This window comes from Cervus canadensis, chromosome 4 (assembly GCF_019320065.1).
Source record: "Cervus canadensis isolate Bull #8, Minnesota chromosome 4, ASM1932006v1, whole genome shotgun sequence".
NCBI classification, from domain to species: Eukaryota; Metazoa; Chordata; class Mammalia; order Artiodactyla; family Cervidae; genus Cervus; species Cervus canadensis.
Genome location: NC_057389.1, coordinates 94,089,596 through 94,325,813, shown reverse-complemented (window position 1 = coordinate 94,325,813; position 236,218 = coordinate 94,089,596). Strand labels below are relative to the sequence as shown.

The window sequence follows — 236,218 nt, the reverse complement described above, 5'->3', positions numbered from 1 at the left end:
TGAGGTAAGCCTTTGAAGGAGCGCCAGCCAGGCCATGGGGAAGTGCATTTCAAGGAGGCCTGAGGGTTTCAGATTCTGGGAACTCCCAGCTGCTCAGAAAGCCTGGAACAGAGCATGGAAGTTGGGGTCAGAACATGGAAGGCTCTGAATGCTAGGCAAAGGCCCTTGGACCAGTAAAGGAGGGGTGTGAGAGCCACAGAAGGTTTAAGTGGAGGGGGGGATGCAGGGGGATGATCCATTCAACTGACACTCTTGCAGGCCACCAGCAAGCAAGCCAGGGGGAGGGTGAGACTGGAGGACCTCGGGACAGGAAATGAAAAATGGGTAGAAGGGGATGAATGAGAGGGAATCAGAGGAATAACCCACAAGGCTGTACTGAGGAGTGTGGGAGTGATCATCTGAAACTTCCAAGAAGCAAACGTCGTTGTCAACTTCAGTTTAAATAAAACCTTGGGGATCCTAGGCAGGTCTGATGTGGAACTCTGAACTTCACATTTCTTTTTTTTTCACTCACATATTTATTCTTGATTTTCCACCCAATTCCATCTTCTTTGTGATTCTCCTGGTTCTCTATCACAGGCTTAGGAAGGTTGCCTTAGTTCCAAACAGCTGGACTCCACATTTATAACTGCCTGGTGAACTTGATGCTGGTGGCCTTCCTTGTGGGATGCAGGCATCCCAAGTTATGGTGCATGGGCTCTGGAGCTCACGGACTCAGTAGTTGTGATGCAAGGGTCTTAGTTGTGGCATGTGCAATCTTAGTTCCCCCGACCAGGGATCAAACCCAAGCTCCCTGCATTGGGAGTGTGAAGTCTTATCCCCTGGATCACCAGGGAATTCCCACCAGATTTTTGTTGGAAGAAATATTTGTGAGTTGGGACTTCCCTGGTGGTCCAGTGGTTGGGACTTCACCTTCCAATGCAGAGGGTGTGGGTTCGATCCCTGGTCCAGGAGCTAGGATCCCACATGCCTCATGGCCAAAAACCAAAACATAAAATGAAAATAATATTATAACAAATTGAATAAAGACTTTAAAAATGATCTACATTTAAAAAAAGATATAAAGTATTAAAAAAAAAAAGAAATATTTGTGAGTTACAGCTTTACAGCACCCCCTAGTTTCTGCTTGTCACCAGCTGGGAGGAAAAAGGCTAACAGTTTCTCCTTCTTATCAAGCCAAATTCCATCAGTAGTCAGAGGTCCAATGATTTCAAGATGAACTGTACTTCTAATAATTCTGAGAGGGAAAGAGGCAAGTCTGAGATACTCAACAATTATGACATAGAAAAGGGCAGAATTACAAATGGAATCACATTGGGACTTCCCTGGTGGTCCAGTGGTTAAGATCCTGCACATCCATTGCAGAGGGTGTGGGTTTGATCCTTGGTCAGGGAACTAAGATCCCACAAGCCTTGCAGGTGAATTAAAAAAAAAAAAAACACAAAAAACAAACAAAAGCAAATGGAGTCATGTTTTATACTTTGCAACTACAGTGATAGCCACTGGCAGAGGAGTAAATAGATGTCTTTAGGCAGAAAAACAGGGCGGTCACAGCTCTTCCCAAGGTCTGCCCTCATCACCTCTACTCTGGGGCCTTCTTGCAGCCAGGCCCTCTCAATCTTGGGGTCTCTGCACTTGCTATCCCCATTGCCTAGAACAACCGTGGCATGCATATGTACTTAAGTCGCGCAATCGGGTCCGACTCTGCGACCCCATGGATTGTAGCCTGCCAGGCTCCTCTGTTCATGGGATTCTCCAGGCAAGAAGACTGGAGTGGGTGGCCACTCCCTTCTCCAGGGGATCTTCCCGACCCAGGGATCGAACCCAGGTCTCCTGCATTGCGGGTGGATTCTTTACCACCTGCGCCACCAGAGCGGCCCAGAATTGCTTTTACCCTTCTGTTATCGTTTCACCCCTCTCACGCTTCAGATTTCAGCCAGTCAGGTCTTCAGGCTCCAGGCCAGGAGCTCCAGGCTGGAGCTGGCCTCCCCATGTGCACTCCGGGAGCTCTCAGGTCCTCAGTGGAGGCTTGTGACCGTGACTGGTCAGCCCTGGCTTCCCCACGTCCAGCACAGGACTCACAGAGTGCAGGCGTGTTCTCTCAAGAGCTGAATTGTGCCCACCCACCCCCCAAAGTCATGTTGGAGCCCTAAGACTTGGTACCTCGGAATGTAACTATATTTATAGATAAACCTTAAAAGAGGCAGTTAAAGGACTTCCCTGGTGGTCCAGTGGTTAAGAATCCGCCTGCCAATGCAGGGGACACAGGTTCAATCCCTGCTTTGGGAAGATCCCACACACCATGAGGCAACTAAGCCCCTGCAATACAACTACTGAGCCAGTGCTCCAGAACCCTCGAGCCACAACTGCTGAAGCCGGCGCATCCCAGAGCCCACGCTCTGCAGACTGAAAATAGAGTAGCTTCTCTGTGCAGCAGCAGACGCAGCACAGCCAAAAATAAAATAAATCAACAAATAAATCTTCTCTTATTAAAAAAGAGATAGTTAAGGTAAAATGAAGTCCTATGAGTGGGCCCTGATCTCATAGGACTGGAGTCCTTGTAAGCAGAGATTAGGACACACACAGATGGAGGTGATGAGAGGGAAGATGGCCGTCTACAAGTCCAGGAGAGAGATCTCAGAAGAAATCAACCCTGCCGACACTTTCATCCTGGACTCTGCCTCCAGAACTGTGAGAAAATTAATTTCTGTTGGTTAAGTGTCCCAGTGTAAGATACTTTCCTATGGCAGCCTTGGCTGACTAATAATACACACTCCATAAATAATACTCCCACAATGCCCTGGTTTGTTGTGTTTATTTTTGCCATCAGAGCATTTACTAAAGTGAAGAGCCGGGACTTGGCTGGTAGTCCACTGGCTAAGACTCCACACTCCCAATGCAGGAGGGACAGGTGTGATCCCCGGTCAGAGAACTAGACCCCACATGTCACCATCAAGAGCTCTCATGCTGGGACTAAAGATCCCACATGCTGGGACTTCCCTGGAGGTCTAGTGGTTCAGAATCCACCTTCCAGTGTATATGCTCGAGATGAAACTGAATTCTATCTAGGCAAGAGATGTGCTTATGTGTACAAAGCAAAGAACAACACAGTAACTCCTGGTGGGAAACCTAACAGAACCAGAGTAATCTGGGGAAAGACAACTCGAGCTCACGGAAACAGCGGCATAGTTCGTGCCAAATTCCGAAGTAACCTTCCTGCTAAGGCCATTGGACACAGAATCCGTGTGATGCTGTACCCTTCGAGGATTTAAACTTCTTGAAAATAAATAAAAGTGTGGATTTGTCCTGTTTAAAAAAAAAAAAAGAATCCACCTTCCAATGCAGGGGATGTGAGTTCCATGCCTGGTCACAGTTTGTGGGGTCTCAGGTCCCTGGCCAGGGGGAACTAAGATTCCACAGGCCATGGGGTAACTAAGCCCATGCACCACAACTAGAGAAGTCCATGTACTGTCAGATCCCACACGCCACAACACAGAACTGGCAGCACCCAATATTCTCTCTCCTTTTCTGCTAAAACCTCATTCTTCAGGAGTTCCCTGGTAGTCTAGTGGCTGGGACTCGGTGCCTTCACTGCTGTGGCCTGGGTTCAATCCCCGGTCAGGGAACGGAGATCCCACAAGCCATGCAGCCAAAAAAAAACCAAAAAGGTGACATTAAAAAAGAAAAAAAAAAAGGGTGAAATAAAATCCTACTGTTCAAGTCAAGGTGTGTGTCTGGGGATCAAGAGTTGGGAGAATGGGCAGATACAGAGTCTCTCCCTACCCCCAGGCATCAGTATTTAATCCTTTACCCCAGATATCCCATTCCCCTGGCAACAGACTGCTTCAGGCATAGACGTGTCCTACTTTCAGTCAGGAAGAGAAAAGGTGGCTGCTTGTAGATGAGGCCTTTGAAGGTTGGGATGTGATGTCTAGAGCTGTGGCAGCCATCCTGGGATCATGAGAGGCAAAACCCGCCTAAATTAGCAAAATAGAAGATGGACTAAAAGAACAACATCTTTGCAAATTCCCTGGTGGTCCACTGGTCAAAAATCTGCCTTCAAATGCCAGGCACACGGGTTTGATTCTTGGTTGGGGAACTAGGATCCCACATACTGCACTCTAGGCCTCACACTGCAGCTGCTGATCCCTTGTGCCACAGTGGGAGAAGCCTATGGGCCTCAACGAAAGATCCCACATGTCACAACTAGGACTGGATGCAACAAAATAAATAGTTTTTAAAAAACAGAAAAACAAAGATAGTATTTAATGTTGAGCTCCTGACTTCCAAACTTCTCATGGAGTGAGATAAACTTGTCCTGGTGCTGGCAAGGCTGTGAGGGAAACTAATGCTCACTTACATTGTTTGTGGGAGTGCCACTGAGCACAAGCCTTCACAGAGGGAATTTGGATATATCTCTTCAAACTAGAAATCACACAGACACACAAAAAAATTTAGAAATCACACAGTCCCTTTAACCCAGGAAACCCACCCCTGGAAATTTGTTCTTACAGACACAGCAGTGTGAGAAGATGACGGCAAACCTGTCATTCCCTGACGTACAAGTTTAACAGAAAGCTGGGGCACAACTCACGGTCTATTAAGAGGTGCTAAATAAACAACAGGACAGTCACACCACAGAGGAATCTGCAGCTGTTATCAGAACAAGGCTTTTGGACACGTATTTGAATTATCCTAAGATGTAAGTGGTAAAAAGAGCAATGCCTGAACTTCCCTGGTCATCCACTGGTTAAGAATTCAGCTGCCAATGTGGGGGACACGGGTCGATCCCTGGTGTGTGAAGATTCCACATGCCACAGGGCAACTGGGCCTGAGAATTGCAACTACTGAAGTCTATGCGTCCTAGAGTCCGTGCTCCACAACAAAAGAAGTCACTGTGATGAGAAGCCCAAGCTCCACAACTAGAGAGTACCCTCTGATTGCCCCAACTAGAGAAAAGCATAGTAAGGAAGACCCAGCCACAGCCAAAACATAAATAATAGACAATTTATTTTAAAAACAGCTATATAAAAAAAATAAAAATAAAAACAGCTATGTATACTATCTAAGGTATACTTTGTTTTCATTTGTTTAAAAAACAGAACCTCAGTTACAATGTATCTGTGTATACACCTGTAACATGCCAGGGTATCTCCAGAAGGGCCTAGGAGGCACCTGCTATGGTCCGAATGTTTGGACAGCCCCCCAAAACTCAGGTTGAAATCCTAACCCCCAAACAAGATGGTGTTAGGTGTAAGGAGGACACCTTAAACCTTGGGAGGGGACAAGGTCACATGGGTGGAGCTCTCTCATGGATGGGATTAGTGCCCTCATAAAAGGGACCCCGCAGAGATTCCTCACCCCTTCACGTGAGAACCCAGGGAGATGGCAGTCTGTGATCTGGATGAGGGCCCTCCCCAAAGCCAACTGGGTTGGTACCCTAATCTTGGACTTCTGGCCTCCAGAACTGTTAAATTTAAGTATCTATTGTTTATAAAGCACCAGCCTGTGGTATTTTGTTACAACAGGCCACAAAGGACTGAGACACCCCATTAAGTCCACCAGGATGCTGGAGGATAGTATGGAAGGGAAGCTTCTCAGTGTGGTATGTGGTGGGACCCTCAGTCACTTCAGTTGTGTCCAGCTCCTTGTGACCTTCTAACTGTAGCCCATCAGGCTCCTCTGTCTACGGATTCTCCAGGCAAGAACACTGGAATGAGTTGCCATACCCTCTTCCAGGGGACCTTCCTGACCCAGGGATCGAACCTGTGTCTCTTATGTCGTCTGCACTGGCAGGTGGGTTCTTTACCACTAGTGCCGCCTGGGAAGCCCTTAGCTTCTCAGTGTACTGGTTCCTAATTCTGCATCAAACAAACCTACTAGGCATTTAAAAAATCAAATTAAATCAACCAATACCCATCCTGTTTAGGTTCCAGAAGTCAGCGACTGGGTCCAGATGCAGACAGAACATACTTCTATCCCAAAGTAGAATCCCCACACTTAGCTTTCCTTGAAGAATTTTAATCACGAACTGAGGAGGGACGGGTGTGGCGGGGGCAGGTAAAGGGGGTCCAAGCTGGCTCCTAGAGGACAGTGGCTGACTCCAGGCCCCGCTCCTGGAAGTACCGATGGGGGAGGCGGGGGCAGGTTTGGGGGCTTTCACTGAAGTAGGACTTGATCTTCCCAGGTCCCTCCTGATTCCCAGTCTCCGAGTCCTCCCTGTGGGAGAGAGGTGGCGGCTCCAACTTCTGGGGGATCGGTCCTCCCAGGCAGGGCGGAGCCCTGGCCTCTCACCCTCGCTTCCAGACACCTACCACGTCACGTCTTCCGCCTCACTCTCCAGGATGCTCTGGGCTGTGCGCCAGCTGAAGCGGACAAACTGGGGGAAGCCGAACACAGGGTCCACGTGCTTCCTCAACCAGGCTTTCGTCTTGGGGTCTGGAGGCAGGGTCAGGGGGACAGTGGGAGAGGCCTGAGCCCTGCCGTGCTTCTCAGTTTGGCATCTGAGGGCCCACCACCTCATCGCAGGCCTCCTCCTGAGCACCCGAGGGATGCATCACTGTCTGAGACATCTTCCTGTCTCGGGACCCTTGCACAGGCTGTTCCCACTGACCCTCTGCCTGAGAACAGGTGCGCAAGGTGAAGTTCAGGGAGACTGCCTCTGGGTCATCTCGCTTACCTCCCCAAGAACAACAGGCACTGAACCAGCATTTGTGGACCATTGGGTTAATGCCCATTTTCCCCATGTAACCACCAACTCAGTGGGCACCGGGAGGTCCCTGCTTGCCTTGCTCATGGCTAAATCCCCAGGGCTTGGCTCTGCAAGGCACATATGAGGTGCCCAGTAAGCAATGAACACCGCCCAATCTGTGTTTGGCCTAGACTTGGTTTTCCTCCCTTTGGCCTCACCTAAGTACAACCCCAGACTTGCTAGGTTGCCCCACCCAAGTGCCAAGGGGTTCCTTGTACCCAGCCACTGAATCATCGCCTCTGCCCTTGTGTGTCTTCAGCAGAGTTTACAGGGGATAGGGCACAGTCATTTCCACCTTACAAACAGGGAGACTGAGCCTCCTAATGAAGACAAACAATGAATTCAAGCTGGGGTCACTGGACAGGAACTGGTACCCCTCACTCTGCCCCTTAGGTCCACCACGAGCCTCCGTGCTTCGCTGGAGCTCCAGAGAGACAGCAGAGAGGGAGGGAGGGTGGGAGAAGGGAAGAGGGGCCTGCCAGCTGGAATACAGCACTACCAGTCGTAAGCAAGTGGAACCCCTATCTGAGCCTCAGCCTCTTCTGCTGCAGAGGAGGCTGAGAGGAACAACTTAGAAAGCCTCAGAAGCATGCCAAGCCCGCCTTCCTGGTTTACCGTGGCTGCCATCTGCTCACCATTAGGGTAGCCCGAACCATAATCAGAGTCTAGGTCCTGCAGTTTCTCCACAAACTTCCAGTTCTTCACAGCCTGGTCTCGGGCCACCTGTGGGCAAAACAGGCACTTGGGATCTCCGACAGACACCGGGAAGCAGCCACGCCTGCCTCCTTGCCCAGGGGGATGCTGGGAGCTGGCCATGGCCAGTGGGGGGGCCTAACCTTGGCACAGATACTGGCAGCACTGACCACGGGGTAGAGGGCATCTGCCTTGGCCTTGACTGTCACCTCAATGCCAGGAAAACGCTGCTGCAGTCGTTCCTGGTATGTCTCTGGGGGCCCCACGGTGTCCACAAACACCTGCCATGGTGAGAGAAATGTACTCAGTCAACAAACATCCAGAAGAAACAACTGTGCAGATGACCCAGCTTCACAGTCCTTGCATTTGCTGTTCCCGCTGCCTGGAATATTCTTCTCTCAGCTCACGACCAGGCCCAGGCTGCATCTTTCTCTCAGGGGTCTCAGCTCAAACATCACCTCCCAAAGAGGCTTTCCCTGATCACACTATATCCATTCTACATTTACTGAGCACCTACTGCATGCCACGGGCTGTTCAAGGTGTTGGAGACACAGCAGTGAGCATGCCGGAGTAGGTGAGGGCCAGAGACAGGAAAGAGGATCAATAAAAAAGGATCGGGGAGACTGAAAAGAGGTTATAATTTTCAACTGTTTGGGGGTATTTTAGGAAAAGTACCCTGAGGTGGTGACATCTGAATAAAGGCCTGAAGGAGATGAGGGAATGAGCTGTGGGGAAGTCTGAGAAAGAGTGTTCTAGGCAGAGGGAACAGCCAGTGCAAAGGTCCTGAGGCCGGACCATGCCAAGTACTCTGGACAGCAGTAGACACCACATGGCTGGAACAGAAATGGGGTCAGAAAAGTATCAGGACAAGTGATCTCCACAGCTGTTATTATTCTCGAAACCACCTTTATTATTTGCTTACCAGCTGCCCATCTATCTCCCCTGACTTGGTCATGAACCCTGAGGGCAGGGTCCTTGTCTGTCTGTCTCAGCACTGCATAGGCAGCTCCACATTCTTTACAAACAAGGCAAAGGTCCTTGTTTGTCTCCACAGCATTGCACAGGGAGTCCTGGACCTGAGCCACCTCCTCGGCAAGGCCTCTCTTGTTACATTCCCTATCTCAAGTGTACTTGCCCTTCTGATTCTCTCAAAACAGTCTGTTCTTTGCCTCAGAGCACTGGCTGCAGTGCCAACTTCTATTTCTCTCTGGCGACTTCATCTCATTTCTTCACTTGCCTGTGAGTTTTCCTAATTCCCACGGTGCTCAGAAAATTAAATGTCAAGATTTACATTCCAAAAATATAAATGACTGTCTGCTATGTGGGGAGCACGTGGCAGGGGAGGGGGCTGGAGGAGGATGGAGCAGGCAATCATGTGGGATTCGTTCTAGATACTGAACTTTTAGGATAGAGAGAGATTAGATGGGGGTGAGGCTGGGGGCTCCACAATGGTCCTCAGTGGAGCAAACATTTGGGGCAGAAAAAACAGTTGGGGGAACTTCCCTGGTAGTCCAGTGGTTAAGACTCCATGCTTCCAGTGCAGGGGTGGGTGTGGGTTCAATTCCTGGTTAGGGAACTAAGATCCCACATGCCATGCAGTGTGGCCAAAAATAAAATAAAATAAAATAAAAACAGTAGGACGTCAGCAGCAGTAACACACATTCCTGAGATATTCTAGGTATGTCTGATGCAGAGTCATCCACTGCACTTCTACACTCCTATTTTTTTTTCCCCCTACACTCCTATTTTATCCTGAGATGATCAAATGGGGGCAATCCGACAGTTAGCTCACCTGGGCCACGTTCACACCCTGGTCCAACGCAAATTGCACTAGTCCAGTGGCTGTATCATGAGAGAGGGCGTTCAGGTTGTATTTGACCCTGTGGTGGTGGACAGAACCCAGTCAACTTCGTTCCAGCCACCCATCCCTTCCAACCCACTCTGGTTGCCCCTCCTCCCGCCCCCCCCCCCAATCCTCCGGGACCCCTCACCGCCCAAGCATGCTGGTAGAGATGAGGTTTGGAGACAGCACGTCCAGTGCCCAGCCCACAAAGTCCCCGTCCTCCTCCATTTTCGCAAAGAGCCTGTCCCGCTCGCTCTCCGACAGGGTCTTTGAGTCTGGGAGGAGGGTTGGGAGAGAAGGGGAGGGGCTGGTTCCCCCAGTTCCTGCTTTCCTCCTCCAGCCTACACCCACCCGTGCCCATGCACAGGAACCCCCTCCCTAGACGCACCCCAGTGCTCACCTGCCACTTTCAGGGCCTCCAGATCCTCCAGGCGGGACAGGGGACAATAGCAGATAGCATAGACCATGGGGCCTGGGGAAGAGGGAGTCCAGTGAGGCCGTGAAAGCCGCCACCTCTATTCCATCATCACCGCTTTTTTTTCGGTGCCATCACCAGTGCCATCGCCATCACCACTATCACTCCCCTCCCCAGAGTCTGGTGCAACCCCAGTCCCGGTTCCACTGCAACTTGCATCCCCCTTATCACGCCCCTCCCCCACCCGGCCCCGGGGGCGCACCCAGCACCGGGCCCCGGCCCGCTTCATCGACGCCCAGGACGCAGGGCTCCTTGAGGCACACAGGAGGCACAGGCGAACTCAGGCGGCAGCGGCCCGTATTGTCTCTTTCCAGCTCGCTGAGATCCATGCCGCCTCGGCCGCCGCCACCAGCCGTAGTAACGAAGTCTGCAGAGAAAGGTCTCCCCGCGCGTTTTCCGCGGGCCCCGCAGCAGGGCCAGCTTTCGACCTATCGGCACGCAGGACACGCCCCCAACGCGCCAGCCGCCGTTGACGTTTGCGCAGCCTCCGCCGACGCCGCTGTCGTGCGGCTTCCTGGGAATTGTAGTTTCCGAGGTTGACCAGCGAGCTCCGCGTTTGGGGAACCGGTTGGGCGGTGTCGCTTTCCAAGCTCCGCCCCGGTGTCTCTGGAGCTCCTCCCGCCGCGGCTAGTGGGCAGACAAGGGAAAACTGAGGGGGAGCCTTGAAGGACTCGACCTCATCAAAGCTAGTGCTGTGCTTACTCGCTCAGTCGTATCCGACTCTTTGCTACCCCTTGGACTGTAGGCTCTTCTGTCCATGGGATTCTCCAGGCAAGAATACTGGAGTGGGTTGCCACGCCCTCCTCCAGGGGATCTTCCCAATCCAGGGATCGAACCCAGGTCTCCCGCATTGCGGGAGGATTCTTTACCGTCTGAGCCACCTGGGAAGCCCCGTCAAAGCCTAGAAGGTCAAATACCACTAGACTCCGAGAATTCGGTGTCCGCATCAATGAGTTCCCGGCCCCCATCTGGTTTCAGGCCCTCCTGTGTTCGAGGTCCCTGGAACGCCACACAGTCTAAGACCCCTATACTAGGGATTCTGGCTCCCACTGGACTCAAACCTTCGGACTTGGAACCCCCAAGTCCCTCGTAGCTCACCGGAAGCGCCTCCCCCCTAACCCCGCCCGCTTTGTATCCTCTCTTTCGGGCTAAGCCTCCTCTACCCCTGAACAGAGACCCCAGACTTCTCCAGAATCCGGCTTAGAGTCTTCGTCCATCACGCAGGCTCCCTCCCCTGCCAAACTCAGGGTTCAAGCCCCCGTCCCCTCCTCTGCTCTTTTCCCTCTTTTTCTCACGTCTTAGCGAGGAGCACGCCTCCTGGATTTGTTCCAACGAACGCATCTCTTTCTATTTTCTGCTTTCATCAGGGCTCACGCCCTCAGCTTGTGGGTTTCTGTTCCTCCATCTCCGTTTTCCCCTCCCCACCCCCACCGTCTATCTTCCTTTCTCCTCGGATATCAGCGGGGCTCACATCTCCTGACTCAGCTCTCCTTTCCCACGCTCTGCCCAAGCCCCAGATTTAGTGTTCCTTTTCCCGATGCCCGCCTCGTACCCGCGCCCCCAAGTACAGCCCTTCCTCTGTCCCCTCCCACCCTGGGGACTCAGGGCCCCGGACAAGCCGGCCCGCCGCGGGCAGGGGGGCACCTCCTCCACGCCCGCTGCTCACCCGGGCTCAGAGCCTCCAGTCGCAGTCGTTCGGCTCGCAGGATGAACAATCCCGTTGCCGGCAGGGTCGCACCTGCACCAGATTCTCGCGGTCCATGAACACCGGGCCCGGCGACGCGCCCACAACCTCGCGGCTGCGCTCCTGCTTGCCCAGGTCGCAGAAACAGCGCCACTTTCCCCAAGGGCCAAGGACAGAGTCTTCCAATTCTAGGGATGGAGGGCCAGGTAGAGGGGGAACCTATATCCCCCCATTCTAAGGAAGGCGGAAGAGAAAGATACTAACAAATAGCAGTTCCAAACTTCCGGAGATGGTGAAGAACAGGGAAGCCTGGCGTGCTGCAGCCCGTGGGGTCGCAAGGAGTCAGACACGGCTGAGCGACTGAACAACAGCATATTTGCTCAGCTGTGTTTGTCTGCCACCCATCCCGACACAGATGATGAATCTTCCCACTAGTCCCAGGTGGGGAAACTGAGCCCTAAGAAGAGCAACCCACCTTTCCAAGCTCACACATCTGGTGAGTGGCCCAGAGGGGCTGCCAAGTGACACTTCCCATCTGTGCCTGCCTGTCCAGTTGGGGGTGTGGTACAAAACACATGGTGGCCACTGTCTGAAGGTGACTTCTCCCTACAAGGGTGTGATCACAAGCCGGTCCAACAAGTCCATTGTCACCTGACCAGCGGTGTTACCAGGTGGTAAATTAAAGGACATAATTAACATAATGAAGGTACTTAAAGCCCCTGGCTATGCACGAATACAAAAACAATTATCTTGACCACTTTTAAAGCAGCTACATTTATCAGACGCCCTTTACAACTGTTCTTTTACAGACTCTTCCCTACGGCCCTAGCTGACAGGTCTTAGCTCAAGTCTGGGGCTCAGAAAGTCCTGACATCTCATGCCCTCATCAAGCCTCTGCCAGACAACACTGCCCTCTTTCCATTCCTCTTTCCATCTTGGCACTTGCTGCTCCGACTCCCTGGCGAGCTCCTCCCCTTAAATCTTCGCATTTGGGGCTTTTTGCTTGTCATTCCGGCTGCACCGGTTACCTATCTTCAGCCAGGAGGCCTTCTCTGACTTTAGAAGTTTACATGCGCCCTGCCTTCTCTATCTCCGCCTTTCTCAGCACTTATCCATGAATTTATGGAGACGTCTGCGTTGGTGTTTGTTGCCTGTCCACTCCCCTCTCCCCGTGTAAACTGCTTAAAGACACTATCTTAATTTACAGATGAGAAAACTAAGCCAAAGTAACCAGCCCAAGAGGTACCCCCAGGGCTCAGCAAGGCAGAAATTTGAAGTCCCTGGAGGAGGGTCTATCTGCAGCCAGTTGGTGACGTGGTGGCAAATGAGCTCCTTTCTGCACTGTCATATCCGCGGCCTGCAGTTACCTTTCTCCTGATGCTGCAGCCGCAGCTGCTCCCAGGTGTCCCCTTCGCCCTGCTGGCCGAAGTACTGGTAGTCGGGGGAGACCTGGGCAGGGGTCACCAGCTGCAGGAGCATCAGAGACGGCAGTAGCAGTGCCGCCTGGCTCCGGGCCATGCCGGACTCCAACCGACCCCGGCGCGCTCCAAAGAGGAGCCCCCGCGCATCACCCCCCGCGGTCGGGTGCAGTGGTCTGGGCCGGAGGCTGCGCATCTCCCCCCGCCATTCGGGGGCGCGTGGTCGCGGCCGGCTCCGCTTCCCCTCCCCTGCGCTTCTTGCAGTGGACCCGACCGCTCAGTAAGTCCGCCCACCTCCCCGCGCCCTAGGCGTCATGGTTCGGGCCGACTATAAAAGGCGCCGCGGGCCCAGGCTCGCTTGGCTCTGCGAAATCAAGTCCTTGCATCCGAGAGTCGGTGCGTCCCGCCCTTACCCACGCAGGTATGGACACCGGGAGTGCATCGGGCTGCGGGGTGGACCTCCTTGGAGCAGCTCAGGCCCAATCCAGACCTCAGCGCCTGCCGCCTTTGTTTTCCGCCCGCCTTGGCGGCTGCCTTTGTCCTTGCGGGAGTGGGGGTGGGGGGCGGGAAACAGAGGCCAGAACCTTAGAGTACCGGCCGCATCCCCATGCTCCCCGTCCCCAACTCGCCACATCTCCTGGGCGGGTGGGCTTGCGGGATCGCGCTATGGCCGACACGCTAACTGGGGACCGGGCGGCAGCAGCCCGGCCGCCCTCGCTGTCCAGGTGGGCGGGTCTCCTAAAGTCTCCCGGCCGCGCCGACCTGGTCCCGGAGAGGGTGCGGGGCAGGGCAGCAACTGTCTCCGTCGCTCTGACTCGGTAACTCGGCCGGATATGCAGCGTGACCTTGGGAAGTGAAGACAAAGGGTCGTCCAGGGCTCACTGACCCGGCGTGGGTGGGGCGGGCGGGGGGTCTCAGCTTTCAGTCATGGCCTGCGGCAAGGCGCACCTCGGAAAGCCCGCCCCAGAATTCCAGGCCACCGCGGTGGTGGATGGCGCCTTCAAGGAGGTGAAGCTTTCCGACTACAAAGGTGAGGGCCTGGATGGGGGCCGCGGTGGGGGGCGGGGCACAGGCCTTAGAGGGCCCGAGCCCCAACTCCTCGTCTCTTCCCACCCCAGGGAAGTACGTGGTCCTCTTTTTCTACCCTCTGGACTTTACCTTTGTGTGCCCCACGGAGATCGTAGCTTTCAGCGACCGTGCTGCGGAGTTCCACAAGCTGAACTGCGAGGTGCTGGGCGTCTCCGTGGACTCTCAGTTCACCCACCTGGCTTGGTAGGAATGGAGATCACCAGCAAGGAGGGAGGGTGCAGCTAGACCTACACGTCTCCAGGGCCCTAGCTGTGGGTTCTGCTCAATGGGCAACCTCTGCGTATCCCGTTCCCAGCAAGAAAATAATGGGGAGGGTGACTCCCAAGTCCTTCATGATAATGACAGTAATTAACCTTTGGAAAGTAGTTTCTGTGGCATAGGGAGTTGATAAATGTTTTTTCTCAGTTAGGGCAATGCAGCTTCCCTCCCAAGAACTATTTGAGCCAGGTGGAAACTCCAGTTTAAGAGTTCGAAAGAGGAGGATGGGGACATCGGGGCAGGTTCTCTGCCTCCGGTTGCTGCTGCACATGTGAAGTCACTTTGCTAGAGTATTAGCTTAGTCTTCACAGCTGTGGGAAGCAGCCTCTGCACCCACTTCAGGGTGGGGTGGGTCAGGCTCCCTGGGACTTGCTCTCAGGCCCCTTATCTCTCACCTCCAGCACCCCCTTTTCCAGCCCTTACTTATCACACCCAGGCCCTTATCACAGGGTAAGGACCCTGCTGCACCAGCCATCTTGAGGTCCCAACCTTCTCTCCCCCACCCTCAGGATCAACACTCCCCGGAAGGAGGGAGGCCTGGGCCCGCTGAACATCCCCCTGCTGGCTGATGTAACCAGAAAGTTGTCCAGTGATTATGGCGTGCTGAAGGAAGATGAGGGGGTCGCCTACAGGTACTGAGGGAACTTCGGGAAGCCCCCATCCTCAGGGTGAGGGGACCACTCTCACCCTATGGCTAGCAGGGTGTCTGTGCTCCCTCCCCGGGTCCTGACAGTGGGTGCCCCGGCTCCTCACTGTGAACTCCAATATCTCAGGGGCCTCTTTGTCATCGACGGCAAGGGTGTCCTTCGCCAGGTCACCGTCAATGATTTGCCCGTGGGACGCTCCGTGGATGAGGCTCTGAGGCTGGTCCAGGCTTTCCAGTACACAGATGAGCACGGGGAAGGTGAGCAGACACACCCAGTCACATGTGTCCACACATGGGTACATACGCGGCCCTTGAGTCATGCACACATATGTTCAAGGCCTGCTCTATCACTTGTGTGGGCTGGATGTGAGGGCCCCCGAGAAGATTCAGCTCAAGGTCTGCAAGAAAATTCTAGTCCGGTGGGGGAGATACTACCCCAGTATAAGGGCAGATAACTGGGGAGGTAATAGAACTCTATAGAAGATATTTGAGAAGACCTGTACCAAGGCAAGCTTGAGTGTTAATTGGATCAGAGTTATCTTCTCCTGTGAAGGCCACTGCCCCTTGAAGTCCACTGGGGCAGAGGCTAAGAGAGAAAGATGTGATTCAAGAAGTTGGAAAGAAACTAAAATATCAGCCAGGGAATTCGCTGGCTGTCCAGTGGCTTCCAAACTTTTACTGCTAAGGGCCTCAGTTCAGTCCCTGATCAGGGAACTAAGATTCCATAAGCCACACGGCATGGCCAAAAAATAAAACAGGGGCTTCCCTGGCAGTTCAGTGGTTGAAACTTCCACTGCGAGGGGCACAGGTTCAATCCCTGGTCGGAAAACTAAGATCCCACATGCTTTGAGGGACAGCCCCCCAAAAAATGTCAGACAGTCCTGCGGCTGAGCGCGGAGGGCTTCTTTCATCATGTGGCATGGTCTTAGGCCTGGACCACTTGGCTCTAGGCTTTTTCTTCTGCAGCTCATGCTCTGGCGCCTCTCTCTGTCCCCTCACTACTGCCCTCCCTTGAACATGGCACTCTAGCATCACACGTGCATCCCTGTTTTTCCACAGTCTGCCCCGCCGGCTGGACACCAGGCAGTGACACGATCAAGCCCAACGTGGACGACAGCAAGGAATATTTCTCCAAACACAACTAGGCTGGCAGATGGTGTCACGCCTGGGCTCTTGGCCCGCCTCTAGGCCCCTACCTGTGTCCTGTACTGACCCAGGAAATGCCAGACCTGCTCCTTCAGACTCCACAGTCCATGACCACAGAGGGTTAGGCCAAGTCCTTCTCAAACTTCGAGCTGGTGAATGGTGACCCCCTCCTTGGAGCCCACATAACTGAGAACAGGCCTATAGGTGACTAATAAAGCATTAGGGACAGATCTGAGTCTTGTGTTTGTGTGGTTTGTCCTGGTGTGGTACCACCCCCGGCAGCTTTCTCCAGGCTGTGGTCTGGGAAACTGACATTGTAGTTACCGGTCTCCACCACAAGGTGGCAGCCTTGCTTCATGCTCGCTGCTTCCTTTCTCCGTGGCCTGAAGGTGAGGAGGTTGGCGCTGTTGCCCCTTGCAGGGAGCAAGTCCCAGGCTGCCTTACGACCTGAAACCTGGCCAGACGGGGCAGCTCCCACACCTTAACAGCGGCCAGCCTGGGTTAAAAAGCCGCTTAGGAGCTGTGGTCTTCCCTGGGTCTTTTCAATAGCAAAACGGGAATAAAGACGACCAATGGGAATGAAGACAATGCATGTTAAAAGAGAGAAGTACGTGAAGATCAGGGCTCTATTAATGGTTATTAGGACCAGGTCCCTGGGACTGGAAGAAGGTGGGGACCCAATCCTGAAAGTAAAACCAAGAGTGGGAGCTTGAGGTACATGCATAGTTCTGCTGCAATTTCTGTACCACCAGAGGTTGGAAAGTCTATGTCCTGTCCCTGAAATGGAAGGGTGAGGGTTACACAAGAAGGCAGGTGTTAGGAGCAACACAGTGTCCTAAGGTGCGAAGTTTGACACTGTACTTTTTCAGGCAAGTGGTGTTGCCATTCTTAGTCCTCGTTTCCTTCCACAGGACTGACATGCTCATTTAATCCATAGACCCATTATTAAGCTTCCCTAGTGGGTTAGTCAGTAAAGAATTTGCCTGTAATGCAGAAGTTGCAGGTTCGATCCCTGAGTCAAGAAGATCTCCTGGAGGAGGAAATGGCAACCCAGTCCAGTATTCTTGGCCTGGAAAATCCCATGGACAGAGGAGCCTGGCAGACTACAGTCCATGGGGTCACTAAAGAGTCAGACGTGGCTTAGTGACTAAACCCCCACCACCATTAGTAGTACTCCAGCCTAATGCCCTCCAAAGTCACTCATCTCAGTCCTGGAGTTTTTATTCTATTGTTTTTAAAATTTGTAAATTATTTTGACTGCACTAGGCCTTCACTGCTGAGTGTTGGCTTTCTCTAGTCACAGAGAGTGGGGCTACTCTAGTTGCAGCACATGGGCTTCTCTTCTGAAGCAGGGGCCCTAGAGCACTGGCTTCAGGAGTAGCCACACACCACACTGGCTTAGTTGCTCCACAGCATGTGGAATCTTCCCAAACCAGGAATCAAACTCGAGTCCCCTGCACCAGCAGGCGGATTCTTAGCCACTGGACCACGAGGGAAGTCCTCGGCCTTGGAATTTTATCTATACTCCTCCACAAGGCCCTACGTGGTCTTCCCTGACCTCATCTCCACCTCCGTGGGTTCACTCCAGTGAAGCACAGTGGCTTCTTGGTGTTCTTTAACAGGCTGATCTTGTTCTGGCCACAGAAACTTTGCATGTACTATTCTCTCTGGCAGAACTCTCTTACTCAGGATTTTCTCAGGGGTCAGCTGAAAAATCGCCTCACTAAAGTTTCGTGTTCCCAATTTATTCTCCAAAGCAGCTCAGCTCCCCTGTTCCATCACGACCATTGTGACCAGTTTTTTTTTTTTTTTTTTCTCTTCCTGGCACTAACCACCATCTCCAAATCATGTTTGCTTGTTTATTGTCTGTCTGCCCTGGTCCAGCTAGTGACTCCACGACCGGGTCGTTCAGTATTTTATAAACAAATTAATGAAGCGTCTGTTCTACCGCACCTAGGCCCTGTGGCCTGGTTTCTCAGTTTGTGTTTTTCTCTGCTGTACTGGGGGCTTCCAGCTCCGAAGCCAGCCAGATCCCCATCGGGGCTCGCCAGCCGCCCTCCCACCCGTCCTAGCTGCGGGGGAGGCAGCCCCGTGCGAGGGCGGCGGCGGCGCCCGGCGGCCCGAGCAGCCGCCCCGGCAGGACCAGACCTGGCAGTCGCCCCGCTCCCGGCCTGGCACCCGGGAGGGGAAACTGGCAGGCGGGCACCGCCCTTCCTGGCGGGGGTGGGGAGGGGATCGCGGTGGCAACGACGAGCAGGCAACTGCATCCCCTCGCCCGGGTCAGGTCAAACGCAGCGGGCGTGGGCTGGGCAGGACCCAGGGGCCAGCCCGATGGGGGAAACTCTGGGGTGGCTCCTGGGGCTCTGGAGCGCGGCCCGCCCACCGCGGACGCTCTGGACCCAGGCCTGGGGCTTTCCGGGCCTCAGTAGCAGCCAGCCTGGGAAAATCCCGGCCCCCTTCCCGGCGCCGCAGCCCTGCCCGGCAGAGCGGGGGAGGGGATTCCCGGAATCTGCCCGGAGACCGCTGTCGCGTCACTGGGCAGAATCGGCCCATGTTTGGACAGCGCTTCCGCAGCGTCAGCGGGGAAAGCCCCGGAGCGCGCGGCTGGGCGGTGCCGCGCCTGCGCGCTGAGCGTTTCGCCCCAGGCATCCTGTCCCCTGGCGCTGGGGGTGGGGTGGGGGGGTGGCTGGACTGTGTACCCACCCTGGACCTTCCAATCCGGGAGATCAGGAGACGCGAGAAGGGTTGGATACCCGGGCTGAGGACGCAAGATGCCTGAACAGAACTGGCGAGGTTGACACGGTTACAGGAGCAAGCCACAAACAACCGTGGGGTGGGGGCTGCCCAGTACTCCCCTCCCTCCGCCCGCCCGGCTTGAAAAAAAAGACAACAGAAATTAATAAAGAACTTTTTTTTTTTTACTTAAATAGATTCAATAAAAAGGACAATAAACGAACTCACACATAAACAAAGCTTAAAATAAATCCTTTAGAAACCGACTGCGTGTTTCTTCACAGTACGGTTCAGAGAGGGGAGGGCAGGGGGCGGGGGTCCCCTCCCCAGTATCCCCGAGGACTAGAGTACCGGGCGGTGGAACCAGCTCCGCCGCAATCGCCCCCTCCTCCCCTCCCTGTTAAATACACAAATATATTATATTCAATATGAATTGAGTTCTGCAGAAAAAAAAATAAAAAAAAAAAAATAGTGGAAGGGGGGCTTGTAAACGTTGAGGTGGAAGGACTGGGCGCAGAGCGGGCGAGCAGGAGTCCAGTGTGGTTTGTAGCGTCCTCAGGCCCCAGGGCCAGTGCCCACCGCCTGCCCCCTCGCCCCATGGGAGGCGTGCGCCCAGCCGTCCAGGTTGGGGAAATGTCCGTACGGGGGATAAGGGGGCGCTCAGAAGGCGTGTCCCTTGACCCCAAGCAGCAGTTGGCAGCCGTTGCTGACGTGGGTCATGACCTTCTGTTTGAGCTGGGCCACCTGCTCCCGGAGGAGGCCGGCAGTGCTGGACAGCCCCGCGTTCTCCGCCTTGAGTGTCTTCACCTTGTCCTCCAGGCGCGCGATGCGCTCCAGCTTCCGCTTCCGGCACTTGGTGGCCGCCAGCCGGTTTCGCAGCCGCTTGCGCTCTACTTTGATGCGCTCCTGGTCTTCCATGTTGATGGGGGACACCGGCGGCGTGGCATCGCGGCTGCGCGCCTCAGGCACGGTCTGCGGTTCCTCCTTGAAGGCGGAGGCGCCACGGCCCAGGCCCAGCTGCGCCGGGTGGCCGCCGGCGAAGGGCGGCGCGTGTGGGAGGTAGCTGATGGTGGCCGTCGGGTAGGAGCTCCCTGTCCCGACGGCGGCCCCGGCTCCTCCGGAGGGCGCAGAGGCCGGAGAATAGCTGCTGAGGTTGGTGTAGACTGGCGGCGGCTCCGGGCCGGCGTAGACGCTCCCGGGTCCGGCTGGGGGGCCCCCGCTGGCGCCCAGGGACACGTTGGGGGGCGTCACGTGGTTCATCTTGTGCAGGTCGTCCAGCGCTTTTACAAAGCCGTCGGCGAAACCTTCCTGCTCCTCAGTGACACCGCCCCCTGCGCCCCCCGCACCTCCACCGCTGCCACCCCCGCGGGGGTAAAAGTACTGCCCCGGGGGCGTGGGCGTCGTCGTGATCACGCCGTTGCTGTTGGGGACGATCAGGCGCTCCAGCTCCGATGAGGCTAGCTTGAGCGACGCGCCTGTGTCCGAACCCTGGCTGGAAAAGTAGCTGCCTCCGCCGTTGCCCTCTGGGCCGGGACCCCGCGCACCGGGTGCTTTGAGATTTCGGTAGGGGTCGGCCAGGTTGAGCGCCAGGCTGGGTTTCAGGAGTTTGTAGTCGTGTAGAGAGAGGCCGCCCGGGGTCCGGCCGTATCCCGCCGCTGCGTATGAGTCGTCGTGGTAGAAGGGCTGTTCCATTTTAGTGCACATCCGGGCGGCCCGGGCGGTCTGAGGGGGTCCCTGCGGGGCCGCCCCGGGCCTCGCTGCAGCGAGCCGCGCGCAGTCCGCGGCTGTGCCTGTATCAGGTGTCTGGACGAACGTTCCTGAGGGCTGGCACTGGTCGGGAAAGGCCAGTCGGAGGCTGTGCGAGGAAGCTCTGTGCGGCTTCTCGAGCCCTTCTGCCCCTCTCTGGCGCGCTCCTTTTCTTGGTGTCGCTTCCCCCTTGCTCCCTGCTCCCTGCTGGCTCCAGTGCTGGCCTGGCCGTGCTCAAGGTCCCGGCCGCTCCGCCAGAGCCACAAGCCTTTATACCACGGTTGTCAGCCGCGGAAGTGCGCTCTGATTGGCTGTCGCCCGAGCCAGGCCCCCGCGCCCCCCTTCTGGAGCGTGGGGAAGGGGAGGAGGCGGCTCGCGTCATTGTCAGGAAGCGCGTGTCCTTGTAAACAGCGGCCACGGGCTGGGTGGCTCGGAGCGCCTGCAGGGGGAGGGGCCAGAGGACCCTAGGGTGCGTGAGGAAGGGGGTGCTGGGGCGATCCGAGGCACACCGGGAGAGGTTTCGGGGAGGGTGATGATTTCACCGATATAAGGGATACGAGGAATTGGTACTGAGCAAGTGTGTGTGTGTTGGGGGGAGGGGGTGGTCCCGGGATGCACACGGAAAGGCCTGAGTGATCTGGAGTCTTTCAGAGGTGCTGGAGGGCTGAGAATACACTGAGAGACCCCGCAAAGGAGAGACAGGAAGGTTAAGCAAGGTAGATGGGGAAGCGGGGGAGGAGACATCTGACTCAGAAACTGAGTGGGGGTCCTAGGTACAGAAGGGTTGAGGGACCGAATTTTCCCAGGAGGAGCTGAACCCAGGTGAAATAAGGAGGAGCGATCAAAAGTGCACCCGGGAGAGGTTGGAGGGTCCACTATGCAAAAAATGAGTCGGGGTCCTGGAGCCCACCGGAGAGAGACAGAGTCCCCCACAAGCGGGAAGGGGAAGGAATTGAGAGAAACTAGAAATGCATAAAGTGAGTGAGGGTCCTGAGGTACACTGAGGCAAGGAAAATACGTGGGGTAGAAGATTGGGATACTGTCAGAGGTTGGGGGTCACTGGGGTCATCTGCGAAGCCCCAATGAAGGAGAGAATTGGAAGGGTCGAGGCACACTTTCAGAATTGAGATAATATTGAGAGGGTCCCCGGTTGAGACCTGAGAGAAGGAGGGGTCGGGACCTTCCATGATCGGCTCCCCCTCTCGTGGGTGCCTGTATACTCCCCACCCCAAAGCCCTCCCCTAGTGACCCTGAGGTTGACCGACACCGTGTCGGCTCCTGGTGCCTAGACCCAGCCCGACGGCTGGGGCGCGGTCGCCCAACCCCACTCCTTCCTTAGAAACAGGCTGGGGAAAGAGCGCCGCGGCAGGAAGTGTGGCAACAGCCCCCGGGGACGGAGCCCGGCCCTGCCTCCGTCACTCGAATCCTACGGGACCAGGCGCCCCGCCCTGTGTCCGGCGGGGTTCAGCGCCTCGGAAGAGGAACCTGAGCAGGCGACCCCCGAGGAAGCCAGGGGCGCTGAAATAGCCCAGCTGCAGAGGTCTCCAGTCACCGATTCCCATCCCAGGAATGGTTCAGTCCTCGCAGCCCGCAGGGAATGGCGGAGGCTGGCAGTCCCGGACGATTCCACCGGCCCGAGGGAGGGGGACCCACCCGGGAGCGGGGTCTGGTCGCCAAGGCAACAGGCGGGAGTCCGCCGGCCGGACTGGGGGCGGGGCGGCCCCCGGAGTCTCGCCCCGACGCCCATATAAGGGCACAGGAAGGGGTGGGTCTAGCGCTGTCCCGGGGCCCCGGCCAGGAGCCGGCCGCCCCGGTATCTGCCAGGTCCTAGGGCACGCCCGGGCCCCCGGACGGCTAGTCCCGACCAGCCCCGGCCGCCGCCCCCGGGGCCCCCACGGCCGCCTGGCCCGGCCCCACCCAGCCGCTCTGAGGCCGCGTCCTGCCAGGCCCTGCCTGGCCCGACCCAGCCTGGCAGGTCCCCGCCTGCCCGAGGGCCTGGGTCGGACTTCGCCCCCAGCCGGACGGGAGAAGAGGGGGCGGGCCAATGCCTCGAGGCGACCCCGGCGCCTGGGAGGGCTGACACGGCTGCCTCTTACCTCGAGCCGGGTGCCCTTACTTTCTGCCAGGAGGTCTGGCACATACATCTGTAGGGGCTGCGGTGCCCCCTCCTTCACTCATGTGGGTGAGGGGTCCTACTCCTGTTTTAGTATGGGGGCTCCTCACCATGCAGAATACCTAAAGGGGGATCCATTCCCTCACCCTAGGTGTCGCCCTCATCTGAGGGAACCCTTTCAGAGCCCCTTCCCCAGGAATAAGTGAAGGTTTAGATGGTGACGCTTCAATTTAGACTTAAAGTGGAACTTCCAAGCAGATAGGATACCAGCCTCTAGAACCAAAGATGAGCTCAGGCTCTCAGAGAGTGAAGCCTCTATCTTTGGGGAGATAGATGGAAGTTTCTTTAGGGCAGAGAGAGGCTGGGGGAGAGGGGCTAGCCAACCTTTACAGGTCAAGCACAGAGTTCACCAAGTGTGGAGGAGAGAAGCAAAACGAAAGAAGGCAAAAGAGAAACAGCTCTGCGGGGGCTGGGGAAGTCCAGCAGAGCAGTGGCGCGTTGGGGAGGAAGGTCCCACGAGAAGCTGGGGGTGTCCCCATCTCTGGAGGGTCCTTGTGACCCCTGGGTCCCCCCTCCCCTCCTCCCTTGCTTGAACTGCTCCCCTCCCCCGCCCGAGGCTCAAGGGAGATTCCAGTGGCCGCTGAGTCTGGCAGGCACGCTGCCAGGTCTGTGTCTCCCGCCCATGCTAATAACTGCAGCTGACATCTGGCTGGGCCCTGCGGGGGTGCAGCGGGCAGCGTTGGGGGGCTGGGCAGGTCTGACCAGAGGGCAGCATCTCAGGAAGCGAACCTGCAGGTCCCACGGGCCAGGAGGCCACAGTGAGTCAGCCCTGACCAGTGCTGAGGCTGGCCATGCCAGGGGAGTCCTGGAGAGAGGTGAGACTGTCCCAATGAGGGTAGAGATGGAGGCCAAGGACCCAGCAAGGAAAAATGGGTGTATGGGGGTGGGGGTTTGGGCAGAGAGAGCTGCAGGGTTGGAGTCATGCAGACAGACAGCACGACTCAGAGACACTTAAGCAGACAGAGAAATAATTATTATTTTAATAGCTAACACTTATATGGCTCTTCCCAGGAGAAGGAAATGGCAACCCACTGCAGTATTCTTGCCTGGAGAATTCCATGGACAGAGGAGCCTGGCGGGCTACAGTCCCTGGGGTCCCAAAGAGTCAGACACCACTGAGTGACTAACACACACACAGATATGGCTCTTACCATAGACCAGGCACTCTTCTAAATGGTTTACATAGAATAACTCATTGCCTGCTTCCAACAACCCAGCGAAATGTATGCTATTTGCTATTAGCCCCCTTTAAGAGACTAGAAAACTTAGGCACAGCAAGGTAAGGAACTTGGCTCGTGTCCCATAGCTCAAAGCCCTGGGGTTGACCTAAAACCTGAGCTGTCTGGTTCCAGAGTGTTAGCCACTTTTGTGTAGATAATCACAATCAGAGAGGCATGTATGCAGTACCAACTGTATGCTAAGCTCTGCAGGCCCTTTCATAAAGGGTCCCCTTTATGGGGGTTGGGAACAGGACAGAGGGGTGCTGGTGTGTTTGGGGGCAAGACCAGCATGCTCTCTGCACGAGTGTTTGAGCAGGGGGTGGGGATTGGGCCAGGAGGGAGGGCGGGGGCCCAGCTGAGCTGGTACAGCCGGTTCCAGGCCCCTGCCAGTCTCACCCTTGTGGCCTGGGCACCACCCCCTCATGCCGCCCCACTGGCGCCAAGGCCAGCCCCGTGAGGAGGGTGTGAGGATAGCCCCCTCCTCTGTCTGCACTGGGTGCCCAGACTAGCAGCCGGGTACTGCCCAGGCCATGGGCTTCAAACCAGCATCTGCCTAAGGAGACTGTGCCCAGGCTTTCCTCATGCCCAGGGGCCCGGGACCTGGGGGACTGGATAAGGAGGAAGTTTACCCACCCCCACCCATGGGTCTCTCTGGGGCTTTTGGCCTTGGCAGGAGGGACTTCTCCTTCTTATAAATAGCCTGGTGACCCCCCTCCACCCTGGCCCCACTGGCCGGCAGGGCCCTCACCAGGAAACTGGGCTGGGGGCTGCCTGTGAGTCAGCCAGTGGGCAGGCCAGGGCGAGAACCCGCAAGTCATAGCACCCAGGCTCCCTTGTCCCTGCCCCTGGGTGTGGACAGGCAGCTGGCAGGAAGAGGCTGAGAATCATGGAGGCCCTCCCCCAGGAACCCCTAGCTTGCCAGCTGCATCCCTCCCTCACCTCTGTGGTTTGGGGGGTCCCTATCCCTCTCCTGGGGAGGAAGTAGCTCGGTTTTCTTGGAAGCAGGAAGGAGAGTCTGTCCTCAGGCTGACTAAGCTGGGCATGAGGGGAGTTTCCCACAAGACTTTCTGGCCCACCCCCACCCCCCCACTGCTGGCGAGGTCTTGGGGGGCTTGAGCATGGCTGCAATCCCGGGTGCCCCATTTATAGCGGATGTGCTGAGAAAACAGGCCCACACCCCACCAGGGACCTAGGCTGCTGAGCTGGGCCTCCTAGGGGAAGTGACAAAGAGCCGTCTGGGAGGGGGGTGGGGGGAGGTGTTTGGAGAGAGTAAGCGCCAGGATCTCTGGGTGGGGGTAGAGAAGGGCTGGCAAGCCCAGAACCCCACAGTACCTCATCATGGTTCAGGGGCGCGCGTGTGTGTGGTTGGCTGTGGGTTTGTGTGTGGCTGGCCTGTCAGGGCGTGTGAGAGTGTGTGAAGTCTGTCTTCTCAAGGCATGTGTTTGTGTGCTGGCCCAACCCTGCAGGGGTGTGTAGGGCCTGTCTGCTTTGGTGGGGGGATGGGGTGGGGAAGGGGGGTGAGTGTCTGTGTGTATGTGTATGGGCTATATGATAGGTTGTATTGTGGCTGGCCTGAATACAGGAATCTAGGTTGTTCTGGAGTTCTTACTGCTAATCTATTTGTGTCTGGTCTGTACGTGTATGTGTGTGTGTGTGTGAGGTCCATGGCTTGCCTGTGTGAGGTCTGTGTGTGAGGTCCATGGCCGGTGTGTGTCTGTGACCATCTGTGTGTGTGTGTCCATGTGGGTTCTGTGGCTGGTGTGTATGTGTGCATGTGTTAGCCAACAGGTTCTGTCAGGGTGTCCTTGTGCCAACGTTGTTAATGAATATCTGACTGGGGCCTGTCCATGCTTCTCTGGGTTGGGTGTGACTATCTGGCCAGACCATGTCTGAGAATATGTCAGTCTGTCCGCTTTCATATGCCCAGTCTGTCAGAGGGTCTGATGTATGTGTTACCAGTGAGGTAGTGTGTATCTATAAGGCTGATTTCTGGTGTCCTCAGAGCTTGTCTGAGTATATGTGCAACTGTGTGTGTGTTGTGGAGGGATGGTGGCTGGGGCTGTCTGTCATGGTCTGTACGTGTCCTTCCTGTCCTTCTCTTCATACGTTTATGATTGTCTCCTTCACCTCTGAGTTATCTTTTTGAGTTGGTGATCTTGCTAGTGTGTGCGCGCATGTATGCCTTTGTGGCCTTCTCCGGTGTGTCAGGATCTAACATTGTGTCTGAACATCTCTTGTGCACCTCTTGGGGCACTTACGCTGAAAGTGACTGTCCCTTATTTCTGAGTCTATCCACATGCCTGTGTGGCCCACTTGCGTCCATGTGTCCGTCCTGCCTGTGTGTTTCTGGCCTGTCACATTTGTCTCAGGGTGCCTGTGGACGTGCGGCTGTCTGCCAGGCTGTGCACTGCTCACCTGAATGTCAATATCCTTGTGTTTGTGCTTGTCGGTGTGTCCATCTTGCCTGTACGCTGAGCGCACTTATCTGTTCACCTATCTGTGTTACCTTTATGCTTCTGGCTTGTCAGTGTTTTCAAGTGTTTGACAGCATTTCAGTCTTCCTCTTTGGCCTACCCTGTCACCGTGTCTGCATTTGACAGCCATCTTTACCCAGGTTTGTGTCTGACCCTGTCGGTGTGTCCCCGTTTGGCAGTCCGTCTGTGGCCAGGGTGACAGGAGTTTTGTGTGTGTAGACTGGCTTTCTCTCGGGGTGACTGTGTATGTGTATGCTCCTTGCCGCCCCTCCAAGTCTGGCTGCTCTGGGCCGTGTTTACTCTGCCCCCAGCCGACTGCTGTCCTGCCCGGGGAGGGGCTGACTCTCCCGTCTGTCCAGCCAGGAGTCCACAGGATGTTCCCGAGACGCTGTCTCCGCCGACATCCCCTCCCTTGGGCCACCCTCGGGTCAGGACCCAGGCGTCCGGGGCGGTGGGGGTGGGGCCACAGCGTATGTAGGGGGGGCATGAGGGCCCGGAATGAGGGTGGGGGGTGGGGAGGCGACGGGCCCAACAGGTTCCGCCTCATTCCTGCCCCGCCTCTCACTTCCTGGGTGCCTGCCCCGGGCAGGGGGTGGACGGGATGAACCCTATGGCCTCAGAGCGCCTGGGTGGGGCATGGACTGCCCCACAAGGACTCACTTCTGCTGGGCACCCGGCACCCAGGCCTGGGAGACAGGAGGAGCCTGGGTCCTTTTACCGACCAAGCCCCCTCTCTGCTCCTGTGCCCAGCTCTGGAAACAAAGTGTCCCATCTATTATTCACCTAATCTCACAATGCCACAATAAACTGCTCGAAATGATTCCTCATTTTCAGATGGGGAAACTGAGACCCAGGGAGCAACGAGGTGAGAGGCAGGATTTGAACCCAACCCTGTACATGTCCCCCAAGACCCCCAGTCAGCTCACCAACAGCCTTCCCTCCCCTCTCTAAAAATGGTACGTGTGGGGAGTATGAACCCAGGCCCCCACGAGGCCCGGCTCGAGGGGGCGCCTGGCTAGCTCTGAGTCAAAGGGGCCCCTGGATGAAATGAATAAGAAAACGGCTTTAACCGTTTCATCGCCAACGGGCTCTGCCAAAACTTCCTGTGGGCTTGAGGGGGAGGGGCTGGGGACTTGGTTCCCGGAGGGTTTTGGTGGGGTAGGTACTGCCAATTCTGGGGTGGGGGGAAACGCCTCTAGTGACCTTGGTGAGAGATGGCTAAGGGAGAACACTAGACACCGACCCTCGCTGGAGGGAGAGCCCCACCCTTCAGGCTCCAGGGCCCCAGTACTGGGTTCTCAGCCCCCACTGCCTGGAAGGGGGTCTCAGAGTCCACAGCCCCCTCCCCAGGGGCTTGAGTCACACACGGGGAAAAGCCGCGAGGGGTGAGTCACGGGGTGGAGAAGGGGGAGCGAAGTCTGCTGTGGCCAGAGGACCCTCAAGCTGGCCTGAGTCACGCACGCCCCGGCCTCGCTGACCCCAGCCCCTTCCCCGGAGATCAGGAGCGGGAAGCCCATTATCGGTGGACTGTGGAGTTAAGAGGAAGAGCGGGAGGGGGGAGGAAGCACGCGCCAGGCTGCGCGGGAAGCTCCGGTTCCCATGGTAACTGGGGGGTGGTCTCTCAGCTCGATGGCGGGGTTCCTCCCTCGTCAGGGACGGTCCCTCAGCACTGGGGAAGCCCCCGCGCTCTGTCGAGGGGCCACAAGTTTCAGGTCGGGCAGGAAGGAGTTAACGGCGCCGCGTCCCGCCCCACCCCCCACTGCCAGGGTTTCACCCGCGCCCAACTGTCCCAGGCAGGGTGGGGCTGCGCCCAGCGCTTCCCCGCGCGCCCAACCCCCGCGGCTGCCCACGCACTCACGCACGCACGCACGCACACACGCACGCACGCACGCACGCAACTAGCCCATTTCCACCCCTCCCCGCGCGCGCAGGCACGACCGCGTCGGGCTCCACGCAGGCAGCGACCCCCGTCGTGCCTCACGTCACGCACGACGCACGCGCCCCCGCAGCGCAGGGAGCGGGGCCCAGAGCAGCGGAGCTCGGGGTTTTTGACACCCCCGGAGCACATCACCGCCTCTGCCTCCGCTAAGTACGCTGTCTTGTGTGACTTTGACACCCCCCCACAAGGTCACAAACTCTCCGATCTACAGTGTCACACGGACACAAGATACACCTGCCACACGTTGGCACAAACCTTCACTAATCCAGCCAGCCCCGCAGCGAATGCGGGCAGGGTCACACTGTCACACGCCGTTTGTGGTAGGGACATAGACAGGGCCGTCTTCACACACAGACAGGTGACATATACAGACACTCCTATAAAGCCACACCATCAACACAAAATAAGACGCAAACAGATAAAGTCTCGGACCTCAGGAATCCAGTTGTCATCCAGCCACTCCCCTCACATGGAGACTGTAGAGTCACAGACACATTGTGGGGACAGACTAGATGGTCATACTGTCCGTGTACATCACAATTAGGGCACGTAAAGTAAGACAAACCCACAAGGCCGCATACAGGGACTGTTTCGGGGACATGGGCAAACCAAGGCCACCTATGACAGCCTCATGCTATCGCAGAAAAACACATGACATAAAGTAGGACACGGTCACAGAAACAAAGGCATACTGAAGTACTGATTATCAGTCATTCACTACTTACACAAAGAATGACATAGGGATATAGACACAAAGTAAGGGTTTCCCTGGTAGCTCAGTCGATAAAGAATCTGCCTGCAGTGCAGGAGACCCCGGTTCAATCCCTGGGTCAGGAAGGAAATGGCAACCCACTCCAGTATTCTTGCCTGGAAAATCCTATGGACAGAGGAGCCTGGCGGGATACAGTCCACGGGGGTCCCAAGGGTCCCACACGACTTAGCGACTAAACCAGCACCAAGGTCTCATGAAGAAAAACACGTGCCCTAGTCCCTGGCAGCACACCCCTCCTCCAAAAAAACCACCAAATCATACACACATAGCCTGTTGTGTAAATTCCCAGGGCCTCAAGACTCACCAAGACACAGGTCTATGCAGACACAGGCCTGTGCACACACAATCACAGACCCACCATCTCCCATCTACATAGATGTGAACACATTTCGCATGGACTCAGAGATACATACACAGACACCGGGAGGGGAGGGGGTCAGGATGGGAGTCCTGGCAGAATGTCAGTGTCTGGAGTGTAGAAAACCGAGTCCCTCCTGATATGGGGGTGGGGCATGGTGTCCACCCTGAGGTTGTGATCACTCTCCGAGGGGAGCGGCATCATCTCCAAATGTGTGAACTGAAGGGTCCCCATCCCAGCTCTCATGACTGGGTCTCTGCCCAGATGTGAAGGCCAGAGGGGGCGGGCGGGGGTCCAGCTGTGGCCACAGGGAGGGGTTGACTCACCCGCTTCCCAGCAGTACAGCCCAGGCTGGGCCCAGCTGTTCCTGGAAACAGAGGGGAAAGGAGGGGGGTGGGGTCCCCAAACCAGCTGGGGGCTGCTGGCCCCGACCAGCATCTCTGTCCTTAATGGAGGCCTTCAGAGCATTCCCCAAACTTTGGGGCTCTCTCCATCAAAATGGGGGTTTTACTCTTTTCCTCAAATAAAAGATCTCTGCTTCAGAATGAGGGTTTGTAACCGGTCTCCTTGGAGGGCACACGGATGCTTTCAACAGCGGGGTTCCCTGTGTTCCATTAATAGGGATTGCTGCTCTTTTCCACCACCGTAGGGAACTCCCTCTCCCCTCCAACATGAGATTCCTTGCCGCCCCAAATGGAGGGTTGTGACTCCTTCAAAGTGAGGGTACCCAGACTTTCCTTTAAATCTGGGGATTTTGGGGTCCCTGAATATCTATAACGCCTACAATATCACGGCAACGTTAAAACAATTCAAGTCCATGCTCCAGATATTTAGATTCCTCCAAAACATCAAGATCCCTGCGGGTCTTGCAAATATCGGAGACCCCACTCCCAAATATTTGGCGGTCCCAGCACGTCCCCCAACATTGGGTGGCTACATCCTCTCACAAATATTCCCAGCCTCCCATTCTTGTCACAGCCGTAGTTCCGGCTCACCTTCCATGTCTGCCAGGTGGCAGCCCGCCCATCCCCCGTTTCCCCTTATTGGCAGCACCCTCTCTCTCCCTGACGGGTGCGGGATAGGAGATAAATGGCAGTTGTTCTCACGCCCGCCGGAAGAAGCCCAGTCCGGAAGCCCGCACTGCCGGCCCTTGTCCCCTTCCTCCCTACTCCTTCCCTCGGCTCTGCTCCCAGGGGATGGAGACTGAAAACGACTCGGGAAGGGGATGTGGGCGTGTAGACGAGCCTCCGAGGTCCCTGCGTGTGTGCGGTCGCGCGTCTGAGTGGGCTGTAAGCTGGAGTCTGTGCTAGAGTGATTGTGTTCCCGCGATACTGCGGGAAGGGGTGGAATGCAGGGAGGGGGTGTTAAGAGGGGAGCTGTTATCATCCTGCCCAACCTGCTGGGGGTCGGGGGGCGGGCAGGGGTCGCCAGAACCAGACTCTAGGTTGCAGGGAGCCGCTCCCCTCCTTTCAGACTTAGACCCACCCCCAAAGCAGAGCCCGCCCCTCCCTCTGGGTACAGCTAATAACCTCTAATTACTACTCATTACCTCGCCCGCCCCGCGGGGGAGGGACTGCAGGGCAACTCAGGCGTCAGAGGACGCCGGCCGGGGCTTTACCCGCCTCCCAGCCCCCCAAGCCGGATCCACCCAGAACCTCTTTCCTCGCCTGCGCACCGGGAATTATGAGAGCACTTGCTACCTAGAGTCGTGGAGATTCCAACCAACTATATATTTAAATCGCTTAGCGCAGAACTGCATTCTGTAGGCGCTCCATAAATAGTGACTGCGAGTTTATTGTTACGTAGTACTGTTAGCACTTTCCTTTAAAGCCTTCTTCACTGCCCAGGGGTCTCAGAGTAGGCCCGTCGTTTCGCCTCTAGGCTGCGTTCCTGCGGTCCGGGCGCCCCCTGGTGGGCCGAGGCGACCAGGCCGGCCCGGTAATGGATTCTGAGGCGCAGGCTCAGAGAGGGGAAAAGGCTGGGAAAGCTTAGTGAAGGACGGATCCAGGGTAAGCAAATATGTCTGTTCACTACCCAGGACTAACTATCCTGCCCTCGACTTAGGACCCGAATGCCCTTGTCTACCCTTGAGCAAGACTATCAAATCCCCTCCACTGGGAAGATCCTTTAGTGTTCCCTAAGTCCATAGAATATGTTATGGCCTGCCTTTCTCCCGCGCAAAGGCTCCGATCATAATGTGTTTAGACAGCAGAATTTCTTTCAGCTGAAGGGAAGGGACGTGAATGCGCCTGTATAACAGGGTGGGGCAACTCCACCTTGGTTGAGGAAAGACGGCGAGGTCTCCACTACCTCAAAAAGAGCTCGGGGAGGAAAAGAGGCGAGGCCACCCTGGGGATGCGCAAGGTTGGCCCAGACTGACCCCTAGCGGCAGTACAGACGCCCAAACGGCTTCCCGGATCCAAGATGGCGGGTATGAGGGCCGGAGCTGGAGTCCGGAGGAGATCACGTGTCGAGGGCGGGGCCTGCGCCAAGGGGCGGGGCGGCGCTCCAGGCCGAGCGGGAGGTCGGGGCTGCTGGCGCTCGCTGTTGGCTGATCTGGCCGCCGCTGCGGTGGCGGGGCTGCGCGGCCGGGGTCGAATCCGATCGGGAGCCATGAGCATGGACAAGGCCGAACTATGCGGGTCTCTGCTCACCTGGGTAGGTCGGGGGCGGGGCCACGGACAGGTGTACGCCTGCTCTTCTCACCCGGGAGCCCCGAACTTGGCTCTGTCCACCCCTCCGTCCTGGGGCTGGGAGGAGGCAGGGGTCGTCGGCCTGCTAGGCAGTTGGACTCTGGCCTGAGCACCTGCCCCGTCACGTGGCAGTTTTGCTGGAAAGAACAGGTGAGGCCACGCCCCTTTGTGGCTGGGTCTTGTGGAGGGGGAGGGCACAGGTGAGCTGGTCTGGTCACGTGGTACCTATGGGGACCAGGTGACTTGTGTTTCTGCCCTCGCTTGGTCGCGCGGAGTTTGTTGAGCAGAGGTAGAGTGAGGCCACGCCCCCTCTGGTCGGTCCAGGTGAGCAGAGGCCACACCCCCACGGGGCTGGCTTGCTGGAGCAACTGGCCAGCAACTTCCGCCCAACCCTGTGAGGGTCCTGCTGACCAGAAGAGTCTGAGAAAGGGGCGTGGTTCCTTGGTCCCCGCCCCTGATTCTCCTTGTTGCACTTTCCTCTCCTCCCTCAGCTTCAGACATTCAATGTCCCGCCCCCCTGTACCAGCCCCCAGGACCTGAGCAGTGGCCTGGCAGTAGCCTTTGTGCTGAACCAGATGTGAGTGGGGCTGAGGGGGAGGGTCCCAAAGGAGTCCTCCAGCAGCTCATCCCACCTTCTCACCCCCAGAGACCCTTCCTGGTTCAACGAAGGATGGCTCCAGGGCATTTCAGAGGACCCAGGTCCCAACCGGAGGCTGAAGGTGACAGGTGGACTCAGGAATGGGGGACAGACTGGTGAAGAGTTGATCAGGGACCGGTCAGTTAGACATATCCTGGGTGATGAACAGACAGACCTGAACAGGAAGAGGGACAGATGTATGGGGACTAGCTAACTATGTATTTGTTCCTTCATTCTTGTATTAAGCAGGCCTGGGTGTGCAGCAAGGAGTAACACAGACAAAAAACTGCATACACAAGCATTAACATTGACTTCTAATGGCAGTTAGCTCTATGAAGCCAATAAAAGCTGGGTCGTGTGAGAGAGCCAACTGGGAGTGGGTGGGTGGTTACTCTAGATGGGCTGATCTCCAATGTGAGATTTGGAGGAATGGGATTCCAGACTCCAGGAACAGCAAATGGAAAGGCCTTCAGTTGGGAATAAGCTTGGTGTGATCGAGGAATGGATGGCAGGGAGGTTAGAACAGAAAGCAGGGGTGTAAGAATGGTAGATGAGGTCATCAAGGACCTGGCAGGCTGGAGCAGGGAGGTAGATTCTATTTTAAGCAGTGTAAAGTCAAGAAAGGATTTAGTAGAGGAAAGACACAAACCTGGCTGGGGCTTTGAAAAGCTCCCCCTGGCTGTTTGTGGAGGAACGGAGGGGAAGCAGCAAGACGAAGCTGTTGTAACCATCCGTGTGAGAGAAGATGATGGTTAGGGTCAAAGGGTAGTGGGGCAGGTGGTGAGAAGTGACTGGATCTCTGGTACATGTAAATAATATGGGAAGGTGGAGAAGAGCAGGCAATCAGACAGGTCAATCCTAGGAGGGAGGACATTCAGACAGAGAATGGGGCCAAATAGGATGAGATGACCAGGGATTAGGAGGTGAGGCAGAGAAGAAGAGGATGAGCTAGACAGGTTCAGGGTGGGGTCTGCCTGGCCCCTTCTGGGGCCTTTGGGACCCTGGACACAACTCCTTGCCCCTCCCCAGGTCAGCAATCTGAAGGCGATCTTACAGAGCCTGGTGGAGTACTCCCAGGATGTGAGTAACTATAAAAGGATTTAGTGGGTTAGGTTGGGAAGAGCAGAGGAAAATCCTTGAGCCCCTGATATCCCTTCCCCCCCCCCCCCATCCTCAGGTCCTGGGGCATCCCATTTTGGAGCAGCACCTTCCAGATGTGAGCCTCATTGGCGAGTTCTCAGACCCAGAAGAGCTTGGCAAGCTGCTTCAGCTGGTTCTGGGCTGTGCCATCAGTTGCGAGAAAAAGCAGGGTATGGGAGGATAGGGGTGGTCCCTAATGGGAAGACCAAGAAAGCCCTCCTTGCCCCTCCGACCCCTGCCTCAGTCTCCCCCACCTTGACCCCCAGAGCACATCCAGAGAATCATGACACTAGAGGAATCCGTTCAGCATGTGGTGATGGAAGCCATCCAGGAGGTAGGTGGGGGTGCCCACTGTGGCAAGGAGCTTCAGGGGAGGGGACATTTCCAGGGCAGAGGCAGCTGGGCACAGGCTCTGCCCTGGTAAGGCCTGGGCTCTGTGTGGAACTCAGCTGGCCAGATTTCTCTGTCTCATGTGTCTGCCAGCTCCTCCCAGCTCGAAGTCACAACCTAGCATGCTAAAAGGGCCAGGTCTCAGGAATTCCCAGGAGGTCCAGTGGTTAGGAATGAGTGCTTCCACTGCCATGGCCTGGGTTCAGTCCCTTCTCTGGATCTAGGATCCCAAATACTTCGCAGTGCAGCTAGGGGTTGGGGGGAGGAAGGACCAGGACTCCCTTTTTGTTGGATACATGGGGCAGCCTCTGGACTGGGCTTGTTTTGAAGGACGAGGATTCTTAGGCTGGATTGTAGAAACTTTGGAGGCTGCCCTCAGAGGCCCCAGCTCATCTCCATGTTCTCCCACTGCCCTCTCCCCTCGCTCCAGCTCATGACCAAAGACACCTCTGACTCCCTGTCACCAGAAACATATGGGAACTTTGATAGCCAGGTAAGGGGTGGGGACCTTGTTAAAGTCCACCCCTATTACTGATTTTTCCAGGGCTGCCTAAGGAGGAGGGGCTTGACCTTAAGCCTGTAAACCACTCCCATCCCCCAGGATCCTAGTCTCTTGCCAGGTCCCCAGGGCTCCTGAGTTGCCTTTCCTCCAGTCCCCTCAGGTCCCAGCTCTCTCTTAGATCCTGAGGGTTTCTCAGCTCCCTCCTCTCTGTCCCTGGAGATCCCAGCCTCCCTTTCCGCATCTTCCCCTGGATCCCTGAGTTTTTTGCTTCCCCCCCGTCTCTCCACTCCTTTCATTAGTCCCGCAGGTACTACTTCCTGAGTGAGGAGGCTGATGAGGGGGACGAGCTGCGGCAACGCTGTTTGGATCTGGAGCGGCAGGTGGGACCGAGATGGGGGTTCTCAGGTTCTCCCAGGGTAGGGTCGCCCGCACAGCCTCCCCTCCCAGCTCCAGCTTATCTGTATGCCCTGCCCGCAGCTGGTTCTCCTGTCAGAGGAGAAGCAGAGCCTGGCTCAGGAAAATGCGGTTCTAAGGGAGCGGGTGGGCCGGCCGGAGGATGAGGGTGCCAGCGGCCTCACTGCCAAGAAGCTGCTGCTGCTGCAGACCCAGTTGGAGCAGCTGCAGGAAGAGAACTTCAGGTATGGCCAGGCGGGGACAGGGCCAGCAGACCAGGGGCCTGGGGCAGGTACAGTCCCTTCACGTGACGCTTCCGCGGTCCCCCAGGCTGGAGAGTGGCAGGGAGGACGAGCGCATGCGCTGTGTGGAGCTGGAGCGGGAGGTCACGGAGCTGCAGCAGCGGAACCAAGCGCTGACCAGCCTGGCCCAGGAGGCGCAGGCTCTGAAGGATGAGATGGATGAGCTTCGGTGAGTGGCAGGTCCCCACTGCCAGATTGCCCCTCTGACGTCATTGTACCTCTGTAACCCCCAAATTCCTAGTGAGCCCTCACAATGCCTCATAGACTCTAAAGTACTGTCCTGAACCCTGCGACACTATCCTGGAACCCATCATGTCCTCTGGAGAACACCAAAGTCCCTGGATCCATGGTGGGCCCCCCAGGGCCCCACGATGCAATAACTTTGCCCCTGGTGACACCTCTGACCCCCCCATGACATGACTGACTGCCCCTTCTTAGGATGCCACAGCATCCCTGAAACCGCAGAGTGCATTGTGGGCCCCCATAGTACCCACCCCTGAACCTCAGTGTGCGTTCTGTAGCCTCAAAGAGCTCTCTTGTGATCCCCATGACACCCCTGTAATGTTAAAAGTTCCTAGTGAGCCCTTACCATACCTTCAAGAACCCCACATTGCTGTGCCTCAAAGATCCCCCATGACCCTTCTATGGCCCCTGCATCCACAATGCCCTTATTGGCCCCACAGCCAACTCATGACCCCAGAGTGTCCAAGGGGTCTCCTCAGACCCTCTGGGCCCCATCATTCCTTCTTAACTCCAGTCATTTTGTGTCTCCCCGGAAAACCCCTGATTTTGATCTTGGGCTAACCATTGATGTTTGAGGCTTCCCAGGTGGCTCAGTGGTAAAGAATCTGCCTGCCAATGTGGGAGACACATGAGATGCGGGTTCCATCCCTAGGTCGGGAAGATCCCCTGGAGAAGGAAATGGCATCCCACTCCAATATTCTTGCCTGGAAAAATCGCATGGACAGAGGATCCATGGGGTCCCAAAGAGTCAGACACGACTGAGCCACCAAGCACGAACACAACCATTTATGTTTAGGTCTTCTTTTATGCTCCCTAATGATCCCCCAACATCACCAGGCCCCGCTGACCCCTGACCTTCGTGACCCAAATGCCCAAGGCTGACATGCCCAAGGCTGACCTGACACCTTCCCCTGCCCTGAGGGCCTCGCATCCAAGCTGAACCCTTGACCGCAGACCCCCACCTCCTCTTCCCACTTGCCCCGGCCCCCAGGCAGTCCTCCGAGCGCGCCGGGCAGCTGGAAGCCACGCTGAACAGCTGCAGGCGCCGCCTGGGCGAGCTGCGGGAGCTTCGAAGGCAGGTGCGGCAGCTGGAGGAGTGCAACGCCAGCCACGCGGAGCGCACGCGACAGCTGGAGGAAGAACTGCGCCGGGCCGGATCCCTGCGTGCCCAGCTTGAGGCGCAGCGGCGACAGGTGCGGGTGGGAGCCTGGACCCGGACTGGAGTGGGGGTTCCTCTTGCCTGGCTACTGACTTTGGCCTTCCCTCAGCGAGGTGCTGAGCCCTTCCACCCAGAGCCCGCCCCCTCGTTTACGTAGAGGCCACACCCTCTAGACAGGCCCACCCTGCTCTAGCTTTACAAGCCCCGCCTCTTCCAAGTTTCTTTCTGCTGGTCCCTCTGGCCCCACCCTTTCACCTTGTGCTCAGTCCCTGTCCCTCCCTCCCACACTATAGTCCTCTCCCCTCGCCTCTGTTCAGGTTCAGGAACTGCAGGGCCAACGGCAAGAGGAGGCCATGAAGGCTGAGAAATGGCTATTCGAGTGCCGCAATCTGGAGGAAAAGTATGAGTCGGTGGCAAAGGAGAAGGAGGTGAGGCTGAGGTGCTACTGCCCAAGCCCTACCCTGCCCATCAAGGCAAAGCCCATTTCCCAGGAGGCCGATCCTGCCTCAAGTGGCCTGTTGCACCCTGTCCCTCCAGCGGCTGTTGGCAGAGCGGGACTCCCTGAGGGAGGCCAATGAGGAGCTGCGCTGCGCCCAGATGCAGCCTCGGGGGCTGGCCCAGGCCGGTGAGTTGGAGGTTCATCCCAGGGCCTGGGAGAGCGCTGGCCTGGAGCCTCACCGGGCCACATGTGCTGTTAGGGCAAGCATAAAAGGCAGTGCCCAGGGCTTGTCTAGTTTGGGGTCGCAGAGCAAGGCCATGCAGGAGGGAGTCTCAGGTGGAAATAGGTGACATGGGCCAGTGGAAAGCAGCAAGAGCTGTCCTTTGGGGCCCTGAGGGGGTGAGCAAAGGCAAACTCAGGCCAAATATCATGGCTCCCTTTCAAGCTGGGTGTGGGGTTTGTGTTAAGTCAGGCATTGGCCAAACTTGAGTCCCCAAAGATGCTTCTTCAAAGAGGATCCTAGGGATGGGGACAGGAACTGTGGCGCCACCTGAAGACTTTTCTCGCATTCTCCAGACCCCTCACTGGATCCCACCTCACCGGCTGTGGGAAACTTAGCAGCCGAGATCCTACCTGCAGAGCTCAGGTATCCAGGGGTCAGTCACTCAGAGCTCTGGTCCCACTGGAGCCTGCCAGTTCCCACCCTCAACCCCATCCCCAGAGCAGGTACTTACCACTAGCCAGACCTACTCAGCTTGGTTCCCAAGACCTAGCTGGGCTTTTTTCCCCCCACCCTATGGACTGTAGTCCACCAGGCTTCTCCATCCATGGAATTCTCCAGGCAAGAATACTGGAATTGGTTGCCATTCCCTTCTCCAGGGGAATCTTCCTGACCCAGGGATCCAACCCAGGTCTCCTGCATTGCAGGCAGATTCTTTACCATCTGAGCCACCAGGGAAGTCCTCTTATGCTCACCCACTTCTAATTCTGCTTTCACCTGGCCGGGACTCTAGCCCTGTTGGTGGCTCACCTGAGCTCTTTGGGATCCACCCTCAGTGCACCAGTTAGGTCCAACTCATCTGTCTCCACTGCCCAGGCAAAAATCCTTTGCCCAGCGCCCCCCACATCAGGTTCTGCCCCCAGGACACAGCCCTGTTCTCAGTGTATTCCCCGCTGGGATCAGTGTCCTGTGTCCTGCCCACATCAACTCCCAGTCCCGCGTTTCTCTTTGCAGTGTTTTCCTTTCCCTGAGCCCCATCTCAGTGTAGCCCTGCCCTGCCCGGATCCACCCCGAGACCCTGCTCTTGGCTCCGCCCACTTTGCCCCACCCCCACCAGCGCCCCGCCCACCCACTCCACCGCTCAGTCCCGGGTACTCTAACCCTACCCCAGGGTCTGACTGGGCCCTTCCCCTGGCCTCTGTCCCTCTCCCGGCCCCGTCCGCCCAGTTTCCCTGCCGGAGCCCTGTAGGCCCGAGTGGTGACCCATCCCCAGCCCTGCTCACTCCTTCCCGGTCCGCAGGGAAACACTCCTGCGACTTCAATTGGAGAACAAGCGGCTGTGCCAGCAGGAGGCGGACGACAGGGAACGGCAGGAGGAGCTGCAGCGCCACCTGGAGGAGGCCAACCGTGCGCGCCATGGCCTGGAGACGCAGCACCGGTGAGGACCCACCCTGCGAAGGGGGGCCTCCCGCGTCAGCTTGGAGGGGGCGTGAGGGAGGGCGCAGGCACTGAGCGGGGCCCCCACCTCCGCAGGCTGAACCAGCAGCAGCTGTCGGAGCTGAGGGCCCAAGTGGAGGACCTTCAGAAGGCCCTGCAGGAGCAGGACGTGAGTGCCCACCTCCTCCCTGCCTGGCCCTGCCCTGTGTCCCCACTAACCCTGCTTTCTCTCCCCACTGCTGCCTGATGCCCCGTGCAGTCCATAGTAAGTACCTTGGGCTCAGAGTGCCGCTCCTGACCCTCACCCTCCGAGAAGGTTGGGACCTCTGGACACCTCATCCCCACACTCACCCAGCGCCTCTTCTCTCCTCCCAGTCAATCCTGCTGAAGAGGAAGCTGGAGGAACATCTGTGAGTCGGGTGGGGGGAAAGATTGGGGCAAAGGTGTAGGGGATGGATCTGGTGTCCATGGGGAGTTGTTTATGAGGCCAGGGGGTCAGCTCACCCGGGGTCTTATAGACCAAAGGAAGGTGTATGGACTATTTTGGGGGAACAATTGGGAGTCAGGGAATTTCAGCAAGGTTGTGTGACACAGTGGTAGTCACCTTTTATTACTTTTTTGCATTTCTAAAAAAAGATAAACTTTTTTTTTTTTTCCCCATTTTTGGCAACACAGCTCAGCTTGTGGGATCTTAGTTCCCCACCTAGGGATAAAACCTGGGCCCACAGCTGTGAAAGCTCCAAGTCCTAACCACTGGACCACTAGGGAATTCCCCCAAAATATAGTTCTTTATTAAAAAGAACTTTCTTAAGTAAATAAAGAAACTATTTTAATTAGCTATCACAATTATAGTTTAAAAACCAAAAGTTATACCAAGTTATACAGAAATAGCGGGTAAACATCTCAGTCTTCCCTCATTAACTCAGTTTCTGCCCCGTTCCACCCCCATTCCTATTAGTTCATTATGGAAATTTTTCTATAATTTTTAAAGCAAATTCAAATGAATATGAATATAGATTTTTACTCTCATTCCTTATTTACACAAAAGGTAGTATAATATGTACACTTTGCTTTCCCTACTTAACTAGTTAACTGGGGAAATTTCTTCTTATGAATAAATAAAGGGAGACCTTATTATTAATTTCTTGATATAGCAGTCTTTATCAACGGGGGTTCCATGGGGAAACTGGACCTTACAGAAGATGATTTTCATGACTATTCTCTCAGTTTTGCCAAGACTAGAATGTACCTAATGCCAACCTAGAGCACAGATAGCTATTTCCTTATAGAGGATGAATACCTGGAGGCATTAGGGCTTAATTCTGTAGAATTCTGGTCCAGAAGGGCTGGCATATAGCATTTTTTTTTTGTAATACCATAATTAACTCATTCTTTTAGGCATTTGCAATTTCAATCTGTGCAACAAAGTACAATCTTATATACGTATCATTTTGTTTATGTGCAAATATATCACACACACACACAAAATGGAATGGGTGGCTCCCAGGGCATATGCTTTTGTAATTTTAGTAGATATAGCCAAAGGTTCACTATTAGATGTTATACCAGGTTCCAAGTCCATGATACATGATATTAGGCTCACTTAGGGGGATCTTTGGGGTTTTGCTCCAGGTGGCAGAATGCCAACTATTAGCTTATATTTCCTTTCATTAGAAGAGATTTGCATTCTAGAGAGATCCCTGGCTGCTGGGTGGAGAATGGAACTGAAGAGTTGAGAGTAGAAGGCTGGCAAGGGATGATGGTGCCTGAACTAGCATGTGGGCTGTGGAATGGAGAGAAGTGGACAGATGGAGGGAGGGCTGGTCCAGGGGCCACCTGATGAGGGTCATGTAGAGTTGCGGCTCTGATGGCTAAAGAGATGATGGTGCCGGGGCACATAGCCCCCAGGCTTGGAGTCAGGCGGAGAGGTCCGCAGGAACACTTCTGGGAAGCAGAGAAATGGGCCCGGAACTGAGGCTGCCTCTGGCTCCCCACCTACAGGCAGAAGCTGCATGAAGCAGATCTGGAGCTGCAGCGGAAGCGCGAGTACATTGAGGAGCTGGAGCCCCCCACGGACAGCAGCAGTAAGGGGGGTGCTCAGCGGCCTGGATGGGTGGGGGGAGCCCCTAAGCTCAGCACAGAGCTTAGGGGCCACCTTGTCCCCCCAGCAGCCCGGCGTATCGAGGAACTTCAGCACAGCCTGCAAAAGAAGGACGTGGACTTACGGGCCATGGAGGAGCGATACCGCCGCTATGTGGACAGGGCGCGCCTGGTGAGGATGCTGGGTGCCCTGCTGAGGATGCTGGGTGAGGAAGCAGGCCTCTGCTTCCCACTCGGCATTCTCTGCCTCCTGTCCCCACACCTGTCCTACCGTATCACATCGCAGACTTCTACATCATGGCGGTGGGGCCAAGGTCACCGTGACTGTGTCTTTCCCCACCCCTAGGTCATACAGAGCCTGGAGCCCAAGCAGCAGCCACCTGGGGGGGCTCCCCCGGATCTCCATGCCCTGAGGACACAGCTCCGGGAGCGGGACGTCCGAATTCGGCACCTGGAGGTGGGTATCCTGACCCCCTCTCACTACCCCCAGTATATCCAGTCCCTTCACTGTTCCCTCCTTAGCAGATGGACTTTGACAAGAGTCGAAGTCAGCGGGAGCAGGAAGAAAAGCTGCTCATCAGTGCCTGGTATAATATGGTGAGTGCACCATTACCTGTCTGAAGTACTGGGAGCGTGGGGGGTGCTGGTGTCCTGGAGGCTCATCTGACCCCAGCTCTGCCTCTCCCTCCCTCCAGGGCATGGCTCTGCAGCAGCGAGCTGGGGAAGAGCGGGCCCCTGCCCATGCCCAGTCGTTCCTGGCACAGCAGCGGCTGGCCACCAACGCTCGCCGTGGATCCCTGGGACGCCTAGCAACCCTGAACCTGCGCCCTGCCGACAAGCACTGATGAATCGCAGGATCCTGCCACCTGCCCAGCTTAATCCACCCTGGATTCCCCCAACTCACAGGGGGCCCAGAATTATGCCTCAGTTGGCTACTTGCGAGCCTTGAAGTCACAGTCTCTGCCCCGTTCTCTCCCAGCTGGGACAAGAGTGTAGGAGGCAGGTGGGAGGCAGGAATGGGCCTACTCTTTTTAGCAATGTGGTTCTTATTCTTGATTTTTTTCCCTGGGGTTAGTGAGCTGCCAGGGGATAGAGTGATTTTATATTTGAAAAGAAAAATAATAAAGACTTTTAATCTGACCTGGCTGGACTCTGGGCACTGAGGGCAGGGGAGATGGTGGGCAAGGGGCTAAGATCATTGTTTTTAAGAAAAGCCTGGCTTATGTTCTTTGTTGTTGTTGTTGTTGTTTTTTGACTGAGCTGGGTCTTCATTTTGGCGCAGGCTTTCTTTAGTTGCAGCGAGTGGGAGCTATTTTTGTTGTGGAGCATGGGCTCTAGAGTGTGTGGGCTCAGTAGTTGTGGCCCAGGGGCTTAGTTGCTCTGCAGTATGTGAGATCTTAGTTCCTCAACCAGGGATCAAACCCAAGTCTCCTGAATTGCAAGGCAGATTCTTAACCACTGGACTGCCAGGGAAGTCCCTCTTAGTTTTTATTCTAAGTGAAGTGGGAAACACAGATGGTTCTGAGCAAAGGAGGCACGTGACCTGATTCAAGCGTTCATAGGCTCCTTTTGGTCCTGTGGGAGGAACAGACTGTGGAGGTGTTAGGGTCAGAGCTGAGAGACTGAGTCACTAACCACGTGGGCGGTTGGATGATAGTGACGGCTCTGGCCAGAGTGGGAATCCTAGAGGAATGGGAAATGGTTGGATTCTGGATACAACTGGAAGATTAAGCTGATGGCATTTGCTACTGGGTTGATAAGGAGAAGCATGAAAGAGAGAGAGAATCTGGGGACTCCCCTGGCAGTCCAGTGGTTAACACTGCTTCCACTACTGGGCGCCTGGGTTTGATCCCTGGTTGGGGAACTAAGACACCCCTTGCAGCTCTGCTTGGCCAGAACATTCATTCATTCATTTATTTATTTTTTAAAAGGGACTTCTCTAGTGGTCCAGTGGTTAAGAATCCACCTTGCAATTCATGAAACACAGGTTGGATCCCTGGTCAGGGTACTAAGATGCCACATGCTGTAGAGGAACTGAGCCTACACCAAACCAAAAGATCCTGCATGACCCAGCAGAGATCTCATGTGCCACAACTAAGACCCAACGAGGCCACATAAATAAAAAAAATTTTTAACAAATAAATGATTTTTTTTTAAAAAGAAGATGACTCCCAGGTTTTGTCGTCAGGAAGAGCAAAGCTGATGGAAGATAAGCAAGTGGGGGGTTGACAGGGAACTGTCACATTGTGTTCCTGTGTGTTCCCCTGTGAACAGGGGAGCATGTTGTGTTCAAGGTGCCATGATATCCATATACAGAGATGTCGAGTAGTCAGGTGGCTCTCTGCATCTACAGTGTGGGAAGGGACCCTGGCTGGACTTCTAAATTCAGGAGTCATCTACATATGATTGATGTAAGACCTAGAGCATTGAAGAGGCAGAGGGGTCACTTGCAGAAGCAAGGCTGGCAGGAGAATTCCCTGGCGGCCCGTGGTTAGGACTTCTCACTCCATTGCAACGGGTCCAGATTTAATCCTTGATTGGGGAACTAGGATCCCTGCAACTAAGCTGCAGGGCGTAGCCAAAAATAAATAAACAAAACGTTGGGGGGAGAAAGCATGGTCCTGGGACCTGTGAGTCCAATATTGATGAATGAGTAAAACCATGGGCACTGAATGGGGCCATTTCAGAGAGTAGAATTTGGAAGTGAACAGGACATCATCAAATAATCCTTAAAGCATACCTAGCATAACGCCTGGCAGGAGTTGAGTTTTTAGAAAAAAAAAAACAAACTGCAATTTTATTGAGCACCTATTATGTACCAAACTTTTCTTTTAAAGCCACTTTCATTTCATCCACACAGCTCAGGAGATGGGCACTCACTTATATGTCCATTCTAAAGAAAGAAGAAAGGCAGGGCGCAGGGATAAAAGCTTCTCACGCAGTGGCGGGAAGTAGAGCTGGTGGTAAGGCCCAGCAGTTCAAAAAAGCTGGAAGGATACCCCTCCCTTAATGCAGTCCTCGGCCCACAGGAGGCGCTCCAACTCTCTGTGCCAGACGTAAAGTTGGGGCGCAGACAGGTAAGAAGGGGGATGGCCGAGTCCACACGCAGCTTATGCAGACCCAAACTGCTGCAGGCAGACTTGTTTCCCTGTCCTTGGGAATTCAGGGTTCAAAGGTCTCAGGCTAGACTCTCCTCCTCCTCGCCAATGGGGCTGGGCAGCCAGGGCGGAGCCGGCGCCCGGGTCCCAGGCATCGGCACCACGGTAAAGGGCTCAGCGGGCGGCCTGGAGGCGGGGACCGAGGCAGGCGACTCGGGGCCGGTGAGGGGCTCAGACTCCGGCTCCGGCTGGCCTAAGTCGAGCAGCGGGTCTTCGCAGCCACATTCCGGGACCGCGCCGTCTGGAGCGCCCGCGCATGCGCAGTTAGCAGCCATGGATTCCTCCGACACGTAGCTGTTCTTGCGCCGCAGCAAGGACACGCGCCGGCCCAGCAGGCCACTTGTGGCTATGCCCGCGCCCACTGGCAGGAGGCGCTGCAAGAAGTCGCCGTGTGCTTCGTTCGGCGGCGCGTCCAAGCCGTCCTGACGCTGGAACTGCATGTCCTCCTTGGCCAGCCTGCAGGAGAAACAGACGATCAGCGCTGCCGCCTCTCTCGTCTTCAACAGAGCTGAGACCAAGGCACGCTACTTTCCTTGCCTCCACCCACTTCACTGTTCCACTTCTCCCAGAAGTCTTGGCTTGCCCCCCAGAGCCTGGCCTTATCCTCTAGCTCTGGCTATGAGCAAACTTAGGCCTTAAAAGGCTTAGTTGGGGCTCTGCCTCGTGTCGCTTCTGGTCCGCCCAATCCTCATAGACTGTAGCTAGCTAGCCCTTAGTGTCCCGGCCCCAGACCTTGACCCGGATCCCTGACACCTCATCCTAGTCCTATTGACTGCAGCTTTTAGCTCCGAATCTCCAGGGGCCTTTAGCCCCGTCCGGGTCACCCACTGCCCCTTCAATTAGACACAACCCACAGTCATGTGTCCAGAGGATGAAATGGTTGAATGGCATCACCAACTCAATGAGTTTGAGCGTGAGTCGGACATGAGTTTGAGCAAACTCCAGGAGATGGTGAAGGACAAGGAAGCCTGTTGTGCTGCAGTTCATGGGGTCCCTAAGAGTTGAACATGATTGAACGACTGAACGAGACCCCGCCCAAAAGGCCCTGTCCACCCCCACTGGCTCACGTGATGTCGAAGGTAGAGCCCTGGAAGGAGGGCTGCTGCATCAGGAAGGCGGTGGCCGCGGTGTAGGGAGCGCGAGCCTCAGCCGCGTCCCAGTACAGGTCTTTCTCCAGCATGGCCAGGTCGTCGTACATTTCATCCACAGCCAGCATTGACACCTGCGCGTGAGGATATGCAGGGAAGGTGGGGCATGGAAAAGCGCTGGCCCCTCAGGCTGGGTAGGAAGGCGGCTATCAGAGAAGGATGGTTCAGGGGCGATGTGTGGAAGAGTCTTGGCAGGGCTGGGGCCAAGGTCGCTTTGGGAGCCTAGGGATGGTCTCAACTGAGAGAATCTCACCTGGAAGCATCGGTCGATCAGAAAGTTGGTCTCAAAGTCATCGTCATCCTCTCCGAAGGGGTTGATGAGCTGCTCAGCTACCTGAGTGGGGAGAGGGGAGGTAGGCAGAGCCCTGAGAACCCCTGCCCATTTCACCCGTGTTGTCCTGGCCTTGGGACCCCCACCCACCTTGAGCCAACCGGCATAGAAGAAGAACTGCAGCAGGGTGAAGATTGGCACGTACAGGTCCAGGTCGTGGTCTTTGTAGCCCTGTGCTGGGTCCAGGAACTGGCGGCCAATGAGGCAAGCCAGGAAGTAGCTGTACACAGCAATGGTCACCACCTGGGGGACAGAACGGGGTGCCAGTCAGGTCTTGAAAGTCATGGAGAGACCAGAGCTAGGATCACTAGTCACTGTGACAGAGTCTCAGCTAGTCCTTAGTTTTTACTTGAGACCAACGCTCCAGAGCCTCTGACATGGGATATAAAAAGGCCCAACCAGTTTACCTGGGTGTAGACAAGGGGCACGCTAATCCAGTCATAGTGAAAGAGCATCCCACACTTGCTCCGAAACACATTCAGCTCCTGGTGGGGCAAATATAGGTCATGAGGGGGCTGAAATATGAGCTCACACATGGGGATTAAGTAGGGGGGTAACGGATGAAGGTGAGTGGTCACCTAGTGGGAGGCAGGCCTGTGCTTCCAGGGACTAGAGAGAGTATTTAGTGGTGAGTGTGTACCTAGGGGCATTATTCACCTAGAAACCACCCCATAGAGATAACGTGTACACCTCGGGGCTCTAGATAAGGGTATTTGGAATCCGCCCTGTGAAAGGCACGTGGCAAGTCAGGAAATGACACAACCTCAGGGTGGGTGGGGTACAATTTCCTTGGTTTTTTTTTTTTTTTTTTTTTAATGAATGACTACCCGGATAACCCACCTCCAGCAGCAGCTTTAAGGCGCCGTTGTCGCGGATGCGGCCCTCGCGCCGAGCCTGAGCTGCCAGGTTGCAGAACCAGACGCAAGGCACCCAGTACTTGTTGTAGGATGAGTTTAGGTTCTCGAACTTCTTGCGCTCCTCGCGGGTCATAAACCCTGCGGGGGCGAGGTCGGGAGTTATTTGCCCCGCCCCCTTCCTTGCCCCGCCTCCCGCGTCCCGTTTTGGCCGGAGCCTCACCTGCTTCCACCACGTGATCTATGGTGGGGAAGCGCTTAAAGACCGCGGTGCTGACCGAGCGCAGGATAAGCACCCCGGAGAGCCCTGCGTAGCGCATGAGCGTGCGTCGGTAGAGGCGGCCGCGCTCATCGCGTCCGTGCACTGTGCCGACCACGACGCACATGAGCGCGTCGGTCAGGGGCATGGATAGGTACTGGTTCCACCAGCGGTGCACCACCAGCGTCACGTAGAAGCCTGCGCGAGAGCCGGGGATGGGGGAGAGGGGCTCAGTTGGGAAACTAGGGTCAGGGGTTTGGGAGCCCAGATCAAGGGAAGAGGAGCCGACGTGGGTGTTGCATCAGGAGCACGGGGTAACTGCACGCCCACACCATGTGGGGCCACGTGGGCTAGGAACCTGGGGATCCAGCCCTGAGGTCAGAGGTTGGTGCACGCTGAGTCACCCCGGCTGCTTGGATGTCATCTGGGATGGGAGATTAAGATCTCCGCGTATAGAGGTGAAGGAGGGCTTCCAGGTGGCTCCAGTGGTAAAGAATCCGCCTGCCAATTGGATCCCTGGCTGGGAAAGATCTCCTGAAGTAGGAAATGGCTATCCATTTCAGTATTCTCGCCTGGAAAATCCCATGGACAGAGGAGCCTGGTGGGGCACCGTCCCAGGGATCACAAGAGTCAGACACGACTGAGTACACACTTCGAGGTGAAGACATGGAGGCTACAGGTAAGTTGTCACCAAGGCCATAGGGAGCCCCTGAACCAGGGGTGTGTGAAGGGGTTGGGCACATGGTCTAAGTTAGGAAACCTAGGGCAAGCTTGTCACCCCATCCTTATGGGCCCAGAATGGTGGGAGGAAGGCTGATATTATGGGAAATCACTGAGGACAGGAGCTGGGACTTGTCAGAGAGATGCCCCTCAGGATGGACTTGAAATGAGGAAGTCCTATGGGATCTTTGGAGGGGGTCCCTGGGATGGCTCGGATGATAAAGAATCTGCCTGCAATGCAAGAGATCTGGGTTTGATCCCTGGGTCTGGAAGATCCCCCGGAGAAGAGAATGGCAACCCACTCCAGTATTCTTGCCTGGAGAATTCCATGGTCAGAGGAGCCTGGAGGGCTACAGTCCATGGGGTCTCAGTGTCGGACATGACTGAGTGACTAACACACACTGGGGATCAGAACATGTGAGGGGAGGCACTGGTAAGCCAATGCAGACACAGATGGGAGTCCCTGAGGTGACCAGGGATAAGCCTGTGGATGACACGGAGCTCTCTCATGGGGGAACCTCAGGGGATACACTGACCAGGTGACCTCCAAGGTCCTGGGAATCGATGCCATATCTGGCGTAAAGGATGCAGAAATGGGGATGTGCGGGGATGGCTTTGAGGAAAGCAGGAATGGCTATGGGTTTCTTGGGATGAAGAGAAGGGGCAACTCCGGAGCGCAAACCCACCCAGCACGAAGGAGACCGGGATGAGACTGGCGTACTGGTCGCAGTAGAGGACGAGCTTCTCGAAGTAGCGTTTCTGCTCTTCGGTCAGCACGAAGCTGCGAGGGAGGGGGGCACGGGGTCACCGGCGAGCCCCCATCCCCAGCAGGCGGTCTCTCTTCCCGCACCCACTCCGGGGCCGCCCTGCAGCCCCTCCCCGGACCTCCCTCGGCACGGCACTCCCCATCCCCTCCCCACCGCACCCCCCCCCGGGCCGCCTCACCGGTAGGCGGCACTCAGCGCCATGTAGAGTCCGAGGAAACACAGCAGCTCGCGCCACAGGAGCTTATAGATGCTCCCGCGCCACAGCAGCAGCAGCTTCGAGAAGCCGCCGAAGCGCGCGTTCGCCACGCGCGCCGTGTACGTGACGGTCATCGCGGCGCCCGGGCCGGTCGAGCCAAAGGAGAGGGGGCGCTGGATCGGACCTAGGCTTGGGGGCCGAGGAGTGGGGGGCCGGGACGGGGCCGGGCTGGAGGCTACGGCGGGGGTGGAGAGGTGCGGGCCCGGCTCAACTCGGCGCCCTATTCCGCGCCCGACCACCTTACTAGCTCCTGGGTTCCGGCTCTTGCTCGGGTTCCCGTCTCCCCCCACCTGCTCTGCCCTACCTTAGTCCCCAGCCCTCCTTTCCAAGGCCCCCTCTTCCAGGTCACTCCCTTCCTTGGACTCCCGGTCCCAGCGTCTTGTGCAGACCTTCCCTGGCCCTCTCCGTCTATCCCCCACCCTCAAGACCCTTACGTTTTAGCCCTCTCAGATCCCATACTCCTTACCTGGACGCCATCTACACTTTCCTCTGCTCCCTGAGTCCCGAACCCTTTAGTTTCTAAGTTCCCAGGGCTCCAACTGAGTTTCGTCCCCAATTCTCTTTCCTCGAGTTCCACTTCGACCTTTCCTCTCCTCCTCCCCTAATCCAATCTGGGCCCATTCTCCGCCCTGTGCTTTCTTTTGAAGTCCTGCAAAGCCTGGTCCCCAGCTTCCTGGCCCTCAGGTCCCTTCCCACAGTTCCCCTGGCCTCAGACTGGCTCCCTCTGCTGCAGGACAGCCCCAGTCTATCCCCCTCCTACTTAATCGCCCTGGCTCTGCCCCCTCCCCCTGGCCCTGGATCCACCTGGACATTTCCTGTGTCCATTCCCTGCTCGCCTTCCACACCCTACCCTGAGGATTCAGATGGATTCTCCCTCGCAGACCGACTTGTCCTCAGGGTTCCCGGCTCCCCCAGGCCTGGGTCCTTCTCACCTGATGGCTGGTTCAGGGACACTTGGGACAAGGACAGGATGGGCTGGGCGGGTGGCTTCAGGGTTGGGTGGGGCTTAAGCCAGATTCAGTGAGGGAGGGGGCTGGGGAGTGGACGTGGGTGGCCCTTCCCTGGCCCTCCCCCCAGTCAGTTGCACAGTTGCATTCAGAGAACTTTGAAGTCTCCACAGTTTGTTACCTGGGGCGGGGGGTGGAGAATTCACCCTGACCTCCCTAGATCCTCCCTGTCCCTTCTCCCAGTCAGTCACTGGCAGGTCCCAGAGACTTTAGCCCTAGAGCTGGGGGAAGGAGCAGAAACCCTGTCTTTACCCAACCCAGTTGTACACACACTGCTCCATGAGGCTAGGTCACTCGAAACTCACCTGTAATCAACCATAAAGATGCACGTGGAAACATACCATAGCTCCAGACGTAAATTTAACTTTCCTCAACACAGCCTCCCACAATCACCATGACCCAGAAAGAAGTCACACACTCTCACAAAGGTTTCCAGAGTCACAAGAGAGACACTTAGCTGTACCCCACCCCCACTAACATGCAGATATAAAGCCAACGGACCTTAACCCAAACCCACCAGGTTCTCAGCTCTCAGGCACCCACACAGTGCTCCAAACAGCCACTCAGGAACACAAGGGCAGGGACCCAAGCACTTAATTCCTTCATAATTGTACTAGGTAATAAAGACACACACAAGGTCACACAACCAGCCAAGTGCAGACCACAGCCCGAGCCCAGAACACCATCACACAGGGGACCATCACACAGAGGGAGGTAGCCTACATTTATTTCTGATCTCTCCCATACAAAAACACACCTGTGACCACATATGAGTTTGAGCATGCTCTGGGAGTTGGTGGTGGACAGGGAAGTCTGGCGTGTTGCAGTCCATGGGGTCGTAAAGAATCAGATACGACTGAGGGACTGAACTGAACTGATCACACATCAGATGCAGGAGTACCTGCCCTCAACACAGCAGCCCACAGTCCTGGGGTCAGATCCAGGTCTGGTGGTCCCTTAGATTTGCCCATGTTGCAAAGACACATTTGTGTAACACTGACCCCTCCCAACAGTCCCACAGACCCAGAGGGTCACATCCAGGAGTCAGGCTATCATCCCTCATGAAATTCACCTGCATTTATTTGTACATCAATCCATACGACACACCCTCCTCAACACCCCTTCACTTTGGGTGGTGGCGGGCAGGAGCACACACACACCCTGGGTTGCAGTCACTTTCGTCATTGTCATGAACACACAAGCTTAGGGACACAAAACTTTGTCCCCACACTTGGCACGGATACAGGACACATGTCCTCCCTTCAGAGACACACCTACGCAGGGGGCAGTCTAACCTGGCACAGGCAGCCCTCCATTCTCAACTTTGAATGCAGAGTCTAGTGTGGGAGGGGCAGAGGCTCAGGGCTCCAGCCCCAAGAGGGGCGTCCTGGAGTGCCCCTCAGCCTTTCCAGTCCACCCTAGCTCCAGAAGTGCATATGGCTCCACTCGACCCCACCCTGAGGTCCGGCCAGCCAGGACGCTGTGTTCCTAACCCAGCAGGTGTCTGCCCCACCCGGGGTAATTAGGAACCAGCCCGGACTGTCTGTCCTCGGACCCATGCCTCCGCTGTCCAGCTGCTGGACAGCTCATAAAAGAGGGTGAGGGGTGATGCTGCTAGCTAAGGCAACTGGGGAGGGGACAGGCTTCAGGTTGATGGGCTCCATACTCAACCTGGCTTCCCTTGTAGCTCAACTGGTAAAGAATCCACCTGTAATGCAGGAGACCTGGGTTCCATCTCTGGGTTGGGAGGATCCCCTGAAGAAGGGAAAGGCTACCCACTCCAGGATTCTGGCCTAGAGAATTCCATGGGCTGTGTAGCCCGTGGGATCGCAGAGTCGGACACGACTGAGCGACTTTCACTTCACTTCATACCCGACCTGAGGCCCCTATTTCCTTGGATGTATTCTCACACAGCCAGCCCTCCCCCCACTCCCCCACCCCCATGCTCATCTCCCATCCTCCAGCTCCCAGTATCCCCACAAACTTTTGACTAATGGACCCCTGCTGGGGCAGAGGCAGGTTGCCCAGGCTAGTTCACACGCTTACTAAGTCTAACAGCGAATGTTAACAAACACTCCTTGGCAGGTACATGCCTGGGGCTGTTGTAAAGGCATTACCTATTTCATCTCATTGTGTCTTTACAAGCAGGAAATGTGAACTTGGTGCCTTTGTTATTCCCGCTATTATTCCCGCTAAACTGAGGCCCAGATGACACATAGCCCTTTCATGACACACCTGGGATTTGAATCCCGAGCAGTTTGGTTAGGTTACAAACACTTCCCTGACATGGACCTGCCTATACTGGCTTGTGTGCAACCCGACGGAGTTGGAGGGGACACGTCTAGGCTCGTGGCTGGGTCCCCTTACATATGCACACCCTGGCACACCTAGGTCCTGGATGTGCGCTGTCTAAACACTACTTCCTGACTCATGTGTGTCCTCAACGCCCCCCTCCTTCTCCCCCCACCCACAATTAGCTCCAGCTTGGAACTTGCAAATGCCCAAGATCATGCCAGTCCTGGGTCTCTCAAGTAGGGTGTGACAGGGACTGTCCAGGGAGTGGCAGAGGGAAGTGTGAAGGGGAGAAGGCGGGCTGCCCGGTGTCTTTCAGGCTGGTGTGCTGACCCTTCCAAGGTCAGGTGAATTTGTGCCAGGGCCCTATGAATGGCCACACTTCTGTCTCCATTTTAGGAAGAGGGGACTGGTGCTCAAACTGCAGGAAACATGCTACAGGCCACTAAGACTGCTCCGGGGGCAGGATGGGACTTCAGGGCCCCTCGAGCCTCTGAGTTTTTTGTCATCTTGTCCCCTAAACTGCCCCCCTGTTGCAGTCCTGTGCTGGGACAGGCTGATGCCATGCCATTCCATAGAACAGGAAATTGGTTGGGGGGGGGTAGGTGGGTGGAGACTGTTAATCCCCAGTCTGGCAAGCCCAGCCTCTGCCCAGGGCGCCCACTAATTCCCAAACCAAACAGCAGGCAGTGCTGGGCCCGCTGCCGGCCTAATCCGCTCCCCGCCAGCCTGGGGCTGGCCAAGGGGCCTCTTGGTTCCCACGCTCTGAGCCCTGAAGGATGTGGGCAGATGCTCCCTCTTCTACTCCAGGCTTTACAGTCCCGAAGGACACCCTGACCCACAAAGACCAAGAAAACAGCACCCCTTTACCAAAGAACCCTCTTTCCAAAATTGGCACAATAAACATGCATCTCTATTAGATCTCTGTTGTGACAATGCCTCTCTGGATGTGACATCTTTGTGCAGTGTACAACCTGTGCAACCGTACATGAAGGTACTAAGCCCCAACTCCCACATCATATCAATATCCACAGAAGTTTAAGATCATTTTATTGAGGGAGGAGAGGTGGGGAGAGGTGGGGGGCAGCTATAGCTCCCCCAGCCCCACCAGGGGGAAAAGACCCCCTCCCCGCCTCCCATCCCCCAAGTGGTTCCCCTGTATTGGGGGGAGAACTTTGTGCAAACTCTGCCCCGGAGGGTGGCGGGTGGGTGTGAAATGGCAGCTGCGGCTGGTGGAGGTGCTACTGCGCGCTGGGGGGCTTGTAGGGCTCCAGGAGGAGAGCGGAGAAGGTGTTGACCTTGTCCGCTCCCCGAACCTCATGGGGCAGCAGCGGCAGCTTCACAATGTGGAAGTCTTCGTATAGGTCCTCCATCTGTGGCGGGGGCAGAAGGCAGCAGTCAGGGGGCCCCCGGGCAGGGACAGGATGTGGTCAGTGTAAACAGTCAGGCTGGGGGGGGTCTCAGGGCCAGGGAGAGAATATGAGCAAGGACTTCACAGGGTCATGGGTGGGAGTGGTGCCAGTGAGGTCAGAGACCACGTGCCTGGACCTCCCACTCCCCAGGACCAGAGATACCCAGGCCAGCTAGTCTACAAAGGCCAGAATCAGGTCTGAAGCAGGAGGTGAAGGGCAGGGGACTAGGCAGATGAATAAGAGAGTGGGATGGAGCAAAAGATCAGAGGACACAGTAAAAGGTCAGCTGGGCTGGCTGGGCTGGGCCAGACGGCAGCTTCTGGGCTCAAAGTGTGAGGACTGGGCGGGAGGGTGGGCGTGCACACCTGGTCCAGGTACTTGGCTTGGATCTTGTGGCGGGCCTCACACATCTTGCAGGGCTTCTCAGGATCAGGGAAGACGAGCTGGTTGACGATGATGTTGTGCGTGTCAATCTTGCACTTGGCCAGCTCCTGGATCAGCCGTTCGGTTTCATACAGGGACAGGAACTCCGCGATGCACACACAGATGAAGGTTGTTTGCTCCTGCGGGAGGCAAGAGAAGACAGGGAGGGGCAGGTCTCAGCCCTGTCCCTGTGGTTCCCGAAGCCTCTCACCGCCCACTGGACCTGAACTCACAGGGTCCTTGAACTGCTCGCTGACGGAGCGGATGACAGGCAGCGTCTCCTCCAGCTTGGAGGCCAGCTGGTCTGCGTTCATGTCGCCGAGGCCCAGCATGTTGCACATCTATGGGGATGGGAGAGGGCTCACGGTTTACCTGGGGCCCATTACACTCCGTGGGTCTTGCGGAGGGCAGGGCGGGTGGGGGGGAGATGGGAGGAAACGAATCCCAACACCTCCTAGTGGTTTAAGATGCAGGCCCTTGAGCAGATCACAGGGGTCCAACTCCAGCTCTGCCATTTTTGTGGGACCATGGCTAGGTTAGTGCCTCAGTTTCCCCATGTGTAGAGCTGCTGTCCTACACAACACACTGTCACACACTCAGAAGGGTGCCTGGCACACAGGAAATGCTCCACAAATTTTACTACCTGAGGGGGCTTCCCTGATGGCTCAGTGGTTAAGAATCCACCTGCCAAAGTGGGAGACACGGGTTCGATCCCTGATCCCGGAAGATCCCACAGGCTGAGGAGCAACTAAGCCCATGTGCCGCAACTACTGAAGCCCCTGCACCTGGAGACTGTGCTCTGAAACAAGAGAAGCCACTGCAGTGAGAAGCCCAGGCACTGCAACTAGCGAGTCATCTCCGCTTGCTGTAACTAGAGAAAAGCCCTTGCAGAAACGGAGACTCAGAGCAACCACCAATAGGACAAAAAAGTTACTACCTGAGATTCAAGTCCCCACCAGGGGACCACCATAACCAGGGAGGTGGGAGTGGTGTGCAGAAGCATGCGGTCATTAGGGTTGTCATGTCATGCTAATAATAACCCGTGCCGGGGGGACTCGCATGCTCTCCATTTGACAGACACGGCCCAGAGAGGGGAAGTGACTTGAGGTTACAGAGCAGTATCACACCAGAGTGCGGTGCATTTGAACCTGGGCCACCTGGCTCTGGATACAGTAAGTCCCCTACATAGGAACCTTTGAGTTGTGAACTTTCAAAGATACAAACATACATCTGGTTTCAGCCAGAAATCGGAACCTGTGCATTAATGTCAGGCGTGACTGGAACTGCAGCTTGCTCTCTGTCTCCTATTGCTGACGATCCTTCCGCTCCACTACCTCCCACCTCCTCTCTCTCCTCCAGTCAGTAACTCCTCTTGTCTGTTCTGTATGCCAACTGTTGTACTGCACTACTGTACTTTTTAAGGTACTGGCCTGTAAGCTTAAAAATGTTTAATTTTTTGTGTTTTTTATGTATTATTTGTGTAAGAAGTATTATAAACCCATTATAGTATGGTATGGGCTTCCCTGGGGGCTCAGCTGTAAAGAACCCGCCTGCCAATACAGGAGACTCAGGTTTGATCCCTGGGTTGGGAAGATCCCCTGGTGAAGGAAATGACAACCAACTCCCGAATTCTTGCCTGGGAAATCCCACGGACAGAGGAGCCTGGTGGGCTACAGTTCATGGGGTCACAAAAAAGTCAGAAGCAACTGAGCAACTAAACAACAACAGTACAGTATAGAACTACATAGACAATTGTGTTATTTGGGTACCTAGGTTAACTCTGTTGAACTTATGGACAAACTGGACTTACAGACTTGATCTCGGAACGGAACTCATTCATATGTCGTGGACTTACTGTATGTGGTTTCAAGCTCTGTCTGGGGCACTCAAGAGGTGGAGGCAGGGACACCGAGTGCTGTGGAGGAGGGTGGACAGTTCCTCCACAGTGAAGCCCCAATCCACCCATTGGGAAGCGCTGACTGAGAAGGCAGGTGGTAAAGGCCTTTGTTACGGTGCGACTGGGAGCCCTGCTCTGACTCGGGGGATTCCTGGCTGCCCGGGGGCCCTGCCTGCCTGTGAGATGAAGGGGCTGATCTGGTTCTTGATCTGCATGAGGCGGCCAAGCCCCCGCTCGACGATGGTGGGGAAGTTGAGCAGCCTCAGCGTGTGGCCTGTGGGCGCCGTGTCGAACACCACCACGGAGAAGTTCATGCCCTTCACCAGCCTGCAGGGAGAAGAGGGTCAGGCCCGCTCCGACGCTTCTTCCGCCCCCAGCCCCAGGCAGCACCCAGTACCCCTGGCCCTGCCTGACCTCATCACCTCTGCGTAGCTCATGGCCTCGTCGATGCCTGGGAATGCGCTCATAGCTTCTTGCATCATCTTTTTGCCCATGCTCAGCATGTTATCCTCTTCAAAGAACTCATCCGGCAGCTCCGCCACGCCCAGGCTGGGGTCAATCTCCTTCGGGCCGAGGGGGTCAAGATTCAGGCGGCTGTGTCTGGGGCCTTGGCACCGAGGCACAGAGCCTGAGGGAGCCTGTGGGGCGCCTGAGCACAGCCCATCATCGGGTCACAGCTGAAGAGACCCCTGAGGTGCCACGGCCCCTCCCTTAGGTGCTTCGGGTACCCAGCAACCACAGATTGTCAAACAAGCAGATGGAAGATCGTCAACTGTGCTCAGTGCCCAGATGGAAGCCAGAGCCTACTGCAAGGTCTTTTCTTTTTATCAGGCCACATCATGCAATGTGTGGTATCTGAGTTCCCTGAATAGGGATCGAACCCGTGCCCCCTGCAGTGGAAGCATGGAGTCTTAACCACTGGACCGCTGGGGAAGTCCCTGCAGGGACTTTTCAGTAGTTTTTTCCCCCACCCAGCCCATGACCTCTTCCAGATCAGTCCTGTAACATAAGTCTTCCTTGAATGCCCAAGCTAACAGTGCAGCCCTAGCCCCCGCTGCCCTCTTTTCCTTTCTCCTTAACATCTGGCCTCTTGAAGATCCCCTGGAGAAGGAAATGGTAACCCACTCCAGTATTGCCTGGGAAATCCCATGGAGAGAGGAGCCTGGCGTGCTACAGTCCATGGGGTCACAAAGGAGTCGGACACAACTTAGCGACTAAGCACATATGCACATGGTGTTTACTTATCGTGTTTATCACCTGTCTCCCCACCACAGTGCTGGCCCCGTGAGGGCAGAGGTTTTGACTGTCTTGTTCACTGTGGTGTCCTTAACACCTGGGAAGTGTATGGCACAGAGTAGGTCCTCAATTTGGATGTAGCATTCATGAAAGGATGACCAAGCCTGGGGTCCCTAGCCTGTCCTGCACTCAATGCCTCTCTATCTTCTGCCTGTGTTACCTCTTCTTCTTCTTCTCCTTTTTTTTAAATAATAATTTTAATTATTTTTGGCAATGCTGAGTTTTTCTTTGCTGCAAGGGCTTTTCTCTAATTGCGGTGTGCAGGCTGCTCATTGCGGTGGCTTCTCTTTTTGTGGAGCACAAGCTCTGGAGCTCTCAGGCTTCAGTAGTTGCAGCGCCCAGGCTCTAGAGCACAGGTTCAATAGTTGTGGCACATGGGCTTAGTTGCTCTTCAGCACGTGGGATCTTCCTGCATCAGGGATCGAACCTATGTCTTCAGCATTGCACGTGGATTCTTTACCACTGAGCCACCAGGGAAGCCCCTACCTCTTCCTTTTGATTTCATGGTTTCTGTGGTGAATCCCTCCACTCCCTGGCCTCAGAGGTCACTTCCCTGTGGGAAGCCTGTCCACACGTCACCCCCCACAGTCACACCCTTGATGGGTTATTCCTAGCTACTGGCCCACTCTCTGACCCCAGCTCTCTCAACTCCTGTTATTCTAGATCTCTCTGGGCCACCTCATCCCTACCCTTCTGCCCCCCTCTTCACTGTCAGTGTCCCTCTTGGCCGGCACTCTTATCCAGCCCAGTCTCCAGAGGATGCCTCTGCATAAACACACTCCCTTTTCCCTCTGCAGTTGGCAAAAGCCCCATTCTCATTATTTGCAGCTCGCTGGCATGGCTGTACTGAGGTCAACATCCGAGGAACACGCCTGACAAACAGCTTCACCTTGCTCCCCACTGCTGATGGCAAATCTCCAATGGGCATTTGACGAGCCAGACAATCCACCGGTGGGAGTATTAATGCCACATCTTCTCCCTCCTCAAACACCTTCTTTCCCAAGTGGCCCTCAGTCTCTGCTGGGGCTTGTGCCTCAGTGAGAAATTGAAGCCACTGGCCGCCAACACCCTCATTTCACCCTAGAAAATGCCCCAGTCCTTCCTTCCAAGCCCCTGGTCCTGGCAGAGCCCAAGTCCTGGGTCTGTGCACTGGAGCAAGCAGACACCCACCTGAGGCCCCTCCTTGGCTGGCATCCTTATTCCCTCCTGTAGCATCATTTGTCCCTCCCAGTTGAAGCATTGTTTTTTTTAGCCACACCAAGCAGCTTCTGGGACCTTAGTTCCCGAACCAGGGGTTGAACCTGGTCCTCAGTAAAGAGAGAGCCCAGAGTTCTAACCACTGGACTGCCAGAGAATTCTCTGAAGCATTTGCAACAGCAAACACACGTGCTCTTAGCATCTCCTTTCTCAGAAAAGCCTTCCTTAACTCTCATTCCCATTCCCCTCCAGGGATGGCCACGCTCATTTCTCTGCTCCCGTCGTGGTGACCACTGTCTCCACTTTGGTTCACCCACTCCAGGCAGGCTTTTGCATCCATTCCCAGGGCGATCTGCTTAAAACAGATGTGCCTGCCAGAGCCAACAATCTTTCTGCCCAAGTCTCTTTGTCCTCCTCAAGTTCAGGAGCCCGTACTATCTTGCTTCCCTCCCACCTCACCTGGGGCTCCTCCTTGTCCTCTTTAACTGATGCTTCCTCTTTCTCTGTGGGACCCTAAATGCTGATAGGCCCCCAGAGTTGTTTCTGGGCCTCTCTATTCTCTCATTCTTTCTTCCATTCACACAGCTTTAAATAAATATCACCCTTGGGACAATGACTCTCAAATCAATGCCAATCTCTTCCTCTAGACTCATATAACTAAGCCACTGTCCTGATGTCTCCATTTGGATGACCAGTGGGCACCTTGGTCTCACTAAGCCAAATAAAATTCCCCATTTTTGCCTTCTACACCTGCTCCTCTCCTAGTCTTCTCCATCTCAGTTGCCCAGGGAGTCAACTCAGAGATGAACTGAATTCATTTCTTTTCCTCATGCATTATAACCGAGCACTCAAATTGTTTTAATTCCAAAATACATCCCCGGGATTTCCCTGGTGGTCCAGTGGTTAAGAATCCACCTTCCAATGCAGGGGATGCAGACGCAATCCCGTCAGGGAACTAAGATCCCAGTGCCACGGGGCAACTAAGCCCACATACTGCAACAGAAGCCCCTGTGTACAACAGTGAAGACCCACTGGAGCCAAACAAACAAATGAAAATGAATCCCAAATTTTACCACTTCTCACCTCCCTCCCCACCAAGTTTTGGCTGCCACCATTTCTAGCCTGGTCACTGTCCCAGTTCTCTTTGCTTTCCTTCTTGACTTTATAATCCAATCTCTTCATGAAAGCTACAGGGAACTTTTCGAAAAACAATTTGGCTGTGACATTACTCTGCTTAAAACAAACAGCTTCCCATTAAACTTGGAATCAGGGACTTCCCTAGGGGTCCAGTGCCTAAGACTCCACCCACCCAATGCAGGGGACCTGGATTCAATCCATGGTTGGGAAACTAGATCCCACATGCTACAACTAAAGATTCTGTGTGCTGCAACTAAGACCTGGCACTAAGATCCAGAGCAACCAAATGCATAATAAATATAATATAAAAAATATATAAACTTAGAAACAAAGCTTAGATGCTCCCAGTGGCCTGCTAGGTCCTATACCACCTGACTCTTATTGATGTCTCCCTCCCCTCCCCTTGCTCACTAATCTCGTTGCTCTGGTTGCCTTTCTGATCCACAAACGTTTCTCACCCAGTCCCCTGTGGGTATGCTGAAGAAGAGGGGAAAGTGGAGAGACAAGAGCCTAGAGAATGGGCAGGACATGGTAGCTAATGGTGGGTGTTCACAGGAAAGGCCTGAGGTGCCTTTGAGAGAGTTGGGGTGGGGGGGCGTGGCGTGGGCCTGAGCTCTGTTGCACTCACCATGGCAAAGAGGTTGTCATAGCCTTTGACCTTGGTAGGCACCTTGGAAAACTTCTGGTCAAATGCATCGGAGATGTTGTGGGCTGGGTCAGTGGAGATGATCAGAACACTCTCCCGCCCCTTGGACAGCTGGACTGCTAGGCTACAGCTGGGCAAAGGAAAGGTCAAAAGGTGGACGGTGAAGAGTCAGGCTCTGCTCCCTAGGTCTGCAAGGGGAGATGAAGGGTCGTAGGAGCAGGGGACCTGGGTCAGCAAGGGCCTTGAGAGAAGAGTATGGAGCACTGTGGGATCAGGCCTCAATCTCTGCAGTGGGACCCTCTCAGACCTCACCCGCTGAACCTTCCAGCTGGCTAGAGTGGTAAGATTCGGCTGAATGTGTCAGTCTGGTGTGATGCCTGCTTCTTCGCTGGCACAAAGTGGCATCATTATCTGGCTGTCCAGCCAGCATAGCCTGACCCTGTGTCCCTTCCCTCAATGCTAAGCTAAGGGGTCCTTTGCACTTCTTGCTAAACTCGGTGGTTCGGTCCATTTGTCCGGGGTAATCTGCCCGGGGGATCCCTCCCCCTTCTCCCAGCTGACTGGAAGCCTGATCATGTGCCCTCCCTCCCGCCTTCCACCCCCACGTGGGCAGAGAATGACAAGGTTCACCAGATTAGGATAGTTCGCTCAGGTGCCCCTCCCCTACTCTGGGCACTCTGGTACAGTCTACCTGATGGGGACATCTAAGTGCTCTCCCGGACCCCGTGCGCTGGATTCAACGTGGTTCAGCCTTTGAGCCCAAACAGGGATGACCCAACTCAGAGGGTGCCCGGCCGGCTTTCAGGAGCTATCTTCCATTTGCTCCAGATAACTTCTGGAGAGTATAATCTAGAAGACCCCGCCCCAGCCCTCTTGCCCGGCTGCTGCTGGAAGACCCGGTCTTTCGCCTCCCCTTCACCCTGTGGTACATCCCACCCGTTTTCCCGGCCCCCACCGCAGCCTCTTTACCTGCAGGTTGTCTTGCCAACGCCACCTTTGCCCCCAACGAAGATCCACTTAAGACTGCGCTGCTCGATGATGTTGCTAAGTGTGGGCTCCAGCGGCTCCACATCAGGGGCATCCTCGAACTCCTCTGCCTCAACCCCCCACCCGGCCACCCCTGCCGCCATCTTGGAACCGGCTCACGTGATGAGGCGGAGCGCACCATGCAAAGCACCTGCAGGGGAAATTTCCTATCATATCCCCATCAAGGCTAGAAGCTTGAATTGATTTTCTCATAGCTTAACTTCTAGGAGGTGATAGAAGCTATATGTCCAATGTCTTCCCTTCCAAACTTCATCATGTCAGCCTCTTGTCTACATTTTCTTCAAAGACTCCCCCTGTCTAGTTAATACATTGGTACATCTCAGGATACTCCCCTTTACTGATTGGCCTCTAAGTCTAGCAGCTCTCCTTTCATTGGCTACATCTTTTCTTACTTTCACCAATCACTCTCACGTCCCGGTAGCGCCAACCTCTCCTTAGCAACCGACCAAACACCCATTCCACGTCCTTTTCAAGAAGTTAGTTCCGAGGTCCACCCTGACCTGACTCCATAGGCTCAACTTCTTGTCGATCATTTCCTGCCCCTATTCTCCGAACTGGGTCCCAACACCCCTCAGGTCCGTCTCTTCTGTTATTCAATTGGCTGGGAGCCATCGGGCTCCTGACGCAAACCAATCACAGACGAACCGATTAGTTGGCTGGAGACAGTCTCGGCGCTGCGAGTGGGTTAGAGAGAGAATTACTCCAGTTGTGGGCGAGGTCCGCAGATCCTTGTCCAGTGAGCCCTGAGCTCCTATGCGGGCTTGCATCCTTGTTGTAGAAGGCACCTGATTCCCCAAAACCTGCTTCCACTTTACCCCAGGTTCGAGGGGAAACTTCAGTTCAGCCAATTGTTTGAAACTCTTCCCTGGGCAGGAATACATGCTTGGTGCCAGGCCCTTTTGCGGACACTATACCTTAGATGCAGACTCCAACCTAGAAATATCCGCGGCTTCATTTCAGTACTCTAGCACATAAAAAAAATACCCTGATTTGCAGATATGAACCTCTCAGCTCCTTGGAGTGAGCTGTGTCTCTATTTCCAAATGAAAGCTCCATCCTGAGAGAGGTACCTAATCCAGAGACACCCCTATTTCTGTTCTCGGGGACCAGGCTAGATATGCCCTCTAGCTAGTTTTAGTTAGGGACCCAGGTTCCGAGGTATCAGCTGAGCACACAGCCAGGCAACGTCTCTCCCCTCACTGAGATTATCCCTGGTGTCAGAAGGAGATTCTAGCCCCGAAAAGCTAGTACACCACCGAATCCAAAGCGGGAACCTCACTCCCGAGAGCCAGCTACACACCCAGAACCAAACAATAGTCTCATTTCGGAAGAGACCATCTCTGCGTAACGCCAGCAGGAGCCTAGCAGGGTTATAGTGTTCCGCGGTACCCGGCGGGGCGGGCCGGAGCGGGCCGGGACAGCTGCTTGAGGGCGCACCGCGTCAGGCCTTATTCCTCATTCGCCCCGCCCCTCATGCCCCGCCCCCACTGCGGACGCCTAAGCACCAGACGGGTCTTCCCGGCATGCATTGCCCGGGACCAGGCTTGTCGGGCGCCAAGCGCGGGGCCGGGAGCGGCCTTCCCGGAGTCCTTTGCGCGGCACCTGGTGACAAAATGGCTGCCCGAGGGAGACGGGCGGAGCCTCCGGGTCGGGAGGCGCCGGGCCCCGCGGGTGGCGGCGGCGGCGGCGGAAGCCGATGGGCTGAGTCGGGGCCCGGGACTTCGCCCGAGAGCGGGGATGATGAAGTGTCGGGCGCGGGTTCGAGCCCGGTGTCGGGCGGCGTGAACTTGTTCGCCAACGACGGCAGCTTCCTGGAGCTGTTCAAGCGGAAGATGGAGGAGGAGCAGCGGCAGCGGCAGGAGGAGCCGCCCCCGGGCCCGCAGCGACCCGATCAGCCAGCCACCGCTGCCGCCGCGGGTCCCGGGGATCCGAAGAGGAAGGGCGGTCCGGGCCCCACGCTCAGCTTCGTAAGGAGCCGCGGGGGTGGGGGCGGGCGCCAGGGTCTTCCTTGGCCTGGGGAATTGGGACCGAGAAAGGGGATCGGGATCCAGGTCCACCCTCCGACCCCGATCAGGGGGCCGTCCGGGTCACCCGCTGAGGATTCAGAACCTGGATTCCCGACAAGAGAGGTCTGGGGGCGGAGATCGGGACCTCAGGAGTCTGCCCGCAGGAACTGGGATCTGGGGGAAATTCCGTTGGAAACAGCGTTCCCAGGATCGGAAAACCAGGGTACTAGAATTCCTGTTTGAGTGGTACCCACCCGAACTTTGGATTTGGGGACCATCTCCCACTATGGCAATGGGGGTCATATTCAAATCTGGAGTCTGAGCTGTGTGAATGAAAGACTCAGACTGCTTACTGTGTGACCCTAGGAGATTTGCTTGAGTTCCATGATTCTCATTCGTCCGGTGTCCATTTATTGAGCACCTTACCTTGTGCTGGGCACTGTGCTAGGTGATGGATATGCTGTGCTGAACATGACAGGCATCACTGCCCTCCTGAAGCATCTGAGATGGCCTAACCTCATTTTCCCTGCTTGCAAAAATGGGCATCTTCTTATGTGATTACCACTGGGAAAGCCTTATAGGAAAGGCTAAACCAGTGGTTCTCAACTGGGGACGATTCCCCCCTACCCCATCTCCACATTTGACAAAGTCTGGGGACATCTGTGGTCGTCAGAATGGGAGGAGGCAGTGCTACTGATATTCATGAGCAGAGGGCAGGGCTGCTGCTCAACATCCTAAAATGCACAGAACAACTCTCCTCCTCCTCCCCAACAAACATGATCCAGTTCAAAATGTCATTAGTGCCTAAGATTGAGAAACTCTAGGCTAAAAAAAGGGCACCTATATTGATTGTCAACCCTGAGCTGGCTTTGTCTCTGGTGTTGAGAGCAAGTTCCTGTGGTGTGGAGAAAAAAAGTGCTGACTTAAGAGTAATGGACTTGGGTGGGGGCGCGCCAAGTTTCTTCATCTGTCAAAAATGAGTGTGAGAATAGTCTCAGCAGCTCAGGTCACTTAACACCTGGTTGAGGGCTAGGGACAGGATGTTGGGTAAAGCCTGTCACAGCCCTTGGTGCACAAGAAGCCTTCAGTTTGTGGGAGAAAAGAAAGGATCGGGAGGAAAGTACAGGCTAAGTCTTACATTTGAAGAATGGGAAGTGACAGGGCCTGGGCTGGTGTGAGAACTGGGTGGCAGCTGAGTGCCCCCCTGTGAACGAGAGTAGCAGTAGTTGTCATTGCCTTTTCCATTTGGTCATCGAGGGGCCATTTGCAGGAGCGCCCTCAAAGAGGCCAGGCCAGGTTAGGTGTCAGGGAACAGCGTCAGGCGGTGGCTAAGAATGCTGCTCCCTGGTCTCAACACACCTGACCCTGAATTCAGCTCCACTGTCTGCTGTCAGCATGATCTAGGGGACAGGCGTCTCCTTTTCAAAGGTGTTTCCTCATCTGTCCAATGGGGACGGTTGTCACCTTCATCTTAAGGTGACTGTGAAAGTGGAAGGAGATGATATGTCCAAAGCCACTTGGCACAGGGCTTAGTATACAGTAAGTGCTCAATAAAGGGAGCTGTTGCTGCCTGTGTGGTCCGTACTAGGGGATAGTGAGGACAGAGCTCATCCCCCTCACGTGGGGATTCTTCTCTCTCCCTGGGAGGACAGCTCGGGGGCCCAGGACTGCCTGGGCATCGTGGGCCCAGGGCAGGCGCTGAGTCGCGTGTGCTCCTCTCTGATTGCTGCGCAGGTCGGCCGGCTGGCGGAGCTGGGCGCGGCGTCGGGACGGGCCACCGGGCCGGGCTAGGAAGGTGTAGTGGGCCTCAGCGCCGCCAAGGGCGGGCCCCGGCTCCTGTAACCGTTGCAGTCTTCTGTCCCTTCACCCAGGTGGGCAAGCGCAGAGGCGGGAACAAACTAGCCCTCAAGACGGGAATAGTAGCCAAGAAGCAGAAGACGGAGGATGAGGTGAGCAGACTGGTTGTGGCAGGGACCGCCTCCGTTGCCTTTCCTTCCAGCCTCAGCTCCTGGCCGAGGTGCCCCGTCCCTCCCTCCTCAGTATCTGGCCCTTGGATGGATGTACTGGGTGGGGGAGGAGGGGGGCTTTCAACCCAGCTCCTAGATAACTTGACTCTGCTTATCTTTATCTCAGACCCAATATGCTGTGGGGGGGTCAGCTGTCTCAGGACAGTCCTGACCCTGGTTCCTGGCATCCTCTTCCCAACTCTCTGTGTATCCCTACCCCCCCCCCCAACAGGTATTAACAAGTAAAGGTGATGCATGGGCCAAGTACATGGCAGAGGTGAAAAAGTACAAAGCCCACCAGTGCGGTGATGATGATAAAACGCGGCCCCTGGTGAAATGACCCCCCTCCCTGCCTGCCCACGGCCTGGGACTCTCTGCGATGTACATAACTATTTAATGCAGTGGCAGCGCGGCAGCCTTTCCCCCCAAGGACTTATACACAGAAGGAAACAGAGATGCTTCCCGCAGCTGCGGATGATTCTCCAGGACTCTTTTTTACCTTGAGCACTTGCCTCCTGAGACTTCATAGAACAGTGTTTTACTGTCCCCTCTCCTCCCTCCCCCAGCTCTTTCTGTCTTCCTTTTCTCACCCCATCTCCCACCCTCTAGCCATCACTTCTGGGAAGTAAAGAACATGACTTAGTGCTGGACTGGTGTGCTTGCTTGCCTTCTTTGTTCTCTCCAACTTCCCTCTTGGCTGGTTGCACACCCACCAAAGGCTGGGTCTGCCCCAGTGATGTGGGGGTGTCGGGGATAACGGGGGTGCAATCCCTCCTGGGGTTGAACGCTCCTCAGGATTCGCCCCTGAGGCACAGACCCCACCCCCTGCTGCTGCTCTTGTTCAGTGTCTCTGCACAGGCCTGTCTGGGCTGGGCCAGAGCTGTCAGTTCAATCAGAAGACAAGGAGCACCGACCGGGTGCCGGGGTTTTTCTGGGCCCTGTGGCCACTGCAGTGAACAAAACAGACCACGCATGCTTCCTGCCTTTGTGGAAGGAAACAGACACAGATGAAAAGGGGAACCCATTTGAGGAGATGACTGCAAAGAAGTACAGGAGAGAGACTGCAGGGAGGGGTGTGTTTTAGTTGACATCTGATCAGAATCCTGAGGGAGGTGGGGAAGCCTGTCTGTGGGGTAGTGAACAGCCAGTATACAGACAGGGAGGGTGCCTGGCCTTTACGGGGAACTTTGAGGAGGCCACTGTGAGTGGAACTGGCTGAGTGAGAAGCCTAGGTGTGTTATATGCAGAGTCTCGTGTGCTAGGGTGAGAATTTGGGACTTTATTCATAAGAAGAAACCTTTGGGGGGCTGTGGTAAGGATTGGCATGGTATGTTTTATATCTTAACAGGATCCCTGTGGCTGAAAGGGTCTGGGCAGAACCTGGGAGATGGAGGAGACCAGGCTGTGATCAGGCAAGAGGAGCTAATGGGGTGTTGACAGTGGAGGAAGTAAAGAGGACCAGGATCTGGGTTCCACTGGGGTTGGTCTGTCCTGCCAGTGACTTGTAGCCCTTCCAGGGAAGCTGTGGTTTTTTTGTGTGATTAGGAGAAAGAATGCTAAAGGGCTTGTTTGTCCCACCTTGCAGAACAAAACAACTGCTATACTAGGGGACAAGATGTCCTGAAGGAAGCCTGATGCCCTTAGTCCCCCACTAGTGTTCCTTGTAATTCTGTGGCTTCCTGGCCCCATTGCTCATCCTGTTTGGAGCTGAAGGCCACCTGGCTGCCTGCTCTCCATGGAGCCAACCAAAGTGTTAAGATGACTGTGCCTCCTAACTCCTCAAACCTATTATGGAGCCACATCGAAGCATCCCAGCTGTGGGGCCATCTCCCAGGCATGAATGCTGAGTCTCCTGGCACTCGTGTCCATCCTATGGCCAGGCTCCAGTCCCTCTTCTATTAGGGGAGCATCATGATTCCAAAGACCATGGTGGTCACCACATTCCTGGGACCTGTAGAGGCAGAAGGATGAGGGCTGAGTTAGCACCTGTCCACGGGGCCTCCCAGGTGGCCCAGTGGTGAAGAACCTGCCTGCCAATGTGGCAGACACAGGAGACGTGGGTTCCATCCCTAGGTCGGGAAGATTCCCTGGAGGAGAACATGGCAACCTGATCCAGTATTCTTGCCTGGGAAATCTCATGGATAGAAGAGCCTGGTGGGCTACAGTCCATGGGGTCCCAAAGAATCAGACACAACTGAGCACGCGTGCGCGCACACACACACACACAGAGAGCTTCACACTGCGAGATTCAGCCTGTGAGGGGTGGGGGATTGCAAATACCAACACAGTCCAAATTCCCTGTCCTAGCAAATTCCCTGTCCTAGTGGAGCTAACATTGTGGTTGTGGGCCGGGGGGAAACAAGAAACAAAATACACAACACCATTATACATTCTATGGGGGGTGGGGGGGGTGGAGTATGAAAGGGGATTTGTGATGAGAGGGGAAAGATGGCAACTGTAAACTGGTCAAGAATGGTCACACCATCTGTTGCAAGTCCCGAAAGAGGTGGGACAGGCAGTGAGGATGGTCCTTGGAAGAGTGTTGCAGGCTTAAGGAACAGCAGGTGCAAAGACTGAGCTGAATCTGAGCTTGAAGAGTGAACAAATAGACTTTGGAACAGGTGACATGCCTCCTTACTTCCTGCTAACACACAGTAAGGCTTGTCTGGTTTATTTCCCCCATGAGGTGAAAGGTCTCCCTCACTTTCATGATGCTGAGCTGGCCCAGGTGTGATGTTAGCCTTGGAGATGTAGTATGGGGGAGGGGACACAGGAAGCCAATGGCGCCATCTCTACCTCCTCCTCCCTTCAAGCCACCGACAGCGGCTGGATCTTTAAAAAGAAACAAGTGGGAGAAGTAGGTCGCCCCTGTAGCAGCTCAGCCTCTATTTTGGAGTGTCAGCACTTCCTTTCACTGAGCTCACCTGCCCTGACCTGGGAAAAGTGAAGAGGGAGGAGAATCAAAATTCAGGTTTTGGTGAGTCACACAGTCCCGGTTTCAAACTTTTCTGGTGTCTGTTAGCTGTGTGATCTTCGGTGAGTTATTTAGCCTTTCTGTGGTTCAGGTTATTCATCTATAAAATAGGGATAAAATACTGAAACATCTAGAGTGAAGTTCTAAAGTAAAAACAATGCTCATATAGTCAACATTAACCCTGACATTCAAAGGGGGCTGTTACTGTTTCTCAAGGTGAAGCAGTTGCTTTGTGTCTGGGGACTGTGTTTGAGAAACACCTTGAAATGTGGGTGCAGAGTGATGAGATGCTCAGGCAGGGAGGCTGTTGTAAACTGAGATGTGTTTGTCGCTTATCTCAGATTCCTGTTTGGGCTTCAGTTTTTTGAGTTTCTTTTTTTTTTTTTTTAAATATATTTATTTATTTTATTTATTTATTTGGCTGTTCCCGGCCTTAGCTGCAGCATGTGGGATCAAGTTCCCTGACCAGGGATTGAACCCTGGCCCCCTGCATTGGGAGCACAGAGTCTTAGCCACTGGACCACCAGGGAAGTCCCTTGAGTTTCTTTTTTGCACTGAGCTCTTTTAGTTGAAGTAAGTCTGCTGTGTACAGGGCTGTTGTGAGAATACCATTTATACACTGACAGGCAGTAGGTGCATAAGAAATCAGGGGGCTTTTTGTTTTTCTTTTCTTTCTTTCCGATTTTCGATTTCAGATGCTGAAATTCACCATCTGGGGAAGAGAAAAAGACCCGTGATCATACGAGGGCCAATACTGTGGATCATACTGGCAGCAGCGGTCACATTCTTCTTCCCGGACTCCTCCCCACAAAGCTTGCGCAGAGCCGCTGGAAACGACAAATCAAAAGTAGGGGGAGGAGAATTTTCTTGGAGGTCCAGTGGTTAACACTCCGCACTTCCACTGCAGGGGGCACAGGATGGATCCCTGGTCAGAGAACTAAGACTCCCCAGATGCCACACTCCGCGGCCCCCCTCCCCCCAAAAAAAGGAGGAAAGAAAGTAAAAAAGGGGGGTGAGCATTAACAAATTCTCTCCTGCATCTCCAACTCGCTCCCTACCCGACCCTTATCTGAGGCAACCCCTAACCCTGAGCAGAAAACTGATTTGCAACCTCTCCCTCAACCTCGTTCTTCCTGCTCAACACAACTCCGGAAAGTCTCTAGACCCCTCAGGTTTGAGTCGCAGCCAGAGTTCGTAAGCTCGGCGACGTCTGCGCAAGGCAGGATGGGATTCGTAGTTCTAGGCCCTCAGGTCGCACGAGGGCAGACCATTGCGCATGTGTAGGCGGCTTTCGGCGCGTGTCTCTCAAACCCGGTTCCTGTTCAGCGGAGCCGGCTGAGGTGGGAGTCGTCTACTTCTTTAGGATCCTGGCTCTTGGAGTGGAGTGTGGCTTCAACTGACTCGTCCCAAATCCTGGCGCCTCAGTTTTCGTCAAGAGAGGCCTTAGGTATCTATTTTTCATGAATGAACGGAGCCAGGACTGACTTTGTCAAGGGCAACTGGACTGAGAAATCTGTCTCCTTCCAGGCTGGGGCTAGAGTTAACCTGTGCCTCCCTGCAGGCCAAAACGGCCTTCCGGGCAGGACTGGGATGTCCTTTGGGATTAGAGCCCTAGTTGATTAAGTAAATATTGGTTTAGGGAGGGTCCAAATGCAGTAAAAGGACCACCTTAAACCTCGGGGAGTAAACACCACGTTTTTGAGAAACAATTTACTGCAGGTTTTGTAATGCTTAACTTGGATTATCTCTAACCCAGCAAACTATTCTTGTATCTGTTTGACAAATGGAGAAACTAAAGCTGGAATGGCAGAAGGTCGCCCACCTTTTTTGTCAGCAGGGTGGAGACGTGAATGGGGGTGGGGTGGGAGAGGAGAGAACCGGGACTCTCCTGCTCCTGGAAAAGAGGTGCCCTACTTTGTCCTCAGACGGTGCAAGAATCACGGAATGTCCTTTTTTTTTTTTTTTCTCCCCCCCTCATCTTCCTGTCCTTAAATTTCCTGAATTTTTTCACCTCATTCTGATTAAGGTAGAGAAAGGAGTTAGGTCTTTTGCTCTAGTGTTTTATTATTTCACTTCGTTTAAAATTTTAAGTCCTCGTAGGGTGCCTTATGTCTTTGTCAAACGGCACTGTAAATAGATAACGCAAATATGGCAGAGGAACCCAGCTTCTTTAGGAACCCAGCCAGTCTCAGGCACTCCCTTTGTCTGGCTTTCCCTCCTTTGTCTATGGGGTATAAAGTCCACCTCAGGCTCTGTCCCCTCAACTCTGCTCTCACAGTACTCCTGCTAAGTACTCTCAGAATGGGGGAGGAAGGCACAGTTCAGTTCTTGGCGGGGGGGGGGTGGGGGTGGTGACAAAGTGCAGATGGTTCTGGCTGAGGGGGGTTATACCTGAAAGTCCCACGCGCCACCAAACTCCTGGTTCCAGCAAAGAGCTCCTGTCAAGCCAGCGAGGGAGGCTGAGAAAACGAGACGGTGGGCGGACCAGCTGGCCAGAGAGGCCTAGAGGGCCGCCAGCTCTTTGGTCACGTGACCCGACCTCGGCGGGGCCTAGGTCTCACTGGTGCCAGGCCACGTGCGACCGCCGCTTCTCGCGATTGGGTCATTTAGGCCTGTTTGAACGGCGTACGGAAGCCGCCGCGGTTCATATACAGCCGCGTTTTCTTTTTCTTTCTTTCTCTCTTTTTTTTTTTTTTTTTTTTTACTCCCTCTCTTTGGCTCCCTCCTTCCGCGCGAGTCTCAGGAGAAGCCGCAGCTTAAGGCCTCGCTGCTGCCGCCCGAGGCCGGGTAAGTGAGCCTCACCCGGACCCCGACCGGCTTGGCCCTGGCTTGCGTCGACCCCCGCCGGGCTACGGGCCTGCGCTGCGCGCGGCCCGGGCGTCGGGGCCGCGCCTGACCGAGAAAGGCCGAGAACCTAGTTGGGCCCAATTGGAGAGGCAGCGAGAATGGGCCGGGGCGGGGGATGGGGGAACCGAGCCTGGCTTAGGGGGTGGGGCCTCGGAGCCGGGCCAGGTCCCGGTGCCGCGAAAATTGGGCCAGTGGGGCGGCTGGGGTCGGGTTGGAGGGGCTCTGAATGGGGGAAGTGTATGGGGACTGCTTAGGGCCTGATTGGGGGACGTCGCGAGGATCGGGTGTGTGTGGGGGTCTGTTTCGGCGGGGCCCTGTTGGGTCTGACTGGGGAGGCCCGGTTGAAAAGTTGGGGGCGGCCGTTTTGGGCCCTGATAGGGAGGGGCGTGAGACTTCGACCTAAAGGGCTGTGCTGGCTCTGACTTTGAGGCGTAGCTGGGTGCAGTTGGGGGAAATGCCCCGGGGGGTATTTGGCCAGGCCTAACTGGGGGGAGCTGCAGGGCTCGGACGAAGACGTTTTCCGGCTTGAGGTGGTGGGGGGCTTGGTCCAACTTGATTGGGGGAAGCAGTAGTGATCCATCAGTGGGAGTTAGTGCTGACTGGGGCGTGGGGTTGTTGGAACGGTGTGGGGGGAGGCTTGGCCAGACCTGATTGGGGAAGCGACAGGGACTCGTCCAGGGGGCTTCTGTTGCCGAATAGGCGGGCCTTGGCTGACTCTCATTTGGAGAGGCATCGGGGACCTGTCTGTCGACTGTTCTGGGTCTGATCAGGGGAGTCGCTGGACTGCGTGCCGGCACGGGAAAGACCACAGGGGCTGGGGCGCTGTCGTGTTCTGGGGCAGGGCCCCTGAATGGGGAGGTGGCTGGGTCCTCGCCTAGCAGCCTCGAGGGAAGTGGAAGCCTTAGGGCCCGCAGCCGAGCGCGGTGGCATGGGCCGAGTTGGGACGATGGCCCGGCGTTGGGTGGGATGAGGATTCTCCGGATCCCGCCGCCGCCTCGCATGGCCCGCTTCCACATACCCCCGCCCGCGCTCCCGAGCCCGCGACTGCGTGGCCGTGGATGGCGCAGCTGGCGGGGACCCCGCACTTGGGCGGGCGTGGATCGGCGGCCTCCGCCTGTCCGCCGAGGACGCTCCAGTCCTGCTACCGCGGCCGCCGCCATCACCTCAGTGGGGGTTCAGCCTGGGACTGCCACAGAGCCTCCGGGATCCGGTGCTGATCCTGGCCCCTACTCCCGCAGTTCGCCTTGCGCCATGGACTGGCAGCCAGACGAGCAAGGCCTCCAGCAGGTCCTTCAGTTGCTCAAAGACTCGCAGTCACCTAACACAGCCACGCAGCGCATCGTGCAGGATGTATCCTTCCTTCCTTCCGGGTCTGGGGGGACCCGGCAGACAAGTGCATCTCGCGGACAGGAAGGGGTCGAATCCCTAGTTCCCAGGCTCTTTCTGCTGCGGCAGGAGCGGACTTCGGCAAAGAATTAAGGATTAGAATTCTTGGGTCCCTTTCCCAGCAGAGAAGGCGACACTTTTTGCTGGTGCTTGGCTTTAGGTTCGAGAGTAAAATTTCCTTTTTTCAGTTGATCGTTTAAAATACTCTTAAACTTTTAATCTATTTATATATACCGTATGCAAGTTTCACTTGAAAGTGTGAGGTCCCTTTAAGAAAAAAGCATGCAGTGTTGAATTGCTAGTGAGCAGAGCTGAGTAGCCTCTGCTAATCTTCAGATACAGCGGAGTTTGTTCACCCTCTCCTGCTCTGGCCAGATCTTCAGGAGTGGTGGGAAACTGAGACATGTTCCCCTACCTGCTGTATGAATCTCATGTGTCTGAAGTGCTTCCTTACTTTGGGCATGGGGGTTGACATGTGGGGTCCCAGGAGTTGGCTGCCCAATCCCAGTAGTCAAAGGTTATATGGCAGTAATGGGGGGGAGTCCCACCCAGGGAAGGCCCCTGTCTGCCAAGACCCTTAACAACCTAGCAGAAACTCAAACAACTGAACCAATTTCCTGACTTCAACAACTACCTGATATTCGTCCTGACGAGACTCAAGTCGGAAGGTATGCCCTTGGCGCCCCTCCACCCAAGGCGGACCCCACTTTCTCCCCTGTGGTCTCCTGAGCCCTGGCCCTCTTCCCACAGATGAGCCGACTCGCTCTCTCAGTGGCCTCATCCTCAAGAACAATGTGAAGGCACATTACCAGAGCTTTCCACCACCTGTGGCCGACTTCATCAAACAGGAATGTCTCAACAACATTGGCGACGCCTCCTCGCTCATCCGGGCCACCATAGGTGAGAGAGCGCAGCGAGAGTTGGCCTGTGATGATGCTCTGAGCTGGCCCTCTTGGCCACGAACCTTCTCAATGTGTTAACGATGTTGATTCACTGAATGTTCCAGCACTGTGGGTGGTGGTACTGTTACTGCTCCCATTTTACAGATGAGAAAACTGAGGCACATAGGTGTGAAGAGTCTGGTCTGGCCAGTAACAGAGCTCAGAAGTGACCAAATCAGGTCCATGCTCTGAACCATTCCCTCTTGAAAGAGCTGTTCTTACTTCTTAGGCAGTCACTCAGTGTCCAGAATTTTCTGTTATCTCTGAGGATATAGCAAACTAAAATATGAGGGCTCCCTGCTAATTCTCACCAGTGATAACTTAGGAGAAATGTGGGTTAGGTTTGTGTTGGAACCTTCCTGTCTCTAAAAGGCTGCCTGAGGAAGACTTAAGAACTTTCAAGCAATTTTACCTTAAGCCTACTTCACTACTGATAAACACCAGCCCTACTATTTGTTCCCAACTTACTTCCCCCCCCCCTCAGTTTTACTGAGATATAATTTCTATTTCATTAGTAATTCATTAATTTTAATTAATTAATTAATTAATAAGTTCCCCTACCAGTGATTGAACCTATGCCCTTAGCAATGAAAACGTGATTCTAACCACCACTGGATAGCCAGTGAATTCCATTGGATATAATTGACGTATAACTGACTTAAAATTTTAAAATTTAAGTCTGTCAACTTTAAATATTACTTTAAAGTGGAAATGGTATATAACTATTTAAAGCAAGACAGTGGTTAGAATTCTTACTGTGTGGATCTGGAGTTCAATCCGTGGTCAGGAGCCTTAAGATCCTGCAAACTGTGCAGCATGGCAAGAAAAAAGGTGGGAAGGGGAGACAGATTTGCTTGCTCTGTATAGCAGGGTAGACTTCCCTGGTGGCTCAGGTAGTTTTGGGAGACACAGGTTTGATTCCTGGGTTGGAAAGATCCCCTGGAGAAGGGAATGGCAACCCACTCCAGTATTCTTGCCTGGAGAATTACATGAACAGAGGAGCCTCATGGACTGCCCAGACTCAGAGACGACTGAGCCTTGGACATCTTCACTTTCAAAGGGAAGGTAGCCTTAATCATAAATGCAATGAGAACAAAAAGATAGTATTAAAAATTTGAGCTAGCTCTAGCTCCTGGGCCTGCTGGAAGTGTTAATCTTGGGTCCTGTTGTCTTTGTTCAAAGTGACGCTTAGTCTTCTCTGAGGCCACCAGGAGGAACTGGACTAATCAAACTTGTTCTCGGCGCCAGTTTCTGCTCTAAGTACTTGAGTTAAATCATTGAAGCCTCCCAATCACCCTAAGCTTGTGGGATCTTAGTTCCCCAACCAGGAGTTGAACCCCGGGCAGTGAGGTTGTGAGATTCTAACTACTGGACTGCCAGGGCAGTCCCAGGAGGATGGTGTTCCTTATTGCCATTGAGGCATGGAGCCCTTAGGTGACGGGGCCAAGGTCACATAAACAGGGATGGGGCTGGGTACTCCGTTGCCAGTCTGCCCACTGCAGGGAGTGCCTTTCCCAGCAGACATGGGAACCGGGGTCATCTGGAGTGTTGGCGATGGCACCTTCCCACCTTGGGCTCTAAATATGCTATCTCTGCACTGATATCACCCATATTCAACTCAGCTGCCAGACTGCTCCAGAGTCCTGGCACTTCACATGCCTACTGCAGGTCGCACTTGGGTCTCTAATAAGCAGGATGCGGTCCTCCCCGAGGCCACCGCGGCCCTGTATGACGTGCCTCCTCCCCCTTCCAGCCCTCATCTCTTGCCACTCTCCCCATCATCCTCTGCTCAGCGCCTCTGGCTCCTTACCATCCATCTTGGAGCACACCAATTCTGTGCATGACCCTGGACTTCTTATACCTGCTGATCCGCCTGCTTAAGATGTTCTTTCCCCAGGGACCTAGATGACTTCTCCCCCACCTCCTCAGGTCTTTGCTCAGATAGCAAGGTGTCACCCAGCAAGGCCTTCTTGAGCCACCGAATTAAAAACTGTTACCTTCACCCTCAGTCCTTGCTAAGTCTTTTCTCAGTTCTATTTCCTCCCTCAGCTCTTGGCATCTGGCCTCCCAGGACTTTTACTGATTTATCTTTATCTCAGGCAGCCTCCCTCACTAGAAAGATCCGCTCCTAAAGGCAGGGATTTTGTGTTTAGTTCTGTGCTGTATCTCAGCGCCTGAGACAGGCCTGGCACACAGAAAGAAAGAGGATCTCAAAAATGTGTAGGGGACTTCCCTGGTGGTCCAGTGGTTAAGACTCTGTGCTTCCAATGCAGAGGGCATGGGTTTGATTCCTGGTCTGGGAACTAGGATCCTACGTGCTGTGTAACCAAAAAAAAGAAGAAACAATAAAGTGTGTGTAGGGTTTAGAGCGCGTGTGCTGGTGGGATGAACGCACAGCAGGGAGGGCCGGGGCGCCAGGCAGGCCGGCACCTAGCCTGAGGCAGCCTCCTTTCCCGGCCGCCCCAGGCATTCTCATCACCACCATCGCTTCCAAGGGTGAGCTGCAGATGTGGCCCGAGCTGCTGCCCCAGCTATGCAACCTTCTCAACTCGGAGGATTACAATACCTGTGAGGTAGGCGACCAGCGTGGCCTGCCTGCCTGACTGGGAGCTGGGGTCCGACTGGGACTCCCACCCATGTGTCTGCTGCTCTCCACTCAGGGAGCCTTCGGAGCCCTACAGAAGATCTGTGAGGACTCGTCCGAACTGCTGGACAGCGATGCCCTCAACAGGCCCCTCAACATCATGATCCCCAAGTTCCTCCAGTTCTTCAAGCACTGTAGCCCCAAGATCCGGTGTGTGGGAGTCTGCAGGGGGTGGGGAGGGGGCAGGATGGGTAGGATTGGGGGTGACCCGTGTGCTGACCCACTCCCTGCCAGGTCCCATGCCATCGCCTGTGTGAATCAGTTCATCATGGACCGGGCCCAGGCGCTGATGGACAACATTGACACCTTCATTGAGGTAGGCCATGGGCTGGGGAGTGCAGGGGGAGGGCTGAGGGCCTAGCCGCAGCTGATCCCGGCTTCCCTGCAGCATTTATTCGCCCTGGCTGTGGACGATGACCCTGAGGTGCGGAAGAATGTGTGCCGTGCACTAGTGATGCTGCTGGAAGTGCGGATTGACAGGCTCATTCCCCACATGCATAGCATCATCCAGGTAAACCTGGCCGGGGCCAGCCTGTGGGGGTGCTGTGGGGTGGGAGGCTTGTGGGGAGCCACCCCTCACTGGGCCGGGCCTTAGTCTTTCTCCTATCCCACCCCAGTACATGCTGCAGAGGACCCAAGACCACGATGAGAACGTGGCCCTCGAGGCCTGTGAGTTCTGGCTGACGCTGGCCGAGCAGCCCATCTGCAAGGAAGTCCTGGCCTCCCACTTGGTCCAGTGAGTGCTGCTCCTACCCTCTGACCACCCCAGACTCCACCCCTCTGCCTTCCCTTCTGTGCTAGCCTGTCCCAATCAACTGTCTTGGTTTGCTTTTATTCCTGTGTATGTTTATTTTGCAAATGGTAGGTATGTAGCTTTAATGGATTAAAAATTAGGTTAAGTTATAGGTAGAAAAGATGAAGTCAACAGAGAGGGACTTCCCTGGTGGTCCAGTGGTTAAAATTCCTTGCTCCCAATGCAGGAGGCCCACGTTTAGATCCCTAGTCAGGGAACTAGATCCCACATGCCTCAACTAAAAACCCCTCATGTCACAATGAAGATCCTGTGTGCCCCAACTAAGACCTGGCACAGCCAAAGGAAAAAAAAAAGGCAATAGAGGCTTCAGGCATAGCTGGATCCAGGTGCTCAAAGGATGTGAATGGCAGCCTGTCTAGGCTCAGATCTAGTTCCTCTGTGTCTACTTTGTTCTCAGGCACAGCCTGCCCTCATAGTAGTACTTTCTGCAGCTTTCTAGCTTGGGAACCTCAGAGTAAAGACATTCTCTCTTTACATTACTCTTTACAGTGTCTCTGTAAAAGTTCTAAGGCTGATCCTCTTTGATCAACTTGAATCACTTGTTGTCCCTGACTCAGTGAAGTCTCTAGTCAAAATCTCTGATCCTGAGGTGCATGGGTTCCAGCGAAGTTCGGGAGGCTGCCCTGCCTGTTAGCTCCCCAACCTGGCCCCATGCTAGGAAGTGCCTGGTGATAGGGCAGGGCCATGTGTCACTGCTTTATGGCATGTTAGGGATCAGGCTTTCCTGGTGGCTCAGTGGTAAAGAACCTGCCTACCAGTGCAGGAGACACAGGTGTGATCCCTGGGTCGGGAAGATTCCTTGGAGAAGGAAATGGCAACCCAGTCTAGTGTTTTTCCCTGGAGAATCCCATGAACAGAGGAGCCTGGTAGGGTTGCAAGAGTTGGACAGGACTTAGCGACTAAATAACAAGGGGTCAGGCACTATTCCAAGCTTATGTATGGTCTACCCCTCGGCTCCTTGATGCTCCTGCCTGCAACTCCTCTCCACTTCCCTCTTCCCCAGGCTGTAAGCTGTCTCCAGGGCCCTTGCATCCTGATTAACAGCCTCTCTCCCAACAGGCTGATCCCCATCCTGGTAAAAGGGATGAAGTACTCGGAAATCGACATCATCCTGCTGAAGGTTAGCTAGGGCTGACCACCAGTCATGGGCAGTTGGAAGGAAGGCTGGGGTGCTGGGGGGCTCCGGGGGTCTCAGCCATCCGCCTGGCTCCACAGGGGGATGTTGAGGAGGACGAGGCTGTCCCTGACAGTGAACAGGACATCAAGCCACGCTTCCACAAGTCGCGCACGGTGACGCTGCCCCATGAGGCCGAGCGGCCCGACGGCTCAGAGGACGCTGAGGACGATGATGACGACGACGCTTTGTCCGATTGGAATCTGAGTGAGTGGCCTGGCCTGCAGTAGGAAGTGGGGAATAGGGGACAGCAGGCCCTGGGCTCCCTCTCAGGTAATCAGAAGCCTACGCAGAACAAATCACAAAGATTCAAATCACGGCCTCAGATCCCAGGGGTTACAGAGAGGAGAGCTGGTGGCCTGCCCCCATGCCTCCCTGAGCCCGCCCCCCATTTCCCCTCCCGCCCCAGGGAAGTGCTCAGCAGCTGCACTGGATGTCCTGGCCAACGTCTTCCGGGAGGAACTGCTGCCCCACTTGCTCCCCCTGCTCAAGGACCTCCTCTTCCACCCCGAGTGGGTGGTCAAGGAGTCAGGCATCCTGGTGCTGGGTGCCATTGCTGAGGGTAAGTCACCCTCCAGCCTGACTGCATGTGGCCTCTGAGCCTCATGCTGGTGTGAGATGGGGCTGGCCTAGGGAGGGCTGGTGGGGGCAAGGCCATCCCCAGGTTCTCTCCAGCTGCCTGCTCACCCCACTCCAAGCAGCTCTGGGATTTGAATCTTCCCCTCAGCCCAAGATCAGGCTTCCCAGGTGGCTCAGTGGTAAAGAATCCACCTGTCAATGCCGGATACACAGGCACCATCCGTGGGTTGGGAAGATCCCTTGGAGGAAGAAATGGCAACCCACTCCAGTATTCTTGCCTGGGAAATCGTATGGACAGAGGAGCCTGGTGGGCTATAGTCCATGGGGTCGCAAAGAGTCGGATAAGACTTAGTGATTAAACAACAACCACCTCAGCCCAAAGGCCTGAAAGGGACCTCCAAATGCAAGCCCTCTCCTTAAGTGTCAAAGAAAGGCAGTTCCACGAGGTCTTAGGCATAATTCCAGCAACAGTAATAACAGGCAGCCCTGTCCTATGGGCTTACCGCCACCCGAGGAGGTGGGTTTCTTAGATGAGGAAACTCAGGTACAAAGAGAATTATATCACTTCTCTTGTCCCTGGGATGAAGCTGAGCCTCAAACCTGCTCTGACTGTGAGGCTGGCCTGCTGGGATCAGAAGTGTGCAGAGGTGGTGTTTCCTTCACTTTTCCGGCTCCCTTTGTCCCGATGGTGTGCACAGGGTGAATTAACAGAGGGCTTTCCAGATCTGTGAAAGGAGACACACTCAGACTACCTCAGCACCCAGATCCGCTGTGACATGTGAAGTGTTCTTCATTTTAGTGGGAAAGATCTCAAGAAATTGACCCTGCGTTGATAAAAATAGATCTCAGGGCTGGGATGATCAAGGGGTGTGCTGTTACCTGTGATCTGCCGTGAAAAGAGAGACAGACACATACAGGGTTTTTTTTTTTTTTAAGAAAGGGAAGATGAAAAGTAAGAAGGAAAAAAAGTCACAGACATCTAAGAAAGGTTTCAAAAGAAAGATACTTTCTGTCCACCTGGGTTGCTGCTGCCCATAAAGTCTGAGTTAACTCTGCAGCCCAGCCATCTATGAACTAGTGACCAGATAGCTTCCCAGGTGTCCAAGTGGTAGAGAATCCATCTGCCATTGCAGGAGATGGAAGAGACTTGGGTTTGATCCCTGGGTTGGGAAGATCCCCTGAAGGAAGAAATGGTTACCCACTCTAGTATTCTTGCCTGGAGAATCCCATGTGGACAGAGGAGGCTGGTAGGCTACAATCCATGGGGTCGTAAGGAGTTGAACACGACTGAGCACACACATGAAGTAACCAGTTGACAGCACAAGCCCTGGGATGGGGTGGAGCTGATGGAAAGGAAAGTACTTATTTATGTATTTTGGCTGTGCTGGGTCTTTGTTGCTGCGAAGGCTTTCTGTAGTTGTTGCGAGCAGAGTACTCCCTGAGGCAGGGGCCTCATTGAGGTGGCTTCTTTTGTTGCGGAGCACAGGCTGTAGGGTGCATGGGCTTCAGTAGTTGTGGCATGTGGGCTTTAGTTGTTTCAGGAGACATGTGAGATCTTCTCAAACCAGGGATCAAACCCTCGTCTTCTTCATTGGCAGGCAGATTCCTATCCACTGGATCACCAGGGAAGTCTGATGCCATTTCCCATCTCCACCCTGCCTTTCACTGACTCTGTGCCTCTGAGACAGTTATTTAACCTCCATGCTTCAGTTTCCCCCTCTGCCCAGAAGGGTGGATGTGGCCTGGCCCAGTTGGCTCAGCCTTGCCTCTGTGCCCGGTCCTTACAGGCTGCATGCAGGGCATGGTGCCCTACTTGCCCGAGCTGATCCCGCACCTCATCCAGTGCCTGTCGGACAAGAAGGCCCTGGTCCGCTCCATCGCCTGCTGGACCCTGAGCCGCTATGCCCACTGGGTGGTCAGCCAGCCCCCCGACATGCACCTGAAGCCTCTGATGACGGAGCTGCTCAAGCGAATCCTGGATGGCAACAAGAGGGTACAGGAGGCGGCCTGCAGGTGACCCTCGACCCCTGGCCCCACAGACCTCACCTCACCTGCCCCACTGGCTGCCCTCTGGGAAGTGATGATACTTAGGACTCCTGACAGTGCGCTGATTTCTCACCGTATTCGTACTGGCTGATCCCGAGTGCCCCCTTCCTGAACCCCACCCAGAGCCCAGTCCCACTGGTGGCAGCCCACTGAACACTTCTGCCCCTTCCAGTGCCTTCGCCACCCTGGAGGAAGAGGCCTGCACGGAGCTCGTGCCTTACCTCAGCTACATCCTAGACACCCTCGTCTTCGCCTTCGGCAAGTACCAGCACAAGAACCTGCTCATCCTCTACGACGCCATCGGCACCCTGGCTGACTCTGTGGGCCACCACCTCAACCAGCCGGTGAGACCCCACAGCAGCTCCCTTCTCCTGATCCCCCCTGCCCCCTCCCCGGCATCCAGTGACCTGGTGGCGACCCTTGTCGCACGCCAGGGACGTGGCCATGACCTCGACAGGCAGGCGGACAGACCCGGCCCCTGCCCTCGGCCTGCTCCCAGTCTAGTAGGGGAGACAGACAGTTATGAGACAGCGTGGTAAGTGCTGGGCGGGGGGAGCTCAGGGGCCCGTGGGAAGCAGGAAGCACCAATTCAGGGGTGGGGCTCAGGATGGGTGAGAAGGGAATGAACTAGAAGGACCTGGAGGTCTGGCTGCTTGGCGAGGACCCCAGGAGCCAAAGAAAAGAGCCTAATTCTCATGGTTCAGATGATGAGCACCTCTTGAGTAAGAGGGAGTCATGTTGGTTCCCAGGCCACCACCCGTACCCAGGGATCCCCAACTTCCTGCTCCCTCTCCAGGAATACATCCAGAAGCTGATGCCTCCGCTGATTCAGAAGTGGAACGAACTCAAAGATGAAGACAAGGATCTCTTCCCCCTGCTGGAGGTGGGTCAGCTTCAGGCCCTCTCCCGTGGCCCTGTCCCACTCCCCTAAGCTCACCTCCTGCCCTTCCCTCTGCCAGTGCCTGTCATCAGTGGCCACTGCCCTGCAGAGCGGCTTCCTGCCCTACTGCGAGCCGGTCTACCAGCGCTGTGTCACCCTGGTGCAGAAGACGCTGGCCCAGGCCATGGTGAGCAGCCCACCGCCATCACCCCACCACCCGTCCCTCTGCTGCTGCCCCAGCCTGAGCTCACGCCCCTCACCCTGCCCTCCCCCTTCTGTGCCCAGATGTATACCCAGCACCCTGAGCAGTATGAGGCCCCTGACAAGGACTTCATGATTGTGGCACTAGACCTGCTCAGTGGCCTGGCTGAGGGCCTGGGTGGACACGTGGAGCAGCTGGTCGCCCGTAGCAACATCATGACACTGCTGTTTCAGTGCATGCAGGTGGGTGGACCCCTCATAGGCCTCTCAGTGGACAGTGGTGACCCCCAGCAGCCTTTGTGGGCTGCCTGGGGTGAACTTGGGGCCTTGGTTATGCCCCGAGGATATTAGAGAGAAAGAACTTGTTAAAAGAACCGGTGGTTATTTTAAAAAGTGATTCAAATGAGATATGAGTAAAATCTCATTGAAAAAGTCAACAGAGTAGGAAATTAAAAAGTAGAAAGTAGGAAATGTGAAAACACAAGCCCCTCCAACATCACTTCACCACCCCCAGCGTATCAGCATGGGAAGCAGTTCTAAGTGGTACCCTGTGCAGGGCACTCATTCATGTGCCCGAGTCCTGGATCAGATGGGCCTGCAGCCTCGGTGCTAGGAAGAGGCAGGGTCAGCTCGTGCTCTAGGAACTGCGCCCCTAGCTGGCTGGGGGAGGGGAGCCCTGCCACACTGACCCTCCTCTGACCCCCAGGACTCGATGCCTGAGGTCCGGCAGAGCTCCTTCGCCCTCCTGGGAGACCTCACCAAAGCCTGCTTCATCCACGTCAAGCCCTGTATCGGTACGACACCCATTGCGTCCACACCCCACACCCCACACCCCCTGGCCTCAAATGATGGAGAAGATGACCTGGGAGCACTGTGACCGAACTGGGATGTATTCGTACTGTCTGATGGGGCCTGCCCCTCAGGTTTCCGGAGGCTTCACCCTGGCTGGCACCCCCTGCTCAGCACCCCTCTTTCTCCCCACCAGCTGAGTTCATGCCCATCCTGGGCACCAACCTGAACCCCGAGTTCATCTCTGTCTGCAACAATGCCACCTGGGCCATCGGTGAGATCTGCATGCAGATGGGTAAGTGCCCGTAGGTGGGCAGGCCCTTTCCCTTCCCATTGGCTTGTTCCCAGCCTGGTGGCAGGACCCTGATCGACAGGTTCCCTCTAGAGCAGGGGTCTCCAGCTTCTGGGATCTAATGCCTGATGATCTGAGGTGCAGCTGCTGTAATAATAATAGAAATAAAGTGCACAGTAAATGTAATGTGCTTGAATCATCCCCAAACCATCCCACCCCGGTCCGTGGAAAAATTGTCTTCCACGAAACCAGTCCCTGGTAACCAAAAAGGTTGGGGACCACTGCTCTTGAGGGCCCTGGTGCTCCTTGAGGCAGGTGCCGATTGGCCAGGGATGAGGGGACACCTCTGAGCATCTTCATCTGAGATGGGGACAGATGGCTGAAAGAGCACATGTAACTGGCTTCTCCAAAGAGGCACGGGGACAGGAGGCCCCTTCTTACTGGACTCATCATCACCTCCTTCCTCTCCAAGCAACTGACTGAAAGCCCCACTGGGATTCTTTGGGAGACTTTCTCTGAAGGTCCCCCTGGCCCTGCCTACCCCATAGGGAGATGGGGTGGTGTGGTCTCACTCTGGTGTCCAGCATTGACTCCAGGGAGGCTTCTGGTGTTGGGCGGGTGCAGGTCTGTCTCTGGTTGGCCATGGATCCTGGACCGCAGACATCTAGAGATGGCTTTTTGTTCACTCACTGGTTGGCCAGTGTCTGGATGCAGTTAGGGTCAGTGGGTGGTGGGTGGTGTGGGCCACGCAGGGCTCTGACTCTCCTGTCCCCTAGGGGCAGAGATGCAGCCCTATGTGCAGATGGTCCTCAACAATCTGGTGGAGATCATCAACCGGCCCAACACGCCCAAGACACTGCTGGAAAACACAGGTGGGCGCCAGGCCTGAGCCACTGGCCGCCTCCCGGGGGTGGGGCTTCCCAGCCAGGAGGATAGCTGACAGAGAGGTCTTGGGAAAGAACCAGGGAGGGTAATGGGAATAAGGCAGTGGGTAGAGGCCTGGGAAGGGTGTTGGCCTAAGGGGAGACCTGGGAAAGGGCCAAGTTGGATGGGGCGGAGACCCTGACTGGCCCAAGCTTGGGGACCCAGGCAGCTGGCAGGAGCTGTTCCCTTGGGGCCCGTGGGGTGGGGCTGGCGCCTCGTGCTGGAGGCCCCGCCACGTACCCGGGCCGCTCGGGGTTGCAGGTCGCCTGACGAGTCCCTCTGCCATTCCAGCCATCACCATCGGCCGCCTGGGCTACGTGTGCCCGCAGGAGGTGGCCCCCATGCTGCAGCAGTTCATCCGGCCTTGGTGTGTGCCCACCTGGGTGGGGCCCCACCCATCCCTCGCCAGCACCCACCCAGCCCTCGCCAGCACCCACCCAGCCCTCGCCAGCACCCACCCAGCCCTGCCCTGCCCACCCATGGATTACACAATGCCCCACCGAGCCCTGACCTCCTGCTTCCCCCAGCCCAGCCCCAGCACCCACTGACCTGCCGCCGCTCCCCAGTGTCCCCCATAGATGTCCACAGTGCCCCAGCCCCAGGGGCTGATTCCCGACCACTTACCTCCCCCCTCCCCCCACCCCACCAAACCAGGTGCACGTCCCTCAGGAACATCAGGGACAACGAGGAGAAGGACTCGGCCTTCCGTGGGATCTGCATGATGATAGGCGTCAACCCTGGGGGCGTCGTGCAGGTTGGGGCAGCTGGGCTCGGAGGGAAGGCGCTGGGGCTGGGCTTGGACGGACCCTCACATGGGATCCGTCATGTTTCAGGACTTTATTTTCTTCTGCGACGCTGTAGCCTCCTGGGTGAGCCCGAAGGATGACCTTCGGGACATGTTTTATAAGGTGAGGATCCCCCAGCTGGCCCCTAATCTAGTCTTGGGAGGTGGCAGGGTGGAGAGAGACTGAGATCATCCTCCTCTCATGCTGCTCCAGGGTGCCCCTCACCCCACTTCTCTCACTGCAGATCCTCCATGGCTTCAAAGACCAAGTGGGGGAGGAAAACTGGCAGCAGTTCTCGGAGCAGTTCCCGCCACTGCTGAAGGAGAGGCTAGCCGCCTTCTACGGGGTCTAGACGAGCATCGCGACTGCCAGGTGTGGGGCCCATGTTCACAGAGGGCTGGCACTGTCACAGGAGCCCTGATGGTACAGGCCCTAACGCCCTCCTCTCCCCACAGGTTTCTGTCTGCGTCGTCGTCAGAGGGGTTGCTGGGGAGCGTGCTGCGTCCAGAAGTCGCTGTGCCCTGGTCGAGGGGGGTTAGGGAGGAGTTAGCGGGACCCAAATCCAGACGCCTTCCCTGTCCATCTACCTGCCATGGCTGGCCGGAGGTTGGTCAGAGGGTGGGCAGGTGGGTGGGGCCTCCACGCTCATCCTAGAAATGGGAGGGGGGTGGGACTTCCTGGTAGCAAGGACCCCTTGCTCTAATTGGGGTCACCTCAGGCAGCCTACTTGGGCCAGCCATGTGGGAGGGAGGCATCAACACGGCCGACCAAATCCGGCTTAGGATGAGGCAAGGGAAAAGCAGGCGGGGAGGGGGGTCCTTGTAGAGACACGTACACTCACACGTACACACATGGCTACACGCATGTGCGGGTGCTGTTGCCAGCCAGGCTGGGCCAGCCGCCCCACCATTTCCCCGACTGCATGGAGACAGTAGAATTAGTGAACCCCTGAGTTAACTCGTAAGGCCTTCCGTGTAACCTGCATCTAGAGTTTAAGAAGCTTCTGCTGTTTTGCCGGAATTGGCAGTGATTAGGGAGGGCTGGGTGGGTTGGGGACCTCCACTGGGACCCTGGGGCGGGGGTGGGGGGAAGAGGATGGCCACCTTGGGGCCACTCAGTCAGCACGCGCACGCTTTGGACCTGCTCCGCACACTTCTTGCCAGCTCTGTGGCAGCCTCAGCCAGTGTGTCCCCCTTCCTTCTCCCATCCCAGCCAGAAAAGTTGGGACCACCAAAGTGGCCAGGGCTGGCCAGAGGTCGCCTTTTTCTCCCTCCCCTGTGCCCCAGTGACTTACGAAGATGCTGGGCTGGACCTTTTCCACTGAAGAGAGCTGGGAGCAGCCAGAGCTGCTGACACCTTCCCCCCGCTATAAGCAAGTCCGTTTCAAAGGCAGTTCATTTATCTGCTTCCAAGAGCACTCTTTCAGGCCTGAGTTTTAACACAAGGGCCAGGGCTAGGGCATTTAATTGATGGTGACAGAAGACAAAGGTTTAGGCTTTGCCAGCCAGAAAGAAACTGAAGACTTGGAGGAAGGGAAGGGTGGTATACTCCCTTACCCACCTCTGGCCCTGGGACTTCTGATCACAGTTCCCAGCAGGCTCTAAGACCCCACCAGACTAGGGCAGTGAAACTTGTGGGATTGTTTGGGGAGTCCTTCACAGTGGGAGAGGCTCCCCTAAAGTGGAGGGGTGGTAACTTCCCATTTGGCCTAGAAACTGAAACCAAGCCTTGCAACCCCCTTACTGGGGTTTTCTTTTCTCTTTGCCCTGCTTTCTATTTCTTTGGGGGCCTCTCTGCAATTTGCAATTTGCTGGGGTGGGGGTTGACTGGATTCCTGCATTCTGGGGCCTGCTCCATCCATCCCTCTGGGGCCCCTCTGGAGGGGCACTGGTGCACATTCCATAAACCCAGCTGGTTCCCCGCTGTGAAACTCCAGCAGGTCTCTGGAAGCCATTTGTAAAAAAAGAAAAGAAAAAAAAAAAGTAACCATTTAATTTTCTGGTAATTCCAGTGCTTTGGAGCATCCTCTGCTGGGTCTTGGGGTGTGTGGATTGTCTGCCTGATGGGATTGGTAACCCCTTCTCCATCCAAGATGGGGGGCCTGTTTCTAGTTCTTCTTCTTCTTTTTTTTTTTTTAAGAAAACTATTTAATTTTTTAATTTATTTTGGTTGATTTTTGCACAACGAAGTTTCAGCTTCTCAACCTTTTTCCCCTGCCCAGGGCTGCAGACCTTGACTGGCCTCGATCTGCAGTCCCTCTCGTTCCCACATCCCCCCTTCCCCTCATCCTTTTCTTCCTGCGGGCTCCAGGGTCTGTCCATTTGTTACTGTGCTGTGCTGGGGACTGGCGCCAAGGTGGCGTGAGATTCCACTTGTGTAGAACTTTGTTGAGTAAAGATCAGTTTCTTGTGAAACCCTTGGTCTCCATCTGGCCTCTTTTGTCCTTGGGTTTTGGCAGTAGAGAAGAGATGTAGAGGGGGGCCTGGAAAGTTTTAGAAATGGGATGTACAATAATCAGGTCAGGAAATAACTGGGGGAATGGGGAAGTAAGATTAAACATTAAATGTGGTAACATAACACATGCAACACAGTCTCTGGGACATAATGACAGTCTGGGAGCTCACTAGAACCTGAGCTCACTACAGCACAGATTCAAAATCACCATTGGCTAAAGACTAAACTGAGTGGCAAGGAGCAAGACCTTGCAGCACTCTTCAGCTGGTTTCACAACTCTGGATTTTTAGAATGCTCAGCCCAGCGTCAAGGCTGTGGGCCCAGGAAAACATGCACAACAGTTAAAGGCAAATAAAAAATCTCTTATCTGGGGATGCAGAGGCCTCAGGATAAAGTCTTGCAACCTCTGTTCAACCCAGCGATCACCTGCATCAACCTGGAAGAAATTTTTAAATGCTGATACAACCAATTTTCATTCAACAAGTGTGTGCATTTTAGAAGAAATAAAGCTAACCAGTGAAACAGCGGTATGTCCCATAGAAAAAAATATAGTAGTGGGGAGGGGAGAAAGTACGTTTTGGAAAATGATCAGTCTTACAGTACTCTGGGTACTTAGGGTAGTCTGCTAAGGTGATTGAGCAAAGAGTCACGTGGATATCAGAAGAGGGAACGGGCTAGTGCTGCTTAGAGTTTGTGAGTTAACCCTGCCTGGCTCAAAAGAGGCTATCGGTAAATGAGATGCTGTTTTCATCAGTAGGATTTTAGGTAGTTAACTTTCACCGAGGGCTCTGCAGTGTAAGTGTTTCTGGGTCGCTAAAAAAAAGACAGGACTCTAGCATGCCTAGACTTCGAACCAGGAAAAAGGGATTTATTTCTGAGGTCCCGTGTCTGTGAGAAGGGCTTTAGGGCCGTGTTTTTCAAACCAGAGTCCAATGGCCCTCTGCATCAGCAACATCAGACATGCTAGTTTAATAAACGCAGGAACCAGGAATCTGCATTTTCCAACCCAAGGCCGACGCAGCTTAAGAGCTAGACCTTTCCCAGGAGCCGGCATCTACCACGCGGCCAGTTTCCACGCAGTTTGCTTGGTTCCGGCTGGCGCCTAACGTCATCAGGCAGCGCCGGAAGTGCCGTCGTGCTGCCTAGGAGACAGGACGCGGGCTCTGCGGCTGACAGGGCAGGGCCAGCCGCGCCCACCCGGTCGCCATGGAGCTGCCTCCAGGGCCGCGCGACGATCCCCACGCCTGGGACGATGACTCGGACCCGGAGCTGGAGCCTGACCCCGATGCGCAGGCCGAGGCTTACGTGGCCCGCGTGCTCAGTCCTCCGAAACTCGGGCTGGCACCCCCGCGCGCCCCTCCTTTGCCCGCGCCCACGGTGTCCCTTGGCGCTCTGGAACCGTGGGCCGCGTCCAAGGGCCCGACTGTGGCGGTTCCGGGCCTGCTGAGCCTACCCCCGGAGCTGCTGCTCGAGATCTGCGCCTACCTCGACGCGCGCCTCGTGCTCCATGTCCTGCCACGCGTTTGCCACGCGCTGCGCGACCTCGTGCGTGACCATGTCACCTGGAGGCTACGCGCGCAGCGCCGCGTACGCGCGCCCTACCCAGTGGTGGAAGGTGCGCGCGCCCGGGGGTCCCCCGCCCAAGTCAGGCCTGGGGCGAGGGGGGAGGGGTCCAGGTCCACTGGAGAAAACTCCCAGGCTGCCCTGGCTCAGGGTGGCTGAGGTAGTTACTGGCAGTACCAAAGCCCCTGACCTCTGGGTGGACCGTGAGGCCGATACTTGGGATCCTGAGGCTATAGAAATCCACCTGGATAACTGTGGTCCCTGAACTAAAGATCTAATGATTCTCAGGCCGCAGGTTGCCACAGCGACTTGAAGTCTCAGGCTGTCAGAATCTGCTTGGTGCTCAAAGTAAGACCAAGAATCCCCAGGTTCTGGGTCTAGATGCTAAGGCAGCAACTGGTGATGTCAAAGTCCCATACCCCTAGAGTCTTGGCCTAGGTGAGGGTGAGACAGGGACATAGGTCCAGAGTCTACAACCCTTGAACCTAAGCTATGGTTTAGAGGTTGGGATCCCTGATACCAGCAGTCACAGACCCTCAAGTTCAGGGTCTAACCTGTGATCTCAGACAAGGGCTGGTGGTCATTCCTTCTGCCACCAAAGTCTTTGGTCCCTAGAGGATAATGAAGCATGGTGATCCTGAATTGACGGGACTTTACTGAACAGCTTGATTAAAATATAGATGTTTGGGTCAAGGGCTTGGGTTCTGCGCCTTGACAAGGGTCCCAGGTTTGGGATACTGATTTCGGGAAACACTTCCATGGGTCTGGTTCAGGTGGCCAAAACAGGAAGTGTTAGTTATGTAGTCCTAGCTCTTGTGCCCAGCCTGAGAGGGTTGGGGAGGGTGAGGCCGAGGTTGGACTTCAGCCAGGGGTGAGGCAGGACCTTAACATCCTGAGGTTGGAGAATGAGCCCTGGGAAGGTGATCCTCGGGCTCCAATTACCCAATTTCTGGAAACGGTAAGCAGCAGCCTTAGACCTGCATGGCAGGTGGGTGGGCTGGTGGTCCCAAAGCTAGAGCCTGGGCCTCCTTGGGTGGGGTAAGGGATCCAAGTGGGATTCTCTCCAAGTCTTCTGCTCCCTGGAAGCCAGTGGTGAGCTTGGACAGCTGGAGTGGGTGGCAAGGTTCCTGCCCACTGGGGACCCTGGTATTGCATCCACAGAGGAGGACTTTGACTGGCCGAAGGCCTGCATTGAGTTGGAGCAGCACCTGTCACGCTGGGCAGAGGATGGGCGCAGGGCTGAATACTTCTGCCTGGCCGATGGGCACTTTGCTTCCATTGACTCGGTGCTGCTGCTTCAGGTGAGACGGGGGTTGGTGGAGGGCCCGGCAGTTGGGGGCCAGGGTGACCCCAACCACACCACCTCGCTCCTCTCCCAGGGTGGGACACTCTGCCTGTCGGGCTCCCGAGATCGCAATGTCAACCTGTGGGACCTTCAGCAGCTGGGGGTGGAGCCCAGCCGGGTTCTGGTCAAGACCCTGGGGACCCAGAAGAACAGCACTCACAAGGTGAGGGGATAGGAGGTCAGGCAAAGGTAGGAGCTAGGAGGCCTGGGTAGGACACTGTGGCTGAGGGCATGGGTTTTGGCACCAGACCTCATAGATTTGTTATTATTATATTTTTTTATTTTTTGGTTATGCTGGGTCTTCATTGCTGCACACTGGCCTTCTCTATTTGTGGTGAGCAGGGGCTACTCTTTGTTGCAGTCCTCGGGCTTCTCACTGCTGTGGCTTCTCTTGTTGCGGGGCACCGGCTCTAGGTGAGAGCAGGTTTATTTAGTAGTTGCAGCACATGGGCTCAGTAGTTGCACTGTGAGGATTTAGGACGCCTGGGCTTCAGTAGTCATGGTGCACGGGCTTATTTGCTCCTTGACATGTGGAATCTTCCCAGACCAGGGATTGAACCTGTGTCCCTTGCATACATAGGTGGATTCCTATCCACTGTGCCCCCAGGAAAGTCCCAGACCTCATAGATTTCAGTCTTGCTCTGCTATTGTTCGTGTGACTTTGGGTAAAATATATGACTTCTCTGGGCCTCATTTACTGCTTCTGTCCAGGTGTCAATTAGGATGAGGTTGAGTGAGGTGACTATGCATTAAGAGCTTCACTCAGGCTCATATAGAGTAGGTGCTCAGATATGAGGTTTACAGATACATGGAATCTAGTTCCCTGACCAGGGATCAAACCCAGGCCGCCTGCATTGGAAGCCTTAGACACTGGACCACCAGAGAATTTCTGTGGAGGTCCTATTCTTAATCACATTGTCACGTGGCCTCAAACCCTGCTGGTGCTAAGGCTCTGAAGTACTTGATTTAGGAACATTATCAGGTTGGGGTGTACATGTTTTGGGCTTCCCTGGTAGCTTAGCAGTAAAGAATCTGCCTGCAATGCAGGAGCCATGGGTTCAATCCCTGGGTCTGGAAGATCCCCTGGAGAAGGGAATGGCAATCTGTTCAGTTATTCTTGCCTGGAGTATTCCATGGACAGAGGAGCCTGGTAGGCTGCAGTCCATGGGATTGCAAAGAGTTGGACATGATTTAGCAACTAAACCACAACAACAACGTGCAGGTCTTGGGTTCTGAAGTCAGACCCACAGACCTGAGCTCTAATCTCTCCTCAGTGCTGACTCACTCTGGGTTCTGTGAAATGGGGAAGATCACAGGACATGGGTCTGGTCCCACAGGGTTGGGTGTGGTCACTGGCAGCGCTGGACCACCGAGTGTGCTCCGGTTCCTGGGACAGCACAGTGAAGCTCTGGGACATGGCAGCTGACGGACAGCAGTTTGGCGAGATAAAGTGTGAGAGGACCTGCGCAGGGGGGCCTGGGTGGGCAGGGCTCTGTCTGGCCCCTGCCCCAGCTCTGCGGCCTATGTGTCCCCAGGGCCAAGGCAGCTGTTCTGTGCCTGTCCTACCGGCCAGATATCCTGGTGACCGGCACCTACGATAAGAAGGTGACCGTCTACGATCCCAGAGGTGGGCCCTGGGGCCTAGGTGGGGAGAGCAGGGCTGCCTGGGGTCTCCAGGGTCATTTTGGGAAAAGAAACACTTGGTCCTCACAGTCTGACTGGGGTAACAATCACACAACCAGAGGCTGGCCACTCCAAGTGGCCTGTGTTGTGCTGGGGGCTACAAAGGTGACTGGTGTGTGGGATACTAGGGGCAGAGGAAGCCCTGTCTCCACATGGGATGGGGTAATGGACTGGAGGGCCCCCAGAGGAGGCCATGGAGGATGGAGATCTGGGATCCGGGGGGGCCTCCAAGGGGCTCTGATGTCCCCTTCCTCCCTGGCCCCTCACCCGCAAAGTTGGCCCAGCCCTGCTGAAGAGCCGGCGGCTGCACTCCAGCGCCGTGCTGGCACTGCTGGCAGACGACCGGCACATCATCTCAGGCAGCGAGGACCACACGCTCGTGGTGTTCGACCGCCGGGCCAACAGTGTCCTGCAGCGGCTGCAGGTGGGTCTTCCCCCAGGGGCCCAGAGGGCCGGGGCTGCATGGAGTGGCCTGGACCAGCCTGAGCCACTCCATCCCCTGTCCCTCCTGCAGCTGGACTCCTACCTGCTCTGCATGTCCTACCAGGAACCTCAGCTCTGGGCCGGCGATAACCAGGGCCTACTGCACGTCTTTGCCAACCGCAGTGGCTGCTTCCAGCTTGTCCGGGTCTGCCAAGGCCCTTGCCCCTGCCCGACTCTCCCTGGGCTGCCTCCCCGCCTCTTAACCCCTGGGGGGCAGTGGGGCACTGGCCTAGGGAGAGCCACACCTGAGTGTCACCTGTCCCTCCCTCCCCCAGTCCTTTGACGTGGGCCACAGGTCTCAGATCACGGGGATCAAGCACTCCCTAGGGGCCTTGTACACCACGTCCACCGACAAGACCATCCGGGTGAGGGCCCAGGACGGTGCCTCTTCTCTACCCGCCCTCACCTGCCGGGGACACGTCCCATGACCTTTGCCCACTGCCCCTCACCAGGTACACGTGCCCACAGACCCGCCAAGGACCATCTGCACTCGAAGCCACCACAATGTGCTGAATGGGGTAAGGCCCTGTCCCACGCGCCCCACCCACGCCCCAAGAGCACCCCTGACTGCTGTCCCTGTCCTCACAGATCTGTGCTGAGGGCAACCTGGTGGTGGCCGCCTCTGGGGGCCTGTCGCTGGAGGTCTGGAGGCTGCAGGCCTGAGCAGGTGGATATGATGTGGGTCTGCCTGCCGGCAGGCGGGGCCATGGCCTGTGTTCTCGGGGGCGGGGACCTCCCCCCATGCTGGTGCTGCCTCTGCCCTGCCCCACAGGCCTACGGCACAAGGGGTCCTGGCCACGGCCGTGTGGGGTCCCTGGGCTGGGCCCCACACCAGGGGAGGTGAGCTTTGTGTTCCAGCCCACCCAAGGGGGCTGCTCCCCACCCTCGGGCCCTGTTTTTGTTATGATTTGGAAGCTGGCTCTGCCTTGAGAGCAAAGGAGAAATAAACCTACTGTACTGGTGCTCCGGCCTGGAGTGTGAGCCTGGTGTCACCTGAGGGCTCTGTCCCTCCTTGCTTGGGACCAGGGTACCAGGGGTGGGTGTGTGTCTGTGAGATGGGGCCTGAAAGCCTGGGCGACAGCCACTGCTGTGTGTGTGCTGGGGGGGAGTTCTGGGTGCGCCTGTGCCTGCCCAGGTGCATTTCAGGGATCACGTGTGCCCGAATGTCCCCAGGGAGGCCAGTCAGGCTGTTGTTTAGTTGCTCAGTCGTGTCCGACTGTTTGCGACCCCATGGACTGTAGCCCTCCAGGCTCCTCTGTCCATGGGATTTCCCAGGCAAGAATACTGGGGTGGGTTGCCATTTCCTTCTTCAGGGGATCTTCCCGACCCAGGGATTGAGACCGCGTCTCCTGCATTGGCAGGCGGGTTCTTTACCACTGATCTGTGCATGGTTACGGTGTCCCTATCTGTGTCTTCTGTGAGGAAGAGGGAGACACTTGAGAAGCGGCACTTGTCTGCATGATGGTACCTGCGTGTGTGAGCTGTGGGGGTGACATGCGCTGATATGTAGATCGGGACTCTAACCCTGGGTGTTTGTGCAGTGGGACCGGGCACCTGCTAATGCTACCCCATAGACCGTGGGGAAGGGGGCAGTCAGGGAAGGGATAGGTGAGGGAGGGGCATGCTCCTCTATTCAGGGTCCAGGGTGTGCCTCTGTGGTCGTGACCCTGGCGTGGGCGAGGAGGGAGGCTGGGCCAGGCACACCCCACACCTGGCCCCTACAAACCCGAAGTCCACCACGGAAGCTCAGCTAAGCCATGCCCTGAGGAGCACTCACTTGATGTTCATTGAGGCCCCCGGGTGGTCTGGGCTGCAGGGTTCATAGGATGGCGCAGGGCTTCTCCTTGAAGGGGTTGGTGGCGGCCGGGATGCCCACGAGAAAGGGGTCGCTCTTGGCCTGCTCTGTGCAGAACTGCAGCAGGTCAGCAGCTGCCTTGGATACCTGCAGACCAGCCCGGTTAGCCCGCCCTGGGCCGGGCCGTCCACCTGCCCCGATCGCTCAGACACACCCGCCTCAGCCTGGTCCTCACCTTCACGCGGTCAATGCCCGCCTCCATCCGCAGCTGCTCCACGGCCCGGCGGGCTTGCCCAATGTCACTGCCAACGGTCACCTTGCTGGACATCTGAGGGAGGGTGAGCAGAGCCACAGGCAGCAGACTGCACCCCCAACCCCAAGCTCCTACCTCCTTCTATGTCCCTGGTGCCTGAGGGATGGGGGTGGCTGCTCCCCAACCCCTGTCGGGACCATATACCTCAGCTGAAGACTCCGGCTGACTCCTGGCTGCTTGGTCCTCCTCCTGCGGCCCCACTCTGGAGCCCTCCCCGAGCCCAGCCTCTCCAACACCCCCCACCCCCACAATGCCTGCAGAGACTTTGAAGCCAGGACGCTCATGGAGTGAAATGTCACCAGCGGCAAGAACAGCTGCCGAGGCCAAGGGGGTCCCTGCCCAGGAGGCCCAGCGGCTGCTCTGTCGTGTGTCAGCTTCGCTGGGGGAGTGGAGCGGCCCCGGGCTCTCACAGATCTGCTTGATCCCCTGCTAACTGGCTCCTTCTCTGATGCGAGGAGGCACAGCGTGAACCCTGGTTCAGGTGCAGCCCTGCCTCTCCTGTGTGTCTACACTCATGACCCAGGGTCCTTATTCACAGATGGCTCAATTCAGTCACTTATACTTATGGCTTCCCCTGCGTCCCAGCCCCTTCCCCGACCTCTGACCCACACGAGGCTCCACCTCCCTCCTGGGTCCCTCACTCCCACCTCTCAGTTGTCTGTCACCTAACTTGGCCAAAGCTGGACCCTGGATCATCTCCCCCAACCCCAAACCTCCATCCCCCAAGTTCACCACCACCCACCCAACTGCCCTGGTTCCAATCTTTACCTCCTTCATTCCTTTCTTCCAGTATTCCCACATTTAATCCTTCATCGAGAGCCATCAGACCAACTTTCTTTGTTTTTAATGAATAATTTTTTATTGGAATAGTTGACTTACAATGCTGGGTCAGTTTCTGCTGCACAGCGAAGTGAGTCAGTTATACATACACAGATATCCACTTTTTTTTTTTTTTTAAAGATTCTCTTCCTGTATAGGTCATTACAGGGTATTGAACAGAGCTCATCTATAAACAGTGCTGTTTACAGATGAACTTTCAAATTAGGTTGTCAGACTGGGCACTTCTCCCCCTGCTGTTGGTAGCACTGGGGTCCTGCCCCCCCATCTCAGTTTGCCTGGGCCGGTGCAGTTGTCTGGACTCCCCTGCCCTGCACGCCCTGACCCCATTCTCCTCCAGTAAGTCAGTGGGATCTGATAAGTAAATCACATTACAACATGGATGAAACTTGGGGACATACTGCTAAGTGAGATAAGCCAGTCACAAAATGACAGCTAATACATGATTCCACTTATGTGAGGTAGTCAAATCCCAGAAAGCAGCATGCCAGTTGCTGAGGAGAAAGAGGGATGGGGAGTTGTGTTTAATAGGTACGAAGTTTCAGTTTGGAAAGATGAAAGAGTTCTTGAGATGAATGGAGGTGATGGTTGTGTAACAATGTAAAGGTACTTAATGCTTCTGAACTGTGGACTTAAACATGGTTATAGTGGGGGACTTTCCTGTGGTCCAGTGGCTAAGACTCCACATTCCCAATGCAGGGGGCTTGGGTTCAATCCCAGGGAACTGGATCCCTCATGCCATGACTAAAGATACAACATACTGCAAGTTAAGACCAAGTGCAGTCAAAAAAGTATCTTTTAAAGAAGAGACAGACTACAGAGCTTTCTCTCTTAAAAAGAAAAAATAAAGTTACAATGTCAATTTCATGTTATGTATTCTACCAGTTTTAGAAATTGGAAAAAATAAATCAGAGTCTTTCATTTTAAAAACTCCCTTATGGTTTCCCAGCCCCTGAGAATAAAACCCACCCTCCTCACGACAGCCCACAGGGCCCTGCCTGGTCTGGAACCTTCTGTCCTCTCTGAATCCTTTTCAACCGCTCCTCCTTTCTTCACGGATCACCCTGACGTCTTTGTGTGTGTTGCATCCGTTTTTGCTAAGATCCCAATGCGTGCCTGGCACTGCAGAGAGTGAAGACAACAGCAGTGAAACATGACAAGATCCTGCTTTCACAGAGCTGCTGCTCTAGTCAGGGAGGGATGAACAACAGCAAACAGACTATATCGTGTACTGTGAAAAATAACAAAAGCAAGGTAAGAGCAATCAGGGCAGGCCTCTTGGAGGAGGTGACATTCGGATTGAGGCCCAGAGGAGGACAAGCTGGGGAAGCAGGTGTTCCAGGCAGAGAGAACAGCAAGTACACTGCCCCTTGGTCAGGAAAGAGCCTGGTGGGCTCTAGATCAGTCAGGTCAGTGGAGCTGCAGAAAAGTGAGTGGGGACAAGTGGTAGGGGATGAGGGTAGGCAAGTCAGTGCTTTCTTAGGCCACAGGGAAGAGTCCAACTATTACTCTTACTGGGAAGCCACAGTAAGAGGGCTTTTCTAAAAAAAAAATTATTATTTTTGGCTGTGCTGGAATATTTCTACATCATTGCTACCCGGCCTCTGGGTACTCTTCATTGTGGTGTGCAGGCTTCTCATTGTGGTGGCTTCTCTTCTTGCAGAGCATGGGCTCTAGGCCACGTGGGTTTCAGTAGTTGCGGCTCCCAGGCTCTAGAGCACAGGCTTAATAGTTGTGGCACATGGGCTTAGTTGCTCGGAGGCAGGTGGCAGCTTTCCGACCCAGGTGTCAAACCCGTGTCTCCTGCATCGGCAGATGAATTCTTCACCACTGAGCCACCAGGGAAGCACACAGTGTATAGAGTAGACTCCATAAATTGTAGAGTGAGTGATTACAGGGGTCTCACTGGACTAAACCCTATGCATGGTTAGGAGGACCCATGAGATTATAGACCCCATCCTCCAGCATCTCAAAGGCTCGCTAGAAGGAAAGAGATGTCAGCCCTGGATCCCTTACCCAGAGGAAGGTCAAGGAAGACTTCTCAGAGGGATGTGGCAGCTCAGCTGCCAGAGACAGAAGACCAGGGGTTATGCCGCATATGGAGGCTCCGGAGACTTGCAAGACACCAACAGCGATTTTTCTATTTGACGAGAGACTCTTCGAGGCAGAAACTGTCTGATACCTCCTGGTGATTCGAATTCTAACAGCAACGTTCAAGAAACCATTCTCTTTGAGAGGGTAGACACCAACTGGCAAGCTCCACGCAACGCGGCGGGTTTCCAGCAGGCGGCAGTAAAAGTAAAAATCATTCTTCGGCGGCTGGGAACACATGGAATACGAATAATGACTCCTCGCGGCTTCCGTATTACGGACTGTACAAGACAAGATGGCCGCGCCCTGGATTCCGGGCGCGGCAGGTCATGTGATTATACAACTTCCGGCCCTCCCAGGTTTTCCCCAGGCCTTAAGAGTCTCCTACAGAAGTGCGTGCCGGGGCCTAGCGCAGTTCGAGACCGCCAGGGGGCTGGCTTGGGGCGGCTCTGATTTGAGAGTGCAGCTGCAGGACCATGGAGGGTTCCCGGGAGAGGGAGGTGCCTGCGGCGGCGCTGGCCGCCGTGCTGAAGCACAGTTCGGCACTGCCGTCCGAGAGCGCGCAGGTCCGGGGCTACGACTTCAACCGCGGCGTGGACTATCGCGCGCTGCTAGAGGCGTTCAGCACCACTGGTTTCCAGGCCACCAACTTCGGGCGCGCGGTACAGCAAGTCAACGCCATGGTGAGACTTCCTGGGTTGGGGGGGGGCGTGGCCTCCAGTAGCACTCTGCGGCAGCTGGGGGCGGGACTTCTCTGGGAGGTGTGTACTTCGTCCAATAGTGGGAGAGAGTATGGGGCCCGGGAGTTTTTTGTGCTGGGGAGTGGTTCGGACTGTTTCTGGGGCGGGGAGCGGGCGTTATAGGCAACGGGTGAAAGTATTACGGAAGGGACGGAGCCTGGGCTAGAGAGTGCATTTGAGGGAGGAATTGGAGGAGGACCGTTAGACCTGGCCGGACCTGAGCTTGGGTTTGCTTTTTCCGGTGGGGAGAGGAGTCGGGCCTGAAAAAGTGATGCTCTCGGATTCCTGAAAAGGGGCAAAGCCTAAGCATGTGACCTGAGACTTGGGCTATGAACAGGGCGGAACCTACACCGAGGTGTTCCTTCCCCTGTTCCAGGTAGAAGTGGTTCCCTGTCCCTGAGTGGGCAGAGCCTGGGCGGGGAGTCTGACGCCGAAACCCACCGGGGGTCCTTGGGGTGGAATTTGGGGCCAGAGGTTAACTCGACCCTGCCCTTACCTAGATAGAGAAGAAACTCGAGCCGCTATCTGAGGATGAAGACCAACATGCAGACCTGACCCAGAGCCGACGCCCACTCACCGGCTGCACCATTTTCCTGGGCTACACGTCCAACCTCATCAGTTCAGGCATCCGTGAGACTATCCGTTACCTCGTGCAGCACAACATGGTGGGACCTGGTGGGGGTGTGGCCTTGGGCTCTCTGGGTCAATAAGATTGGTCATTTAAGTGAGATAGGGAGATGTGGGTCAGTTTTGTTTTGCAGCAGAGCTCCCCACAGGGGTCACTGGATGAGGGTTGGGGGTTGGTTCTGCTTGGGATAACCTCACTGCCTTGTGGCTGCAGGTGGACGTCTTGGTGACCACAGCTGGCGGTGTGGAGGAGGATTTCATCAAGTGCTTGGCGCCCACATACCTGGGCGAGTTCAGCCTCAGGGGGAAGGAGCTTCGTGAGAATGGGATCAACAGGTGGGGGGGGGGGCGGTGCTGAGTGGTGCTGGGTAAGGGAGGCAGACTGAGGGTCCTGGGCCCTGATGTCCATACACCTTCTGTCCTCAGGATTGGAAACCTGCTGGTGCCCAATGACAACTACTGCAAGTTTGAGGACTGGTTGATGCCCATTCTGGACCAGATGGTGCTGGAGCAGAACACAGAGGTGAAGCTGGAGCAACCTGGGGCTGGGGGCAGGGCAGGGGGATGGGTTTGCTGATGGCATGGTGGGTATCAGGGGAGGTGCCACTGCCTGAAGCCAATGTCTCCCTCCTCCTAGGGTGTGAAGTGGACACCTTCCAAGATGATCGCCCGGCTTGGCAAGGAGATAAACAACCCAGAGTCCGTGTATTACTGGGCCCAGAAGGTGAGGGACTGGCAGGGGCAAAGATGCCAGGCTTTGGCATGTGTTGCTTTTCACAGCCACCTGGATAGTTGGTACTAGTCTCCTCATCCCTGCTTCTACATAAGGAGCCTCAGAAACAGAGCAGTTAGGCAGTTTGTCTTAAGTCCCACAGCTATTGACTGTGGATCTGGTATTCTGGCTCTACTCCTAGACTGCTGGGAAGTAGTTGGGCAATACTTAGCAGCTCCCATGGGGCCTGTTGGAGGGCCCCATGCTCCTCAGAGGCTCTGGGGTCCAGCAATCAGAAAAACAAGAACTACCATTCTTCATGTGCCAGGGCCAAGTGAACTTAAGCACCCTGCCTAGAATCAGGCAGAGGAGGAAATGCCTGCAGGCTGCCCCTACAGGGCTTAGATCCAGCCGCCCTCCTGTCTTGCTCTTTCCTAGAACCACATTCCTGTGTTGAGCCCGGCACTAACAGATGGCTCGCTGGGTGACATGATCTTCTTCCACTCCTATAAGAACCCAGGTCTGGTCCTGGACATTGTTGAGGGTAAGATGTTAAGGCCCCAGAGGAGCAAGGGAGGAGGGCTGCTTGGGCCTGTGGTGGCCTGACTCAGCCCTCTCCCCCAGACCTCAGGCTCATCAACACACAGGCCATCTTTGCCAAGCGCACGGGGATGATCATCCTGGGTGGAGGCTTGGTCAAGCACCACATCGCCAATGCCAACCTCATGGTGAGCAGGGATGCAGGCTGTGTGGTCCCTGGTGGGGGGTGGTACTCGTGCCTGCTGTGCAGACAGGCCTGTGTACTAGGACCATGCCATGTGCTGAGAAACAGTTGTGGACTAGAGAGGCCAAGATGCCTGCCCTCCTGGATCTGATGCTCTAGTGGGGGAGATGAAGAGCAAACCAGTGACAAGGTGACATGTATATCAGGTGGCAGTATTGGCTACAAAGAAAGACCAGGGATGACGACGAGAGGGCAGGAGAAAGGCATGCTATTCAGAGAAGGGGAAGCTTCCTAGGAAGTGTGACCTGTGAGCAGAGGTTTTTCAGGGGTTGCTCCCCATGAACCATGTGGTTATCTTAGGGGATGGGTGTGAGATGAGTTCCTGGCAGAGGGACTGGCCAATGCAAAGGTTCTGAGGTGCCTGATGTAAGCACATCTTGGAGGCCAGTGAAGGGGAGAGTGAGAGGAGGTGAGGCCAGAGGTGACAGGCGCAAAGTGCAAGGCCTTGAGGGCCACTCAGGCGCTCACAGACTCCCTCTAGCTGCTGCGGGGGGAACAGACAGTGGGACTGGGGTGGGGACCATAGAGAGGGAAGAGGTGCAGAGGTCTTCTCTGGCAGATGTGGGTGGGATCTTGCTACCTAGGACGTGAGTCTGGAGCAATGCTGCCCACTGCCCAGCATCCCATGACATCCCCACTTGGCCCAGGTATTGACACGGAGCTCTTCCCTTGGAGTCAAGGCCACCAAGGGCTTCCTGTATCTGGGACACATCCCTCTGCCTTTAGCTACAGTGCCCTGCCCTGAAGTCTGAATCTGGCTTACCAGCCCATTCTGTCCCTCCCCACAGAGGAATGGTGCTGACTATGCCGTCTACATCAACACTGCCCAGGAGTTTGATGGCTCTGACTCAGGCGCCCAGCCAGATGAAGCTGTCTCATGGGGCAAGATCCGGATGGATGCACAGCCTGTCAAGGTGAGGGTTGGCCAGCCAGCTGGAGCACAGGCTCTCCTAGGCTGCAGCTGTGGATCCCCTGGCTCACCTGGGTCCCCTCCATAGGTCTATGCTGACGCCTCCTTGGTCTTCCCGCTGCTTGTGGCTGAAACCTTTGCCCAGAAGGTAGATGCCTTCACGCCGGAGAAGAATGAGGACTGAACACTGGATGGTGCAGCCCCAGGGAAGCCTCGCCCCCTCCCCTATTTATTAGTTTGCAGACCCAGCCCCACTCCTTGGTCAGCAGCATGTCTAGAATAAATGATCTCAGTGGTCCTCCTTAGGCTGTGTCTCTGTCCTTGGCAGTGGGTCCCCTGGCTTCAGCTTGGGGCACCTTCAGCCTCGTAGGTCTCCTCCCGCCAGCACTGGATGCTGCCCCCCATGGCGGTCAGCAGGCAGGGCTCCGTGGGGTGGTAGGCCAGCGACTGCACCACACCAGGACCTACAGGCAGGGCCAGCGCCAGGGCACCCTGTGGAGTGCGGGGGTTGGCAGTGGTCATCAGGGTGTCCCCCTCCTCTTGGCCGCCTCTCCCCTGGTTTCCATTATAATGCCTCTAATTGCTTCCCAGACATTGCAAACTTAATCCGTCCCACATTGAGCCCGCCAGTCAGTTGTCCTTCCAGGTGCTCAGGTCAAACACCTTGGATCTCCCTCTTACATCTCAAATCCTTTTGTAAGTAAATCCTCTTGGCTCTGCCTTTAGACTGTGCCCAGAGATTGCCATCTGGGCTCCACCAGCCCACCTGACAGCCTCAATGCTCACTCCTTTTATTACCCTGCAGTCATGGCCTCAACGTATCAGGTTCCTCTCTCCATCTGCAAAATGTCCTTTCATGTGCCCTCCCCTTCATGTGCCAGTCCTGGACCCTCGAGAAGTAGGCAAAACGTTGGTGCCTCCTTAGTTCCCAAAGGGAGAGCTGGCTCCTCAACTCTTCAGGGCCCTCCAGTTCCTTCATCCTTTTAGGGACTTACTTCTGTGGCCAAGCCCCAGCCCTGACCCCATGAAGCCCGGCTGGTCAGTTCCCATTCTGACACCCCCACCAGGCTGAGACACATGACAGAGCTTACAGGGCGGGAAACCATGGGGATGCTCAGATGTGGCTCAGATTTCCTGAACGACTACAGCCCCATCTCACCTGGGGTGAGATGCCACCATCAGCCGCCTCCCCGAGGGTCATTCCCAGTGGCCCCGCCTGACCTGGATCCCGCTGCCACCACTGCCATCCACAGCCCTTCCATTTCCTGACCGATGCATGGGCGCCACACCGTGCCCTTTGCCAGGACTGCCCTTCTTTCTTCATTCTCTCATTCCTTCTAGCCCCCCCGCCCCCCCCCTTTTCAGGCCTGACAGTGACTCAGGGAAGGACAGGGCAGGCACCCCGGCGTGGAGTGGGGGTGGGGAGGCTCACTTCCACCAGGTCCCAGAAGAACACCTTCCCGTCCTCAGAGCAGCTGACCACATGTGTGTCGCGCTCGCTCAGGCAGCAGTCCAGCTTATACTCCTTGTTCTTATGGCCCGTGTACCTGGGGGTGAGTGGAGTCAGAGTGGGGGTTGGGGCGGGCTTTACTGGGGGTGGGGGAGGGGCCCCACGACTCTGAGGACTCACTCGCCCAGCAGCTCCCCTGTGTCCTTGTCCAGAAGCCGCAAGGTGGAGTCTAGGCTGGACACCAGGGTGCACTGGCCATCCCGGCTGAAGCAGATGCAGGTGATGGGGCCTTGGGGGAGGGGAGGGCAGGCATGTCAGGCTGGGGTCCCCTGGGCTGTCCCCACCTTCCCTGCCCGCCCCCCCGCACCAGCCACACTCACTGCCCACGTAGTCTGAGAAGAGCTGCCCCATCCTCAGGTCATAGCGCCTCACCCGGCCGTCTACGGAACTGCAAGACAGGGTGGCTGCAGCTGAAGCACCGCAGGGGCCGGTAGGTCCAGGGCTTCAGCTTTGGTGTCCCTGTAGCCTCTTCACCTGGCCAGGGCCCCGAGGGCAAGGCTGGCACCTATCCTTCCCAGTACCCTTCACTGTCACCTCATGTTTAGGATCAGCCGCGGAAAACATACACTGAAGTGAATTCAAGAGTGAAATTCTGGGACTTCCCAGGTGATCCAGTGGCTAAGACTCTGAGCTCTCAATGCAGGGCACCTGGGTTCAATCTCTGGTCAGGGAACTAGATCAAACATGCTGCAACTAAGACCCAATGCAGCCAAATAAGTAAATTAAAAATAAATATATTAAAAAAAAAGTGAAATTCTAAGACAATGGCTTTAAGACTCAGACCTAAGGGCCAATCAAGTCCCATTCCATCTGTTTCTGCTTTCTACTGAGCTCCTTCTCTGGGTCAGACCCTGTGCGGAGACTTGGCACACAGCTGCTACCAAGCCAGGAGCACTTGCTGCCAACGTGGAACCTCGGTGACTGAGGGACATCAGCTCCCTGAGGAGGTGACACTGGAATTGAGATTTGAGGCTGAGAAAGGAGCCAACCATGTTCAGTTCAAGGGGGCGATATGTGGGAACTGGGTGGGCTGACAGGCCAAGGAGTCCAAACACCCCCAGTGGTGGGATCAGCACTCCCTCAGGTTGTGGCAACACTTGGGCAGCCCTGCATGGGAATTTTTTTTTTTTTAATTGTCTTCTGCAGCTAGATTGTCAAATCTATGTAGGCAGGGGTTTTCCTTGTTTTTCTATCTTGTTCACTGCTATACGCTCACTGACTAGAAATGGAACCTGTAGGAGGTGCTCAGACACACTCTAAGTAGTATAGGAACAGTCCAGGTGGAGAAAGAGCAATTGCATGTCGGTCCCAGAATGGAAGCATGTGTGGCACATTTAACAGAAATTAGCTGCAATACTTTGGCCACCTGATGCAAAGAGCCGACTCATTGGAAAAGACCCTGATGCTGGGAAAGATTGAGGGCAAGAGAAGGGTACGACAGAGAATGAGAGGGTTAGATGGCATCACTGACTCAATGGACACGAGTTTGAGCAAATTCCGGAAGACAGAGAAGGACAGGGAAGCCTGGAGTGCTACCGTGCATGGGGTCGAAAAGAGTTGGACAAGACAGCGTCTCAACAACAACCACATAAAAGCGGAGAGCACAACAGAGACCAGACCATGCAGGGCCTTAAGAGCACAATGAGGAGAGTAGATTTTTTAATCCAAGCACAGAGACAGCTGTGAACCTCAGTGGCACCTGGCGAGCGACAAGGTCCTGGTCCCACTCACCCTGCGAGGACCTCATGGTCTGACACCTTCACGCTGGATATACCATCTCTGGCTTCATCCAGTGTCTGTATTGGCTCAGGTTTCCGAGAGCGACAGTCCCAGCAGCGGATGGTGGAATCGATAGAGCCTGTAAGGCCAGCATGAAGGTGGATTAGGTTTAGGGGGCAGAGGCAGTCTCCTGGGCCCACCCGACAAAGCCCTGGACTCACCAGACAGGATAACTGTGGCCTCTTCATTAAACTGTACTGTGTTCACCTTCTGCTAAACAGGAACTGCGCTTAGAGGTTGAGGACAAAAGCAGGGTTCCCAGTGCAAGTTAAAGCAAGGGAAAAAAGTTAAGGGTAGGGGAGATCAAAGAGTTGGGGGGGGACTGCAAGGATGGGGCTTGATGAAGTGCGGGCCATGGGGAAGGATCCTTGCGCTGTAACTGCGGGGGGAGGCGGATCCCTGTTACCACCCACTTGCAAATTCAGATCTGCTTCAATGAGTCCCCTTCTTGCTTGCACTCACCCCTGCGTGGCCCCGGAATTTCCGCACGACTTGCCCCGACGCCACATCCCACAGCACCACTGCCTTGTCCCCACCTCCAGAGCAAAGATTGCTGTTATCAAAGGAGCTAGAAGGCAGAGCACAGAAAATTTAGCATCTACTTCTGTTCCTGGCCTCAGCGCCCCGATCCCGCCTTGGCCCCCGGCTCACCCAGCCGCATCCAGCACCTCGTAGCCGTGGCCGCTGTACGTCCGCAGTAACGTCCCCCGCAGCGGGTTCCACAGCTTCAGGGTCTTGTCGCTGCCGCAAGTCAAACAGTAATTGCCATCCACTGGGGAACACCAGGCGGGGGTTACTGGGCCGCCGACCTTAGGAGGCGGGAGGAGGGCTCGGAAAGAAGATCAGGGTGCTCACCATTAAATCGCACAGCTCGAACCGCCCCCTGCCCGCAGTCCAACGTCTTCAACCGTTTCTGCGGCAGCTCCGGGCCCCGCGGTTTTGGCTCAGGGAAAGCCATCGCCTTTCCCTTCCTCGCCACCTTACACGCGCCGGCACGGAAGCATTCCTTGCCCTGGGAGGGTGTAACCTTATTATTGTCCTCCATAGTCTACTTCCTACTTCTCACTTCCGGGTTCTACATTTAGGCTTTTTGGAGATAGTGTTGGAAACACTGAAACTTGTCTCCAGCTTCCCAGTTTCTTTCCCCACTTCTGGTCTCCTAGGAGCATTTTTGGCTCCTCCGAATTCTCTATCCCCTGGCTGGGGGGAGTTCCGGTAACCGTCGGTAGGAACGGAGGCGCGAGGGCTGAGAGTGTTACTCTAAAAACTACCCTGTGTTTCCAAGCTGGAAGCTGCCGGAAGCTGCGATTCCCGCAGCGGAAGAGGCGCGACTTCTGACTCGCTATGTCCGCGAACAATATGTCGGACCCACGGAGGCCCAACAAAGTGCTGAGGTGAGGCTCTTAGTTGTCATGGTGTTAAAACAAGAAAAAAAATTCAGCTGTAAATTTTAACGATATAATTGGCTTTACCAAATGAATCATAAATTGCTATATACATCCCATATAGCAAGTAGAGGGGAGCGCTAAAGAGCTATAGAAAGGAAAAGGTTATTTAAAGGCAGGACAAGGAAGTCATAAACAGAAAAAAGGACGATTTCAGATTAGACTAGTTTCCTTTTGGGGAGAAAAGGGTCTTGATAGGTGGGGGTTACCCCATTTTCCTTTTGAAGGATGGAGACGGGAGAGAATCCATGTGACAGACTGCCTCATTGGTGCTGACCAGAAAATTCCTGACTGACCGATTAAGAGCATTTCTGGAGAAAGTTGAAGCTTCTGTTAGGTTAGATGTTAAGCCCCGATTTGGTGGCTTGGCCAAGTACAAATTTTTGGACCTGTGGTATTCTTTTTAACAATCTTCTCTCTCTTCCCTCCTCCCCTCTCCCAATCAGACTGTCTGAGAGATGTGATCAAAACTTAAGGCATGAGCGCCACTCTCAGCTGCTACTCTGAGGTTCTCTCAGTTTTTGTTGTTCTTTTGCATGCTATCCATAGTTAACCCCTGTGATAGTCACAGGTCCTTGCTGGCTTCAGGTTCACAGTCTCTGAGTTGGTTATTCTCTTGTTACTTTTCTGATGTTCTAGTCATGGGGAGATCTTTTGCTTGATGATTAGTGACTGTGATTAAGCATTTAAAGCTTTTGAGAGAATACAGTGCATTCAGTTCAGTTGCTCAGTCATATCCAACCCTTTGTGACCTTATGGATTGCAGCACACCAGGCTTCCCTGTCCATCACCAACTCCCAGAGCTTGCTCACACTCATGTCCATCCAGTCGGTGATGTCATCCAACTATCTCATCCCTGTCATCCCCTTCTCCTCCTGCCTTCAGTCTTTCCCAACATCAGGGTCTTTTCCAATGAGTCAGTTCTTCGCATCAGGTGGCCAAAGTATTGGAGTTTCAGCTTTAGCATCAGTCCTTCCAATCAATATTCAGGACTGATTTCCTTTAGGATGGACTGGTTGGATCTCCTTGCAGTCCAAGGGGCCCTCAAGAGTCTTCTCCAACACCAGCGTTCAAAAGCATCAGTTCTTTGGTCCTCAGCTTTCTTTATAGTCCAACTCACATCCATACATGACTACTGGAGAAATCATAGCTTTGACTAGAAGTAAACCATTACTTTGCCGGACCTTTGTTGGCAAAGTAATGTCTTTGCTTTTTCATATGCTGCCTAATGCAGTGTATTAAGGAGGTTATTATGATTATAATATGCAGGATAATTAGCAATGTTTGGAGTGCACTTTGGAGCCATGCTCTCCAGGATTGAAACCAGGCAAAATCAAATACATGAAAGAGAGTTCCCACTGGGACTTTCCTGGTGGTACGCTGGTTAGGACTTGGTGCTTCCAGTGCAGTGAGCAAGGCTTTAATCCCTGGTTTAGAAAAAAAAGAAAAGAAAATTCGCCTTGAGGGAGTCACCTTCTTACGCAAGCTGGCTTGCTCAGTGATCTTTTGTAACTGAGTTTCAGCTTCCCCAGAAGGGGTAATCCAGTGTAGCAGGTGGTATTGACCACAGCATGGACACGCCTTGCTCAGCTAAAAGATAAACAAGGACTGTGTGTTAGTCGCTCAGTTGTGTCTGACTCTGTGACCCCATGGTCTATCCATGGAATTCTCAAGGCAAGAATACTGGAATGGGTTGCCATTCTCATCTACAGGGGATCTTCCCGACCCAGGAATTGAACTGGGTCTCCTGTGTTGCAGGCAGATTCGTTACTGTCTGAGCTACAAGGTAAGCCCCTCATCAAGGGCTGTTCTGTTACAAAAGAACAACTTTGGCCAGAGAATCTAAGGATCTTTCTTGGGCTGATGGCCTTGCCAAAGGACACGAATCCTGAGTCACGAAATCCTCATCATTCTTTTTAAGTTCATGATGTAAATCCAGGGGACTTGACCAATGAGGTGTCTTAGTTCCCTTGTAGAAAGTTAGGAGCCCAGTTCGATAACCTAAGAGGCATTGCCCTCTGTGCACTGGCTATCTAGGCATTCAGAGGCTGAAGGAGAATGATAACCATTATGAACAAAGACAGACCCTATGGGGGCATAGACCATTTCCATTAGCGGGGTACTGTTAATGGATTCATTCACAGGGATTACTGCATTTACCCATTCAAGCCAGATGTCAGTCAGGTTTTCATTACATTTGGGAATAGCTGAAATTCCCAGCCTGAAATAATGTGTTGCTCCAAACACCTTGCAAAGATAGGTGCAGTTGGTGAGATCTCTTAGTGAGTAGGGGCAGATCTGATCTAGATTATCATGAGAATGTGGGGGTGCAAGTGCAGTGAGATTTACTAGTTAATTGTGTCTAATTGAGTATGTATGGTTATGACGGGAGAAAGGCAAAAACAAGGTATAGGTTGTTCTGGCTGTGAAAGTTGAATTGCATAAGAAACTTTTAGCGGGTTTGATTGTCGTTTCCTGTGACATTGAGAATAGAAGAAAAACTGGTCACAAGCAGGACCAGGAGGTCTCTAGCATCATGGATAGATTGGAATTTTTTTGTTTTGTTTTTGGCTGTGCAGTGTGGCATGCGAGATTCTAGTTCCCCGGCCAGGGATTGAACCCACTGCTCCCTGCAGTGGTAGCGCAGAGTCTTAACCACTGGACTGCCAGGGAAGTCTCAGATTGGAATTTTTTAAATTTATTTATTTATTTATTTAAGACTGTGCCGGATCTTTGTTGCTGTGTGGGCTTTTCTCTAATTGCTGCAAGTGGGGGGCTTCTCTTGGTTGCAGTGCAAGGGCTTTTCATTGCAGTGACTTCTGTTGTGGAGCACAGGCTCTAGGCATGCGGACTTCAGTAGTTGGGGTTCCTAGGCTCTAGAGCCCAGGCTCATTAATTGTGGTCCACAGGCTTAGCTGCTCTGCAGCATGTGGAGATCTTCCTGGATCAAGGATTGGACCTGTGTGCCCCGCATTGGCAGGCGGATTCTTTACCACTGAGCCACCAGGGAAGCCCCCAGATTGGAATATTTAATGAAAAATCCAGCGGTCTGAAAGCATACTTTCCTCAGCAATGGCCTGGGTGATAAGGGTGAGAACATCATCTTTCCAGGTGAAAACCAGAGTAAAAAAAGAAAAAGGAAGAAGGGTTTCAGTCTAGTTAACGTATGGTCTTGATCCGGTGTCTGGCACAGAAGCAGTCCACCTTGACGGCAACTACTTCTCTTCCTCATCAGTTTGATTCAGAGGTCTCCAGCGTCTGTTTAGGACTAGATGTCTGATGGAGCTTTCCTTAGCTATGAAATGTGTACCAAAGGCTCTGCGCCTTCTCATTTTGTGGTCTTTGTCAGTGGTCAGGAGCACTTGGTAAGGTCCCTTCCCATGGGGCTTGAGGGCTGTCTTCCTCTGATGATGTCTTCATAATACTCAGTCAGCAGGCTCCAGTGTGTGACCAACAGGATCCTTTGAGTTGGGATCTGGGAAGGCTTCTTTCTTAAACCTGTTAATGATAGCATAAGACATGAAAGACTTACAGTAGCTGGTCCTATTAATGTTAGATAGCAAGGGATCAGCAGAAAGTTGTATACCAATGGACATTGGTCTACTGGTGACTGTTCCATGTGGAGTGAGTGTATGTTTTCAGAGAGGGTACTGGGAACAGTTGTCATGGCCAGAGGCAATACCTTAGGCCAAGGGAGTTCAGTAGTTTAAGCAGTTTAGAGGTTTTCGAGGATCCCATTAGTTCTTTCTACCTTGCCTGATGATAAGTAAAAAGGAGAGTGATAATTCCAAGGAGTCTGCAAGGTTTTCATTAAGGCTTTTAGGATTTGCCCACTGAAGTGGTTGCCTCAGTCCCTGAAGATTGTGGGAGGTAGACCCTGAGTTGGAACCACATCTTCTAACAGTTTCCTTGCCGTTGTGAGGGCATTAGCCTTGTGACAAGGGAAGACTTCAACCCATTAGGAAAGCATGTGTAGAGTAACAAGAACATATTGATAACCCTTACTGGGTGGCAGTTGGATAAAGTCCAGCTGTAGGTGCTCAGAAGGTCCAGAGAGGGGAGGTCTGAGGCCTCTGGGAACACGATAGTTTTTCCAGGATTATAGACTTGACAGGTCAAACATTGGTGTAAACTGCTTTTGTAATTTTGTCTCCCCACCCATGTCTATTCGTCATTTGAGTCATCTTAAAATGCACTATGATGGGTGAAGGAATGCAAAAACTGAAAAACGAGATTTGTCAAGGAGCTGGGAAGAACCACGTGGCCATCTTGGGTTTCCCATAGCCCTGAATGTTTATCTAATTTACAACTATTGTTTGCCCATCTTAATTTCTCTGTTCAGGAACAGACTGATGTTACAAGGACATCAAGATGGCCAGGGTCTGGCAATGAGGGGTCATGTTTTGCTGAGGCAGAATGGTCTTCATCCATCTGTGCCATAATACTTATTTATTTTTTACTGCTCTGTAAGCCAGAACTTAGTTCCCCAACCAGGGATTGAACCCAGGTCACCACAAGGAAAGTGCCGAGTCTTAACCACTGGGCTGCCAGGGAATTCTCAGTGCCATGATATTTATAGACTCTTGCTGCTGTCTTTGCATGAAGCTCAACTAGGGCATTTCCTGAACTCTGGTTCAGTCTTTTAAGTGTGAGTCTCAACTTTAATGACAGGTAATTTCTTACCTTCAGGAAGTAAGACAGTAGTTTACTTGTTGCCTTAAAAAAAATTTTTTTTTTTAATTTATATTTTTGGCTGCCCGGGATCCTGTGCGCAGGCTTCCTCTAGTTGCGATGAGCAGAGGTTGCTCTCTGGTTGCTGCGCTCAGGTTCTCATTGTGGCGGCTTCTCTTGTTGCGGAACACAGGCTCTAGAGTGTGGGCTTAGTTGCCCCACAGCATGTGGGATCTTCCAGGACCAGGGATCCAACCCATGTTCCCTGCATTGGCAGGACCATGTGGGAAGTCCCTGTTGCCCATTTTTGATGGGGGCCCGAGAGGACTTCAGAAAACCCCTTTGTTTCCATAACATCTCCAAATCATGGATGATCCCAAAGGCATACTGATTCTTGGTATAAATATTAACAGTTTATTATCTGATAATTGCCAGGCTCTGGTAAGGGTATGGAACTCTGCTTGTTGGGCCGCTTTCAAGTATGGGAAGTTTCCTTTTCAAGTAATTCATAATGGTTAGTAATAGCATTATCAGTTTGGGAACAAGGTGTCCCTTTTTCATTTTCATTTTAGAGTATGGGCCATCAGCAAACAAGATTATATCAGGATGTTCTTACCTGACAGTTAAGGGGCTCATCTTTGTCAGTAGGGGTAGTGATGTAGCAAGTTAAAGGTGTTGCAACATTTAAGATGTTGCATAAGTGGAGGAAGCAAAAGGATCTCATAGAAGGTTAATCTGCTGGTAGAGAAATGTTGAGTCAATTCAGAGTTAAGAAGACTGGTTTTTTTGTTTGCCTTTTTAATACATTTAGGAGACCAGGAGATGCCCCCTCTGCATATATTTATTTATTTATTTACTTACTTATTTATTTGGCTACTCCAGGTCTTAGTTGCAGCATACAGGATCTTTTAGTTTTGGCATGTGGGATCTAATTCCCTGACTAAGGATTGAACCCAGGCTGCTTGCAGTGGACCCACAGAGTCGTAGCCACTGGATCACCAGAGAAGTTCCAAGAGTTAAGAAGACTTTGGACAGCATGAGGAGTCTGTGAATAAATGCTGTTACCTCAGACTAGATCAGCTGAAGCTTCTACTAACTTTGTAGTTGCAGCTGTAACCCAAGACAGTTGGTATAGGCACTGGCAACTGAATCCAGTTACATGCTGTGATAAGAAACAGGCTAGGTTTATTGCTATGCTCTTGTGTGAGCATTCCCAGGGCTTGGTTATTTCTTTCATGCACAAATAAAGGGAAAGGTCTTGAATAATTAGGTAGGGCTAGGGCTGGTGGTTCTTACAGCACCTGTTTTAGTCTTCAGAAAAGCCTACTTATGTTTATCTTCCCTGGAAAGGAGCTGAGGGACTAGAAGTGTAGTGAGGTCATTGGGTGGGGAAATGAATACAGAGAAATTAGGCGCCCGTAGTCGACAGGGGCCAATCAAGCCTAGAAATCCACATAGCTCTCGCTTAGTTGTAGGCCTAGGAAATTCTTGGATTAGCCTGATCCTTGTTGGAGATGGCTGGCTTCCTTCAGCACTAGGTAATGAACATTACCTACAGATAATTGTAATTTTCCCTTGGAGAGTTTATGTTCCTTTTGTCAACTGAAATAATCAATAAGCAACCTATAATAAGAATTTTATCTAAGCCAAACGGAAGCCCATGGCCCAGGAAACACAGATTCATAAGCACTTGAATTGTATTTTGCTGGACTACAGTATGGCAGAGGCTTATTCAGGCAAAAACTGCAGTTACATAACTTGTTTGTCAAGAATTATAATTGGAACTTCCCTGGTGGTCCAGTGGTTAAGACTGTGCTTCCACTGCAGGGGGCAAGGGTTCTATCCCTGGTCAGGGAAGTTCTGCACGCCTGCAGGTATGGTCAAAAAAAAAAAAAAAAAGGAATATAATAGAGCTGGCAAGATATAAGAGTGCTTGTTAAGCAAGGATTCGTTGGGGTTTGAAGTGACTGTATAGTTACAAGGGGAGATGTTGAGACCATAAGGTTGCAGTTAGCAGCTGCTAGCAGATACTGTCTTGAGAATAGCTGGTGGTGTGGTTAAATTTGATACAGTTCAGAAAATTCAAGTCCTCATTGATGCATTAACGTGGCCACCCGGCTCCATTTGGATGCCTGAAGCACAGTTCTGTCTTGTCCGAACAAAGAACAAACATCAGACACAACGGGGACATTGCTTCAAGGTTTCAAGAGACAGATTAGCACATACACAGCAAGACAGCATGACCTTAGAGAACGGAAGGGAACCTCATATTCAAAGGAATTGGTATATTGGTATTGTGGGAATAAGGTGAAAGAACATTTATCCCCTCTTCAAAAGTGGACATTCTGCACAGTCTGATAACTGCATTTCTTTCTTTTTTTTTTTTTTTGGTCTGTTTAATGATTAAAGCAGATGTCTGTTTGAGAGGCCACAAGATGGTCTGTTCTAATGAGCATAAAGTTTAAGCCGAGTCATGTCTTAGCTGGAAATACTCTCCATACCACAGTATGTGACAAGTTCTTCTATCACTTTCAAGCAGATAAATGAAATCTTTTATGGATGCCTCTTTGGTTACTGAGCACAGCAAGCAGTCATCCACCTGTTGTGAAAGAGCTCATTTCCTGGGGACTGGTGGGTCCTTATCTTGAAGGAGCACTTGAGAGAAGTCAGAAGGGGCCTCAGTGAACCCTTGAGGCATGAGTGTCCAGGCTTACTGCTGATTGTTCCAAGTTAAGGCAGACGGACATCAGCTGTTGGAATCTATAGGGATACTGCAAAAGGCTGAAAAAGATCCACAACAGTGTTTTGAGCTTGCTGGAGTTTATGACAAAATGGTGTTCCAGGTTTGGGACAGCTGGGAAGAGGGGAATAACTTGCTAATAACCCTTAAGTACTGGTTGTTGTTTAGTTGCTTAGTCTGGTCCAACTCCTTGTGACCCCATGGACTGTAGCTTGCTAGACCTTTCTGTCCATGGGGCTTCCCAGACAAGAATACTGGCTGCTAAGTCGCCTCAGCCGTGTCCGACTCTGTGTGACCCATAGACGGCAGCCCACCAGGTTCCCCCGTCCTTGGGATTCTCCAGGCAAGAACACTGGAGTGGGTTGCCATTTCCTTCTCCAATGCGTGAAAGTGAAGTCGCTCAGTCGTGTCTGACTTGTAGTGACCCCATGGACTGCAGCCCACCAGGCTCCCCTGTCCATGGGATTTTCCAGGCAAGAGTACTGGAGTGGGTTGCCATTGCCTTCTCCAGGGGATCCTCCTGACCGAGGGATTGAACCTGTGTCTCCTGCATTGCAGGTGGATTCTTTACTGCTGAGCCTGCAGAAGCTCCTGAGGGAAGGGATAAATCAGGAGACCAGGACTGACACATACACACTGCTGTGTATACAACACATAACCAAGAAGGACCTACTTTGTAGCCCAGGAAATTCTACTCAGTGCTCTGTAAAGACCTATATGGGAAACGAATCGAGAAGAGAGTGGCTATGTGAGCATGTGTAACTGATTCACTTTGCTGTACACCTGAAATAACACAGCATTGTAAATCAACAATACTCCCAATAAAAATTAAAAAACAAAAGAAACCTTCCCCTGGGGCTGGAGTGGGGGGAAGCTCTTAAGTTATGGACAAATCACCATCCTCACCCATTAGGTTTCCAGATTGGCAGGATCTGCATGTTGTGGTGGCTACTATCAGGCAGGCCTAATTACCCCTGGGACATTAGGTCTTCTGTTGTGGGTGTGCGGCTTCGTGTGGCTTTAGGCTTCAGAGGATATTTGATGTAACTGAGGGAGAGGTTTAGTTATGTGTGTCTGAATCTTTATAAACTCTGTATTTTTTTTTATTCTTCCAATGTCAATGTTAGAAATAATACACAGGGGATTTCCCTGGTGGTCCAGGATTTTGATTCCTGGTCCAGGAAGATCCTGAATGCCGCAGGGCGACTAAGCCCGTGCACTGCGACTACCAAGCTGGAGCTCTAGAGCCTGCGCTCTGCAACAAGAGAAGCCACCGAACCTAGAGAGTAGTCCCGGCTTTCCGCAACTAGAGAAAGCCCGTGCGCAGCAATGAAGATCTGGTGCAGCCCAAAATAAAGAAAGAAATAACCCAGAGATTTTGAGACACCTCAATTAAATTCAGGGACTTTTGTTGGAATTCTTTCTCCTTTCTGTCAAGGACGGATTGTAAGAACATAAAAAATCTGGTTCAGGTTGGTCAGGAAATTTTAAGGTAGAGTCCCCATTGGAAACAAAATGTCTTAGCCCTTTTAAGTTAGAAAGGAGAGCTCTACCTAAATAGATTGACTGGGGCTATGTCATTGCAAAAAAGAATGTTTTTCAGTCAGGAGTCCCAGAGTCATTTGTACAGGTTGAGGTAGAAATTCTCTCTGAACTTTTGTTAGATTTTTCCCATTAGGAAACCTTTTTCACTCTGAGGGAGTTGTCATCTTAAGGGAATGGGGGTGAAAACATAGCTCCAGACTGCACGGAGATCAAACCAGTCAATCCTAAAGGAAATCAACCCTGAATATTCATTGGAAGGACTGTTGCTGAAGCTCCATTCCTTTGGCCACCTGATGAGAATAGCCAATTCATTGGAAAAGACCCTGATGCTGGGAAAGATTGAAGGCAAAAGGAGAAGGGGGTGGCAGAGGATGGGATGGTTAGAGAGCAACACCGACTCAACGGACATGAATTTGAGTAAACTGGACGATAGCGAAGGACAGGCGAGCTGGCATGCTGCAGCCCATGAGGTCACAGAGAGTCAGACACGACTGAGTGACTGAACAACAACAACATCTCAGGAAGACATGTGAGAGTCTCAGCACATAGCCTGGCTGTGAGGGACCAAAGGAAGGCGTACAATCTTGAGAATTCCTGCTGAAGAGGGAACAAGAGGTGTGAGGCAGGTGCATTCAGAGATAAGCTCTGACAGAGTCACAGAACTGAACAGCAACAATAAGTATCAACGAGAATTTGGCAAGGTTTCCCATTAGATTTAATTTTATTTTCCCTTTGGCTGTTTAAGGGAATTATAGATAACAGCTTACCAGAGAATCCCTCAGAATACTGAGGAGATAGATGAAGTTGAAGATGAACTCAAGTTGAAGAATTTGCATAAGACCTTTGAGGACAATCTTTTTTTTTTTTTTTTTTTTGAGGACAATCTTTTTTCCAGTGTCCCAGTTGATTACATTTGAGACAGTGGTCCTTGGGCCAGCGTTTTGATGGTGGACCCTTGCTGCTGCTGCTGCTAAGTCACTTCAGTCATGTCTGACTCTGTGTGATCCCATAGACAGCAACCCACCAGGCTCCCCCGTCCCTGGGATTCTCCAGGCAAGAACACTGGAGTGGGTTGCCATTTCCTTCTCCAGTTTGTGAAAGTGAAAAGTGAAAGTGAAGTTGCTCAGTCGTGTCCCACTCTTAGCGACCCCATGGACTGCAGCCTACCAGGCTCCTCCATCCATAGCATTTTCCAGGCAAGAGTACTGCAGTGGGGTGCCATTGCTTTCTCTGGGTGGACCCCTAGGAGGGCATTATTTTAGCTCTCTGGCCTTGGAGCTGTTGTGACTGTAAGACCAACAACTTGGGGAGTTTTTGCTTGTGTCTTGCTCTAAGGTCGTTTCAAAGTGCTCAGCTGTGGTCACTGGCTCCATCAGCCTGGTGGTCTCCTATCGCCTTTTCTGTATGTTTATCAATCCACTAATCTCAGGAGGTAATCTACTTGCAAACAGGGCCACTAGAGCAGGTTAGGTGACTATCATATGGAACCGAAACACCATAGGAGGAGGGCTTCCAAGCATGCCTTAAAGTTGGCCAGATTCATCTTTCTTTGTTTCACATGTTTGAATAATAGACCAGTCAGTAGGGGTAGGGAAGATTCTAGGAACGGTTTATAAAAGGTCTGTTGCTTTTTTAAAAAAATTTTATTTATTTATGGTTGTGTTGGGTCTTTGTTGCTTTGTGCAGGCTTTCACTAGTTGCAGTGAGCAGGGGCTACTCTTTTCGGACTTCTCGTTTCGATGGCTTCCCTTGTTGCGGAGCACAGGCTCTAGTCATATGGGCTTCAGTAGTTGCAGCACGCAGGCTCGGTAGTTGCAGCTCATAGGCTCTAGAGTTCAGGCTCAGAGGTTGTGGTACACAGGCTTAGTTGCTCCACAGCACGTGGAATCTTCCCAGACCAAAGACGGAACCTGTGTTCTTTGCATTGACGGGTGGGTTCTTACCCACTGTGCCATCAGGGAAGTACAGTTGCTGTTTTGCAAGCTTTGTCTGGTTGAGGACTTTTTTTTCTTTTTTTTAATTTTTTGGCTATGCCCCATGGAAGGAAGGATCTTAGTTCCCCAACCAGGGATAGAACCCGAAACCCCTGCAGTGGAAGCTTGAAGACTTAAACCACTGGACCGCCAGGGAAGTCCTGAAACCCTCACTTTCAAGGGCAGTCTTGTCTCAGGGAAACCTTCCCCATGACAGCCATTGTAATTCTAGGTAGTTTTTAGTCATACTTTGCCATTTTTGTAGATATTTACAGCTTCTGAATTATAGTTCTTGGTCATAAAAATAAGCAAGTGTGCCAACGGGTAGACTTGTTAAAGGGCATGGTGGGGTCAGAGATGCTCCCATCTCTCTTGGCTGGCCTTTATCTACACAAAGACAGACAGACATGAACACTGTAACACTCCAGCCATAACCAGTTACTGTGGCCTGTCCAAGAAAAAGGCCCTGTGCACACCATCACTGACTGCCTACATGGAACCTGGCGCTGGAGAAAGGCTTGAACCAGGAGCAGACCCTACATGGCGACTGTGGACTGATTCCAAACAAATTGGGAACTGCAGACCAACCAAACCACCAGCACGTCCCAACAAGGAATCTGGGAACAGAACCAAGGGCCTGGGGTTTCTAATCAAATGAGGAACTGTAGTCAGAACCGCCAGCAACTCCCAACATGGAACTAGTGATTTCAGACAAATGGGGAACTGACTGGAAAGCCAGTTAGGTCGGGAGCATGACACAAAGAGAGCAGAGCTGAGAACTGAGAGGAACTTACCACGGCCTCCAGATAATAGTGAGAAAGACAGTGAACTCGGAAGGGGATTCACGGGCACGCTGCCTCGGGTTTCTTCTTGTCCCTGAATGTCAGAGGTTCACTTTGGACCCTGTTGCTGCCACCAAATCACTTGAAAAACAAAATTCACCTGAGTAAATTTTAAAGGTCTAATTGGCTTTATTGAAGGATTCATGAATCTGGCAACATCTTGTCTAACAAGTAGAGGGGAGCATTAAAGAGCTATAGAAACGGAAAGGTTTTTAAAGGTAGGACAAAAGAGTCATAAGCAGAAAAAAGGATGATTACAATGTCAGAGACTACATTTCTGGAGGAGGCTGACGCTCCATTCAGGCCAGGAAGTGAGCCCCAGTTTAGTGGCATAGCCTAGCATAAATGACTCCATTTTGAACCTGTGGTTTTATTTTTAACAATGGGGATGGGTCTCAGATTGTGGGTTGGAGGCCCAGGGAAGCATCTGCCTGTCCTAGGGGCAGAAGTCGAGTGCCCCTGACCCTGCCGCAGGTACAAGCCCCCACCGAGTGAGTGTAACCCAGCCCTGGATGATCCGACACCAGACTACATGAACCTGCTTGGCATGATCTTCAGCATGTGCGGCCTCATGCTCAAGGTGGGCAGGGCTGTTTCTTTCCCCATATTTCTGCCTGACAGTGGGGAGCCTTGGATTCAGAATAAAGCAGGGCCGGCACTGAAGGGGGCAGGGCTGGGGTGATGCTAAGTGGAGAAAGCCAGAGCTGTCGTGAAGCCAGAGGTCCGGGTCAGGGTAGGCACATTGGAGGTTGGTCTGAGGCTTTAAGGCAACTTGGTGGGGTCCTTAGGGTGATGGGGGATGTCAAGGGCCAGGCTTCTTAGGCCTGAGGGGACATGGTGGGGTCAGAGATGCAGTTTAGGGAGTAGGACCAGAACGTGGGTACCTGCAGTTAACTTTGGGAGCCTGAGACTGAGGGACTCCTGGGGATCAAGGTTGGAGCTGCACCAGGTGAAACGGATTAGAATGAGTAGGGGAATGGCTCATTGGGGTGCCTTTCACTGGACCTAACCCACCCGTCCACCCACCTCTCCCAGCTGAAGTGGTGTGCTTGGGTCGCTGTCTACTGCTCCTTCATCAGCTTTGCCAACTCCCGGAGCTCTGAGGACACGAAGCAGATGATGAGTAGCTTCATGTGAGGCTGGGTCTGGGGAGGGAGGGACTCCTGGGGGAGGGGAGGGAGCGCCCCCACCGCCTCCACCCCCACCTCTCCACCCTGGACTGACATCTCTCTCCCATCTCAGGCTGTCCATCTCTGCCGTGGTGATGTCATATCTGCAGAACCCTCAGCCCATGACGCCCCCCTGGTGATGTCAGCCTAGAGGGGTCGTGTTCTGGGCCTCTCTAGCCACCTTGCCCTAGGCCTCACCTGTGGCTGCTCAGCCTCCTGCCATCAGCTGCAGTGCTGGGCTTCCCTGGGCGAGGCAGTCTCTGGGCCTGCAGCTGGACGGAGGGAACCTGGCCCTAACCGTGGGATCCCACGGCTGCTGGAGCAGAGAGGAATCCCCTGGGCCTACCCCCCTCCATCCCCACCTTCTTTTCCTACCCTTCCTACTCCCAGGGGAGACGCTGTCTGTGTTTCTAGGTGTACCCACTCATTTTCTTGTTGAAACCCATTAATAAAGTTTTGCATTTGGGCTGTTCTCTGTGACCCCTCTCTCCTATGCATGGTGGCTGCTTGTCCTAATAGAGGGAAGGGCTCCACCTTCCCACTCAGTCAGGACTGGGATGGGGCCCGAGTCTGGAGCCTTTTGGTTAGTTCATTTGCTTATTTCGCAAGACTCATGCCTTAAGCGAGCTTCCAGAGACTGAACCGTGATCTCTGCCCTCTGACAATTCAGCAGATAGCTCTGCTGATCTAAGGAATCTGGGCTTTGGTTTTCTCAGATGAGTGAGGGTAATGTCAGCACACCGGATGGACTGGTAGGGACTGGGGAAGGTAGGAAGTTCTCCCCTACCTGTCAGGTTCTCACTGCTCACCAGAGGACACTGGTATCTCTTGAACAAGAATGGATGTCTCCCCTCCCCAGCAGTGTAAGGGTAATTCCTTTATTTAACGTCTCAATCCATAGGACAAAACAGATCCCCCATTAACCTCTGCTCCTAGCCAAGCTAGGTCCTTTGCAAACCATAGCGCTGAAGCCCTGATGGAATATCCTAGAATCCTAGGCAATACTCTACCTCCAAGGCAAACTCAGCATCCGCGGGAAAATCAGACTTATGCGCCGGTGGGCGGGGGGGGGGGGGGACACTATAGGGCGCTCCGGTCACATAGAGGCCACAAGACGCTGAAGGCTCCACTGGCCAAAGCAGCACCCTGAGGGTGTGACGCGCCAGTGCCTTCTTTCGCTCCTAGCGCCCCCAGCGGTACCCAGAGCTACCGCATCGGTCTCGTGATGGACCTGGTCACGCCCCGGCACGCCCCCGCCTGTGCCCATTGGCCAAGTCGGGCTCTGGAGGCGGGGCATTTACCCGGCCTCAGCCTGGCCGGGGAACCCCGGGAGGCTGAGGCGGTGGCGGCGGCGGCGAGTGCAGAGCTATGGTTGGTGACGCGCGGCCTTCAAGGGTTCGCGCTGGCGGCTGCCGGGGCGGGGTAGGATCCCGGACGAGCTCCCGCGCGCTGCGGCCACCGCTCCCGCCTCTCTCTTTCCTCTTTGTGTTGTTCCTAGCGGCGCCCTGCGCTTGGGCGGCGGGATACAAGGTGAGCGCGGCCCGCTAGCGGAAATGTACAAGAGCCGTAGTGAAGCCTCCAGTAGGGTCCGGAGGTGTGGGTGGATCTGTTTTGTGGGTGCCCAGTGAATGGTTGCTAATATGACTGTGATCTGGTTCATGCTTTGCGTTACCGAGAAGACTGGCTGTGTTAGTCTGAGAATGGGGCTGTCTGTGTCTGTCTCTTGCTTCTGCGGGTTGGCTGACCTGGATTTTGCAAGCATTTACATGAGCAGGCTGTAAGTGTGGTGGGGACTGGTTGAGAGTTGGGAGTCAGCTGCCTGAAGTTCTAACCTGGCTTCTTCACTTGCTGGCAGTGTGACCTTGGCCAAGTCACTTCACCTCTCTGATCCTCCGTGTTCTCATCTGAAAACTGGAGATAATGTTGCCCTCAGGTCCCAGGGTGGCTGCCTGGTATTAGCAAACACTTAATAGACATTAGCTACTACTAGTATTTCCCCAGGGCATGAACGAGAGGTGCTCTGAGAAGTTCTATTAATTGGGAAGTACTTCTATGACACAACTATGTGTATCCTTCTTGGGGGAGCCCATCCCCACCTAAGTCACTTGCTTCTAGATCAAGACTTACCATATATCCTCCCAACTCCCCACTGCAGCCTGCCTCTTAACCTTGGGGTTACTGACAGAGTGAGTGTGTGTTTGGGGTCCCTGTGCAGACATGCCCGAAGGTGAAGCCAGACATGCTGAATGTACACCTGGTGCCTCACACACATGATGATGTGGGCTGGCTCAAGACGGTGGACCAGTACTTCTATGGCAGTGAGTAGAGGAGGGTGGGGAGTGACCCCTGGGACTCCCGTGGTCCCTCAGAGCCCCTCAAGTTCCTTTTCAGGCCTGGACAGTCAGGGTGGGGGCAACACCCAGCTTGGGCTTCTGTGTCTACGAATGTTTCCCTTGGCTTGCTGGTTCCTGATTGCCTGACCCCTGTGCCCACAGTCTACAATGACATCCAGCCGGCGGGCGTACAGTACATCCTGGACTCTGTCATCTCTTCCTTGCTGGCGGATCCTACCCGCCGCTTCATCTATGTGGAAATCGCCTTCTTCTCCCGTTGGTGGCACCAGCAGACAAATGAAACACAGAAAGTCGTGCGGGACCTGGTGCGCCAGGGTGAGCCTCCCCTCAGGAAGTGAAAAGAGGAAGCCCAGCCCAGCTTCTGTCTCGAGCACCCTGGCTTCTGAGATTTTATCATGCCATGTGCAGCCTCTGTGTGGCTGCACCTGCCTGGAATTTCCCTTTTTTGGAGAACTCCTAAACATCCTGTAAGGCCTCACCTCCAGTGAATCCTCTAGAAAGCCTGCTGTGCAAAGGGGCCTTCTGTTCCATAGCTCTCTCACACTGGCCTGAGAGTGACCCCTGACCCCTCTTCTCCTCTCAGGCCCCGTCGTTTAGGCAGGTCTTCTCGTCCCTGGCATCAGCAACCCTGGCCCCACTCCTGGCCCTGACAACTGACTCGAACTTTGCCCCTCCCGGCACAGGACGCCTAGAGTTTGCCAACGGTGGCTGGGTGATGAACGATGAGGCGGCCACCCACTATGGAGCGATCATCGACCAGATGACACTTGGGCTGCGCTTCCTGGAGGAGACGTTCGGCAGCGACGGGCGCCCCCGTGTGGCCTGGCACATCGACCCATTCGGCCACTCTCGGGAGCAAGCCTCACTGTTCGCGCAGGTTTTCAGATCTCTTGGGCCCGCCCCTTCATTCTTTCTGACTCCTCCTCCGTCATCCAAGCCCCGCCCCTTTCTGCAAGCTCACCCGAGCCTGGCCCTACCCCTGGCCCTCTCGCCGCTTAAGACCCTGCCTCTTGGGTGACCTGTGAATCCCATTCTTTTTTTGCTCTGGCCTTGGCTCTGCTCTGTCCTAGCCTAGGTTGACCCTCATCACCTACCCCCATAAACCCCGGCCTCCCTTGTCCAGCTGATTCTTCCCGCTCCCCTGATTCCACCCAGTTTGCTCTGATCCTGGCTCTTGGCGAAGCTGGGTGGCTGGGGAGGGCCTGAGGTTTTTCAGCAGGCTTCATTACCTGTGCCATGACCATGCCCCTTCCCTTGCTAGTCTGCGGAAAGGGGAAGGCCTCCTAGAGCTGGGGAACGTGGAGGTGGGTTGTAGCGTTGGACTTGCTCCCTCCCAGCGCTCCCGCGGGGCTTCTGACTTTCCCCAACCTTTGAAATGAACCGGAGGGCCTCCCTGGTCTTTGATTTGGTTTTTCTCCCTGTGCTTGAGAGGTTGGTGGTTGGTGATAAGACTGGTCCCTTATTCATCCTGCCCTCTCTTGTTCTCCCATCCCGCTCTTCACCCTGCCCCATCTCCAGATGGGTTTTGACGGCTTCTTCTTTGGACGCCTGGATTATCAAGACAAGAGGGTGCGGAAAGAGGCACTGCAGATGGAGCAGGTGTGGCGGGCCAGCGCCAGCCTGAAGCCTCCCACCGCCGACCTCTTCACCAGTAAGGCGGCAGAGTAGAAAGAGGGCTGCCCCCGTGCTCAGAAGGGCCCAGGGCTTGGTTTATAGTCTGCTATCATTGTCTTGAAGTTCTTAGTAGTTTATGAACCTGGGCCCACCATTTGCAGTTTGCACTGGGCCCGGCAAATTCTGAAATCCATCCCCGGTGAGGCCTGGCAGGTCTAGGGGCCATGACCACCCCCTGAGCCTCATGTGGTTCGCAGGTGTGCTCCCCAACATGTACAACCCGCCAGAAGGTCTGTGCTGGGACATGCTGTGTGCCGACAAGCCCTTTGTGGAGGACATGCGCAGCCCGGAGTACAACGCGAAGGAGCTGGTCGATTACTTTCTGAAGTTGGCCGCTGACCAGGTAACCGGGTGTTCAGAACCTATGCCTCTAGTGCACACGTACCGGGCCCTTCCGTCGGCCCAGACAATCCCTCACCTTCATTGGGGGAAGGTAAAATTCCATTCACCATCACCATACCCTGCCCCTGGATTTGTGTGCATTTCTGATTAGAAAGGTGGACCCCTTCACCAGAGCACATCCCCACCATGTTTGCTAGACAGCATAGCACAGAACCTCAGTACCCACATCTGGGTGGTAGGCCCAAGAGAATTCCTCAACCACTGTGGCTCTCTTTCTGTGTGTTCCTCCGCTCCCATGTGACACACTTCCACCCCTACCCCCATGCCTCTGTGCACTCACATTCTTTTTCTTTTTTAAAAAATAATTTTATTCATTTATTTTTGGCTGTACTGGGTCTTCGTTGCTGTGTGGGCGTTTTTCTAGTTTCAGTAAGTGGGGGCTACTGTCTGTGATACTTGGGTTTCTCATTACGGTGGCTTCTCTTGTTGTGGAGCATGGGCTCTAAGGCTCTTGGGCTTCAGTAGTTGCAGCTCCCAGGCTCTAGAGAACAGGCTCAATAGTTGCGAAGCACGGGCTTAGTTGCTCTGAGGCATGTGGGGTCTTCCCAGATCAGGGATCGAACCCATGTCTCCTGCATTGGCAGGCAGAGTCTTTACCACTGAGCCACCAGGGAAGCCCTGTGCACTCACATTCTTGACCACATATATACCAAGACGCAGCTGTCCACAGGGGTGGCCCAGGACACCCTGGCCTGAGGATACCCCCATCTTGCCTGCAGGGTAAGCTCTACCGCAGCAAACACACGGTGATGACCATGGGCTCAGACTTCCAGTATGAGAACGCCAACTCGTGGTTTAAAAATCTTGACAAGCTTATCCAGTTGGTCAATGCCCAGGTGAGTGTGCCTGCCCCGTGTATTTGTATCCCAGGGCCTTGGGTCACATACATTATCTATAGGTGCTATGTTAGTTTTCTATAATAAGCTACCACAAACCTAGTGGCTTAAAACAACAGCAATCATATTATCTTACAATTCTGTAGGTCACACGTCTGACTTGGGTCTCACTGGGCTAAAATCAAGATGTCAGCAGAACTGTGTTCTTCTGGAAGCTCTAGGGGAAAGTGTCCTTGCCTCATCCAGCTTCTAGAGGCCATCCACATTCCTTGGTTCATGGCATCCTCCTCTGTCTTCAAAGCCAGCAACATAGCAGCTGTCTGACCCTGCCTCTGTTATCATTATCTCTTTTTTTCTCACTCTCACTTCTTTATCCTCCCTCTCCCACTTTAAGATAACTTTGTGATTACATTGGGCCCACTGGATAATTCAGGATAATGTTTTAAAGTCAGCTGATTAACAGCCTTAATTCTGCAGTTTTAATTCCCTTTTACCATGTAACCTAACAGTCACAGGTTCTGGGGAGCAAGACATGGACATCTTTGAGTGACCATTATTCTGCCTACCAAGGAGGTGTTGTCGTGGCCCCTGTAAATGGCCTGTGGCAGTGTGGGCAGGCAGTCCCTCTCCCATTAGCACAGAACCTCATCTCCCCTCTCCCATCACTTCCATCCCCAGTATTGTCTACTGGCACCATCTTTAATGTCCTCACTTTTCACCACCCGCTGCACTGCTGTTTCATCAAAACCAGTTCTCAGCTATGTCACCAAAGGCCTTCCAGATGACATTTCCCAGTCCTCCCCAAGCCCCTGGTCCCTGAGGAGCTTTCAACATCTTGACCACTTCCTCCTGCAAATGCCTATGGTCCTGGGCTCCCAGGAGTTCATACTGTCATACTTGGTTTTTCTCCTGCTTACTCGCTCACACACTTCCTTTCACTGGAGATGAAGTTCCTTTGTTCAAAGCCTGGCTTTGCCACTTACTGACTCTGTGACCTTGAGGAATGTTTTTCAGCACTCAGTGCCTCAATTTTCTTATCTAGGAAATGGGCACAGTGGTGGGTCCCACCTGATAGGGCTATTTTCTTTTTTAAAATTTTTATTGGAGTAGAGTTGATTTACAGTGTTGTGTTAATTTCAGGTGTACAGCAAAGTTAATCAGTTTTACATATACATATATCCACATTTTAAAATTTTTTTGTTTTTGAGGCAAGGAATACAACTTTATTCAGAAAGCCGTCTGACTGAGGAGATGGCAGACTAATGTCTCAAAGCAACCTTCTTGTTGCAGTCTGGATGCCAGGTTAGAGTCAGAGAGAGAAGCAGTAAGGAACTAAAGTCAAAGGCAGAATAGAGAGGGAGTAACAGTATATCCACTCTGTTTTAGATTCTTTTCCCATATGGGTCACTACAGAGTATTGAGTAGAGTTCCCTGTGCTATACAGTAGGTCCTTATTAGCTATCTATTTTACTTATAGTAGTTATGATAAGGCTATTGATGAAAGTTTAATGAGCTTGCGTAGACCAGTAGAACAGTGCCAGGTAAGTAATAAGTGTTAGGATTGTTTATTTTTATTACTTGGGGCCGAAAAACTTTTGTTTCTTCTTTAAGACACTAGTTGCAAAGTCTTTTTCTCCAGGAAGCCTTTACTAGGCCCTAGCTGGAGAGCTTGCTTTTTCCTCTGGGCTCACAGGAGTGCCCACAAATATCTGTGATGTTACATCTAGACTGAATGTAGTCAACTGACCAGTCTTTCTCCGCTGCACTTGGCTATGAATTCCATGAGAGCAGGGCTGGCCGCTGGTTATAGATTGTGTCCACAATCTTGAGCATATTAAGGAATTGTTTGTTGACTGAACATTGTGTGTAAATGTGTACATGAGTGTTTGTTCAGCGATGTATTAATAGAAATGTGTTTGCATATAAAGTCATGAAGTCCTATGCATTTCCATCATTCACTCAAATGTTTATTTTTTAAGTTGAAGTATAGTTGATTTACAGGGCTTCCCAGGTGGCAGGCTAGTGGTAAAGAAGCCACCTGCCAATGCAGGAGATGTAAGAGACACGAGTTCTGTGCCTGGGTTGGGAAGATCCCTTGGAGGAGGGCATGGCAACCCACTCTAGTATTCTTGCTTGGAAAATCCCATGGACAGAGGAGCCTGGTGGGCTACAGTCCATGGGATCAGAAAGAGCTGGACATGACTTAAGTGACTTAGCAAGCACATAGCTGATTTACAGTATTAATATTGTGTTAGCTTCAACTATACAGCAAAATGATTCAGTTATATCTATATATTGTTTCAGATTATTTTCTATTATAGGTTATTATAAGACACTAAATACAGTAAATCCTTGTTGCTATCTGTTGTATGTATAGTTTGTGTCTGTTAATCCCATACTCCTAATTTATCCCTTCCCCCCTTCGTTTCCTGTTAGGTAAACATAAATTTGTTTTCTATACCTGTGAGGCTGTTTTCTATTTAGATTCCCTTGTATTATTTTTTAGAGTCCACATATAAGTGATATCATATGGTATCTGTCTTTCTCTGACTTACCTCACTAAGTATAATGTTCTCTAGGTCATTCAAGTGTTTACTGAGCACCTACTGGGTACAAGGCACTGGGGACACAACTTGAGCAGAACAAACATCCTTTAACTCCAGAGGTCACCTTGTTCCTCTACCTCCCTCACTTCAAAGTGAGCCTTCATTCATTGTAACAGTTGTGTCATTTGACAATAACCTTACAGTGCTGAGAAATTATTATTCCTGCCCTAGAATGTCATATTTCATTTCTCCCTGCAAGTTTTAAGTAATAAAATTGGAATTATTGAAAGTTTAGTAAAATCTCAGGTTTATTCTTGCATCCCTGAATTTCTCTCCAGGCCAGGCTGGTAATATTTAGCTTCGGCCAACGTTCATTTTCACTTAGCCGTTGGTTTGTACTCAAACTGTGTATTTAAAAAAAGAAACTTTGAACCAACCGGGTGCATGAATGTGTGTCTGTGTTTGTGTGCACGTGCACACCTGTGGGCCCGCCCGGGAAGGGCTCCCGAGGGTTCACACAGGCACACCTCCCCTCAGCAACAGGCCAACGGGAGCCGCGTCAATGTTCTCTACTCCACTCCGGCCTGTTACCTCTGGGAGCTGAACAAGGCCAACCTCAGCTGGTATTTGGGGGGACTGGGGAGCCTCGGGGGGTTGGCATGCCCTGTGGGTGGTGGCCCTGCCCTCAATGTCTCTGCCACTGCAGGTCAGTGAAAAAGGATGACTTCTTCCCCTACGCTGATGGCCCCCACATGTTCTGGACCGGTTACTTTTCCAGCCGGCCTGCCCTCAAACGCTACGAGCGCCTCAGCTACAATTTCCTGCAGGTAGGTGGACGCCAGGCTCCAGTGGCTGGCCCAGGGGTCCTGACAGGCCTGGTGCCCCAACATACCACCTGCTCCACAGGTGTGCAACCAGCTGGAGGCGCTGGCGGGTCCGGCAGCCAACGTGGGACCCTATGGCTCCGGGGACAGTGCACCCCTCAGTAGGTGTCCGGCGGGCGAGGAGACAGCGGGGTGGGACTGAAGCTGGACTCCAGACTTCTGCTGACACTTACTTAAAGCCTTTAAGAACCCAGCCTGCCCGCGCAAGACTTTTCGCGTGTCCTTGGGGTCTGGGCCGAGAGTCCTGCGGAGACCTCACTCAGGCTCACCGTCTGCCTACAGATGAGGCGATGGCGGTGCTCCAGCACCACGATGCAGTCAGTGGTACCTCCCGGCAGCACGTGGCTGACGACTACGCCCGCCAGCTTTCGGAAGGCTGGAGGCCTTGCGAGGTACGGGGGTGGAGCCTGGGGAAGGCGGAGACAGGAAGGGACTGGGCCTGGAAACGGGGGTCGGACCTAGGAAGGGGCGCGGTCGAAAAGCAACAAAGTGGCCGCCAGAACGGCTCGTGGGGCGGGGCTTGTGGAAGGAGGGACGGAGAGAGGCAGGGGCGGGGCTGAGGGCGGGATCGCGAGGAGACAGGCAGGGGCGTACGGAGTGGACCTTTTGCTTTACGCGCCTTCCCAGATTCTCATGAGCAATGCGCTGGCGCATCTCAGCGGCTCCAAGGAGGACTTCGCCTTTTGTCGCAAGCTCAACATCAGCATTTGTCCGCTCACCCAGACAGCAGAGAGAGTGAGCCGCCCTGGAGCGGGAGAGGCGGGGCCGGGGGCAGGTCCCGTGGGTGGTGGGTGGAACGAGAACCGGAGAAACCTCTGGGCCAGGTGGAAAGGAGGCGCGGCTGATGGGCTCAGCTGGTTACTGAACACTCTGGGGCAAGATATTTGAGGGCTCAGTGAAGCTGGGGCAGGACGGGGACCAATGCACCACGTGGAGGTTTGACTCACCCAGGGACCTTGCTGCACACGTGGGTGGGGGTTTGCAGAAGGCCTGTTGTGACCATATCTGCTCTGACCGTCCCACCCCAGTTCCAGGTGATCGTTTATAACCCCCTGGGGCGGAAAGTGGACAGGATGGTGCGGCTGCCTGTCAGCAAACACGTTTACCTCGTGAGGGACCCCGGTGGCAAAACTGTGCCCAGCGATGTGAGCTCATTTCCACAAATATTCCTCCCTGGATAGCACACTTGATGAATACCTACCCCCTTGGAAACCTCCCGCCATGGGCATTTCTCCTTTATCCCCATGGACATTTCCCTTAAGATTATCTCCCTCCACGGATGTCTTCTCCCATGGACCCCTCCCTGTCTTGGATATCTCCTCCTCCATGAATATCATCTGCCCATTACTGTCTCTTCCTCTAAATACTTTTCCCCTCTGCTCCTTTAAATCATACCCCCTTGGGAACATTCCCACCCCTCGCCTATGAATATCTCCCCCTTGTTGATATCTCCCTGTGAAAAAATTTCCTGTTTATGAATATTCTCCTCATCCTGAAGACCTCTTCCTCCTAAACCACTTCCTCCCCCCAGAATCTGTTTTTCTCTCCCTCCCCTGTCTCAAGAGTCTCTTCCCACACTTACTCCCTCACTTCTCCCACCTCCTACAGTAGGTCCACCCTCCTAGTAGATTTCCCACCTTCTGAATCTTGGAATCTTTTTCTCCTTTTTTGGCCATGCAGCTGGCAAGATCTTAGTTCCCCCACCAGGGATCAAACTCGTGTCCCCTGCAGTGGATGTGTAGTCTAACCACTGGACTGCCAGGGAATTCCCTCTTTGCAGTCTTTAACTCAGCATTTCTGATACTCCCAGCCCCCTGCCCAACACCTAAATTTCCTTTCCCCATTTGGCAGGTGGCGACTCCTTGCCCTCCTCAAGTTTGACCCCTTTCTGTTTGTGTGGTGTGGCTTTGTGCGTGTCCTCCCAGCTTCTTGACTTGGTTTCCTTCCTCCCTTACCTGAGGTGGTGACGATTCCCAGCTCAGACAGTCAGGAGCTGCTTTTCTCAGCCTTAGTGCCTGCCCTGGGCTTCAGCATCTACTCGGTATCCCGGATGCGTAACCAAAGCCCCCAGAAGTCCTGGTCCCGTGTCTTGGTCATCCAGAATGAGGTGAGACCCTATTCAGACCCCCTCATTTCTGGGTGACAGTTTTGAGATGTGGCAGTAAGCCACATGGACTGTGGGTCAGTGGGTCTGAGGTTTATGGTCTAGTGTCATCAGTCCTCCACTGTATGTTCTCAGTGACCTCTCTTGGGGCTCTTATGAGGACCCTTGGGTGACACTTGATAGAAATGTCAGAGCTGATGGAGGTAGGGGTTTGCAAATTCAGTGAGGCATGTCAGAGATATGGAGGAGGTAGCCGTGTGGCCTTTTGGGGTAAGAGAGATCCAGGCAGGCAGGGAGTACCCTCACGTGGAAGAGTGTTGGGTGTTCAGAGAACACTCATTGTGACTGAAGCCAGGTGTTGGGGGTGGGGGGAGGTGACAAGTCAGATCGTGTGGGCCTTAAGGGCCAGCAGAGGGGAGGACTCTTTTACTGTGAAGGTATCACAGGAGAAACGGTTGCATTAAGGCTGTTGTGGGTCCTAGCATTAGCCTTTGTGGGTTCCTCCTTCCATAGAAAAATGCTAAAAACTATATTTCATGATAGTATGGATATTAATATGGATCGTAACCATGCAGACTTCGACCTGATGTATTCATTATTACTTCATTCAAGTTTTCTTCTGATCCTAAAAGAAATTGAGATTTATGCATTTCCATGGGCCCTAAAAATCTTGGGTCCTGGCCTTGTGGTTCCTCTTTCAGTTGTACAAGCAGCCTGGGTCCCAAGCAGTTGGGCTGTGATCTCACTTCTGCTCTTACAGGTGCCTTTTGGCAGCTGTGGGGGAAAAAGACTGGGGAATGAGCATGGAAGGCAGGAGATGGGGAAGGAAAGGCCATGGAGGTGGGGAGAAGTGGTCAGATTGAGGATAAGGTAGAAAATGGAGCTGTCAGAATTTGCTAAGAATGATGCAGAATAAGAGAGAGAGAGGAGGGAAGGGTGGGTGGATCTTATTTTCCCCACCAGGGATTGAACACTGTCCCTCTACCGTGCAAGCTGGGAGTCTAAATCACCCGTCTGCCAGGGAATTCCCACTTTGCAGTCTTTAATTCAGCATTTGAGACACTCAATCCTTCCTGCCCAACATCAGTGTTTGCTCCTGAGCCCTGGGAAGAGCCATTGGCTGAAGTGATGGTCATTAATGTCTGTCCACCCTTTTCTGCCCAGTACCTCCGGGCTAGGTTTGACCCTAACACAGGGCTCTTGATGGAGTTGGAGAACCTGGAGCAGAATCTCGTGCTGCCTGTTCGCCAAGCCTTCTACTGGTGAGGGAGGACCACCCCGTCAGGGAGGGGGTGTGAGCAGAGCTGAGGTCCCTTCTCTGACTCTCGCCTGCCCTGGCCCCAGGTACAATGCCAGTACAGGTAACAACCTAAGCTCCCAGGCCTCCGGTGCCTACATCTTCAGACCCAACCAGAAGAACCCACTGTTCGTGAGCCACTGGGCTAAGACCCATGTTGTGAAGGTCAGGGGGTCAAGAGTGGGTACTTGGGGACAGGGTGTGTGGGGTGGGGTGCATGTGGGGACTGATGTGCCTTGTGAGGGGTGGTGGGGAGGATTTACATCTGCAGTAGATAAGAAGGCTAAGACCAGAGGGGAATACTTGAGGATTTTCACACAGGGTTGATAGTCATGGCTGGTTGTATGACAGTTACGCCATGGAGGCCCATAGAAAAGGCATTTCACATCTGTCGTGGGGATCAAGATTGTATTTAGCTTTTGAAATTGGTGGTAGGCTGTTCCCATTTGGCCCATGAATGCGGAGAGTCAGGTGTAACTGCCTGAAAATTTCATCAGGGATCTGTGATAGGAAGGGCTTTTATCTAGGGTGAATTGAGCATTCACACTTGGATAGGGTTTGGGTGATTCTCACTTAGAATGGATATCTGAGGGTGCATCTAGTTGGAATCAGGGGCTCATGCTTGCAGGTTTCCTGAGGCCTCTCACTGATGTTTCCTCTTAGGGAGGGAGCGGGGCAGGTAATGGCAAGTCTCACATGAGTGAATACCTGCATACCTGGGTCACTGTGTTAGGATACAGTTTTGCCTGTTGTAACAGAGTTACTCAAATAACCATGCCTAAAACAAGATGGAAGTTTCTTTTCATCTATTAGAAAGTCTAGGCAGGTGGGGTGATCCAATAGTCATCTAGGTCCCTTCTATCTTATTTTTTATTATTTTGGCTGAGCTGTACATGGCATGTGGGATATTATTGGGATATTAGTTCCCCAACCAGAGGTTGAAGCTGTGCTGCCCCCTGCAGTAGACATGCAGAGTCTTAACCTCTGAACTGCCAGCAAAGTCCTCCTTTCTAACTTATTGCTCTGCCTTCTGTACATTCACCTTCCACTTCATGGCCCAAGATGGCTGCTCAAGCTCCAGCCATCACATTTACATTTGAACCAGTGGAAGAGAGGAAGGGGCAAGGAACTTTGTTCATAACACTTTGATCACTTTCCAGTAGGCAAACATGGTCACATAGCTACAGCAAGCCTCAGGGAAGACTGAAAAATACAGTCTATTCCAGGAAGCCATGTGCAAAGCTAGAATCCTATTCTAAGGAGGGGAGATAGGGTAATGGTGGGGCTTCCCAGGTGGCACTAGTGGTAAAGAACCCGCCTGCCAATGCAGGAAATATAAGACATGTGGGTTCAATCCCTGGGTTGGGAAGATCTCCTGGAGGAGGGCATGGCTACCCACTCCAGTATTCTTGCCTAGAGAATCCCATGGACAGAGGCGCCTAGTGGGCTATAGTCCAAAGGGTTGCAAAGAGTTTATACACAACTGAAACGACTTAGCACACGTGCATGGGCAGCAAGAATGTATGCCAAACTCAAAAAAACTGACATGGCAATGACTGAGGTGTAAAGTGTGGGCATCATACCTAGGCAGGTAAGGAAGGTGGGTCGGGCTCCAAAGCTATTAGTGGGGTTGACCCTGACGTAGGCCTTTGTGATTTTCACAGCTGGGGTGGGCATTTGCAGGGCTCGCTTTTGCTCAGGTGCACGCTTACACCTGCCCCTACTCCCATGTGCCCACAGGCATCCTTGGTGCAGGAAGTACACCAGAACTTCTCAGCCTGGTGTTCCCAGGTGGTTCGCCTGTATCCCAGACAGCGGCACCTGGAGCTGGAGTGGACAGTGGGGCCAATACCTGTGGGGTGAGCAGGGCTGGGGGCTGGGGAAAGGGCAAAGTGAGGTTAAAGTGAAGCTCACCACCTTGCCATCTCATTGGGTATAGAGACGGCTGGGGGAAGGAGGTCATCAGTCGCTTTGACACTCCACTGGCGACAGGCGGACTCTTCTACACTGACAGCAATGGCCGGGAGATCCTGGAGAGGAGGTGGAGAGACTGGGGCACTGAGGGGTGGTCTGTGGTGTGCTGGGGCCCAGGGCAGTGAGGGGGCATCTGCTGATCCTAATGACTGTGGGAGGGAGAGGATGGAGGAGGAGTAGGTGAGTGGGGGGAGGGGAGCCAGACTCCAGGCCTGATCAAATCCCACCCCACCCCAGGCGGGATTATAGACCTACCTGGAAGCTGAACCAGACGGAACCCGTGGCTGGAAATTACTATCCAGTCAACAGCCGCATTTACATCACGGTACCCATCCCCCATCCTGCTCCCCACCTCTTCCTGACACCCCTTTACAGAGTGGAGTTCACCTGTTCTTGACATCTCCCAACTGTCCTCAGCAGTCTCCACTGTCCCTGTGGGGCCTGCCTGGGAGCTGGGGCTGGCCAGCAGTGCAGCCCCTCACTCCCCCTTTACCCCCCAGGATGGGAACATGCAGCTGACTGTGCTGACTGACCGATCCCAGGGGGGCAGTAGCCTGAGAGATGGTTCCTTGGAACTCATGGTTAGTGGCCTGAGCCCCCATCTAAGTCAGGGTCCTTCCACCAGTTCCCTTCCTGCCCTCTACAGGACCTCAAAGCCAGTTTCTTTTGCTAGGTGCACCCCCTCTGTTTATGGTCCCCGCTAAGCTGAGCCCTCCATTCCTCTGTGATACATTCACTCCGCGCTTTTATCCAATCCCTACCCAAGCCTCCCCTCCAGGCCCTGATTTACCCTTTGCACGCCCCCATTAGGTCCTTACCACCCTCTGCCCTAGCCCGTTGTTAGGTCGGATCCCCACGTTTACTGGGGATCTCCTACGTCCCCTTCGTCCTCATCCCTTCCCCCAATATTCTTTTTTTTTCCCCTTGAAATCCCCACATACTTTCACCCAACTTCCGGCCCCGAAATTGGCCAGAGGAACTCTCACGTTCTCCTGGCCGCTCTCCCCGCAGGTGCACCGAAGGCTGCTGAGAGACGATGCCCGCGGAGTTGGGGAGCCGCTGACCAAGGAGGGGTCGGGGCTCTGGGTGCGAGGACGTCACCTCGTGCTGTTGGATAAGACGGGGATTGCGGCCGCCAGGCACCGGTTACAGGCGGAGATGGAGGTCCTGGCCCCGCAGGTGGTGCTGGCGCGAGGTGGCGGCGCGCGGTATCGCCTCGAGGTAGCCCCACGCACGCAGGTGAGGAGCCGCGGGGCCGGCAGAAAGTGGACCCTAAGGAAGCCTGCGGAGGGAGGGGCGGGGTTGAGGGCGGGTTTTCCTAGGTTTAACTGAGACCCACCTCGCCTGTTCCTACGTATCCTGGGGAGGACGTAAGAGAACGTTCGCTTAGCTGAGCGCGGTCACCCCAGCAGTCTCGGCCCAACCCTCTCGCCCACTCACCTTCTCCACAACGTCTCTCTCCCGGCTTCATCCCAGTCCTAACTCTGTTTGTCTGGGAAGGGAACCGTTCTGCTGCTAACCTGGCACCGTTCGGTCCCCTCATTGGCTCAGTCTTCCCTGGCTGAGCCCCGCCTCCTGAGCGCGGCCAAGGCCCGCCCCTCCGCGCTGAATCTCCGCCTTCTGAAGCTTCTCAGCCCCGCCCCTCCCGGCTCAGCCCCGCCCCGCGCTTTCCCTCAGTTCTCAGGGCTCCGCCGCGAGCTGCCACCTTCCGTACATCTGCTCACATTGGCCCGCTGGGGCCCGGAGACGCTGCTGCTGCGCTTGGAGCACCAGTTCGCCGTAGGGGAGGACTCGGGCCGCAACATGAGCTCCCCGGTGACCCTGGACTTGACGGTGAGGACAGAGGTGGAAGGAGACTGGAGAGAGGAGGGAGGGGAAACCCCGCTTTGTCCCAACTCATCCGGGCCCCTTCACTGCCCGCAGAACTTGTTCTCCGCCTTCACCATCACCCACCTGCGGGAGACCACGCTGGCGGCCAACCAGCTCCTGGCCTACGCCTCCAGGCTCCAGTGGACAACGGACACGGGTAGGAGCCTGTCCGGAGCGGCGGGCAGTGTGGGAGGTGCGGGAATGTTGACCAGGTCCAGGTATAGAGCTTGGAGGGTCTGAGTCTGTCGGTGTTCAGATTTAGGTTAGGGGTTTAAGGGAGTGATGTGGCTTGACGGTCCTTGGGAGTGGGACTTGTGAGTGTGAGGACAATGGCCAGACCTTGGGGAGAGATTTGAACATCTGGGGGTGGTATCTAGGCTCTGGGAAACAGTTGAAGGGTCTGGGAGTGAGGGCCTGGGGAAAGATTTACGGAGGTATGCCTGTGTTCAGGGGAGGGCGCACAGAGGATGTTCAGGTGGAGGAAGTCTGCATTCCTCACTTCTCCCCTCCACCTCCCCAGGCCCCACACCCCATCCTTCTCCTTCCCGTCTGGTCTCCGCCACCATCACGCTACATCCCATGGAAATTCGTACCTTCTTGGCTTCGGTCCGATGGGAGGAGGACGGCTAGACCCACTGGATACAAGATTCCCCGCTCCGAGCCTGAGTTCTCTCTCCTCCGGGGGCGGGGCCAACTCTCCCCCTCCTCTTGTTGCCGTTGCTACCACCAATGAAAGCCTTTAAAATGTCACTACCAAGACTCAAGCCAAGGTGTAACTGAGTGTGGGTTTCCTTTTTTTTTTTTTTAGCGAAATGGAAGTTATGACCCAGAAAGGTCAACAAGGGCTTCCCAGGTGGCACAGTGGTAAGAATCTGTCTGCCAATGCAGGAGACATGGGTTCGATCCTGGGTCGGGAAGATCCCTGGAGTAGGAAATGGCAACCTGCTCTAGTAGTCTTGTCTGGAAGATTCCATGGACAGAGGATCCTGGCTGGGTACAGTCCATGGGGTCGCAAAGAGTTGGACATGACCAAGTGACTGAACACAAAAACACAAGGTCAGCAAATCCCAGATGACCCTTGACCCGAGTCCTTTCAGGAAGGCCACTTGCTGGCCTGAGTCCTCAGACCACAGTCTACACAGTTCACACCCCACCCCACCCACCGCTGCATCCTCCACTCCTGCTTCACTCTTCCGTCCCTAGGGCTGTGACACAGCTGTGTTTCTGTTTTTATTTTTTATTTTTGCTGCCCCCTGTGCCTTGTGGGATCTTAGTTCCCAGATCAGGGATTGAACCCCAGGGCCATGGCAGTGAAAGCGCTGAATCCTAACCACTGGACTGCCAAGGAAATCCCTGGCACAGCTGTTTCGAGAGGCCCCTGAGGACAGGCTTGTATTGGCTTGTCCTGGGCCCAGAAAGCCAGACATACCCTGCAGGCCTCCCAGATTCTACCTTGGGGCCCTGAAGGTGGGTGATCTCGGAGGTCCTAGGGGAGGGTATGTGAAGGAAGAATCAGAGGTGGGTTCCAAAGCTAGGCCCTGGACAGGTGGGCTGGAGACGTGGGCCTCCCAGGAGACAGGCAGAGAGCCTGGCATGCCCTGGTTCTGGTGTTCTGGAATATTCTGGAGTCTGTTTCAGAGGAAGGAGACCTGAGGCTTAGAATTGAAAGGGTGTCGGTACAGTTTTGTGTGGGTCCCTGAAGGCCTCTGGAGGCCGAGAGGGCATTGCCACGCCCACCTGCAGCCCACATAGAGACCAGTATTTGGATGCTCAGGCCCCTGATTTTCAGACGTGCCTCCAGAAGGTATGTCTACAGCCTCCTTGGGCAGGTAACAGGCATGGACCCGGGCCAGCTTGGAGCCCCTGGGCAGATTACAGGTGGGATCTGGGTGCCAGACGCACCTCTTAAAAAGTTTTCTAAGTCTCCCTGTAGAGAGAGAAACCAGAGAGGCCCCAGGAGGGCATCCAAGTCTAATTGCCATCCTGCATGTGGTCCAATCCCTGGATGTACCTTCTCCAGACTTCTTTTTTTTCTTTTTTTAAATTTGGCTGCACTAGGTCTTAGTCGCAACTGGCAGGATCTTCATTATTATTATTAAGTATTTTAAAAATTATTTGTTTTTAAGCTCTGCTAGGTCTTCATTGCTTCGTGTGGGCTTTCTCTAGTTGAGGCAAGTCAGGACTACTCTTGGTTTCAGTGCAGGGGCTTCTTTCTCTGGTGGCCTCTCAGGTTGTGGAGCACGGGCTCTAGGACGCGTGGGCTTCAGTGGTTGCAGCACATGGGCTCAGTAGTTGTGGCACACGTGTTTAATGCCCCGTGGCATGTGCTATCTTCCTGAATTAGAGATCAAACCTGTGTTCTCTGTTACTGGCAGGTAGATTCTTATCCACTGTGCCACCGGGGAAATCCATGTAGGAGCCTTAGTTGTGGCATGTGAACTCCCAGTTGTAGTATGTGGGATCCAATTCCCTGACCAAGGATCAAAACTGGGCCCCCTGTGTTGGGAGCATGGAGTCCTAGCCATTGGATCACCAGGGAAGTTCATGTTTCCCAGACTTTTGAATTCCCCTGGATTGAATCCAGAGCCATGGCAGTGAAAGCGCCAAGTCCTAATCACTGGACCACCAGGGAATAGCATCCCTAGAATTTTTAAAGTTTCCTTCCAGGAGGGGAAGAGCTGGCCAGCATAGTCTGGGGCCTGTCTGCTGCCTTGTATCAGGCCCTATCATAAGAAGTGCCCACCAAAACTGCTGGTAAGTATTCCTCTGGAGGCAGGGATCCATCTGGGCCAGGCTGTTTGCCCCAGGGATAGCATTTCGTGTCTGGTTATCCATATGCCTTCTAAAAATGTATCCAAATCCAGGGTGACCTGGATCCAGGAAGACCCATGGAGGTCGCCCTGGGTCTTTCCTCAGTTCTGCCTGGAGCCCAATTACTGATGCATTCGTGTAAATCTCTCCAAGGTGTCCGTGGTGGTGGGGACAGGCACAGGCTAGCCAGAGAGGCTCAGGATGGGTGTCTGGGCCAGGCTGTGGTTCTGCATGGGTCCTGGTATTGGACCCATGGCACCTAGTGGTGCCTCCTGAAAACATACCCATGTCCCCATTCAAAGAGGCAATAACCTGGGCTTCCTTGGTGGGTCAGTGATAAAGAATCTGGCTGCCAATGCAGGAGACATGATCCCTGGTTTAGGAAGATCCCACATGCCGAGAGGCAGCCACAACTACTGAGCCCGTGTGCTGCAACTCCTGAAGCCTGAGTGCCTCTGCTCCACAGCAAGAGAAGCCACTGCAGTGAGAAGCCTGTGCACCGCAACTAGAGAGTAGCCCCCGCCTGCCACAACTAGAGAAAAGCCTGCAAGGCAATGAAGACCCAGCATAGCCAAAGAAAAGAATAAAAAAAAAAAAAATAAGTAGAGGCAATGGGCAGGGCTGAACATTCCAGCCCATAGTCATGGGCTCAGATGCCATCACTCTGTCATTGAGACCACTTCCTGAAAAGTTTATGTGACCTTTCATGGGGCGAGGTCTGGCCTGGGCCAGACAGGGAGGCCCAAGGGCACAGCAACCCAGTTGCTGTCCAGTGTGGGTCCCTGTGGGCAGAAACCCATCCCTGCAACATTTAAGTCCTGATCTAGTGTGAACAGGCTCCAGGATAGTCAGAGAGTTCTGGGTGGCATGCCAGTGGTTGTGTGTGGGACCCGATCTTAAGAGGTGCCCAGCTAAAACATGTCTAGTCCTCTCTGGTGGTGTAGAGCGGACTGGATGACCACTGTGTTCTGTGGAGTGGGACCATTGTGCCCTGGTCACTGCATCTTTCCATCCTGAGCAAGGGCACAGGCCCCGAGAGGCTGGGTGAGGGCACACCGGCCCGTGGAGGTTCTGTGTGGGTGCCAACCTTCAAGATTCCCTTTTGAAAAGATCTCTAAGTCTTCCTCACTAGACTGGGGCCAGCCCAGGCTGTTTAGGAATGCCCATGGCCTGTCTGGGGCCTGGACCATCAGGGAGGGTGCCCAGGCCCACCTAAGGACCCACTTAAGGCCTGGTCACTGGAGTGTGTGCATGCTCAGTCATGTCTGACTCTGGCGACCCCGTGGACTGTAGCCCATCAGGCTCCTCTGTCTATGGGACTTCCCAGGCAAGATTACTGGAGTGGGTTGCCATTTCCTTTTCCAGGAGATCTTCCCGACCCAGGGATTGGACCCGGATCTCCCACATTGTAGGCAGACGCTTTACCGTCTGAGCCCCCAGGGGAGTCCTGAATGAGGGCCATTAGCTTTGGCTTCGAGGGCCCCCACTTCACTTGCAGATATCTGTGTGGCCCAGTTGCTGAAGGCACTCTCCACAGCCCTCCTCCATTTTCCTAAATCTCCCTGTGGAGGAGACAGCTGATCCTAGCCATCCAGGGAGGCCCCAGGAGACATGTTCATCACATGTTTCCAGAAAGTGTTTCCCACTCCTCCTCTGGAGAGAGGCAGGGACCAGGAGGGCTAGGGACCACCTTGGTGGGTGTCCAGGGTTTGGGGGAAGTCCTGTGTGGGGTTGGGTCACCAGGGATGCCCCCCTAAATATTTTTAAGCCCTCTTAAGGGGGGAGACAGAACTGAGGTGGTCTGGGAGACCCTGGAGAAAGCTGAGTCACAGCCCTACGTGGGCCCGGGTCGTGGGTTGTTATTTAGTTGCTAAGTCATGTCTGACTCTTTGTGACGCCATGGACTGCAGCACGCCAGGCTCCCCTGTCCTTCACTATCTCCCCAATAGTTTGCTCAGATTCATGTCCATTGAGTCAGTGATGCTATCTACCATTTCATCCTCTGCTGCCTCCTTCTCTGTTTGCCTTCAGTCTTTCCCAGCATCAGGGTCTTTTCCAGTGAATTGGTTCTTTGCGTCAGGTGGCCAAAGTACTGGAGCTTTGGCGTTCAGATTTTTCACATCCGTATATGACTACTGGAAAAATCATAGCTTTGACTATATGGACCTTTCTTGGCAATGTGATGTCTCTGCTTTCTAACACGCTGTCTTGGTTTGTCATAGCTTTCCTTCCAAGGGGCAAGCGTCTTTGAATTTCATGGCTGCAGTCACCGTCCGCAGTGGTTTTGGAGCCAAGGGAAATAAAATCTGTCACTGCTTTCACTTTTTTCCTTTCTATTTGACCGTGAAGCGACAGACCACATGCCATGATCTTAGTTTTTCTAATATGGGAACGCTTCCTTCGAAATGACTAAATCCCCCTTTGGTGGTGGAGATCAGTCTCGGCCGTCCAGGGAGTTCCATGAATGGTGTCCCAGTCCCACCAGGTCACCCTTGAGCTGCTGAGCTGAGGTCACAGGTTCCAGTGAGACCCAGGAGAGTGGTATTTGAGGGTGCAGGTCTGTCCGGGTTGCGCTGGTTGTCGGGCGCCGCCTGGTGGCCACTTTTATATCGTCCCGGGAGCTTGGCTACAGCTTAGCCCGAAGGGCGAGCGAGTTCCATGAGGCCGCCCGCGCAGTTATACGAACCCTCTCTGCCTCCAAACAAGGGCTCCTCTGAATCTGTCACTGCAGCATAAAGGAGAGGGGCACCTGGGAACTGCATGGGCAGGGTGACTGGCGCACGGTTGTCCCCATCACCAGCGAGGACCGACTTGAGGCGTTTCAGGTGACCAGGATTTGGGCGCCCTGGGCTTGGCCGCATTCCCACCTGGTGCTGGATTTGGGAGCGCCTGCTGAGAATTTTCTAGGTCCTCCTCTTGGTGCCAGGATTGTGCAGGGCACTGTTGCTGGATGTGCGTCCAGACAATTTTCCCTCTTGAAGAGGGAACTGGAAGGCGGAGATAGGGCACCCAGTGTCCAACTGGAGTCGACCTCATGGACTGCAGCTGGCCAGGGTCCTTTGTCCCTGGAATTTTCCAGGCAAGAATACTGGAGTGCGTTGCCTATTCTTGGACACTCTCCCCCAAACCTTTGCAAGCCTCCTTCCGGTGGCAGAAACCCTTCCAGATCAACCAGTACGGTGCAGGGGTGGGTATCATGGACAGGGTCCCCAGGAGATGCTTGATCATCTGAAGTAGCAGGTGAAATCATTTCCAATTCGACCTGGGGTGAGGGTGTAGCCCTGGCCCCCAGCAGGTCAAGGAGGTTCCTATAAGATGCCCTGAGGACTTCATTTCCATGTAGGATTTCCAAAAAATTAAAAAAAAAAATTTATTTGGCTACACCAGGGTCTTAGTTGTGGGAGGCAGATTTTTTTTTAGCTGTGGCATGCAAAATGTTTTTAAAATTAATTTTTATTGCAGTAGCATGCAGAATGTTCCATTGAGCCATGCAAACCCTTAGTTGTGGTATATGGGATCTAGTTCTCTGACCAGGGATTAAACCCAGCCTCCAGCATTGGGAGTGTGGAGTCTTAGCCACTGAACCACCAGGGAAGTGATAGCGTATGGTGAACAATGTCAGATTCGTGATCTCCAAAGAAGAAGATTTAGCTTTGGGACCAGGGAGCAGGCTTGATCAGTCAAGAGCTTTTGTGTTTGTTAGTTCAGTCGCTCGTTATCAGAGAAATGCAAATCAAAACCACAATGAGGTACCATTACACGCCAGTCAGAATGGCTGCTATCCAAAAGTCTACAAGCAATAAATGCTGGAGAGGGTGTGGAGAAAAGGGAACCTTCTTACATTGTTGGTGGGAATGCAAACTAGTACAGCCACTATGGAGAAGAGTGTGGAGATTCCTTAAAAAACTGGAAATAGAACTGCCATATGACCCAGCAATCCCACTCCTGGGCAAACACACTGAGGAAACCAGAATTGAAAGAGACATGTGTTCAGTCACTCATGTGATGAGTGATGAGTAATGTCTCTGCTTTTTAATATGCTATCTAGGTTGATCATAACTTTCCTTCCAAGGAGTAAGCGTCTTTTAATTTCATGCCTGCAGTCACCATCTGCAGTGATTTTGGAGCCCAAAAACATAAAGTCTGACACTGTTTCCACTGTCTCCCCATCTATTTCCCATGAAGTGATGGGACCAGATACCATGACCTTAATTTTCTGAATGTTGAGCTTTAAGCCAACTTTTTCACTCTCCTCTTTCACTTTCATCAAGAGGCTTTGTAGTTCCTCTTCACTTTCTGCCATAAGGGTGGTGTCATCTGCATATCTGAGGTTATTGATATTTCTCCCGGCAATCTTGATTCCAGCTTGTGTTTCTTCCAGCCCAGCATTTCTCATGATGTACTCTGCATATAAGTTAAATAAGCAGAGTGACAATAAACAGCCTTGACATACTCCTTTTCCCATTTGGAACCAGTCTGTTGTTCCATGTCCAGTTCTAACTATTGCTTCCTGACCTGCATATAGGTTTCTCAAGAGGCAGGTCAGGTGGTCTGGTATTCCCATATCTTTCAGAATTTTCCACAGTTGATTGTGATCCACACAGTCAAAGGCTTTGGCATAGTCCAATAGAGCAGAAATAGATGTTTTTCTGCAAATCTCTTGCTTTTTCAATGATCCAGCAGATGTTGGCAGTTTGATCTGTGGTTCCTCTCCCTTTTCTAAATCCAGCTGGAACATCTGGAAGTTCACGGTTCACGTATTGCTGAAGCCTGGCTTGGAGAATTTTAAGCATTACTTTACTAGCGTGTGAGATGAGTACAGTTGTGCAGTAGTTTGAGCATTCCTTGGCATTGCCTTTCTTTGGGATTGGAATGAAAACTGACCTTTTCCAGTCCTGTGGCCACTGCCGAGTTTTCCAAATTTGCTGGCATATTGAGTGCAGCACTTTCACAGCATCATCTTTCAGGGTTTGAAATAGCTCAACTGGAATTCCATCACCTCTACTAGCTTTGTTCGTAGTGATGCTTTCTAAGGCCCACTTGACTTCGCATTCCAGGATGTCTGGCTCTAGGTGAGTGATCACACCATCGTGATTATCTGGATTGTGAAGATCTTTTGTGTAGCAGAGTTTTATTAAAGTATAAAAAGGGGCAGAGAAAGCTTCTGACACAGACAGCAGAAGGGGGATGGAGAGTGCCCCCAGGAGCTAGCTAGTCTTATCAAGACCTTACTACTTTTACCAGACCCACTCTGACAACAAACATCTTAAATTAACAAGATTAGAGCTAACAATAGAAAGGTCTTACCAGACCCATTCCCACAAGAAGATAATCTTATTATCTTAAGATAACACCATTAGTCAGAAGTGTCTTGTTAAGGGGAAACAGGTCCTCAGGAAGATACATTGTTATATTGACTAAGACAAAACAATGTAGGAAAAAAGTTTGTTCTTTTCTCCTCCTTGAGATCCCTGGACCCCTTTCTCCTCCATGGGGACCCCAGACTTCTTATCAACCTACCTAAGAATTGACTCTTTCAGAAGTTCCACCAAAGTTTCTAAGTCTCCCTCAGAAGGCTGAATCTTTAGGGGGCTGCAACAGAGGAATGGGGTGGGGTGGTGTGGGGGGAGTGTTCCCGGCAGGCAACTGTCCTCAGTGAGACCCAAACATCTTGAACATATTTCCGGAGGGCAGGAAGGCCCTGGGTCAGCTTCCTACAACAGAACTACAGTCACATGTGTATCCCGTTTGTTGAATCCGCCACCTGAAACATTTTCAAAGTCTCTCTGTAGTAACTAATTACCAAGCCATAGAGGCCCTCCAGCTGCTGTAGCAGAGTGCCTGGGCCCGGTCCACAGCCCAGGTCAGGCCTGGTAGTTAGGGGACATTCCCCTCCCCAGGCTGTGACCAGGTCAGGCCTGGTAGTTAGGGGACATTCCCCTCCCCAGGCTGTGACCAGCTCTGGCTGGCCCTGGAGGCCAGAGAGACCATCCTTGTCCTGGCTATGGGCTCATGTCGGTCCAGTTGTTATATTTGTCCCTTGAAAATGTTTCCAAGTTCCCCTCAGGAAGGGTTCACCATGGGACTTCTCTGGCAGTCCAGTGGTTAAGACTCTGCACTTGCACTCCAGGGAGCGGGAGTTCTTTCGCTGGTGGGAGAACTAAGATCCCACATGTCCTATGGTGTGGCCAAAAAAAGGAAAAGCAAAAAAAAACCAACCTGGTATTATTGTAACAACACTTTGTAAGTCCACTTTTTATTTCCTACATGATTTATGAGACTAATACATTAAAAATTAGTGTAGGTTTGACAGGAAACAACAGAATTCTGTAAAGCAATTATCCTTCAATTAAAAAATAAAAACATAAAAACAGAAGTTAGGGTAGAAGCTAATGTTATTGTAGCTTTGGTTTGTAACGCTTTGTGGTATTTTCTATATAATTTAAAAAACTAATAAATTTTTAAAAAATTATTAGTGTATATTTTTGGACACAAAGTATTTAAAGATATAATTTGGGGACACGGACAAGTGAAAGAATTAGGGATAGAAATATAAGGAAGAGTTTTTGCATGTTATTAAACTGGTGTAAATTCAAATTAGCATTATAACATAAAGATTTTAAATGTAATCTCCATGGTAGCTACAAAAAAAATAGCTATAGAATATACACAAAAGGCAGTGAGGGAGTGCCAGGCCAGCTGGAAGATTTCAGCGAGCAACACGACGCATTCCTTTAGGCTAAGAAATAAAGACACAGAACAGATGGGGTTGAGAGGATCGCTGCAGTCAGCGATGATTCTTTATTTCTCAGGGTTACATTTATACTAAACCAAGAAGAGAATCTTCAGAAGAGAAAATATTTTTCCATAAACATCACTTTGAGATAACAATCACCAGAACTCTCTGATAATGCCAAGGGATAAGAAAGGCATCCCGTTTATCTTAAGGGTGGTCGTGAAAGGCTTATCCATCTGCGTCATGGGTGCATTCAAGGCTTGCTAATGTTCTGTTAAGATTTAACTTGGATAATAAATTCCAGAGAGGGGTGGCGGGACAGAGAGCTATGTCTGCGAACAGACCCTTGAGGATCAAGGCAGCTCCCAGAGTCAGCTCTTTCAAGCCGCTCCCCACTAGAGAGGGACTTAAACATTTCACTACAAACAACAACAAAAAACTAACCAGACAGTAATGCAGTAAATGTGGGACAATACACCTATAAGGTATATAGAAGACAAATAGCAAAATGACAACAGTAAGTCCCATCTTATTAGTCAGGCTTGAAAGAGTAAGGGCATTCTGACATATGCTGCACAGTGGATCAACCTTGAGGATATTATGCTAAGTGAGATAAGCCAGTAACAAAAGGACAAATACTGTATGATTTCACTTACATGAGGTACTTAGAATAGTCAGAATCATACAGATAAAAGGTAGAATGGGTATTGCCAAAGGAGGAGGAAGAGGGAAGTGGGGAGTTACTGGTTATAATGGATACAGAATTTCAGTTTTGTGAGATGAACAGTTCTGTACATAGATAGGTGGTGATGGTTTTACAACAATGTAAATAGACTTAAAAGCACTGAAATAGTACTTAACGACAATAAAAAAAAATATTTTCAAGAATCAGTTATTGATACATGCTACAGCACAACTGCCCCTTAAGATACGATGCTAAGTAACTTGTTGATCATAAAGACCACATTATATAATTCCATTCACATAAAAGTCCAGAATGGGGAAATCTTTAGAAACAGAAAGTGTATTAGCAATTGCCTAGGGCTGGGACTTAGAGGAGGAAGGTGGGAAGTTAGGAAAGTGATAGCTAAAGAGAAGAGGATTTTCTTAAAGGTGATGAAAACTGTTCTAAAATTGACTGTGGTGATGATTGCATGTATCTGTGAATGTACTAAACCATTGAATTGTAAACTTTAAAGGAGTCTATTGTGTAATATATATATATATATTAAAAAAAAATTAAAAATATTTATTTGGCTGCTCCAGGTCTTAGTTACGGCATATAGGATCTAGTCCCCTGACTAGGGATAGAACCCAGGCCCCCTGGATTGGAAGCTCAGAGTCTTAGCCACTGGACCACCAGGGAAGTCCCTCAATAACGCTGTTGAAACAAACAAATAAATTATTGCATTAGTTTTGATCCAATCTGTTAAACATATTGAGAGTTTTCAGGTACAACCCACATTTACATAACCTTTATTTTATATCAGTAAAAATAAGAAATTCAATTGTCTTAGGGATATGATAGCTACTTGCATTTCAAAATTCTCTAGGGAAGCACTAAAACACGGAGGTAAAGTTCCTTCCAGTGTAAAATGTGAAAGCTTTATTGAGCAAATCTCAGTTTGTGGTTGGTCTTAGAAGAGTGCCTATGCTCAGGCTAGGGCTGTGTTCAGACTTTCCACCAGAGCCAATTTCATTCAAGGCCGCGGGTATCTTTATCTAAAGTAACAAATATGTGGGAGTGGGGAAGGAATGGGTGAAAGCCTCAGCACTGTCAGCGGTCAAAGACGCAAATGAAGCCAGACTATATTACATTTGGTCATTTAAAAATATTTTATTTGGCTGTGCCTGGTCTTAGTTGTTGCACAGGTTCTTCGATCTTCCTTGCGGCACGCGGTATCTTTAGCTGCCGCATGCAAAGTCTTCACAAGGCTCACAGTTCCACGTGTGGTCTCAAAGCATTATCCCAAGACCCTGACTCTTGCAGGACATCACGCTCTCCTGTTCTAGCCTGACTTGGATTGGGTGTTCCTCCTTCTGGAAACTGACACTGAAATTTCCTGGTGCACACCCGTTTCTTGCTTTCAGAAGAAGCTGCAGTGACCGACCAGGCGGTGAGGTCGGCTATTTACAGACAGCACTGGTGGGAACATATGGGCCCACAGATGCTTAGGCGCAAAGGGGCGGAGCCTTAGGAAATGTCCAATTAGGGGCGCCTCTGGGGAAGGTGGGTGGGAGGACGCTCCGTTCACGTAAACGGCGTGGACGTCCGTTACGCCATGCTCCGTGTGGCTTGGCGTCGTCTTCGACCGCGAGGGCCCCCGGTCCCTCTGTGGCTACGTTTGTCGCGCTGTGACCTACGCCACTCGTGGGACCGGACGTGGGGGCCCCAGTGACGACTCTGGGGGGACGCCGGAAGCCACAAAATGGTGACTATGCGAGACAGGAGCTGGACGTAACCAGCCCTGGCCGGACCCGGGCCTTCCCGCTGTCAGCTCCAGAGTTTGCGGAGCCGAGTCGTCTGGGGCGCCGCTCGGACCCCAGTCCTGTCTGGTTCACCGCGTGGTGCCTGGGCTGGCAGCTGGTACCCCGAGCGTCTGGCCCAGTCACGGCACCCGGCAGCATTGTCTCTGGGACTGGAGCCTCTCTGTGCCCGCAGCCTGCCGTTGTCTGCCCCACAGCGTGTGGTGACCTCGGGGAAGGTCAACAAAGGACAGTCTGGACTCCGTCACCGTGGGTTCGTGCGTGGGAGGTGCTGTGGTCTCTGGGGCGGGGAGCGGGGGGTGTCCGCAGTCCCGTTCTCTCCTGAGTTTTCCAAATGTTTGGGAAGCAGGGCTCAAATTCATGCCCCTACACCCCCGCGCCCGGTCCCCGGGCGCCCGGGTTTAGCTCTTCCCAGGGCTGGCAATAAATGCCTGAATGTCCAGAACCCATCCCACTTATTCAAACGCAAGCGTTGGTCCTCCGGTCATGATGTCATTATCATCCAATAGTTGTTCTCTTGGTGCATTCAAGTGGACGCAGTATTTTGTTTTATTTTAATGTTTATTTGGTTGCATTCGGCCTTAATTGCAGCACGTGGACTGTTCTATCTTTGTTGTGCAAGCGGAATCTTTAGTTGTAGCTTGCGAATTAAGTTTCGCCTTGTGGGATCTAGTTCCCTGACCGGGGCTGGAACCCCGGCCCCCTGCTTTGGGAGCATGGAGTCTTAGCCACTGGACCACCAGGGAAGTCCCAGATGCAGAGTTTTAATTATCATTTTCCCCACAGAGCCAAGGACGTATGCTTATTTTACAGATTTACTTCTTGTCTGTGGATATTTTTACATGAGAGAAAGCTGAGAATAACCACCTAGAACTAGAACTAGAACATGGAATCCTTGTGCCTCTCGGGTTGTCTTTCTTACGGGAAGTCCTTCGGTTGGACGTTCGTCTTGGTAAATTTCATGGCTGATCTGTCCTGTCAGCACTGCCCCTCCCTGGCATTGTCACCTGAAAAGTTGTCCAACAGGACTTTTAGGCTAGTTTCACCATGCATGTGCATTGTGCGTGTCCATTATTTGTAGAGAACTAAAGATGCAATCATGCGATCAATAGTTTCAAGTTGTTTAGATGTCATTATCTTAGTAGGAGTAGGAAATACATAGCACAGAAGGCAAGAAACAGCCACTTTATAACTTATACAAATGGTAATCAAAATCATGAGTAGGAGTAACAATGTCACCAGTAAAGATTTAAACCAGGATCCTCCTGAACCAAACCATTGTCCTAGTAGTTTCCCTAAAATTGGGAAGAGGATCATTCAGAGCAGAAATTTGATTCTTCATGTGTGTTATAACACAGGTTATATTAGAAAACTCATCAGGTATCAAAACATAGTTTGATAGTTCAAGTTCCCCATTGGAAAGCAGTTAAAATATCCAGAGACAAACGATTCTGTAGGACTGCTTTTTTCATCATGGGAACTTCCAAGTTGAGCACACTAATAGCTTGGTTACTGTTATTCAAGGCTTGCTGGGTACATTTTGTTAAAGCCTTTATGTGAGTAGAGGCTTCCCTTGTGGCTCAGCTGGTAAAGAATCCGCTTGCAATGTGGGAGACCTGGGTTCAATCCCTGGGTTCGGAAGATCCCCTGGAGAAAGGAAAGGCTACCTGCTCTAGTATTCTAGCCTGGAGAATTCTATGGACTGTATAGTCCTTGGGATCTCAAAGAGTCTGACATGACTGAGCGACTTTGACTTTCAACTTTTACTTATGTGAATAATAACACCTCCTCCTCCAAGTGAAGGAACAAATATCTCGGCCAAATGATCACACCAATGGAAAGCTGCTTGAGCCCAATGCGCTCCCATTAAAGGCAGATTGGCAGGGGTTATTTCCAAGGTGTTTCCGTAGTTGACCCTGGGCTCAAGGGAAATCAACTATGCATTTTCCTAGCCAACCTGGGGGAAACCAAGATCTTAAATTTGTTGCAGTGATCCATTGGGTCTTATTAGGAGCTGCCCAGTGTATTCCTGGCTCTCCCAACCAGGCAGTTCTAGTCACCGTTTTTTGGTTTTTTTTTTTTTTAATTTAATTTTTTGGCTGCACTACATGATATGTGGGATCTTACCATGCCCCCTGTGGTATGGTAAGATCCCACCTATAGGGCTTCCCTGATAGCTCAGCTCGTAAAGAATCTGCCTGCAGTGTAGGAGACTCTGGTTTGATTCCTGGGTCAGGAAGATCCCCGCTGGAGAAGGGATAGGCTACCCATTCCAGTATTGGTCTTCCCTGGTGGCTCAGCTGGTTAAGAATCCACCTGCCATGTGGGAGACCTGGGTTCGATCCCTGGGTTCGGAAGATCCCCTGGAGAAGGGAACGGCTACCCACTCCATTGTTCTGGCCTGGATAATTCCATAGTTGGACACGACTGAGTGACTTTCATTTCACTGTGATGGAAGCATGGAGTCCCAACTAGTGGACTGCTATGGCAGTCTCGAATCACTGGTTTTTTGTTTTTAAATTTAATTGGCTGTGTTGGGTCTTAGTTGCAGCATGTGGGCTCTTAGTTGTGGCATATGGGATCTAGTTCCCGGACCAGGGATCAAACCTGGGCCCCCTACACTGGGAGCTCAGAGTCTTAACCACTGGACCACCAGGGAAGTCTCGAATCACTGGTTCTTAAAGTTATAGTATGTCGACAATTTTCAGGCAGTATTCACCCTATTTTACTCATATTGTTGGGTTGATTGTCTTTGGTATACTTGGTTTGTTCCCAGCAAGGAGAGGCCTTCGTATTTAGGTGGCCTTATCCTAGAATTGGGCTTCCCTGGTGGCTCAGAGGTTAAAGCGTCTGCCTGCAATGCGGGAGACCTGGGTTCGATCCCTGGGTCGGGAGGATCCCCTGGAGAAGGAAATGGCAACCCACTCCAGTATTCTTGCCTGGAGAATCCCATGGACAGAGAAGCCGGGTGGGCTACAGTCCACAGGGTCACAAAGAGTCGGACATGACTGAGCGACTTCACTTCACTTCATCCTGGAATTGCCAAATAAATTCATCCCCTAACTGGGGAATAACACCACCAAAAAGATGGGCTGCATTTTTAGGTTTAACTCTATCACGTTGTTCTGACTGGGCCCGAGTAACATCTAGTGAAAAGGAATGTTTATGGTCAGGTTCAGAACAGGTGTGACTTCCCTGGTGGCTCAGACTGGAAAGCCTCTAACTACAATGCAGGAGACCCGGGTTTGATCCCTGGGTCAGGAAGATCCTCTGGAGAAGGAAATGGCAACTCACTCCAGTATCCTTGCCTGGAAAATCCCTTGGACAGAGGAGCCTGGTAGGCTGCAGTCCATGGGGTCGCAGAGTTGGACGGGACTGAATGACTTCACTTTCACTTTCAGAACAGGTGTCACTAGTTGGCCACATAAGAGGGCCCTAACGAGTAACACTGATGGCTTACATGATCTCCGAAGGAGATTTAGCTTCGGGACCAGGGACCAGGCTTGATAACTTGAGAGCTTTTGTGTAGCAGAGTTTTATTAAAGTATAAAAAGGGCCAGAGAAAGCTTCTGACACAGACACCAGAAGGGGGATGGAGAGTGCACCCCCCACTTGTCTTATTAATGCCTTATATATACTTTTACCAGACTCACTCCCACAGCGTGCATCTTAAATTAACAAGATTGGAACTAACAATGAAAGATCTTACCAGACCCACTCCCACAACATACCTGTTAAGATAACAGGATTAGTCAGAAGGTTCTTATTAAGGAGAAACATGTCCTCAAGCAAGATACATTGTTATATTGACTAAGACAAAGCAATGTAGAAAAAGAATGTCCTTTTCTCTTCCTTGAGAGCCTTGGACCCCTTTCTCCTGCTCGGGACCCTGGACTAATTATCAGCTTTCCTAGGAATTGACTCTCTCAATATCAGCTGTAGCTTGCTTGGTACTAGAGGTTCTGGTAAGATAAAATCCCTAAGGACTAGCCAGTCTGAACCCCCCAGAGAGGTAAAATCCATTAGGGTAATTTAGAAGTGCTGGATGTAAATAATTGGCCAAAAACCCAGCAATTGGATTGATTTTGATGCTTGCATCCGATTGAACCCGAGAAAAATACATTTGGCTCATAAGCAGAAATGTAAGAAATCAAGGTAATCATTAGACAGGCCTTGTCTAGCATCTTGGATCAACTGTTTACTTCAGGTGTCACCTTCTCATTCTGGTCTGCTAGTGCTGGTGAGTAGAAGCTGGGTGTCAGGAAGGGATATTTGAGTTGTATCCATTCAGGAGAGGTCTTTTTATTTTTATTTATTTATTTATTTTTATTTTTTTAAACTAAAAACATTTTATTTATTTGGCTGCATCAGGCCTTAGTTGTGGCTCAGGAGGTCTTCATTGCATCATGTGGGATCTTTTGTTGCAGCACATAAGCTTCAGTAGTTGCAGTGTGGGCTCAGTTGCTCTCAGAACATGGGATCTTAGTTCCCTGACCGGGGATTGAACCCATATCACCTGAATTGCAAGGCAGATTCTTAGCCGCTGGACCACCAGGGAAGTCCTGGGAGAAGTCTTTTTAAGGTGATAAATATGAATCCAAGAGCTTACTCCTTTAAGGTTTGGAGCACCAGAATTTGTTAGTAGTACCTGATATGGTCCCTGATAAACAGTTAACTTTCTGCAGGTTGATAAGGAGTCCAAGGCCCCGTTAAGAAGGAGGTGTAATGTACATTCTTTGTCTTAGTCAGGTAGGCTCCATGTAAATAACAGCAGTGTATCTTTCTTGAGGACATGAACCCTGTTCCTTCTGGCTAATCTTGTACTGATGTTATCTCAAGATGTGTGTTGCAGGAGAGGGTCTGGTAAGAGCTTTATGACCTTGAGATATTCTTTTGATCTATCACTAGTAACCAATTGAAAATGTATATGATGCTCTGCTTAAGTCAACCATGGTGGGTACTCTTTCACCCACTTCTGATGTCTGTGTCAGAAGCTTTCTCTGTCCTTTCACTTTAATAAAATCTCTGCTGCACAAAGCTGTGAGTGACTGAGTGTGTTTTTGGTTCCGGAGTGAAATCTTCTCCTTTGGAGGTCATGAACCTGACACTGACCACCGTAAGCTATCGCCCCTTTCAGTGTGGCTGTAAAGAGTCCTTTGTTGTTTTGATCTCTAAGTCGTGTCTTACTCTTTTGCGACCCCAGGGACTGTAGGCCAGCAGGCTCCTCTGTCCATGGGATTTTCCAGGCAAGAATACTGGAGTGGGTTGTTGCCATTTCCTTCTTCAGGCTATCTTCCCAACCCAGGGATCGAACCTGTTGTCTTCTGCATCAGCAGGCAAATTCTTTACCACTGAGCCACCAGGAAGCACAGAGTCCTTTATCTGGTGTCTTTTCCAGTAGACAAAATCTCCAGGCCCCGTGGTCCTTAAGGTCTTTGTCTCCCAGGTGCTTGCTGTGAAAATAGTTATTAGTTTTTCATTTTCTTTTAAGTGCTTTACTGAGCCCTTGACAGTAATGTATCACCTTTCAGTAATACTGGTTCATACATGCCTTCATCTAAGCACATAGATTGCCCAGTGATTATTTCAAAAGGAGACAATTGATGTTTTACCCAAAAGAGTGGAGCTAAGTTTGAGAAGAACCAAAGGGAGAGCTTTTGGCCATGAAAGTCTGTGAGAGTTTTGATAATTGAGTTTTGATGGTGTTGTTAGTTCTTTCCACCAGTCCTGAAGGTTGGGGAATGTAAGTACACTGAACATGCTGTATCATTGCCCAAATATTAGAAATGGCTTTAATTATTTGTTCGGTGAAGTGAGTCCTTCAGTCAGTATGCAACTCAGAAGGGATCCCCCAAACAGGAAATATTTTTTCCAATAGCAGTTTCTGTGTGTGTGCTCAGTCACTCAGTTGTGTCCAACTCTTTGTGACCCTGTGGACTGTAGCCTGCCAGGCGCCTCTGTCCTTGGGATTGTCAAGGCAAGAATACTGGAGTGGGTTGCCCAGGGATAGAACTTGTAGCTCCTGCATTGCAGGTGGATTCTTTACCACTGAGCCACCAGGGAAGCCCCCAATAGCAGTTCATCTTCTGTTTAATCTGTTGCTCTTGTTCAGGGAGAAGCTTCAATCAGTGTGAAGACACAGATCATTACCAAAATATATTTGTATCCTTAAGATGGTGGCATTTGGACAAAGTCCAACTGCCGTAACTGAAGAGGTCTTTAGGAAGAGGAACGTGACCTTGTGACTCATGGAGTGGTTTTCTGAGATTATACTTAGGGCAGCTAGTGCATCAAGTATGTGTCCTGTGGGCTACCATAGGGGAGGGCTTCCACATACACTGTTTCCCTCATAAAATTATTATTTTTTTTTTGAGAGGGAAATAAAGTTTATTAGAGTGGGAGATGCTGTTGGAACAGCAGGCCAGCTCAAGGGAGCACCGACCTATTTCCCCCATAAAATTATTTTTTCAGGAGCCAAATGGGCCAGGGAAGATACATGCTAGAATAAGGGTAACAGCTCCTGTGGGCACTACAAGGCTCTTACTTGGTCTAAGCCATACTTGTGAGGTGGGTCAAAGAATCCACCTTTCTTTTTCTATATTTATTTCTCATCTTCTGGTACTAGGTTTTTTTAATTTGAAGTTTTCAAACTTTTGCTTTTATTTTTGGCTGCACTGGGTCTTCATTGCTGCCTGCGGAGTCTCTCTAGTTGCTCTACAGAGGCTCGTCTCTGACTGCAGCGCCCAGGCTTCTCACTGTGGCGGCTCCTCTTGTGGAGCGCGGACTCCTGGTTTGTGGGCTCAGGAGTTACATGCACAGGCTTAGCTGCCCCACGGCATGTGGGATCTTCCGGGATCGGGGTCAAACCCATGTCCCCAGCACAGACAGGTGGGTTCTTTACCATTGGACCACCGGGGAAGTCCCCAGTACTGAGCTGTGAGCCTGTAGAAGTTTTCCTAACAGTTACATCGGGGTCAGGTGGGAGCAGCAGACCTTCTTGAAGCTGGACAGAAATAGAAGTTAAAGCACCTCCGTTAGCAGCCATGTCAGTGAATTCCCTGTAGCCTCTATTGAATCAAATTTGAAATGTCCAGGTATTTTAATAATGTCCAACTGTTTAGGTAATTGTATAGAGTCTAATAAAATTCTGACACTAGCTTCTCACTCTTTATGTGTTTGCCTGAGGAAGTAAGAAGTACCTTTATCTTTCAGAGGATTCCAAAATCAAGAGCTACTCCTAAAGCACAGTAGCTGTCAATGTAAATACTCACTACTTTAATCCTTAGCTAGCTGGCAAGCTCTGTATAGAGCAATTAATACAGCCTGTTGTGCCAACTTTGAGCCTGGTAAATAAGAGCTTTCAGTTATGTCCACCATGGATATTATTGCATATCCAGCTAGGTGATGTCGCTGTACATCCTTTAAGTAAAATCCATCTGTTAAAGAACATTAAGTTAGCAGCATCAATAGGAATTTCTTGTTAAGTCATCTTGTAAGAAGGTAATGAGTTAGCATAGGACAGTCATGGTCATTATTATCCTGGGTTGCTGGATGTAAAGTTGCGTGGTCAAGATTACTGCATCGAGCCACAATAATATTAGGTAAAGAAAGCAACCATACCTCGTGAGAGGACAGTTGACTCACAGAATAATGCCAAGTGTGATGAGAATTCAAGAGGTTCAACTGAGTGGAGATAGTCAAGAGAGATGCCATCCTAAGTTCTTCACTAGCTTTGCACAAGAGAGTGGTCACTGAAATGACTCCCCCCTAAAGGGTGGGAGGCCTTTTACTACTGAATCTGGCCGCTGACTCTAATATCTTGTGGGTTGACGCTAGTCACCATGCCTCAGAGTTAACATCCCTAGGGTGTTTCCCTCATATTCATGCCCAGAAAACATAAAATTGGTAACTTATAGTTGCTGCTGCTGCTGCTGCTAAGTCGCTTCAGTCGTGTCCGACTCTGTGCAACCCCATAGACGGCAGCCCGCCAGGCTCCGCCATCCCTAGGATTCTCCAGGCGAGAACACTGGAGTGGGTTGCCATTTCCTTCTCCAGTGCATGAAAGTGAAAAGTGAAAGTGAAGTCGCTCAGTCATGTTCAACTCTTAGCGACCCCATGGACTGCAGCCTACAAGGATCCTCCGTCCATGGGATTTTCCAGGCAAGAGTACTGGAGTGGGGTGCCATTGCCTTCTCCGAACTTACAGTTAGGATGACCTTATTCTTGAGCCAATGTAGATTTTACTGTATAGGCTTTTCTTCTGTTGTGCATTCAATTAGGTCTGGCCTGTTCAGTTCAGTTCAGTCATTCAGTCATGTCTGACTCTTTGTGACTCCATGAACTGCAGCATGCCAGGCCTCCCTGTCCATCACCAACTCCCAGAGTTTACTCAGACTCACATCCATTGAGTTGGTGATGCCATCCAGCCATCTCATCCTCTGTCATCACCTTCTCCTCCCACCTTTAGTATTTCCCAGCATTAGGGTCTTTTCCAATGAGTCAGTTCTTTGTATCAGGTAGCCAAAGTATTGGAGTTTCACCTTCATCATCAGTCCTTCCAATGAACATTCAGGACTGATTTCCTTTAGGATGGACTGGTTGGATCTCCTTGCAGTCCAAGGGACTCTCAAGAGGCTTCTCCAACACCACAGTTCAAAAACATCCATTCATCAGTGCTCAGCTTTCTTTATAGTCCAACTCTCACATCCATACATGACCACTGGAAAAACCATAGCCATGACTAGACAGACCCTTGTTGGCAAAGCAATGTCTCTACTTTTTAATATGCTGTCTAGGTTGGTCATAACTTTCCTTCCAAGGAGTAAGCGTCTTTTAATTTCATGGTTGCAGTCACCATTTGCAGTGATTTTGGAGCCCCCAAAAATAAAGTCTGTCACTGTTTCCACTGTTTCCCCATCTCTTGGCCATGACGTGATGGGACCAGATGCCATGATCTTAGTTTTCTGAATGTTGAGCTTTAAGCCAACTTTTTCACTCTCCTCTTTCAGTTTCAACAAGAGGCTCTTTAGTTCTTCTTTACTTTCTGCCATGAGGATAGTGTCATCTGCATATCTGAGGTCATTGATATTTCTCCAGGCAGTCTTGATTCCAGCTTGTGCTTCTTCCAGCCCAGCGTTTCTCATGATGTACTCTGCATATAAGTTATAAGCAGGGTGACAGTTGACAGCCTTGATGTACTCCTTTCCCTATTTGGAACCAGTCTGTTGTTTTCATGTCCAGATCTAACTGTTGCTTCCTGACCTGCATATAGGTTTCTCAAGAGGCAGGTCAGGTGGTCTGGTATTCCTGTCTCTTGAAGAATTTTCCACAGTTTGTTGTGATCCACACAGTCAAAGGCTTTGGCATAGTCAATAAAGCAGAAATAGATGTTTTTCTGGAATTCTCTTGCTTTTTCGATGATCCAGTGGATGTTGGCAATTTGATCTCTGGTTCCTCTGCCTTTTCTAAAACCAGCTTGAACATCTGGAAGTTCACGTTTCATGTATTGCTGAAGCCTGGCTTGGGGAAGTTTGAGCATTACTAGCATTACTAGTGTATGAGGTGAGTGCAGTTGTGTGGTAGTTTGAACATTCTTTGGGATTGGAATGAAAACTGACCTTTTCCAGTCCTGTGGCCACTGCTGAGTTTTTCAAATTTGCTGGCATATTGAGTGCAGCACTTTCACACCATCATCTTTCAGGATTTGAAATAGCTCAACTGGAATTCCATCACCTCCACTAGCTTTGTTCGTAGTGATGCTTCCTAAGGCCCACTTGACTTCGTGTTTCAGGATGTCTGGCTCTAGGTGAGTTATCATACCATCGTGATTATCTGGGTCGTGAAGATCTTTTTGTACAGTTCTGTGTATTCTTGCTACCTCTTCTTAATATCTTCTGCTTCTGTTAGGTCCATACCTTTTCTGTCCTTGATTGAACCCATCGTTGCATGAAATGTTCCCTTGGTATCTCTAATTTTCTTGAAGAGATCCCTAGTCTTTCCCATTCTGTTGTTTTCCTCTATTTCTTTGCATTGATCCCTGAGGAAGGCTTTCTTATCTCTCCTTGCTATTCTTTGGAACTCTGCATTCAGATGGGTATATCTTTCTTTTCTCCTTTGCTTTTTGCTTCTCTTCTTTTCACAGCTATTTGTAAGGCCTCCTCAGACAGCCATTTTGCTTTTTTGCATTTCTTTTTCTTGGGGATGGTCTTGATCCCTGTCTCCTGTACTGTGTCACAAACCTCCATCCATAGTTCATCAGGCACTCTGTCTGTCAGATCTAATCCCTTGAATCGATTTCTCACTTCCTTATAATCGTAAGGGATTTGATTTAGGTCATACCTGAATGGTCTTGTGGTTTCCCCTACTTTCTTCAATTTCAGTCTGAATTTGGTAATAAGGAATTCATGATCTGAGCCACAGTCAGCTCCCAGTCTTGTTTTTGCTGACTGTATAGAGCTTCTCCATCTTTGGCTGCAAAGAATATTACCAGTCTGATTTCGGTATTGACCATCTGGTGATGTCCATGTGTAGAGTCTTCTCTTGTGCTGTTGGAAGAGTGTTTGCTATGACCAGTGCGTTCTCTTGGCAAAACTCTGTTAACCTTTGCCCTGCTTCATTCTGTACTCCAAGGCCAAATTTGCCTGTTACTCCAGGTGTTTCTTGACTTCCTACTTTTGCATCCCCGTCCCCTATGATGAAAATGACATCTTTTTTGGGTGTTAGTTCTAGAAAGTCTTGTGGGTCTTCATAGAACCGTTTAACTTCAGCTTCTTCAGCATTACTGGTCGGGGCATAGACTTGAATTACTGTGATATTGAATGGTTTGCCTTGGAAACAAACAGAGATCATTCTGTCATTTTTGAGATTGCATCCAAGTGCTGTGTTTCGGACTCTTTTGTTGACCATGATGGCTACTCCATTTCTTCTAAGGGATTCCTGCCCACAGTAGTAGATATAATGGTCATCCGAGTTAAATTCACCCATTCCAGCCCATTTTAGTTCACTGATTCCTAAAATGTTGACGTTCACTCTTGCCATCTCCTGTTTGACCACTTCCAATTTGCCTTGATTCATGGACCTAACATTCCAGGTTCCTATGCATTATTGCTCTTTACAGCTTCAGATTTACTTTCATTACCAATCACATCCACAACTGGGTGTTGTTTTTGCTTTGGCTACGTCTCTTTATTCTTTCTGGAGTTATTGCTCCACTGATCTCCATCAGTGTATTGGGCACCTACCGACCTGGTGAGTTCATCTTTCAGTGTCCTATCTTTTTGCCTTTTTATACTGTTCATGGGGTTCTCAAGGCAAGAATACTGAAGTGGTTTGCCATTCCCTTCTCCAGTGGACCACATTTTGTCAGAACTCTCCACCATGACCCGTCTGTCTTGGGTGGCCCTGCATGGCTTGGCTCATAGTTTCATTGAGTTAGACAAGGCTGTGGTCCATGTGATCAGATTGGTTAGTTTCCTGTGATTGTGGTTTTCAGTCTGTCTGCCCTCTGATGGAGAAGGATAAAAGGCTTATGGAAGCTTCCTGATGGGAGAGACTGACTGAGGGGGAAACTGGGTCTTGTTCTGATGGGCGGGGTCATGCTCAGTAAATCTTTAATCCAATTTTCTGAGTAGAGCTGTGTTCCCTCTAGGCTATTTACCTGGGGCCAAACTGGTGGAGGTAATGAAGATAATGGCGACCTCCTTCAAAAGATCCCATGGAAGTCCTGCCACACTCAGTGCCCCGAACCCTGCAGCAGGCCACCACCGACCCACGCCTCTGCGGGAGACGTGGGTGCTCCCAGGCAGTTCTGGGTCAGTCTCTTGTGGGGTCACTGCTCCTTTCTCCTGGGTCCTGGTGCACATAAGGTTCTGTTTGTGCTGTCCAAGAATCTGTTTCCCAGTCCTGTGTAAGTTCTGGTAGCTCTGCTGCTGCTGCTGCTAAGTCGCTTCAGTCATGTCCGACTGTGTGCGACCCCATAGACAGCAGCCCACCAGGCTCTCCCGTGTCCCTGGGATTCTCCAGGCAAAAACACTGGAGTGGGTTGCCATTTCCTTCTCCAGTGCATGAAAGTGAAAAGTGAAAGTGAAGTCGCTCAGTCGTGTCCGACTCTTGGTGACCCCATGGACTGCAGCCCACCAGGCTCCCCTTCCATGGGAGTTTCCAGGCAAGCATACTGGAGTGGGGTGCCATGGCCTTCTCCTCTGGCAGCTCTATGGTGAGGTTAATGGAGACCTCCTCCAAGAGGGCTTATGCCATACCCAGGTCTGCTGCACCCAGAGCCCGGTCCCTGCGGCAGGCCACTGCTGACCCCTATCTCCACAGGAGACGCTCAAACACAGTTCTGTCTGTCTCTGTGGGGTGTCTGGGTCCTGGTGTGCACAAGGCTTGTTTGAGCCCTCTGAGGATCTCTCGTGGGAATGGGGTTTGATTCTAAACCTGAATTCGCCCCTCCTACCGTCTTGCTGGGACTTCTCCTTTGTCCTTGGACGTGGGGTATCTTCGCACCGCCGCCCCAGCACCGTGCAGCCGTTAGACTTTAGACGTTAGTTCAAGTCTAACTGTTCCGTTAGAATTTTAGTAACACATAGAGGAATTGGGGCATGAGGGACAAATTAGATACCCAGTTCCTACAGTATGCAGTCAGACCTAGAAATCCTCTCTGCTGTTTTTTTTTTCCAAATTAAAATAAAAGTTATTTTTGGCGGTGCTGAGTCCTCGCTGCTGTGTGCAGGCTTTCTCGAGTTGCAGTTAGTGGGGGCTGCTCTCTAGTTGTGGTGCTAGGGCTTCTCATTGCAATGGCTGCTCTTATTGCAGGACCAAGGATCAAACCTGTGTCCCCCACACTGGCAGGCAGATTCTGAACCACTGAACCACCAGGGAAGCCCCTCTGAGCTGCTGCTTTGTTCTGGGAAGCAAGGAAGCCAGGATTTCCTTAATTTTTTGAAAGTCAGTTAACAGTTCTTTGGACACCTTATGTCCCGTAGAGGCTAACTCTTGTAACAGAGCGCAGTTTCTCTGTTCAGTTCTATACCACAAAAGCAAATCATCTACATAATGAGTTAAAACAGTCACTAGGAAAGTGTCCATCAGCCCAATCAGTTTTAAGTATTTGAGAAAAATAAGTAGGGCTTCCAATATATTCTTGTGGCATCTAGGTGTTCAGATGGCCTCCCCATGTAAAGTCAAAAAGACGTTGGCTTTTCTTTTACACCAGAATACTAAAGAATGCACTGCATAGGTCTCTTACTGCAAAATAACAGATGTCTGCTGGAATGGCTGAGAGTAGGGTGTGAGGATTGGGAACCACAGGGCGGCGAGGAATCACAGTGTTACTTATAACCCTCAGGTCCTTTTGTGTTTTGACATCCTTGCTAGCAAAATGGGGGTATTGCAAGGACTAGTATGAGGAATTGTAAGTTCATTCTCAAGGAATTTCTGAATAACAAGAATTCCTCTGGTCTAAATAGGTTTTGTCGGGACTTCCCCGGTGGCTAAGCCTGCACTCACAGTGTCAGGGCCCCAGGTTCCATCCCTGGTCAGGGAACTAGATTTCTCTAGGCCTAAATGAAGACCTGGCACAGGCAAGTAAATAAATATTTAGGGAAAAAACTAGTTATTGCCAAATACTGGGTAGAGGCTTGGGATTGTCAATAATTGTTGTTATTTTTCAGTTGCTTTTCATTTATTTTTGGCTTTGTTGAGCAGCGTGTTAGATCTTAGTACCCCCACAAGGCATCAAAGTCGTGCCCCCTGAAGTGAAAGTGAGGCACACTAACCACTGGACCGCCAGGGAAGCCCCATCAGTAGTTATTCTGATTGAAGTGGCTGACTTGATTTTCCCAAATTCTGAGGAGGACAATGACCATAATTCCTCAGGCACTTGTAACTGAGTCGTCCATTTCCCCTTATCTGTCTGAGCTTTTGTTTTCCCAGCCATCATTTTCTTGGTCATTATGTTCTGGTCTACACTGGAGTTTTCTAACTCTAAAATCACTTCACCCTTCAGGCAGTATGGGCATTACATGCCTCTAAGAGGGCTCATCCTATCAAATGAATTGGAGCGCATTTCACCAAAAGGAACACCTGTCTTCCTGAGATAGTTCTAACTGGAATATTATGTTTCTGATTTTAAAACGCACAGGTAAATCAGAAACACCTGTCATTTGAATTGACTGTTTACTCTGAGGGAGAGGGCAGTGAATGAGGGTAGGGCTGAGAATGGATAAGGTTGCCCCCATGTCTACAAGGGCCTTAGAATTTAGAAGTTGCCCCTCTGAATGTTATTTCAGTTTCCCCTGAGGTGTTTGTGAGGAGAGGGAATACCTTCTCATAGTCCTTAGAGCACCCTGTTCCATATTAAACTCATCATGTCCTGAATCTAATTTAAACCTGTGGCGGTCTTTTTTAATTTTATTTTTGGCCTTGCCACACCGCATGTAGGATCTTAGTTCCCTGACCAACAATTGAACCCTGAGCCCTCTGCATTGGAAGCTTGGAGTCTTAACCACTGGGCTGCCAGGGAAGTCACACATGGCAGTCTCTTTTAAAATGTCCAGGTTTTTTTGCATTAAAAACAGATGTGATTCTTTTCAAAATGGACTGAAATTTGGGCCGGGTGGTTTCATAATGTGGCAGCTTTCTTTTTCTCCTTTCTGTAAGGTTTTGGCGAGTTGGTCACCAGTAGTGACAAGCACGTTAGAATGCAGAGTAGGCTAATCAAGTTCATATCTTTTAAACAGTCAAGCCTATTCTTCATCTAATCCTTCTTTAAACGGAAATAGTGTTAGAGAAAAAAAAAAGAAAGAAATAGAGCGTAGTGTTGGATCTTTCCGATGGTCCAGAAAACTCTCTGGAGCCACGCTAGAGTGTTGTTTGCAATGTCTTTTCAAATCTTTTGAAATAATCAAAAATAGTGTCTCTCGACCTTTGTTTGCACTGACAGATTTTTGCCTACCTGTTTGCTTTCTTTTTTAAAAGAATACTTAAATATTTACTTGACTGCATCAGGTTGTAGTTGCAGTGTGGGGTCTTTCTTGCGGTGCACAGACTCTAGTTGTGGTGTGAGTTTTAGTAGTTGCAGTGGGTTTAGTTGCTCCGAGGCATGTGAGATCTTAGTTCCCTGGCCAGGGATCAAATTCACATCCCCCACACTGCAAGGCATTTTCTTAACCACCAGACCACCAGGGAAGTCCCTACTAGCTTTTTCTAATTGAGCACCCAAATAAACCAACTTAGGTAAGTTAAAAGTGCCTCATTTGGGCCGTCTCAGGGAGAAGTTATTGTTTGACTTGCCATTTATTTAAATACTTGGAAGTAAAAAAAAAAAAATACTTGGAAGTGTCAGATCCTTAAGTGTTACATATAAACACAGCTGAGGTTCCCATAGGTGATTGTCAAGGAGCTGTTGGGCCTTTGAGGCATGACTTCCCATTCTTGATTTGGTTGCCTAATTTAGATATGATCTAACCAACTTAAAAAAATATTTATTTCTATCTATCTATTTTGACCACACCAAGTCTTAATTGAGGCACATGGGATCTTTGGTGGTAGTTTAGCTGCTAAGTCGTGTCTGACTCTTGCAACCCCATGGACTGTAGCCCGCCAGGCTCCTCTGTTCATGGGATTTCCCAGGCAAGAATACTGGAGTGGGTGGCCATTTTCTTCTTGAGTTGCGTGGAGACTCTTAGTTGTAGCCTGTGGGATCTAGTTCCCAGACCAGGCATGGAACCCAGACCCCCCTGCATTGGGAGAGCAGAGGGTTAGCCCCTGGATCACCAGGGAAACCCCTGAACAACTCTGAGGACAGTATGATGAATCAAATGCGTTCAGCTTCTTAGTCCGACTCCCCAAAGAGTTACCCTTGACTCAGTTCAACTCTTACATGTCTGGGTTTCTCCCTCCAACAGTCTAAAACCACCCAGTGCTTAGAGCAATAGGCGATCAGCCTGTATAGCATGTGTCTCTGGGTCAGTCCTCCAGACAGTTGCACTAGGTTCTCAGATGCCTGAGGACACCTTGTGGCCAGAAAGAGCAAGTTTCTTTTCTTCACGATTGGGTAATTCAGTCTTTCATTTCACTGGCAGTTTCTTGAAACCATTTTTTCAAGTGAAGCCAAACTAATGAGAACTTGCCACCTATGTCTCCTGCCCTGACCACACCCCCACCTTGGTCCTCAGCAGAGCCTCTTAAGGCCCCAAGTCTAAAGTAAAAATAGCTCAAATGAAAACTGATGTCTTTGAAATGGGTGCCTCAGCTGTCTAAAGCTTCAAGTCAGGTGCTTATGTTACAGTAAACAATGTACCTTGTAGTGGGGCGCTCACACTCTACACGTCCTAGAGACGCCACAACGTCCCATGCAGGGCCACGTGGGAAAGATACAAGGGCAGTCAGGAGGCGAGAGACTCGGGGTTGGGGGGCAGCCTTTATTGGGAAGCGAGGCAGGGCAGAGCGAGCCGTTTAGGATTGGCTAGCTTGAATAATTTTGGTGGGCTTTGGACTGCAGGGGTGGTCCCTAGTTGCCTGGCCCTGGCCCTGGGATGATTAAGATGGGAAATATTGCTGGGGAGGGAGGGAGAGGGTGAGTACAGGCCAGATGGAGGAGGTCTGGCTTTGAATTTGTTAGTTTGCACATCAAAGGCATGCTTCTAGCTGGGCTCTTTGCTCTCTCTTAAAATGTCCAGCCCTGGAAGGGATGGTTTCTTCCCAGCCAGAAAGGTTTTGTAAGATACCCAAAATATCATAATACACAGAAAATTTAAAAATACTTACAATTAGTCCTCTGATGTTTTGACATATTAAAGAGAGTTTGGGGTGTTGATAGAAAGGTGGAGATTTTTAGAGAATATGGCATAAGTTGCCCTAAACAGCATAGAGTATTTTACAATGTGTAAAGGAGGAATACAAACAGAAGTGTTGCAGGAAGCAAGGCCCCTTCCAGGGCCTAAGAGTGGCCTCTTATTTAACACTTGGAAATGAATTGTCCAAGGAGACACATGTGCTGACAAAGTAAGAGACTTTATTGGGAAGGGACCCCTGGGCAGAAAGCAGTAGGGTGAGGAAACCCAGGAGAACTGCTGTGACACATGGCTCACAGTCTCGGGTTTTATGGTGATGGGATTAGTTTCCCGGTTGTCTCCAGCCAATCATTCTGACTCAGGGTCTTTCCAGGGGGTGCACATATTGCTCAGCCAAGATGGATGCCAGCAAGGAGGACTCTGGGAGGTGGTAAGACACGTAGCATCTCATTTTGACCTTTCCTGAACTCTTGCGGCCGGTGGTGGCTTGTTAGTTCCATGTTCCTCGCCAGGACCTCCTGTCATAAAATAACGCATGAAAATGGCTAGTGTGGTACCTGGCCAGGGTGGGTGGTATCAGTCAGTGTGTTTCCCCTAATAGAAGTACGAGGAGTGACTGTAGGCTGGCCCTTAATTAAGGTCCCCATTGTATGGTGGGTGATGGTGCATGTGTGCTCAGCCGTGTCCGACTCTTTGCAACCCTGTGGACCGTAGCCTGCCAGTCTCCTCTGTCCCTGGGGTTCTCCAAGGCAAGAACACTGGAGTGGGGTGCCATTTGCTTCTCCAGGGGGTCTTTCTGACCCAGGGGTTGAACCTGTGTCTCGTGTGTCTCCTTGGCATTGGCAGGTGGATTCCTTACCACTGAACTGCCTGGGAAGCCTCCCTCCCCCACTGTACAGCGTTAGCTGAAATTTATCTGAAATGTGGAGGGTCTCGAACATTATCTTGGTGGAGTTGTGACGTGTTAGGCATATGGGCAGGTCAGGTTATGCTGTTGGAGGTGTTGATGCAAGTAATCAATGAACAATCTATAATAAGAATAGAAAAGCGTTTTATTCAAGCCAAACTGAGGACTGTAGCCCAGGAAGCAACTCTCTGGATTAGCCCCCTCAGAGCTACTAAGAGGTAGTGGAGGACCAGTACATACATTTTTTTTTTTTTGGCTGGGAAATACATGTAGACAAGCATATGTTTTGGTAAAAGATTACTCCTAATCACAAGGAACAGACATCTCAAGTTAATGCTTTTAGTGATTTTTCATCTATGGGGAGATGCAGGAATCTGGGATCCTTGAAATTCTTAAATATGCATCTTAACTATCTAGGAGCCCCTTTATCCGAAGCATAGAATGTTTCATCCTGTTTTTCCCATCCTCAGTACCCTTCAGTGGGTGACTGCGGTGGGTTCTGACTTAATCCTTTGTATGACTGGAAGATGAGGGACATGCTTCTGTAATAGCTAAAGCAGATGTACAACCTATGTTTGACAGGCTATAAGACAGTGTTTTTTAAATTAATTTAGTTTTGGCTGTGCTGGGTCTTCGCACTGCCCGCGCGCTCTCTAGTTGTGGCGAGCAGAGGCTGCTCTGTTGCAGAGCACGGGCTCGAGAGTGTGGGCTCAGTGTTGCGGTGTAGACACTGAGCTCTCCCGTGGCATGTGGGATCTTCCTGGATCAGGGATTGAACCTGTGTCCCCTGCATTGGCAGAAAGATTCTTAACAACTGGACCACCAGGGAAGTCCAAGACAGAGTATTTCAGTTAGCATGAAGTTCAAGTTAAATCATGTATGCCCTAATGACTTCCCTGTACCTCATTATGTGAAAATTTCTTCCGTCAGAGGGTGTGAAATGATGAGTACATGTAACTTATGTTACAGTGAGTGATATTGGCATATAATTAAAGGTAAGGGGTTATAAATAAATGGAAAAAATAATAAAAATTAAAAATAAAACAGCCTGCAAAAAAAGAAAAAAAAGGTAAGGGGTGGTTATCAGGGTCATGGTTGAACGCTAGAAGAGAGCAGTAGGAGAAAGCCCTGTGGAGTGGTTCTCTTACCAGGGGCTCCATGGGTTAACTGGTTAAGAGGCCGGTACCTCCTGGGGAAGCAGCAGTTTCCATTAATTTTCAGAATGGTGCAGATAGTAGTAATCTTTTCCAGACCACCGCCCCCCCCCCATACCTTTTTAGAAGAGCCCAGTGTTGCATATTTTAAAAAATTAATTGAACACAACAAAAATGTTGGAACACTGAAGGCAGTAGGAGTGTGTTGGTGAGTTCTTGCCTTTTGGCTTCAGAAATCTGGTGACACAGAGAGTAATACGCCTATACAAGGATCTGCCATGGCCAGAGCACAATGAGTAGTTCCTGCAAAAGGTGTGAGGGGAGTCCTAAAAAGTTTGTTTGCCATCAGCTCTATGGACCTCTCACCCCTAGTTTGGGAAGTAAGCCCATCAATTTTATTGCCAGTGGAGTTTTAAAATGTGGAATAAGGTGCATTTGTTGGTAAGTTCACCAACATAGAGGAGGTCCCAGCATTCTATCTAGGCCCTTAGGGCAGAGACCTCTCAGTGTTTTTTCTGTTTTATGAATGTCCTGTTCAGTTCAGTTCAGTCACTTAGTCGTGTCTGATTCTTTGCGACCCCATGGACTGCAGGCCTCCCTGTCTATCACCAACTCCCGGAGTTTACTCAAACTCATGTCCATTGAGTTGGTGATGCCATACAACCATCTCATCCTCTGAAGTCCCCTTCTCCTCCCACCTTCAGTCTTTCCCAGCATCAGGGTCTTTTCAAATAAGTCAGCTCTTCGCATCAGGTGGCCAAAGTATTGGAGTTTCAGCTTCAGCATCAGTCCTTCCAATGAATATTCAGGACTGATTTCCTTTAGGATGGACTGATTGAGTCTCCTTGCAGTCTAAGGGACTCTCAAGAGTCTTCTCCAACACCACAGTTCAAAAGCATCAATTCTTCGGTGCTCAGCTTTCTTTACAGTCCAACTCTATGAAAAACCATAGCTTCGACTACATTGACCTTGTTGGCAAAGTAATGCCCTCTGCTTTTTTTTTGTTTGTTTGTTTTAAAATACATTTAATAAAAATAACCCAGTTTTACATATTTTACACGTGTAGAATATTTACAAATATCTTTTAAAGCATTTACTTTATGTTTACTATTGTGCCTTTTTCACTGTTTCCTTCAGTAGTAGAATATTGTCCAGTTTTCTCTGTAGCTAAAAAATTAGCTTCTTGGGTAATCCTCCTTGTTCCAAGGCCTCTGTTTTCTTCCGTTTTGTTGCCATGGCTGGATTGGACTGCTCCTTTAGAGCCTCTGCTGGACAGTTTGGTCTTGGCAGCTGACATCCAGGTGTTGGCCCTGGCCGATTACTGAAATACTTAGTTTTCAACGCCTGTGTGGCTGTAATTCGAGCACATGGATTAAATAAGAATAAGCCTTGTATAAGATCTAGCAAGTCATCTCCTGCTGCAATGAAGATATGTTGTAATGGGATTCCAGGAAAACTCTTAAATGTCATGAAATCTGGAAGACTACACGTCAGGCCACTGCTCTTCAGTTGGTGTGCCCAAAGTTTCAAATATTCTTGTTAGTTGATCAAGGTCTGAATCTCCTGGCAAAAAAGGAACCCTTAGAAGCAACTCTGCTAATATACAGCCCACAGCCCACATGTCCACACCTACACCATACATTCTAGCTCCAAACAGTAGCTCAGGGGCCCGATACCACCTGGTTACAACCTGATGTGTATAAGCTCTACTGGGGCTCCCAAATGATTTGGCCAGGCCAAAATCGGCCAGTTTTAGAACTCCATTTTTCATCTAGCAACAAGTTGTTTGGTTTTAGGTCCCTATGCAGAATCCAATGTTGATGTAAATATTCTAATCCTTGAAGAGTCATCAACATATAGGCTTTGATATGTGAAGGTGTTAGCACAAGACTGTTATCCTTTATTATAACCTCTAGATCAGTTTCCATAAAATCAAAGACAAGGCTAATGTTAGATTTATGTCCAAAAGCATCAAGGAGACCAATTATATTTGGATGACTTAGCTCCTGTAATAATTTTATCTCTCTTAAGGCTGTTCTATTTATACCATCTTTAGCTTCTGATCTATGTCCAAGTTTGATTTTCTTAATGGCGACAGTTTGGTTGGTGTTCTTGTCTCTGGCCTTGTAAACCGTGGCAAACTGTCCCTCCCCGAGGAAGTCCAGTTTTTCATAACGCTTCACTCGCGACTTCACGTCCACAGCCATCAGTGGTGAGGAGCCCGTCTCCAGCTGAAAGGGATGAGCTGCCAAGACAGCAGGAATTTAAAGCTACCTTAAAGCCTCCAACAGCCACTTCTGCCCACTGCCTCTGCTTTTTAATATGCCGTCTAGGTTAGTCATAACTTTTCTTCCAAGGAGCAAGTGTTTTTTAATTTCATGGTTGCAATCACCATCTGCAGTGATTTTGGAGCCCAAAAATAAAGTCTGTCACTATTTCTATTGTTTCCCCATCTATTTCCCATGAAGTGGTGGGACCAGATGCCATGATTTTAGTTTTCTGAATGTTGAGCTTTAAGCCAACTTTTTCACTCTTCTCTTTCACTTTCATCAAGAGGCTCTTTAGTTCTTCTTCTCTTTCTTCTGTAAGGGTGGTGTCATCTGCATATCTGAGATTATTGATATTTCTCCAGGCAGTCTTGATTCCAGCTTGTGCTTCATCCAGCTCAGTGTTCTCATGATGTTCTCTGAATATAAGTTAAATAAGCAGGGTGACAGTATACAGCCTTGATGTGCTCTTTTCCCAATCTGGAACCAGTCTGTTGTTCCATGTCCAGTTCTTTTTTTTTTTTTTAATTAATTTAAAAAATTTTTTTATTTTTATTTATTTTTTTTTATTAGTTGGAGACTAATTACTTCACAACATTTCAGTGGGTTTTGTCATACATTTATATGAATTAGCCATAGATTTACACGTATTCCCCATCCCGACCATGTCCAGTTCTAACTGTTGCTTCCTGACCTGCGTACAGATTTCCCAGGAGGCAGGTCAGGTGGTTTGGTATTCCCATCTCTTTAAGAATTTTCCACAGTTTGTGGTGATCCACACAGTCAAAGGCTTTGGCATAGTCAATAAAGCAGAAATAGATGTTTTTCTGGAACTCTTTTGTGTTTTTGATAATGCAACAGATGTTGGCAATTTGATCTCTAATTCCTCTGCCTTTTCTAAATCCAGCTTGAAATCTGGACATTCATGGTTCATGTACTGTTGAAGCCTGGCTTGGAGAATTTTGAGCATTACTTTACTAGCGTGTGAGATGAGTGCAATTGTGCAGTAGTTTGAGCATTCTTTGGCATTGCCTTTCTTTGGGATTGGAATGAAAACTGACCTTTTCCAGTCCTGTGGCCACTGCTGAGTTTTCCAGATTTGCTAACATATTTGGGCCAAGGTCATATATAGCATCAGGTCTGAGATGTAGGTATGTGTCTCAGAAACTCAAGTCAGTTTCTTGTGTACTGAAATGAGCCTCTGAAGCTCTGAGGTTTTATTATGTGCATGGATGTTTGTGACCTGAACTTATGTTTGGGTAATTGTGAGGCAAGATGTTATGAGCTCTACATCTGTAAAGGGGTGACCTTGGATAAGAAGTTGTTCTTGGTGGTGAGACCAGACAGCTAGACCATTGGCAGTGGCCTAATGATATGCAATAAAGGGTGCAAATATGCTTGAATTAAAGACAGATCCTGAGAGCCCTATCACTTCTTTCCTATTGTGTGTAGGCAGAGGGCAGGTGCAGCCTTAGAGGGTGCTTCCTAATTAAGGTGGGGTTGCAAGAAAGGCCTGCTGGGGGCCAAGTCCTTTCTCTCCAAGTCTTTAGTTCTTCATTCTGTTAAGTATGATTACTATCACATGCAATGAAGACTCATGGTTACTATTGCATGCAGTAAAAATTTTAACTATGGCAAAAATGAAGATGAACCATGTCTCTATCTTTATGGAAAATTATTACTGTTAACCCCAGGATTGCAGGACTGTCAATATTGCCCCCCCCCTTTTTACATCTGCACCCAAGCAGTTCCTCAAAGAGTGTTTAAGATGCAAGATGGTGGAAATAAAAAATGATCTGTTATGCATCCTCACTTTTGAGGCCCAGCCCTCCACAGACACACATTCCCAGTGTCCTTATTATCCTATAGCATTGTTTACTTAAAAAAAAATTTTTTTTGGTTGTTCTGGGTCTTTTGTTGCTGCACGCAGGGTTTCTCTAGTTGTAATGAGTGGTGACTACTCTGTTGTGGTGCCATAGGCTCTAGATGTGCCGGTTTCAGTAGTTGTGGCACTCGGGGTTAGTTACTCTGAGACATGTGGGATCTTCCCGGACCAGGGATTGAACCCACACCCTCTTCATTGGCAGGCAGATTCTTATCCATTATACCACCATGTAAGTCTGCATTGTTTACTTTCTTCACAGCCCTTTCATTTATAAACCCAGACTGTGCTGTTATATTAACCATCTCTTTCCCCCAGAAATTTGAGCACCAGCACTTCAAGAACTTGTTTCATGCCCATATGTCTGGAGTGCACAGCGCCTTATCTATGCTAAATTGTGTATGTTCTGAGCCTACAGTGCCTAGTAGAAGAGTGATGCTGAAAAATGAGCATCAAGAGCATGGTTTCTGAGCAAGAAAGCCTTGCTTCGGATAGTAACCCTGTCTCTATCCCTTGTTAGGTTTGTGTTCTTGACAATTTATCAAAACTCATAAAGCCTCAGTTGATTTGAAATTTCGAAAAGGAGATAATACCTAACACAAGTCCAAATCTTGTAAGACGACTTTTTGGACAATCTCTTACTGATACAACCTATTATCATTTATGGTTTGTGGCCATCCTTATTATGATTTGTTCCACCCTTCTATTTGAATACAAGTGTGAACCTGGTAGTTTTTTTTTAAATTAAATTTTATTTTCTTATTGGAGTATAGTTGCTTTACAGTGGTGTGTTAGCTGCTGCAGTCCAGTGAAATGAATCAGCTACAAGTATACACATATCCCCTTCAACCTGGTAGTTTCTGGCAAGAAGGCACTAACAAAAAAAGATTGAAAGCTTTAATTAAGAACAAATGAGAAATCCATTTCATGACAAAAATTGTAACTATGGAAAAATAAAATCTTCCTAAAGAAAAATATACATGGTAATACTGAGTCAAAATGTTTAACGATTAACCTGAAAAAAACACCAAGTTGATGTAAAAATCCACAATTACAATGGGATGTTTCAATATATCCTAATATTTGCTAGTATAGAAGTTTTTTGCAAGTTAATAAAACAGTTCTTAAGAAAAATCTACAGAAGCATTAGACCTAAAAAACAAACAAAAAAGGAACATCGTTTTCAGTCACATACAATTAAACATAACTGAACATGTACTGAGGAATTATGTTCAAGTAACTATGAGTAACTGGAAGTAGCCACAGTTTATCTGATAAGAGGAAGGTGCTCATTCTCAATGGAAGGACTGGGTCACAGGTATCACTGAGCAGCGCATAGAGGCACACACAGCAGGATCATGTGGTTCCTTCTGAGTGCACCACCATAGCTATTGTTGTGGAATCAGGAGCACTCGGTCACTAGCAGGATCAACAGAACCAAGTATTTTCTACACAAATTAGACCTTATACAAATACAATATAGAGAAGAGGGGAGTCAGTGCGTCACAAAACTTTCTCAGCCACAACAGTCTTAAATTTGTTGCCCAGTGGACACATGAGCACTTACAGGAGAATCCAAACTGTGGTGGATCTTTGTTGTGGAACAGGTCTGAGAAAGGGGAAGTCATGTAGGTGGGGGTAACCAGGATAGTTTGGACTGGCTGGGCCAAGAATCAGGAAAACGGGCTGGAACCAGGTATATATGAAACTCCTATGTGGCTCAAAAACTAAGGCCTTCTTCACTTTGCCTTCCAGATGTCATGCAAGGGAGGCTAGTGGTGAATTCTAACATGGAACCCTAAAAAGAACAGGTTCTAGAAAATGTAGGTCACAGCATATTACTCATGTTGACAGAACACACTCCAAGAGACCATCTCCAATTCTACGTTTTATGGTCCTGTCACAGGTCTCTCTTCTTTCCACAAATATAAAGACTCACTGGTCTGTTAGTGTTATTACAAAAATAAATAAAAGTGTAAATGTTAATAGCATGACATTTCTAGCTTTTAAATCTCATAGACTTGAAACCCTGTGAGAGGAGAAACCACATCAGTTATGTTCACTGTTGTATTCACAGCACAGGCACATAGTAGGTGCTGAATATGAATGGAGGGATGGTAATGCCACTAGTTGACTTCAGAGATATCATGTCATTATTCTAACTGCATTGTGGGTAAAAGAGACCCTAAATGGTGATATCAGAATACTGTAGGAGGATTTTTAATGTGCTCTTGGGGGAAAAAATGTCACTACAGTGCAAAGGTGTTGTAGTTATAAATTTAAATATGAAATAACCAAGCTCGCAAACAATGTAAAGCTGCTTCATTGAAGTATGCAGGTGATGTCAACATGGGTCTCTTGTCTTAATGTGAAGCCGATTACCCAAATCACAGTCAGATGGAATGACAAGAGTTGAGAGAAAAGGTGTAACTAAGTCAAATAAGATTAAGATAAACTTTGCATACTTACAACTTTATGCCAACTATTTATTAGCAAGGAAAATGGAAAAAGATACTTTTGACAAAAGTTTTTCTAATGAAAGAGGAATATTTACAGTGGGTAAGAAATACCCAGTACCTGCCACAGGAAGCCAATAGGAAAATCCCAACAACTACCAGTGTCATTATTCCATGACCCCTTTACTTACAGAACAATTTAAAAGTTATATATTTTGGCACATTATATAATGTTGGCACATTACATTATATTCCAGTTCACCCATGGTGCCAACAGATTTCAAAATGGAAAGACAAAAATTCTATAAGCTAGTTTAAGGAAAAATACTACCCACTAAGCTTGCTTAAGTACTATTGCTTAAAGAGTTCTTACAGAATTGTTTCAACTCAGTCTTCAGTTGCAAAGTTAACAAGTAGAATCCATAACTAAAGGCTGAGTTTCAGAACAAGCCACTAATAAAGAGGATATATTTTTAACTTTTAAAACATTTCTTCCATGTGAATTTTCTGGAGTACTATTATATGTGAATTAATCCACATCAGGCTTTCCCATGTTATTTACACTTTACAGCATTGATCTCTAGTAGTTTTAACAAGACTTTGAATGTGTTTGTTAAGCTAGAAAACTCTGCTGTATTTATCAGTTATAATTTATCTAGTGTGCATTCTCATGACATGTTTATGTAAGGAGGTGGGCCAATTGAAGGCTTTCCCACAGTGTTTACATTCAAGAAGTTTCTCTCCAGTGTGAATTCTCTCATGGCTTCTGTATGAACTGGGTCGACTAAAGGCTTTCCCACAGTCTTTACATTTATATGGTTTCTCACCAGTGTGCACTCTCAAGTGACCTCGAAAGGTTGTGCGGTAAATGAATGCCTTCCCACATTCCTTACATTCATAGGGTTTCTCTCCAGTGTGAGTTCTTTCATGTACTTGAACATAACTGGAACAACTGAAGGCTTTACCACATATTTTACAATCATAGGGCTTCTCTCCTGTGTGAGTTCTTTCATGTATTCGAAATGAACTAGGACAATTAAATGCTTTCCCACATTCTGTACATTTATAAGGTCCATCTCCAGTGTGCGTCATCATGTGTCTTCGAAAGCTTGTGAGAGAAACGAATGCTTTCCCACATTTCTCACATTTATAGGGTTTCTCCCCAGTGTGAGTTCTTTCATGTATTTGCAGACCTAGAGGAGAACTGAAGGTTTTTCCACACTGCTTACATTCATACGGTTTCTCTGCAGTGTGAGTCCGCTCATGTCTTCGAAAGGAAGTGGGACAACTGAGGGCTTTACCACACTGCTTACATATATATGGTTTCTCGCCAGTGTGAGTTCTCACGTGGACTTGAAAAGTGGTGAGCCAATGGAAGGCTTTTCCACATTCCTTACATTGATAAGGTTTCTCTCCAGTGTGAGTTCTTTCATGTGTTCGAAATGAACTGGAACAACTGAAGGCTCTACCACATTGTTTACATTCATAGGGTTTTTCTCCAGTGTGAGATCTTTCGTGTATTCTGTATGAACTGGGACAATTGAATGCTTTCCCACAGTCCTTACATTTATAAGGTCCAACTCCAGTATGTGTTATCATGTGTCTTTGAAAACTTCCAAGAGAAATAAAAGCTTTTCCACATTCCTTACAATCATAAGGTTTCTCTCCAGTATGAGTTCTCTCATGTTTTCGAAGAGAACTGGGACAACTGAAGGCTTTACTACACTTTTTACATTCATAGGGTTTTTCTCCAGTATGAGTCCTTTCATGGCTTCGAAAGGAACTGGGACAACTGAGGGCTTTACCACATTGCTTACATTCATAGGGTTTCTCTCCTGTGTGAGTTCTTTCATGTGTTTGAAAGGTTTGATGGTATCGAAAGGCTTTTCCACACTGTTTACACTGATAGGGTTTCTCTCCAGTGTGAGTCCGTTCATGTTTTCGAACAGACTGACGATATCTAAAGGATTTCCCACATTCCTTACATTTATAGGATTTTTCTATACCATGATTACTTTCATGTTTTTGGAAAGGCTGGAGATAACTGAAGGCTTTCCCACATACTCTACATTTATAAGGCTTCCTTCCATATTCCTGATACTTGGATGGTTTGGGTGCAGTGTGAGATCTCAGGTGCCTATTAAGGGATGAACGACTCATGAAGACTTTTCCACACACACTGCATTCCCATGGTTTAGTAGAATTTTTCGTGTTCAGATTAAGATTTGGAATAAGGCTGCTGTTTTCTCCACATTGACTACCTTCTTTACTTTCACAGAGTCTCTGTAATATATGACTTCTGTTAAAAAGAAATTAGAAACACACTGTTAATGATTTTTTTAATGATTTTATAATAAATACTAGTATTACATTTTTCCCATTTACAAGGAAAGTGTAGGGTTTTATGCACTATATAGTTTTTAAAAGTGAATATACTGAATGCTCTGTAAGAAAGCTCAACCACTGCTATTATCATAGTGATATTTATATATGCAGTCTCTGAATATGTATCAAAGTAAACTATTTGGGAAACAACATCCATGACATAAGAAAACATTTTTGGTTAAAATTTTCTGACAAATAAATTTGAAACTGGGCCCTTTTGTTTCCACTTGTTTTTAGATTTTCATGACATGAGATTCCCATGTGGGACACTGCTTCCCATTTTAAGCACAACTCACCTCAGATTTCTTTCCTGGTTTTTGTATTGATCTTCAGTGTAATGGTCCTCCCATTTATCCCCTAAAATGCAGACCCCAAAAGATCAGTAAATTATAGGAAAATTATTACTTCACAGGTCTATGATGACCTCAAACTATGATTTATTTACCAAAGATTTCCCTTTCCCCGTTCCAAATCTGAGAACAACACTGATGGGCAGGAAGCACTTGTTCTCTAAGTGAAGGAATGTCATCATCCTTACTTATTAAGGCCAGGTTACTCAAAGTTTCCCGCATCACATCTCTGTAGAGTTTCTTCTGCGAAGGCCCCAGCAGAGCCCACTCCTCCAGGGTGAAGTTCACAGCCACATCCTCAAAGGCCACTGGGTCCTAAAACATCACAAATATGTGTACAGGAAGATGGGTGAGATGGACAGTACTGGGAATCTGTAGTCCATCCATAAGTTTACGTGTGCTGCTGTTATGAAATTTACTTGTTCTGTGACCTGGTAATGAAAATTCTTACTCTCTACCACTTCCTCACAAACTTAACAGCATCATGAACACATACATGAAAATTATTTCTAAATTTTTACTATGATCACTTAAGTCTTATTATTCTCTAATGGTAGGGTCGGGAGCATGCTGGAGCAATGTGAACTCCAAATGAAAGAAATATTTCAAGACTGTCAGTTCTGCATGAGAAAAACTCATCTCCTTTAATACCTACCATATCACACAGTACTCCATTAAGCACAGGGTCACCTATGCATGAGGTTTTAATGGGAAAAAACAGTGAAGAGCTGGAAGTTTTTTCTTCTACTCCCATCATCAAACATGACAGGTCAAGAGTCCTATGTAAATCCGGCTTATGTTTAGGCCTAGCTGGCCATACTGTCCTGAAGTAATCTAGGCTACTAGAAGCAGTCAGATGCAGGGGACTCCCCTGGTGGTCCAGTGGCTAAGACTTCACACTCCTGATGCAGGAGATGGGTTCAGTCACTGGTCAAGGAACTAGATCCCACATGCCACAAGTAAAGATCCCATGTGCTACAACAAAGACCCAGCACAGCCAAATTAAAAAAAAAAAAAATGTAGTAGTGGTCAGATAATGAATGAAAATAATCTTGTGGGAAAGTATTACCTTTTACTTACTTGACAGAGATTCAGTTATTCCTTTTTATTTCACAGTCCTATTTCATGGGACTAGGAAGCTATTCTGAAGTTAGTGCTCAGGCATGAGAGAAGGCATGGTAACTTACACAAAATCCGTATATTCATGGGCCTCAGAGCAGCTTCACACCATCTTTACCACATCTATGTGCATACACTGAGAAGATAAGATGCCAGAAGAACCTTTTCTGGCAAAATCATAACAATGTACCCTGGACCTTGAGGAACTGAATAAGAACTGCAATTTGCAAGGGAGTCCACTGAAGACCACAATGGCTTGATGGTGAATGTGCCCATCATTATGAAATACAAACGGTTCAGTAGTGCTTTCCTCTAAAAGAACATAAAGTTTCCCTTCTCCAGTTATAGGAGGCAGTGATTCCCAACCAGCCACTCACTTAACAGGCAGCCTACCCACTGCTCTCATTTCCACGACCTCCTGCTGCACAGGAAAGGGACAGGTGAGCCTCTGGGCAGAGGAATCTCTCAGCCATGTAGTTTCCCTAAACGCTGGTCTCTGTAAAAGGTCACCACTAAACAACCTACTGATATCCACATAGACAGGACAGCGAGAAGGTTCCCGCACAGTCATTACAATGGTAGGATTTCTTCATTCAGTTAAGGAACAGAACAAGAAATCCCCATTTCTTGTTTTTCTCTCAGGAACTGATGGTCTTAAAATGGAAACACTTCTTTCATTTGTGTAACATTTCCCTCAAGGTGCCCTGGACCCTACCATTATGGAACAGTACGACTTTCAGTGATCACAGAAGAAATGGAGAAATAATTTTCACGTGTTCATGTTGTTGTTAAACTCGTGAGGAAGTAACCACTTCCTGCTTGCGTCAGCTCTAATTGCTCTTTCTATAGTGGGTCTACAGTGCTTGCTCCTAATGGTGTCCTATTACAAAGTGAGCAGAAGAGAGTCACACTAGAAGGCCTGGGAGGGCTGATTCTTAGCAATGCCTGCTCACAGTCTTTGTCCTTCATTGGTTATCTGGGAACCGGGATTTGTAAGTGACCTGACCAACCCAGGGCTTCCCTGGTGGCTCAGACAGTAAAGAATCTGCCTGCAATGCAGGAGACCTGGGTTTGATCCCTGGGTAAGGAAGATCCCTTGGAGAAGGGAGCAACGACCCACTCCAAGATTCTCGCCTGGAGAATTACATGGACAGAGGAGCCTGGCGGGCGGGCTACAGTCCATGGGGGTCTCAAAGAGTCAGACACAACTGAGTGACTAACACTTTCACTTCATTTTCACCAACCTAACTGGTAAGACTGGCTTGGTGTATCTCAGCTGTTTATAGTACATCACAAACTCTTCATTCTCAGTGTCTGAATTTTGTTATGTTCAGCAGAGAGTACTTATGTGATCTGCCCCCCAAATCACTCTTGGGTATTGTTTCTAATGAGCTAGTATTTTACATGTATTGTCACAACCTGCTGCTTGGAGGATTGAGCCCCTCCTATGTGATTACACTAGGAAAGAATATCTAGAAGCTTGCATCTGGCTTCTTTAAGAACACATTTAATTAGGTACTAAAGAAGAATGAATGAGGTATTTAATAATCTTCATGGAAAAATTTTATTTTTGTTGGATAACATTAAAGGAGATAGATGAAAATATGAAAGATGTCCTTGATGTTACCACTGCAGGAATATATCTAAAACAATTTGTTATGTAACTGGGAAGTGCACTGTATCATTCCCCTGTATTCCATGGACAATAACCAATTCATTATAGATGTAAATGTGAACAATAAAACTGGGACACTTTTAGAAGTCACAGGTAAATGCTTCATTGATCCAAAAATAGGGAGAACTTTCTCATTTAAAAAAAAGAAAAAACAGCCTTGAAGCAAGAGCCTGACCAAGGCAAACATATTAAAACTAAGGGAGTTATAAAACAAAAGATAGAAGAAAATACATGTGATGTTAAAAGGTTAGTATGTGAAGTAAGATGGACACCATAGTTTTAAAATAATGGGAAAATAACCAAAACCTGTTTAACAGACGATGAGAGACCACACATGAAAAAAATGTCCATCTGCTTAGTAATAGGGAATAATCAGGTAACATGTCAAGCAGATTGTATCTCACTCGAAGAACAAAAATTAGTTAACTAAATAATCCCAAGTGTTGACGACCATAGATGACAAATATGTAAATTAGGCATGAACAGAGAAGCATCAACTGATGCATCCCACTGCCGTTTCCTGTAAATCTGAACTTGATCACCATCAGTTGTCCTCCAGTGTCCAGAGAATTTACGTGTATTTGTACTTGGAGATGGATACAAGGATACAGAAAATATGTTTTCAATGAGATTAAGAATTAAACTACGGGGAATTCCCTGGTAGTCTAGTGGTCAAGACTCCACACTTTCACTGCCAAGAGCCTGGGAACTAAGATCCCACAAGCCACTCAGCATGACCAAAAAGAATACATAAATAAGTAAACTGGAAAAAGCCCAAACCCCACGACCACTGCAATGGATGAGTACCTTGACTGGCCCACAGTCTCAGACACTAGGTGTGTATCAAACATCTGCTGCTAAAAGCAACCAAAAAGCATTCTGAATGTAATTTAATTAATATTTATTGACAGGTCAAAGCAGACAAAACTACAGCAACACTGTGTAGTGAAAAGAGCAGATGGTAAAGCTATGACTCAACAGTCAACAGATCCTCTATCGGCAGCATGGAGATGAGCTGGGAGCAGAACATCAGAGACTCTAAAAACTGCCCAAAGGCCCACTTATGAATCTGCACGGTTACAAAGATGTTTAAACTCTTATTACTAGACAGCCCAATAAAGCATTTTGTACATTCTTTTTTGGAATATATATGATGATTTTTTTTAAAAAAGGTATTAATGAAGTTTGGAGAAGAACATAATTTTACTGTGTTTGCCCTGTGATGTGGCAATCTGAGTTTTAACTCAGACTGGCAGCAAAAACTAACAAGACAGAGGTCTATTTTGAAAGAACTGGTTACATAATCTCACCCCAGCATTTACTTTTTAAAAATAAAGGGTGGGGCTTCCCTGGTGGCTTAGTAAAGAATCTGCCTTCCAGTGCAGAAGACACAGACCCCTGATCTGGGAAGATCCCACATGCTGCAACTAAGCCTGTGTGCCACAACTACTGAGCCCATGCGCTAGAATCCACGTTCTGCAGCTGCTGAAGCCGACGTGCCCTAGAGCCCACACTCCACAAGAAAAGCCACTGCAGTGGGAGGTGTGCGCACTGCCAAGGAAGTTCCCCTCGCATCATAACTAGAGAAAGCCCACAGGCAGCAAGGAAGAGCCAGCCAAAAATAGATTATCTGTGCATTTAATGAACAAATAAAAGGTGACATGAACTGGTATAGAAAGATGTGAAGGATTTTTCTTTTCTTTAGGATTTTTCAATAGAATAATTAAGCAGTGTTGCAGTACAAAAACCATGTTCCTTCTTCTGTAAGTCTTACTGCCTCCTGCACAGGCATGTGGACCGCATCTGAGATCTGGCTCAGATGTCTACAGACTGATGACAACATGCACTCAATGTCAAGAGCTTTTTATTTTTATAACGGAAGTGTCTGGGGGGGAGGGTGGGCTTCTCAAGCATGGGAAATGCCTTCAGAGAACAAGATAAGGCTCCTGGCCTGGTTTTTTTTTTTTAATTGAGCTTAGAGGGTAGGCTAGGGTGAGGGTTTGCATACTCCCGGGCAGAAACTACCATGGACTTACTCGCTTGCCAGCACCAAAGGCAGGAACCCTCAGGTTTTCTTGGCATTTTGTAGACGTGGGGCACGAAGTGGAATAAGGAGGGATAAAAGTACAAAGCTGTCAGCTGACGAGGATGGCCATGTACACCCTGCTATATTTAAAATGGAAAACCAACAAGGACCTACCGTGTAGCACAGGGAACTCTGCCTGATGTTCTGTGTGTGGCAGCCTGGATGGGAGGGGAGTCTGGGTGAGAACAGAGACGTATGTGTGTATGGCTGAGTCTTTGCTGCTCACCCGAAACGATCACAGCAGTGTGTGTTAACTGGCGGTACTCCAATATAAAATAAAAAGTTAAAAAAAAATTGAGGTCAGAGACTTCTGGTTCCTCTTCAGTCGTGTAAGGAGTTTAGAAGCTAGCATTAGCATCCTCCCAAGATAATAACCAACTAACTAAATACCAGCAACTCTTCTTAGACCCAGAACCATCAGAGAATTTAGGTCATGGGGAAACTGCTGTCTCCAAAATCAGTGAGACAAAAAAGCAGCCATTTAAAAATATGCCCAGGATATTCCTGCTCTCCAAATGTCGGAGTAGAGGACAAGAGAGCTTGTGACAGTGATAGGTCTTTTCCCTGCTCCTTACATCAAATATGTGGCATCTCTTAACACTACTGCTCCAACTCTGTGTCATCAAAATATGTGTCCGCCCACTCAGGTCAACACTAACGCTCCCTGGAGCTGGCGTTAGACGGCACAGATTGAACACTCACTGCCCCAAGCCTGCCCCCATTCAAGCAGCTGGCCACAAACAAGGCGCCTGGGCTACTGACATTTCTACCCAGCCACCTGTACATTCATACATCCCCTTGACACTCCCTCAAGTTTGCTCATTTACCGGAATAATTCTGAGAACTCAGGAGGACACTTGGCTTACTATGGTTGGTTTATGATAAAGGATACAACTCAGGAACAGCCAAATGGAAGAGATGCATAGGGATAAATGTGGAACAGAGGGTGAGGGTCAAGGAAACAAAAGCAAAAGTTAACTAATGGGACCTAATCAAACTTACCATTGACAAAGAAACCACTGAGAAAATGAAAAGACAATGTATTGAATTAGAAAGATATTTGCAAATGTTAATGACTGATAAGGGGTTGATATCTAAAATACAGGAACAACTCCCAGGGGAAAAAAAAATAACCTGATTAAAAACTAGCAAAAGACGAACTTCCCATGTAGTCCAGTGGTTGAGACTCTGCACTTCCAACACAGGGGCACGGCTTCAATCCCTAGTAGGGAACTAAAATCCCATGTGCTGCATGGTGCAGCCAAAAAATACCAAAACTTTCTAAAAATGTGCAAAATACCCGAGTAGATATTTTTCCAAAGAAGGCACAGAGATGGTAAACTGGCATATGAAAAGATGCTCAACATCACTAATCACCAGAGAAATGCAAGTCGAGACAATCAGAGATCCCATCACACCTGTCAGAATGGATACCATTAAGAAGACCACAAACAAACTGGTGAGGGTGTGGAGAAAAGGGAACCCTTGTACGCTCTTGGTAGCAGTGTAAATTAGTGCCAACTAATAGGGGAAACGGTGTTGAGGTTTCTCAACAAACTTAAAACTACTGCTGCTGTTTAGTCACTAAGTCGTGTCCGATTCTGCGACCCCACGGAGTGCAGCCTGCCAGGCTCCACTGCCACGGCACTTCCCAGGCAAGAACACAGGAGTGGGTTCCGTTTCCTTCTCCAGGAGGTCTTCCCAACCCAGGGAGTGAACCTGCATTTCCTGCATTGGCAGGTGGATTCTTCACCACTGAGCTATCAGAGAAGCCCAAGAACTACCATGTGATCCAGCAGTTCCACTCTTGGGTATATGTCTGAAGAAAATGAAAACACTTCCAAAAAGATACACACTCCCCAGTGTTCATAGCAGCATTATTTAAAACAGCCAAGATATGGAGGCAACCTAAATGTCATCCATCAGCAGATTAAGGGATAAAGATGTGGTACATATATACACTGGAATACTTCTTGGCAATAAAAAAGAATGAAATTCTGCTATTTACAACAACATGGATAGATGGAGGGTACTATGCTTAGTAAGTCAGTCAGACTGAGAAAAATACTGTATTATTTCACTTACATGTGAAATCTAAAGGAAACAAATGAAAATAACAAAACAGAAACAGCCTCACAGATAGAACAAACTAGCAGTGACCAGTGGGGACGGAAAGTGGGGAAGGGAGGTAAGGGTAGGAGGTTAAGAGGTACAAATGTATAAAATAAATAAGCTACAAGGTTAAGGTTAGCAAATGTAAGCTTTTATGTATAGGATGGATAAACAACAAGCTCTACTATAAAGCACAGGCAACTATATTCACTATCCTGTGATAAACCATGATGGAAGAGATATTAAAAAATATGTAAGTGAATCACTTTGCTTTACAGTAGTAACTACAACATTATAAATCAGCTATACTTCAATTTAAAAAAAATACTGGGAAAAAAAAACACAGGAGAAAATCCAGGTGACCTTGAGTTTGGTGATGAGTTTTTTGATTCAACACAACAAAAGCAGGATTGATGAAAGAAAAAAAATCAGTAAATTGATGTCATTAAAATGACAACTTTATGAAAGACAGGGTTAAGAGACTGAAAACAAACTAAAGACTGGGAGAAAGTCTCTATAAACCACTTATCTGATAAAAGACTGGCATCCAAAATATCTAAACAACTCTTAAAACTCAACAGTAAGACAGACAACACAATTAAAAATGGACAAAATATCAGAACATACCCTTCACCAAGACATGTGGATGGTTAAGTAAGCATAAAAGATGCTCATATCTTATGTCATGATTGCAAATAAAAGAATATTTCTAGATACTACAAAACCTAAAATTAAAAAAAAAAAACCAGAATAAGCTTTATTAAAGGATGGAGAAGATGTGCAGTGACAGGAACCCTCACTCACTGCTGGTGGGAATGGAAAACAGTATGCCTACATGGGAAAATGCGCAGTTTCTTATGATACTTAACCGTGTAATCCAGCAACCAGGCTCCTTTGTATTTTACCAAATCAGTTGAAAACTTACTGTCACAGGGGCTTCCTTGGTGGCTCGGGGGTAAAGAATCTGCCTGCCAATGCAGGAGACACGGGTTCGATCCCCAGTGTGGGAGGATCCCACATGCTGCGGAGCAACTGGACCCATGCACAACTACTGAGCCTGTGCTTTAGGACCTGGGAGCCACGTGTAGCCAAGTGCCCTAAAGCCCAGGCTACGCCACAAGAGAAGCTACCACCATGAGAAGCCTGCATACAGCAACTAGAAGTAGCCCCTGCTCTCCACAGCTAGAGAAAAGCTGGTGCAGCAAGGAAGCCCCAGTACAGCCAAAAAAAAAAAAACCACCACACCACCCAAAACATCTTCATTCATAAAATATACCTGTGTGTGAATTTTTTTATAAAAGGTTTACTCATGATTGCCAAGACTTACAGGTGAACAAGAAATTCTCCAACAGAGGAATGGAAAAATAATCACTGAAACATCAATATAATGAAATGTTATTCACTGTTAAAAGGAAATGAGGTATCAAACCACAAAGACAGAGAGAACCTTAAAATCATACTGTTAAGTGAAAGCAGCCAACATGAAAAGGCTACATACTGTATTATTCCAATCAGAGTTCTGGAAAGGGAAAAAACCATGGGACAATATGTACCACAATAATACAAGATATAAAAAACAGGGCAAAACTATGTGATGGCAGAGGGGTTAGAGTGACCATTCTGTACTTTGTAACCTAAACTGCTGTAGAGAAAGGTAACATAAAGCTTTCTATAAACCTGAAACTGCTGTAGAGAAAGGTAGCATCTATCAGGGGAAAAAAAGAAGATGAAGTAAAAAATGCATTAACATTCATCTCAAGTGACTGAAAAAGGCCATCTTTGTTAAGCTGATTTGAAGTTACTTCAGTCACTATGGCACTCTCATAAAGGCCTGCACCCTGCAGACAGAGAATTAAAACTCCACTGAATGCCGTGTTCCAACGGATGCGCTCTGATGTGGGTGTGTCCTGGGGAGGCCTCAGTATATACACACACAAGTGTTACCTTGATGTATATTGTGGATACCTGTTAGGCAAGAGATTCCCAGAATTCTTTTATCACACACTCTTAGGCGATTGCCCAGGGGTCTGTAAACACATGCTTTCCAAGTCAACTGCTGGTTAGGGCTAAGACGACAGGCTGATGTTGGGTCCATTGTGGACCCTTGAGTCCCCTCCTTTAGCAGGATGTCCAACGAAGGGGTGAAAACCTGGATCATGTATGAATGTGGAGATGTCATTCTGAGGTCTGTGAACTCCCCTTGCTCATCACTCAGGATGATGATGAATCCTAAGGAGCCCACAGGGAACCGAGGGGTCTGAGAAGGGGTGATGACCTTTAGCACCTGGCAAGGGACCCAGGAGGGGGAGGCCTCCACCCCCTCCTGCAGGTAGGTTATGGTGGGGGTCCCAGGGTCAGCTGTATCTTGTCTCAGGGGGGTCCCCACAGCTGTGCTGAGCTCTTGGGGTGCTGTTTACAGGCTCTAAATCATAACGGGAATCTGGATGGGAGGTCCCATGTTCAGGGCTATCTGTTTTCAGCACAGCTCCGTCAGGAGACCTAACTGCAGCTCAAGCGGCCTGCCGTGCAGGGCCAGGGCAGGTCCTTGGTTAGAAACCTGTGGACAGCTTCAGGCCTGACGGGGAACTGCAGAGGCAGGAGCGGAGGTCCCCGAAGCCTCTACTGTGACTCAGGGTCTGAAGGCACCGAGGCGAGTGCCTGTCATCTGGCATTTTCACCAGAGTCCACAGCCTTTTTGTTTTTTTAACGAGAACTATTCCAGGTGGGCCATTTTACAAGTAATAGCTTAAGTGGGCTCAAATATATTTCAACATTTCTCATGTTCTGATGTCCTCAGAAGAGATGTCATTAATGTCACGTCACTCATGCTCACGGCACAAGATGGATGCGGGTCAGACCCTGCCTGCAGAGACCATGTGCAGTGGCAATGGTGCTGAGGTTCTCTGAGGGTGACCAGGTAAAGGTTCCCACGCCCCTTCAGAGGCGAAGGCCAAGTGTGCTGAGAGGCTGCTGAAATAGACACAGAACAGAAAAGACTTAGCCAAATCTGTGAGGGCAGGATATTTAACAGCTGCTGAGTGGATGGAGTCAGTCATTTCCAAAATGCTGGGGGCTGGGAATTGGGGTTTATTTGGTGAAACAACAGTCTCAAGGTTGCCATAATTCAATGTGATGTGTCATTCATTCTTTGCAGGTTTGAGAACAGACCAAATACGCCAATTAAAAGGAGGGATTAATCACTTCCTCATTAAACAGGTTTGTATAATGGTTTTCCATCCTTCAAAACCCTATTTACCTCCAACTAATAAAAAAAATTTAAAAAAAAAAAAAAAAAAACCCTATTTACATTGGGCCATATTAAGTAAGCAATAAAGCTCAGTGGGGTTCCATTTATCAATATAATTTTCCAGCAGCAGAAACGAAATTAAAATTTCATTTATGATTCACTGGATCAGATCTTCCCTCCTCTCAAGCAGCAGTGAAATGGCTTCAGAAAGGAGCCTGGTCTGGGTGTTCATTGTGGTTGGAGGGTGAGACTGGGGCAAAAGTTCTTGCCCAAAGCCAGGAGCTTGTGTGGCTAGAATCTCCTGTCATCTCTAGAGCGGAGGACCCAGACTTCTCATCAGGTTGGGGCACAAAGGGAAGAGGAAGGTGTTAAAAAGAAACAGTAGACTCCTAAAGGAAAGCTATGAGAAACCCAGACAGTGTATTAAAAAGCAGAGACATCACTTTACCAAAAAAGGTCTGTATAGTCAAAAGCCATGGCTTTTCCAGTAGTATGGATGTGAGAACTGGACCACAAAGAAGGCTGAGCACCAAAGAATCTCCCCCAAGAATATCATCTTAAACCAGTCTGAGCTTATTTTGTTTTTAATTTTCTGGCCAGCACCAGCAAGGTAATCAGCCATATAGGTTATTATCCCTCAAAGCAAGATAATTAACTCTTTCCTTATCCCTTTGGCCTTCTACCCATCTAAGCCTTCCATTTGGACACCTCCCCACTCCCTAGATGAGATGCTGTCTGATTCAATCACTTAATAAAACCAAGTAAACCTTTAAAATTTATTCAATTGTATTTTTGTTATTTAACAGATCAGTGGGGCTTAAACTGAAACAAACAGCCAAAAAAAAAAAAAAAAGTCTGACTACTTATGACAAAGACAAAGGTGGGAAAGAAAAATATGCATTTGCAATTGCTTCTTTTTTGATAAAGAAACACCAAATCAAGACGTTCAAGAAATGGACTTCTCTGGCGGTCAAGTGGTTAAAACTCTGCCTTCCAGCGCAAGGGGTGTGGGTTCAATCGGTGGGGGAACTAAGATCCCACATGCCACACAGTGTGGCCAGAAATTAAACTTGTAAAGAAAAAAAAATTTCACTAAAGCCTTAAAATGATCTACACTGGTTATTTGGGAGTGGCTGATACAAGACCACTTGAGGGGCCAGGATGCCCTGGCATGAATCTACTTTTGACAGTCTTATCTTACAGATTTTTGCTAACCTCCCCAAGATGATTTAAAATTAACTGAGTAATATGCATATACCATATCTTTATATTTAATAGCCTTTATTTTAATTAACTTACTTTTGCTTTGAACTTTTTAAGCTTAGTTTTTACTTATCTACAGAGGAAACCCTTCTAAGATTCACTCCTTTAAATGCTAACCCTTATAAAAGTTTAAACTATAAAAAATGAAAAGGCATCATAGCTTCTTATAGCTCACTCTGGGGGCTATTTCAGAAATAAGTAACAGGTAATGCATGAGGAATTTGCATCTAATCCATTAAATATACTAGGATTTTCAGTGATTTATGTACATTTTGAATAGTCTTCCTCATGAATTCATTTGCTTCAGCAGTATTGTAACACTTAAAATTTCAAAGTTCTCTAAGGACATGCACATACAAAAAACTGACCTACAAATGTAAAAGCCACCTTAGAACTCAAATACACCCATCTCATATCTTGAGGATCTCTTGCCTAAAAGGAAAGAATATTCTGTTTAGATCCAGAGTTTTTTGTCTTACTCCCACTGTCTCTCTGTCAACATACATTGAAAGCTTGAGAATCATAAATACTATACACTCAATATTCAATAATGTCACAGACTATGACGGGAAACTAAAGAATTGCAACAGGGTCTTCCCTGGTGATCCAGTGGTTAAGGCTTCACCTTCCAGTGCAGGGGGTAGAGGTTCAATCCCTGGTCTGGGAGCTCAGATGCCACATGCCTCGGGGCCAAAACACCAAAATATGAAACAAGCAATGTACCAAATTCAATGAAGTCTTTAAAAATGGTCCACATCAAAAAAATCTTTAAAAACTGAAATATTCAATATATAAATGTATACAAGGGAAGAAATGCAAATATTTGAATCAGTGAGATTAGCAGCCTATTTCCCTATAATTCAGAAGAAACTCAGATTCCCAGGCTTGAGGTCCAGATCTCCCACTGTGGGAATACAACCCCTAGAGTTATGTCAGAGTTGACTCATTAGGAAAGACTGTGATGCTGGGAAAGATTGAAGGCAGGAGGAGAAGGGGACGACAGAGGATGAGATGGTTGGATGGTATCACCGACCCGATGGACATGAGTTTGAGCAAGCTCCAGGAGATGGTGAAGAAAAGGGAAACTTGGCATACTGCAGTCCATGGGGTCACAAAGAGTCAGACACGACTGAGCGACTGAACTGAGAGTGTGTCAGTGATGAGGGTCAGTCACCTGAACAACCACAGAAATGAACTCTGGAGGCTCCAACAAATGCTCCCTCTCCAGGCTTCAATTCTTACAAGTGAAAAAACTCTTTGCCAGATTCAATGTAAAGTTCTAACTTAAATGAACTCGCCAATTCACAAACTCTTGTCCAAGGAGACACAATTCCTGACCTTCACAGACTTTCTCAACACACTCAAGTTACTCTGAGTAGTTCGTATGTTCAGTTACAGTGCAAAGTTCAACCAGGTAATCAATAGTTAGGGTCTCAGGGCGTCACTGGAGAAGGCAGTGGCACCCCACTCCAGTACTCTTGCCTGGAAAATCCCATGGATGGAGGAGCCTGGTGGGCTACAGTCCATGGGGTCGCTAAGAGTCGGACACGACTGAGCGACTCCACTTTCACTTTTCACTTTCATGCGTTGGACAGGGAAATGGCAACCCACTCCAGTGTTCTTGCCTGGAGAATCCCAGGGACGGGGGAGCCTGGTGGGCTGCCGTCTATGGGGTCGCACAGAGTCAGACACGACTGAAGCGACTTAGCAGCAGCAGCAGGACGTCACTCCGTATCCCCCACCGTCACAAGTGCATCCCCACCTTTCCAGGGCTGTATCTTCTCTCACTGTAAAGGCTCCTTCCATGGTTGGTGAGAGCAGGAAGGGCACTTGCAGGGGAAGACTTCCCAGACAGAACAAGTGGTCCTCTGAGTACTTCCCTCTGCAGGCTCAAGGGGGCCTTAGCTTAGAAATACTGACCACAGGTCTGGGCTCCCCACAGTCATTGCCATGAACTCCATTGATATTTTAAATGACACATACCCAGTGTTTGAATAATCCAACAGAACCATTCAACCCAGTATTTATGTGTAAAGAAGGGAGGAAAACTGTAAGGCATTTTTTTTCTATTTCAAGAAGAAAATATAAATATCTATTCCTTTCAGAAAGTAAATGTCAGCCAATTATCACTTCCATGGCAAGAAACTGTAAATAATAATTGGAGAAAAGAAAGAAAAAAAAAGATCTTGAATGTTACTTACAGTCAGTTATGTGACAAAAAAGGAAAAAAATGTAACTAATGGAATGGTATAGTGAAATATTTTTTCTGAAATTCACCTCTTTCTTTCCCTTTGAAAATATTTTATACTCTCTTTCAAGATCTATTGATTAAATACATTTACAGTTACTAAAGATGGCGACTTAGGACTTCCCTGGTGGTCCAGTGGCTAGGACTGTGCTCTCACTGAAGGGGACCCGGGTTCAATCCTTGGTCGTGGAACTAGATCCCACATGCCGCAACTAGGACCCATACAGCTAAATAAAGGCTTAAAAGTGAATAAGGTCACAAACTCAGGGAGGGACAAGGCTGACCTGGAACTATGATGAAAAGACCGATCACCCAGGAATCTCCCAAGAGGAACCTCCACCCAAAGGGCTTAAACAAAATAGGATGTCTGTGGCTGGGAAAGCTTGTGGGGCGGAGTAAGGAGGGGACCGCACAAGACTTAAATACAGCGTAGTTCCCGGTGGTTAATCTCTGATTTCTTCTTATGGAAAACATACACAGACAAAAAACTAATCTTTAAAGAGTCATTCATGGCTCTGTGGATTAATAATAAGCAATTTAAAATACTGCGTAGCCTGAAATGCACCACGGAGGGCAAGTAGTTAATAAAGAAGCTATGAACTGAAAAGGGGAAGATGGCGTTTGGGAATATCGGGAAAGATCTGGAAATTTAGACATTTGTTTCCTGCCCTGGGAAGAGCTGGAGTAGGGAGACAGGGTCGTGGATTTGTGACACTGTTCTTTAATCATTTGAAAAGTGAGGGGAAATAGAGTTCCCCCACCCCGGGGAGAAAGGAGGGACCCCATAGACCGCTGCTCCTCTAATGCAGGGACCCCAAATACTGAGTCACGATTGTCCCGTTACAACCCTCTCCGTGGACACCACACCGTCTGGAGCAGACACAGCCGCAGCGGTGAACTAAGAGGCCGCCCCGGGTCCCAACTGCTTGCTGAGTCTGGGCGCTGCATGCCGCGCTCGGGGTGGGTGGACTCGGGTCCGCGGGTCCGAAGTTGACCACGAGGAGGCCCGGGTCCCACCACGGCCAGTTCCAGCAGGTCCCTCAGCCCTCGCCTTCCAACACCCGGCTCCCCCAGCTCACCATTTTTTGGTTTCTTGGCTTCCCAGTAGTCCACTCCACGACTGCCGCGGCAAGCGCAAGTCACAGTGACAGAGGATGCCGCGGAGCCACTGGAGCCTTTTAAGGACACGGAGAGGGGATCTGCTGCGCTGCGGGAGCGAATGGGAACCAGCACGCAGTCCACGCCACCCACGCCCGACACTGGAGCGTCGCCTACAGGCGCTCACACGTACGTAACCGGCGACTCCCCTGATTGGACAGCTCGCAAGGCCCCGCCCTGCCGTGCCTGAGTGACAGCAGGCCGGAGGTCACGTCTTTGCTCGGACCTTGACCTGGTAGGGAGGCCGGAACTGTCCCCTCCGTGGTCACTGCATTGAACCAGATGGCCGCGAGGACCTCACGGAACTGTGACACTTCTTCCCAAAAACGGACACTGAGAAGTGGCCTCACCGTTTGTAATAATGAGTCTCGCCCCACTTTTGATCTTTGACCATTTGCTATGAGACCCATCCTTCCCTACCTACCCTCCCTCGTTTGAAGACTGAAAAGCCCCCTCACCCCACCCCATCCTCGGGGGCACTCGGCTCAAGTGGGAGGGCGAACCCCACAATCCTAGACCAGCCATGAAGCTTCAGGGCATGTGTGAAACACAGACCAAGAAACCACCGGAAGACGTTTTCAATGTAATTGCTTTCATACTTATTCGTTGAAAGGTCAAAGGAGGCAAAACTGAAAGAGCATTGCAGAGTGAAAAATAAAAGATGATGAAGGTATGGAAGAATAAACAGAGATCACAATCGCCATCATGTAAGGGGCAGGTCAGTGATGAATGAGGCATTAAAGGTTGGGGACCCTCTCACCAATGCCCCCAGGTCATTTATGAATTTTCATGAAGATTCCAAGAATGTTTCAATTATCACTAAATCTTGCCAGGAAACATTTTGTATATTCTTTTCTAAATATATTTTCTGATAATTTTTTTTTAATTGAAGGATAATTGCTCTGCATGCTGATAAAAATTTTAAGCAGTAATTAAGGTTGGCAACGGACAAAATTTGTATGTTAGTTTGTCCTATAAAGTGGCAATCTGAGTTTTCACTCATGGTTTTGGCAACAACAATCAGTAAGAAGCCAAGTGTCAACTGAGAAAGGATAGGTTCCCTGAGTTCATCATCATATGTAGTTTTTATAAACAAAGGGTATTGCTATGGAAAGATCTGGAGGATTTATCAATAGAGCAAATAAGTACAGTTTATTAAAGTATATATTGGAGAAGAAAATGGGACCCCACTCCAGTATTCTTGCCTGGAGAATTCCATGGACAGAGGAGCCTGGCGGGCTATAGCCTATGGGGTTGCAAGAGTCAGATACAACTTAGGGACTAAATAACAATATTGCAGTATATATAAATACCAAGTTACTTTTTCTGTAACCTACAGAGAAAGGTGGGATGTGGACCTCCACCCAAGGGTTGGTAGAATAGTGGAGAGGAGTCTGGCCTGTTTCTTTTTTTAAGCTGTGGTTAGGGGTGTAGGCTATGGTGGCAGATCACATGCCGCCTTTCTTACCACCTTATACAGATTTGGGGCACAAAGGGAAGAAGGGGTAAGACTTTAAAGTTGTCAACTGTCACATAATAGAAAATATATACCCTGGTCTCTGACCCTCGTTTCTGGCACAGGGCTCCTAAAACCATGTAAATTCCTAAGGGAGGGACTTCCCTGGTGGTCCAGGGGCTAAGATTCCCCACTCCGAATGCAGGGGGCCTGATTTGATCCCTGGTCAGAGAACTAGATCCTGCATACTGCAACTAAGACCCGGTACAGCCAAATACATAAATATTTTTTAAAAATTCCTAAGGGATAAGAGCACTAGGACCATCTCTTGTTCTATTCAAGTGACTCTGGTTGGGCTCCTGGGTGGCTGCTGGGTGAGGGGCCAGTCACTGGAAAGACCAAGTCATGATCAGGAACTTGGAATTTTCAGCCCAACACCCGCATCCTCCAGGAAGGGGAGAGGGGCTGAAAATGAAGTTAATAATTAATCACGCCTACGTGAGGAAGCCTCCATAAAATCCCAGTGGTATGGGGGGGTTCAGAGGGCTTCCAGGTTGGTGGTCCATGTACTGGGAGGGTGATGCACCCCAGCTCCAAGGGACTCTCTCAGACTTCACCGTATGTATCACTTCACCTGTATCATTCATCATATCCTTTCATAAATTGGTAAATGTATTACTAACTTCACTGTGTCTCTGAGTTCTGTGAGCTGCTCTTGCAAACAGAACCCAAGGAGGGGCCTGTGAGAACTTCTGATTTGTAGCCATGTCAGACAAGAAGTTGTGAGTAATCTGGGGACCTACTCCTTCTGACTGGCATCTGAAATTGTATGTGGGGGGCAGTGCTGACAGTTTTGCGAGACTTAGCTCTTAACCTGTAGAATCTGATGCTGTCCCCGGGCAGATAGTGTTAGGATTAAGTTGTAGGACACCCCACTGGTGTCACAGAGAATTACTTATTGTGGGGGCAAAACCTTCACATATTTGGTGACTGGAAGTGTCAGGACTGAAGAGTTCTGGGTAAAAGTAGAGGAGATGCCCAGGTAGGAAGAACTGGGTTTTCTCCACTCAGGAAGAAGATACCAGCAGTCAAACATTAAAAAATGGAGTTAGAGACCTCTGATCGGCAGATAAGGAGCTTAAAAGGTTACAGTCCCATCCTCAACAAACAGACTTTTATAAAAAGCAAAGAAATTTAAAAATCGATGACTCTTCTTAAATCAAAGGACTGAGGTCACAGGGCGAAGTGCTGTCTTCAAAATTGGAAAGAGACAGAAACATAGCCATTTTGAAATATGCCTACAATATCCTGCTCTTCTTAACAAGTCCTGTCCTCAAAAGAATGTGTTTCAACTTAGAGAATGAATTTATAGTTGCTGGGGGGAAAACAGGGAGAAGGGATAGTTAGGGAGTTTAGGATGGGTATATACACACTTCTGTATTTAAAATGGACAACCAACGAGGACCTGCTATAGAGCACAAGGGACTCTGCTCAGCGTTATGTAGCAGCCTGGATGGGAGGGGAGTGTGAGTGATAATGGATACATGTCCATGTATGGGTGAGTCCATCTGCTGTTCCCCTAAAGCTATCACAACATTGTTAATCAGTTATACCCCAATACAAAATAAAAATTAAAAAATAAACAATCTATTTCATTAGAGGCTAACCAACTGGGATCCTACCAGTGCCAGAGGATAGTGCTATGGTGGGAGGCAGAGTCAGCTGGACTCCCCACTAGTCTTTCTGCTGACCTCTCAGCAAATCACACGGTATGTTTTCCAAAATAACCCTAATTCTCCAACACCAACTGGGTGTCCTGCAGTGCAATTCAAGTCTGACACAAACTAGCCAGAATTAACATCAGATTCCACAGTTTATGGGTTGAATCCTATGACCGTACCCACTGTCAGATGCCAGCTGCATGGTGGGCAGGGGCCGGGCTAAACACATTTCTGCCTGACCCACCACAAATTTAGAGGTTCCCTGGACAACACCTCATCTTTGTTAATTGTCTAGAGCAGCTATCAGAATGAAGACAAGCACTACTTATTATTACCAGTTTATTTGATTTTTTAAAACTTTTTATTTTGTATTGGGGTTGTTGTTTAGTCACTAAATCGTGTCTGACCCTTTTGTGACCCCATGAACTGCAGCCCGCCAGGCTCCTCTGTCCATGGGATTTGCCAGGCAAGAATACTGGAGTGGGATGCCATTTCCTTCTCTAGGGGATCTTCCTGACCTAGGGATCAGACCTGTGTCTCCTGCATTGGCAGGCGGGCTCTCAGGGGAGCCACTTGGGAAGTCCCTCTATTGGGGTATTTATGTTTGAGACAGTGCGTGTGTGATCCATCATTTCTGACTCTTTTATCAGGAACAGCCACATGGAAAGGGTGCCCAGGGCAAAGTGGTGGGGGTGGGGGTGGCAGGGAGCTTCCATGTTATCTCCACGCATGACAGCTTCCTGGCTCACTGATGGGTTCGCCAAGTCAGATCTCTCTGAATCCCGAGCTTTAGGGGTTTCCATAGAGTTTTCTTATGTTGACCACTGGAGAAGGACTCAATCTCCAGCACCTCCTTCCTCTCTGGAGGCTGGGAACTGGGCTGAAAGTTCTTCTTGGTCACCTGGTGACCAAACCCCTACCCTGAAGCCATCCAGGGGCCTGGAAACAGTTGCCTCATTACAACATAAGATGCTCCTATCACTGATAGAGGTGGTATGGTTAGATAGTCTCACTGACTCAATGGATATGGATTTGAGCAAACTCCCAGAGGTAGTGGAGGACTGAAGCCTGGTGTGCTACAGTCCATGGGGTCACAAAGAGTCGGAAACGACTTAGCAACTAAAAACAACATCACAGGTATCACTCAGAGTCCAAGGGCCTCAGGAAATCTTTGCTAAGAACTGTGGACAAAAACCAAACATTTTACTTATCACACCAGAGAAGGGCAGAGCCCAGGGACACATGCTCATTAAAATACTGAGACCAGATCATGGGATGATAAAACTTTCCTCTTAGCCACAACAAACCACTACATCAGAAGAGATATGCTTAATCACAGTAGGGAACTTGAAAACAATGGTTTGTTCCAGAACTTATTTAGAAGTCTCTAAAGGGCTGCACTGCAGGAGACCTGGGTTTGATCCCTTGGTTGGGAAGATCCCCTGGGGGAGGGCGTGGCAACCCACTCCAGTATTCTTGCCTGGAGAATCCCATGGACAGAGGAGCCTGGAGGGCTACAGTCCATGGGGTTGCAAAGAGTCAGACACGACTGAGCGACTAACATGGTACCCCCAAGGTAGATAGGGGAGACAAAAGCAAGGACAGCTGAGGATATTTTACCTCTGACAGTGACAACAAATAGTCAACAGAACTTAAGTCAAATAAACATCAAACCTGACATTAAAGGCCTATTTACCTCAGTTCCTGTTCACAGTACAACCGTCCAGTATCTGACAAAAAATTCAAAGGCACAAGAAAAGATTAAAAAGACATCCTCAGGAGATAGTTTAGACAGCTCATTATAGGAAAATGCCCTCAGCAGAAAGTCCCTTTCCTTGTCACTTCAGCAAAGCTATCATGGAACTAACTTTTAAACGAGGCACCTCCATGCCCTACTCATCTCCCGTCCAAGCACACCTTTCCAATATTTAATCACTTAAAACCTTGACTAGTTTGTCAGCTCTTTCCGTAAATCAAAGAAGCAGGTCAAGAGGGAGGGGATGTATGTATTCATGCTGATTCATGTTGCACAGTAGAAACCAACAGAACATTGTAAAGCAATTATCCTCCAATTAAAAATAAATTTTTAAAAAAGTAGAAATGAATAAATAGAATAAGAAGTTAACAGATGACCATACCTCATCCCTAGATTCCCCTTCAGGAACCTCACAAACAAACTGTGTGACTGAATTGGGTGATTTACATCTAGAGGAAGAACACAAGTCAATGAGACAGCATATAGTGGGGAAAAGGGACAACTCTGATCCCCAGCTGTTGCAGGGAAAAGCCAACTCTGACTCTATGATGGAAATGGTTTATTTGACTTGCTTTTCCTTGCTGTTGTTACTATAGTCATACATAATGGCCTGCTTCAAAGGACCCTGCCCCTTTGTATGCATGGGTTAGTCGCTCAGTCGTGGCTGATGCTTTGCAACCCAATGGACTGTAGCCCACCAGAATCCTCTGTCCACGGGATTCTCCAGGCAAGAATACTGGAGTTGATTGCTATTTCCTTCTCCAGGGGATCTTCCAGACCCAGAGAATGAACCCAGGTCACCCACATTGTAGGAGGATTCTCTACCAACTGAGCTACCAGAAAGTCTGACTGTTAAACTACAGTGCTTGTGTTTAGCTAACAGGGAGATAATAATCTCACTCTGCCCACCTGTGAACGGTTACAATAAAAAGAAAAGATTAACACACCCCTTCCAAAGGCTGGACCTTCCCGGAGATGTTTTGCAAGACTTGTTCATTCGCTCAGTCGTGTCCGACTCTTTGCAACCCCATGGACTGCAGCACGCCAGGGTTCTCTGTCTTTCACCATCTCTCAGAGCTTGTTCACACGCATGTCTATTGAGATGGTGATGCCATCCAACCATCTCATCCTCTGTCATCCCCTTCTCCTTCTGCCCTCAATCCTTCCCAGCATCAGAGTCTTTTCCAGTGAGTCAGCTCTTTGCATCAGGTGGCCAAAGTGTTGGAGATTCTGCTTCAGCATCAGTCCTTCCAATGAACACTCAGGACTGATCTCCTTTAGGATGAACTGGTTGGACCTCCTTGCAGTCCAAGGGACTCTCAAGAGTCTTCTCCAACACCACAGTTCAAAAGCATCAATTCTTCAGTGCTCAGCTTTCTTCACAGTCCAGCTCACATCCATCCATGACTACTGGAAAAACCATAGCCTTGACTATACAGACCTTTGTCGGTAAAGTAATGTCTCTGCTTTTTACTATGCTGTCTAGGTTGGTCATAGCTTTTCTTCCAAGAAACAAGTGTCTTTTAATTTCATGGCTGCAGTCACCATCTTCAGTGATTTTGGAGCCCAAGAAAATAAAGTCACTGTTTCCATTGTGTCCCCATCTATTTGCCATGAAGTGCTGGGACCGAATGCATGATCTCAGGTTTTTGAACATTGAGTTTTAAGCCAACTTTTTCACTCTCCTCTTTCACTTTCATCAAGAGGCTCTTTAATTCTTCTTTGCTTTATGCCATCTGCATATCTGAGGTTATTGATATTTCTCCCGGCAATCTTGATTCCAGCTTGTGCTTCATCCAGTCCTGCATTCTACATGATGTACTCTGTATACAAGTTGAATACAGGGTGACATTACACAGTCTTGATGTACTCCTTTCCCAATTTGGAACCAGTCCATTGTTCCATGTCTGGTTCTGTTGTTTTTTGACCTGCATACTGGTTTCTCAGGAGGCAGGCAAGATGATCTGGTATTCCCATCTCTTGAAGAATTTTCCAGTTTGTGGTGATCCACACAGTCAAAGGCTTTAGCATAGTCAATGAAGCAGAAGTAGATGTTTTTCTGGAACTCTCTTGCTTTTTTGATGATCCAGTGGATGTTGGCAATTTGATCTCTGGTTCCTCTGCCTTTTCTAAATCCAGCTTGAACATCTAGAAGTTCACGGTTCACATATTGCTGAAGCCTGGCTTGGAGAATTTTGAGCATTACTTTACAAGCGTGTGAGATGAGTGCAATTGTGCGGTGGTGTGAGCATTCTTTGGCACTGCCTTTCTTTGGGATTGGAATGAAAACTAACCTTTTCCAGTCCTGTGGCCACTGCTGAGTTTTCCAAATTTGCTGGCATATTGAGTGCAGCACTTTCACAACTGCAGGGAACATCAACGAAAGACATGGGCTTCCCTTGTAGCTCAGTTGGTAAAGAATCTGCCTGCAATTCAGGAGACCCGGGTTCGATCCCTGGGTTGGGAAGACCCCTTGGAGAAGGAAATGGCAACCCACTCCAGTATTCTTGCCTGGAGAATCCCACGGACAGAGGAGCCTGGCAGGCTATAGTCCATGAGGTCGCAAGAAAAGACATGATATGCACATCATGGAAATCCCATAAGGAGAAGAGAGGGAGAATTGTAGAAAGCTTGTTTAAAGAAATAACGATTGGGACTTCCCTGGTGGTCCATCGGTTAAGAACTCTGAGCTCCCCACGCAAGGGCCCTGGTTCGATTGCTGGCCAGGGAACTAGATCCTGCATGCCGAAGCTAAAGAGCCTACATGCTGTAAGTGAAGATCCCACAAACCGCAGCTAGGATCTAGCACAGTCAAAAGAAAAAGTAGTACAGATTTTTTAAAAAAGATGAAAAACATTATATGATGACCTCAATAGATGCAGAAATAGAATTTGATAAAATTTAACATCGTTTCATGATAAAAACTCAACAAATTAGGTACAGAACGAATACACTTCAACATGATAAAAGTCACACACGACAAGCCTACAAGTAACATTGAACTGAATAGTGAAAAGTGACCTCTTCCAAAACTATGGTGCCTAGAAAGGGACTGGAGGAGGGGAGGGAGCCTTCTCCTACAGGAAGGCTGAGCCAGAGGCTCAGGTTTGGCTTCATCGTATTTCAAGAGGGTCTTATTAGCAGGGGCTTCCCTGGAGGCTCGGTGGTGGAGAATCTGCCTGCCAATGCAGGGGACATGGGTTTGATCCCTGGTCCTAGAAGAGCCCATGTGCCATGGAGCAGCTAAGCCTGTGCTCGTCAATACTGAGCCTGCGCTCTGCAAAAAGAGAAGCCACCACAATGAGAAGCCTGTGCACCATAAGAGAGAGTAGCCCCTGCTCGCCGAAACTAGAGAAAAGCCTGCCCAGCAACAAAGACCCAGCACAGCTGGGTCTAAATAAATAAACTGCATTAAAAAAAAAAATGTTGCCTTCCAAACATCAAAACAACCTAGGAGTTGCTGTGGGTGCAGAGAGGGACAATTGTTATTTTTTCATCGTGTCAGGGAGGAAAGAGCCCCTTGTTTATTTACCACATAATTTTCAGGAATTTAACCAAGGGGTCAGGGCCTTACTTATGGATGGGCTGATGACCCATGCACTTTTCATGAGCAACTTTTTCCGGTATCTGCAATGTCCTGAATGTCAAATCAGCTTCCTCAGAGGAGAATGTCATCATGTCATGTCATACCTGTGCTCCTGGAGTGAGGTGGATGCAGCTTACATCCTGCCTGCAGAGACCGTGTGCAGCGGCAACGGCGCTGAGGTTCCCAAAGCTAACCAGGTCAAGGTGTATCACGTCCCTTCAGAGGTGAGGGCCAAGTGCAGCAAAGAAGCTGTTGAAATAGGCAACAAATTTATCCGAATCGATGAGAGGAGGGTATCTGCCAGCTGTTGACTGGATGGAGTCAGTAATTTCCACAATGTTGGGGACCGAGTATACAGGTTCATTTGGTGTGACCGCAGCCTCAAGTGTTCGGTAATCCACTGTGAGGTGTCATTCAGTCTTTTCAGATTTAAGAACAGGTCAAATTCAGCTGTGAAAAGGAGAAGTACAGGGAGTAATCACCTCTTTGCTAAATAATTTTTGTGGGGACTTCCCTGGCGGCCCAGTGGTTAAGAACCTGCGTTTCCACTTTAGGGGGCACGGGTTCGATCCCTGGGTGAGGAACTAACATCCTGTGTGCTACATGGTGTGGCCAAAAAAAAAATAATTTTTTTTGTAATGGTCTTCAGTCCTTCAAGGCCCTGTTTAATTTTCGTTGGCACATATGTAATTTAGGCTTCCTCGATGGCTCAGCAGGGAAAGAATCTCCCTGCAATGCAGGAGATGCAGGAGACTCAGGTTCAATCCCTGGGGTGGGAAGATCCCCTGGAAAAGGAAATGGCAACCCACTCCAGTATTCTTGCCTGAAAAATCCCTTGGACAGAGGAACCTGGCGGGCTACAATCCATGGAGGTCACGGAGAATTGGATACAACTGAGCAACGGGGCATGAGCACAATAATGTAAGTTACCTAGGGGGGTAGACTGTGGGGTCCTATTTTGCCAAGCCAATTTGGAATTAGCAAAAAGTATTTAATTTTAATTTGTGAATCATTGGTCCAGAGCTTTCTTGTTCACTATAGAATACTTTAGGAAAATCGATCTTATGACCATGGGGGAATTTAGGCAAGAGAAGAGTCGGCTGACAATCATTAAAGTAAGATACGCCTATTCAGTAATTCCTCAAAGATTATGGGGAGTTCCTTGCTTAAGTTTGTTGTTGTTGTTTAGTCGCTCAGTTGTGTCTGACTCTTTTTCGACCCCATGGACTGTAGCCTGCCAGGCTCCTCTGTCCATGGAATTTTCCAGGCAAGAATACAGGAGTGGCTTGCCATTTCCTTCTCCAGGGGATCTTCCCAACAGGGACTGAACCTGCATCTCCTGCATTGGCAGGTGGATTCTTTACCACTGAGCCACCAAGGAAAGCCCTGCTTAGGTTTACTGGGATTCTAAAATAACTGGAAATCCAGCACTGATTATTTGCATGATGGTTTGTGAATCAATGCAACACAGCAGATGACCAAATTAATTCAGAAGCTCTGCTGTAGGGGCTCAGAAACCAAAAAGTACCCCTTTATCATTTGGGTTGTTTAAAGTCTTTTAGTGTATTTTAGATTTCCAGTTGGGTCCAATTGTGGACCCTTGTTTCTGTATTTTTCCTCTGTTTCCTCTCTCCTGTCCATCCCTGTGTTGTTTTTTCAGTCACTGAACATACTCCAGGGGAGACAGTGACATCTCCACTGTGGTATTTATGATTTTCCCTCCTGAGGGGCTCACGTATGTGCCAGCAGGAATAGGGGTCTCGTTCATGACAACTGCTGCTGTGTAGGGCTTAGGGCCCCGAGGTTTAAAGTCAGTTTGAACTAACCCCTTGGCTGTGCCACAGCATGTTGCCCCTGTAACTCTGAGGGTCAGGAGCTTTGCTGCAATGGAGGCTGGGGCAGAGAAACTTAGGAGGAACTTAAGGGCGCTAGTGACCCCTCTGTGTTAGGGGAGTACGGTTTTAGCCTGCCAACTACTGTCTGCTGCCTTTCCCCCTCTCTTCTCTCTCTCTCAAATTTTTGGCCACATTGGCGCTAGTGGTAAAGAACCCCCCTGCCAATGCAGGAGATGCAAGAGTCAGGGTTCAATCCCTGGGTTGGGAAGATCCCCTGGAGGAGGGCATGGCAACGCACTCCAGTATTCTTGCCTGAAGAATCCCATGGACAGAGGAGCCTGGTGGGCTACAGTCCACAGTGTCCCAAAGAGTCAGACATGACTGAGCAACTTAGCATGGTACAGCATGTGGGATCTTAGTTCCCCAACCAGGGATTGATCCTGCACCCGCTGCAGTGGAAGCTGGGAGTCTTAACCACTGGACCACTTGGGAAGTCCCGCTCTCTTTTCAAATGACTGTTCTTTCAGGAGCAACACTCCTTGAAACCACCTCCTGCACAGAGCGAAGTCCCTCTCCCACCCCTCACTGGGGTATATCAGGGCCAGTCAACCCTGCCTCTGTCACACTTCACTCGAACACACAGATAGATCCCGGCAAAGATATCGACCCAGGACTAATTCGATGAGAGCCCAATTCCGTACTTTGTTTAGTCGCTAAGTCGTGTCAGACTCTTTTGCAACCGCCATTTCCATGGGACTTCCCAGGCAAGGATACTGGACTTGGTTGCCATCTCCTTCTTCAGGGGAGCTTCCCAACCCAGGGATCAAACCCAAGTCTCCTGCATTGGCAGGTGGGTTCTGGCAGCCACCAGGGAAGCTCAATGCCATACTGCTGCTCCCCAAAGCCAAGGAATTGAAACTGCCACTCTCATCTGCTGATCCTAAAACGGAGGCCTGGTGGGGTCAACAACGGAACACGGGGCAGCACAGCGGCCAGCCCCAGCTCACCAGCACCGAGCAGCCCACAGCACCAGCCACCATCAAAAAGCAGAGCAGGTGAGCAAGTCAGAGCAAGAGAAGACAGACCCCCAGGGGAGGGTCATGCCTGGCCATGCTGCTCATGGTGGCAACTGTCATCGTCACCTACAGTGGTGTGGTTCCCACACTGAGACTGATGCTGGTGTGGCATGCAAACACACCCACTCAAGGTAGGAAAAAGTCTAGACTGGGACTTCCCTGGTGGTCCAGTGGTTAAGACTCTGTGCTCCCAATGCAGGGGGCACAGGTTCAATCCGTGGTCAGGGAACTAAGATCCCACATGCCACACGGTGAGGCCAAAGGAAAAAAAAAAGAAAACATATATAAAGAAAGTCGGATTCCCCTGATGGTCCAGTGGTTAAGAATCTGCCTGCCAATGCAGGGGACACGGGTTTGATCCCTGATTTGGGAAGATTCCATATGCCACACGACCACAACTACTGAGCCCATGACCCCTAGAGCCTGTGCTCTGCAACTAGAGAAGCCGCCGCAATGAGAAGCCTGTGCACAGCAACTACAGAGTAGCCCCCACTGGCTGCAACTAGAGAAAGCCTGCATGCAGCAATGAAGACCCAGCGTAGCTGAAAATAAAAAAATATTTAAAAAGCCTATAACCCACATAATTGAGGTCTTAGGGGGTAGGTAGGGCTGGCCTTTCAAGCAGCTCTGAAATGGCTTCAGCAGGCAAGGAATGGGGGCCTGGCCTGGGTTTTGATTGTGGCTAGGGGGTGTTAGAGAAAAAACCATTCAATGACAGAAACAGGATAAAGCAGATTTCATCCAGAACTGTTGGGACAGGTATGGAGACCACTGGGCTGAGATTTCACAGCAGGTGAGAAATGAGACTGAGCTCAGCTCTGAACACAGCATGTCGAAGTGGGAAATCATGGCCAGAGAGCAAGGTCTGGGGTCAGTGGATAGAAACTTACTTGAAGGAAAAACAGGGATTAGTGGCTCTGGATACACTGACCTCACAGGATTCTTGCTGAAGTCAGGTCAGGGTGAGTACACATCACCTGAGAGGCGGTGGCGGGGCACAGGAACCCAATTGGACACAGAAAATGATCAGATATGAGGAACTGGGGAGCTCTGGGTTAACTGACTTATTAGTGGGGTTTCTGGGCTTGCTAAGGAACTACTTATTAGCTAAAACTGGATTTCGCAAGGAACTACACAGATAGGCCCAGGGTAAGGTTCAGGGTCAGAATATTCTTTGGTCAAGCAAATAACCTTGGGGTGGGGCCAGGACAAGGGTTCTGCATACAGACAGGGGCTTGTATGGCTGGAGCGTGAAGCTAATGCCAGAGGACTACAGACTTTGTCATCAGCTTGTCCAGGGGTGGACACAGCAGGAAGAGAGAGCGGTAAGGTGTAAGCTGTCAGCAAACGTCAAAGAAATGTGGAGTCTGCAGAGACACAGAGAACAGACCTGTGTTTGCCAAGAGGGAGTGGGTGTGGGGGAGAGAGGGATTGGGAGTCTGGGATTAGCAGATGCAAACTATTATACATAGCAGTGGTCCCCAATCTTTTTGGCACCAGAGACTGATTTTGTGGGAGACAACTTTTCCATGCACTGGGGTGGTGAGGGGATGGTTTTGGGATGACTCAAGCCCATTACATTTATGGTACACTTTTCTATTATTATTACATCAGCTTCACCTCAGATCATCAGGCCCGGTGGTTGGGGACCCCTGATATATAGGATGGCTAAACAATAAAGTTCTACTATATTAACACAGGGAAATATATTCAATATCCTGGGATAAACCATAGTGAAAAAGAACATATATATATATATATATATATATACATATACACACACACACATATATAACTGAGTCACTTTGCTATACAACAGAAATTAACAACATTGTAAGTCAACTATATTTCAATAAATTTTTAAAAATATGGAGTCTGACCACTCATTACAAGGACAAACATGGGTATGGAAAATATGCATTCACAGTGGCTTGCTTTTATGTAAAGAAACACTAACAGGAAGCTCAAGAAATGATCAGAACTGTGTATCTGCAGTGGCTGGAGGAACAGAGGAACAGAGCTGGAGGGGGCCAGGATAGGTGGGAAGTGACTTTGCTTAAGTTAGGCTTTGTATCTCACAGGTTTATTGACAATAAACAGAGACAAATATATATACCATGTTTTACTATTTCATAACCTGCTTTTAATTTTAACATTTGTATCAAACCAGTCAATCCTAAAGGCAATCAACCCTGAATATTCACTGGAAGGAGTGTTGCTGAAGTTGAACCTCCAATACTTTGGCCACTTGATGCAAAGAGCTGACTCACTGGAAAAGACCCTGATGCTGGGAAAGACTGAGGGCAAAAGGAGAAGAGGATGACAGAGGATGAGATGGTGAGATAGCCTCACTGACTCAATAGACATGAGCAAACTCCAGGAGATGGTGAAGGACAGGGAAGCCTGGTGTGCTACTGTACATGGGGTCAGAAAAAGTCAGACACAACTTAGGGACTAAATAACAACAGTACATAGGAAACCACAGCCATTCCTTTAAACACTAATGGCTACAAAAGCATAAACCATACAGAACGAAAATTCCACATCCTTGCTAACTAAAAGGTTAAGGTGCATCCCAGTTTGCACTTTCTCTGTATCTCACATCGAGGAGGGGGGAGAAGTATTTTCAGGAATAAATACAACATTATAAAGCAACAAGGATTTGGGTTTAGTTCTTTAAACACAGTAGAATTTTCAAAGATTGACATAAGCTTTTATTTAAAATTTATTTTTAAGTGAAAGATAACTGCTTTACTATATTGTATTGGTTTCTGCCATACATCAACATGAATTAACCCTAGATATATAAATGTCCTCTGCTTCTTTAACCTCTCTCCCTGATGTAAGCTTTGATTAGCTGTCCTCACATCAGTGAAGATAGAAATTCCACTGCTTTAGCTTTTTTTTTTCTTTGGCTACACTGCATGGCTTATAGGATCTTAGTTCCCCGAGCAGGGACTGAACTCCCACCAGGGCAGTGAAAGCCACCAGGGAATCCCCTGCTCTAGCCTTTTAAATTTTAATATACTCTAAGCATTAGTCACTCAGCTGAGTCCAACTCTTTGTAACCCCATGGACTGTAGCTCGCCAGGCTCCTCTGTACATGGAGTTCTCCGGGCAAGAATACTGGAGTGGGTTGCCATTTCCTTCTCCAGGGGATCTTCCCAACCCAGGGATTGAACCCAGGTCTCCTGCATTGCAGGCAGACTCTTTATTGACTGAGCCATCAGGGAATCCTGCAATATACTCTAAAGATGTGCACAAACACTGACGTAAAACAAAACGCATACCTGAAAACGTAAGCACATTCATCTCACATCTTGAGCTTCTCTTCCCTAAAAGGAACAAAGATTCTATTTAGTTCCACAATTGTCCTGCCTTACTGACATCATCTCTCTCAATCAACTCTGATTTTTTAAAGCCCAAGAAACTAAAAAATGTTATTCCCCACGCAGGGAATTAATTACAAAGTGTTAAAGGAAGTTAGAGCCAAAGGACTGCACTGTTTACTGTATAGAAGAATCCAAAGGAAAAAAAAAAAACACAAACATTGGAATCAGCACAGATAAGCAGCCTGAGTCCTACAGGACAGACGGAGCCACACTCAGAAAATTTAATACATGCCAGGCTCTCCTGGGGGGCTTCCCAGGTGCCACTGGTGGTAGAGGACCTGCCTGCCAATGCAGGTGATGTTAGGGACTCAGGTTCAATCCCTGGGTCTGGAAGATCCCTTGAAGGAGGGCGTGGCAATCCACTCCAGTATTCTTTTTATTTTTTATTTTATTTTTATTTTTTATTTTTTTAAAATTTTTTATTAGTTGGAGGCTAATTACTTCACAACATTTCAGTATTCTTGCCTAGAGCACGGACAGAGGAGCGTGGGGGGCTACAGTCCACAGAGTCACAAAGAGACACAATTGAAACGACTGAGCAAGCACGCATGCACGCAGGTTCTTCTGACTAAGACAGAACTGCTTGACCAGGTCAGTCCCTGGTGAAGGAGGGTAGGAACTGGAGCAGCCACAGGAATGAACCCTGGGAGTGCCACATGCCCTACTCTCCCTAGGGAATAAAGGGACCACTCCCTTTCTCAGGAATCTGTTCCCCCGGTGAGAAAACTCAGAAGAATCCAATTTAAGGTTCTGACTCAAATGAACTCCCAAATTTGTGACCCCTAACCCAGGACATGGGGCTTCCCAGGTGGCTCAGTGGTAAAGAATCTGCCTGCTAATGCAGGAGATGTAGGAGACTCGGGTTCGATCCCTGGGTTGGGAAGATCGCGTGGAGGACAAAATGGCAACCCACTCCAGTATTCTTGCCAGGAGAATCCCATGGACAGAGGAGCCTGGCGGGCTACAGTCCATGGGGTTGCAAAGAGTCAGACATAACTGAGTCCTGCACGCATGCAGGAACCCAACCCAGGACTCAGAACTCCTGACTGTCACAAACTTTCTCAATGTAGACAAATTACATTCTGAGCACAGCTACACTGTGAATGCAAAACTCCAACCTATGACTCGAAACAGTCTGGGGGGACCATGTTAACAACTTTAAAAGGGAGTCACCACATCCTCTCTCCCCACAAACCCCTTGCACCATGTGCACTTGTATCCCCAGCTTTCCAGGGCTCTGTTGTTTCTCTCAGCTTAAGGGCTCCTTCCATTGTGGGTGTGAGCTGTGATTCCAGCAAAATCACACAAACCTGGTGTTTATGTAGAAAGGAGGGAAGAAAATTATATTCTTCTAGGTCAACAAGAAACCCATAAGTATCTATTACTTTCGGAAAATGTGAATTATTATTTCCACGTCAAGAAATTGTTTTATAAACAAGTAATTGGGGAAAGGATAAATTAGGAGTTTGGAATTAAAGTATACACACTTCTATATATAAAATAGATAATCAACAAGGGCCTACTGTAGAACATAGGGAACTACACTCAATTTTGATAACCCATAATGGAAAAGGATCTAAAAAAGAATATATATACACGCGTATATACATATATGCATGTATATACATGACTGAACCACTTTGCTGTATACCTGAAACACACTGTAAAATCAACTATATTTCAATAATCTTGTTTAATTTCTCTAGAACATTTCATTTTATCTTTACCTATTTTTATTAATTTTTATTGGAGTATAATTGTTTTGCAATATTGGGTTAGTTTCTACCGTACAGCAAGGTGAATCAGTTACACAAATACACATATCCTCTCTTTTTTAGATTTCCTTCCCATTTAGGGTACCATGGAGTACTGAGGAGAGTTCCCTATGCCATACAGTAGACTCTCATCAGTTATTTCGTACATAGTAGTGTAAAGATGTCAATCCCAATCCCCCAATTCATCCCTCGACTCATTTCAATAAAAAATTGTACTTGAACACCTCGAGCCTAAGCCCTGGAATTGCATTTGAACCCCCTCAAAAAAACCCCAAAGCTGATACAAAAAAACCTCAAAACAAAAACAGACTTCAGAAAATTACTACACCTGTTCCCGGGAGGAAGAAAAAGAGAAACAAGAATTTTTAATACAATGTAACAGAAAAACATTTTCTTTTTTCTGAAGTTCACCTATTCCTTGCCTCTCTGGAAATATTTTATACTATCTTTCAGTCTCCACTGGTTACATAAATTTTACTTTTTTGAATAACTGAGGCTCACATAAATGAATAAATCTTTCCAGGGTGACAGACCAGGGGAGGGGTAGTGCTGACAGGTAAGAATACCCGGGAACATTTCCAAAGGGGAACATCCACCGAAAAGACTTCCCATAGGACGTTTGCACCCAGGAGAGATCCTGGGAGGAAAAGCACAAGGATTTCATACAACGTGGTTCCAGGTGTTTATCCTCAGCTTTCCTCTCATGGAAAATATACACAGCAAATATAAATGTTTAAAAGAGAGCCACCCAAAAAAAAAAAAAAAAAAAAAAAAAAGAGAGCCACCCGCAACTCTGCAGAGAAAGAATAGACAATTAAAATATGATGTCTGTTTGAAATACACCACGAAAGACAAATAGTTGATAAAGATGCTGTGAACTGAAGAGAGAGAGTTGGCTTTAGGAATGTGCGAGGGATCTTGGAAATTTAGGGATTTACTGCCAGTCGTAGGAAGAGTTAATCTGGGGAGACAGAGCTCAGGATTTGAAACCCTGCTCTCCAAACTTGGAAAACTCAGGAGAAAACGGGTCCCCTTTGGGTAGAAAGAAGGGACTGGAGAATCCTATAGACCAAAACTCCTCCCACGCACGAGCCACGGAGGACAAATCACGATGGTCCCCTGATGACCCTCCCCGGGGTCACCACACATTCTGGAGGAGACGTGGGGCTGTGCGGCAAAGCTGCCCTTAGAGGCTCCGGGCTTGAAGTTACCGCCTGCAGGGACCGGACGGGAAGCCCGAGGTCCCGGCTGCCGGCCCCACCCCCACGCTGGGAGCCAGAGTGGAAGGAGGTTGAGAGGCGCCCCCAGGTGGCCTCGAGCCAACAAACCCCGGAGTGGACCGCACGGGGAGGCGGTCCTGCCGAGGCCGACTGTCTCTCATCATCCCTATCCCGCCTCTCTGTACCGACACACCTCGCCCAGCATACTCACCACTTCACGCCTTCTGGGGTTCTCCGGCGTCATTCCTTAGACTCACGCGGCCTCTGCAGCTCACAGTGGTAATGAAGCTGCAGCGAACTAACCTGAGCTACTTCAACGCTGGTGAGACTCCACGCAGAGCCTGCCAGGAGCGACCACTCGGTCTGCCGGACGTGGCCCCACCCACCTCCCCCTGCTGCGCTCCTGATTGGACAGCTCTCAAGCAACGCCCCCTTTTTCCTGAGTAATAATTGGTCCGGAGGCCACGTGGCTGAGCAGAATCAGCTTCTGCAGGTGGGTGGAAACCTACCCCCCTTCAGGGACTTTTGTTTTTAAACCACTCTTGTTACTTGTCCTAGAGGGACAGTGGCAACTTCCTCAGATACTTCAGAACGTGGGGATACAGGTGTGCACAAGGAATTCCAGAGTCGGATTCCAGAAGAACAGACGTTCTTGTCCAAAGCAAGAGAAGGCCAACTGGAAAAAGAGGATCTGAGGTCCTCCATCGGTAAAATAGTTCGCAAAGACTGTGAAGCCACCGATGATACTATGAAACTCGATTTCAAACACACTGAAAAATATCCTCACCATGTGTAATAAACCTTCTGGCCCTTTTTTTTTTTTTTTGGCCCCATTTTTATCTTCGTTGACAGCGTCGAGGCGTACACCCATCCCCTTTCCCCCTCCATACATGTGGTATTTTAGCTAAAGAATCCCATAGCCTCCCAAGCACATGTCTGGTGGGAAGTCTGAACCCTGCAGCCCTGGCCTGGGAAAATGGATTCTTCTCTCATCAACCAGAAGTTGTGCGATGTGTTCAATAATACTCTTAAGTATACATGTTATGTGAGAAGGAAATTTTAGTTTCGTAGTATGTGCCTAGAGATTTTGAAATGTAAACGGCTATGATATCCCAAAGGCAATTCAGTTACTATTGTCACCAATATAACAAGAAACAATAAAGTTTTGGAAAGGTACCATACACTTGAAAACTTTTGCTATTCTTAATATACTGGTTCAAAACTTCTAATATATAATGAATTATGAATTTATATAATGAATTTATCTAAATAGTTTTATGAGGTAAAATAGACATACATTTCCTGCAAGACCCTGATGCTGGGAAAGATTGAGAGCAAAAGGATAAGAGGGTGACAGAGGATGAGATGGTTGGATGGCATCACCGACTCAAAGGATGTGAGTTTGAGCAAACTTTGGGACATAGTGAAGGACAGGGGAGCCAGGCGTGCTGCAACCCATGGGGTCACAAAGAATCAGACACCACTGAGGGACTAAATAACAAAAACCACTAAAGGGATGTTGCCTACAAATATATACATAAGTGCCCATCTTTGGGAACCCTGCCTTCACCTGTAAGGAGCATTAAACTAAAATACCTTTGTTTAGCTACAGAAAACATCCTGATCAGGACAAGTTAATCACTAAAGGGATGTTGCCTATAAAGCTTAAATTATACATAATGGCTCATCTCTAGGAACCCTGGGCTATGTAATGAGCGTTAAGCTAAAACATCTATTTAGCGTACAGAAAACATCTTGATCAGGGTCACCTGTGAATGGCTGCAGGAAGGAATTAACACATCCCCTTGAGAGCCTGATCAGAACCAGGAAATGTTTGACTTCAACCCTTTTAGTATAAGAGCAGGTTGAATTCTAAGTGAGAGAAGATAGTTCTTTGGGACACTAATCCACCATCTTCTCAGTCATCTGGCTTTCTGAATAAAGTTGCTATTCCTTGCTCCAACAACTTGTCTCTTGATTTCTTGGCCTGTCATGCAGCGAGCAGTGTAAGCTTGGATTTGACAATGACTTTTCTCTGCTTCTTGGGAGCACTTCCAGCATCACTAGTGAGCCTTCCTGTGGATCTTGTGGTGTTAACCAAGGTTTATAGTATTGCACTGAGCATGATGAAAAAGACTCAAGAACCACCAGAGAACACTTCATACTGCCATATGAAATTTACTGGAGAGACACAAACTGCTCAAGTGATGATTAGCATCACATGGTATTTTATGGATACTTGCACCTCTTGAGCTCACCACAGGAACAACAGGAAGCGGCTACAAAGTTATTACAGTAAGACTTCCCTGGCGGTCCAGTGGTTAAGTGTCTGCCTGCCAATGCGGGAGTCACTATTCCATCCTTGGTCCCACAACTAATGAAACCTGTGCTCTAGAGCCTGTGTTCTGCAATAAGAGAAGCTACAACAAAGAGAAACCTGTGCACTGCAATTAGAGAGTAGCCTCCACTCACCACAACTAGAGAAAGTTGGCAGGCACCAGCGAAGACCCAGCACAGCCAAAAAAGAACTTATTACAATTCTAGAGTATATACTATAGTTATTTTTATGCAGTTATGATTGATACTATATGTTTACACTTCTTTCAACTGTGAATGGTGCCATGTATGGTCCACATGTATATGAGATTTGATAAGTTTTAACTTTTTAGAATAAATATATGTATATTTCATGGTAGCAAATGACAAAATAACTAGTATCTACATTTAATACATTCACAACATAACTAGCTTTTCCTTAATTTTTTCAGTATTTTTGGGCCACAAGGTTTATCTGCAAGTTTTTTTCAAATTGTTGTAAATCTCCAAAGTTTTTTCCAGTATATTCTTTGGAAAAAATCTGCATACAAGTGGACATGTGTAGTTCAAACCCATGTTGTTTGAGGGTGAATTATACTTTATATAAGTCTACTGAGATGATCATGCCATTTTTGCTTTCTACTGTATTAATACATTTTATTGCATAAGTTGAACTTGAGGTGTAAACCTATCCTAGCATCCCTGAAGTGCTTCTTAGGTGGCTCAATGGCAGAGAATCTCCCTGCCAACGCAGGAGACACAGGAGACGCAGGTTTGAACCCTGGGTTGGGAAAGTCCCCTGGAGGAGCACATAGCAACCCACTCCAGTATTCTTGCCTGAAGAATTTCGTGGACAGAGGAGGCTGGTGGGCAGTAGCATCCCTGAAGTAAATCCAACTTAATCATGTTGTGGTTAAAGATGCTGGACTGTATTTTTTAGTATTGTCGATTTTTGGATGGTATCCATTTTCACATGGAAAATTGGTTTCTTGATTTTTTGGCAACATTTTTGTCTGGTTTTAGAATCAGAGTAATACTGGTCCTATAGAATGAATCTCAAGTGTTGTGTTGATTCTACTTGGGGGGAGGGTTTCTGAAAACTCATTGAAACTTTGAATGTTTTGGGGAATTCTATGGTAAAGCCATTTAGGTCTGGGTTTTCTTTTTGAGTAGTTTTTTTGTTAGTAATTCAACCAGGTCACTTGTTACACTTACAATCAGAAAATCCTTTTTTTTTCTTATTTTCTGTAAAATGTATTATTTTTTAGAGATTTGTCCATTTCATCTAAGTTATCTAATTTGTTGTGATACTGTTGTTCATTGAATTCCTTTATAATGTTTTTGTTTTACTGGCTGCAATGCAAGACATTTGAGATCTTTGTTCCCTGACCAGGGATCAAGCCCCCACCCCTGCAGTGGAAGTACAGAGTCCTAACCACTGGAATTCCCCTAAATTTCTTTATAATCCTTTTTATTGCTGTAAGGTTGGTGAAAGTCTGTGGCTGATTTTAGGAATTTGAGTCTTCTCACTGTCAGTCTAGCTAAAGGTTTGTCAGTTTTTTTTCAAACATCCCACTTTTGATTTTCTCGATTTTCTGCATGCTGTTTCTATTCTCTATTTTCTGCTCTTTTTTTATTTCCTTCATCTCCTTGGGAATGGTGGTGTTGGTTGCCCATCCTTTCAAGTGTGATAAGGTACAAGGTAAGATTATTGATTTGAGATCTTTTAGCACTTCTCTATGGATTTCTTTGACACAAGGGGCAGTGTTCTGTAATCACATTAGATGTACTTATAGTGTTTCACACGTCTTTTATTTTCATGTCGATATTTTGCCTACTTGTGTACATAATATTGAAGTGAGATGCTGGAGTTTCCAATTACTGTTACTTGTTTTTCCCTTCATCTCTCTTTTGCTTCATTTATTTTGGCAAAGTTTCAATAACTTATGAGAGAACACAGACCTAGCAAGACAGAAAGACAGGACACTGTTCCAGTCAAGAGACCATACTCTTGATGCTAATGTTTCAACATCCCTCAGCTTCCCTGGTGGCTCAGATGGTAAAGAATCCACCTGCAATGTGGGAGACCTGGTTTTGATCCCTGGGTTGGGAAGATTCCCTGGAGGAGGGCATGCAACATACTCCAGTATTCTTGCCTGGAGAATCCCCATGGACAGAGGAGCCTGGTTCGTGGGGTCTCGAAGAGTCGGACACGACTGAGCGACTAAGCACACACACACACATTGCTGTGCACTTTGGAGCCCAGGTGCCCCATTAGCACAAGTAATAAGGCACTGTAGGGCTTGGGTACAGCAGCATGAGACAACTTCTTGCAGCCCCGATGATAATATTTTTGTGGGAAAAGAGACATGGTTAGGAAATGAAGGCTTTGATGGAACGTAAAATAATGTGAGATAATAGGGAAACTGGGGTGTATATATATCTTTTCACTGAGGGTAGGCGCCTCAGTGAATGGTGATGTCATTATTGATCACTTGAGTTTCTACAACATAATACATCTTTAATACTTTGTCAGGAACTCCTTGGCTGTGTAAGTAAATGTTTAGTCACCAAGTCATGTCCAACTCTTGCAACCCCATGGACTGTAGGCCACCAGGCCCCTCTGTCCAAGGGATTTTTCAGGCAAGAATACTGGAGTGGATTGCATCTCCTTCCCCAGGGGACCATCCTGACCCAGGGATCGAATCTGCATCTCCTAATTGGCAGACAGATTCTTTACCACTGGGCCACCTGGGAAGCTGTGTCAGTAAACAGGTTGCATCAATATAGAAATTCCGCATTCTTGTAATTAACAGTAAAGATTCCCTGTAAAGAGAAAGATACAGACACGGTTCCTCTTCATTTTTGCAATTGTTAAACATTTTGTATACAGAATGTGTGCTCATGAGTTTGGACATTGTTGGACACTGGCTCTCAGAACTTCCTAGTGATTTGGGCCATGTTGTTTGTGGTGGTTTTATTTTTAACCACCTCATTTGAGGGGATTTTAATTTACCTTTAAGAATTGTTACAGTATTTGGCGCTTTCATGTTGCTGCTTAACACACCAATTAACAATGTTTACCTTATTAAAGCATGGAGTTCCTCCTATTTAGGGAAATACATTCATCTGCACTGTTCAAACCCATCCTGAGTTTATTCTATGAATAGAGTGATGACTACTCAAGTCTGTTGTGATTTCCCAGTGGAAACATGAAAAAAAAAGTAAGTGAAAAAAAAAGTGGATGTTTAGAGGCAATCATACAAGGAATAATTGAGGTGAGCTGTAGAGAGAGGGTATTACTTTGGGTAATATCCTAATTTAGTATAAAAGGAGAAATGAGAACTTTTGTGTCTTTTTGTTGCAGGAGTGGTTGGAAGTCTTGTGCATCAGTGATTCATTGGCCTGTTTTACTATTCGAGGTTTCATTTCCATATGCTTAGACTTTCAGCATCTGTTGTGTAAGAGTAGGAGATAAAAGTAATAGCTCTGAGTTTTTTTTTTTTTTTTTCTGTTAAACAATGATTTTTATTGCTTTAGTACAATAGACAAATTTATGCAACCAGGGCAGAAGCTGTGGATGACTCGTATTTCCAATTGGGGGGCAGGACTCGTTTGGTCTTGTAGTATCGAGCCAATCGGTGAATACGGCTCTCAATCAGAATCAGACGGAATTTAGCATCTTTATCCTTTCTGTTCCTCTCCAGATGCTTTCGAACAGCAACAGCTTTTCTCAAGATTTTGTTGCCTGTCACAAAACGTACTTGTGCAACACCATGAGAGTCTCTCAGGATCACACCGATCTGGGAGGGAGTCAGGCCTTTCTTGGCCAGTTTGTAGATCTGCTCCTTCACGTCGTCAGAAGTGAGCTTCAGCCAGGTGGGGACGCTGCGGCGGTAGGGCAGAGCCGACTGGGACAAGCCCTTCCCGGGAGCGTGCATGCGACCCATGATGGCGGCGGTGTGGTAGCAAAAGGCTAGCTCTGAGTTTTTATGAACTTTTATAAATACATATAAAGCTTTTATACTTATATATAGATAGGTAGATAAGAAAGAAAATAACACAAATGCCTTTGTATGCTAGGAGAATATTAAACTCTCCTGAACTTCAAGTGTTCAACTTTTTTCCCCACCACTCTGAGATTCTTTCTAGGAAGAACTGAAGGACTGGGGCAGAAGGACATGGGCCACAACAGGCCTTTTTTGCAACCCTGTCTGAACACCCACTAGGGCTGCACCTCTCCTCGTTTCATCACATAACTAGGAGTGAAGTGAGAGGGCTCCCAGGTCTGTCTTTGAGTCTAAGTCAGCTTCCTCGAACAGATCTTTGGAAATACTGTGGTTCTGAAACCTAAAGGTGTATCTCAAGTGGAATTTGCTGGGGACATCCTCATTCAAATGCATCACCATCAGTTCCCTCCATGGCCATCCACAAACCATTTCCAAGTTATTGTTTCCCAAATCAGGCCTACTTAGGCCTGCTTACTTCAAAACATCTTTAGAAACCAAAGCCTATTCCACTCTGAAAAACTGACCTGAGGTAACAGCAGGGGCAGAGTGACAGAAACATTCATCAGAACCCATGTCATGGGCATATCCCATTGACCACAGAGACCACAGGCACTGCATATTATCAGATCCACCTGCTTACTTATTTACGCAACACTTTGAAAGGGGACACAAATAGCTCTAGTATTTTTTCTTTTAAAAAAAGTTTTATTTAAATATTTATTTGGCTGCATCAGGTCTTAGTTGTAGCATGTACATATCTCAGAAAATGGATGTCAGTTAGTGGTGGTCTTGAGGATACTTGACCGGAAGGAAAAAATGTAGAAAATGGGCTGGAAGATAGTATACCTGAAGCTCCTATGCATTTGGCTCTCTTTAAATATGGTGACTGTGAAATCTGACTAATACCTTCCTTGTTTCTGCCTTCCAAATCTCTGGCAAGTCACACTATTGGTGGACTCTAACAGGAACCATAAAGAGGATGAGTTCTGGAAAATCTAATTCCTAACATTACCTACAGAGAGGATAGCTCTATCCTCTAGCTTTAGATTTTGTTGCCCCACCATAAGCCTCTCTTCTTTTTTATTTATTTACTTGGCTGCACTGGGTCTCAGTTGGAGCATAGGGGATCTTCATTGCATTATGTGGGATGTTTCATTGAGGTACACAGGCTCAGCTGCTCCACAGCATGTGGGTTCTTAGTTCCCTGCGAAGGGATCAAACCCAGGTCCCCTGCACTGCGAGGAAGATTCTTAACCACTAGACCACCAGGGAAGTTCCTAGGCCACTCTTCTTAATTCCAAGTCTATTCACCAAATTATAGTCAGAAGGAAAGATACAAAGCAAGATATAAATATGAAAATAATTATTCACATAGAAACTATATTCATTTATAAGTGAGGCATACACAAATATTTATTGAACAGTTTATTAGCATAGAAAATGTTAAAAGGCTCTTATACTCTTCACTCCAACAAAAGAGCTTGGTAAGAAAGAGAAATATATATATTGGACTAGAGATATCCGAGAACTGCCATAAGGCTGTTAGGAAAATCCAAATACCAAACTGTCATTTCTCAGTGGCCCCTTAACACAGAGCAAATCAAACATTATAAAATAATTTTTACCTAATTGAATTATTAGGCATTTACTCTGATTCACCTATGATCCAACTGGCTTCAAAAAGAAAAAATAAAACTGATTTAAAGAAAAAGCTCTATCTATTAATTTTATGTACCACTGTGGAAACATGACTTACAGAGTCATCTCCCCTCATATTCATTTCTGAGAGTAATTACTAGAAATCCACTGTCCAATAGTGCACTTTAAGAAAGAGGATTGATAAACACAATGTATTTCCAACTTTAATAACTTTTTCCTGTTACACATAGATTAATTTTCATCAAGCTTTCTCATATTACTTATATTTCTTTCCAATGTGAGTTTTCACATGTAAAGATGTGGGCTCATTGAAATCTTTCCAAAACTGTTTAACTCAGGGGTTTTTGTCCAGTGAGTCCTTTCATTCTTTTGGAATTGGAATGACTGAAAGTCTTCTGACATTTTTTTACATTATACAGTATCTCTCCAGTGTGCACTCTCTTCAAATGGTTTGTGACAAATGAAGGCTTTACCATACTCCCTCCACTCTGATCTTTTTCAAGTCATCAAAAATAAATAAAAACCTCTGGTAACATCTGAAGGCTTTTCCATATCCCTTACAGTCACAGGGTTTCTTTTCAGTATGAATTCTTTCATGCATTTCTAAGGAGGTATAATTTTTGCAGGACTTCCCACATGGTTTACAAGGTTTCTATTCTATGGGAATCCTTTCATGTGTTTGCAAACTTTGAAAATATCTTAAGGTTTTCCCACCTTGTTTACACTGATAGGTTTTTCTCTCCAGTGTGGCTTCTTTAACATTTTCAAAGTGAAGTTGGTTGACTAAAGGCTTCTCTATATTCCTTATTCATAAAATTTCTCAGTGTGAATTCGTTTGTGCTTTTGGAAGGAAGTGTAATATCTGAAAGCTCTGCTGCACTGTGAGCATTCATAGGGTTTCTCTCCAGTGTGCAGTCTCATGTGTACTCTCAAGGTTTGGTGATGGGAGAGGGCTTTCCCACATTCCTTGCATTCGTAGGGTTTCTCTCCAGTGTGAGTTCTTCCATGTGACTGTAAGGAATTGTAATGACTGAAGGCTTTACCACATTGTTTGCATTCGAAGGGTTTCCCTCCAGTATGAATTTGTTTGTGTTTGTGAAAGGAAGGGTAATATCTGAAAGCTTTACCACATTGTTTACATTCATAGGGTTTCTCTCCAGTGTGCAGCCGCATGTGTATTTTTAAGGTTTGCTGATGGGAGAGGGTTTTCCCACATTCCTTGCATTCATAGGGCTTCTCTCCAGTATGAGTTCTTCTGTGTGACTGTAAGGAATTGTAGTAATTGAAAGCTTTACCACATTGTTCACATTCATAGGGTTTCTCTCCAGTGTGAATCCTTTGATGTATTCGAAAGGAACTAGGAGAAATGAAGGCTCTCTCACATTCCTGACATTTATAAGGTCCATCGCCAGTGTGAGTGATCATGTGTGCTCGAAGGCTTGAGAGACCTCTGAAGGTTCTCCCACACTCCTTACATTCATAAGGCTTTTCTCCAGTATGAATTCTTTCATGTTTCCGAAAAGAACTAGGACAACTGAAGGCTTTACCACACTGCTTACATTCATAGGGTTTCTCACCTGTGTGAGTCCTTTGATGTGTTCTAAAAGTATGGTAGTATCTAAGGAATTTTCCACATTGCTTACACTGATAGGGTTTCTTTTCACTGTGGGTTGTTTCATGTGTTCGCAATGAAGAGGAACAATTAAAAGCTTTCCCACACTCCTTACATGTATATGAAGCATTTCCAGTGTGTGTTACCATGTGTCTTCGAAACCCTGTGCTCCACATGAAGGCCTCCCCACATTCCTTACATTCATAGGGTTTTTCTCCTGTGTGGATTCTTTCATGTGCTTGAAAGGATGCACGGGAATGGAATGCTTTCCCACATTCCTCACATTTATATTTTTTCTCTCGATTGTGATTTTTCTCATGGGTCTCCAAAAATTGGAGATAGCCAAAGGCTTTACCACATTCCTTACATCTATATGGCTTCTCTCCATATTTCTGATACTCTGGTGGTTTACGTTCAGTGTGATATCTCATATGTCTCTTAAGGGATGAATGACGTGTAAACACTTTTCCACATACACTGCATTCACGTGGTTTCAATCTATTAGTTTTCTTGCTCAGATTGAGGTTTGGAATAATGCTGACGTTTTCTCCACACTGACTACCCTCTTTACTTTCACAGAGTCTTTCAACTACATGACTTCTGTGGGAAACAAACAAACAAACAAACAAGGAGTACATTATTAATGAGTTCTTTATTAACAATTTTATACTTAGTAGGACATTTGAAGTACATTTTTTATCACTTATAGCAATAGTGTAGGTTTTATGCCTTGTCTGAATGGTTTCAAGTTTAATATAAGAAATGCTCTTGCAATCATCAAAGCAGTGACAATTCATATAGAGAATTTATTTAAAGTGTTGAACTATTTTGTAAACACTGAACATCTATGTCACATAAGTAATTTTGGTGAAAATTTTCCAAGAATAACTAAATTTGGAGCACTAGTTATTTCATCCTTTTAAAATTTCATAACGTAACAGAATACTCAGGAGTTACTATATTATATTGTGGGTACGACTTACCTTAATTTTCTCCCCTGATTTTTGTACTGATCTTCAATGTCATGATCTTCCCATTTTTCTCCTAAATTGCAGATCAAGGAAAATGATTCCAAAATATTATTAGTTATAGAAAAATGACTAGATTCTATATCCACTGTTGGCTGTGGCCTTGCCTAGTTTTATTTAACAATATTCTGCATTTCCACATTTAATATCTTGGAACAATGAGTAAGAAACACTTATTGTTACTAATTAACAAAGTAAAGGCAAATTGTCATCCTCACCTATTGAGATCAGGTTCCTCAAGGTTTCCCGCATCACATCTCTATAGAGCTTCTTCTGTGAAGGATCCAGGAAAGCCCACTCTTCCAGGGTGAAGTTCACAGCCACATCCTCAAAGGTCACTGAATCCTAAAGCATCCCAAATGTGTGCATAGGAGGATGTGTGAGACTAACAGCCCTGGACATCTATACACCATTTATATGAAGACTCATTTTATGTATGAGCCTGTCACCTCCAAACATTTATTCTCTGGCTTGATTATGAGAAACATACTCTCTGTCCACACTTACTTCCTTGTAAGTTTAACAGCATCATGAAAACATGCAAATTATTTACACAGTTTATTGTGATCTCATCAGATATTATTTCTGTCTCATCGCAGGGTCCAAGCATGTTGGGAAATGACAGAAATGCTACACATATGAAACAAATATTATCATTTTAAGATCATGGATTCCTTGTGAGGAAAACTTCCCTCTCCCTTATTACCCACTATTAACAGCACTCTATGAGGCAGAGGGTGAAATTTGCATAAAACTTTACTAAGTAAAAACATAGTGAAGAACTAGAAACTTTTACTTCTATCCCTATCACCAAACATGAGTGTCTAGGACAAGTAGAAATCCAGCTTTTAATAAGATTCAACTGGCCATTTAGTCCTGAAGTTCCAGGTTTTTAGAAGTACTATAGTGATAACAGCTGGTAGAATGAAAATATCCTGACTACCAGGACGTATTGCTTTTAACTTGTGTAATATTTACCACAGGCTCAGCTCTCCCTTTCTCTCTCTGATTTTATGGACTCGAAGTTACTTGGTATTTAGAAGTCAGATACCAGGAAGAAGATGTCACAACTTAGACCACAAATTCCCTATACTCATGCCCCTTGGGGCTGCTCAGAGGCACACAAAGTCACACAAAGTGGGATAATATGCCAGAAGCACTCTTTATGGCAGAACCGGAACACTGTGCCCTGTGCTTTGCTGACCTTGAGTAACAGGTTAAGAGGTGCAGACTGCAAGTGTGTTCATTGAAAATCACAATGGATTCATAGCAATTTGACCTTAAAATATAATGAAGGATTCAGCAGTGCTTTCCTCCAAACAACCCTAAAATTTGTTTTCAAACTGCAAGAAGAAGTGGTTTCAAAACCAGCCATTCTAGAGGCTGTTCTCCCAAGTTCTCTAATTCTCAAACACTCCTATCTGATCTACAGAAGTATGATGGCTTGACCACTGAACATATGAATCCCTTCGCTGATGACAGCACACAGTGCCAATAGTGTATGAAAGGGTTTACTTCCCATAATTGAGGTCTCCGCGAAAAGTAAGGCCTACTTCTCCAGCAGTCAGGAAATGCCTTAAGAGAGAAAGGAGCCTGGACTTCTTTTAAAAATTAGGGGGTAGGTTTGGGTTCACACACAGGAACAGGATCTTATGAGGGCTTAATGTCTTGTTACTGCCAATAGAGAGGAGCACCAAAGGCACTCCTATCACTATGTAGAGGTGTGGGTCAGACAGAAGTGAGGGGAAGGGCCCTGCATACCCTACCTTCTCTCTGAGGAATCCGGAGTTTTTCTCCGGTGCACGTAAGGCAGAATCTTCCTGACACCAGTGTGGATTTTAAACACTGGTGAGTCTGAAAGGACCACAGGTTCTTCTGCAGCTTTTCTCCTAGCATTTGCCGGCCCCGAGCCTTGACTGATTTGAATACTGTTTCTCCCTGTGCCATTTCCCCTCCCACTTCCACTTCCTGCCTTCCACTGCCCTTGTATGAACGGAGTTTTGTAATTCTAGCTGTTGTATTTTGTGGACCTGTTATTTTTGTTTTTCTGTGAAGCACAAATAGTAGATGTGGGAGGTAAAGGAGACTCCACTGCTCTCCTCACTCCCTTTATAGCCAGCCATCACTGTCTTGTTTCTTGGAACTAAAGTTAGATTCTGGTCTCTTGCTCCACTGCCAAAAAAAAAAAAAAAAACAAAAAACACAAGAGATGGGACAGGAGGAAAGACCTCACAGCCAGATCTGCCGGGTTTGAGGAACGATTTTCTTTCTTCCTCATAAAGAGGAAAAAGCTTTTTCCACTGGTACATTTAAAGTTCCCCCAACAATAGGGAGGTACCAATTTTGGATAAGTGCCACTGCAACACGGAATGCTCAGAGAACCTGAACTTTGATTTATTTATTTATTTTTAGAACCTGAACTTTTAAACTCTGGAGGTCTAAACTTGACTGTTGGCCACTGCTGAGTCTGGTGTTTCAAAGGAATACTGGGTGCTGCAAATAGGAACTGAAGGGGTAAACTTATAAAACCCATTAAACCTATGGGGAAAAAAAGAGAAATGGGTGGGGGAAATGAGACTTTATTTTTATTATTTTTTTTTTTTTGAGACTTTAAAGTTAACAGCAGTCAACCATCAAAAACGGGAGTCAGAGAACTCTAGTTTTGGGTCTGGTATTTAAGGGACTTGGGGGACTTCCCTGGTGGTCCAGTGGTTAGCAATTCTTCGCCTTGCAGTACAGGGGATGCAGATTGGATCACTGGTCAGTGTCTAAGATCCCACATGTCTTGGAGCAGCTAGGCCTGTGTGCCACAACTACTGAGCCGAGGTGCCATAACCAGAGAGAGTCCAAGCACTGCAACAAAAGATCCTGCCCGACACAATAAAGATTTTGTGTGCAGTGACTAAGATCTGAGGTAACCTAAATAAATAAATATTTTAAAGAACTTGGATGCCATTCCCAACTTCATAGAAAAAACGTGAAAACATTTGAAATCAATAACTCTTCTTATATCCATCAGAGCATTGAAGTCACAGGAAAACCACAGTTTTCAAAATTGAGAAAGAGAAAATAAAGATACAAGGCCTGGGGACTTCCTTGGTGGTCCAGCGGTTGGGAATCCACTTTGCAATGCAGGGGTTCAAGAGCTGGATCCCTGGTCGGGAACTAGGATCCTACATGCTTCAGAGCAGCTAAGCCATGCACAGTAGCTGGAGGGCCCACTTGCCACAACTACTGAAGCCTGCCCACTATGTAGCCTGAAGGCCACAATTAGCCTGTGTGCCACACCTGGAGAATTTGTGTGCTGAAGCAATGGATCCCAACTAAGACCCAATGGAGCCAAAACCAAACAAATATTTTAAAAAAGTCATTTACGGCAAACCACAAATGCAGCAAGTTCAGAAAACACTCTATAAAATAGAGTCTGGCTGCCAGTACAGGAGGCACTATTGAACCTGTGTACCAGAGCGCAAGAACTGCAACTACTGAGCACACAAGCCACAACTACTAAAGTCCGGGCACCTTGGACTCTGTGCTCCGAGACGAGAGAAACCCCCGCTCGCCACCACTAGAGAAAGCCTGCACAGCAACAAAGACCCAGCACAGCCAAAACCAAATAAATAAAAAGAAAATTATAAAAAAAGAAAATGCACACCCAAGTATTTCATATTGACATGGAAGAAAGAATATATTGAAAAGATGTAGAAGAAACACCTTAGTTTATTTACTTTAAGTATAGTTGACTTACAACACTGTGTTAATTTCTGCTGTATGGCAAAGTGAATCAGTTATACATATACATTTCTTTGCATATTCCTTTCCATTCTGGTTGATTGGAAAGTGAAAGTTGCTCAGTTGGGTCCGACTTTTTGCAACCCCACGGACTATACAGTCCATGGAATTCTCCAGGCCAGAATACTGGAGTGGGTAGCCTTTCCCTTCCCCAGGGGATCTTCCCAACCCAGGGACCGAACCCAGGTCTCCCACATTGCAGGCGGATTCTTTACCAGCTGAGCCACAATGGCTGATTACAGGATACTGAATACAGTTCACTGTGCTATAGAGCAGGATCTTGCTGTTTGCCCATTCTATATGTAATAGCTTGCATCTGCTAATCCCTAACTCCCAATGCATCTGTCTCCAATCTCTCTCCACCTTGGCAATCACAAGTCTGTTCTCTGTATCCATGAGTCTGTTTCTGTTTCATAGGTAAGTTCACTTGTGTCATATTTTAGATTCCATATGTAAGTAATATCATATGATATTTGTCTTTTTCTTTCTGACTTACTTTACTCAGTATGATAACCTCTAGGTCCATCCATGTTGCTGCAAATGGCATTATTTATTCTTTCTTTATGACTGAATAGTATTGCATTGTGTGTGTGTATACATTTGTGCCTCCATACTGTTCTCCATAGAGGCTGCACCAATTTACATTCCTAGCAACAGCACAGGAAGATTCCCAGTTCTCCACATCCTCTCTAGCACTTTTTATTTGTAGTCTCTTTAATGATGGTCATTCTGACTGGTATGAGGTGGTACCTAACTGCAGTTTTGATTTTCACAGAGAAAAAAAGATTTGAATTAAATCAGACGTGTTTTCAGAAACCATACAAGGAAGAAGAGAGTGGACTGAAATGCTTGCTATATAGGCATACTTCATTTTATTGTGTTTCACAGTAGTTTGTGGAAACCCTACATTGTCAGATGATGGTTAATATTTTTTAGCAATAAAGCTATATAAATTGCTTTTTAGACATAATGCTACTGCATACTTAATAAGCTATGATACAGTTTTTTAATATGCACTGGGAAACCAAATAATGAGTATGACTTACTTTATTGCAGTGGTCCTGAACAGAACCCCCAATTTGAGGTATCCTTGTATTTCAAGTTTTGAAAGAAAAAAACACTCTTCTACTTTTCAAATCCCAAAGGTAATCCTTTGAAAATATTAATTTAGTAAAATGATAAACAGCCAGTCAAGACAATGAAGAAGGAAAACAGAAATTACTAACTCAGAAATAAAAGGAGAAATAAGCATGAGAAAGGATTTGACACCAACCAATATCCATTTATGATAAGAAACAATGCTCACTATTTGCTGAGCAAGTTTAACAAATGTACCACGGTCAAATAAGAAATAAAAAACAATATAGTGCAAACTGTGGATGCAGAGGGGTTATGTATACTTTCTGATACATTTCTCTATACTTTCTGATCAATTTTCCTATAAACTTAAAACTGCCCTAAAAAAACTAAAGTGTACTAGAAAAAAACAAAGATGAAGCAAAAGTCATTACCCCTGATGACTGACCGATGACGGAAACAGGATACCTTTCATCCAACTGATTTGCATTTATTCAGTAAGGCAGCATGGTGCTCCATGAGCCTAAGACAGGTAAGAGAGGTGAAACCTCCACTGAATGCCCTGTTGGACAGAACTGCACAGCATATTCAGAGAAGCGTCATGGTTACTACCAACATCTCCAGAACTCTCATGTGGATGAGAAGTGTCCTGGCAAGACCGTGAATAGTGCACATAGTACATGTACAGAAGAGAGTTACCTTGTGACTTCCCTGGTGGTCCAGCGGTTAAGAATCTGCCGAGCAATGTGTGGGACATGAGCCCAATTCCTGGTCACGGAACTAAGATCCCACACACCTACTGAGCCTACACATCACAAAGAAAGATCCCACCTGATGCCATGAAGATCCCATGTGCTGCAACTAAGACCCAATACAGCCCAAAATAAATATATATATATTTAAAAGGTATTACCTTGATTTATATTTTGGGTTATCTATTGAGTTCAGAGGTTCTTAAAGTTCTTTTTATTACAAAGGGGGCAACTCTTAGACAAGTGTCCAAGAATCTGTGAATACAAGTAGATAAGGCCAGTTTTGGATCAGTATCAAGATAACTGCCTGATGTTTGGGTAGCTGTGTGACCCTGGGGTTTGGATTTTTTTTATCAGGGATATCATAAACAAGGGATGCAGAGCACCAACTCTCTTCAGAACTTGTCCTGCAGGAATGCATATTGTCTTCCTTACAGTCTTGCATATACCCCAGAACTGAGCCTTCAATTAACCCCAGGAAAGACTCCATCTGGGAGAATGGGGACCTTTCCCAACACTGCAGCAACTTTTAAGGGAATGAGTAAAAGAGGCCTCCTTCTGCAGGAGACTCAGGTGAGGACAAATGTGACATCATCATGTCACATGAAGGTGTTGGTAGGCATGCTGACCCGATGGGGTGCTGTTTCCAAGGTCACAGGCATCATGAGCAGCTTAGCAGAGGATCACATGCTCAGTGCTTGCTGCTGCTGCTGCTGCTAAGTCGCTTCAGTCATGTCCGACTTTGTGCGACCCCACAGACGACAGCCCGCTAGGCTCCTCTGTCCCTGGGATTCTTCAGGCAAGAACACTGGAGTGGGCTGCCATTTCCCTCTCCAATGCATGAAAGTGAAAAGTGAAAGTGAAGCCTCTCAGTCGGGTCCAACTCTTAGCAATCCCATGGACTGCAGCCTACCAGGCTCCTCCATCCATGGGATTTTCCAGGCAAGAGTACTGGAGTGGGGTGCCATTGCCTTCTCCTGCTTAGTGCTATGTTCTTGAAAAATGCAAGTCTGTGTGCCTAATGCACAGTGAGGCCAAACAATACTAAAACACTGGAGTTTGGAACAGAGAAAAGTTTATTACAGAGCTATGCAAAGAGATGGGTGGCTCAAGAACCTCAAAGTTACTAAAAGCTTTCAGCAAAGCTCTTTTATAAGAAAGGTGAGGGAGAGGCCTGATTAGTTGTTGCAAACTTGTTGGTGTCAGATCCTTTGTTCCTGAAGTTACATCAGGATCAGGCAACAATGTTCTTGTAAATCTCTACCAAATGAATGTTATTCTTTCTTCTGACAAGAAAGGGCAAGGTCCCAAGGCAAAGCTTTCACCCTCTGGGGTCCTGGTCCTGGCTAAGAGGAGGTAGCTCTCACTTGGCAGCTTGGGGCCAGGTTCCCAGGCTGCCCAAATGTCATCACTGAGGGAGCCAGGCACCGAACCCAATAGCCCTTAGGCTGCCCAAACAGTGGGGAGACCAGGTCCCACAGACTGTGACCCAGGCAGACTGCCACTGCTACTATTAGGTCACAGAGGCAAGAGGCGGGAGAGGTTCACTGTTGCCTCAAGGCCTGGGCCAAGACTAGCTTTAGTGAGAGCTCTGGAGCCCCACCAAATAGATTCGAGGGATTAGATCTGATAGACAGACAGATAGATCTTCTGCCTGAAGAACTACGGATGGAGGTTCATAACACTGTACAAGAGGTGGTGATCAAAAGCATTGCCAAAAAAAGAAATGCAAGAAGGCAAAATGGTTTTTGGAGGAGGCCTTACAAATATCTGAGAAAAAGAAAGAAGCAAAAGGCAAGGAGAAAAAGAAAGATATATCCATCTGAATGTAGATTTCCAAAGGATAACAAAGAGAGATAAGAAAGCCTTCCTAAGTGAACAATGCAAAGAAACAGAGGAAAACAATAATGGGAAAGACTAGAGATCTCTTCAAGAAAATTAGAGAACAAGGGAACATTTCATGCAAAGACGGGCACAATAAAGGACAGACATGGTATGGACCTAACAGAAGCAGAAGATATCAGGAAGAGGTGGCAAGAATACACAGAAGAACTATACAAAAAAGATCTTAATGACTCGGATAACCACGATGGTGTGACCACTCATCTAGAGCCAGACATCTTGGAGTGTGAAGCCAAGTGGGCCTTAGGAAGCATCACTATGGACAAAGCTAGTGGAGTTGATGGAATTCCAGGTAAGCTATTTCAAATCCTAAAAGGTGATGCTGTGAAAGTGCGGCACCCAATCTGCCAGCAAATTTGGCAAACTCAGCAGTGGCCACAGGACTGGAAAAGGTCAGTTTTCATTCCAACACCAAAGAAGGGCAATGTCAAAGAATGCTCAAACTACCACACAATTGCACTCATTTCACATGCTAGCAAAATAATGCTCAAAATTCTCCTAATTAGGCTTTAACAGTATGTGAACCAAGAACTTTCAGATGTTCAATCTGGATTTAGAAAAGGCAGAGGAACCAGCAATCAAACTGCCAACATCCATTGTATTATAGAAAAAGAATTCCAAAAAAACATCTGGTTCACTGACTATGCTAAAGCTTTAGTCTGTGTGGATCACAACAATCTGTGGAAAATTCTTAAGGAGATGTGAATACCAGACCATGTTACCTGCCTCCTGAGAAACCTGTGTGCAGGTCAAGAAGCAACAGTTAGCACCAGACATGGAAAAACGGACTGGTTCAAAACTGGGAAAGGAATACATCAAGGGTGTATATTGTCACCCTGCTTATTTAACATACATGCAGAGTATATCATACCAGGGGAGATGAAGCACAAGCTGTAATTAAGATTGCCGGGAGAAATATCAATAACCTCAGATATGCAGATGATATCACCCTTATGGTAGAAAGAGAAGAGGAACTAAAGAGGCTCTTGATGAAGGTGAAAGTGAAAAAGCTGGCTTAAAACTCAACATGCAAAAAACTACGATCACGGAATCCGGTCCTATCACTTCATGGCAAATAGATGGGTAAACAATCACAACAGTGACAGACTTCATTTTTTTGGGCTCCAAAATCAATGCAGATGGTGACTACAGCCATGAAATTAAAAGACTCTTGCTCCTTGGAAGAAAAGTTATGACAAATCTAGACAGCATATTAAAAAGCACAGACATTACTTTGTCAGCAAAGGTCCATCTAGTCAAAGCTATGATTTTTCCAGTAGTCATGTATGGATGTGAGAGTTGAACCACAAAGAAGGCTGAGCACTGAAGAACTGATGCTTTTGAACTGTGGTGTTGGGGAAGACTCTTGAGAGTCTCTTGGACTGCAGATCCAACTAGTCTATCCTAAAGGAAATCAGTCCTGAACATTCACAGGAAGGACTGATGCTGAAGCTGAAACTCCAATACTTTGGACACCTGACGCAAAGAACTGACTCATTAGAAAAGACCCTGATGCTGGGAAAGATTGAAGGCAGGAGAAGTGGATGACAGAGGACGAGATGGTTCATGGCATCACTGACCCAATGGACATGAGTTTGAGCAAGCTCCAGGAGTTGGTGATGGACTGGTAAGCCTGGCATACTGCGGTCCATGGCGTTGCAAACAGTTGGACACGACTGAGGGACTGAAAAACAACTGGGGCCCCACAGGACACATCCTCCAGCCTGTTCCCTGGGCCCCAGCTCACCTGCTGGCCCAAGGCCCAGTGAGCTGAAGGGCTTCCAGGAGAAGGCCAGGATCCGCCTCTTACCTCACTCTCCATCTGATGGCCACCATACCACAGGCCGATGGCTGAATCCCTTCCCTTTAAGTTAGTTGCTGAGTCACATTCCACTCTTTGTGACTCCATGGACTGTAGCCCGCCAGCCTCCTCTGTCCATGGAATTCTTCAGGCAAGAATGCTGGGTGAGTAGCCATTCCCTTCTCCAGGGGCTCTTCCTCACCCAGGGATCCAACCCAGGTCTCCTACATTGCAGGTAGATTCTTTAGATTTCATCTGAGTCACCAGGGAAGCCTGAATTCCTTCCCCAGTGGTCCCTTATTGACTGTTACTTGTGGGCAGGGCCCACTGCAGTACTGACCAATAACTGAGCAGGACTCCTAATGGTTGCTCATCCACAATTGGTTGCTTGTAGGTGAGGCCCACTGAGGCACCAACCAAATGCTGAGCAGAACCGTTGCCTGGTAACAGGGTGAGCAGTAATGACAAGCACAGCAATGGCTGTGTGTTCACTGCTTTCTATTACACTTGTGAGAATCTCAGTTTCAAGAAAGCCTAGTACATGGTGATAATTGTACTTCTAAGGCAGTTCTTTGCACCAGAAGCCTATAGACAGCTTAAGGCCATCATGGGTCACTGTACGAGGCATAAGAAGAGGCCACTGTATCCTCTATACTGAGGGAGACTCCAAGGGAACTAACAGGGGTGCCTGTTGTATGGTCATTTAAACACAGTCCAGAGCCTTCTGTAGTAGGGGTGCTCTCAAGGTGGGGGCCAATTTCCAAGTAATAGCAAAAATGGGCTCAAGTAAAATTCCTAAATAAGGAATATGTTGTCTCCCCAACACCAAAAGAACCTACTAGGCCTTGTGGGTGCTGAGAATGACTACAAATATTTCTTCACATTGTAAAGGAGGGAGCAGTTGATAACTGAAAAACATACAGAAACTTAACTAAGGGCCTCACATTGCGTGGGTTAATGGCCCATACACTTTTTGTGAGATCCTTTTTTCCATATTTGTGTATTCTGAATGAAAATGAAATGATTGGGATGGGGAATATGTGTAACTCTATGGCTGATTCATATCAATGTATGACAAAACCCACTGAAATATTGTGAAGTAATTAGCCTCCAACTAATAAAAAAAAAAAGAAAGAAAATGAAATGAATATACTCAGAGGAAGATGTCCTTAGTGTGATGTCATACCTGTGTTCCTGAAGCAAAGTGCATGCAGTTCAAATCTTCCTGCAGAGACTGTGGGATGGCAAAAGTGCTGAGGTTCTCTGAGGGTAACCAGATAAAGATGTCCCTTCAGAGGGGAAGGCCTCTGCAGCTGAGACAATGTTGAAATAGATACTCAACAGAACAGACTTATCAAGTCTGTGAGAGCAAGATGTTTACTGAGTGGATGAAGTAAGTAATATCCATAGTGATAGGGACTAGGAATAGGGGCTAATTTGATGTAACCACAGCTCAAGGTTGTTGTAATCCACTATGAGGTATCATTCATTCTTTCCAGGTTTAAGGACAGATCAAATAAGGCTATTAAAGGAGAAAATTGGGGGGTATCACTTCTCCTTTAATACGTTTCTTTATAATGTTTTTCAATATAATTCAATGTCAAGGTCCGTGTGTGGGTTGGAAAACAATTTTCAGACATGAGGCACAATGAGAGGGAAATAAAGTTTATTAGAGTGGGAGACACTGTTACAACAGCAGGCCAGCTCAGGGGAGAACCAACGTTGAACAGGGGTCCTTAGTATACTTTTATACCCAGGGTACAAGGAGTGGGATAGGGGTCTTGCAGGTCATTTGCTGATTGGATGAGGTACATATCCTGGGTGGGGTAAGAGTAAGGCAAATACCTTCTCCTTGTGAGGTAGGAGGGAAAACAGTTTATATTGCTCAGGAGGACCTGAAATCCGTTAATAGTTACAACATGGAGGAGGGAAGAACAATGAGCAACTGGCTTTTCTGTCCCTGCATTCCAGGACCCTCCTTGGTTTTATTTGCTCTTTTGTCCTTGTGTTACCACACTCAAGGCCCTGTTTAAAACTTAAAATCAGGCCATATTAATGAATTTAACTGTTGGGTAATGTCTGTGGAGTCTTATTTTGTCTTGCCAATTTGGAAGTAGATGACAATTTAATTTTATTTAATGAATCATGGGTTCAGAGCTTCCCTGCTCACTATGGGATATTTTGGGACAATGAGTGATACAACCATGAGAAATTTAGGCAATAAGAGAGTTCTGCTGCTGAAGGCAAAGTATACTTGTTTGTCCTTTATACTCTATTCAGTCATTCCCCTGAGATGATGAGGTAAACTGCTTAAATTTAGTGGGATCCCCACAAATACCTGCAATTTGAAACCGAGTTTAATTACATGAAATTTCATGAATTAGAGTGCGGTATACAGGAGATGTTAATATTAAACTCGTATTACAGAGGACCAAAAGTCAGGCAGGCCCCTTCTATCTTTTTGCTATGGAAATTCTTCTAGTATATTTTGGATTTACAATTGAATGAAACTGTAGTCCTTTCTTTCAGTACCTTTTTTTCTCTGGTTCTCTCCCTCCAGTCTTTTTTTGTTTGGTATTTTAGGTCACTGAATATACTCTGGGGGAGAGAGTGTCCCTTCTACCCTAGCATTGATAATTGTTTTCCTCTAGAGAGCCTCACACCAGTGCCATCAGGGTCAGAGGCCTCCTTCATGACAACTGGTTACGTTATAGAAGTTAAGTACCCCAGGCTTAAACTGGTTTAAATTAACCCCTTTTCTGTGCCACAGTGAGGCTATAGGTGTTGCCCACCTAACTCAGAGGGTCAGCATCTTTGTTGCAGGTGCTTCTAGCAGGTGCAGCAACAGCAGAGGTACTGAAGGGTCCTGGGGAGCCCTCTGGTATTAGGAATGGACTCAGCCTGCCACCTACTGGCTGCCTTTACTCTCGCCTCTCTTTCTCTCTGAAATCATCTTTGCAGAGAGATCATCTGAGGGGTTCGCCTCACTCACAGGGTATAATCAGCCAAGTAACCCCCGAAGATCCCTCCCCTCCAAGGCCTGGGTGAACCCAGCCCCAGTCACACCTGCACTAACACACAGACAGGTTCCATCCAAGCCCTGGACTAAGGATCACTAGGAGGGTCCCATCCTCATTCTGCTCCCACAGGAGACACTGTCAGCTGGTGCCCTCTGTATATAGAACCCAGGTTTGGTGGGGTCAATAATGCCACCCAGGGCACAAGCCACCGGCAGCCCACAGAGCAGGAGCCCCCAGGCTTTCTTATCAGCCTGTCCAGGTAAGAAGGACTAGGGGAAATGGGAGCGGTGAGGCTCTTCTTTCAGTACTAGTCAAACATCAAGCATGTGGAACCTGACTACTCATTACAAGAACCAAAGCCAGGTAAGAAAAACATGCATCTGCACTGGCTTGTTTCCATATAAAGAAACATCAACAGGATGATCAAGAAGCAATCAGAACCGGATATTTGTGCATGGGTGGAGTAAGAGCACAGGGGTGGAGGAGGACATGCAGGCTAAGAGTCGTAAGCTAGTTTCCCATTTTAGAAATATTTTTAACCTTCACATGCATTATTTAAAATCAGCAGAAAAACTAATATACATCTTATTTTCCTATGCTTAACATTATTTTAAATTAATTTTTGCTTTTTAAAATTAATGTTAACTTTTCTACATAGGAAACCATTCCAAGATTTAACCCTTTAAATGCTAACAGATATAAAACTGCATACCATAAAAGATTTACAAATCCCCTTCTAACTAAAAGGACAAGAACATTATAGTTTGTCCCTCCACTATATTTCATACTGGGGATATTTTCAGGAACGAGTGGCATAATATAAAATATTAGGGGTTTGGAATTAAACCCAGAAATAGACTTAAAAGATGTATATAAGCTTTAAAGTGTTTTCTTCATATCAACAAAAATATAAATTCAATGGCTTTTTCCTCACATTCATTAAAACAATAATTCATTTGCTTTAGGAACAGCATGGCCTTCTAAATGTCTAGGGACAGGAGGGCATTATGTTAAGTGAAATAAGTCAGACAGAGAAAGATAAATACTTTATGACATCACTTACATGTGGAATCTAAGAAACACAACAAACTAGTCAATATTACAAAAAAGAAGCAGACTCATAGATACAGAAAATAAACTAGTGGTTACGGGGTTGATGGGGGCAATGCAAGTGTAGGGAAGTGGGAGTCACAAACAATTTGGTTGTAAGACAGGGTACAGGGATATATTGTACATCATGGGGAATATAGCCAGTATTTTGTAGTAACTGTAAATGGAGTATAACCTTTAAAAATTGTACAATAAAAATTTTTTTTAATGGAAAAAACATTTGAGCACTTAAACACACCCATCTCACACTGAGGCTCTTTGCCTTAATGGAACAAAATTCTAGTTGGTTCCAGAATTTTCTTGCTTTACTCACATAGTATCTCTCAATTAACTTACACATTAAAAGCCCCAAAGCTAATGGAAACTAGAATCAAAGGACTGCAACATTTAGCTAAGAAAGAAACATATATTTGAAATGACTGATTTTGAGGTTCCAGTATTTATGTGAAATTTTAACAATTTTTGAGAAGTGCCTGGAAATTGTATTGGCTTATTAAACTTCCTTATGGTAGAATTGTAGAGTTTTTCATGCACTGGAACTCTACCCGCCTTTCACACACACACACACACCCCCTCCCTGATGCAATAAACCTGGAGAACTTGCAGGAGGAAACTCATTTTACACACACACACACACACACACACACACACACACACCCTCCCTGATGCAATAAACCTGGAGAACTTGCAGGAGGAAACTCATTTTAAAAGGAGAAATGGTAAAGTTCTTTTTAAACTTTTTATGTTGGGGTATAAGCTGATTAACAATTTGTGATAGTTTCAGGTGAACAGTGAAGGGACTCAGCCATACGTAGACATGTATCCATCAGGAGAAATTAAATAGTTTAAAAAGCATATTAGGAACTTCCCTGGCAGACCAGTGGTTAAGACTCCACACTTCCAATGCAGGGGGTATGGGTTTGATCCCTAGTCCAGGAACTAAGATCCCCCAGGCCATGTGGTGTGGCCAAAAAAAATTAATTTAAAAAAGGACATATTAATTTTATAAAATAATTTATTCTGCTATAAATCACCATTAAAAAGCAGTGCTTTAATTTTTTAAAAAATTAATTAATCTATTTTAATTGGAGGCTAATTACTTTACAATATTGTAGTGACTTTTGCCATGAATCAGCCACAGGTGCACATGTGTTCCCCATCCAAAACCCCCCTCCCACCTCCCTTCCCATCCCATCTCCCAGGGTCATCCCAGTGCGCCAGCCCTGAGCACCCTGTCTCGTGCATTGAACCTGGACCAGCGATCCACTTCATGTATGATAATATACACGTTTCAATGCTACCCTCTCAAATCATCCCACCCTTGCCTTTTCCCACAGAGTCCAAAAGACTGTTCTTTATATCTGTGTCTCTTTTGCTGTCTCGCATATAGAGTAAAAAAAACAGTGTTTTAATTTGGTATGCAACACTTTTGGATTAAAAATTGTCATGAAAGTAATTAACAAAAAACAAAGAGAAAATACTGGAATAAAAACAGATAAGTAGCCTTCTTGCTACAGTTCAGAAGAAAAACCCACTTTCAGAAAGATGACCAAATTCCCAGACTTGGGGTCCAAGATACAGTTCCTAGAGCAAGTTAGTCACTGGAGGAGGGTAGGGACAGTTGAGGAGCCACAAGAATGATTTCTGCACTCTACACGCTCTCCTGTGTCCCTAAAACATGGAAGCACAGACTCTACTAGGTTCTAGTCTCACAAGTGAGGAAACTCTACGTCTGATTCAGTTTAAGATTTTGACCCAAATTCATAAACCCTTTGTCCACAACACAGAAGACAAGATCATAACAGCCTCTTTCAATGTGCGTACATTACACTAAGTGTACCTACACTGTGAACGCAAAACTGAAGTTCCAAGTTTTGTGTCCAGTGTCCAACTTTTTTGTGACCCCATGGACTGTAGACTGAAAGGCTCCTCTGTCTGTGGGGTTCTCCAGGCAAGAATACTGGAGTGGGTTGCCATTTCCTTCTCTAGGGGCTCTTCCCAATTCAGGGATTGAACTCGCACAGGAAAGTTTTAGGCCTCCAACCTCAGAAATGAAATCAGTCCTCACCACTGTGTGCAGGTACATTCTCAGCTTTCCAGGGCTCTGTAGCATCTCTCAGTATAAAGTCTCCTTCCATTGTGGGTGTGAACATGTAAGACCTGCCGGGGCAGGGGGGTGGGTGTTGCCCCCCAACAAGAATAACTGGGTGTGCAGATCGTTCTCTTTACAGGAGCCTTGGCATGGATCATTGACTATAGGCCTCTGCTCTGCACTGGAGTATCTTTAGAACACTCTTGATATTTTAATGGATACAAACTTAGTGTTTGAACAATCCAGCAACACAATTTAAACCTATCATTTATGTGGAAAGGAGGAAAGAAAACTGTAGAGCATTTTCACTAGTTCAACCAGAAAACCTGAAATATTTACTCCTTTCAGGAGAAAAAAAAAAAAAGATGTCAGTCAGTGATTATTTCTACAGTGAGAAATCGGTCTGTAAATAATTAATCACACCTGAACACTTGGTCTGGACGTCTAAGCAGACACCACACAACCAGAGAATTTCATCTGAAATTACCTAAAAGTAAAGAATAGTCCTGAGAAACTTGCTACACATGCTCCAGGGGAGAAAAAAACAGCAGAACAAAACTTTTTAAATGAAATGTGATCCTGGAATTTTTTTTTTCCCTAAAATTCACCTCTTTTGCCTCTTGGGAAATATTTTATACTATCTTTTAAGCTGTATTGATTAAATGCATTTTACTCTGATTGAAAAATAGCGTTTAAATATGTGAATAAATCTTTTAAAGGCGACAATCTTTAAATCTTTAAAGTAGGGCCAACCCTGACAGGACACATGACCCAGGCAAGTTTTAAAAGGAACCTCCACGAAGTAGATGTCTGTGCCCAGAAAAGAGTGTGGGAGGAGAGGCACCAAACTGTTGAACAAAGTAGTTTCAAGTGGTTATTTTTTGCTTTCTTCTAGTGGAAAACAGCCACAGACAAAAAAATGGAAAAAAGAGCCATCCAAGGCTCTGGGAGGAAAATGATAAACAGTTAAAACACTGCGTCTGTTTGAAACGCAGCACGGAGGACAAAGCGTTGATAATGATGCTGTGAATGTGAGAGGGAATTTGGCCTTGGGGATGTAGGGTGAACTCCGAAAATTTAGGGAACTCACTACCAGCCCTAGGAAGAGCTAAGCTTGAGCGGACAGGGGCGTAGACTTGAGACTCTTGGTACTCAAATAACTGGAAAACTGAAGAGAGAACGGGAGCCCCCTGGGAAAAAGTCAGGGAATGGGGACCCCACACACCAGAGCTCCTCCCACGCACGAACCACGGAGACCGAGTCACGAGGGTCCCCTGACAATCCTCCCCGGGGGTCACAACACATTCTGAGGCGGACGCGGGGCTGCGGGGTCGGGGCCGAAGTCGGGGCGCGCAGTGACTGGACAGGACGCCCGGGGTCCTGGCTGCCGGCCCCGCCCCCCACGCGACCCGACGGAGGAGACTGAGGTCCGAGCAACGCCCCTCGGGTCCGCAGGCTCCGGGGTTGACAGCGGGGAGGCCCGACACCACCACAGCTGGTTCGGCTTCACTCCAACCAACGCCGCCTCCCCTCTCGCTCCAACTCTGCACCCGGGTAACGCACACTCACCATTTCTAGGTTTCCTGGGTCTCCCTGAGTCCTTCCTACGACTCTCACAGCAGGTCACAACAAGACAGACTCTGAGGCAGTGCCGCCAGCGTCTCTGAGAGGTGGGAAAGCGGATCGCTAGCCGAGCCTGCGGGAGTGAAAACGGAGCCAAAGCGGTGCGTCGCCCCACCTACCTGCCCAAGCGGCGCCCCTGATTGGACAGTTCTCAAAGCCCCACCTCCTAGTACTTGAGTGACAGCTGGAGCGGAGGACTTCTGTCTCTAGGGAACTAGCTTCCGCGGACCTCTCCCAACAGGCGCCCAGATCCGCGCTGAGGACAGTGGGTGGAGCAGAAAACTGACCCAGCCCGACGCGGTTAATTAGAAACGAGTTTTTTGCAAGCCTGGGGCAGCCAATCTCGTATTCACCCAGCTCTTTGTGCACATGTGAGGGCAGGGAATTTCTCACTGAGTTTCCAAAAACAGAGCATGAGGGTGACATGGCTGTTCTCTCGCTCTGTGCAACCCCTGCTCTACCGGTACACCTACTCACAGGACTGCTCCTCCCTCTATATCTTAGAGCCCAGGCACTGAGTTGACCCAGGCTACTGATTGTTCTGCTCTTTCCATCAGACTATCTCCACTTGCGCACTTCGTCAAAGGGGTGTTGAGGGGTGTATGCCTCTGCTGGTTTCCTTGACAACCGATGAGCCAATTTGAGGTCAGTTTTTCTCTGTAGCTGGTTATTCCCACCCAATTTTCTGTATAACCTTTCCTGCCTGACATCTGACCCTCTTGCTTCAGATGTGTTAGATTCCCTATCCGTTAAAGCATTGATGCCTCTGTCGCTGAATTCAGACTCTTTCTTTGGTCTTGGCAATTATTGAGCTTGCAAACCTGCAGGATGCAGTCCAACACACCAAGACAGGGCCACACTGTAGCAAAAGGGTCTTACTGTTGCAGGGAGAAGCCAGTTCTGACTCCGTGTTGGAACTGTTTCTTTGACGTGTTTTTTGTTGCTTTTATTATTAAAACCATACGGAATAGTCTGCCTCAGAGGACCCTGCACCTCTACCTGTTAAACTAAAGGGTCTTAGTTCTTACGTCTTAGAGACAAAATCTGACCCTCCCCATCTGTGAATAATTACAACAAAAAGAAGAGTTTAACACATCCCTTCCAAAGGCTGGCCCTTCCTGGAGATGTTTTACTGAAGACTAAAGACCCTTTTTACTTTACTTCCTCTTTACATCTCCCTCCTGTTCTGCCTTTTGACTTTAATTCCTCATTGCTTCTCTCTGACTCTATAAAAAGAACCTGGCATCCAGACCCCGGACAAGATACTTTCAAACATTAGTCTGCCATCTTCTTGGTCAGCCAGCTTTCCCAA

General features: G+C 49.8%; 19 protein-coding genes, 1 long non-coding RNA gene and 1 other non-coding gene across 40 annotated transcripts; 10 read left to right on the top strand and 11 right to left on the bottom strand.

The window, feature by feature from the left end:
* Positions 1–6,005: 6,005 nt before the first annotated feature.
* On the bottom strand, positions 6,006–10,100 carry RNASEH2A (ribonuclease H2 subunit A). The gene is made up of 8 exons (XM_043466824.1): positions 9,965–10,100; positions 9,688–9,759; positions 9,436–9,562; positions 9,237–9,324; positions 7,588–7,725; positions 7,387–7,474; positions 6,315–6,438; positions 6,006–6,219 (listed from the first exon to the last, which is right to left on the bottom strand). The coding sequence occupies exons 1-8, from the start codon at positions 10,089–10,091 to the stop codon at positions 6,084–6,086; spliced, it is 900 nt and encodes a 299-aa protein (XP_043322759.1). The 5' UTR covers positions 10,092–10,100; the 3' UTR covers positions 6,006–6,083.
* Positions 10,101–11,434: 1,334 nt separating this feature from the next.
* On the bottom strand, positions 11,435–13,060 carry THSD8 (thrombospondin type 1 domain containing 8). Its single transcript, XM_043466829.1, has 2 exons — positions 12,814–13,060; positions 11,435–11,634 (listed from the first exon to the last, which is right to left on the bottom strand). The coding sequence occupies exons 1-2, from the start codon at positions 13,058–13,060 to the stop codon at positions 11,435–11,437; spliced, it is 447 nt and encodes a 148-aa protein (XP_043322764.1).
* Positions 13,061–13,151: 91 nt separating this feature from the next.
* On the top strand, positions 13,152–16,233 carry PRDX2 (peroxiredoxin 2). The gene is made up of 6 exons (XM_043466827.1): positions 13,152–13,285; positions 13,783–13,894; positions 13,983–14,136; positions 14,721–14,843; positions 14,985–15,115; positions 15,917–16,233. Exons 2-6 carry the CDS (start codon positions 13,792–13,794, stop codon positions 16,000–16,002), a joined length of 597 nt encoding a protein of 198 aa, XP_043322762.1. The 5' UTR covers positions 13,152–13,285; positions 13,783–13,791; the 3' UTR covers positions 16,003–16,233.
* A 2,666-nt stretch (positions 16,234–18,899) lies between these two features.
* JUNB (JunB proto-oncogene, AP-1 transcription factor subunit) lies at positions 18,900–20,744 on the bottom strand. Its single transcript, XM_043466820.1, has one exon. It carries the CDS (start codon positions 20,438–20,440, stop codon positions 19,397–19,399), a length of 1,044 nt encoding a protein of 347 aa, XP_043322755.1. The 5' UTR covers positions 20,441–20,744; the 3' UTR covers positions 18,900–19,396.
* Positions 20,745–31,895: 11,151 nt separating this feature from the next.
* HOOK2 (hook microtubule tethering protein 2) lies at positions 31,896–42,213 on the top strand. Of its 3 annotated transcripts, none has more exons than XM_043466819.1 (22): positions 31,896–32,076; positions 32,603–32,688; positions 32,758–32,830; positions 33,778–33,828; positions 33,926–34,058; positions 34,155–34,222; positions 34,709–34,771; positions 35,080–35,160; positions 35,258–35,418; positions 35,504–35,644; positions 36,710–36,911; positions 37,195–37,305; positions 37,415–37,502; positions 37,893–37,962; positions 38,837–38,974; positions 39,070–39,142; positions 39,349–39,383; positions 40,975–41,057; positions 41,145–41,245; positions 41,420–41,530; positions 41,596–41,670; positions 41,769–42,213. In XM_043466819.1, exons 1-22 carry the CDS (start codon positions 32,032–32,034, stop codon positions 41,916–41,918), a joined length of 2,139 nt encoding a protein of 712 aa, XP_043322754.1. In that variant the 5' UTR covers positions 31,896–32,031; the 3' UTR covers positions 41,919–42,213. The 3 variants fall into 3 exon arrangements, with proteins under 3 accessions (XP_043322754.1, XP_043322753.1, XP_043322752.1); XM_043466818.1 differs by having other exon boundaries at positions 41,142–41,245; positions 41,599–41,670; XM_043466817.1 differs by having other exon boundaries at positions 41,142–41,245.
* Positions 42,214–43,873: 1,660 nt separating this feature from the next.
* BEST2 (bestrophin 2) lies at positions 43,874–49,539 on the bottom strand. 3 transcript variants are annotated; one of them, XM_043466810.1, is made up of 10 exons: positions 49,417–49,539; positions 48,489–48,741; positions 48,230–48,324; positions 46,788–47,021; positions 46,551–46,705; positions 46,118–46,195; positions 45,801–45,953; positions 45,633–45,713; positions 45,299–45,453; positions 43,874–44,687 (listed from the first exon to the last, which is right to left on the bottom strand). In XM_043466810.1, exons 2-10 carry the CDS (start codon positions 48,638–48,640, stop codon positions 44,252–44,254), a joined length of 1,539 nt encoding a protein of 512 aa, XP_043322745.1. In that variant the 5' UTR covers positions 48,641–48,741; positions 49,417–49,539; the 3' UTR covers positions 43,874–44,251. The 3 variants fall into 3 exon arrangements, with proteins under 3 accessions (XP_043322745.1, XP_043322746.1, XP_043322747.1); XM_043466811.1 differs by having other exon boundaries at positions 49,499–49,517; XM_043466812.1 differs by lacking the exon at positions 49,417–49,539 and adding an exon at positions 49,033–49,399.
* Positions 49,540–52,898: 3,359 nt separating this feature from the next.
* Positions 52,899–61,028, bottom strand: GET3 (guided entry of tail-anchored proteins factor 3, ATPase). The gene is made up of 7 exons (XM_043466813.1): positions 60,843–61,028; positions 59,856–60,003; positions 56,012–56,160; positions 55,774–55,924; positions 53,934–54,041; positions 53,643–53,840; positions 52,899–53,238 (listed from the first exon to the last, which is right to left on the bottom strand). The coding sequence occupies exons 1-7, from the start codon at positions 61,001–61,003 to the stop codon at positions 53,107–53,109; spliced, it is 1,047 nt and encodes a 348-aa protein (XP_043322748.1). The 5' UTR covers positions 61,004–61,028; the 3' UTR covers positions 52,899–53,106.
* A 1,403-nt stretch (positions 61,029–62,431) lies between these two features.
* On the top strand, positions 62,432–65,582 carry TRIR (telomerase RNA component interacting RNase). 2 transcript variants are annotated; one of them, XM_043466814.1, is made up of 3 exons: positions 62,432–62,887; positions 64,798–64,875; positions 65,165–65,582. In XM_043466814.1, the coding sequence occupies exons 1-3, from the start codon at positions 62,444–62,446 to the stop codon at positions 65,270–65,272; spliced, it is 630 nt and encodes a 209-aa protein (XP_043322749.1). In that variant the 5' UTR covers positions 62,432–62,443; the 3' UTR covers positions 65,273–65,582. The 2 variants fall into 2 exon arrangements, with proteins under 2 accessions (XP_043322749.1, XP_043322750.1); XM_043466815.1 differs by lacking the exon at positions 65,165–65,582 and having other exon boundaries at positions 62,451–62,864; positions 64,798–64,874.
* Positions 65,583–69,197: 3,615 nt separating this feature from the next.
* On the top strand, positions 69,198–86,622 carry TNPO2 (transportin 2). 7 transcript variants are annotated; one of them, XM_043466808.1, is made up of 26 exons: positions 69,199–69,353; positions 70,650–70,693; positions 71,992–72,103; positions 72,732–72,807; positions 72,890–73,039; positions 75,547–75,653; positions 75,741–75,874; positions 75,959–76,040; positions 76,113–76,235; positions 76,342–76,460; positions 77,598–77,658; positions 77,754–77,919; positions 78,122–78,274; positions 80,079–80,304; positions 80,510–80,681; positions 81,134–81,220; positions 81,297–81,404; positions 81,503–81,661; positions 82,125–82,212; positions 82,404–82,502; positions 83,276–83,371; positions 83,685–83,790; positions 84,078–84,177; positions 84,257–84,331; positions 84,453–84,580; positions 84,664–86,622. In XM_043466808.1, the coding sequence occupies exons 3-25, from the start codon at positions 72,005–72,007 to the stop codon at positions 84,558–84,560; spliced, it is 2,694 nt and encodes an 897-aa protein (XP_043322743.1). In that variant the 5' UTR covers positions 69,199–69,353; positions 70,650–70,693; positions 71,992–72,004; the 3' UTR covers positions 84,561–84,580; positions 84,664–86,622. The 7 variants fall into 7 exon arrangements, with proteins under 7 accessions (XP_043322741.1, XP_043322743.1, XP_043322740.1 ...); XM_043466806.1 differs by lacking the exon at positions 70,650–70,693 and having other exon boundaries at positions 69,198–69,353; XM_043466805.1 differs by lacking the exons at positions 69,199–69,353; positions 70,650–70,693 and adding an exon at positions 70,895–71,037.
* On the top strand, positions 80,363–80,433 carry LOC122441145. The gene has a single exon (XR_006269277.1). It is a non-coding gene; the product is annotated as a small nucleolar RNA SNORD41 (small nucleolar RNA).
* A 1,164-nt stretch (positions 86,623–87,786) lies between the features above and the next one.
* FBXW9 (F-box and WD repeat domain containing 9) lies at positions 87,787–92,699 on the top strand. Its single transcript, XM_043466801.1, has 10 exons — positions 87,787–88,277; positions 89,387–89,526; positions 89,605–89,733; positions 90,908–91,020; positions 91,106–91,197; positions 91,529–91,677; positions 91,768–91,881; positions 92,012–92,101; positions 92,189–92,254; positions 92,325–92,699. Exons 1-10 carry the CDS (start codon positions 87,869–87,871, stop codon positions 92,397–92,399), a joined length of 1,377 nt encoding a protein of 458 aa, XP_043322736.1. The 5' UTR covers positions 87,787–87,868; the 3' UTR covers positions 92,400–92,699.
* A 384-nt stretch (positions 92,700–93,083) lies between these two features.
* Positions 93,084–93,859, bottom strand: GNG14 (G protein subunit gamma 14). Its single transcript, XM_043466800.1, is given in 3 exon segments — positions 93,084–93,668; positions 93,671–93,757; positions 93,760–93,859. Coding segments are annotated over 3 exon segments (300 nt in total). The 3' UTR covers positions 93,084–93,555.
* Positions 93,860–96,909: 3,050 nt separating this feature from the next.
* DHPS (deoxyhypusine synthase) lies at positions 96,910–100,843 on the top strand. Its single transcript, XM_043466793.1, has 9 exons — positions 96,910–97,455; positions 98,013–98,177; positions 98,354–98,475; positions 98,566–98,662; positions 98,777–98,863; positions 99,290–99,395; positions 99,476–99,579; positions 100,424–100,549; positions 100,634–100,843. The coding sequence occupies exons 1-9, from the start codon at positions 97,249–97,251 to the stop codon at positions 100,727–100,729; spliced, it is 1,110 nt and encodes a 369-aa protein (XP_043322728.1). The 5' UTR covers positions 96,910–97,248; the 3' UTR covers positions 100,730–100,843.
* On the bottom strand, positions 100,741–104,861 carry WDR83 (WD repeat domain 83). 2 transcript variants are annotated; one of them, XM_043466795.1, is made up of 9 exons: positions 104,690–104,861; positions 104,486–104,606; positions 104,297–104,402; positions 103,996–104,047; positions 103,787–103,913; positions 102,376–102,443; positions 102,176–102,284; positions 101,978–102,092; positions 100,741–101,037 (listed from the first exon to the last, which is right to left on the bottom strand). In XM_043466795.1, the coding sequence occupies exons 1-9, from the start codon at positions 104,790–104,792 to the stop codon at positions 100,888–100,890; spliced, it is 951 nt and encodes a 316-aa protein (XP_043322730.1). In that variant the 5' UTR covers positions 104,793–104,861; the 3' UTR covers positions 100,741–100,887. The 2 variants fall into 2 exon arrangements, with proteins under 2 accessions (XP_043322730.1, XP_043322731.1); XM_043466796.1 differs by having other exon boundaries at positions 103,996–104,044; positions 104,690–104,859.
* Positions 104,862–105,074: 213 nt separating this feature from the next.
* On the top strand, positions 105,075–118,691 carry WDR83OS (WD repeat domain 83 opposite strand). Its single transcript, XM_043466799.1, has 4 exons — positions 105,075–105,228; positions 117,525–117,630; positions 118,086–118,183; positions 118,293–118,691. The coding sequence occupies exons 1-4, from the start codon at positions 105,179–105,181 to the stop codon at positions 118,357–118,359; spliced, it is 321 nt and encodes a 106-aa protein (XP_043322734.1). The 5' UTR covers positions 105,075–105,178; the 3' UTR covers positions 118,360–118,691.
* Positions 118,692–119,524: 833 nt separating this feature from the next.
* Positions 119,525–134,923, top strand: MAN2B1 (mannosidase alpha class 2B member 1). Its single transcript, XM_043466782.1, has 24 exons — positions 119,525–119,749; positions 120,435–120,537; positions 120,715–120,888; positions 121,257–121,450; positions 122,092–122,224; positions 122,445–122,590; positions 123,369–123,485; positions 126,569–126,654; positions 126,738–126,858; positions 126,938–127,016; positions 127,198–127,307; positions 127,543–127,650; positions 127,944–128,060; positions 128,876–129,022; positions 130,184–130,281; positions 130,364–130,481; positions 132,057–132,175; positions 132,256–132,357; positions 132,528–132,615; positions 132,791–132,871; positions 133,302–133,529; positions 133,968–134,123; positions 134,214–134,316; positions 134,680–134,923. Exons 1-24 carry the CDS (start codon positions 119,588–119,590, stop codon positions 134,787–134,789), a joined length of 3,000 nt encoding a protein of 999 aa, XP_043322717.1. The 5' UTR covers positions 119,525–119,587; the 3' UTR covers positions 134,790–134,923.
* A 7,128-nt stretch (positions 134,924–142,051) lies between these two features.
* LOC122440494 lies at positions 142,052–143,442 on the top strand. Its single transcript, XR_006269115.1, has 2 exons — positions 142,052–142,833; positions 142,882–143,442. It is a non-coding gene; the product is annotated as an uncharacterized LOC122440494 (long non-coding RNA).
* A 22,650-nt stretch (positions 143,443–166,092) lies between these two features.
* LOC122440488 (cyclin-dependent kinase 7-like) lies at positions 166,093–167,359 on the bottom strand. The gene is given in 3 exon segments (XM_043466794.1): positions 166,093–166,536; positions 166,538–166,812; positions 166,814–167,359. Coding segments are annotated over 3 exon segments (1,038 nt in total). The 5' UTR covers positions 167,255–167,359; the 3' UTR covers positions 166,093–166,214.
* A 4,838-nt stretch (positions 167,360–172,197) lies between these two features.
* On the bottom strand, positions 172,198–234,961 carry LOC122440485 (zinc finger protein 791-like). 8 transcript variants are annotated; one of them, XM_043466784.1, is made up of 6 exons: positions 207,324–207,472; positions 204,016–204,060; positions 197,919–198,264; positions 174,576–174,702; positions 174,334–174,394; positions 172,198–173,951 (listed from the first exon to the last, which is right to left on the bottom strand). In XM_043466784.1, the coding sequence occupies exons 4-6, from the start codon at positions 174,607–174,609 to the stop codon at positions 172,304–172,306; spliced, it is 1,743 nt and encodes a 580-aa protein (XP_043322719.1). In that variant the 5' UTR covers positions 174,610–174,702; positions 197,919–198,264; positions 204,016–204,060; positions 207,324–207,472; the 3' UTR covers positions 172,198–172,303. The 8 variants fall into 8 exon arrangements, with proteins under 8 accessions (XP_043322719.1, XP_043322722.1, XP_043322721.1 ...); XM_043466787.1 differs by having other exon boundaries at positions 197,919–198,063; XM_043466786.1 differs by lacking the exons at positions 204,016–204,060; positions 207,324–207,472 and adding an exon at positions 234,853–234,961.
* Positions 212,930–213,422, bottom strand: LOC122440490 (40S ribosomal protein S13-like). The gene has a single exon (XM_043466797.1). The coding sequence runs from the start codon at positions 213,376–213,378 to the stop codon at positions 212,983–212,985; it is 396 nt and encodes a 131-aa protein (XP_043322732.1). The 5' UTR covers positions 213,379–213,422; the 3' UTR covers positions 212,930–212,982.
* Positions 213,570–234,978, bottom strand: LOC122440486 (zinc finger protein 709-like). The gene is made up of 4 exons (XM_043466792.1): positions 234,853–234,978; positions 217,956–218,082; positions 217,693–217,753; positions 213,570–217,309 (listed from the first exon to the last, which is right to left on the bottom strand). Exons 1-4 carry the CDS (start codon positions 234,853–234,855, stop codon positions 215,902–215,904), a joined length of 1,599 nt encoding a protein of 532 aa, XP_043322727.1. The 5' UTR covers positions 234,856–234,978; the 3' UTR covers positions 213,570–215,901.
* Positions 234,979–236,218: the final 1,240 nt, after the last annotated feature.

Bases quoted from the DNA above. Each gene is read 5' to 3' on its own strand.
- HOOK2 (XM_043466817.1), top strand. From the start codon at position 32,032: ATGAGCATGGACAAGGCCGAACTATGCGGGTCTCTGCTCACCTGG. The intron at 35,419-35,503 runs GTATGGCCAGGC...GCGGTCCCCCAG, and splicing joins CTGCAGGAAGAGAACTTCAG to GCTGGAGAGTGGCAGGGAGG. The intron at 41,531-41,595 runs GTGGGTATCCTG...TTCCCTCCTTAG, and splicing joins TCCGAATTCGGCACCTGGAG to CAGATGGACTTTGACAAGAG.
- JUNB (XM_043466820.1), bottom strand. From the start codon at position 20,440: ATGTGCACTAAAATGGAACAGCCCTTCTACCACGACGACTCATACGCA.
- PRDX2 (XM_043466827.1), top strand. From the start codon at position 13,792: ATGGCCTGCGGCAAGGCGCACCTCGGAAAGCCCGCCCCAGAATTCCAG. The intron at 13,895-13,982 runs GTGAGGGCCTGG...TTCCCACCCCAG, and splicing joins GAAGCTTTCCGACTACAAAG to GGAAGTACGTGGTCCTCTTT. The intron at 14,844-14,984 runs GTACTGAGGGAA...CCAATATCTCAG, and splicing joins GATGAGGGGGTCGCCTACAG to GGGCCTCTTTGTCATCGACG.
- RNASEH2A (XM_043466824.1), bottom strand. From the start codon at position 10,091: ATGGATCTCAGCGAGCTGGAAAGAGACAATACGGGCCGCTGCCGCCTG. The intron at 9,325-9,435 runs GTGAGGGGTCCC...CCACCACCACAG, and splicing joins TCTACCAGCATGCTTGGGCG to GGTCAAATACAACCTGAACG. The intron at 7,475-7,587 runs GTTAGGCCCCCC...TTTTGCCCACAG, and splicing joins CTGCCAGTATCTGTGCCAAG to GTGGCCCGAGACCAGGCTGT.
- LOC122440486 (XM_043466792.1), bottom strand. The intron at 217,754-217,955 runs GTGAGGATGACA...TCTGCAATTTAG, and splicing joins GAGGAACCTGATCTCAATAG to GAGAAAAATGGGAAGATCAT. The intron at 217,310-217,692 runs GTAAGTCGTACC...TGTTTCCCACAG, and splicing joins AATCAGGGGAGAAAATTAAG to AAGTCATGTAGTTGAAAGAC.
- TRIR (XM_043466814.1), top strand. From the start codon at position 62,444: ATGCATTGCCCGGGACCAGGCTTGTCGGGCGCCAAGCGCGGGGCCGGG. The intron at 62,888-64,797 runs GTAAGGAGCCGC...CCCTTCACCCAG, and splicing joins CGGGCCCCACGCTCAGCTTC to GTGGGCAAGCGCAGAGGCGG. The intron at 64,876-65,164 runs GTGAGCAGACTG...CCCCCCCAACAG, and splicing joins AGCAGAAGACGGAGGATGAG to GTATTAACAAGTAAAGGTGA.
- GET3 (XM_043466813.1), bottom strand. From the start codon at position 61,003: ATGGCGGCAGGGGTGGCCGGGTGGGGGGTTGAGGCAGAGGAGTTCGAG. The intron at 55,925-56,011 runs GTCAGGCAGGGC...TTCTCCCTGCAG, and splicing joins AGCTACGCAGAGGTGATGAG to GCTGGTGAAGGGCATGAACT. The intron at 53,239-53,642 runs GTGTGCACGCCC...CCCCCGCCACAG, and splicing joins AAGCCAAGTACCTGGACCAG to ATGGAGGACCTATACGAAGA.
- DHPS (XM_043466793.1), top strand. From the start codon at position 97,249: ATGGAGGGTTCCCGGGAGAGGGAGGTGCCTGCGGCGGCGCTGGCCGCC. The intron at 98,864-99,289 runs GTGAGGGACTGG...GCTCTTTCCTAG, and splicing joins TGTATTACTGGGCCCAGAAG to AACCACATTCCTGTGTTGAG. The intron at 99,396-99,475 runs GTAAGATGTTAA...CCTCTCCCCCAG, and splicing joins GGTCCTGGACATTGTTGAGG to ACCTCAGGCTCATCAACACA.
- BEST2 (XM_043466810.1), bottom strand. From the start codon at position 48,640: ATGACCGTCACGTACACGGCGCGCGTGGCGAACGCGCGCTTCGGCGGC. The intron at 46,706-46,787 runs GTGAGGCTCCGG...TCGCCCCCGCAG, and splicing joins AGATCACGTGGTGGAAGCAG to GGTTTATGACCCGCGAGGAG. The intron at 46,196-46,550 runs GTGGGTTATCCG...TTGCCCCACCAG, and splicing joins CCTTAAAGCTGCTGCTGGAG to GAGCTGAATGTGTTTCGGAG.
- WDR83 (XM_043466795.1), bottom strand. From the start codon at position 104,792: ATGGCTTTCCCTGAGCCAAAACCGCGGGGCCCGGAGCTGCCGCAGAAA. The intron at 103,914-103,995 runs GTGAGTCCAGGG...CTGGCCTTACAG, and splicing joins GGCCACAGTTATCCTGTCTG to GCTCTATCGATTCCACCATC. The intron at 102,093-102,175 runs GTGAGTCCTCAG...ACTCACCCCCAG, and splicing joins ACAGGGGAGCTGCTGGGCGA to GTACACGGGCCATAAGAACA.
- MAN2B1 (XM_043466782.1), top strand. From the start codon at position 119,588: ATGGTTGGTGACGCGCGGCCTTCAAGGGTTCGCGCTGGCGGCTGCCGG. The intron at 130,282-130,363 runs GTGAGGGAGGAC...CCCTGGCCCCAG, and splicing joins GTTCGCCAAGCCTTCTACTG to GTACAATGCCAGTACAGGTA. The intron at 130,482-132,056 runs GTCAGGGGGTCA...ATGTGCCCACAG, and splicing joins CTAAGACCCATGTTGTGAAG to GCATCCTTGGTGCAGGAAGT.
- FBXW9 (XM_043466801.1), top strand. From the start codon at position 87,869: ATGGAGCTGCCTCCAGGGCCGCGCGACGATCCCCACGCCTGGGACGAT. The intron at 91,198-91,528 runs GTGGGCCCTGGG...TCACCCGCAAAG, and splicing joins GACCGTCTACGATCCCAGAG to TTGGCCCAGCCCTGCTGAAG. The intron at 91,882-92,011 runs GTCTGCCAAGGC...TCCCTCCCCCAG, and splicing joins GCTGCTTCCAGCTTGTCCGG to TCCTTTGACGTGGGCCACAG.
- TNPO2 (XM_043466809.1), top strand. From the start codon at position 71,720: ATGAGGATTCTCCGGATCCCGCCGCCGCCTCGCATGGCCCGCTTCCAC. The intron at 77,659-77,753 runs GTTAGCTAGGGC...CTGGCTCCACAG, and splicing joins TCGACATCATCCTGCTGAAG to GGGGATGTTGAGGAGGACGA. The intron at 83,791-84,077 runs GTGTGTGCCCAC...CCACCAAACCAG, and splicing joins CAGCAGTTCATCCGGCCTTG to GTGCACGTCCCTCAGGAACA.
- WDR83OS (XM_043466799.1), top strand. From the start codon at position 105,179: ATGTCCGCGAACAATATGTCGGACCCACGGAGGCCCAACAAAGTGCTG. The intron at 117,631-118,085 runs GTGGGCAGGGCT...CACCTCTCCCAG, and splicing joins TGTGCGGCCTCATGCTCAAG to CTGAAGTGGTGTGCTTGGGT. The intron at 118,184-118,292 runs GTGAGGCTGGGT...CTCCCATCTCAG, and splicing joins CAGATGATGAGTAGCTTCAT to GCTGTCCATCTCTGCCGTGG.
- THSD8 (XM_043466829.1), bottom strand. From the start codon at position 13,060: ATGCGCAGCCTCCGGCCCAGACCACTGCACCCGACCGCGGGGGGTGAT. The intron at 11,635-12,813 runs GTAACTGCAGGC...CTCCATCCCTAG, and splicing joins GCTGCAGCATCAGGAGAAAG to AATTGGAAGACTCTGTCCTT.
- LOC122440490 (XM_043466797.1), bottom strand. From the start codon at position 213,378: ATGGGTCGCATGCACGCTCCCGGGAAGGGCTTGTCCCAGTCGGCTCTG.
- LOC122440485 (XM_043466783.1), bottom strand. The intron at 174,395-174,575 runs GTAAGGATGATG...TCTGCATTTTAG, and splicing joins GAGTAACCTGGCCTTAATAA to GGGATAAATGGGAGGACCAT. The intron at 173,952-174,333 runs GTGAGTTGTGCT...TCTTTTTAACAG, and splicing joins AACCAGGAAAGAAATCTGAG to AAGTCATATATTACAGAGAC.